Here is a 224535-nt window from a genome sequence, read left to right on the forward strand (position 1 = left end):
GCATCAGTTATCTGGGTTCAGTTCTGGCCTTAGGTCAGTGTGTGGTGGAGTTTCCACTCCAACCCCACCCCCGCCCTGAACTTAACATCAACCCCTTTGCTCTTTCCAATCTGGGACCATCTAAGAGCAATTGACAAACCTGAAACTCTGCATGTTTCTCAACTTTCAAATTGCGCATCCTGAGTGGAAACTATTTTCACCTGTCAAACCTGTCGTCGCAAATAACATCCTGGAGCTATCTACAACAGCAACCTGCCTTTACCTAGCCCCTTTAACGTCCCAAGGCTCTTCACAGGAGCGTGCTCCAACACAATGTTACACCCAGCCTTATCTGGAAGGTACCAGGAGAGGTGATCAAAACCGAGGGCCAAGGGGCAAGGTTTAAGCAGTGTTGAGATCTTGTGGAGACAGGGGAAGGGAGCTGGAGGGGGTTTAGGGATGGAATCCCAGAACATAGGGCCCAGGTACGGCCGCTAACGACGGAGCGATGGAACTCAGGGAAGGGCAAGAGGGCAGGATTGGAGAGACAGAGACCTGGAGAGTCCCGGCAGTTTGGAGGGTGGCAAATGTAACTCCGCTATTTAAAACGGGAAGGAGCGGGAAAAACAGGGAATTACAGACCGGTTCGTACAAGAGGAAGGATGTCTCACTGCGGCTGTACAGAGTCTTGGTAAGGCCACACCTGGAGTATTGTGGGCAGTTTTGGTCTCCTTACCTAAGAAAGGATATACTTGCCCTAGAGGGAGCGCAGCGAAGATTCACCAGACTAATTCCTGGGATGGCAGGATTGGCGGATGAGGAGAGATTGAGTCAACTGGACCTGCATTCCCTGGAATTTCGAAAAATGAGAGGGGATCTAATTGAAATTTATAAAATACTGACAGGACTGCCTTCATTGGTCGGGGCATTGAGTATAAGAATTGGCAAGTCATGTTGCAGCTGTATAGAACCTTCGTTAGGCCACACTTGGAGTATAGTGTTCAATTCTGGTCGCCACACTACCAGAAGGATGTGGGGGCTTTAGAGAGGGTGCAGAAGACATTTACCAGAATGTTGCCTGGTATGGAGGGCATTAGCCATGGGGAGCAGTTGAATAAACTCGGTTTGTTCTCACTGGAACGACGGAGGTTAAGGGGCGACCTGATAGAGGTCTACAAAATTATGAGGGGCATAGACAGAGTGGATAGTCAGAGGCTTTTCCCAGGGTAGAGGGGTCAATTACTAGGGGGCATAGGTTTAAGGTGAGAGGGGCAAGGTTTAGAGTAGAAGTACCAGGCAGGTTTTTTTATACAGAGGGTAGTGGGTGCCTGGACTCACTACCGGAGGAGGTGGTGGAAGCAGGGATGATAGCGACATTTAAGGGGCATCTTGACAAATACATGAATAGGATGGGAATAGAGGGATATGGACCCAGGAAGTGTAGAAGATTGTAGTTTAGTCGGGCAGCATGGTCGGCACGGGCTTGGAGGGCCGAAGGGCCTGTTCCTGTGCTGCACTTTTCTTTGTTCTTTGTTTGTTTGGACAGACTGTGTTCCCTCTGGCTGGAGGGGGGGGGGGGGGGGGGTGGGGTGTCTAGAACAAGGGGTCACAGGCTGAAGAGACACAGAGCAGGCCATTTTGGACTGAGATGAGGAGAAATGTCTTCATTCAGAGGGCGGTGAATGTGTGGAATAAATGTATATATATTTAAGGAGGAAGTAGAGAGATTTCTGGACTCTAAAGGCAGGAAGGGTGTGGAGAGAGCGCGGGGGAACACCGTTGAGATAGAGGATCAGCCACAATAGTATTGAAGGGCAAGGCAGGCTCGAAGGGCCTCCTTAAAGAGAGCAAGCTTGGAGCTGAAGTGAATTTGAATTGAGATAAAGTTGACACAGGGCTGTGATGAGCCAGAGGGAGAATGTTTAAAACTGAACCCCACCCCAGATGGGACTCAAACCCACAATCCCTGGTTTAGGGGGCCAGTGCCTTATCCATTAGGCCACTGGGGCTGCATTTGACACGCAGCCAATCTGTCAGACCTGCTGAGATTGTCCAGCATTTTCTGTTCAAGGTGTTCATGGATGGAAACAATTAGCAGAGAAAAACCACAATGCAGAAAAGGCCGTTTTGGCCCATCGAGTCTGCACTGACCCTTTGAATGAATACTCTGCCCGTGTCCTCACCCCTATCCACCCCACGCCTTAATAACCTAACTTGCACATCCCTGCACACTAAGGGGCAATTTAGCCCGGCCGACCCACCTCACCTGCACATCTTTGGACTGTGGGAGGAAACCGGAGCACCCGGAGGAAACCCACGCAGACACGGGGAGAAGGTTCAAGCTCCACACAGACCGTCACCTGAGGCCGGAGTCGAACCCAGGTCGCTGGAGCTGTGGCGCAGCAGTTCTCACCACCTTGCCGCCCAGATCAATGATTCTTTATTCCACTGACATTAAACTGCTAAATGCACACATGAAAAAGCATCTCTTTAGCAAGCAGACTCCTTTGGAAAGGAGTTAGAGGCGGGTCTGTGGGAGGATGCTCTGAGCAGGTTCAACACATCCTCATCATGTGCCAGGCTCAGCCGGATACAATTCAAGGCGGTTCACCGGGCACAAATGGCAGTGGCCCGGATGAGCCGGTTTTTCGGGGTGGAGGACAGGTGTGGGGTGTGCAGGAGGGCCCGCAAATCATCTCCACATGTTTTGGGCATGTCCGAAGCTTAGGGAATTCTGGCGGGGATCTGCAGATGTCATGTCCACGGTGCTAAAAACGAGGGGCGGCACCGAGTCCAGAGCTGGCGGTATTTGGAGTTTCGGAAGACCCCGAAGTCCACGGGGTGAGAGAGTCTGACGTTTTGGCCGTTGCCTCCTTGGTAGCCCGGAGACGGACCTTATTAGCATGTAGGGACCCGGAGCCCCCGAAAGCGGGGGTGTGGGTTAGCGACATGGCCGGGTTTCTCAGGCTTGAGGAAATTAAGTTCGCCCTGCGAGGGTCAATGTTGGGGTTCGTTTGGAGGCGGTAGCTGTTCATCGACTTCTTCGGGGAAAACTAGTTCAATAGTGGGGTGGGGGGGGGGGCTAGGCAATAGGAGAGTTAGGTTAGTTTGGTTTAGGTTAGTTAGTCGGGAACAGTGAGAGATGGAGGGTTGTGTTACGCATTGAATTATGTTTACATTTTTATTTGTATCTTTAGTTGTTATAAAACCATAAATGCCTTAATAAAATGTTTGTGTGAAAAAACCAAGCAGACACCTTACAGCGGACGACAATTGTTCGACACCCCGAATCAAAGAAACCGCGAAGAGCTGTACTCCGCGCTCTGATGCGCGATCAATTGCACAGAGACTAAAGTTGGGGACAACTGTGGCTTTATTACAGCCAGATGCGAGGCCTCCTGCTGCAGCTGGCGAAATGGCAGGGCACTGGAGGTCATGCATATTTATACAGTTCTCCGTGGGCGGAGCCAGCCGGCAGGAGCTACCGGCGAACCTGTAGTGCAGGTCCTACCTTACATCTCCTAATACAGTGGATCACCACGCGCTCCGAATCTGCGGTGTTGCCAAACGAGGATGAGCTGGAATGCCAGACTCTCAGTGGAAGTGAGGGCTTGTGATTCTGAACCCTTGCCCGTTTTACCTCCTATTTATTCCCCACCCTCCTCAAAATGGGGATCAAGGCTTTGTGGTAGTCACCGCTGTTGTATTGTATATACTGTATACAAGGGTATTACGGTAAGGTCCCTGTACTACAGGTACGGGGATAGATCCCTGCCTGCTGGCTCCGCCCAATAGGCGGAGTATAAATGTGTCTGCTCTCCGAACTGCAGCCATTTCGGCAGCTGCTGTAGGAGGCCACACATCTCTGTGTAATAAAGCCTCGATTACTCTCTACTCTCGTCTCGTCGGAATTGAGAGTGCCTCAGACTTAAAAGTGAACTTGAAGGACGGCAAAGACAAGGTTGAGAATCAGCACACCTGGTGTTAGTTCCACTCAAACATCTGAGCCCTAAATTACTTTGCCATCTGGACCTGCTGATGTTATGGATTGTAACCCATGCTGCTCTGTGTAGTGTGTCACATGATTCCATGGTGACATCATCAGAGGCACCTGGGAGATTTTCCCGCTCCCATCTTAGACCGTGAGCAACACCTCAGCAATAAACTCAATTGGTGAAGTAACCTACAGCGTGGCAATACAGTTATCATTTGTTGGTACTGTGAGTAAAGGTAAACCCCCCCCCCCAGAAACATAACAGGACCACAATTGGCATCTCGGGGCTTTTCGAACTCTGGGGGTACTCCGGGCGATCTGGACTGTCTTCGTTGCCCGGTAGTTACTGAATACCCTCGTACCACTTTGCTGCCCCCAGGTCCCTGGTCACCGACACAGACCTTGGGCCTCTCTCACAGGCTCCTTCTTCACCTGCCCACGCTTCACCCGCCTCCCGTGGCCTCTGACCTCACTCCCCCGAGGCTGCCAAAGAAACCACCCGATCCTCCGCGAGGCCCCTAGGTGGTAGAGATTTCCCCAACTCACCGCTTTCTTTTGGCATCACCACATGTCGGTGGGGGTCTGGCGAACAGCTCCCATGGCCACCCTGGGACCCTATGCAAGTTAGGGGACCGTGTGACTCTCCAACATTAATATTATTTACTTCAATCATTCCCAGTTGTACCGTGTTCCACGTTCTTGCCACGAATTGGATAAAGATCTTTCTTCTGAATTCCCTCTTGAATTTCTCGGTGATTTCTTTTTGATCGCCTCTCGTTCAACTTCCCCCTCCACCAAGAGAAAACATTCTCTTTGATCCCACTCTTTCATAATCGTAAAGACCTCTATTCACTCATTCTCGAGTCTCCCTCTTTCAAGAGAGCCAGCCTCTTCAATCCTTCCCTGATATTTCTACCCACACATTTCTGTTATCATCCTTGTAAATCTTCTCAGCACCCTCTCTTGTTCCTCTATAATCTTTTTATAAAATGTTAACCAGAACAAAGCACAAAGAACAATAGAGCACAGGAACAGGCCCTTCGGCCCTCCAAGCCTGCGCCGACTATGGTACTTGCCCAAACTAAAACCGTCTGCACTTACGGAGTCCGTATCCTTCCATTCCCACCCTATTCACACGTTTGTCCAGATGCTCCTTAAATGCCGCTATCGTACCTGCTCCCACCACCTCCCCAGGCAGCGCGGCCCATATATTTACCACCCTCTGTGTAAAAAACGTGCCTCGCACATCTGTTCTAAACTTTTCCCCACGCACTTTAAACCTCTGTCTCCGAGTACTTGACTCTCCTACCTGAGGAAAGAGCATCTGACTATCCACTCTGTCCATGCCCCTCATAATTTTGTAGACCTCTATCAGGTCGCCTCTCAACCTCCGTCGTTCCAGTGAGAACAAACCGGGTTTATCTAGCCTCTTCTGCATACAGTACTCTTAGTCGAACCAAAATTCGAGACAGGTTTAACATAACTTCCATACTTTTCAATTTCCAAAAATAAAGCCAAGTCCAATGGCAGCTAAACCTTGGGTGGCAATCCCAGGGGAGAGTTAATGGGATCACGATGTCCCCCCTCCTCCATCTATGAGTGCACCCCTCATTGACACTGAGCCCCAGGAGATGTCCGGATCTGTTCTTGCCCTGCTCATCTTACATATAGGCTCGGGATGGGGCCTTGGGCTGGGATTTGGGCTGACAGAGCTGCTGCACCTTCCTACTGGCTACAGTGGGCTGGTTGACCCATGTATGTGGCGGGGGGGGGGGGGGGGGGGGGGGGATGTAGATGAGAGGGGTTGCTTACAGCGCGTACTGTGTGTGTAATAGGGCAGGGGGGTGTGGCTGCTTACAGTGTGTTGGGGTGTGGGTGAGGGACTGAAATCCTCAGCAGAGAATTGAAAGATTATTTGATCACCGCACGTTAAAATCAATGATGTCAAGATGGCCTTTAACGAACCTTGGGGGTGATGTTTCTATAGATCAGTAATGCTGAATGCAAATGTCAACACCAACAGCATCTACTGTCCCTAACCAAAGGCCATGGGCTGGAGTGATGGACTGGCGGGCACATAAAATTATAACAAATCACATATTCTTTAAATTACATATCTTCCTATTTATATGCTGCATTTATGAGATGTTGGTCAAGAATATGTGAACTTTAATAACTATATCCTGAATGTTACTGTAGCTGCTTCATGTTTTTGTTGGCATCAGGGGTCTACTTAATTTTCAAGTGTTAAAGTGGGGTCACATCGGGAAATAGAATCTCTACAGTGCAGAAGGAGGCCAGCCTGCACTGACCCTCCGAAAGAGTACTCTGCCCAGGTCCACTGCCCCACCCAACCTGCACCTCTCTGCAAACTAAGTGGGCAATTTATCACGGCCAATCCATCAAATCTGCACACTGTTGGACTGTGGGAGGAAACCGGAGCACCCGGAGGAAACCCACGCAGGCACGGGGAGAACGTGCAAACTCCACACAGCCAGTCACCCGAGGCCGGAATCGAACCCAGCTCCCTGGCGTTGTGGGGCAACAGTGCTAACCACCATGCCATCGCTCCCACAGTTTGGGAAACACTGATTTACTGGGCTAAATCACTGGCTTTGAAAGCAGACCAAGGCAGGCCAGCAGCACGGTTCAATTCCCGTAACAGCCTCCCTGAACAGGCGCCGGAATGTGGCGACTAGGGGCTTTTCACAGTAACTTCATTTGAAGCCTACTTGTGACAATAAGCGATTTTCATTTCATTTCATTTAGTCCTTGGTTTGATTTTTTAATAATGGCTTTGCTAACCTATGGTGTAACATTTCGTGATCGGTGAATTTCTTCTTTAAGATCTCTTTGTTCCTCCACCTCATCAAGGTTTGTACCTTTCAAGTAATAAATGACCACCCCATTCTTCCTATCTCACTTTGGCCTGTGTGGGCATTGAAGTTGTCAATTATTTGCTCAATCTGCAGGTTTATTACTGCTGAGGGTGAAATGTAATAAAATACATCAGCGATTAACATCCCCCCCTCCCCATTCTGTTTAGCACAGGGCTAAATCGCTGGCTTTGAAAGCAGACCAAGGCAGGCCAGCAGCACGGTTCAATTCCTGTACCAGGCGCCGGAATGTGGCGACTAGGGGCTTTTCACAGTAACTTCATTGAAGCCTACTTGTGACAATAAGCGATTTTCATTTTCATTCATTTAATTCAAATAAATCTGGAAATTACTGGATTGACCCATCCGATGGTGAAATAAATCTGCCATACTTACTGTACCTGGCCCATATGTGACTCTAGGCCCACAGCAATAAGAGCAGCACGTTAGCACTGTTGCTTCACAGCGCCAGGGACCCGGGTTCGATTTCCAGCTTGGGTCACTGTCTGTGCGGAGTCTGCACGTTCTCCCCGTGTCTGCGTGGGCTTCCTCCGGTTTCCTCCCACAAGTCCCGAAAGACGTGCTTGTTTGGTGAATTGGACATTCTGAATTCTCCCTCCGTGTACCCAAACAGTGGCGACTAGGGGTTTTGCACAGTAACCTCATCGCAGTGTTAATGTAAGCCTACTTGTGACACGAATAAACATTATTATTATGCGGTTGGCTCTTAGCTACCTTCAGGAGCGGCCCAGCAAACCACTCAGATGTATTTAAGGAGGTAATAAATATTGGCTTATACGGGGTCCTGTGACTGAATGAGCAAAGCCCGGGTGGCCCTGTTTTCAGATAAGATCGTGCCACGCTGAGAAATTCCCCTCTTCCTCCCATTAAGAATCTCCTCAAAAACCTACCACTAAACAAATGAATGAAGGCAGACATTAATGAATGCCATTCCCCGGCACTACAGGGGTTTTGGATGGGGGTGACAAAGGTGCTTTCGAAAGTAGTAGGAGTCCGGGTCGAACCAAGCTGGGGGTTGGCTATATTTGGGGTTGCACAAGAGCCGGGAGTGCAGGAGGCGAGAGAGGCCGATGTTTTGGCCTTTGCGTCCCTAGTAGCCCGGCGCAGAATATTGCTAATGTGGAAAGAAGCCAAGCCCCCGGGGGTGGAGACCTGGATAAATGATATGGCGGGGTTCATAAAGTTAGAGCGGATTAAGTTCGTCCTAAGGGGGTCGGCTCAAGGGTTTACTAGGCGGTGGCAACCGTTCGTCGAATATCTTGCGGAAAGATAGATAGGGGAGAACAAAGAAGGCAGCAGCAGCGGCCCAGGACTTGGGGGGTGGGGGGGTGGGGGGGGGGGGTGGCCTGAGACAAGGCAGTTGCCAATTAGGGCTAGTTTTTATTTTTTGTTATTTAATATTTATTTATTTGTTGTTGTTTTTGTTTAAATTTAAAAAAGGTCATTATTATCTGTATTGTTACAATGTTGTGTAAAGGATGCACAATGTACTGTGTTGGTTGACCAAAAATTTTCAATAAAATATTATTTTTAAAAAAAATTAATGAATGCCATTCACTCACTGGAATCAGTCCTGTCCTTGAAGAAAATGGAGAGAAAAGGCAGCAGCAATACCTGACATTTAAGAAATAAGGCAGCAATTGTAAATTTATGCATGACTCAGCTAAAAAATAGCAATTAAAACATTTTATTGACTGTTACAGGAATGAGACAAACAATAGAAACTGCTATTAACAATTAAACATACACTGATAACAATACATTGCATTTGCTGGAGATCGAAGACTGTCATGGTTGATCAGACCTCGAGCAGACTCTCCGAATACCCACTCGTCCTTATCTTCCACAGGTGAGAATTCATGTTCGGCAGGATTACCGCGATCGATTGGCTGTTTCCTGATCAATAACAAGCATTGGTCCCCAGACCAATGGCACAGCTTCACCTCAACTGAACTGTTAATCAAATCATTGAATACCTACAGTGGAGAAAGAGGCCATTCGGCCCATCGAGTCTGCACCGACCCCCTGAGAGAGCACCCTATCTAGGCCCACTCCCCCGTCCTATCCCCGTGACCCCAGCTACCCTGCACATCTTTGTGGAGTGGGGGTGAGACCCACGCAGACACGGGGAGAGCGTGCAAACTCCACACGGACAGTCACCCGAGGCCGGAACTGAACCCGGGTCCCTGGCGCTGTGAGGCAGCAGTGCCAACCACTGTGCCACCGTGCCGCCCAAATAAATGAACTGCAGCCAAATGCCGAGAGGCTAAATAACTGAAGACGTTCTTGACGTTATTATCTGGTCCGTATTCCTTCTACAGGCACCGATACAAAAGCCAAATCCCGCAGGCGCTGGAAATCTGAAATTAAAACAAAACGTGCTGCGATAGTCAGCAGGTTCAGGCGGCATCTAGGGAGATAAACAGAGTCTTCGATCTGTAACATGAATTTTGTTCCCCTCGGCGGTTGCTGCCTAACCTACTGAGTACTTCCAGCATTTTCTTTTTGTCAACCACCCCCCACCGCTGACATCTTAACTATATTTGAAGAAGTTGATGAACGGCCACATCTCTGGGCAAATCCCCCCACAAACCCTCTCAAGGCCAACTTTATCTTCTCCAGCCTGAGGAACTCTTCCAGGTCACCCACCCAACCCCCTGGTTTCGACGGCCCCGAGTCCCGCCATTTCAATAGGATCCGTCTCCGGGCTACCCGGGAGAAAGGCCAAGACGTCAGCCTCTCTCTCGCCCCCCTGGACTCACGGGTCTTCTGACACTCCAAAGTTCGCCACTTCTGGACTCGGGACCACCTTCAACCTCAAGGCCTCCGACATAAGGTCGGCGAACCCCCGCCAGAATCCCGCAAGCTTCGGACAGGCCCAAAACATGTAGGCATGGTTCGCGGGCCCACCGCCCACACCTATCCCCTTCAAAAAACCTGCTCATCCTGGCCGCGGTCATATGCACTGTGGACCACCTGAAACTGAATAAGGCTTGGCCTAGCACACCGGGAGGATGCGTCCGCCCTCCTCAAAGCCTCCTCCAACAAACCAGCCTCCAACTCCCTCCCCAACTCTTCCTTCCACTTACGCTTCACCACCCCTCCCAATCCATCAACTCTTCATAGACGTCTGACACTCAGCCCTCACCTACCCCTGTTTGTGACACCGCCTTGTCCTGTAGCCCCTGGGACGGCAGGTGGGGACAGGTCGGTACCTTCTTCCTGACAAAATCACTCACCTGCAAATACCGCAACCCATTCCGGGCGGGCAACTCAAATTCCTCCTCCAACCCCTCCAAGCTCGAGTAGCAGCTCTCCACGAATAGATCCCCAAAACGCTCATTCGCGTCGGGACGCCCCAAAGGTGCGGAATCCTCCTCACCTTCAGGGGCTAGGCCGGCCCCGGAGTGGTTTGCGCCACACCGGCGGGCGGCGAAGGGCCTCCGCCGGCTGGCGAGAGTTGGCGCATGCGCGGGAGTGCCAGCGTGTGCTGACGTCACCCCAGCGCATGCGCAGGGGGCTTCGTCTCCGCTGCGGCATTGGCGGACCGTTACAGCCGCCCGGCGCGGAGGAATAGAGTGCCCCCACGGAACAGGCCCGCCCGCGGATTGGTGGGCCCCGATCGCGGGCCAGGCCACCGTGGGGGCACCCCCCGGGGCCAGATACCCCCGCGGCCCCCCGAGAACCCCGGAGGCCGCCCGCGCCGCCAGGTCCCACCGGTAAGGACCTACTCTAATTTGTGCCGGCGGGACCGGCAAAAAAAAACAGGCGGCCACTCGGCCCATCGCGGGCCGTAGAATCGCCGGGGGAGCCGCTGCCAGCGGCCGCCGACTGGCGCGGCGCGATTCCCGCCCCCGCCAAATCCCCGGGGCCAGAGAATTCGACAGCCGGCGGGGGCGGGGTTCACGGCGCGCCCCCGGCGATTCTCCGACCCAGCGGGGGGGGTCGGAGAATCCCGCCCATGATTCCCACAGATCGATGCCCGCACCGACGCCCCCTCCAGCCTCGGGTGTAGCCGCCACTGTCCCCACACCCTCAGGGCCGCCACCACTACCGGGCTTGTGGAGTACCGGGCTGGCGAGAATGGTAATGACGCCGTCATCAATGCCCCCAAACCCGAGTCTTTACACGAGGCTGCCTCCATCCGCTCCCACACCGACCCATCCCCCACAGCCCACTTCCTAACCATGGCGATACTCGCCGTCCAATATTAATTCATCAAAGTTTGGAAGAGCAAGGGCACGTGTGGCGCAGTGGTTAGCACTAGGACTGCGGAGCTGAGGACCCGGGTTCGAATCCCGGCCCTGGGTCACTGCCCGTGTGGAATTTGCACATTCTCCCCGTGTCTGCGTGGGTCTGACCCCCACAACCCAAAAGATGTGCAGGGGAGGTGGATTGGCCGCCCTAAATTGCCCCTGAATTGGCAAAAAAAAAATTGGGTACTCTAAATTTATATTAAAAACAGAAGTTTGGAAAAGCCAACCCCCCCCTTGAGCCCGCTCCAGCAGCACCTACTTAACCCGGGGGGGCTGCACCCACCCAAACAAACCCTGATGTCAGTGCATTAACCCTCCTAACAAAAGCCTTTGGAATGGAGATTCTGGAACACAAATAAGAACCTTGGGTGAACCGTCACCTTCATTGATCGCACCCGTCCCACCAGCGACAGCGGGGGCACATCCCACCTCCTAAAATCCCCCTTCGTTTGCTCCACCAACCGAGCCAGGTTCAGCTTGTGCAGCTGCCTCCCGCCCCCACGCCACCTGCATGCCTAAATATTGAAAGCTCGCCCCCCCCTCCCCACCAGCCGGCACCTTGTCCAACCTGCTCTCCTGCCCCCTCGCTTGGGATCGGGAGACACTCACTCTTCCCATATTCAATTTGTACCTCGAGAACTGAGCAAATTTTTCCAACGTGCCCATAATCCCCCCAATAACTTCCAAAGAATTTGATATATAGAGCAACAAATTGTCCGTGTCCAGCGAGACCCTATGCCCCCCCCCCCCTCGCATTATCCCCTGTCATCGCTTGACGCTCTAAGTGCCATTACCAATGGCTCTATAGCCAAGGCGGAGAGCAATGGGGAGAGTGGGCAACCCTGCCTCCTCACCCGGTGCGACCTGAAATACTCCAAGCTCACTCGGTCCGTCCGCACGCTCGCTGTCGGCGCCCGGTACAACAGCCGGCGCCAATCCACAAACCTCTCCCCAAGCCCAAACCGCCCCAGCACCGCCCACAGATAGTCCACCCGGTCGAAGGTCTCCTCTGCATCCATGACGGCCACCCACCCCTCCCACGCTTCATCTCCCCGTGTCTGCGTGGGTTTCGCCCCCACAACCCAAAGATGTGCAGGTTAGGTGGATTGGCCACGCTAAATTGCCCCTTCATTGGAAACAAAATAATTGGGTAGACTAAATTTATATTTATGCTTGAGCCCGCTCCAGCAGCACCAATATAACAGTTAACAACTGCCTGATGTTAGCTGACAGATGACTTCCCTTTACAAATGCCGTCTGATCCTCCCCTATCAATACGTGAGGTCAGGACCTTGGCCAGCAACTTAGCATCTACATTTAACAATGAAATTGGGTGGTAGGACCCACACCTTTCCAGATTCTTTTCACTCCTTAAAATTAAGGATATCGCCCAATGGGGGCTTCCAGTCCCTCCACCAGATCCTCCTCCACCTTCGGGAACTCCAGACCATCCAAGAAACGCCTCATTCCCCCCCCACCCCGGCCGGGGGCTCCGATTCGTACAAAAGTCCCCGAACACCCTATTCACTTCCACCTGGACCCAGACAGTGTTCCCCCTCCTACCCTTCACCTTTCCGATCTCCCTCACCGCCTCCTGCTTCCTCAATTGATGTGCCAATATCCTACACGCCTTTCACCCGTATTCATAGACCGCCCCCCTCGCCCTCCTCAACTGCCCCACCGCCTTACCTGCACATGTCAGTCCAAACTCCATCTGGAGTTTCTGCCTTTCCCTCAACAACCCCGCCTCCGCGGGCCTCCGCATTCCTCCTATCCACTCGGAGAATCTCCTCCACCAACCTTGCCATTTCCGCCCGCTCCATCTTGTCTCCATGCGCCCGTATTGAAATAAACTCTGCCCTCACCACTGCCTTCAATGCCTCCCACAGCGCGGTGGCCAAAACCTCACTTGTGTCATTAAGCTCCACATACCCCCGAATAGCAGCCCACACCCGCTCACAAACCTCCTCATCGGCCAACAGGCCCGCATCCAACCTCCACTGCGGGCGCAGGCCTCTTCCCCCCGATTCACCTGTAAGTCCACCCCAATGTGGCGTGTGGTCCGAAACCACAATCGCCGTGTACTCCAAACCGACCACCCCCGCCAACAACGTCCTGTCCATCATGAAATAGTCGACCCGGGAGTACATGGGAGAAAAACAAAAATTCCTTCGCCCTCGGCCTACCAAACCTCCACGGGTTCACTCCTCCCATATGCTCCACAAACCCTTTCAATTCCCTCGCCACCGATGACACCCTCCCTAACCTCGGATCGACCAATCCAATTTCAGCTCAAGCACCATGTTAAAATCCGCCCCCATCATTATCAGCCGGTGCGAGTCCAGGTCCGGGATCTTCCCCAGCACCCGCCTCATAAGTTCGACATCGTCCCAGTGTTGGGCAGTAAACATTCACCAACACCACCGGCACCCCCTCCAATTTCCCACTCACCATAGCGACCTCCCCCCCCCCCGGAGTCTGCCACGATGTTCCCCACTTCAAATGCTACCCGCTTATTAATCAAGACCGCCACCCCCCTCGTCTTCAAATCTAACCCTGAATGAAAGGCCTGACCTCCCATCCTTTCCTTAGACTGGTTTGATCCCCGATCTTCAGGTGTGTTTCCTGCAAGCATCCGCCCTTAAGCTCTTCAAATGCGGGACCTCTTGACCGGCCCATTCAACTCTTTCTTGCACCCTGGGGAAAAAGCTTCTGACTATCCACCATGTCCACGCCCCTCATAACTTTGTAGACCTCTATCAGGTCGCCCCTCAACCTCCATCGTTCCAGTGAGAACAAACCGAGTTTATCCAACCTCTCCTCATAGCTAATGCCCTCCACACCAGGCAACATCCTGGTAAACCTCTTCTGCACCCTCTCCAAAGTCTCCACATCCTTCTGGTAGTGTGGTGACCAGAATTGAACACGATACTCCAAGTGCGGCCTATCTAAGGTTCTATACAGCTGCAGCATGACTTGCCAATTCTTTTACTCAATGCCCCGGCTGATGAAGGCAACATGGTTTTGAAGTGTCCATAGAATCATAGAAGTTTACAGCATGGAAACAGGCCCTTCGGCCCAACCAGTCCATGCCGCCCAGTTTTTACCATTAAGCTAGTCCCAGTTGCCCGCACTTGGCCCATAACCCTCTATACCCATTTTACCCATGTAACTATCTAAATGTTTTTTAAAAGACACAATTGTACCCGCCTCTACTACTACCTCTGGCAGCCCATTCCAGACACTCACTACCCTCTGAGTGAAGAAATTGCCCCTCTGGGCCCTTCTGAATCTCTCCCCTCTCACCTTAAACCTATGCCCTCTTGTTTTAGACTCCCCTACCTTTGGGAAAAGATGTTGACTATCTACCTTATCTATGCCCCTCATTATTTTATAGACCTCTATAAGATCACCCCTAAGCCTCCTACGCTCCAAGGAAAAAAGTCCCAGTCTATCCAGCCTCTCCGTATAACTCAAACCATCAAGTCCCGGCAACATCCTAGTAAATCTTTTCTGCACTCTTTCCAGTTTAATATCCTATAATAGTGTTGTTTTGTAACAGAAGCCAAGTTACACTCTGCAAGGATCCATCAGCAACAAACGATGAATTCAGATGTGATTGTTGGTTCAGGTGGGGAAATGTTGCCCAGGAGAAATCTCATGTTCGCCTTCAAAAAGTGATCTTTCTATCCAGTTTAGTTTGCAAACAAGGGTCTCGATTTAACTTCCAATTTGAAAGACAGCACTTCCAACACCCCCTCAGTATTCCATTCCAGTGTCCGCCGGGATTGCGCGCACATGCACCTCAGATTCAGGAATGTCGAGCTCAACTCAGCTTTATTCGTTGAGAAAAATGTACACTACCTCGATCGTTAGGGAAGGCAGTGGCGCAGTGATATTGTCACTGGGCTACTAAACCAGAGACCCAGGGTAATGCCCCGGGGACCTGGGTTCGAATCCCGCCCCTGCAAATTCAAATTCAATAAAAATCTGGAATTAAAAGTCTAATGATGACCATGAAATCGATTGTCGTAAAAACTCACTTGGTTCACTAATGTCGCTTAGGAAAGGAAATCTGCTGTCTTTACCTGGTCTGGCCTACACGTGACTCCAGACCCACAGCAATGTGCTTGACAAGATCTTAACTGCCCCCTCAAGGGGCATTTAGGGATGGGCAATAAATGCTGGCACAGCCAGCGACGCCCACATCCCATGAGCGAATAAACAAAAATCTTGTGCCACATTTGATCTGGAGCTGGGAAGTTTCCTCTGTGTCCTGTCTCTGGCCTTGGAGTAGCAGATACTCAGCAGAGGTGTTCGAGTTGATGTTCCACCTTGCTCGAGGAGTCGCGTGACCACGTGTAAGAGCGTCATATCCGGGCAGGACTGATTCGGGGTTGCAGACAGTTGAGGGCTACAGGTAGGTGCTGAGAATCTCTGTGGAGTTCAGTTGCAGGTACTCGAGTTCCCAGTCATTGCTGCCCTCCTCCTTGGTGTCCGACTGGCGTTTGGACGCCCTCCTCTTCTCCAGCGACTCAATTATCATTTGGGCAAAATCAGCTTGAAGTCTCTGCAAATTCTCCCTGGGGAATGAAAAACAAACAAATTACTCCCTGAAGCTCAAGAGCACGGTTTGGGTTGTTGAAAGTTGTTTAAAGCGACAGGCCGGACGAACTGGAAGGGTCTCACCTGGAGTAAGTGAGAACCACATATGGTACAAGTTAAATGTGCAACCCACTGATTTCAATGGACCAATCATGGCAAACCTTAAAAGTAGGAATGGTTAATTGGCCTCTACCTAGAATCATAGAAACCTGGAAAATAGGGCAGGCTGAGGCCATTCAGCTCTTCTCTGCCATTCATCACGATCATGGCCGATCATCCAACTCAATAGCCTAATCCCGCCTTCCCCCATATCCTTTGATCCCCTTCACCACTTCACACAAGTGTTATATCGAACTGCTTCTAGAAAACATGCAATGTTTTGGCCTCAACTACTTCCTGTGGTAACAAATTCCACAGGCCGACCACTCTCTGGGTGAAGAAATGTCTCCTCATCTCTGTCCTAAACGGTCTATCCTAAATCCTTAGACATAGAACATACAGTGCAGAAGGAGGCCATTCGACCCATCGAGTCTGCACCGGCCCACTTAAGCCCTCACTTCCACCCTATCCCCGTAACCCAATAACCACTCCTAACCTTTTTTTTGGTCACTAAGGGCAATTTATCATGGCCAATCCACCTAACCTGTACGTCTTTGGACTGTGGGAGGAAACCGGAGTACCAGGAGGAAACCCACGCAGCCACGGGGAGAACGTGCAGACTCCGCACAGACAATGACCCAGCGGGGAATCGAACCTGGGATCCTGATGCTGTGAAGCCACAGTGCTATAGTCATGTGAGAGTACCTTTAAGACATGGATGTTTAAGCAATGTACCTTTAGGAAAACAGTGGTGTCAGAGAGTGGGTGAAGCTGAGCAGTTCAGCCATTTTGAAGTTTCAGTTTGGAGGAAAAGAGCTTGGGGTGTGTCTGTGTTTTGCAGTGAGCTGGATCTGCTGTGATCTCTGCCATGAAAGACTATCTCTGGATCATTTGGGTGATTTAAACTCATAAACGTAAAGCCTTTAACCTGATGTGATTCTGTTTAAAGGTGTTAAATCTCTTGGAAGTTTGAAGGAACATTTTGAGGGATTATTTAATGTTGTAATATTTTCGGAGTTATCCTTGAAGTAAGGGGCGTTAAGAGATCCAATGTTTATTTAAGATGTTAAGTTGAGTTCATAGAATAAACATTGTTTTGTATTTAAAAACCCACGTGTCCATAATTGTAATCCCACACCTAGGGAACAAGCCGTGTGCTCGGAAAAGCAACAAATACATTAAAGGGGGAGGTTGGTTGAACTCCATGATACATTTTGGGGCTCTGAAAACGCCTCGCCCATAACACAATCCACTTGTGCTACCATGCTGTCCTAGACTATGACCCCTGGTTCTGGACACCTGCACCAAAAGGGAACATCCTTCCTGCATCTACCCTGTCTAATCCAGTTAGAATTGTATACGTTTCGATTCACATTGGGCCCTGACATAACAGCTCAAGACCTCATTTCCTGATACCCAGCTCCTCAAATATTGTGAAGGTTCCTGCGTCTACCACCCTCTGAGACAGGGAGTTCCAGATTTCCACCACCCTCTAAACCCCTTACCTTAAATCGATGCCCCTTCATTATTGACCCCTCTAAATGTATCTAGCCAAGTCCCACAAGGACCAGTGCTTAGGACATTTAGTGACCACAGAGCCGGTCACTAAACTAGCTCACAAATGCTGTTCAGGGAAAACGGTCTCGGCTAGTTTGGCCTCCTCGAACCTCCTGCCCCAAAGCTATGTTCGACTCTCGAAGCAGCTTTGCAATTGTCGATGATTGACAACCACCGCCACAAATATTCCAAACAGTCGCTTGGTCGCATGGACTGCAAGACCTGCTGGAAAGAGAGAGAGAGGATGCCGAAGCTTTTCATCTTGCACTCGTCAGAACGTGAACGGAATTTTCCACTGACAGGATAATGCCGTCAGTCCTACCACACAAAATGCGACGTCAGGAAGGATGCCTAGTACATAGATCGTACATCCTAACGATTGGCTGATCAAATAAAACAATATGTACTGTAGAAACCAACTATTTTCTAATACACCTGATAGGTAATAGCGTAAATATTAAACCCCAGTTTTTGGCCATTTTAAATTAAGGATTTCAGCACTCTCATAACCTCAGGTCACTTTAAAGCATAGCTTCAACAGAACGCAGAAACAGCATAATTCATGATAGATTAAAGCGGCATTCTTCTTCAGCTAACAAATACATTTGCAAGATAATGTGACGCTAAGCAGTCCAAGGACAGGGCAGGCTCCATGACAACAGCATAGCAATGGTACAGTCACCTAAAGGAGCCATTGCCCTAACAGTCAAGTCAGTAAGAATCCAGTTCAAGCCGCTTGCGATAACGGCACCAAATCGCATTCCATAACACAGAGAAGAATTCATTTATGAAACATTTGTAGTTAATGTTGCACACCAAAGACAGCCAGCTAACCGTCAAATCAAACTTATTTGAGTCTAACCCAAAACAATTAGGATTACATCGGGGTGTAGATAGATGGCTAAAGACAGATATGATTTTGTGTAACCATGATAGGTCGAACGGCCATTTTTTATTCCGGAATCAATATATACTTTGACCTAACTATTCGCTGTCTCTATCTTTCATACTTTCACTTTCCAACTCTGACTCTTGAAGCAAATGCAAGCTGTTTTGCCGTAAGTAAGAAAATCATTCATAGATTTCATAGAATTTACAGTGCAGAAGGAGGCCATTCGGCCCATCGAGTCTACACCGGCTCTTGGAAAGAGCACCCTACCCAAGGTCAACCTCCACCCTATCCCCATAACCCAGTAACCCCACCCAACACTAAGGGCAATTTTGGACACTAAGGGCAATTTATCATGGCCAATCCACCTAACCTGCACATCTTTGGACTGTGGGAGGAAACCGGAGCACCCGGAGGAAACCCACACACACACGGGGAGGATGTGCAGACTCCGCACAGACAGTGAACCAAGCCGGGAATCGAACCTGGGACCCTGGAGCTGTGAAGCAATTGTGCTAACCACCATGCTACCGTGCTGCCATTCCTGTATTATTTGAAAGTTATATTGTCTGCAAATTGCTTCTCTTTGAGTCCTTTTGCTAGCTGGACTTATTAGAGAATAAGATTTAAGTGATTCTCAATTGTAATCAGCCAGGGTCAATAAAACGATTCTTATTTGCCCCGAGACGTTTTAACTCAAATTTCTACTGAGTTTTAGTGTTCGCAAGTGCCACTAAATCGGCACGGTAGATCTCTTCCGTTGTTCGCGACAGGCAGGATACAGAGCGTACTCAACCAGCCCGCACTTGCAAACTCCGATGGGCGGGATTCTCCGCCGTCGGGCTTCTCCATTCTGCCGGCCCCCGGGGGTTTCCCGACGGCGTGGGGTTGCCCCACAATGGGAAACCCAATTGACCGAACGGCGTAATGGAGAACCCGCCGGCCGGTCGGGGCAGAAATGTGGCGCGGCGGGGCGGAGAATCCAGCTCTATATCTGCGTTTCAGCGATTGGGCAGCACTTGCTGAACAATCCTGAGTGCGTTAATTTCTACACTAACAACCCATTTAATATAAGCAGTCGAGCTCGTCACGTGGCTCAGTTACACTTGCTCGAAGCAAGTACCAGTAACAGTGCCCGTCTCACTTACGCTGAAGGCGGGGCTGGCAGATGAATATTGCGGTCTGTTTCTCCCGTGAGCCAATAGGTGACTTCCGTTCCTCTACCCTGAAACAGACAACAGATCGGTTACTCCCTGTGTCGGTCATATGACCCGTCAGCTCCCATAAGTCAGTCCCTGGGACCTTGCCCTTTCAGCTAAAACCCAGTAGGTCGCGCTTTCCCCCGTGACTCAGCGTTCAAGTCCCCCGCAGGACTGGCACAAAAATATCGGCTGCCGCTTGAGAGAGTGCCACACTGCTCGAGGTGCCAACTTTTGGAGACATTGAACCAATTAAAGTCCCTCTTAGGTGAAGGTAAAATATTCCACTGCTCAAGATTTCCCCAGGTATCCTGGCCAATGCTTACTGTGTTATTTATTCTTCTTACGAAACGTCATCAACTTAAAATATGGGGCGGCACATTGGCACAGTGGCTAGCACTGCTGCCTCACAGCGACATAGGAACACAGATTTGACTCAGGCCTTGGGTCACTGTCAGTGCGGAGTCTGCATGTTCTCCCCGTGACTGCGTGCGTTTCCTCCGGTTTCCTCCCGCAGTCCAAAGATGTTCAGGTTAGGTGGATTGGCCACGCTAAATTGCCCCTTCGTGTCCAAAGGTATGTAGGTTGGGTAATGGGGCTGCGGGCAGAGGGCAGGCGACTGGGGCCAGGATGGGGGTCTTCTTTCAGAGGGTCGGCGCAAACTTAGAATCGTCGAATCCCTACAGCGCAGAAGGAGGCCATTCGGTCCATCGAGTCTGCACTGACCTTTCGATTGAGCTACCCATTTACGCACCCATTTCCACCCCACCCTACCCCTGTAACCCCATAATCTAACACGGACATCGCTGGACTGATGGGTCAAATAGCCTCCTTCTGCACTGTAGGGATTCTAGGATGCTATTTAAAGAAAAAGAAAATTGCACGTTTTTATTGGAAAATGATGAAGAGCAGCAGCGGTAGAAGCTCAGGAAAGCTTAGTGCGGGAGGTGGGAATCCCTGAACAGCAACAACCATTGCAGAGGGACAGGAAGAGGCCATTGAGCCCTCTCAAGTCCCTTCCACCATGAGCTACGACCCACGGTGGATCTCTACCTCAACTCCGCTCTAACCAAGTTCCATACCCCACGGTGCCAAGATCAATCCCAGTGTTCAACATTCCGAGTCGGGGAAATGTAAGTAGGTCAAATAGACAGAATCACCTTGAGGTAAGTCTCTCCCCGCATCTCATATTCAAATTTACATTCTGTCCTCTTCAGTATATTGATTGTCGATTGGTTCACGTGAATCCTTAATGCTGCAACACAAATATTTCTTTCTGAATGTAGTTGAGAAAAGAAAAGGGGCTAAATTCTCCGATTTTGAGGCTAAGTCCGGAGGATCCGTGGCATTTTATGCGGGGAAAATCGGCGGCGCCCCAGCACCGATCCCCTGACCGGCGAGGGACTAGCAGCCACGCCAAATTGCCGGGTTCGGGCCGCGCATGCCCACGGCGACGACCGTGCGCGGCCCCGCCGTACAACATGGCGCCGACCGTGCGCGGACCCGACCTGTCAGGTAGTGCCCCCGGATACCCCCTCGCCACCCCCCCACCTGTCCCCCCCAGCCCTCGCCGCAGCTCCCCCTCCCCCCCTCCGCCAGCAGCACGGCTCCCGCCCGACTATGGCGGCGTCGGGACGCAGTTCGCAGCCGCCAAGATGGTTCCCCCCCACGGCTGGGATGAACCGCGCAGTCAGGAACCCGGGCCACCGGGGGCGGGGGGGGGGGGCATCAGGGGAGAGCCTTCAGGTGACGCCCTGAGGCCGTCGGAACGGCCTGCCGCGATGGCGCCGTTTTGGAGTGGGCGGGGCTTGCGCAACCCGCGTAAAACAGGCCCCGCCCCCGAACCGGTCTCAAAATCGATTCTCCGCCTGATTGCCGATTATGAAAGTCGGTGTCGGGAAAGGGAGAATCTCGGCCAAGGTCTGTTGAATAATTCAGATGGAATTGGGCGGGTCCACACCGTCTCCGCCAAGACTAAATACTGAGTGAGAGGGTGAAAATGTAATTCACCTTGGATCTGCGAGGATTATACATCACATCATACACAGGGCATTTTAAACATGGCCACATGACAGGTGACTCTGCCTTTCATTTGGCATTGGCTGGTATTGCAATGTTAATTGTGCAGGGAGCTTTATTCTTTATTTATCCATTGCTGTATCTGCTCCGGGAGCATTTGATGGGACCCGGTGTCCAACTGGTGTTGTATCTTCCCTGGGAGTGCTTGACGGGACAGTGTAGTATCAAGAGGGTTACTCTGTATCTTTTTCAAAATAAATGTAGAGTACCCAATTCATTTTTTCCAATTGAGGGGCAATTTAGCGTGGCCAATCCACCTACCCTGCACATCTTTGGGTTGTGGGGGCGAAACCCTCGCAGACACGGGGAGAACGTGCAAACTCCACACGGATGGTGACCCAGGGCCGGGATTCGAACCCGGGTCCTCAGCGCCGTGAGGCCGCAGTGCTAACCACTGCGCCACCGTGCCGCCCTTTACTCTGTATCTAACCTGTGCTAAACCTCGCAGAGAGAGAGAGATAAAGAGAGAGGCAGATAGAGACAGACAGGGAGAGACAGAGAGATGGACAGAAATGGGGTTTGTCGTATGAGGAGAGATTGAACAGTTTCGGCCTATACGCTCTAGAGTTGACAAGAACGAGGGGAGATCAAATTGAGGTATACAAGAGGATAAAAGGTACGGATATAGACATGGAGCAGACGCTTCCTCGTGTGGGGCGTTCTAGAACGAGAGGTATAGCCTTGGGATAAGAAGCAACACATTTAAAACTGAGTTGAGGAGAAACTACTTCTCCCAAAGTGTTGCAAATCTGTGGAATTCGCTACCCCAGAGTGCGGTGCATGCTGGGACAGTGAGTAAATTTAAGGAGGAGCTAGACAGATTTTTAATTGGCAATGGGTTGAAGGGTTATGGAGAACGGGCAGGACGGTGGAGTTAAGGCCAGGATGAGACAGTCACAGTGAGTCAGAGAGGGAGAGACAGACAGAGCGAGCACTGCAGAGAGTCAAAGAGAGACAGGGAGATGAGAGAGAAAAAGGGAGACATAGAGAGACAGACAGAGAGAAAGGGAAAAACGGGCGGAGAGAAAATCGCAGAGAGGCAAACCGCGATGGCGGGAAACGGGGAGTACAGCTGGATTCAGAGAGGTTGTCAGATTGGGAGCGGGAGGAGGAGTCTTACGTAATCCCGTGGACTCCATCCGCGAGGCTGTGTTGACCACGTCACCGAACAGACAGTATCGCGGCATCTTGGTCCCCACCACACCCGCTGCACACGGACCTGTGACAGACAGAGCCAAGGTCAGGGGGAAGTCACAGAAAGGTCAGCACGGTCCATCATGTGTATGTTGTTTCTGTGAATTGGCTATGCAATCAGTGCTACTCCCGTGCTCCTCCGCATATCACCCGGAAAATCTCTCTTTTCCAAGGACATGTCCAATTCCATTTTGAATTTGCTTCCGTCTCATTTTCAGACAGGACATTCCCGATCGTAACACAAATTCCTCACCTCCCGGCTGGCTCTTTTGCCAATTATGTTAAACCTGCGTCTTCCTGTCAGGGGAACAGCTTCTGCGTCTCCCTTGAACCTTCTCTTCTTTAAGGAAAATGGAGAGATGGCGTTTACTCCAGACAAATGTGAGGCAATGCATTTGGGAGGGTTTAGTACAGGGAGGAATATTACAGTAAATGGCAGAACCCTTGAGAGCATTGACAGAGGTGCAGCACGGCGGCGCAGTGGTTAGCACTGCTGCCTCACGGCGCCGAGGTCCCAGGTTCGATCCCGGCCCCGGGTCACTGTCCGTGTGGAGTTTGCACATTCTCCCCGTGCCTGCGTGGGTCTCACCCCCACAACCCAAAGATGTGCAGGGCGGGTAGATTGGCCACGCTAAATCGCCCCTTAATTGGGAAAATAAAAGAATTGGGCACTTTAAATTTATTTAAAAATTAAGAGTATTGCCAGGCAGAGAGATCTGGGGGGGTACAGGTCACTGAAAGGGGCAACACAGGTGGAGAAGGTAGTCAAGAAGGCATACGGCATGCTTGCCTTCATTGGACGGGGCAATGAGTATAAAAATTGGCAAGTCATGTTGCAGCTGTATAGAACCTTAGTTAGGCCACACTTGGAGTATAGTGTTCAATTCTGGTCGCCACACTACCAGAAGGATGTGGAGGCTTTGGAGAGGGTGCAGAAGAGATTTACCAGGATATTGCCTGGTGTGGAGGGCATTAGTTAGGAGGAGAGGTTGGATAAACTCGGTTTGTTCTCACTGGAACGACGGAGGTTGAGGGAGCGACCTGATAGAAGTTTAGAAAATTCTGAGGGGCATAGACAGAGTGGATAGTCAGAGGCTTTTTCCCAGGGTGGAAGAGTCAATTATTGGGGGCATAGGTTTAAGGTGCGATGGGGAAAGTTTAGAGGAGATGTACGAGGTAAGTTTTTTCCACAGAGGGTAGTGGGTGCCTGGAACTCGCTGCCGGAGGAGGTGGTGGAAGCAGGGATGATAGCGACATTTAAGGGGCATCTTGACAAATACATGAATAGGATGGGAATAGAGGGATACGGACCCAGGAAGTGAGGAAGGCTTTTGTTTAGACGGGCAGCATGGTTGGCACAGACTTAGAAGGCCCAATGGCCTGTTCCTGTGCTGTATTGTTCTTTGTTGTTTGTTCTTTGAAAACTATCCTAACCTCTCAGTCTCCCCACCCAACTGAATTCATTGTGGGAGAATGATTCTCATCACCGTCCCATTACAGTTCAATCACCTCTGCACCCGCTGTGCGGCTTTGCCCAGATATCCAGGGGGTATCAAAGATACTTCCAGACTGTAGCAAATCGCAGCACTTTGTACCCCTCGCCCTCCCAACACCCTCTCCCCTGACAGCGCCGGGTGTGTTGTTACCGGAATGAACGCCAATCCGAATCCAGATGGGCAGGTCAGGGAGGTGAGGTAGCTCGAATGATCCCATGAAGTTAAGAATGTCCAGTGCCATCCGGGCAATATCGACCGCGTGCCTGTTCCCATTCCGCCTTGGCAAACCTGATGCCACCATGTAAGCATCGCCGATAGTCTCCACCTGATCCAAATGGACAACAGTGTCATTGTGAAGGTCACCAGAGAAAGGATGAACTTGTATTGCTACGGTGCCTGTCATGTGAGTGTCCCTTTAAGAAAGGTTTGGTCTCTTATCATGTGACTTGTAGCAAGGCTTCAGTGATGTCATTTGTGGGTGGAGCTGGGCTGTGGCTGTCAGGTCAGAGGGGGGGGGGTTTACTGTTTTGGTTTCAGTTTCGGTTTGTTGCTTTGGACTGCAGAAGGAAAAAAATGTTTTCCCTGTTTTCTCTGTTTTTATTTTAAAGCTGTTTAAGTGTGGGTGTGGCAAACCGCCTTGGGAACTTTAAAGATAGAGTTGCTTTCCTGTAGGAGTTTTGAATCAGCTGGTTGGAAACTGGATCAGAATCTCAGGGGATGGACTCGTCCCATTCAAGTGAGAATACAGTGAGCTGGATCAAGCTCTTGAAAGTGGTTTCGGTTTATTGGATTTTGTTATTGAATTGAAACAGCTAAGAGGGGATTCATTAGGTGTTATGTACATAGACTACTGTAGCTTTTGTGTTGCCTTTATGTTTGTAATTGAGAAAAAGTACACGTTAACTACATTCTTAGAGTAAACCTTGTTTTGATTAAATGTCTAGGAAGTCTGATGAATCATACCTGTAGTGAAGGTGTTTGTGCTCATCCTAGCCAAATTCAACATAAAGGTTATAGGTCAGGTGAACGTCATAATACACTTTGGAGTTTCTAAGCCCTGGCTTATAACAGTGTCTCTCACCACCTCAGAATGCCTCAAAACACTTCCCATCCAATTAGGTATTTCATTGCATGTAATTCTGTAAGCGGGCCAGAGCTCCCCGAGTGCGGTTTGGCCAAGGTCAATGTGAACGACATTGGCCTCAGTGGCGATAACTCAACTCTGCCAGGGTCAGAATCTCTTGGTAGCCCGCCCGTACCTTGTACACGTCGTGATTGTCCAGGATTTGATCAAAGTTCTTGTACATGTCGTTTAGCATATCGACCACCTCCATGGGGGAGCTGAACTTGCAGATGGTGGTGAAGCCTACTATGTCGCTGAAGTATATGGTCACTTCTTCAAAAAGCTCAGCCTCAACCCGACCGGTTGTCTTCAACGATATCACCACCGGCCTGGAATTGAGAGCAAAAGAGAAATGGTCACTTGCTTGGATTCGATTGGATTTGTTTATTGTCACGTGTACCGAGGTACAGTGAAAAGTATTGTTCTGCGAGCAGCTTAACAGATCATTAAGTACACGAAAAGAAAAGGAAATAAAAGAAAATACATAATAGGGCAACACAAGGTACACAATGCAACTACATAAACACCGGCATCGGATGAAGCATACAGGGTGTAGTGTTCATGAGGTCAGTCCATAAGAGGGTCGTTTAGGAGTCTGGTAACAGCGGGGAAGAAGCTGTTTTTGAGTCTGTTCGTGCGTGTTCTCAGACTTTTGTATCTCCTGCCCTATGGAAGAAGTTGGAAGAGTGAGTAAGCCGGGTGGGAGGGATCTTTGATTATACTGCCCGCTTTCCCCAGGCAGCGGGAGGTGTAGATGGAGTCAATGGATGGGAGGCAGGTTCGTGTGATGGACTGGGCGGTGTTCACGACTCTCTGAAGTTTCTTGCGGTCCTGGGCCGAGCAGTTGCCATACCAGGCTGTGATGCAGCCAGATAGGATGCTTTCTGTGGTGCATCTGTAAAAGTTGGTAAGAGCTTGCACCTTTGAGAGGAGAAAAATAGACCAACGACAAGTTGGGAAGATGCCGAGAGGTTGTTTCCTCTTGTGGGAGAGTCAAGGATCAGAGGGGATAATCTCAGGTCGCCAATTTAAGAGAGATGAGGAGGAATTTCTTCACTCAGAAGGTAGTGAATCTGTGGAATTCTTTACCGCAGAGAGCTGTAGAGGCTGGGTCGTTAAGTATGTTCAACGCTGAGATAGACAGATTTTTAATCAGTAAGGCGAATCGAGGGTTATGGGGGGGAAGGCGGGAAAGCGGAGTTGAGGATTATCACATCAGATGGGTCACAATCTCACTGAATGGCGAAGCAGCCTCGAGGGGCCGAATGGTCTACGTCTGCCTTACGGTACAACAACATCTTACATTTATGTGGCGCCATTAAAGGAGCTAAATCTCCCAAGGCACGTCACAGGAGAGTTTGCAGATAATACTGAATACCAAAGGATACATTAGGTGCCCCAATTTGGTCAACAAGTAGATTTTCAGGAGCATCGGAATGGTTGAGAGAGAGATAAAAGGGTGGAGATATTTGTGGCGGGTATTCCAGACCTTGGGGCCCAAAGTCATCCAAGGTGGGGGGGCGATAGAAAAATCAGGGACAATGCCAGAATTGGATAACAGATCTCAGAGAGTTGTAGGGCGGAAAGAGATTACAGGGCTAGTGAGGAGAAAGGCGGTGGAGAGATTTGAACACACATTCAATGAAGAATGCAGGAGAGCATGTCAGGAGCAGCACTGGGCATTCCTAAAAATGAGGCGTCAACCTGGAGAGGCCTAATTGGCAGCAGGCGCGAGACAGAGCCAAGTGACCCTACAACCAACAGGTCCGATCTATGCTCTGCAGTCCTGCCATATCCGGTCATGAATGGCGCTGGACAATCAAACAACTACTGGAGGAGAAGGCTACACAAATATCCCCATCCTCAAAAAATTAGATCAAAGCATTTGCAACAACCTTCAGCCGGCAGTGCAGGATGGATGATCCATTTCAGCCTCCTCCCCAGCTCCACCGACCTCAGTCTTCAGCCAATACGATTCACTCCGCGTGATATCAAGAAACAGCGGAAGGCACTGGATTCTGCAAAGGTTTTAGCCCTGACAACATTACGGCAATAGCACTGAAGATTTGTGCTCCAGAACTTGCTGCCTGCCCCCCTAGCCAAGCTGTTCCAGTACAGCTACAACACTGGCATTCACCCGGCTATGTGGAAATTTGCCCAGGTGTGTCCTGTGTGGAGTTTGCACGTCCTCCCCGTGTCTGGGTGGGTTTCCTCCGGGCGCTACGGTTTCCACCCACAGCCCAAAGATGTGCAGGTTAGGTGGATTGGCCGTGCAAAATTGGCCCTTAGTGTCCAAGGAGGTGCAGGTTGGGTGGGGTAACGTGGATGGGTGGGGAAAGGGGCCTAAGTAGGGTGCTCTTTTGGAGGATCGCTGCATACTCAGTGGGCCGAATGGCCTCCTTTTGCACTGTTGGGATTCTATGGTTCTGTCAACAAAAAAGTAGGACAAATCCACCCTGACTGTAATACTTCCAGGCGAATCCAGGCTAAAAGGAAAGAAGGTTTATTCCACAACAAAAATAAAGCCACAGTATACAGGATAAGCATCCCAGCCTGGGATCATCGGGAACACCCTGCTCCGGATCTGGGTCCTGGTACCATCGGGAACCCCCTGCTCCGGGTCTGGGTCCCGGGACCATCGGGAACTCCCTGCTCCGGGTCTGGATCCTGGGATATTGGGAACCCCCTGCTCCGGTTCTGGATCCTGGGACCATCAGGAACCCCCTGCTCCGGGTCTGGATCCTGGGACCATCAGGAACCCCCTGCTCCGGGTCTGGATCCTGGGACCATCAGGAACCCCCTGCTCCGGGTCTGGATCCTGGGATATTGGGAACTCCCTGCTCCGGTTCTGGATACTGGGACCATCGGGAACCCCTGCTCCGGGTCTGGATCCTGGGACCATCGGGAACTCCCTGCTCCGGGTCTGGGTCCTGGGACCATCGGGAACCCCCTGCTCCGGATCTGGGTTCTGGGACCATCAGGAACCCCCTGCTCCGGGTCTGGATCCTGGGACCATCGGGAACCCCCTGCTCCGGGTCTGGATCCTGGGACCATCGGGAACTCCCTGCTCCGGGTCTGGATCCTGGGATATTGGGAACCCCCTGCTCCGGTTCTGGATACTGGGACCATCGGGAACCCCTGCTCCGGGTCTGGGTCCTGGGACCATCGGGAACCCCCTGCTCTGGGTCTGGGTCCTGGGACCATCGGGAACCCCTGCTCTGGGTCTGGGTTCTGGGACCATCAGGAACCCCCTGCTCCGGGTCTGGGTCCTGGGACCATCGGGAACCCCCTGCTCTGGGTCTGGGTCCTGGGACCATCGGGAACCCCTGCTCTGGGTCTGGGTTCTGGGACCATCAGGAACCCCCTGCTCCGGGTCTGGGTCCTGGGACCATCGGGAACCCCCTGCTCCGGGTCTGGGTCCTGGGACCATCAGGAACCCCCTGCTCCGGGTCTGGGTCCTGGGACCATCGGGAACACCCTGCTCCGGGTCTGGGTTCTGGGACCATCGGGAACCCCCTGCTCCGGGTCTGGGTCCTGGGACCATCGGGAACACCCTGCTCTGGGTCTGGGTCCTGGGACCATCGGGAACCCCCTGCTCCGGGTCTGGGTCCTGGGACCATCGGGAACCCCCTGCTCCGGGTCTGGATACTGGGACCATCGGGAACCCCTGCTCCGGGTCTGGGTCCTGGGATCATCGGGAACACCCTGCTCCGGATCTGGGTCCTGGTACCATCGGGAACCCCCTGCTCCGGGTCTGGGTCCTGGGACCATCGGGAACTCCCTGCTCCGGGTCTGGATCCTGGGATATTGGGAACCCCCTGCTCCGGTTCTGGATCCTGGGACCATCAGGAACCCCCTGCTCCGGGTCTGGATCCTGGGACCATCAGGAACCCCCTGCTCCGGGTCTGGATCCTGGGACCATCAGGAACCCCCTGCTCCGGGTCTGGATCCTGGGATATTGGGAACTCCCTGCTCCGGTTCTGGATACTGGGACCATCGGGAACCCCTGCTCCGGGTCTGGATCCTGGGACCATCGGGAACTCCCTGCTCCGGGTCTGGGTCCTGGGACCATCGGGAACCCCCTGCTCCGGATCTGGGTTCTGGGACCATCAGGAACCCCCTGCTCCGGGTCTGGATCCTGGGACCATCGGGAACCCCCTGCTCCGGGTCTGGAATCTGGGACCATCGGGAACTCCCTGCTCCGGGTCTGGATCCTGGGATATTGGGAACCCCCTGCTCCGGTTCTGGATACTGGGACCATCGGGAACCCCTGCTCCGGGTCTGGGTCCTGGGACCATCGGGAACCCCCTGCTCTGGGTCTGGGTCCTGGGACCATCGGGAACCCCTGCTCTGGGTCTGGGTTCTGGGACCATCAGGAACCCCCTGCTCCGGGTCTGGGTCCTGGGACCATCGGGAACCCCCTGCTCTGGGTCTGGGTCCTGGGACCATCGGGAACCCCTGCTCTGGGTCTGGGTTCTGGGACCATCAGGAACCCCCTGCTCCGGGTCTGGGTCCTGGGACCATCGGGAACCCCCTGCTCCGGGTCTGGGTCCTGGGACCATCAGGAACCCCCTGCTCCGGGTCTGGGTCCTGGGACCATCGGGAACACCCTGCTCCGGGTCTGGGTTCTGGGACCATCGGGAACCCCCTGCTCCGGGTCTGGGTCCTGGGACCATCGGGAACACCCTGCTCTGGGTCTGGGTCCTGGGACCATCGGGAACCCCCTGCTCCGGGTCTGGGTCCTGGGACCATCGGGAACCCCCTGCTCCGGGTCTGGATACTGGGACCATCGGGAACCCCTGCTCCGGGTCTGGGTCCTGGGACCATCGGGAACCCCCTGCTCCGGGTCTGGGTCCTGGGACCATCGGGAACCCCCTGCTCCGGATCTGGGTTCTGGGACCATCAGGAACCCCCTGCTCCGGGTCTGGATCCTGGGACCATCGGGAACTCCCTGCTCCAGGTCTGGATCCTGGGATATTGGGAACCCCCTGCTCCGGTTCTGGATACTGGGACCATCGGGAACCCCTGCTCTGGGTCTGGGTCCTGGGACCATCGGGAACCCCTGCTCTGGGTCTGGGTTCTGGGACCATCAGGAACCCCCTGCTCCGGGTCTGGGTCCTGGGACCATCGGGAACCCCCTGCTCTGGGTCTGGGTCCTGGGACCATCGGGAACCCCTGCTCTGGGTCTGGGTTCTGGGACCATCAGGAACCCCCTGCTCCGGGTCTGGGTCCTGGGACCATCGGGAACACCCTGCTCTGGGTCTGGGTTCTGGGACCATCAGGAACCCCCTGCTCTGGGTCTGGGTCCTGGGACCATCGGGAACACCCTGCTCTGGGTCTGGGTCCTGGGACCATCGGGAACCCCCTGCTCCGGGTCTGGGTCCTGGGACCATCGGGAACACCCTGCTCTGGGTCTGGGTCCTGGGACCATCGGGAACCCCCTGCTCCGGGTCTGGGTCCTGGGACCATCGGGAACCCCCTGCTCCGGGTCTGGATACTGGGACCATCGGGAACACCCTGCTCCGGGTCTGGGTCCTGGGACCATCGGGAACACCCTGCTCCGGGTCTGGGTCCTGGGACCATCGGGAACCCCCTGCTCCGGGTCTGGGTCCTGGGACCATCAGGAACCCCCTGCTCCGGGTCTGGGTCCTGGGACCATCGGGAACCCCCTGCTCCGGGTCTGGGTCCTGGGACCATCGGGAACCCCCTGCTCTGGGTCTGGGTCCTGGGACCATCGGGAACCCCCTGCTCTGGGTCTGGGTTCTGGGACCATCGGGAACCCCCTGCTCCGGGTCTGGGTCCTGGGACCATCGGGAACCCCCTGCTCCGGGTCTGGGTTCTGGGACCATCAGGAACACCCTGCTCCGGGTCTGGGTTCTGGGACCATCGGGAACCCCCTGCTCCGGGTCTGGGTCCTGGGACCATCGGGAACCCCCTGCTCTGGGTCTGGGTCCTGGGACCATCGGGAACCCCCTGCTCCGGGTCTGGGTCCTGGGACCATCAGGAACTCCCTGCTCCGGGTCTGGGTCCTGGGACCATCGGGAACACCCTGGTCCGGATGTGGGTCAATATTTAAAGCCCAGTTAGCGAGTCCCTATGGGGCCAACCTCGTCCGCTCAATACGGAAACTCGTACTCCGCCAAGCCCACAAGGAGATCAATCAGCGACCCCCACGTGGTCTTTGTGTGGGCTACACTATACCTTCCCAATTTGGTTCTTTCATTCCCATCGCTCCTGCCTTATGCTCAGCCTCGGGTCTGTGGCAGGTGGAGCCGGATCGGGGACGCAAAGCGGACAAGTACGACCTTTGGTTCCTCACAGAACGCCTGAGGGTCACTGATGCCGGCTCATCCTTGGTCCAGGTCTCTGGAGACAGACCACGCTCATCAACCTCCAGATCGGATCCCAAGTCTCCACTGTCAGGAGGGATGACCCAAGGATCCCCATGGACTGAAGCCCTGTGCTGGAGGCAGTGGCGGCTGGAGTTGGAGATGTGGTTTCAACTGGAGTGACGCACCCCACATTTAAGGTGGTCCAGGTGTTTTTTAAAGACTAGTTCTTGGACATTCCAGGTGTTGCATCTGTCTGATGCCCTTGTCTTCCTAGATGATACTGTCTTGGGTTCGGAAGGTGCTGTCTTTGTGAGTTCCGACACAAGAATTGCATATCTACATGGATGGCCAGCAACTCAAAATACTTGGGAGTCACTCTCGGGAAGATTCTGTCCTTCCAGGAATATTTTTTAAAATATAGATATAAATTTAGAGTACCCAATTATTTTTTTTTCCAATTAAGGGGCAATTTAGCGTGGCCAATCCACCTAACCTGCACATCTTTGGGTTGTGGGGGCGAAACCCACGCAGACACGGGGAGAATGTGCAAACTCCACACGGACAGTGACCCGGGGCCGGGATTCGAACCCAGGTCCTCAGCGCCGCAGTCCCAGTGCTAACCACTGCACCACCATGCCGCCCCCTTCCGGGAATATTTGAAGAAAACAGCAGTGGTCAAAACTGGAACTAACCAAACTGGACCTGCATGGGGCCAAAGCTTTGACAAAGGGTCACCTGGACTCGAAACGTCAGCTCTTTCCTCTCCCTACAGATGCTGCCCGATCTGCTGAGATTTTCCAGCATTTTCTTATTGATAACTGGAACTTTGCTACTCAACACCCTTTCCCTGGCTTCCTCTCTTTGCAAACATCACTCCACCCACCCATCCACCAATTGATCAAAAAACCACGGGCTGGTTGAAACCATCCGTGCTGCACCTGACTTACCCACTCCATGATGACCTGCTCAACCCACCTGGAAGCCAGCCTTCCATCTCAGCACCCCATGTGGAGCAACATTCCTGAACCAGGTCTCCCAGCAAACATCCTATGGATCAAGGAATGGGAAATTCAGGAAGTCACTAGTAAGTTCCTCCTGACAAACTGCACCTGGCTTTGAACTACCGGGGCGAGTGTTGTTCTTGCTAAACAAGTTCAGGAAGGCCCCTAAGACATCGGAGCAGGATTAGGCCACTCGGCCCATCGAGTCTGTTCCGCCATTCAATCATGGCTAGCCGGCCTATAATTTCCCATCTTCTGCCTCCCTCGACCACCGGAGCCCATACACCAATCCGTTATGCACTTGTAGAGAGACGCCAACACTGCTGCACATTACCGAAGAGTGTCTCCTCCACAGACTAAATGGCGGATTAATCACCTTAAACTCAGCAAATGAGGAAGCTATCTCTTGGTTTTGGAGATTTTCGTTTGCTAAATAAATAGACCACACTCAAGAAGCTCGACACCATCCTGGACAAATCAGCCCCTGTGATGGACACCCCGACCACCACCCTCAACGTTCACTCCGTCCACCAGGGCCGCCATGTTCACCATCTACAAGATGCGCTGCAGCAACTCACCACGGCTCCTTCAACAGCACCTCCCAAACCCGCGACCCCCGCCACATAAAACGGCGGCAGATTCACGTGGACAGCATCACCTGCAGGTTTCCTCTCCAAGCTGGTCTGTGCCAGGCTGAGTGGGGGGGGATCTGGTGCCCCGAGACCTACGAGTTCCATAGACCAACGTGAAATCTTGGGGCTGGTTTAGCACAGGGCTAAATCGCTGGCTTTTAAAGCAGACCAAGGCAGCAGCACGGTTCAATTCCCGTACCAGCCTCCCCGAACAGGCGCCGGAATGTGGCGACTAGGGGCTTTTCACAGTAAATTCATTTGAAGCCTACTTGTGACAATAAGCGATTTTCATTTCTTTTCATTTTCAAGCTTCATTGGAACTATGTTGTCAAGATCCTACAACTTCCTCCGTAACAGCGCTGTGGATGTTCCTACACCACGCGGACTGCAGCGGTTCAAGAAGGCAGCTCACCACCACCTCCTCAAGGGAAATTGTGAATTAAGTTTTAAGTTTCAAATGAGATAGTTTAAAAAAAATTTAGAGTATCCAATTTCTTTTTACAATTAAGGGGCAATTTAGCGTGGACAATCCACCTAACCAGCACATCTTTGGGTTGTGGGGGCGAGACCCACGCAGACACGGGGTGAATGTGCAAACTCCACATGGACAATGGCCCGGGGCCGGGATCGAACCTGGGACCTCGGCGCCGTGAGGCAGCAGTGCTAACCACTGCGTCACTGTGCCGCCCAATCAAATGGGACAATTACATTTCCTTAAAGAATACATTTGTTTTGTTACAGTGCCCAGCGAGTTAATTTGCTTATTAGTTCATTTGTTTACTCGAGCGTGTATAAGGAAAGACTGCTGCAACACTGTGCAAGGTTTATGCAATACTGCATTTAATCAACTATCAAGAAAATGATTTATCTCATGTTTCATATTTCCCCATCTGGCTTAGGATCCACCTGACAATATATAGATATACATCGATAATAACAATCACATTGTGAGATGGACAATCAAGATAATATTGCATGGGCAGTGATTCAAAAATCAGAGGCCGCTAAATGATTAGCAGGATAGATGGAGAGTCAGATAAGAGAGCAGTAATAAAGCTGAGGGAAACAAGCGGTAAAGATGATCGAGATACCAGAGAAAGAATAGATGCACAAAGACTGATCTTGCTCACTTCGGCAACAGCATGTAGTTGAGCTGATCCGCCCGGTCCCGTTCGGCCTTGTACAGGACTGTCCTCTCCTCCACCAAGTGCTCCAAGTTCTTCGAGTACATCTGAAGTCGGCGGATCAGCGTGTCCATGTAGCTCTTGTCCGTCTCACTGTGGAACGTGCTGTAAGAGATCCAGTGGAAACTTGACTACAGTTTCCTCGAAAGTGCCTGGGAGGCAATGTCCACATCCCCAAACCACACTGTGTCACTGGCACACTCGCTCAAGGATCTACCCACCATTGTCTGTGCCAGGCTGAGTGGGGGGGATCTGGTGCCCCGAGATCTACGAGTTCCATTGACCAACGTGAAATCTCCAAGGGACTGGCTCATAGATACCAGGGGTCCACTTCCCAATTACTGATTGCTATCAATAGGAATGTAAGTGGAGGCCAGCTACAGACAGGCCAATGTCTCTTGGGGACGCCCATCGTGATAGGGAATTCCGATCGTTCTTTGATGATAACAAAATCCCAATGGCGCCGAAACCGGAAAGTTATCGGTAAGATCCTGTACTGGCCTCCCCGAACAGGCGCCGGACTGTGGCGACCAGGAGCTTGTCACAGTAATTTCATTGAAGCCGACTTGTGACAATAAGCGATTATTATTATTATTATTATTATTAATAAGATCCGTTTCATGTGTAAATTCTGAGCATGGTATGGAAAGTTTTCCTTCTGTCCATCCCCACGATCGGGATTGAACAGCAAGGCAGATTTGTGACAAGAAGCGAAGGATGGGGTGTTCGGGCCTCAATCCTTCACAAAAAGGACTAGCCTGAGAGTGGGGGTGCCTCACGCCAGGAATGTCCTCCTTGCCTCACCTGAGCTAAGCAGCCGATGAAGATTATACCTGGTATGGCCATCAGATTTGAAGTCGCCTTGTGTAAGTTGCTCTGCCAGAATAGTACCTACTTGGGGGGGGGGGGCAGTGCGGGGTCACAGGGTAGCACTCACACCTCGGGACCTGGAAGTCATGGGTTCAAATCCCACAAGATTGGTGCACCCACTGGATGTTATGTCCTGATGCCCACTTATTCCCTCTCAATCAACATCATTGCAACCGGTTATCTAGTTCGTACTACATTGCTTCTTGCGAGAGCTTGCTGTGCATAAATGGGCTCCTCCTATGTTGTAACAGTGATTACACACGTGTGAAGTGTTTATTGGTTATGATGTAATTTTAGGCAGAGGATCCCGAGCTTCATGGGAACATTATCGAGCTAACTTTGAGACCAAGCTATCAGGATAGATGACCAAAGGTTCAGTCATTGGACCACCTTAAAGAAGCAGAGAGAGGCAGGGGGAGTTTTGGAGGGAGTTCGACAGCTCAGGACTGAGGCAGTTGAAGGTACAGCGGCAACGGCGGAGCGAAGGAAATTGGGAATGTGCAAGTGGTTGAATTGGAGGAGCGTAGGTATCTCAAGGGATTGTAGGGCTGGAGGAGTTTACAATGATAGCGATGGGTGAGGCCATGGAAGGATTTGAAAAGAAGGACGAAGATTTCAAAATGAAATCAATAGGGAGCCAATGTAAGCAGGCTGGCAGAGCGGACGGGTGACTGGGACTTGAGGCAAATCAGGATAAGGGCGGCAGAACTTTGGATGAGCTCACGTTTAGGGAGAAAGGGCAGCACGGTGGCGCAGTGGGTTAGCCCTGCAGCCTCACGACGCCGAGGTGCCAGGTTCGATCCCGGCTCTGGGTCACTGTCCGTGTGGAGTTTGCACATTCTCCCAGTGTCTGCGTGGGTTTCTCCCCCACAACCCAAAGATGTGCTGGGTCGGTGGATTACCCCTAAATTGCCCCTTAATTGGAAAAAGTGAATTGGGTACTCCAAATGTTTTTTTAAAGTTTAGCGAGAATGGAAGTTGGGAGTCGAACTAGGAAAGTATTGGCATGATCAAGTCCAAACGGGTTTCCGAAGCAGGTGAGGCAAGGCACTGGTGCAGCCAGATGGTTATAGAGATGGAAACGGGCAGCCTTAATGATGGAGCAAATACGTGATTGGGAGCTCACCTCAGGGTCAAGTCCGACACCAAGGCGGCGATGGGAATGGTTCAAGCTCAGACCGTTCCCAAGGAAAGGGCTGGAGTCACGGGCTAGAAAACGGAGGACGCAAAGACAATTGCTTTGGTCTTCCCAATATTGGGCCGGCATGGTGGCACAGTGCATTAGCACTGCTGCCTCACAGAGCCTAGCATCCGGGTTCAATTCCGGCCTTGGTTAACTGTCTGTGCGGAGTCTGCACGTTCTCCCTGTGTCTGCGTGGGTTTCCTCCGGGTGCTCCGGCTTCCTCCCACAGTCCAAAGATATGCAGGGTAGACGGTATTACAGGAATAGGGCGAGGGTGTGTGCCTAGGTAGGCTGCTCTTTCAGAGGGTCGGTGCAGACTCAATGGGCTGAATGGCCTCCTTCTGCCATTATATTATATTCACCTGGAGGATATTTCTGCTCATCAAGTCTGCATAAACAGCCTGGCAATTTAGAGACAGCGGACGGGTAGAGAGAGGTGGTCGGCTGGTAGAGCTGGGTGCTGTCGGCATACAATGTTGTGTTTTCTGATGGTGTCGCCAGAGGAAGCATGGAGATGAGAAATAAGTGTGGACGGGCCAAGTAGGGGTGCACCAGGTGTAACAGCATGGGAGTGGGAAGAGAAGCCATTCTCTGGTTACGGCTGGATAGACAAGAATGGAATCAGGGAAATTCAGTCCCGCCCAGGTGGCCGGTGGAAGAGAGGAGGTGAGGGTGGACGGCACGGTCAACCAACTTGGCTGGTCAACTATTTCAAAGGCTGCGGACAGGTTAAGAATGACAAGGAATAAAAAAATGTCACCATGGTGTCATGTGAGAGTACTTTTAAGACATGGATGTTTAAGCAATGTACCTTTAAGAAAACAGTGATGTCAGAGAGTGGGTGGGGCTGGGCTTTAGGTCAGCCATGTTGCAGGTTTTTAGTTGCAGTTTAGAAAGCAGTGTGTGTGTGTGGGTCTGTGTGTTTCCAGAGAGCTGCAAGTTTTGAAAAGAGCTGAGCGGGTGTCTGTGTTTTGCAGGGAACTGGATATCTGCCATGAAAGACTATCTCTGGGTCATTTGGGTGATTAAAAGTAAAGCCTTTAATCTGATGTGATTTTGTTTAAAGGTGTTAAGTCTCTTGGAAGTTCGAAGGAACATTTTGCGGAATTATTCACTGTTGCAATATTTTCTGAGTTATCTTTGAAGTAAGGGGTGTTAAGAGATCCAATGTTTATTTAAGATGTTAAGTTGAGTTCATGGAATAAACAGTGTTTTGTGTTTAAAAACCCACGTGTCCATAATTGTAATCCCACACCTAGGGAACAAGCCGTGTGCTCGGAAAAGCAACAAATACATTAAAGGGAGAGGTTGGTTGAACTCCATGATACATTTTGGGGTTCTGAAAACACCTTGCCCATAGCAATTGGGGGCTCGTACGGGATAAAAGTCTATCTATTGGATTGGCTTTTGTGAACTTAAAGACAGTGAAGGATTGTTGCTTTTCCGGTGTGGTATTTTAGTTTAAGTGGGGAGAGTGTTGTGAACAATGGCTCTTTCAGAGGCTCAGAAGTTTTTGGGGGTGGAGAATGTTACACGTAGTACTTTACGGACAGAAACGAAAAGCAGACTGTTAGATTTGACAAGAACATTGCAGTTAACATTACCTGACAAAATGCGAAAAGATGAGGTAATTATGGCGGTGGTTAAGCATTTAAAGTGGCCCGAGATAGAGTTTGACTCATTGGAAATGGCAAAAATTCAGTTGCAAATTAAACAAATGGAACATCAGGAAGAATTAAAGCGGTTGGAATACGAGAGTGAGAGAGAGGAAAAAGAAAGAGAAAGAGAGAGAGGAAAAAGAAAGAGAAAGAGAGAGAGAGGAAAAAGAAAGAAAGAGAAAGAGAGAGAGAGGAAGAAGAAAGAAAGAGAGAGAGGAAAAAGAAAAGGAGAGAGAAGAAAGGAGAAAAGAAAGAATAGCCCTAGCAGAACAAAAAGATAAAGAAAGGGAGATACAGATCAGGGAAAAAGATAAAGAGAGGGAGTTTGAACTTCAGAAAATGGCCATGAAACATGACAATCAGTTAAAATTGGCAGACCTTAGGGAAACGTACAGTTGGATGATAGTGATGAGGATAGTGAGAAAGAGCGTCATAGTCGAAGACGTGGTGAGGAACTATTTAAATATGTCCAAGCATTGCCAAGGTTTGACGAGAAGGAAGTGGAAGCCTTTTTCATTTCATTTGAGAAGGTAGCTAAACAAATGAAATGGCCACAGGACGTGTGGGTGTTACTGATTCAAACAAAGCTGGTAGGTAGAGCTAGTGAAGTGTTTGCATCACTACCGGGGGAGGTATCTGGAACGTATGAGGAGGTGAAGAAATCCATCTTAAGTGCATATGAGCTAGTGCCTGAAGCTTACAGACAAAGGTTTAGAAATTTAAGGAAAGAATTTGGTCAAACATACATGGAGTTTGAAAGGCTCAAACAGAGTAATTTTGATAGGTGGATAAGGGCTTTGCAAATAGACCAAACGTATGAAACTCTCAGAGAAATTATACTTTTGGAGGAGTTTAAAAATTGAATTTCTGATGTACTGAGAACTCATGTGGAAGAACAGAGGGTTAAAACTGCGAGATTAGCAGCGGAAATGGCAAATGATTATGAATTAGTTCGTAAATCAAAGATTGGTTTCCAACATCAGTTTCAGCCGGTGAGGGATAGAAACTGGGGACATGAGAAATACTCAAGTGGTAAAGGTAAAGGTGATCTGATGGGAGACAATAAAGAGAGTGTACCTCAGATTAAAAAAGAAATCCAGGAGGGTGGAAAAGAAATGAAAAGTTTCAGATGTTTTCACTGTAATAAACTAGGCCATGTAAAGTCACAGTGTTGGTGGTTGAAGAAAAGCACTGGGAAGGCTGATGTGGTAAAACAGGATAAGACAGTGGGATTTGTTAGAGTGGTAAAGGAAAGCCCAAGGGAAGCGAAGGAGGTGCAAATGATTGTACAGCCTGTTCAAGAAGTAATTGTTAAGAAGGTGCCAGATGTCTTTAAAGAATTTACTTGTGTGGGTAAAGTTTACTCATGTGTATCAGGAGGAGCAGGTAAAGAAGTCACAATTTTAAGAGATACAGGGGCTAGTCAAGCTTTAATGGTAAGAGATGAGGAATTATGTAGTTTTGGAAGAATGGTGCCAGAAAAGGTGGTGATATGTGGAATTCAGGGTGAGAGGAGTAGCTTTCCATTATGTAAGGTAAGGTTGGAAAGTCCAGTGAAGAGTGGTGAAGTGGTAGTAGGAGTAATAGAGAAACTATCTTGTCCAGGAATACAGTTTATCTTGGGTAATTATATAGCTGGATCGCAGGTGGGAGTGATGCCTACTGCGGTTGATAAGCCAGTGGAAAATCAGTCAACTGAAGGGTTGAAGGACTAATATCTTGGGATTTTTCCGGATTGTGTAGTAACATGGTCGCAAAGTCACAGGTTAAGACAAGAGGAGAAATCAAAGAGTGAAGATGAAGTTGAAGTGCAATTATCAGAAACAATTTTTGATCAGATGGTTGAAAAAGAACAAGAACAAGTGGAGGATGAGGCGGATATTTTTAGTTCAGGAAAATTGGCGGAGTTACAACAGAAAGATGCAGAAATAAAATGGATATATCAGAAAGCATATACGGAAGAGTATCCCAGAGTGTTATTACCGTATAAATGATGTCTTGATGAGAAAATGGAGACCTGTACATATGCAGACGGATGAAAAGTGGGCAGAAGTTCATCCAGTAGTATTGCCGGTAGGATATAGAAAGGAGGTGTTGCGAGTTGCACATGAGGTACCAGGGGCAGGTCATTTGGGAATAAGGAAAACTCAAGCTAAAATCCAGAATCATTTTTATTGGCCTGGACTACATACATTTTGTCAATCATGTCACACATGTCAAGTGATAGGGAAACCTCAAGCAGTGATAAAACCAGGGCCCTTAATACCCATTCCAGCATTTGAGGAACCTTTTACAAGGGTCCTAATTGATTGTGTAGGACCACTACCTAAATCAAAAAGGGGGAATCAATATCTTTTGACTGTAATGGATGTATCTACTAGGTTTCCAGAGGCCATTCCAGTACGTAATATTACAGCTACAAGGATTGTGGAGGAGTTACTTAAATTCTTTACTAGATATGGACTACCCACAGATTCAATCGGATCAAGGATCAAATTTTACTTCAAAGTTATTCAAAGAAGTTATGGATAGCTTAGGAATAAAACAATTTAAATCAACTGCGTACCATCCAGAATCCAGGGGGCGTTAGAAAGGTGGTATCAGACATTAAAGACAATGTTGAGGGCGTATTGTCAAGATTATCCAGAGGATTGGAATAAAGGAATCCCATTCGTACTGTTTGCAATTAGGGATGCATCTAATGAGTCTACCAAATTTAGTCCTTTTGAACTAATTTTTGGTAATGAGGTAAGAGGACCACTTAAATTGATTAAGGAAAAATTGGTGGGTAAGAAATCGGAAATTACATTATTGGATTATGTGTCAAATTTTAGGGAACGATTAAATAGAGCAGGTGAATTGGCTAGACAACATTTGAAAGTTGCACAAAATGTGATGAAACAGGTAGCGGACAAGAAATCCAAAGCTCGTAGTTTTGCCAGTGGGGATAAAGTTTTAATGTTGTTACCAGTGGTAGGGGAGCCTTTAAAAGCTAGGTTTTGTGGACCGTATCAGATTGAAAGGAAATTAAGTGAGGTGAATTATGTGGTAAAAACACCAGATAGAAGGAAGACTCACCCAGTGTGTCATGTGAATATCCTTAAAAGGTACTTTGAAAGGGAAGGAGAGAAAAAGGAGGTTTTAATGATTGTAACTCAAAGTGACGAACCAAATCCAGATGACTGTGAATTTGACATACCTAAAATTAAATTGGAAAATGAGGTTGTGCTTAAAAATTGGGATAAATTGTTAAGTTACCTTCCAGAGGAAAAACAAACTGACCTGAAAGAGATATTGATATCACACGGGCAAGTTTGTAGAGATAAATTGGGAAGTACTAAAATGGCTATATCCGAAGTAGATGTGGGAAATGCTGTTCCTATCAAACAACATCCATATAGACTTAATCCTTTAAAATTGGCACAGGTTAACAGAGAGATTGAGAGTATGCTGAAGAATGGCATAATTGAAGTGGGTTGCAGCCAATGGAGCTCACCCATAGTGATGGTACCTAAACCAGACGGTACCTAACGGTTGTGTGTGGGCTATAGAAAGGTGAATGCAGTTACAAGAACGGACTCTTATCCTGTCCCACCATTGAAGGATTGCATTGAGAAAGTGGGACAATCTGCTTTTATTTCCAACTTCCAGACATGGAAAGAACATTTAAAACATCGTGTGGAGTTCTTCGATCGACTTCAGGTGGCGGGTTTGGTGATGAACCTAGCCGAAAGTGAATTTGGAGAAGCCTGAATCACTTTCCTTGCGGAGTTTCCATTATCCTCAAGACAAAGGGAAATAATGCGGTTTCTTAGCATGAGAGGATTTGATCGAACAGTTGTGCAAATGTTTTGTGGCGTGATTACTCCACTGATGGAATTGCTGAAGAAACGTAAAAAAATTCAATGGACAGCAGACTTTCAACAGGCATTTGACTGCCTGAAAGCTGTGATCACCAATGCTCCTGTATTGGAGAATTGCAAGGGGCTCTGTGGTCAGATTGAACTAAAGTATCTGATTCGAAAGTGAATTGCCGAGGAGTACAGGAATCGATCGATCGTGCAGAGACTTTGTTCAAAGAGACTGTCAATAGAAAAGGATTTTGGTTGGAGGAAGAAGAACAAAGGAAAATGGACTCTATTATTATCCCTGTTTGCATGTGTTGTTTTTTAAAAAAAACGAAAAGGTATATTTACTGTGTACATTTCTTCGTGGATGGTGCAAAAGTGAAAAATAAAACCATCTTGAAGTTGATGGTTTATTTGTTTTTCTTGGGGGGAGGTGTCATGTGAGAGTACTTTTAAGACATGGATGTTTAAGCAATGTACCTTTAAGAAAACAGTGATGTCAGAGAGTGGGTGGGGCTGGGCTTTCGGTCAGCCATTTTGCAGGTTTTTAGTTGCAGTTTAGAAAGCAGTGTGTGTGTGTGGGTGTCTGTGTGTTTCCAGAGAACTGCAAGTTTTGAAAAAAGCTGAGTGTGTGTCTGTGTTTTGCAGGGAACTGGATATCTGCCATGAAAGACTATCTCTGGGTCATTTGGGTGATTTAAAGTAAAGCCTTTAACCTGATGTGATTTTGTTTAAAGGTGTTAAGTCTCTTGGAAGTTTGAAGGAACATTTTGAGGAATTATTTACTGTTGCAATATTTTCTGAGTTATCTTTGAAGTAAGGGGTGTTAAGAGATCCAATGTTCATTTAAGATGTTAAATTGAGGTCGTGGAATAAACATTGTTTTGTATTTAAAAACCCACGTGTCCATAATTGTAATCCCACACCTAGGGAACAAGCCGTGTGCTCGGAAAAGCAACAAATCCATTAAAGGGAGAGGTTGGTTGAACTCCATGATACATTTTGGGGTTCTGAAAACGCCTCGCCCGTAACAATGGCCACAACCACGTTGGATGTCATGTGACAGAAGGAAGTGGAGTTGGGCAGGGCAAGGATATGTGGGCGGAGAGCTATACAAGGAAGTGACCATAGACAGCTCAGGGACTCTAGTGTTTGACAACCTGGTGAAGCTGATCGATCGGTTCCTGTTCCAGGCATTATCCATCTGGTTCGTGACAATTTGTAATTCCCCCGCCCAGAAAAACTGATGGGCCATTAAACATTTCAAAACATTTGTTAAGTAAGGAGAGCAAATTGCTTCAGAACCAATGGTGGGTAACGTTATGATACAGATCCACCGAGATCTAACTGAATGGAAGAACAAGCTTGAGGGGCTGAATGGTCTATCCTGGGTTGAGGGGCTGAATGGTCTATCCTGGGTTATGTTTTCCCTACGTTAACTGGCACCTGTAAATTGTTTGATAAGGGACTCTCAGCGACAATTCCTTCTTGATCCCTGTTCTGTGATGCAGTCACTGTACGCGTGTGCGTGTGTATGGGTGAGGGGGTGCAGATTTCACCCCCCCCCCCAGCTCGTGTCCACCAACCTGTGTATCTTGCCCAGTGTAGCCTCAATTCTCTTAAAATCTGGTCGTTTTTCTGGATCTTCTTCCCAGCAATTCTTGATCAGCCTATATACCTGGAACCAGAGGGACATGGTTAATCAGACCAGGCCACGGTGTTAATCAGCCCGTGAGACGCGTTGTGGGATGATGAGCTTGCATCTTTAAGGGGGCGTACTCTAAACTGCTGAAAATCATTAGCGACCTCGACAGGATGCGACGCATTAGTCCTAAGACTTGTCGTCAGTCTGGGGGCAGCGGTGGTAGAAGTCAAATGGACAGTACATCGTCTCCTGGGCAGCACAGCGGTTAGCACTGTTGCTTCACAGCGCCAGGGTCCCGGGTTCGATTCCCGGCTTGGGTCACTGTCTGTGCGGAGTCTGCACATTCTCCCCGTGTCTGCGTGGGTTTCCTCCGGGTGCTCCGGTTTCCTCCCACGGGTCCCGAAAGACGTGCTTGTTAGGTGAATTGGGCATTCTGAATTCTCCCTCCGTGTACCCGAACAGGTGCTGGAATGTGGCGACTAGGGGATTTTCACAGTAACTTCATTGCAATGTTAATGTGAGCCTACTTGTGACACTAATAAAGATTATTATTATTATAACTCTATCTATGTATAGTCCTATCTTTGAATAAAGGACCCATGCCATTGTTTTTCCAATGTTTGTGTATGATTGGTGCGTTTACGTTGAATAGAGGGGTAGGTCGTAACATGGTGGCAGGGTGAAGGAATGGGTTGTGAAGATTTGATAAACAGCCCTTCACCTCCAGCAGAAGCAAATTGATACTGATGTGAAAGTGAACCAACTATCAAAACTAACCATGTCAAAGTGATTTTGCAGCTCTGTAGGAATCCTGCACACACCTTACCTCACTCCAGACAGCAGGCATCGGGTCCTGGTAAGATTGATCAAAGCTGGGAGAGCTTAAGTAGTTAAAGTCTACCTGCTGCCAAACTTAAACAGGGGCAGGAATTAAACTGCTTTAAGCAGAACTCCATGGGCAGGAGAATTCATGACTGGTTACTGTTCCTACATGTGGTCTGGGGAAGCTAAATACTGCAGACTATGCTGGGAAGAAGAATTCATCCAGTACCTACCCCCAAAAGCTAAAAGAAGCAGACTTTGGTAAGGATGGTTATCGGGGCTGGTTTAGCACAGTGGGTTAAACACTGGCTTGTAAGGCTGAACAAGGCCAGCAGCGTGGGTTCAGTTCCCGTACCGGCCTCCCCGAACAGGCGGCGGAATGTGGCGACGAGGGGCTTTTCACAGTAACTTCATTGAAGCCTAATTGTGACAATAAGCGATTACTATGGGCAGCACGGTAGCACAAGTGGCTAGCACTGTGGCTTCACAGCGGTAGGGTTCCAGGTTCGATTCCCCACTGGGTCACTGTCTGTGCGGAGTCTGCACGTTCTCCCCGTATCTGCGTGGGTTTCCTCCGGGTGCTCCGGTTTCCTCCCACAGTCCAAAGACGTGCAGGTTAGGTGGATTGGCCATGCCAAATTGCCCTTAGTGTCCAAAAAGGTTAGGAGGGGTTATTGGGTTACAGGGATAGGGTGGAAGTGAGGGCTTAAGTGGGTCGGTGCAGACTCGATGGGCCGAATGCCCTCCTTCTGCTCTGTATGTTCTATGTTCTATGATGAGCAAACCATCGAAACACAAAACGAGCACGCATTCAGCACGACAAACATCAATGAATGTATTGGAACAGTGGTGCCAACAGAAGGCTTTGCCACTGTCCAGGATTGATGCCCACTGATGAAGGGTCAGCAAAACTGGCCCATCCACTCGGCACATCTACGCACAGAGGTGGGAAGTGATGGTTCTCCCAAGCTCTACCAAACTGCACACAATGGCACCCCCATCCCTGGCATGCATTACACTCAGGTGTCGCGACAGAAATTCACCCTGGTCACCTTGGATATTTTATATTCTGGACACCACCGATCCAGTAATCACAGGCCCATCGGTGTGCAAGGGCTGCCCTTGGCCACCATTCATGGCAACGTCAAAACAATGGCAAGGAGCAGAGACCATAAGGAGCCCCATCAGAAACTCATATGCTCACACTGGGGGGGAAGGTCAACTCTGCAAAGCAGATCATCAGCCAACAGGTTCTCCAGGAGCTGAATATGGTGTGTCCATTCCAAACCTGCACCCTTCATCCCATTGGAGGATTGCTATTCAGCAGACAAACCCCAGCGATTGTTCATCGATACTCCCAGGGGTCCGTGATTCATTACTCGGAAAACAGGGGACGATGAAGGTTGCCTACCGCCCCGCTTGCAGATAACCCAGCCTGAACATTGGACACGAGGTTCAAGCACACCACCCAACTGGTGGCTCGTGGAATCCAGCAGTACAAATCGTCAGCATTATGCACAGAACCAATATCGTATCGAGCGCAAACACCAAATGGCAGGGCCGCGTGACGAAAGCGGGACCAGGACATTACCACGACAGAAATATTGAGTAATCCAGAACAGGGCCTGAAGCTCAACACAAAAGGAAAAGCAGCCAAACCGGCAGCCGCCTCCAGCAAAGGTCACCATCACTCCCTCCCTACCAGCACAGTGCGTGTACCTACACCTCAAGGACTGCAGCGGTTCAAGAAAGCACCACCACCTTCTGAAGGGCAACGAGGGATGCGCAATAAAATGCTGGCCTCACCAACGACGCCCACACCCCATAAATGAATAAAAAAACAACGAAGATCGGACAGATAAGCAAACGTTATTGCTCTGCCTTAACAATAACTCAGACTCAAGGTTATTTTGTCATTAAAATAGTTTGAGTCGATAAGGGTGAATCTCTAGTTGGAAAAAGAAGGGTGGGTGATGTGATGTCACGCGCATGGACCTGTAAGGACTGTTCCTTAAACTAACGTCAATCATTACCTACCTCGATAGGAAGGGATAGATTAGTTCTACGACTTGTAGTCAGTTCTACGACTTGTAGTCAGTGTGCAAACAACAGTGGTAGAAGTCAGACACGCAATGCCTAGATTCCGAGGTAACTCGTATCTGTGTTTCATCTTATCGTCAAATAAAGACCCCACACTTCATTTCATTTCACTATTGTTTAACAAACTCCCTGCGTCTGATAGGTACATTTACATCGAAGAGAGAAGAAGAACGTAGCCAGACGGTTAATCAAACCAGGCAATGGGCAATTTTCAGACCAGGTCATAGGGGTTAATCAGACCGAGACACAGAGGTTAATCAGACCGAGACTCAGAGGTTAATCAGACCGAGACTCAGAGGTTAATCAGACCGAGACACAGAGGTTAATCAGACCGAGACTCAGAGGTTAATCAGACCGAGACACAGAGGTTAATCAGACCGAGACTCAGAGGTTAATCAGACTGAGACACAGAGGTTAATCAGACTGAGACACAGAGGTGAATCAGACTGTGATTACGGGGTTAATCAGACTGAGACTCAGAGGTTAATCAGACTGAGACTCAGAGGTTAATCAGACCGAGACTCAGAGCTTAATCAGACCGAGACTCAGAGGTTAATCAGACTGAGACTCAGAGGTTAATCAGACCGAGACTCAGAGGTTAATCAGACCGAGACTCAGAGGTTAATCAGACCGAGACACAGAGGTTAATCAGACTGAGACTCAGAGCTTAATCAGACCGAGACTCAGAGGTTAATCAGACCGAGACACAGAGGTTAATCAGACCGAGACACAGAGGTTAATCAGACCCTGACTCAGAGGTTAATCAGACCGAGACACAGAGGTTAATCAGACTGAGACACAGAGGTTAATCAGACTGAGACTCAGAGGTTAATCAGACCCAGACTCAGAGGTTAATCAGACTGAGACACAGAGGTTAATCAGACTGAGACTCAGAGGTTAATCAGACTGAGACACAGAGGTTAATCAGACCGAGACTCAGAGGTTAATCAGACTGAGACTCAGAGGTTAATCAGACTGAGACACAGAGGTTAATCAGACTGAGACACAGAGGTTAATCAGACCGAGACACAGAGGTTAATCAGACCGAGACACAGAGGTTAATCAGACCGAGGCACAGAGGTTAATCAGACTGAGACTCAGAGGTTAATCAGACCGAGACACAGAGTTTAATCAGACTGAGACACAGAGGTTAATCAGACCGAGACACAGAGGTTAATCAGACCGAGACACAGAGGTTAATCAGACTGAGACTCAGAGGTTAATCAGACTGAGACTCAGAGGTTAATCAGACCGAAACACAGAGGTTAATCAGACCGAGACTCAGAGGTTAATCAGACCGAGACTCAGAGGTTAATCAGACCGAGACTCAGAGGTTAATCAGACTGAGACTCAGAGGTTAATCAGACCGAGATACAGAGGTTAATCAGACTGAGACTCAGAGGTTAATCAGACTGAGACTCAGAGGTTAATCAGACCGAGACACAGAGGTTAATCAGACTGAGACACAGAAGTTAATCAGACCGAGACACAGAGGTTAATCAGACTGAGACTCAGAGGTTAATCAGACTGAGACACAGAGGTTAATCAGACAGAGACTCAGAGGTTAATCAGACTGAGACACAGAGGTTAATCAGACTGAGACACAGAGGTTAATCAGACTGAGGCACAGATGTTAATCAGACCGAGACACAGAGGTTAATCAGACTGAGACTCAGAGGTTAATCAGACTGAGACTCAGAGGTTAATCAGACTGAGACACAGAGGTTAATCAGACTGAGACACAGAGGTTAATCAGACTGAGGCACAGATGTTAATCAGACCGAGACACAGAGGTTAATCAGACCGAGACACAGAGGTTAATCAGACTGAGACACAGAGGTTAATCAGACCGAGACACAGAGGTTAATCAGACCGAGACTCAGAGGTTAATCAGACTGAGACTCAGAGGTTAATCAGACTGAGACACAGAGGTTAATCAGACCGAGACTCAGAGGTTAATCAGACTGAGACTCAGAGGTTAATCAGACCGAGACTCAGAGGTTAATCAGACTGAGGCACAGAGGTTAATCAGACCGAGACACAGAGGTTAATCAGACTGAGACTCAGAGGTTAATCAGACCGAGACTCAGAGGTTAATCAGACTGAGACTCAGAGGTTAATCAGACTGAGACTCAGAGGTTAATCAGACCGAGACACAGAGGTTAATCAGACCGAGACTCAGAGGTTAATCAGACCGAGACATAGAGGTTAATCAGACCGAGACACAGAGGTTAATCAGACTGAGACTCAGAGGTTAATCAGACTGAGACACAGAGGTTAATCAGACTGAGACTCAGAGGTTAATCAGACTGAGGCACAGAGGTTAATCAGACTGAGACACAGAGGTTAATCAGACCGAGACTCAGAGGTTAATCAGACCGAGACTCAGAGGTTAATCAGACTGAGACACAGAGGTTAATCAGACCGAGACACAGAGGTTAATCAGACTGAGACTCAGAGGTTAATCAGACTGAGACTCAGAGGTTAATCAGACCGAGACACAGAGGTTAATCAGACCGAGACACAGAGGTTAATCAGACTGAGACTCAGAGGTTAATCAGACTGAGACACAGAGGTTAATCAGACCGAGACTCAGAGGTTAATCAGACTGAGACACAGAGGTTAATCAGACTGAGGCACAGAGGTTAATCAGACTGAGACTCAGAGGTTAATCAGACTGAGACTCAGAGGTTAATCAGACTGAGACTCAGAGGTTAATCAGACTGAGACACAGAGGTTAATCAGACTGAGACACAGAGGTTAATCAGACTGAGACTCAGAGGTTAATCAGACTGAGACACAGAGGTTAATCAGACCGAGACACAGAGGTTAATCAGACCGAGACTCAGAGGTTAATCAGACCGAGACACAGAGGTTAATCAGACCGAGACACAGAGGTTAATCAGACCGAGACACAGAGGTTAATCAGACTGAGACTCAGAGGTTAATCAGACTGAGACACAGAGGTTAATCAGACTGAGACACAGAGGTTAATCAGACCGAGACACAGAGGTTAATCAGACCGAGACTCAGAGGTTAATCAGACTGAGACTCAGAGGTTAATCAGACCGAGACTCAGAGGTTAATCAGACTGAGACACAGAGGTTAATCAGGCCGAGACTCAGAGGTTAATCAGACCGAGACTCAGAGGTTAATCAGACCGAGACTCAGAGGTTAATCAGACCGAGACACAGAGGTTAATCAGACTGAGACACAGAGGTTAATCAGACCGAGACTCAGAGGTTAATCAGACCGAGACTCAGAGGTTAATCAGACCGAGACTCAGAGGTTAATCAGACTGAGACTCAGAGGTTAATCAGACCGAGACTCAGAGGTTAATCAGACCGAGACACAGAGGTTAATCAAACCCGGTCATGGCGGTAATTAGACCGAGACTCAGAGGTTAATCAGACCAGGTCATGGCGGTAATTAGACCGAGACAGGGTTAATTGGACTGGACCTGGTGGATGGTGGACAAATCAAACATGACCTAGAGGAACAAGGGGTTAATTAGATTTGGGACCAGAGGGTTACAGGGTTAACTGGAGCTCTTCTGATCTCAGTTACCTCTAATTCCTTGTCATTAGCCATCTCCATTTGGAGATCCGGTCGAAACACCTCATTCACATTCGCCACCATCACCTTCTTTAACTTCTCTAGAGACACCGGAAGGAAAGGGTCCATTTAGCATCAGGTACAGAGTCAATGATCAACAGAATTAATAAGAAAATTATTCCAATGGTTTCAAGTTATTGCATTTGAATAAACAGATGAGAATTTATTATATTGTGAGAATCGCAGGCTATCGGTTAATGTTGGCATTGATAATAACTTTTACACTTCCGGTTGCGGCTATGCGGAGCTAAGCCGCACGATTCGGCAGCTCCCGCGAAAACGGACTTTCGGGCTCGATAGAAGAGCCCCAACGGAACTTTTTTCACAGCCAACCCGTGGGGAAGAGAGGAGAGAGGTCCCCTACTAACTTGTATGGACCGGACCCGCAGCGAAACGGCCAAAAAAGTGGCATTGGAGCGGCAGGAGAAGAGAGGGAAAACAAGCAAAATGGCGGCGGCCGGGGACAAAGAGGAGATGCAAGAATTCATCAAGCGCTGCTTCGAGGAGCTGCGCAAGGAGATGGTGGCGCCTATGCTGGCAATAATTGAAGGACTGGGGGCAACCCAGAAAGCCCACGAGGTGAAGATCCTGGAGATCCAGGAAAAAGTGAGTGAGAATGAGGACGAGCTCTTGGGCCTGGCGGTGAAAGTGGAGCGACACGAGGCGCTACACAAGACAGGGACAGGAATGGATGTTGCAGGTTCCGGGGTTTAGGTGTTTTAGTAAGCTCAGAGAAGGAGGCAAAAGAGGGGGAGGTGTGGCGCTGCTAGTCAAGAGCAGTATTACGGTGGCGGAGAGGATGCTAGATGGGGACTCTTCTTCCGAGGTAGTATTGGCTGAAGTTAGAAACAGGAAAGGAGAGGTCACCCTGTTGGGAGTTTTTTATAGGCCTCCTAATAGTTCTAGGGATGTAGAGGAAAGGATGGCGAAGATGATTCTGGATATGAGCGAAAGTAACAGGGTAGTTATTATGGGAGACTTTAACTTTCCAAATATTGACTGGAAAATATATAGTTCGAGTACAATAGATGGGTCGTTTTTTGTACAGTGTGTGCAGGAGGGTTTCCTGAAACAATATGTTGACAGGCCAACAAGAGGCGAGGCCACGTTGGATTTGGTTTTGGGTAATGAACCAGGCCAGGTGTTGGATTTGGAGGTAGGAGAGCACTTTGGGGACAGTGACCACAATTCGGTGACGTTTACGTTAATGATGGAAAGGGATAAGTATACACCGCAGGGCAAGAGTTATAGCTGGGGGAAGGGCAATTATGATGCCATTAGACGTGACTTGGGGGGGATAAGGTGGAGAAGTAGGCTGCAAGTGTTGGGCACACTGGATAAGTGGGGCTTGTTCAAGGATCAGCTACTGCGTGTTCTTGATAAGTATGTACCGGTCAGACAGGGAGGAAGGCGTCGAGCGAGGGAACCGTGGTTTACCAAGGAAGTGGAATCTCTTGTTAAGAGGAAGAAGGAGGCCTATGTGAAGATGAAGTGTGAAGTTTCGGTTGGGGCGATGGATAGTTACAAGGTAGCGAGGAAGGATCTAAAGAGAGAGCTAAGACGAGCAAGGAGGGGACATGAGAAGTATTTGGCAGGAAGGATCAAGGAAAACCCAAAAGCTTTCTATAGGTATGTCAGGAATAAGCGAATGACTAGGGAAAGAGTAGGACCAGTCAAGGACAGGGATGGGAAATTGTGTGTGGAGTCTGAAGAGATAGGCGAGATACTAAATGAATATTTTTCGTCAGTATTCACTCAGGAAAAAGATAATGTTGTGGAGGAGAATGCTGAGCCCCAGGCTAATAGAATAGATGGCATTGAGGTACGTAGGGAAGAGGTGTTGGCAATTCTGGACAGGCTGAAAATAGATAAGTCCCCGGGACCTGATGGGATTTATCCTAGGATTCTATGGGAGGCCAGGGAAGAGATTGCTGGACCTTTGGCTTTGATTTTTATGTCATCATTGGCTACAGGAATAGTGCCAGAGGACTGGAGGACAGCAAATGTGGTCCCTTTGTTCAAAAAGGGGAGCAGAGACAACCCCGGCAACTATAGACCGGTGAGCCTCACGTCTGTAGTGGGTAAAGTCTTGGAGGGGATTATAAGGGACAAGATTTATAATCATCTAGATAGGAATAATATGATCAGGGATAGTCAGCATGGCTTTGTGAAGGGTAGGTCATGCCTCACAAACCTTATTGAGTTCTTTGAGAAGGTGACTGAACAGGTAGACGAGGGTAGAGCAGTTGATGTGGTGTATATGGATTTCAGCAAAGCGTTTGATAAGGTTCCCCACGGTAGGCTATTGCAAAAAATACGGAGGCTGGGGATTGAGGGTGATTTAGAGATGTGGATCAGAAATTGGCTAGCTGAAAGAAGAGGGTGGTGGTTGATGGGAAATGTTCAGAATGGAGTACAGTCACAAGTGGAGTACCACAAGGATCTGTTCTGGGGCCGTTGCTGTTTGTCATTTTTATCAATGACCTAGAGGAAGACGCAGAAGGGTGGGTGAGTAAATTTGCAGACGATACTAAAGTCGGTGGTGTTGTCGATAGTGTGGAAGGATGTAGCAGGTTACAGAGGGATATAGATAAGCTGCAGAGCTGGGCTGAGAGGTGGCAAATGGAGTTTAATGTAGAGAAGTGTGAGGTGATTCATTTTGGAAGGAATAACAGGAATGCGGAATATTTGGCTAATGGTAAAGTTCTTGAAAGTGTGGCTGAGCAGAGGGATCTAGGTGTCCATGTACATAGATCCCTGAAAGTTGCCACCCAGGTTGATAGGGTTGTGAAGAAGGCCTATGGAGTGTTGGCCTTTATTGGTAGAGGGATTGAGTTCCGGAGTCGGGAGGTCATGTTGCAGCTGTACAGAACTCTGGTCCGGCCGCATTTGGAGTATTGCGTACAGTTCTGGTCACCGCATTATAGGAAGGACGTGGAGGCTTTGGAGCGGGTGCAGAGGAGATTTACCAGGATGTTGCCTGGTATGGAGGGAAAATCTTATGAGGAAAGGCTGACGGACTTGAGGTTGTTTTCGTTGGAGAGAAGAAGGTTAAGAGGAGACTTAATAGAGGCATACAAAATGATCAGGGGGTTGGATAGGGTGGACAGTGAGAGCCTTCTCCCGCGGATGGATATGGCTGGCACGAGGGGACATAGCTTTAAACTGAGGGGTAATAGATATAGGACAGAGGTCAGAGGTAGGTTCTTTACGCAAAGAGTAGTGAGGCCGTGGAATGCCCTACCTGCTACAGTAGTGAACTCGCCAACATTGAGGGCATTTAAAAGTTTATTGGATAAGCATATGGATGATAATGGCATAGTGTAGGTTAGATGGCTTTTGTTTCGGTGCAACATCGTGGGCCGAAGGGCCTGTACTGCGCTGTATTGTTCTATGTTCTATGTTCTAAGACATGGGCGGGAAGACTCGAAGACCTGGAGAACAGGTCGAGGAGGAATAATCTAGGGATCCTGGGTCTCCCAGAAGGAGTGGAGGGGGCTGACGCCGCGGCATATGCGGGCACAATGATCGGGGCGCTGATGGGTGCGGAGGCCCCCCCGGGATTGCTGGAGCTGGAAGGGGCGCATCGAGTGTTGGCGAGGAAGCCCAAGGCAAATGAGCCGCCAAGGGCGATGGTGGTGAGATTTCACCGGTTTACGGACAGAGAGAGGGTCCTGAAATGGGCCAAGAAGGAGCGGAGCCGCAAGTGGGACAACGCAGAGATCAGAATATACCCGGACTGGAGCACGGAGGTCGCTAAGCGGAGAGCGGGTTTCAACCGGGCCAAAGCGGTGCTGCATCGGAAAGGAGTGAAATTTGGAATGTTGCAGCCAGCGCGACTGTGGGTTACACATAATGGCCAACACTACTACTTTGAAACGCCCGAAGAGGCGTGGACCTTTATACTAACTGAAAAGTTGGACTCTAATTGAGGGTTTGTGAGGGTGGGGGGTGTTTGAGGGTTAAAGTACGATGGTTGTGGTATATAGGGGGTCAATCACGCGCAGGAAATGTTATATGGGCTGGGGGAGAGAGACAAGGCCGCGACAGGAGCTGCGCCAGAGGGGGCGGGGCAAGCTTTGGAAAGCGCGGGGTTCTTTTCCCGCGCGCGGGAAGAAAGGCGGGAAGGGGAACGAAGGAACGTATATTGATGGGGAGACTCCCACACGGGGGGGTCAAAGGGATGGCGGGGGAAGCCGGGGTCAGCAGGTGTCAGCTAACTTACGGGAGTGACATGGGGGGAGCAAAAAAGCTAGACAGGGGTCTAGTGGGGCGGGGGGGGGGGGGGGGGGGGGTTGCTGCTGCACTGGCCGAAAGGGAAGGGGACACAGAAGAGGTGGTTGGGACGGGGGTCCCCCAGCTGAGGGACCGGAGGGTGAGGGAGACGCGGACACGGGACTGGCCCAGAAAAGGAGATGGCTAGCCGGGGGGGGGGGGCTCCAATCCGGCTGATAACGTGGAACGTGAGGGGCCTGAATGGGCCGGTGAAGAGGGCTCGAGTGTTCGCGCACTTGAAGGGACTGAAGGCAGACGTGGTCATGCTCCAAGAGACACACCTGAAGGTGGCGGACCAGGTTAGGTTAAGAAGGGGATGGGTAGGACAGGTATTTCACTTGGGACTGGACGCGAAAAATAGAGGGGTGGCAATTCTGGTGGGAAAGCGGGTGTCATTTGAGGCCAAGACTATCATAGAACATAGAACATAGAACAATACAGCGCAGTACAGGCCCTTCGGCCCACGATGTTGCACCGAAACAAAAGCCATCTAACCTACACTATACCATTATCATCCATATGTTTATCCAATAAACTTTTAAATGCCCTCAATGTTGGTTTGCCATAATGATAGTTATCCACTATCGTAGTGGATAATGGAGGGAGATATGTGATGGTGAGCGGTAGGCTGCAAGGGACGTGGGTGGTGTTGGTAAACGTATACGCCCCGAACTGGGATGATGCTGGATTCATAAATCGCATGTTGGGGCGCATTCCGGACCTGGAGGTAGGAGGACTGATAATGGGAGGCGACTTTAATACAGTGCTGGACCCAGCACTGGACCGCTCCAGATCAAGGACGGGAAAGAGGCCGGCGGCGGCCAAGGTGCTTAGGGGGTTTATGGATCAGGTGGGGGGAGTGGACCCATGGAGGTTTGCAAGACCGCAGGCCAGGGAATTTTCTTTCTTTTCCCACGTTCACAAGGCCTACTCCCGGATAGATTTCTTTGTTCTGGGCAGGGCGCTCATCCCGAGGGTGGAGGGGACGGAGTATTCGGCCATTGCCGTTTCGGACCATGCCCCGCACTGGGTGGAACTGGAGCTGGGAGAGGAGAGGGACCAACGCCCACTGTGGCGGTTGGACGCGGGACTGTTGGCAGATGAGGTGGTGTGGGGGAAGGTGAGGGGGTGTATCGAAAGGTACTTGGAGGCCAACAACAACGGGGAGGTGCGAGTGGGAGTGGTATGGGAGGCGTTGAAGGCGGTGATCAGGGGAGAGCTAATCTCCATCAGGGCTCATAGGGCGAAGACAGAGGGCATGGAAAGGGAGAGGTTAGTGGGGGAGATTGAGAGTGGACAGGAGATACACAGAGGCCCCAGAGGAGAGATTACTTGGGGAAAGGCGACGGCTCCAGACGGAGTTTGACCTGTTGACCACGGGGAAGGCGGAGGCACAGTGGAGGAAGGCGCAGGGGGCAACGTACGAGTACGGGGAAAAGGCCAGTCGGATGCTGGCACACCAGTTCCGCAAGAGGACGGCAGCGAGGGAAATAGGGGGAATCAAAGATGGAGGGGGAGCCACGGTTCGGAGTGCAACAATAATAAACAAGGTATTCAAGGCCTTCTATGAAGAGCTGTACAGATCCCAGCCCCCAGGGGGGGAAGAGGGGATGAGACGATTCCTAGACCAACTGAGGTTCCCGAGGGTGGAGGAGCAAGAGGTGGCTGGTTTGGGGGCACCAATCGGGTTGGAGGAGCTGAGCAAGGGTTTGGGGAGTATGCAGGCGGGGAAGGTCCTGGGGCCGAACGGGTTCTTGGTGGAGTTCTATAGAAAGTATGCGGACCTGTTGGCCCCGCTACTAGTGAGGACCTTTAACGAGGCAAGAGAGGAGGGGACCCCGCCCCCGACAATGTCGGAGGCGACAATTTCCTTGATTCTGAAGCAAGACAAGGACCCACTGCAATGTGGATCGTACAGGCCGATTTTGCTCTTTAATGTGGACGCTAAGTTATTGGCAAAAGTGCTGGCCATGAGGATTGAGAACTGTGTCCCGGGGGTGATTCATGAGGACCAGACGGGATTTGTAAAGGGCAGGCAATTAAACACTAATGTGCGGCGGCTCTTAAACGTGATAATGATGATGTCGGAGGAGGGAGAGGCAGAGATAGTGGCTGCCATGGATGCGGAAAAGGCCTTTGACCGAGTAGAGTGGGAGTACCTCTGGGAGGTGCTGCGTAGGTTTGGGATTGGGGGAGGGTTTATCAGTTACAGTGCCCTGGTGGCAAGTGTGGTGACGAACTGGCGGAGGTCGGAGTACTTTCGGCTGTACCGAGGAACGAGGCAGGGGTGCCCCCTGTCCCCCCTGTTGTTTGCATTGGCGATCGAACCCTTGGCCATAGCACTGAGGGAGTCTAATAAATGGAGGGGGGTGGTCCGCGGGGGAGAAGAGCATCGGATGTCGCTATACGCGGATGACCTGCTGTTGTACGTGGCGGACCCAATGTTGGGGATGGTGGAGGTCATGCAGACTCTGAGGGAGTTTGGGGAGTTCTCGGGCTATAAGCTCAATGTAGGGAAGAGTGAGCTCTTTGTACCACAGGCGGGGGACCAAGAAAGAGGGATAGGGACCTACCGCTGAGGAGGGCGACGGGGAGTTTTCGGTATCTGGGGATCCAGATAGCTCGGAGTTGGGGGGCCCTACATAAATTGAATCTGACGAGGTTGGTGGACCAAATGGAGGCGGACTTCAAAAGATGGGACATGTTGCCGCTTTAGTTGGCGGGTAGAGTGCAGTCAGTCAAAATGGTGGTCCTTCCGAGGTTTCTGTTGTGTTTCAGTGCCTTCCCATCGTGATCACCAAGGGCTTTTTTAAGAGAGTAGGTAGGAGTATTATGGGGTTTGTGTGGGCGAATAAGACCCCGAGGGTAAGGTGAGGGTTCCTGGAATGCAGTAGGGACCGAGGAGGGTTGGCGCTGCCAAACCGAGGGAGCTACTACTGGGCAGCAAATGTGGCGATGATCTTGAGGGGCTGGATGAGCGGGAGATAACATGAAGGGTGGGGGAAACTGGCACGTGCGGGCGAGAGCCAGTGTATAAAGCTATGTAAATATACCATTTTGCCATGTATATATCTTGCTCAGGGCGATTTTGTGTTATTTTGTTGTGGGGGGGGGTTTATTGTTTGTAAGGGGAAAAAATTGTGTTGTCAAAAAATCTTAATAAATATATTTTTTTTAAAAAGATAATAACTTTTAACTGGCCAACTCAATGCTCGGTTTAACTAAAAGATTGAACCAACTCGCACACACACACATATTGGATTCCCAAACATCACCTCTTTGACAGCCTGCCCTTTCTGTTCCTCTCAGTCTCTCTCCATCCCTCTGGTTTTTTTCCCATCTCTCTTTCCACCCTCTCTCTCATTCTCGCTCTCTCCCATTTGTTTTCCTGTTCCTCTCTCTCTCTTTCCCATCTTTCTTTGTCCCTATCTCTCTGCCTGTCCCTCTCTTTCTCCCTATCTCTCTGCCTGTCCCTCTCTTTCTCCCTATTCCTCTCTGTATCACACACACTGCACCTCTTTCTCTCTTACCCCATTCCTCTCGCTCTCTTCTAGCCCCCCTCTCTCACCCCAAATCTCTCCCACGCCATCATTTTAGGGCAACACGGTAGCACAGTGGTTAGCACAGTTGCTTCACAGCTCCAGGGTCCCAGGTTTGATTTCCGGCTTGGGTCACTGTCTGTGCGGAGTCTGCACGTTCTCCCCGTGTCTGTGTGGGTTTCCTCCGGGTGCTCCGGTTTCCTCCCACAGTCCAAAGATATGCAGGTTAGATGGATTGGCCATGATAAATTACACTTTGTGTCCAAAAAAGGTTAGGTGGGTATACTGGTTTATTGGGATGGGATAGACTTAAGTGGGGTGCTCTTTCCAAGGGCTGGTGCAGACTAAATGGGCCGAAGGGCCTCCTTCCGCACTGTACATTCTATGATTCGATGATACCCTCACTGTCCCACTCTCCCTGTCTCTCTTTGTCCCTCCGTGTCTCTCTTGTTCCACCCCCTCCCTGTCTCTGTCCCTATCCTTCCCTGTCTTAGTCCATCTCCCTTCCTGCCTCTGCCTCCCTGTCTGTAATGACTTAGGCCAGGCCTTTGAGATTGGCCAATTAGAATATGAGATCCCTGATTAGTGGCCCAATCAGGGAACCCCTTTCTGTGTATATAACAGGGAGTGTCAGATCCTCTGCACACCTGGTGTAGACAGCAGACTGAATGGTCACACGGCCCACGCTACAGGTGTGGTACAGCAGAAATGGAAAAGTATTTTTTAAAGCAAAACAATGTTTATTCTATGAACTCAAGTTAACTTTTTTAAAACATACAGTGAACATCTTAGCAACCATCAATTCAGATACAACCCCCAAAGAATACAACACTAAGTAATGCTTAATAACTTCCCAAACAACATCCAAAAGACAGAAGAAACACCTTTTAACAGAAGCACATTAGGTTTACATTCACTACTGAGAATATTTATAATTCTGAATTCACCAAATGATCAAGAGATAGTCTTTTGATGGCAGAGAGAACAGCAGTACACCTGCTTGGTCTGGCTTCAGCTCCAACACTGAAAACAAAACTAAAACACACCCTGCAGCAAACAGCCTAAAACGAAAGTAAAAAGCTGACAGACAGCCCAGCTCCACCCACTCTCTGACATCACTGCCATAGTAAACACCCATTTCTTAAAGGTACTCTCACTACAGATATTTAAAAACACACCCATTTATAAACACCCATTTCTTAAAGGTACTCTCCCATGACAACTGTCTCTGTCCCTCTCCCTCCCTGTCTCTCTCTCTCGCTCTGTCTCTCTCTGTCTCTCTCTCTCTCTTTATGTCTCTCTCTGTCCATCCTTCTCTTTCTCTCTCTGCAGAGACCAGTGGGAGGAGATAAAAACAGAAAAAAGTGGAAATGCTCAGCAGGTCAGGTAGCATCCGTGGGGAGAGGAACAGAGTTAACATTTCAGGTCAACGACCTTTTGTCAGTGGCAGGAGGATTAGTAGGTCAAAGGTAACTGGCAGAATAACCGGAAGGGAGATGAAGGGCAATTTTATGACACATCGGGCGGGATTTTGCAGTTACTTCCGTTTACGGCAGCCCTCTGGTGGCGGAGGGTGGGATCAACAGGCATCCCCATTGCCAGCTGCGGGACCAGGAGGTCACGCTGCTGACCAATGGCAGGCTGCCTCTGCCGTTACAGCGGGCAGAAAATCCCACTCTAGTGGTTGTTATGACCGGGGAAGCCCCGCCTGAAAGGACGATTGAAGAGGATTCAGTAACTTTTAAAGGGAATTGGATGAATATTTGAAGGGGGAGAATTTGCTGGCCAAGAGGAGAGGATGAGGGAACCTCCTGGTATTGATGGTGTTATGGGCGAGGCGTTTTCAGAACCCCAAAATGTATCATGGTGTTCAGGCAACCTCTCTCTTTAGTGGATTTGTTGCTTTTCCGAGCACACGGCTTGTTCCCTAGGTGTGGGATTACAATTATGGACACGTGGGTTTTTAAACACAAAACACTGTTTATTCCATGAACTCAACTTAACATCTTAAATAAACATTGGATCTCTTAACACCCCTTACTTCAAAGATAACTCAGAAAATATTGCAACAGTAAATAATTCCTTAAAATGTTCCTTCAAACTTCCAAGAGACTTAACACCTTTAAACAGTATAACATCAGATTAAAGGCTATATATATTTTCTGTAGAGTGGCAGAGATATATTAGCTTGGTTGATTTCAGCTCCAGCACCTTGTTTTTTTCCTGCAGCTCTCTGGACACACGCAGACACACACAACCTGCTTTCTCCAATGCAAAATTAAACTGCAAAACTTGCAGCTCTCTGGAAACACACAGACACACACACTGCTTTCTAAACTGCAACTAAAAACCTGCAAAATGGCTGAACTGAGCTGAGCTCCACCCACTCTATGACACACTGTTTTCTTAAAGGTACATTGCTTACACATCCAGTTCTTAAAGGCACTCTCGCATGACAATGGGGCAAATGGTCTCCTTCTGTGCTACATCATACTGTGATTCTATGCCAATGGCAACCTGCCTTGGGCAGAATGAGAATGTAACTGCAGGAATTATAGACTCGTTCTACTTTATGTCCCCTCAACGGACAGCTTTCTCATCCCTGGAATCAATCTAGTGCACCTTTGCGGCACCTCCTAAGGCAAGTATATACTTAGGTAAGGCCAATCCACCTAACCTGCACATCTTGGGGTCGTGGGGGTGAGACCCACGCAGACACGGGGAGAATGTGCAAACTCCACACGGACAGTGACCCTGAGCCAGGATCGAACCCGGGTCTTCAGCGCGTGATGCAGCAGTGCTAACCACTGTGCCGCCGTTCCGCCCGGCTGGGGTCACCCCTGAAGATGTGTGGTGACCCCCTCGGTTAAATCACCACCAGTCAGCTCTCTCTCAAAAAGGGGAGAGAGCAGCCTACGGTCCCCGGGGATTTTGCCGACTTTCAGCAGATGGCTTTCGGTCTGATTATGTCGCCTTTCAGGAAAGTAAACTTGTGCTTTGGCAGAGTTAGCAGGCCGGAATGATCGGTCAGCAATTCGTCCCGAAAGGTCCGAACGAGGCGGGACAAGAGAAGACCGTGGGGCTGTATTCGATCCCGCTGTGCTGGGTGGGGGGTGGGGCTGTATTCGATCCCGCTGTGCTGGGTGGGGGTGGGGCTGTATTCGATCTCGCTGTGCTGGGTGGGGGTGGGGCTGTATTCGATCCCGCTGTGCTGGGTGGGGGTGGGGCTGTATTCGATCCCGCTGTGCTGGGTGGGGGTGGGGCTGTATTCGATCCCGCTGTGCTGGGTGGGGGTGGGGCTGTATTCGATCCCGCTGTGCTGGGTGGGGGTGGGGCTGTATTCGATCCCGCTGTGCTGGGTGGGGGGTGGGGCTGTATTCGATCTCGCTGTGCTGGGTGGGGGTGGGGCTGTATTCGATCCCGCTGTGCTGGGTGGGGGGTGGGGCTGTATTCGATCTCGCTGTGCTGGGTGGGGGTGGGGCTGTATTCGATCCCGCTGTGCTGGGTGGGGGTGGGGCTGTATTCGATCTCGCTGTGCTGGGTGGGGGGTGGGGCTGTTTTCGATCCCGCTGTGCTGGGTGGGGGTGGGGCTGTATTCGATCCCGCTGTGCTGGGTGGGGGGTGGGGCTGTATTCGATCCCGCTGTGCTGGGTGGGGGTGGGGCTGTATTCGATCCCGCTGTGCTGGGTGGGGGTGGGGCTGTATTCGATCCCGCTGTGCTGGGTGGGGGTGGGGCTGTATTCGATCCCGCTGTGCTGGGTGGGGGGTGGGGCTGTATTCGATCCCGCTGTGCTGGGTGGGGGTGGGGCTGTATTCGATCCCGCTGTGCTGGGTGGGGGTGGGGCTGTATTCGATCCCGCTGTGCTGGGTGGGGGTGGGGCTGTATTCGATCCCGCTGTGCTGGGTGGGGGTGGGGCTGTATTCGATCCCGCTGTGCTGGGTGGGGGGTGGGGCTGTATTCGATCTCGCTGTGCTGGGTGGGGGGTGGGGCTGTATTCGATCCCGCTGTGCTGGGTGGGGGTGGGGCTGTATTCGATCTCGCTGTGCTGGGTGGGGGGTGGGGCTGTATTCGATCCCGCTGTGCTGGGTGGGGGGTGGGGCTGTATTCGATCTCGCTGTGCTGGGTGGGGGTGGGGCTGTATTCGATCCCGCTGTGCTGGGTGGGGGTGGGGCTGTATTCGATCTCGCTGTGCTGGGTGGGGGTGGGGTTGTATTCGATCTCGCTGTGCTGGGTGGGGGGTGGGGCTGTATTCGATCTCGCTGTGCTGGGTGGGGGTGGGGCTGTATTCGATCCCGCTGTGCTGGGTGGGGGTGGGGCTGTATTCGATCCCGCTGTGCTGGGTGGGGGGTGGGGCTGTATTCGCTCCCGCTGTGCTGGGTGGGGGTGGGGCTGTATTCGATCCCGCTGTGCTGGGTGGGGGTGGGGCAGTATTCGATCCCGCTGTGCTGGGTGGGGGGTGGGGCTGTATTCGATCCCGCTGTGCTGGGTGGGGGGTGGGGCTGTATTCGATCCCGCTGTGCTGGGTGGGGGGTGGGGCTGTATTCGATCCCGCTGTGCTGGGTGGGGGTGGGGCTGTATTCGATCCCGCTGTGCTGGGTGGGGAGGAACGGGACAACAGTGTCCAAGAACCTTGGTTGCTCCACTATCAACCTCTCCTCCCCCTACTTTCGGTGATAACCCCAATCAGTAGTGGCACCAATTACCTGCAACATCGTCGCAAGACTGAACGTAGAAGATCTCTCTTCGATAGATGATTTCCTGACCTATGATGCCATAACTGTATGCGTCACCTTTCTGAGACACTCCCTCCTTCCGTAGATGTTCAGGAGCTGTCCACAGGTCTGGAAATAGAGGATGAAAGGAAAATTAAATTACTGAATACTGTCTACAATTTTGCACAGACAAGTAAAGAGATTCGCAAGGAAAAAACTTGAACTTGTATCCCATCTTTCTCAAGCTTAGCAGCCAATTAAATCATTTTTGAAACAGAACGGTAGCACAAGTGGATAACACTGTGGCTTCACAGCGCCAGGGTCCCAGGTTCGATTCCCCGCTGGGTCACTGTCTGTGTGGAGTCTGCACGTTCTCCCCGTGTGTGCGTGGGTTTCCTCCGGGTGCTCCGGTTTCCTCCCACAGTCCAAAGACGTGCAGGTTAAATGGATTGGCCATGCTAAATTGTCCTTAGCGACCAAAAAGGTTAGGAGGGGATATTGGGTTACGGGAATAGGGGGGACGTGAGTGGTTCGGTGCAGACCCGATGGGCCGAATGGCCTCCTTCTGCACTGTATGTTCTATAAATCTATAAAGAACTATTTTGTGCAGTGCAAGGTACCCACAATTAGCAATGTGCTGACGATCAGATAATATGTTTTAATTGATGTTTGTTAAGGGATAAATATGCTGGCCAATATACCATGGAGAACCTCTCTGATCTTCGTCAAGATATTTCCACAAATCTTTCTACTTCCATTTGAGAAAGTAGAAGGGGCGTTGATTTATCCAGCATCCACCTTCCTCTCCTCTGCCTCCTCCCTTTCACCAACACCCGATATTGGCAGCAGAGCCTCTGTAATAACTCTCACGGGGCCCACGGGGACACCCGAATTGATCTCCCCGTGGGACACGTGGAATACGGGCGTCCCCGCTAGTGGGCAAAGGCCGGCCCAGCTGGGGCCTGTTGCCGGGCGGTGTAAAAGCCGGCCTGGACAGGGACTGGCGTTCTGGCAGTTCCGACAGGGGCATATTGCGTATACGCCGCTGTAGCGGCCGTTTTCTACGACTGCAATAAACTCACCTACAAAGGCCTTCTGGGTCTTCATAGCTTCCTGACCACCATTCACACGCTCTTCAAACTCTGCTGCCTGCCACCTTCACTGTCACACCCACCCTCAGAGTCTACTTCAAACAGGGCGCTGGATGTAGAATGGTTACAGCAGTGAAGGAGGCGATTTGGCCCATTGCGTCAGTGCTGGCTCTCTGCAAGAGCAACCCCTGTCTCACTCCCTTTTGGAAATCCTGTGCACCACATTAACCTCGTTGCCTCGTCAACCCTTTCTGTTACCTCATCAAAGTTAATAAAAGTCATCAAAATTGATCGTGACCTGCCCTTAGCAAACCCTGCATTGGCTTTCCTTAATCAAGTCTCACTCCCCTGGCTTTCCGCCTGATCTCTGAGGAATTTTTGTTTCTCCAGATAATTTTCTTTGGAGGGGTTCAATCGAACCTACCTCCACCACACTCTCAGGCAGTACTTTCCAGTGTTTTACTATGGTTTATCATAACTTCCTTGTTCTTGCACTCTATGGCCAACCTATATATTTTTTATGATGTGGAGATCCAGACGTTGGACAGGTGAGCACAGTAAGAAATCTTACAACACCAGGTTAAAGTCCAACAGGTTTGTTTTGAACTCTCTCCAGTTGCTCCGTCTGGACCTGTAAAGACTTAATTATCTGCAAAGACTCGCATTCAAAATATCATCTTGCATCTTTGACTTTGTCTATATATGTGTTTCTGGAACCCACCTCTTCATTCACCTGAGGAAGAAGCAGTTCTCTGAAAGCTAGTGACATCGAAACAAACCTGTTGGACTTTAACCTGGTGTTGTAAGACTTCTTATTATATATTTGTTGCTCATATAACCTCAAGTCCCTGTCCTCCTCTACCCCTTTACAATTGTACCCTGTATTTTGTATTGTCCCTCCTTGTTCTTCCTACTAAAATGAATAATATCACACTTCTCAGCATTAAATTTCATCTGTCACTAGTTTGCCCATTCCACTAAACTCTTGAAGCCCATCACTGTTCTCCTCGCTCTCCTTCCAAGCTTTGTGGCATTTGAGAATTCTGAAACTGCGCCCCGTACGCCCAACGTCAGGGTCGTTAATACACATCTGCGGGAGCAAGGGTCCCGACCCCTGGGGAACTCCACTAGACCGAGAGGAAATCTTCACCGTTACTCTCCATCAGTCAGCCAATGTTGTATTCATGCTGCCACTGTTCCCTTCATTATGCGTTGCTGACAAGCCTGTCGTGTGGAACTTTACTGAATACCTTTTGGAAATCCTGTACACCACATTAACCTTGTTGCCTCGTCAACCCTTTCTGTTACCTCATCAAAGTTAATAAAAGTCATCAAAATTGATCGTGACCTGCCCTTAGCAAATCCTGCATTGGCTTTCCTTAATCAAACCAAATTTACCCAAGTGACTGCTTAGAAGAATAGAATCTTTAATAGTGTCACAAGTAGGCTTACATTAACACTGCAATAAAGTTACTGTGAAAAGCCCCTAGTCGCCACACCCCGGCGCCTGTTCGGGTCCACAGAGGGAGAATTCAGAATGTCCAATTCACCTAACAAGCACGTCTTTCGGGACTTTGTGGGAGGAAACCGGAGCACCCGGAGGAAACCCACGGAGACATGGGGGGAACGTGCAGACTCCGCACAGACAGTGACCCAAGCCGGGAATCAAACCCGTGTCCCTGGTACAGTGAAGCAACAGTGCTAACCACTGCGCTACCCTGCCGCCCGAATGTTCCTGAATTATTGCTTCTGAAAGCTTTCCCACCACCGAGGTTAAAGTGACTGCCGTGGACTTGCTGGACTTGTCCTTAAACCCTTGAATCTACAAGGGTGCAATTCACCCGGTTCCACCCCTGTATCTAAATGGGATTAAAAGATTACAGATAGTTCCCGGTTCCACCCCTGTATCAAAATGGGATTAAAAGATTACAGATAGTTCCACCTCCATTTTAGCTCTTACTTCCCTTTGCATTCTAGGATGCATCTCTTCCAGTCCTGGTAATTTATCAACTTTAAGTACAGCCACCATTATTTTCACTCTAATACCTCCTCTTTATCAATTTTTAGCTACCTCCTCTTTCACTAAACCTGGGCAGCATCTTCTTCCTTGGTAAAGGCTGATGCAAAGTACTCATTTCATTTATTAGCCATGCCCCGATTCCGTGTGTAAGCAACCAGCACCCCCCCCCCCCCCCCACCCCCACCCCCGCATTTTTGGCTGGAGTATGCTCCAACCCTTCTCTTACTACCCTTTCACTATTTATATGATTACAGGAGACTTTTGGCTGCCCCTGCATGTTAGCTGCCAGTCTCTTCTCATACTCTCCCTTTGCTTCTCTGATTTGTTTTTGCACTCCCCCTCTGAAATTTCCCCAGTCAGCCTGGTTCTCCATTGTATTAGCCACTTGACATCTGTCAGATAGAACCTCATTCTGGTCCATCTTGCTCTCTATCTCTGTGTTCATCAAGGAGTTCTAGATTCCTGTCCTACCTTTCCCCAAAATGCATAATAATAATCTTTATTATTCTCACAAGTAGGCTCACATTAACACTGCAATGAAGTTACTGTGAAAATCCCCTAGTCGCCACATTCCGGCGCCTGTTCGGGTACACGGAGGGAGAATTCAGAATGTCCAATTCACCTAACAAGCACGTCTTTCAGGACTTGTGGGAAGAAACCGGAGCACCCGGAGGAAACCCCCGCAGACACGGGGGGAACGGGCAGACTCCGCACAGACAGTGACCCAGCGGGGAATCGAACCCGGGAATCGAACAATGCTACCCACTGTGCTCCCGTGCCGCCCGATGTATCTGGACTATATCCAAACTATCTCCCCCGTAAAGGCCGCTGGTTCCAGTTCTGTCTCCCACTATTGATTCCAGTCCAGCTGGGCCCGATCCATCCTCACCACATTGATGTGGGCCATCCCCCAATTAATTATTTTCACTCTTGTTACAATTCAACTTTTTAAAAAATAAATTCAAACTCTCAAGTTGTTAACTTCAAGGATTACGCCACAGAATTTCACATTTTTATTTCTACCCAAGGGAGGGGCTCCTCTATACGTTACAGCATCTTGAGAGTTCCTTTGCTTCTCCTGCGATCAAACAAAGGGGACGTCAGACCTTTTAGGAATTTACTTTCGTTCTCTTCAGTGTCTGGGCGGTACTGTGGCACAGTGGTTAGCACTGCTGCCTCACAGCGGCAGGGAACCGGGTTCAAGTCCGGCTGGGCGGAGTTTACACGTTCTCCCCGTGTCCTCCGGGGGCTCCGGTTTCCTCCCACAAGTCCAAAGATGTGCAGGTTAAGTGGGTTGGCCATGATTTTTAAAAAATGCCCCTTAGTGTCCAGGGATGTGCAGGTCAGGTGGGGTTGTGGGGATTGGGTGGGGAGTGGACCCAGCTGGGTGCTCCTTCAGAGGGTCGGTGCGGACTCGATGGGCCTCATGGCCTCATTTTGCAGTGTAGGGATTCTATGAACCAATGTGGAACATGCTGGCAGTTCATCCTCCCCCCTCAGGGTGTTCTGCAGCGAGATGGTGACTATCCTTGACACCCCCCCCCCCCCCCCCCCCCCTCCCCCTGCCTGTACAGCTGAGTCAGGCATGGTTCAAACTTTAGGTCTGTGGTACCCTCAATAACGACGCTTAGAGTGTAAACGGTAAAGAAGGCTTTAATAGACTAAGACCTATGCTAGAGCCAAGACGTGTGCTAACTACTGCACAGCCCACAAGGCAGCCCCTTACATATGGCTCCCAGATGGGCGGAGCCAGAGGCGGAGTCCCCAGGGTTCCAAGCCCGGTCTTAAAGGGGGCATCACCTTACATGATGACAAGGCAGTAGCCGTTCATCACAAGGCCACACTCCCCAGAGGAGCCATCAATCTCACCTGTATTCGTAAGGGAATACTGGTGGGAGGGCAGGATGCGCTCAGTAGAATCCAGCGCATCCTGCCTGGGTCCTTCCAAGCTGCCTGGTGGTCATCCATCCCTTTCTGCCGGAATGCTCCGACGCTGCGGGGCGACCCACGCCTCGCGACGTGCCAGCCACGAAATTCCCAACCTCGCCAATGCAGTGACGGCAGCTGCTGCCCAGGCTCGGAAAGCCGGAGCCGGAGCAGAGTTGGCGGCACTTCCCGTTATCCCGGACGCAGCGAGGGCCCAGCCGGGGTCTCCGCTACTTCTGATAGTGATCCATCTCTCTTCCGGTGAATTAGTTTGAGACGTTCACGTCGCGTGACAGAGATTTCCCGAATGGAATGTCACAGCAGTTTCTTGTTCTTAATCCATGATTTCTACAGCTCACCTTTCGGGGGCATGGCAATGGTGCTACACCCAAAATCGGTAATTTTCACCACCATCCGGTTGTCCACAACACAATTTGTGGATTTCAGGCCCCCGTGCACTTCAATTTTGCTTGAATGTAGATACGACATTCCCTTAAAAACAAAGGGCAACGGGGGAGTCAGCAACTGGGTGGGACAGCAGCAAGAACCATTCTTTAAACACGACTTCAGGTAAGCAATGCAACACCTGGTAAATATTAGTGATAGATGGATTGGTTAATAGTTAACTGAGTGGCGTATGGAGGCGGCTTCATGCAAGGGCACCAGTCTGGGGGCGTTGGTAACTGCGCCTCTGCCGTTCCCGCCGGCACGGTACTCCACCAGCCCCGTGGTGGTGGCAGCCCTGAGAGTCTGGGGGCAATGGAGGAGACATGTGGGAGCAGAGGGAGCATCGGTCTGGGCCCCAATCTGTAATAATCACCGGTTTGCCCTGAGAAGTATGGATGGGGGGTTCCGAATACGGCGGAGAGCAGGGATTGAGAGGATGGGGGACATGTTTATAGAGGGGAGCTTTCCGAGTATGAGGGCGCTGGAGGAGAAGTTTGGGTTGGCGAGGGGAAACAAATTCAGGTATCTGCAGGTGCGGGACTTCCTACGTAAACAGGTGTCAACCTTCCCGCTCCTACCGCTAAGGGGGATTCAGGGCAGGGTAGTTTCCTGAGGGTGGGTAGGAGAAGGGAGCGTCTCGGACATTTACAACAAACTTATGGGGTCAGAGGAGACGCAGACCGAGGAGCTGAAGTGCAAGTGGGAGGAGGAGCTGGGAGGAGAGATAGAGGATGGTCTATGGGCGGACGTGTTGAGTAGAGTCAACGCGTCCGCAACATGTGCCAGGCTCAGCCTGATACAATTTAAGATTGTTCACTGGGCTCTCATGACAGTGGCCCAGATGAGCAGATTCTTTGGGGTGGAAGGCAGGTGTGCAAAATGTGCGGGAGGACCAGCGAACCATGTCCACATGTTCTGGACATGCCCGAAGCTTAGGGAATTCTGGCAGGTGTTTGCAGATGTCATGTCCACGGTGTTAAAAACAAGGGTGGCGCCGAGTCCAGAGGGGGCGATTTTCAGGGTGTCGGAAGACCCGGGAATCCAGGAGGAGAAAGAGGCAGACGTTCTGGCCTTTGCTTCCCTGGTAGCCCGGAGACGGACATTATTAGCTTGGAGGGACTCAAAGCCCCCGAAGTCGGAGACCTGGCTAGCGGACATGGCTAGCTTTCTCTGATTGGAGAAAATCAAGTTCGCCCTGAGAGGGTCACTGTTAGGGTTCACCCGGAGGTGGCAACCGTTCGTCAACTTCTTCGCGGAAAATTAATCGTCAGCCAAAGGGGGGGGGGCTAGTTTAGCTTAGAGTAAGGGGTTAATAAAGGTGGGACCTGTAAGAAGGGAGACGGCTTTGCACTATGTTTATAGTTTCATGTACATTGTTTATTTTGTTGTTGTTACAAAACCAAAAATACCTCAATAAAATGTTTATTAAAAAAAAAAGTTAACTGAGTGATTGTTTCTGAACCCATGCTGTACTTGTCCTGGGAGTGTTTGATGGGGACAGTATAAAGCAGGCATTTTCAAAGTGGGTTTCGCGACCAGTGAGTGGGTTCTGGGCGGGTGCCGTGAGGGTCGCGGAGCCGTCCATCGTGGCGTTCCCTATCGCGTGAATTCAGGGGCAACGGCCGCAGCAGCTGGCTTTAAAAATACCGGAGCTTTACTCTGTATCTAACCCCGTGCTGTACCTGTCCTGGGAGTGTTTGATGGGCACAGTGTAGAGGGAGCTTTACTCTGTATCTAACCCCGTGCTGTACCTGTCCTGGGAGTGTTTGATGGGGACAGTGTAGAGGGAGCTTTACTCTGTATCTAACCCCGTGCTGTACCTGCCCTGGGAGTGTTTGATGGGGACAGTGTAGAGGAAGCCTCACTCTGTATCTAACCCCGTGCTGTACCTGTCCTGGGAGTGTTTGTTGGGGACAGTGTAGAGCGAGCTTTACTCTGTATCTAACCCCGTGCTGTACCTGTCCTGGGAGTGTTTGATGGGGACAGTGTAGAGGGAGCTTTACTCTGTATCTAACCCCGTGCTGTACCTGCCCTGGGAGTGTTTGATGGGGACAGTGTAGAGGAAGCCTCACTCTGTATCTAACCCCGTGCTGTACCTGTCCTGGGAGTGTTTGTTGGGGACAGTGTAGAGCGAGCTTTACTCTGTATCTAACCCCGTGCTGTACCAGTCCTGGGAGTGTTTGATGGGGACAGTGTAGAGGGAGCTTTACTCTGTATCTAACCCTGTGCTGTACCTGTCCTGGGAGTGTTTGATGGGGACAGTGTAGAGGGAGCTTTACTCTGTATCTATCCCCGTGCTGTACCTGTCCTGGGAGTGATTGATAGGGACAGTGTAGAGGGAGCTTTACTCTGTATCTAACCCCGTGCTGTACCTGTCCTGGGAGTGATTGATAGGGACAGTGTAGAGTGAGCGTTACTCTGTATCTAACCCCGTGCTGTACCTGTCCTGGGAGTGATTGATAGGGACAGTGTAGAGTGAGCGTTACTCTGTATCTAACCCCGTGCTGCACCTGTCCTGGGAGTGATTGATAGGGACAGTGTAGAGTGAGCATTACTCTGTATCTAACCCCGTGCTGCACCTGTCCTGGGAGTGATTGATAGGGACAGTGTAGAGTGAGCGTTACTCTGTATCTAACCCCGTGCTGTACCTGTCCTTGGAGTGTTTGATGGGGACAGTGTAGAGGGAGCTTTACTCTGTATCTAACCCCGTGCTGTACCTATCCTGGGAGTGTTTGATGGGCACAGTGTAGAGGGAGCTTTACTCTGTATCTAACCCCATGCTGTACCTGTCCTGGGTGTGTTTGATGGGGACAGTGTAGAGGGAGCTTTACTCTGTATCTAACCCCGTGTTGTACCTGTCCTGGGAGTGTTTGATGGGGACAGTGTAGAGGGAGCTTTACTCTGTATCTAACCCCGTGCTGTACCTGTCCTGGGAGTGTTTGATAGGGACAGTGTAGAGGGAGCTTGACTCTGTATCTAACCCCGTGCTGTACCTGCCCTGGGAGTGTTTGATGGGGACAGTGTAGAGGGAGCTTTACTCTGTATCTAACCCCGTGCTGTACCTGGCCTGGGAGTGTTTGATGGGGACAGTGTAGAGGGAGCTTTACCCTGTATCTAACCCCGTGCTGTACCTGTCCTGGGAGTGCTTGATGGGGACAGTGTAGAGGGAGCTTTACTCTGTATCTAACCCCGTGCTGTACCTGTCCTGGGAGTGTTTGATGGGGACAGTGTAGAGGGAGCTTTACTCTGTACCTAACCCCGTGCTGTACCTGTCCTGGGAGTGTTTGATGGGGTCAGTGTAGAGGGAGCTTTACTCTGTATCTAACCCTGTGCTGCACCTGTCCTGGGAGTGTTTGATGGGGACAGTGTAGAGGGAGCTTTACTCTGTATCTAACCCCATGCTGTACCTGTCCTGGGAGAGTTTGATGGGGACAGTGTAGAGGGAGCTTTACTCTGTATCTAACCCCATGCTGTACCTGTCCTGGGAGTGCTTGATGGGGACAGTGTAGAGGGAGCTTTACTCTGTATCTAACCCCGTGCTGCACCTTTCCTGGGAGTGTTTGATGGGGACAGTGTAGAGGGAGCTTTACTCTATATCTAACCCCGTGCTGCACCCTTCCTGGGAGTGTTTGATGGGGACAGTGTAGAGGGAGCTTTACTCTGTATCTAACCCCATGCTATACCTGTCCTGGGAGTATTTGATGGGGACAGTGTAGAGGGAGCTTTACTCTGTATCTAACCCCGTGCTGCACCTGTCCTGGGAGAGTTTGATGGGGACAGTGTAGAGGGAGCTTTACTCTGTATCTAACCCCGTACTGTACCTATCCTGGGAGTGTTTGATGGGGACAGTGTAGAGGGAGCTTTACTCTGTATCTAACCCCGTGCTGCACCTGTCCTGGGAGAGTTTGATGTGGACAGTGTAGAGGGAGCTTTACTCTGTATCTAACTTCGTGCTGTACCTGTCCTGGGAGTGTTTGATGGGGACAGTGTAGAGGGAGCTTTACTCTGTATCTAGCCCCATGCTGTACCTGTCCTGGGAGTGTTTGATGGGGACAGTGTAGAGGGAGCTTTACTCTGTATCTAACCCCGTGCTGTACCTGTCCTGGGAGTGCTTGATGGGGACAGTGTAGAGGGAGCTTTACTCTGTATCTAACCCTGTGCTGTACCTGTCCTGGGAGTGTTTGATGGGGACAGTGTAGAGGGAGTTTCATGCCCCATGCTGTACCTGCCCAGTGAGCTGTAAATAATGGCATCTTCATTTGATACACACACATTCACACACACACACAGATGTACACACACACACAGATGTACACACATTCACACACACTCAGATGTACACACATTCGCGCACACACAGATGTACACACACAGACACACAGTTGTACACACACAGACGTACACACATTCACACACACACAGATGTACACACACATTCACAGACACACACAGATGTACAAACACAAACAACACACAAGTACACACCCATTTTCACACAACACACACGGGAGTTTGGACAGCTTTCACCAAGCTTTTAAATAGGAATTATTTTGGGACACTTGAGGTTGTTCCTTTTGCAGGAAAGATTAGAAAAAGGTCAACCCTGAAACTTTGGGTGGCCATCCTCAACCTTTCGACAATCAAGTTGACGCCGAAAACATCTCCTCATGAGGATTTGCAATGGTGGCACTGACCTTTGCAATATCGTACATGACCGAGATCTTGAACTCCATGTCCATGAAGGTGCCGTCGGGGTACGATACTGTGTCGTTCAAAACATCCTGAGGGAAACAATAGAAAGAGTCAACACCACGCCACCAGGAGCAGGCACCAGTCAGCGTAGAGATCAATGTAGTGAACTTGACTATTGAAGTTTGGCCCTCGTTGCAGTTCAGGTGCAGCCAATGGTGTGGATGACCGGCTGCTGGAGGGTCAGGTGCCAGAGTTCACCTGACAAGTTCTTTCTCGTCTACTTCTTCTGTCGAGGTAGTTTAAGTTTGTGAAGGGGTTCAAAGTGGGTGGACGTGGGATAAGTGTTTCCACTTGTGGGTGAGGCCACAATTGTGGGCCAAAAATAGAAAACAGCCTCTAATTAACCCAACAGGGAAACCGGGAGATACTTATTTACTCAGAGAGGGGCGGGAATCGGCAACTGACGTCCACAGATCATGTTGAGGTGAATAGCGTAGGTGACATAATGATAATAATAATCTTTATTTCATATATTTCATAGAATTCACAGTGCAGAAGGAGGCCATTCGGCCGATCAAGTCTGCACCAGCTCTTGGAAAGAGCACCCTACCCAAGCCCACAACTCCACCCTATCCCCGTAACCCAGTAACCCCACCTAACCTTTTTTGGACACTAAGCGCTAATTTAGCATGGCCAATCCACCTAACCTGCACGTCTTTGGATGGTGGGAGGAAACCAGAGCACCCGGAGGAAACCCACGCAGACACGGGGAGGACGTGCAGACTCCACACAGATGGTCACCCGAGGCCAGATTCGAACCCGGGTCCCTGGCACTGTGAAGCAACAGTGCTAACCACTATGCTACCGTGCCGCCCATGTAAGGGGAATACATAGATACATAGAAGATAGGAACAGGTTGAGGCCTTTTGGTTGGATTAACATGAAGGGAAAAGTAATATAAGGTCATGTGGATAGCATAGAATGAAGAGGGGTGGGAGGAAAATTATGGGGGCATAATCTCCGGTAGAAACCTGTTGGGTGGAAGGCCTGTTTCTGTTGTAGTTAATTCCATACAAAAGCAGAATCAGATGAAGAGATGCTGGTTTTATTTGGATTAATTTCATATGATCACCAGTAATTTACTGGAGATATAGTTGGATTGGATTGGATTGGATTTGTTTACTGTTACGTGTACCGAGCTACAGTGAAAAGTATTTTTCTGCGAGCAGCTCAACAGATCATTAAGTACATGGGAAGAAAATAAAAGAAAATACATAATAGGGCAACACAACATATACAATGTAACTACATAAGCACTGGTATCGGATGAAGCATACAGGGTGTAGTGTTAATGAGGTCAGTCCATAAGAGGGTCATTTAGGAGTCTGGTGACAGTGGGGAAGAAGCTGTTTTTGAGTCGGTTCGTGCGTGTTCTCAGACTTCTGTATCTCTTGCCCGATGGAAGAAGTTGGAAGAGTGAGTAAGCCGGGTAGGAGGGGTCTTTGATTATACTGCCCGCTTTCCCCAGGCAGCGGGCGGTGTAGATGGAGTCAATGGATGGGAGGCAGGTTTGTGTGACGGACTGGGCGGTGTTCACGACTCTCTGAAGTTTCTTGCGGTCCTGGGCCGAGCAGTTGCCATACCAGGCTGTGATGCAGCCCGATAGGATGCTTTCTATGGTGCATTTGTAAAAGTTGGTAAGGGTTAATGTGGACATGCCGAATTTCCTTAGTTTCCTGAGGAAGTATAGGCGCTGTTGTGCTTTCTTGGTGGTAGCGTCGACGTGGGTGGACCAGAAAAGATTTTTGGAGATGTGCACCCCTAGTTGAAATTTAGTTCACATTCATTTATCGACTGCATGAGTATGGAAGGAAACTGATTTAGAAAGGGTCATAATAAACTCGCTGCTTCTGTAGCCCACTTTATCAAAGGCTCTATCCCACCCACTTAATCTCCAACCGCATCCTTAAAAAACAGATCCTTAAAAGTGGCAGCACAGGTGGAAATGGTGGTAAAGAAAGCATATTCCCTGCTTGCCTTCATAGGACGGGTTATCGAGTATAAAAGCTCGAACATTATGTAACAGTTATATAGGACATTGGTTAGGCCACATTTGGAATACTGTGTCCAATTCTGGTCACCGCACTACCACAAGGGTGTGGAGGTTTTGGGAGAGAGTACAGAAAAGGTTTACCAGGATGTCGCCTGGTATGGAGGGTATTAGCTATGAGGAGAGATTGAATAAACTGGGATTGTTCTCCCTAGAGAGACGGACGCTGAGGGGCGATCTGATAGAAGTTTATAAAAGTATGAGGGGTATAGATAGGGTGAACAGTTGGAGGCTTTTTCCCAGGGCGGAAATGACAATTACAAGGGGGCACAAGTTCAAGGTGAGGGGGGATAGGTTCAGGGGAGATGTGCGGGGGATGTTTTTTACACAGAGGGTGGTGGTGGCCTGGAATGCACTGCCAAGTGAGGTGGTTGAGGCAGGTACGTTAGCAACCGTTAAGACTTATCTGGATAGGCACATGAACAGACGGGGTATAGAAGGATACAGGCGGTTGGTCTAATAGGACACGTGATCGACGCAGGCTTGGAGGGCCGAAGGGCCTGTTCCTGTGCTGTATTGTTCTTTGTTCTTTAACCACACTCCCCATACACTCGACCAAAGAACAAAGAACAATACAGCATAGGAACAGGCCCTTCGGCCCTCCAAGCCTGCGCCGACCATGATGCCTGTTTAAACAGAAACCTTCTGCACTTCCAGGGTGCGTATCACTCTATTCCCGTCCTATTCATATATTTCTCAAGATGTCTCTTAAACGTGGCTGTCATATCTGCTTCCACCATCTTCCCCGGCAGCGCGTTCCAGGCACTCATCTGCTCTAAACTTAGCCCCTTGCACCTTAAACCTATGTCCTATCATTGACTCTACTCACCTACTTAATCTCTTGAGTAAAGGTTTTAGCCAGGGAAGCTAAGAACATTTTTAAAAGGTTTTTAAAAGTACTTTAGCTGCAGTAACACTAGCTCTTAAAATGGAAAATGTTGCCCTTTAGCCTGGGGAGCTGAGAACATTTTTAAAAGTTTTTTTAAAGTACTTTAGCTGCAGTAACACTAGCTTTTAAAATGGGAATGCTGCCCTTTAGCCTGGGGAAGCTAAAGACATTTTTAAAAGTTTTTTAAAAGTACTATAGCTGCAGTAACACCAGCTCTGGTGAAAGCAGGGTGTTTTGGGATTCTCTTTGTCAAATATTTAGTGGAAGTTTTAGGGATTGACTAAAAACAGTTGGCCAAATGAGCGTTAAATAGATAGTTGTTCCATGTGGGCTAGCGTTCACTCAAAAGTATAAGTGAAAAAAGATTCAGGATTGACCTTGCTAACGAGAAACGAATGTTGGAAGAAAAGGAAATCTCCAAGATCGAATCGGTTGATGCAAGTCATCAATGATCTGATTGTTTCATGAAAAGGAATGTTATATAAGGTGACATTTATTTACACTGCTGGTGGGTTGCAGATATTTGCAACATCTCACTTTATGAATAAATCTGTCTGGCGTCCTCCTTCACCAACTGGCTATCAGAAGTTTAGCAATTCAGAGGGGTTATCCCCAATGTCCTGGCCAATATTCATCCCTCAATCAATATCACTAATATAGACTATCTGGTCATTATCGCGTTGCTGTTTGTGGGATCTTGTTATACTCGGGTTGGCGTCTGCATTTCATACATGACCACAGTGACAACAATTTAAAAGTGACCGTAAAATACATTGGCACATGCTGAGGTCATGAAAGTTGCTATATAAATGCAAATACATACATCCCCCTTCCCCCAAGCTTTTCCTGGATTTGATAAGCGGGCCACTTGCCAAGGCCACATTCCAGTAAACATGCTTCGTGTGTCAACTAATGCTCTCAGGATTTTCAACTGCAGGGGCATCACAGCCAAGCTTGATCCTGTCCTAACCAAACACCCAAAAGTATGTGATTTCCAGGAGGGTTTACTGGATAATGACCCAGAGCCAGGATTTGTTTTCTAACCTCCCTCGCACCATCTCCTCCCTCCCAATTCACAAGGAGCAAATCTAACAACCGTCAAGTGAGTGAAAGCATCAACCATCCCAATGTGTCCCCGATTAAAGCGAAGGAGGCTCTCGTCCGACTCACCCTCAGCGAGCCTCGCTCGCAATATTCGACCACTTTGAATATCTCAAGGTCAAACTTCACTGTGCCGTAGAATTTGGTTAAATTATAATAATCAATTTGCAGCAGCTGAAAGAGAAATACTTTTGTTTAGAATTTTGCAGCGAGCTGATTGATAATAACAGAATGATACAGCAGGGGCTTTTCACAGTAACTTCATTTGAAGCCTACTTGTGACAATAAGCGATTTTAATTTCATTTCATTTCACAGAAAGGAGGCCATTCTCTCCATCCGGGCCCTCTCTTTCCATTTATTCCAGTCTTCTTTCCCCGTGGGAACAAACTTTTACCCTTCAAGCATTTACCGAATCCCCTTCAGAAAACGATTACTGAATCCACTTCCATCACCCGTTCAGACAGATCACAACACTGAGTTAAAAAACATGACTCTACGCCTTGGAGTATCACAAGGGCAGGATCCTGGTGGCTTTTATTGACTTTCCCTGCTATCTTTCAAAGGCTTGTTTGTTGCACTCAGACCTTCCGACAGCAACATGAATTTACATCGCGCCTTTAATGTAATAAAATCAGAGACTCCCTACAGTGCAGAAGGATGCCATTGAGTCAGCACTGGCCCTCTGAAGGAGCACCTTAACTAGGCCCCCCCCCCCCTCCTAACCCCATAACTCCAATTAACCTTTTAGACAGTAAGGGGTAATTTATAAAAGCAAATTACTGCGGATGCTGGAATGGAGTAATTTATCACGGCCAATCCACCGAACCTGCACATCTTTGGACTGTGGGGGGAAACCGGAGCACCCGGAGGAAACCCACGCACACACGGGGATAATGTGTGATGCACGATCAATCACTACTGAAGCGAGATTGTAGTCCAGGCTTTAATGAACAAGTAGTTACCGCAGCAGCTCCGGTACAGAATGACTGCTGTGGGTGAAACACAGACTCTTATGCTCCGCCTGCTGGGCGGAACCAGCAGGCAGGTTCTACCACTCGTACTACAGTAAAAGGTACATCCCACCTAGGTACCGCGATACCCCTAATATAGCCTACCACATTGTGCAAACTCCACACAGTCGCCCGGGGTCGGAATCGAACCCGGGTCCCTGGCACTGTGAGGCAGCAGTGCTAACGACCGTGCCTCCCAAGGTGCGCCATAAATGATGGTGTGAAGGGCGTAATGGGAGTTACTCTGGGTTCTTACGTGTTCATTTTTCTTCAGTTACAAAATGCGCGATTTATCGTGCAACTGGGTTTCGAGTCCAATGTTTTCTGCTCTTGATTAAATTAGGAGCTCCTACCTGCTGTCATTGTAAGTCTTGGGGCGCAAAGGGGAAGCTTCCCTGCCCTAGTTGGAAGCTCTGGGTTTTGAGTCCCACTCCAGGGGCGGGATTCACCGACCCCCCGCTGAGCCGGAGAATCGCCGGGGGGCAGCGTGTATCCCGCCCCCGCTGGCTGCCGAATTCTCCGGCGCCGGCATTTTGGCGGGGGCGGGAATCGCGCCCCGCTGGTCGGCGGGCGCTGTCAGCGGCCCCCCGGCGATTCTCCGGCCTGCGATGGGCCGAGCGGCCGCCCGTTTTAGGCCGGTCCCGCCGGCGTGAATTAAACCTGGTACTTACCGGCGGGACCTGGCTCTGCGGGTGGCCTCCAGGGTCGTCGGGGGGGGGGGGGGGCGCGCGGGGGGATCTGGCCCCTGGGGGGTGCCCCCACGGTGGGCTGGCCCGCGATCGGGGCCCACCGATCCGCGGCGGGTCTGTGCCGCGGGGGCGCTCTTTCCCTCCGCACCGGTTATTATGGACCTCTGCCATGGCCGTTGCGGAGACTAACCCCCCCCCCCCCCCGCGCATTCACAGGGATGACGCCAGCACACGCTGGCGCTCCCGCGCATGCGGCAACTCGTGCCGGCTGGCGGAGGCCCTTCGGCACCGGTTAGCGTGGCACCAAGCCCCTTCCGCGCAGGTTGGCGCGGCGCCAACCCCGCCGGTGCCGGCCTAGCCCCTGACGGTGCGGAGGATTCCGCACCTTCCGGGCGGCCCGACGCTGGAGTGGTTCACTCCGCTCCTCGGCGCCGGCACCGCCCACCCCGCCGGGTAGGGGAGAATCCCGCCCCAGGACCCGGTGTCCAAGGAAAATGTGTTCATAATACGACCGAACACATTGAGATTCTTCCAACAAAACGTCAATGACAGGTGGTAGGAACAGGAGATATTCCTGGTCAGCCATAGGATGGACAAGAATGTCGGAGCCTCGACCATCCATACCTGAGATTACAACATGCCTGGAAAAGTATCTATTTCCGCAGTAACTCGGACTACCTGAGCGAACTGGAACACCTACAACCTGACCTCTCACACCTGAACCTTCAGTTAATTACATAAACTAAGGTCAAGGATAAACAGGTGGGGGACACTCATTATTTGCGCACATATAAAAGCAGACTTATTGATATTAGGGTGATGAGTAGTGTGAGGATCTATACATTCAGAATCGTAGAATCCCTACAGTGCAGAAGGCTATTCAGCCCATTGAGTCTGCACTGATCCTCTGAAAGGCCCACTCTCCTACCCTATCCCCATAACCTCACCTCACCTGCACATCCCTGGACACTAAGGGGCAATTTATCATGAGCAATCCACCTACACCTTTGGACTGCGGGGGGAAACCGGAGCACCCGGAGGAAACCCGCGCAGACACAAGGAGAACGTGCAGACTCCGCACGTTCTGGATTCGAACCCAGATATCTGGCGCCGTGAGGCAGCAGTGCTAACCACTGTGCCGCCACGTTTGTCATGTTTCACTTTGCGAATAAACCTAGCCTGAGCAAAGTTTGACCTCTGGTCTCCTCTTTCACCAAATAGCAACGTGAATTGTAACACATTCGTTGTGAAGTTCCCATTTGCTGCTCGAAGGTACAGTGCGAAAAACAGGCCATTCTGCCCAGCTGGTCACTGCAAGAATTTCTGCCTCACACAAACTTCCTCCCACCTCCCTTTACCTCACGCTATCTCTCTCTGTCCTTTGGGTCTGGGGGATTGGGCCTGGGACAAGTGCTCTTTCAGTGGGACGGTTTCGGCCTGATGTGCCGAATGGCCTCCTTCTGCACTCTAAGGATTCTATGATTCTGCTAACGCTGTGAGAGGTTGGAATAATAGAACAACTTACGCAAGTTAACTGTGTGAACAGCTGATGGAGCTGCTTATAGACCTGACTTTTCCTGTGAGTTGGTGAAGTTTTAAAATTGGAAAGCACTGAATTGCACAAAGTAATCGGCCTGCTTTAGATTAATTTTAAGCAGCATTATTTTGATGGACACCCATGGTAATGGTTAACTCCATTTAGCCCGCCGACGTTGTTGTCCGTGTTGGGGGTGGATAATGATAGTTGGTATGGACTGGACTACATTGCGCTGTGGCTCACTGACTCACACCTGAGCTACAATGTTGTGGGTTCAAGACCCATTCCAGAGACACTGCATTCGATTGGGTTTGTTTATTGTCACGTGTACCGAGCTACAGAGAAAAGTATTTTTCTGTGAGCAGCTCAACAGATCATTAAGTACATGGGAAGAAAAGGGAATAAAAGAAAATACACAATAGGGCAACACAACATATACAATGTAACTACATAAACACCGGCATCGGATGAAGCATGCAGGGTGTAGTGTTAATGAGGTCAGTCCATAAGAGGGTCGTTTAGGAGTCTGGTGACAGTGGGGAAGAAGCTGTTTTTGAGTCTGTTCATGTGCGTGTTCTCAGACTTCTGTATCTCCTGCCCGATGGAAGAAGTTGGAAGAGTGAGTAAGCCGGGTGGGAGGGGTCTTTGATTATACTGCCCGCTTTCCCCAGGCAGCGGGAGGTGTAGACGGAGTCAACGGATGGGAGGCAGGTTCGTGTGATGGACTGGGCGGTGTTCACGACTCTCTGAAGTTTCGTGCGGTCCTGGGCCGAGCAGTTGCCGTACCAGGCTGTGATGCAGCCCGATAGGATGAGCAGAAGATCGACGTTGACACTCCAGTCCAGTTTGGAGGGAGCACTGCCATGACAGGATGAGATATTAAACCGTGACCTCATCCGCCCTTTCGGACAGATGTAGATGATCGCATGGCGCTAATTCGCAGAATCACGGCGTAGGAGGCCATTCAGCCCATCGCGTCTGCACCGGCCATCCACATGTGTCAATCCCCTGCTTTTCCCCGTAACTCTGCACATTGTTTCCATTCAAATAATCATCCAACGCCCTCTTGAATGCCTCGATTGAACCTGCCTCCACCACACCTCCGGCAAGTGCATTCCGGACCCAAGCAGCTCACTGTATGAAAAGGTACCTTCGTCAATCGCATTTGCTTCTTTGATGAAGAGTTCCCCCTGGTGCCCTGGTCAATATTCATCCCTCAACAGGCTTGTGAGCAACGTTAGAGTAAAAGGGACAGTTGCAACATGGACATGAAATTGGCTCAGTGACAAGAAAGAGAGAGTAGTGGTGAATGGTTGTTTTTTTCAGTTTGGAGTAAGGCAGTTCCCCAGGGATCCGTTTTAGGACCCCTTGCTCTCCTTGATACTAATACAGGGCACACTTTCGAAATTTGTGGTTAATATGAAACTCGGCAGCATTGTGACCCGTGAGGAGGAGGGCGTTGAACTTCAAAAGGACACAGATGGCACGGAGGCAGTGGATTAGCACTGCTGCCTCACAGCGGCAGGGGCCCGGGTTCGATTCCAGCTCTCGGGTGACTCTCTGTGTGCAGTTTGCATGTTCTCCCCGTGTCTGTGTGTGTTTCCTCTGGGTGCTCCGGTTTCCTCCCACAAGTCCAACGGTGTGCAGGTTAGGTAGATTGGCCGTGCTATATTTGCCCCTTCGTATCCAAAGGTTAGGAAGGTTTACAGGGATAGGGCGGGGAAGTGGGCCTAGTCGGGGTGGAGGGTCGGTGCGGACTCAATGGGTTGATGGGCCTCCTTCGGCACTGTAATTCTATCATTCGAGACACGTTGATGGAATGGGCGGACAAGTGGCAGATGAAATTTAACGCAGAAAAGTGTGAGGTGATTCATTTTGGTCGGAAAAACACAGAAAGACAATCTAAAATAAAGGATATAATTTCAAAGGGGGTGCATGAGCAGAGGGACTTTGGTGTATATGTTGCCATGTGAGTGTCCCTTTAAGAAAGGTTTACTCTCTGATCATGTGACTTGTAGCACATGGGGCCGTGGCTGTCAGGTGAGAATGGGTTTCAGTTTCAGTTTGACTGCTTTGGACTCCAGGAGGAGAAAGAAGTGTTTTCCCTGTTATCATTTAAAAGCTGTTCCAGTAAAAAGCCCATGGGTAGTGGCTAACTGCCAAAAAACTTTAATGAAACAGTTGGCTCCCAGAAGGAGTTTGAATCTGCTGGCTGGAATGGGATCAGAATCTCAGGAAAAGGACCAGTCCCATTCAACTGAAAACACAGTGTGCTGGGCCACGCCTTGGAAAGAGGTTTTGGTTTAATTGGATTTTGTTACTGAATTGGAACAGCTAAGGGGGAATTCATTAAGTGTTATATACATAGATTACTGTAGCTATGTGGTGTGTCTTTATGTTTGTAATTGATAAAAATTCTTGCTGTGTTTTTATATATCTATATATATATATATATATATACATGTGTTGTAGCCATCTGGGATGGCCGCTTCCCGATTACAAAATGGACACTTTGCACAGATTGCAGGGAAAATAGACAATACTGAGAAAACAAGCAGGTTCAGAGCTTGTCTGTATATTGGAGCCACAGCTCCCAGACAAGACCAAAACTGTAGGAGCATTAGCATACTAATGGCCCATCTCCAGGAACAAAAGAGTAACATTTGAGTAACCGATACTAAGGCAGACACCCCGACGCCAGAGGAGACCGGAACAAAGCAGGCCAACGGCCACCTAGGACACGCCCAGCCATCAGGGCACCCACCCCTTTATTGGACGAGATCAATATGAATGATCAAGAAACGGCCCAATTGATTGGGGCCAAGTTCAAGGCCCGCCCAAAAGAGCGCAAAGCCCCTTTGGGTATAAGAAGGAGCCCCCAAGAGAGAGTCGCTCTCTTGGACCCGGCTCTCACCGAGGAGAGACCTGCCCAACAGCTGCACCAGAAACAAGTAAGTCCAAGGTCAGCGCTCGCTACCAGACAGACGACCGTAGCTGTTCCCCTTTACCAGTTCCACCCCAGCAGCCTCAGAATCGAACAACGGCCATTGTTCCTCTGACTGAGTGGGCACCCGAAGCGAAGTATAGGCTTTAGCAGTAGTGATAGTTTAGTCTGTAGTATTTGTGCATGAGTATATTTAACTGTGTGTGTGTGTAAGTAAATAAGCATTTGACTTTGAACCGACGAACTGGTGTATCGAGTCTTTGATCAGTATTCGGTTTGAACCTTGTGGCTGTATCGAAAGATACCTGGCGACTCTAGAGCAAACGTAATTAGAATTAAGGAAGGCGACCAGATTGACCGCCATATTCAGAGCTAACCAAAGAGAGCAACAGTGTGAACTATAATCTTAGAGTAAACCTTGTTTTAAATGTCTAGGAAGTCTGATGAATCGCACCTGCTGTGAAGGCTTTTGTGCTTATCCTAGGCAAATTCAACAGGTCAGGTGAACTTCATGGCCGGGATTCTCCCCTACCCGGCGGGGCGGGGGTCCCGGCGGGATGGCGTGGCGGGAACCACTCCAGCGTCGGGCCGCCCCAAAGGTGCAGATTTCTCCGCACCTTTTGGGGCCAAAACCTCACCTTGAGGGGCTAGGCCCCGCGCCGGAGTGGTTGGCGCGCCGCCGACTGGCGGGAAAGGCTTTTGGCGCCACGCCAGCCAAGGCCGAAAGGACTTCGCCGGCTGGCGGAAGTCCGCGCATGCGCGGGGGCGGGGTGTCTCTTGCGCGTCGGCCATGGTGAAGGCTGTGGCCGAGGTGGAGGGAAAAGAGTGCCCCCCACGGCGCAGGCCAGCCCGCGGATCGGTGGGACCTGATCGCGGGCCAGGCCACCGCGGGGGGCACCCCCTGGAGCCAGATCGCCCCGCGCCCCCCCAGAGCCCGCCCGCGCTGCCGGGTACCGCCGGTAAGAGAGGTGGTTTGATTCTCGCCAGCGGGACGGGCATTCCAGCAGCGGGACTTCGGCCCATCGCGGGCCGGAGAATCGCCGGGGGGGGGGCCATCGACCGGCGCGGCGCGATTCCCGCCCCCGCCGAATATCCGGTGCCGGAGAATTCGGCAACCGGCGGGGGCGGGATTCACGCCAGCCCCCGGCGATTCTCCGACCCGGCGGGGGGTCGGAGAATCTCGCCCCAGAATACACTTTGGGGTGTTGGAGCCCTGCCCCACGACAATGTGAATAAATCATTGAAGATGGTCGGACAGAGTAAGGGGCAGTTAATAAAGCAGAGAGCATCCTGGGTTTTAGAAATAGGGCCACGGATTAGAAAATCAAGGGCGTTGTTTTAAACTTGTTTAAAATACTGGTTTGGCCTTTGGGGGCAGCACGGTAGCATTGTGGATAGCACAATTGCTTCACAGCGCCGGGGTCCCAGGTTCGATTCCGGCTTGGGTCACTGTCTGTGCGGAGTCTGCACATCCTCCCCGTGTGAGCGTGGGTTTCCTCCGGGTGCTCCGGTTTCCTCCCACAGTCCAAAGATGTGCAGGTTAGGTGAATTGGCCATGATAAATTGCCCTTAGTGTCCAAAATTGCCCTTAAAGTGTTGGGTGGGGTTACTGGGTTATGGGGATCGGGTGGAGGTGTTGACCTTGGGTAGGGTGCTCTTTCCAAGAGCCGGTGCAGACTCGATGGGCCGAATGGCAGAAAAATACTTTTAACTGTACCTCGGTACACGTGACAACCAAATCCAATTCTATGATAATCTATGATGAAGTGAGGATTGCATTCAGGACTGGCAGCACACTATGGGAAGGATGTGAAAACAACGGGGAGAGGGCAGAAACGGTTCTTGAGAAAGGTCCCAGGGATCACGGAGGGGGGGGGGGGCGGATGAATCAAGAACCAGGGAGCTCAGATTTAAAGTGATTGACCGATGGAGCAAGGGAGGCAGGAGAGGAGACATCTTCGCACAGCGAGGAGTTAGGATCGGGAATGCACTGCCTGAGAGCGTGGTGGAGGCCGGGGCTTTCAAAAGGGAATTTGGATCACCACCTGAAAAGGAAGATGGGGAAGAGGGGGACAGGCATCTCCTCCGGCACTGACATCATTCCATGATGCTGTGAATCGCCATCACTGGTCATTAGCTCATTGCTGTCGGTGGGAGCTTGCTGTGGGCAAATTGACAGCTGCATTTCCATCGCTATAAGGCTGCCTACGATTGAAAAAGTATTGAAATTGGCTGCGAAATGCCTGGACACTTTGCGACAGGCGCCCTAGAAATACAAATCTTTCTTTTTTTTTCTTTCCGTGCGTTTGTTACGAGTGAAGCCCCAGTGCGCTGGGACCCGGGGTGAACGGCGGGGGGGGGGTTACCTTGTTGAGTTCGATCTTTTGCTTGACGGTGAAGTTGCCATCTTTGTGCTTCAGTTTCTTCAAGACAACAATCTGAAAGAGGAGAGAAAAGGAAATTCTATTTCGCTCCATGATCCTTCGTCAGCACGGATTTCAGGTTTGCAAGCCAGATGTTCTTGCGAGGAATGTCTTATTCCCATAACCAGGAAGCAGCCTGGAGCGTGCTGGCCCAGGTAGCAATAGGTTCACTACTTGAGAGTTGGGCAGTGGGCAGTGATATTGAGCACGTTTCATGGTATGAAATAGAATCCCTACTGTGCAGGAGGCCATTCAGCCCATTGAGTCTGCACTGACCCTTCACTGTACACGTGACTATAAACAAATCCAATCCAATCCAATTCTATGATAATCTATGATGAAGTGAGGATTGCATTCAGGACTGGCAGCACACTATAGGAAGGATGTGAAAACAACGGGGATTGGGCAGAAACGATTCTTGAGAAAGGTCCCAGGGATCACGGTGGGTGGGGGGGGGATGAATCAAGAACACAGGACGACTGTGGGGAGATGGGGAAGAGGGGGCACCATGGTAGCATTGTGGCTAGCACAATTGCTTCACAGCTCCAGGGTCCCAAGTTCGATTCCGACTTGGGTCACTGTCTGTGCGGAGTCTGCACATCCTCCCCGTGTGTGCGTGGGTTTCCTCCGGGTGCTCCGGTTTCCTCCCACAGTCCAAAGATGTGCAGGGTAGGTGGATTGGCCATGATAAATTGCCCTTAGTGTCCAAAATTGCCCTTAGTGTTGGGTGGGGTTACTGGGTTATGGGGATAGGGTGACGGTGTTGACCTTGGTTAGGGTGCTCTTTCCAAGAGCCGGTGCAGACTCGATGGGCTGAATGGCCTCCTTCTGCACTGTAAATTCTATGTTAATCTATGTTAAAAGAGCACACTATCCATAGCCACCCCGCCCTATCCCTGTAATGCCATGACCTAATCCGCACATCCCTGGACACTAAGGAGCAATTTCGGGACTGTGGGATGAAACCAGAGCACCCGGAGGAAACCCACGCAGACACGGGGAGAACGTGCAAACTCCACACAGTCACCCAAGACCGGAATTGAACCATGGGTCCCTGGTGCTGTGAGGCTAACCACTGCGCCACCGTATACTGTACGTGCTACTGTTGTCATTTTTGGATTGGGGTTAACAACAGCAATTTGTATTTATGTACCACCTTTAATGGAATAAAATGCCCCAAGGTGCTCCACAGGCTCTCGCCATTAGAGGAGGTGGCAGGGTAGCACAGTGGTTAGCACTGTGGCTTCACAGCTCCAGAGTCCCAGGTTCAATTCCCACTTGGGTCACTGTCTGTGAGGAGTCCGCACGTTCTCCCCGTGTCTGCGTGGGTTTCCTCCGGGTGCTCCGGTTTCCTCCCACAGTCCAAAGATGTGCAGCTTGCGTCTATTGGCCATGCTAAATTGCCCTCGGTGTCCAAAAAAGGTTGGGTGGGGTTACTGGGTTACGGGGCTAGGGTGGAGGTGTGGGCTTAAATAGGGTGCTCTTTCCAAGGGCCGGTGCAGACTCGATGGGCCGAATGCCCTCCTTCTGCACTGTAAATTGCACTGTGCGGAGTCTGCACTTTCTCCTCGTGGCTGCGTGGGTTTCCTCCGGGTGCTCCGGTTTCCTCCCACTGTCTAACGACGTGCAGGTTAGGTGGATTGGCCATGCTAAATTGCCCTTAGTGACTGGGTTAGGGGGATGGGGTGGAAGTGAGGGCTTAAGTGGGCCGGTGCAGACCCGATGGGCCGAATGGCCTCCTTCTGCACTGTATGTTCTATGTTCTAAATTCTATGAGATGGTGGCGCAGTGGTAATGTCACCCAGAGGCCCAGATTGCAGGTTTGGGGGGTACAGGTTCAAATCCACCCCATGGCCACTGGTGGATTTAAATCCAATTAATAAAAAACTGATCTGGACTTAAAAGCTAGCATCGGTGATGGTAACCATGAAAGCATTGCTGATTGATCGCAAAAAACCCCCATCTGATTCACTATTGTCCTTTTAGGGAAGGAAATCTGCCGTCCTTACCCGGTCTGGCCTACATGTGACTCCAGACCTACAGCGATGTGAAATGGCCGAGCGAGCCACTTGGTTCAAGGGTAATTAGGGACGGGCAACAAATGCTGGTCTAGCCAGCGACATCCATATCTCAGTGTGATAAAGCCAGGGGAGTCCAACGAGCTTCTTAAAAGTCCTTTATTTCAGCAACAGCATCATACACGCACAGGGCCCGGTTCCCTTTCACCGGGTCCTCATTCCTTTTTAGCTGGCTCTACAGCGGCCTGCCTTTTATGCTAGTGCTGGGTTAACTCCGTCCAATTGAACACGGGGAACAATCATCCCCAGGTGGATGAGTCCAGTGCCGGTTATTACACTCAGTGAAAGAATATATAAATAAAAAGTTGACAGAATTTTGACATCCAAAAGCTTACTCATGGAGGTAGGTTTTAAGGAGCATTTTCAAGGACGAGGTTAACATTAAAGGAAATATAGAGAGGTTTAGGGAGGGAATTCCAATGCTTCAGGCTTTGACTGCCAGTGGCACAGGCGGCAATGGCGAAGTGATGGAAATTGGAGGAGTGTCGATAATTTGGAGGATTGTAGGGCTGGAGAAGGTTACAGTGTGAGAAAGGACGAGGCCCTGGATGGATTTCAAAAACAGGGATGAGAATTTCAAAACCAAGCCTACAGTACCTTTTTGTCGTATTTTGCTCTCCTTAAAGGCACAAGGCTTTCTTTCCTCTTGTCCTCTTCAATCTGGAGATACAAGACAGTGTGGGTTAGTCACAGACACCGTGGAGAGAGTCTGCGTCTTTCTAACGTGCACCCTTCCTCTGTCTCCGGCCGAGGACGAGGCTTTTCCAGAGCATTGTCACCGAGGAGATGAAGCTCCCTTTTCACCTTTCTTCACAAGTTGAGAAGGAGGAGGCCATAGAATTTCTACAGTGCAGCAGGAGACCATTCGGCCCATCGAGTCGGCACCGACCCTCTGAAAGAGCACCTTACCTAGTCCCACTCCCCCACCCTATCCCTCTGGAGCCATCTGGGATGGCCACTTCCAGAATACAAAATGGATGTTTGCAAAGATTGCAGGGAACTATAGACAATGCTAAGAAAACAAGCAGGCACAGAGCCGGTACGTGTATTGGGACCGCAGCTCCCAGACTGATGTACGATCAATTGCACAGAGACTAAAGTTGGGGACAACTGTGGCTTTATTACAGTCAGATGCGTGGCCTCCGGCTGCAGCTGGCGAAATGGCAGGGCACTGCGCGCACCACGACCTTGGCGATGTCTGCTCTGATGCGGGCGAAAGCGTGTTGTGCCTCGGCCGCGAGGGGAAATTGGATGGAATGGATGAGTGGGCGGGCCTTGTCCGCATAGTTTGGGACCCACTGAGCGTAGTAGGAAAAGAACCCCAGGCAGCGTTTGAGGGCCTTGGGGCAGTGGGGGAGGGGAAGTTCCATGAGGGGGCGCATGCGGTCGGGGTCGGGCCCGAGAAGTCCGTTTTGGACTATATAGCCGAGAATGGCTAACCGGGTCGTGCTGAACACACACTTCTCTTTGTTCTCGGTCAGGTTGAGAAGAGTGGCGGTGCGGAGAAATTTATCGAGGTTGGCATCATGGTCCTGCTGGTCATGGCCGCAGATGGTGACATTATCTAAGTACGGAAAGGTGGCCCGCAAACCGTACTGGTCGACCATTCGGTCCATCTCTCTTTGGAAGACCGAGACCCCATTTGTGACACCGAAAGGGACCCTAAGGAAGTGGCAGAGGCGACCGTCCGCCTCGAAGGCCGTGTATGGCCGGTCCGACTTCCGGATGGGGAGCTGGTGGTAGGCGGATTTCAGGTCAATTGTTGAGAAGACCCAGTACTGCGCAATCTGATTGACCATATCAGATATGCGTGGGAGGGGGTACGCGCCGAGCTGCGTGTACCGGTTGATGGTCTGGCTGTAGTCCACGACCATCCTGTGTTTCTCCCCAGTTTTAACCACTGCCACTTGTGCTCTCCAGGGGCTGTTGCTGGCCTCGATAATACCCTCCTTAACCAGCCGCTGGACTTCGGCCCTGATGAAGGTCTTGTCCTGGGTGCTGTACCGTCTGCTCCTAGTGGCAACGGGCTTGCAATCCGCAGTTATATTAGCAAAAAGGGAGGGGGGGATCGACCTTGAGGGTCGCAAGGCCGCAAACGGTAAGGGGGGGGTAAGGGCCCACCGAATTTGAGGGTGAGACTCTGGAGGTTGCACTGGATGTCCAGGCCCAACAGGAGTGCAGCGCAGAGATTAGGAAGGACATAGAGGCGGAAGTTACTAAATTCTACGCCCTGGACCGTGAAGGTGACTGTACAAAAGCCTCGGATCGGGACGGAGTGGGATCCGGAGGCTAGGGAGATCCTTTGATTGGCAGGGTGGACCGCGAGGGAGCAGCGCCTTACCGTATATGGGTGAACGAAGCTTTCGGTGCTCCCGGAGTCCAGCAGGCACGAGGTCGCGTGGCCGTTGATTTTAACCGTCGTAGACGCGGTGGCCAGGTTGTGCGGGCGAGATTGATCTAGCATCATCGAAGCGAGCTGCGGGTAGCCATCGGATGGCGAGCGTGTGCGGTTCCGATGTCGGGATGTCCGGAGACCCTGTGGGGGACAAGATGGTGGCGCCCATGGTGCGCACATTGCAGGGTCGGGACAAGATGGCAGCGCCCATGGTGCGCACGTGGCCGAAGGGGGACAAGATGGCGGCTCCCATTGTGCATCTGGAGTGGGAGACGGGGCGATAGCGGGCGCGATCGCAGTGACTGCGGGGGCCTGGCACACAGCAGCGAAGTGGCCCTTTCTACTGCAGGCTTTACAAACTGCAGTGCGGGCCGGGCAGTGTTGGCGGGGGTACTTCTGCTGACCGCAGAAGTAGCAGCGGGGACCCCCGGGATGCGCGGATCGGCGTGCGGCGCAGGCGTATTGGGAAGGCAGGGCCCCGGCTGAGGAGATCGTCGGCGGGGTCCAGGAGGGGTAGGAAGGAGTAGAAGGGTGGGTAGCGCGGCGGGAGAGGTACGATTGTACGTTATGGGATGCAACCGTTATGGAGAGCGCCAAGGTTTTTGTCTCCGCCAGTTCGAGCATGGCCCCTTCCAGTAATCGTTCTCGGATGCGGTCCGACACAATTCCCGTCACGAAGGCTTCGCGCATGAGGAGATTCGCGTGTTCGGCCGCCGTGACGGCCTGACAGTCACAGTCCCGGACAAGTGGAATTAGGGCCTGCCAGAAGTCTTCGATGGACTCACCAGGTAGTTGCGAGCGGGTGGCGAGTACATGCCTGGCGAAGAGCGTGTTCACCTTCTGCGCGTAGTGTTCCTTGAGGAGTTCCATTGCTTTTGTGTAATTCGTGGCGTCCTGGATCAACGGGAACACGCTGGAGCTCAGTCTGGAGTACAGGACGTTTATCTTCTGAGCCGCCGTTGGCGCGGGGTCCGCCGCGTTGATGTAGGCCTCAAAACATGCTAGCCAGTGAGTAAAGTCTTTCCTGGCGTCGGGCGAGTGCGGATCCAGCTGCAGGCGATCGGGTTTGATTCGGATATCCATTCTGTGGAAAATCTGACTGTAATAAATTGATGCACGATCAATTGCACAGAGACTAAAGTTGGGGACAACTGTGGCTTTATTACAGTCAGATGCGTGGCCTCCTGCTGCAGCTGGCGAAATGGCAGGGCACTGGAGGTCATGTATATTTATACAGTTCTCCCTGGGCGGAGCCAGCCGGCAGGAGCTACCGGCGAACCTTACATCTCCTAATACAGTGGTTCACCACACAGACGAGACTGAAACTGTAGGTCTATTAACATATGGATGGCCCATCTCCGGGAACAAAGGGGAGATCCTCAAGTAACCCATCTGGCTCCAGACCTCGCGGCGCCAGTTCCCCAAACCGAAAGCACAAACAAAGCCAGGCCAACAGCCACCTTGGACTCGCCCAGCCATCAGGGCACCCACCCCTTTATTGGTCAAGATCAATACGAGCGATCAATTGATTGGGCCAAGTTCAAGGCCCGCCCAAAAGCGCGCGAAGCCCTTTCAGGTATAAGAAGAAGGTCCCAGGAGAGAATCTCTCTCTTGGAATCGGCTCTCAAAGCGGAGAGACCCGTCCACCAGCTACACCAAAAGCAAGTAAGTCCAAGGTCAACGCTCGCTCCCAGACGGACGGCCTTAGCTGTTCTCTTGTACCACTTCGACCCCAGCAGCCTCCGATCTGAACAACGGCCATTGTGCCTCTGACTGAGTGGGCGCCCGAAGCTAAGTATAGGCGTTAGCGTTAGAGATAGTTTAGTTTGTAGTATTTTGTGCATGAGTAGATATTACTGTGTGTGTAAATAAATAGTATTGACGTTGAACAACTAACTGGTGTATCGGCTCTTTGATCAGTATTCGGGTTTGAACCTTGTGGCGGTATCGAAAGATACCTGTCGACTCTAGAGCAAACGTAATTAGGATTAAGGAAGGCGACCATATTGACCGCCATATTCAGAGCCAAATAAAGAGAGAAACACCTGTAACTACTGAACCACCCTATCTAACCTGCAAATCCCTGGACACGAGGGGGTAATTTATCCCCCTAACCTGCACATCTTTGGACTTGGGAGGAAACCGGAGCACCCGGAGGAAGCCCACGCACACACGGGGAGAACACGCAGACTCCACACAGATGGTCACTCAAGGCCGGAATCAAACCGAGGTCCCTGGCGCTGCGAGGCAACAGCGCTAACCACAGGCCGAAAGGCTGCAAATTACTTTGCCCGACTCTTTCCCTCAGTTCCAAACGGTTATCAGCACAGACCGGGATGAAGGCAGGTGGGGGGACCATTCCCTCCTTAAAAGACCCATGGAATAGGGCAGCATGGTGGCGCAGTGGGTTAGCCCTGCTGCCTCACGGCGCTGAGATCCCAGGTTCGATCCCAGCTCTGGGTCTCACTGTCTGTGTGGAGTTTGCGCATTCTCCCCGTGTCTGCGTGGGTTTCGCCCCCACAGCCCAAAGATGTGCAGGGTAGATGGATTGGCCGCGCTAAATTGCCCCTTAATTGGAAAAAATTAATTGGGTACTCTAAATTTAAAAGTAAAATAATTTTTAAAAAGAAAAAAAAAGACCCATGGAATCAGGCTTATGTTGCCTTCTTGTGAGAGCTACACCTCTTCTCTTTTAGCATAATCCTGCAATATTCTTCCCTTTAAACATTTATCTGATTTCCTTCAGAAGGATTCCATTGAATCTGGAGCACTGTCTATTCAGGTCGTTCAATCCATCTGCATCGATTTGCTGCATAAAAAATATTTCTCCTCTTCCCTTTGTTCCTGTGCAAATAACCTAGCTCAGTGACCTCTGGTTACAAACTGCCCTGTCAGAGTCATCGGTTTTCGCTCCACAAATCCCTTCACGTAGCCTGGGAGAGGAGGAATCTAGACTACAGAGCAAAACAATAAAGAATATTTGCATTTATATCGCACTTAACCTCAGGATGCCCCAAGTGCTTCACAACCTATGAAGCTTTGAAACAGAGCAGCCAAGGGTCAGCCACAAATCGGTGTACAGCATCGAGCCTCCCGATTTGAAGGTTGTGGGTTCAAGCCCCACTTCAGGAAGCTGGAGCCCTCAGTCCAGGCAGGACCCCCCCCCATGCAATACTGCGGAGGTGCTGCAGTGTCAGCGGTGCCATCTTTCTGGGATGCCTTTAAGTGGGCAGCACGGTAGCATTGTGGATAGCACAATTGCTTCACAGCTCCAGGGTTCCAGGTTCAATTCCGGCTTGGGTCACTATCTGTGCGGAGTCTGCACATCCTCCCCGTGTGTGCGTGGGTTTCCTCCGGGTGCTCCGGTTTCCTCCCACATTTCAAAGGTGTGCAGGTTAGGTGTATTGGCCGTGATAAATTGCCCTTAGTGTCCAAAATTGCCCTTAGTGTTGGGTGGGGTTACTGGGTTATGGGGATAGGGTGGAGGTGTTGCCCTTGGGTAGGGTGCTCTTTCCAAGAGCCGGTGCAGACTCGATGGGCTGAATGGCCTCCTTCTGAACTGTAAATTCTATGAACCCAAAGGCCTCTCAGCTGGAGGCAACCAATCCTGCAGCACGATTCAGAGAAGGAAAGGGAAGACTGTGCCGCTGCCTTTGCCAATCTCTGTCCCTCACTCAACACCGACAACAGAAAATCTGGTCCTTTATTTTGCCGTGGTGTGTGGCACCTTGCTGTGTCCAAACTGGTCGATGCTTTTCCCATTGTTACACCAGTGCCTACACCTCGATTAGTTGCGAAGCACTTTGGGACATGCTGAGATTGTGAATGGTCGTATATTAATGTAAATAATCCGTTTTATCTTTTAATCAATTTCCTCACAGTAAAGTCACACAAACAGCAAGCAAGGTGGATGTTCAATCCATCTGTTCTGGGTGGAGTTGGTTGAGCGATCAATAAAAGCCAGAAACAAAGGGGTAAATGTTTTGTGTCACCCGTGTTATTCCTTGAATTTCAGCTTTAAAGTGAGCCACCTTGTGAAAGAAACATTCCCCTTTAAAACGGCATAAATGTAACATCCACCGCTCGTACCATGGCAGAGTGTTAGCTAATGACATCATCAGCAGAGCGGTAGCCCGTGACATCACCAACAGAGCAGCAGCCTATGACATCATCAACAGAGCAGCAGCTTATGACATCATCATCAGAGCGGAGCCCGTGACATCATCAACTGAGCAGTAGCCCATGACATCATCCACAGAGGAGTAGCCCGTGACATCATCAACAGAGCGGTCGTTCATGACATCATCAAAAGCAGTAGCCAATGACATCATAAACAGAGCGGTAGACCATGACATCCATCAACAGAGCAGTGGCCCGTGACATCATCAACAGAGGGGCAGCCCATGACATCATCAACTGAGCGGTAGCTCATGACATCATCAAAAGTAGTAGCCCTTGACATCAACAACAGAGCGGTAGCTCATGACACCATCAAAAGTAGTACCCTTGACATCATCGACAGAGCGGTAGCCCACGATATCATCAACATAGCCCATGATATTATCAACAGAGCAGTATCAGCGCAGGAGGATGCCATTCGGCCCATCAAGTCAGCACAGGCCCTTGGAAAGAGCATCTTACTTAAGCCCACACCTCCACCCTATCCCCGTAACCCTGTAACCCCACCTATCCTTTTTGGACACTAAGGGCAATTTAGCATGGCCAATCCGCCTAACCTGCACATCTTTGGACTGTGGGAGGAAACCGGAGCACCCGGAGGAAACCCACGCAGACACGGGGAGAATGTGCAGACTCCGCACAGACAGTGACCCAAGCCGGGGATTGAACCTGGGACCCTGGAGCTGTGAAGCAACTGTGCTAACCACTGTGCTACCGTGCTGCCAGTGACATCATCAACAGAGCAACAGTCCATGACATCATCAACAGTCCATGACATCATGGATGGTGTTGGGACCACACCTGGAGTATTGTGGGCAGTTTTGGGCTCCCTACCCAAGAAAGGACATACTTGTCACAGAGGGAGTGCAGCGGAGGTTCACTAGGTTGATACCGGGTGGATTCGCAGGACTGTCCTATGAAGAGAGCCTGTATTGACTGGAATTTAGAAGGGCGAGAGCAGATCTGATTGAAACGGATAAAATTCCAAGAAGGCTGGACAGACCAGATAGGGGGAGGATGTTTTCCCGGGTTGGGGAATCTTGAACCAGGGGTCACAGTCGCAGGATACTGGTTAGATCATTTAGGACAGAGATGAGGAACAATCTCACTTAAAGGGTGGGGAATCTTTGGAATTGTCTCCCACTCTGAAGGCTGTGGAGGTCAAGTCACTGAGTGCATTCGAGAAAGGGATAGATAAATATTTAGATGTTATTGGCCTGGAGGGGTATGGGGAGAAAGCAGGAATATGGCAGTGAGATAGAGGGTCAGCTGTGATCATATTGAATGACGGAGCAGGTTCGAAGGACCGAATGGCCCTCTCGTGTTCGGAGTTTCTATGCGTGGTTGTGCTGGAATAGGAAGGTCAGTGGATAAAACATTGGCCTAAGGATAGAAAACAGCAAGTCGTGGTAAATGGTTAATTCTCAGACTGGAGGAGATTCCCCAAGGCTCAGTTCTTGCATCACTGCATTTTTGCACATATAGAAATGACTTGGATATTTCAAAATTGCCAATGATTAAACTGGGAGAAATGGCAAACAGTGAGGGAGGTGCAAATCGACCGCAAAAAGACGCAGATCAGCTCAAAGAATACAGTCAACCGTGGGGAAGAAAATTCAGGCCATTGGCATGGTTGTGTGTGTGTGTGTAGGAACACAGGGACCTGGGGATGCATGTACTCCGGCCTCTGAATGAGGCAGGACATGTCGAGATGAGGCAGGACGTGTTTAGGGCAGCACGGGTAACACAAGCGGCTAGCACAGTGACTTCACAGCGCCAGGGTCCCGGGTTCGATTCCCCGCTGGGTCACTGCCTGTGCGGAGTCTGCACGCTCTCCCCGTGTCTGCGTGGGTTTCCTCCGGGCGCTCCGGTTTCCTCCCACAGTCCAAAGACGTGCTGGTTAGGTGGATCGGCCATGATAAATTGCCCTCAGTGACCAAAAAGGGTTGGAGGGGTTATTGGGTTACGGGGATAGGGTGGAAGTGAGGGCTTAAGTGGGTCGGTGCAGACTCGATGGGCTGAATGGCCTCCTTCTGCACTGTATGTTCTATGAGAGACGGTGGTTAGCAAAGCATATGCGACCTTGTGATTCATTAACAGAGGTACTGAATACAAAAGCAGGAAATTTTATGCCGGCCATTTATAAAACTTTGGTGCGATCATAGCTGGAGTATTGTGTCCCGTTCTGAACTTTACTTTAAGAGGGACATGGGGGGGGGGTCTTTGAAAGGCTGCAGGGGAGATTCACCCAAATGCTTCCAGCAATGGGGGATTTTAGTCACAAGGTTAGGTTGGAAAAGCTGGGGTTGTTCTCCATCGATCCTGACTGTGGTGACATACGGCTAACATCATTGGACCAGTAACCTCGGAGGAGTGGATTCTATTCCCACCACGGCAAATGAATAAAAAGCTGGAATTGAAAACAAATGATGCCCATTCTTGATTGTCCCAAAAGGAAATCAATGTCCATAAGCCGCAGGAAATGTGCCTCCCTTACCCGGTCTGGCCTACATGTGACTCCAGGCTCACAACAATGTGCTGGGCTCTTATCGGCCCTCTGAAATGGCCTCGCAAGCTCCTCCGTTCAAGGGCAATTAAATTTGGGCCATGTGGTCATACCAGGTATTGCAGTACCTGAGAGGTGGATGCCCATTGGCTAGACCTAGGAGTCTACCATTGGCCAACGTACGTAGCTCCGCCCTGAGAGGCGGGGTATAAGAACCCTTGCCGTCCCAGCAGCCTTCACTTTCTGTATCGAAGCTGCTGGGTACAGTTCTAGCTGATTAAAGCCGATTTGTATGACTCTCCTTGTCTCACGAGTAATTGATTGCGCACCAGGCCACACAACAGCCACACCCCATGACAGGATAAATAAAACAGCATGCATCTTGGGTCAAATCTCGGGTGCGATCTACCGGTCGCATGGCGCCCAAAAGGCGGCGCGGCACCGCCGATAGACGGTGAGAGTTCGCTCTACCAGAATCTCCCCCGGCTCGCTACACCTCGCGAGATTGCAACAGATCTCGCGAGACGTCGCAATCCGAATCCTGCCCATTTTGGGCGGGATTACCATTTTGCAAATCTGCATATTAGAGTGAGACAGCTAGTCTCCCCTGATCTACCCCAAACTTTGGGGTCTCGGAGAGCCTTGGAGAACGCCGTTCAGTGCTGGTCCCCACAAGTGGTGGCCAATGGTAGACTCCACAAGTGGGGACCAGCACTGAACGGCGGTCTCCAAGTGGGGACCAGACGGAACGACACTTGTCTGGGTCTCCCAGGGGATCGGAGGCCTCCAGATGCTTGCCCTCTGGGGGAGGGTGGCCCTGGCACTGCTGATGCCACCTGGGTGCTTTTGCATTGTCACCCTGGCACCCTGACCGAGCGCCACCTGGGTGCCAGCCTGGCACTGACAAGGTGCCCGGGTGGCACTGCCTGGAAGACTTACTTGAAACACACAGGCTGACTGTTCGCTTTCACAGCCTCCCATGGTGCGTGGCAGTGTTTCTGAGCACGTTTACCTTGAGATTGATGCTGGTGTTCTCATCGTCCTCCAGTGGTATGATTTGGTCGCTGGAAATGTGTGACCATTTCTTTAACCGTATTCGCCGTTCCTTTCTGTACTTCCTGATGGAAAAACATTTGGCAAATTAAACAATCAATATGCAGCAATGACTTCACCATTGAGGCTGCAAAACACCAGGGAACTGGGGCAACAACTGAACTGATGGAGCAGCTGAACCAACATCTCAACTAAACATGTTCATATTAAATACACTGTGGCAATCTGTTTGGAGATATCTACTATTCTGCAGCAGAAACTAAATACAAATGGCCTTCAGTGCAGTGGGTCTGGGCAGGGTGCAGACTCGATGGGCCGAATGGCCTCCTTCGGCACTGTAGAGATTCTATGAGTATGTGGAGAATTATAATAAGTCTTGTCATAGGCTAGGAGAAGGTAAAAGTAAAGGTTCTAACGTCAAAAAGACAGAGTTTAAGGTGAGCGAGGAGCTAAGACTTGCTGGCTGTCACAAACAGCGCCCTGTCGAAGTGACAATGGGCGAGATTTAACACTTCCCCCAGCAGTGGGTTTAAAGGTGTGGGACATCCAGTGTGCCCACCACCCACCCATCCGCCCAGTCCCCACTGCAATTTTACCAGCGATGGAGGGGACGTCGAGTAGCCCAGATTGAGGAGAAGGCATTAGCTATGAGGAGTGGTTGAATAAACTCGGTTTGTTCTCACTGGAACGACGGAGGTTGAGGGGCGACCTGATAGAGGTCTACAAAATTATGAGGGGCATAGACAGAGTGGATAGTCAGAGGCTTTTTCCCCAGGGTAGAGGGGTCAATTACTAGGGGGCATAGGTTTAAGGTGCGAGGGGCAAGGTTTAGAGTAGATGTACGAGGCAAGTTTTTTACGCAGAGGGTAGTAGGTGCCTGGAACTCGCTGCCGGAGGAGGTGGTGGAAGCAGGGACGATAGTGGCGTTTAAGGGGCATCTTGACAAATACATGAATAGGATGGGAATAGAGGGATATGGACACAGGAAGTGTAGAAATTTTAGTATAGACGGGCAGCATGGTCGGCACAGGCTTGGAGGGCCGAAGGGCCTGTTCCTGTGCTGTACATTTCTTTGTTCTTTGTTCTAAGGCGGGGCTATGCCAATCCTGTGCTACATTAGGGAAACTCCATCCCTGCAACCTTTGCCTCCGTGGGAATGGCCTCCATAGCCATGGCAGCTATGTGTTCATATTGAGTATGCTGGGCCAATTGAAGGACATATGTTCTTGGTGACGGCTGACACACACTCAAAGGGCGAGATTCCCCCCCCCCCCCCCCCCCCATGCCGGGTGGGAGAATCGCCGGGGCGCCGCGCGAATCGTGCCACACCGCCCCGACCCCCGCACGCGATTCCCCCCCCCCCCCCCCCCGGAAACCAGCGGCGCGCAATTTGCACCGGGCCGCCCGGAGAACCGGCGAGCGCCGATTCTCTGGCCCGGATGCGCCGAGTGGCCGCTGCAACACAACTGTTTCCCACCGGCGCCATCCACCCATGGTCGCTGCCGGCGGGAACTCTGCGGGAATGCTGGGGGGGGGGGGGGCGGCCTGTGGGGGGGGGGAGGGGGGCTGCTTCACCGGGGTGGTCTCCGATGGGGTCTGGCCCGCGATCGGGGCCCACCGGTCGGTGGGCCGGTCTCTCTCCCCGCCCCCCCCCCCCCGGGCCTACCTCCTCCCGCGCGCGGCCCCAGAACACCGGCTCCAAGTTGGTGAGGGGCCGGCGTGCGTAAGACGTTCCCCGCGCATGCGCAGGATGGCACGGCCCAACTGCGCATGCGCGGGTTGGCGCGGCGTCCTTTCCGGCGTGAACCGCTCCAGCGCCGTGCGGGGGCCACAATAAATCGTGCCCGGGCCCTGTTCGCGCCGTCGTGAAACGCGCCGGCGTTCACGATGGCGCGGGCACTTGGTCCGCACCGCGGAGAATCGCCCGCAAAGTATCCAGAGGTCACAATCATCAAATGCACAAGAACCGAGCAAACCATCGAGAGGCTGGAGGTATTCTCAAGATTCAGAAGGTCAGAGCAACTTGTCAGTGACCCCGGAACTTAATGTACATCAACCGAGTTTGAAGATTACTTGAAGAGGATCGGTATCCGCCATATTAAATCTGCTCCATATCACCCCGTAACCAACGGGTTGGCTAAATGCTCTGCTCACTCGCTCACACACACAAAGGCACTGAGAGGTCCAGGTTCTTCATCCGGACGTTCATAGAATTTACAGTGCAGAAGGAGGCCATTCGGCCCATCGAGTCTGCACCGGCTCTTGGAAAGAGCGCCCTACCCAAGGTCAACACCGCCACCCTATCCCCATAACCCAGTAACCCCACCCAACACTAAGGGCAATTTTGGACACTAAGGGCAATTTATCACGGCCAATCCACCTAACCTGCACATCTTTGGACTGTGGGAGGAAACCGGAGCACCCGGAGGAAACCCACGCACACACGGGGAGGATGTGCAGACTCCGCACAGACAGTGACCCAAGCCAGAATCGAACCTGGGACCCTGGAGCTGTGAAGCAATTGTGCTATCCACAAGGCTACCGTGCTGCCAAACGTGTTGACAAACTTTCTAATGTCACGTAGACATTTTGTGCATTCGACAACGCAAATCTCACCAACCATGCTACTGTTCAAGAGGATATTGAGAACCCCATTGAACCTCTTGATGCCATCCACAACTTCAGAAATTGTCGGGCGGCACCGTCAGACACAGATGGTTAGAAGAGAGCAAAACGTGAAGAGAAGAGACTTCAACTGTGGAGAGCGTGCTCGAGTTAGGAATTATACCACCAGTGAAAAATGGACTCCAGCCATCATTCCAGCCAAGGCAGGTCCGATACCTCACCCGGTTCAAACAGACGATGAACGGCAGCGGTACGCAGACCAATTATTTGCTTCAGAAAACGAATGTAGTCTTCACCAGAAATATTCACATTGGGGCGTATGGACAGTGATACCACAGAACTGAGATCTCCCACGGCAGAAAGTATTCAATCTGTCACTGCAGAATGGTCAGAGACAGATCCTGAGTTAGTTTCACAAGAAGTACGACCAACAAGTGAACAGGAAGACACTTCCGTGATCTGGGCCCCGTATCTGAGGAAGGATGTGCTGGGGCCTTGATCTGGGCCCCGTATCTGAGGAAGGATGTGCTGGGGCCTTGATCTGGGCCCCGTATCTAAGGAAGGATGTGCTGGGGCCTTGATCTGGGCCCCGTATCTGAGGAAGGATGTGCTGGGGCCTTGATCTGGGCCCCGTATCTGAGGAAGGATGTGCTGGGGCCTTGATCTGGGCCCCGTATCTGAGGAAGGATGTGCTGGGGCCTTGATCTGGGCCCCGTATCTGAGGAAGGATGTGCTGGGGCCTTGATCTGGGCCCCGTATCTAAGGAAGGATGTGCTGGGGCCTTGGAGAGGATCCAGAGGAGGTTCACAAGAATGATCCCTGGAATGAAGGACTTGTCGTGCGAGGAACGGTTGAGGATTCTGGATCTGTACTCGATGGAGTTTAGAAGGATGAAGGGGGGGATCGTATCGAAACGTACACGATGCTGCGAGGCCTGGATAGAGTGGACATAGAGAGGATGTTTCCACTAGTCGGAAAAACGAGAATCCGAGGAAACAGCCTCAGACTGAAGGGACGATCCTTTAAAACTGAGATGAGGAGGAATTTCTTCAGCCAGAGGGTGGTGAATCTGTGGAACTCTTTGCCGCAGAAGGCTGCGGAGGCCAATTCACTGAGTGTCTTTAAGACAGAGAAAGATAGGTTCTTGATTTTATTTATTTATTTACTTTAATTTATTGTTTTTTATTTTAGAGTACCCAATTCATTTTTTCCAATTAAGGGGCAATTTAGCGTGGCTAGTCCACCTACCCTGCACATCTTTGGGTTGTGGGGGCGAAACCCACGCAAACACGGGGAGAATGTGCAAACTCCACACAGTGACCCAGAGCCGGGATCGAACCTGGGACCTCAGCGCCGTGAGGCAACAGGGCTAACCCACTGCGCCACCGTGCTGCCCATAATAACATACTGATGTAATGTCATGAATATTGTGTTGGGTCTGTTGTTTAAGTGTTTAAAAGAAAAGCTGTTGGCTCTGAAGGAGTAAACGGGAGGGGTGTTACGTATTCGAGTAACACTATTGGCTGGTGAAATGTCACATGGTATGCAGTGAAGTCAGCAGATCGTGTCCCAGGCTGATGGGGAGTTCACCATCTTACTCTGTAGACCATAAAATCTAGGAGCAGAATTAGGCCATTCGGCCCATCGAGTCTGCTCCGCCATTCAATCATGGCTGATATGTTTATCAATCCCATTCTCCTTGCCTTTTTCCCATCACTCTTAAGAAATTCCTCCTCATCTCAGTTTTAAAGGATCGTCCCTTCAGTCGGAGGCTGTGCCCTCTGGTTCTGGTTTTTCCGACTAGTGGAAACATCCTCTCCACGTCCACTCTATTCAGGCCTCGCAGTATCCTGTAAGTTTCAATAAGATCCCCCCCTCATCCTTCGAAACTCCAACGAGTACAGACCCAGAGTCCTCAACCGTTCCTCATACGACAAGTCCTTCATTCCAGGGATCATTCTTGTGAACCTCCTCTGGACCCTTTCCAAGGCCAGCACATCCTTCCTTAGATACGGGGACCAAAACTGCTCACATCTCTTAATAAACTGTGTTTTTACAAACTTAAAGCGTGGCACCTCTACTTCCTTTCCTCTTCGCAGCAAGAACAAAGACAGAACAGAGAGGAACAGAGGGTGATACGGATGGGATTAGATTAGATATTTAACTAGCTCTCCGTATAATCTCTCAATTACATGGTGATCTAACCAAGGTTTGATGGAGGTTTAACTCCTGTTGTCCTCCAACACACCAGTGTGTCCACACAGGGAGCAGTCTGCTCACTCCTGCTCTTCATTAGGTACAACCTCTGCTACTCACCACAATACAACTAACGCGATCATCATAACCACCACGACAGTGACAGTCAGCCCAACCACCGCAACCTCTAACCACGGAATACCAGCTGTGGGAAAAAGAAAAGAGGGCGTTAAAGTGGATCCAGGGACGATATATAAACATTTTGGGATTTCCATCAATTTGATCACAGATCATAGAAGTTACAGTGCAGAAGGAGGCCATTCGGCCCATTGAGTCTGCACCGGCCCTGGGAAAGAGCACCCTATTAAAGCCCACTCTCTCCACCCTATCCCCGTAACCCCACCTAACCTTTTGGACACCAAGGGGAAATTTTATCACGGCCAATCCACCTAACCTGCACATCTTTGGACTGTGGGAGGAAACCGGAGCACCCGGAGGAAACCCACGCACACACGGGGAGGATGTGCAGACTCCGCACAGACAGTGACCCAGCCGGAATCGAACCTGGGTCCCTGGCGCTGTGAGGCAGCAGTGCTAACCATAGACAATTGGAAAGGAAAGAGGCCCTCCAGATTGGATTCAACCTGGCCGTCAGTGAAACAGTCTTTTTAATTTTACCCCCCCCCCCCCCCCGCCAACTCCAAAATTTTTAACTCTAGGCAAGGGTCTGTGCATATCCACCTTGTAGTAATAAGGCCATAAGAAATAGGAACAGTATTAGGGCCATTCGGCCTCTCAAGCCTGCTCCGCTTTTCAATAGCAGGCATTCCTCACGTTCACTCTCCTGCCCTTTCCCCATAACCCTTGATTCCCTCGTGGTAGTCACCACTGATGTATATATTAGGTGCTTTGTGGTAAGGCCCTGTACTACAGGCACGGGGGTAGTTCCCTGCCTGCTGGCTCCGCCCAGTAGGCGGAGTATAAATATGTGTGCTCCCCATACAGCAGCCATTTCACCAGCTGCTGTAGGAGGCCACACATCTCTGTGTAATAAAGCCTCGATTGCATCCAACTCTCGTCTTTGTGTAATTGATCGTGCATCATCCCTTACTGATCAAGAATCTATCTCTCTCAGCCTTAAATACACACAAGGACTCTGCCCCCGCAGCTCTCTGTGGAAGGGAGTCCCAAAGGCTCACGACCCTCTGCGACCAGAAATTCCTCCTCATCTCTGTCTTAAATGATGTGGAGATGCCGGCGTTGGACTGGAGGGGGCGCAGTAAGAAGTCTTACGACACCAGGTTAAAGTCCAACAGGTTTGTTTGGAATCACTAGCTTTCGGAGCACAGCTAAGGCCTTCCTCAGTCTGAAATGGGCACCTCTTTATTCTGAGACTGCGTCCTCTGCTCCTACACTCTCCCATCAGAGGTCAGTGCAGACTCAATGAGCTGAATGGTCTCCTTCTGCACTGAATCTATGATTACTAAAAAAAACAATGGTAACGGGCTTTATTGTTATACTATCCGAGCCAATGGACCCAGTTGAGCTGCGGGTCGGAATCTCTGAGTCTCAATCCCTCGGGGCCTTCGTCCGCTGCTCGTGACGGGATTGGGGTGACGGGATTGGGGTTTGATAAGAGGTATAAGGTGTGATAAAATGGACTGCGGCCCAAATCGCGGGCCCAATATCTCGAGCAGCGCGGTAGCACAAGTGGGAAGCACGGTGGCTTCACAGCGCCAGGGTCCCAGGTTCGATTCCCCGCTGGGTCACTGTCTGTGCGGAGTCTGCACGTTCTCCCCGTGTCTGCGTGGGTTTCCTCCGGGTGCTCCGGTTTCCTCCAAAGACGAGCAGGTCAGGTGAATGGGCCGTGCTAAATTGCCCTTAGTGTCCAAAAAAGGTCAGGGGGGGTTATTGGGTTACGGGGATAGGGTGGAAGTGAGGGCTTAAGTGGGTCGGTGCAGACTCGATGGGCCGAACGGCCTCCTTCTGCACTGTATGTTCTATGATATAAAATTGGATACTCTACATTAAAAATTGGACATTTTAAATCTAATCACAGTCAGCTCCAGGACTGTTCTGATGGGAATTCGAACTTGGGACAAGTTCAAATACGCAGAGCACAGACAAACTGCCAGGACATGTCTCGACCTGCCCCGTCAATCACCCATCCGGGCATAATCGGTCCCATTCACATGGATCGATTGTTTTGAGTCACCCAGATAGAGCCAGACATTCTGGCACCTCGTTTTCCCGCCGTTACCATGCATGGGGAGAGGTTACGTCTAGGAATGGACCCCTGGGGCTGGGTCCTGCGGAGGGGCAATTGGCAGCACCATTGGGTATTGTGACCCCCCCCCCCCCCCCAGCCCCCCACCCCCCATTGTCTGAGGGCCACAGAACCTTCCGGCAAGGCGAGAAGAGGGGTATAAAAATTAATCACCAGGACCCTCCCCAGCGAAGACTCGCAGAGGAAGCAGAGAAGATTGGATGGCGGACAGAGGAGCAGCGGACGAAAGCCCCGAGGGATTGAGACTCAGAGATTCCGACCCGCAGCTCAACTGGGTCCATTGGCTCGGATAGTATAACAATCTTGGGACCATTTGGGCAGCACGTTGGCGCAGTGGTTAGCACTGCTGCCTCACGGCGCCGAGGTCCCAGGTTCGATCCCGGTTCTGGGTCACTGTCCGCGTGGAGTTTGCACATTCTCCCCGTGTTTGCGTGGGTTTCTGTGGTAGTCACCACTAGCAGTATTATATGTATTACGGTAAGACATGTATAATAGAGGTACATGGGTAAATCCCTGCCTGTTGGCTCCGCCCAGTAGGCGGTGTATAAATGTGTGTGCGCGCCGGTGCTGCAGCCATTCTGGTTCCAGCTACAGGAGGCACAACATCTTTGCTCAATAAAGCCTCGATTATTCCACTACTCTCGTCTTTGTGGTAATTGATAGTGCATCAGTTTCACCCCCACAACCCAAGGATGTGCAGGTCAGATGGATTGGCCACGCTAAATTGCCCCTTAATTGGAAAAAGAATAATTGGCTACTCTAAAAATGTTTTTTTTTTTTTTAAATCTTGGGACCATTTAGTCATGCTTTGGGATAATTTAAGAGGGGTGACTGTTCTTACTGGTGGATAAATAAATTTGGTCGAATCGTACACTTGTGTTTGTCCTTTTTCGCAAAGAAAGGCACCTGGGTAAAACATTTCAGTGATAGACTGGTCAAAGTGTCTGAGGTTTTACAGCCAACAAAGGCCAGGTCATGAAACCTCCAGGAATACATTCAATCTGAGCCGCCTATCAGGGCGGATTGCTCTGCTGTGCTCAGGCCTCAGGTTGTGCAGGAAGTCAACGTGTTGGTCATGGAATCAGATCGGACGGAAAGGGGTCATTCTCCTCACGGAGCCTCTGTTGCTCTGTGAGAACCATCAGATTAATCCCACTCTCCTGCTCTTTTGCCATCCATTGCCTGGCAATTTATCCCCCCACCTCTCTGCCCCCCCCCCCCCCCCCCGCCCCGCCCCCCGCTCAATTTCTATCCAATTTTCATGTGAATGTCACTGTTGAATCCACTTCCACCATCCTACCTGGATGTGAATTCCAAATCCCGACAGCCGACTTGAACTAATCGCCTGAAGTAAAAAGTCGCCACAGTCCCAGATGATCATAGGCTGCTTTCACCTTTGAGGGGGGGAGGGGGGGAGGGGGGAGGGGGGGGGGGGAGAGCTGACTGCTGGTGATTTAACCCGAGGGTCGCCACACCTCAGGTGAGGGGCAGGGTCGAGAAGGCGGGGCCTTCATGAATAACCTGGTTACCAACCCACACGGCCACTGAAAATAGTTCCTCCCCAGTTCCTCCACCTGTCATCATTGACATCCTTCCTCTGGCTGACAGCGCAGCGAGTGCGGGCGTCTCTCGGTACCTCAGAGTATCGTTGCTTTTTTTGAAAATAAATTTAGAGTACCCTATTCTTTTTTTTTTTCCCAATTTAGGGGCAATTTAGCGCGGCCTATCCACCTAACCTGCACATCTTTGGATTGTGGGGACGAAACCCACGCAAACAAGGGGAGAATGTGCAAACTCCACACGGACAGTGACCCAGAGCCGGGATCGAACCTGGGACCTCGGCGCCGTGAGGCAGCAGTGCTAACCCACTGTGCCACCGTGGTGCCCAGAGTACCATTACTACCATCGACTGGCTGCCTGTGGCCTAGAAACTCTGGGCTCGGCTAGAACGCCTACCTGATCTGGATTCGGGGGCACTCCTGGGCAGCCCGTGGCTCCACACAAACTCAGGGTTACATTCAGTTATTTGTGTCTCGTTAGTCCTGGTGTCGAAGTAAAACCACGGTTTGTACTGAAATAACAAGAATTCAGTGAGGAAGGTGTTGTGTTACACTGCTTCGGATAACACCGGCTGCCCCTTGATGCAGTCTTAACTAAACGATGCTCCAGACTCTGAAATGAGTTCAACGTGTTTATTGAACTATTAACACAGTTCCCAAATGAGTTCGACTCTCTGCTAATCTAACTGTGGTAACTCCGTCTAACTGTAGCAGCTTGCTCGAAGCCACGTGCTGGGGCGTGACGCTGCTGGTCAACCCTGTCTAACTCTCTCGATGTCTGTCTGTGGAAAGAGGCAGGGTGTGAGTGCCTCGTCCCTTTTATAGTGTTCATGTCATGCCCCCTTGTGGTGATGCCACCTCTGAGTGTCCTGACTGCCCATTGGTTGTGTCCTATTCTGAGTGTTCATTGGTTGCGTGTTTGCATATCAGGACAGAAGGGAGCAGCCAATCCCAGGGGAACAAAGGCAGACTGGTCATGTGGCAGCTTAAATTTAACTAGGAAAACTGTGAAGTGGCATATTCCGGAAGGAAGAATATTCCAGAAGGAAGAACAAGGAGAGGCAGTCTGAACAAATTTTTTTTTTTTCTTTAAAATTTAGAGTAGCCAATTATTCTTTTCCAATCAAGGGGCAATTTAGTGTATCGTTACTTTTTTTGAAAATAAATTTAGAGTACCCTATTCTTTTTTTTCCCAATTAAGGGGCAATTTAGCGCGGCCTATCCACCTACCCTGCACATCTTTGGGCTGTGGGGGTGAAACTCACGCAGACACGGGGGGAATGTGCAAACTCCACACGGACAGGGACCCAGAGCCGGGATCGAACCCAGGTCCTCATTGCCGCAGTAACAGTGCTAACCACTGCGCCACATGCCGCCCTTAAAAGCTATTTTGAAGGGGGTGCAGGAACAGAAGGACAATTTGAGAAGGCGAAAACTGCCCAGGATCCTGACTTTATAATGAACGCAGAGCCTATAAAAGCAAGGAATTATGCTGAACGTTTGTAATTTACCGTAACGGCCTCAGCTGCGATATTGGGGACAATTTGGTTTCGAAAAGATGTCAAGGCCTTGGAGAGGGCTTCACTAAATGGTACCAGGCACGATACACCTCAGTTATGCAGAGAAGGGGGAGAAGCTAAGACAGCAATACTAGTTTGTCCTCGGGAGAGTGATAAAACTGGGGTTACGATGCCAGTTTCTCTAGATGCTTCACAATAATACTGGGGTAAAAGGGGTTAGATTATGAGGGCAGGTTGTAGAGATTAGGGGCGGGACTTTCTGACCGCGACTGCCATGAGACTTGAAATTCCCGCCTAAGGCCGACGGTCCTTTCAACAATCCGTCAAATTTTCATTCCCGCCCGCTACAATTCCACGCCGGGCGAGTCCAGGAAATTTATGCTGAGACTTGTACTTCTTTGAGTGCAAGGCTGTCGGGGAATCCCTACAGTGCAGAAGGAGGCCATTCGGCCCATTGAGTCTGCCCCGTCCCTCAGAAAGAGCACCCTACCTCGGGCCCGCTCCCCACCCACCCCTCTGTATCTCGATAACCTGACCTGCACATCCCTGGACACGAAGGGGCAATTTAGCAGAGCCAATCTACCTAACCTGCACATCTTCGGGCGAGAAACCAGGTCACCCGGAGGAAATCTAAGCAGACACGTGGGGAACGTGCAAACTCCACCGCCACCCGAGGCCGGAATCGAACCTGGGGCCCTGGCGCTGTGAGGCAGCTGTTCTCACCCACTGTGCCACCCTGATTGGGTAAGGGGAAACCAGTTGAGTAAAGTGATCTGGGTCACACTCAAAGTTGATAGAAGCAAATTCAGTGCTAACTTTTAAAGTTGGGATTCCCAATTACGCCGACTTGAAGATGCCTATCAAGCATTTATGCCTGACTAGCTCCCGCATTAGAGGCTGTCCATCCACGTCGGCGTGTGGGCATGACAGGTCCGCCACAACGTGCACCTGGCGAACAGAACCCGCCAGAGGTGAACAGGCGAGTACAGCCCCCACGGTGGGGGGTCAGTACTAGGACTACAAAGGGCAGGATAGCTTTTTCAGAGATTGACACACGCGCGAGGGGGCCAAAGGACCACTTTCCGATTGCCACAAACTATGAAAAGGCATCTTCGTTCATTCTCCTGCCTCTGGTCAGGTTTCTTGTCCCCTGTTGCTGAGGTTGTCAAGACTGTGCCCCCCTCCTCAGCCACCGTCGCTACCGTTTGGGAACTGCCCAATGGTAGCTGTTGCCAACCCATCACTGGCACCGCGATAGAACCAGAAATCTGCGGTAAACAGACAGAGAGGGGAGAGCCTGAATCAGCGGGGCCGGCGATGTCGGGAGAAGCCTAATGATGGAGGGGGAGGACTCTGCAGAGGTCCGTCTGATGTCAGGATAAGGGAGAGGGGGCGATGTCAGTTTGGTGTAATGGGCGTGTGCCTGGCCAGTGGGTGAAGGCTCATGCATGTATTTACTGGGGTCAGATCCTGGTGTTTGTGCGATGGGTAGGTTCACAATGTGCTTATTGTGAGAATTCTGATGTGTGTTCAGTGGTGGAGGGTCCTGGCGTGTTGGAATGTTGCCATTAATTTCCAGGATTACCCAGCGGACGTCCAATCATTCCAGGTTAAAAACCTACCTTTCCTGTACTGGTCGAGGTGTACAGAACGGTCAGGTTAATATCTCGATCTCCAAACTCATCCAGATGAATTAGACCCTGGTCGCCTGCAATCAAGGGAGGATTTTCAGTTCATTATTTCTTTATGGCACATGGGCGTCGCTGGCAAGGCCAGCATTTGTTGCCCGTCCCTAATTGCCCTTAAACGGGCTTCTTAGAGTCAACCGCATCGCTGTGGGTCTGGAGTCACATGTAGGCCAGACCGGGTAAGGACGGCAGATTTCCTTCCCTGAGAGACATCAGTGAACCAGATGGGTTTTTTACGTCGATCGACAATGGTTTCATGGTCATCATTATTAAGACTTTTAGTCCCAGATTTTTGTTGAATTTAAATTTCACCATCTGCCCTGGTGGGATTTGAACCCGGGTCCCCAGAGCATAACCCTGGCTCTCTGGATTGCTAGTCCAGTGACAACTTTGCTACGCCGCGGCCTCCTCGGAATTTATTGCGTCATCATTTTCTCCAGTTACTTCTTCTCCGACCTCAGGCTTATTCCTCCCGCTTTCTGTAGATTTAGTCTCACCGTTCTTCACCTTTCTCATCCCTTCCCCCCCCCCCCCAATCCCCAAACACTCCTCCTTCATACCTGCCCCCCCCCAATCCCCAAACACTCCTCCTTCATACCTGCGCCCCCCCCAATCCCCAAACACTCCTCCTTCATACCTGCTCCATCCCCCTGAGCTATTTGTCATTGCCCCAGCTGGACTGCCCCTCCTACGCAGCTATTCTCCCTCCCTCCATTCACCTCTATTCCCTCCCTCCAATCTCCTCTGTACTTTCTGCATTCCCCAGCCTCCATCCTCATTGCCACCTTCCCTCCACCTGCTTCCTCTTCGAGCCCGTACGAGAAGTTTGTCGGCGTCTATTCCTACCTGCGAAGGTGGTATTTCGAAAGTTTTGACTGAAGTCCGCTCGTGTCGGGGCCTGATTTTTCATCAGGAACCTTTCAAGGACAGTACCAAAGAGCAGAATAGCGTCGTAGTAACCCCGCATATAGTCATTGTACAGCTGAAATACATGGAAGTTCAAGTTTTTAAACTTAGCAACTGAGAGGAAATCTGAGTGACGGCAGAGAGTTCAATTCAGATTTAGATTTAGATTAATTGTCACGTGTACCGGGGTACGGTGAAAAGTATTGTTCTGCGTACAGTCCAGACTGATTGCTCCATGTACGAAAAAGATAGGACATATGATAAATACATGATGTAAATACAGAGACACAGACATTGGGTGAAGCGTACAGAGTGTAGTGCTACACAGTGGAGAAGATGTGTGGAGAAATCAGTTCAGCCCATAAGAGGGTCAATCAGGAGCCTGGTAATAGCGGGCAAGAAGGTGTTTTTGAATCTGTTGGTGCGTGTTCTCAGACTTTTGCATCTCCTGCCCGATGGAAGAGGCTGGAAGAGAGAATAGCCCGGGTGGGAGGGGTCTTTAATTATGCTGCCCGCTTTCCCCAGGCAGCGGGAGGTGTAGTCAATGGATGGGAGGCAGGTTCGTGTGATGGACTGGGCGGTGTTCACGACTCTCTGTAGTTTCTTAAGGTCCTGGGCCGAGCAGTTACCATACCAGGCTGTGTTACAGCCGGATAGGATGCTTTCTATGGTGCATAGTCTTATGGTGCATAGTTATAGAGTCTTTAACAGGTTACCTGCTGAGAGAATCTCGCCCATGGAAAGTCATGATGGGAATAGGACCATTTTGTAAGGGCCACGAAGAATCCAGCACGAGTTTTAAGGATACAAAGTAATAACATTTATTTACTATAACATATATACATAACAGTAGCAGTAACTTCCCTTGCTACATACTCCTTCCTCCTGGTTCCTGAACTGGCCAGCTTATTTATACTAGGAGTTTACTAGTGGTTTCTCCGCCCCCCTCATTGGGGAAGCTCATACTCCCACAGGATTGTGGGATAGTCATTAGTCCCCAGCCAATGGTAAGTAGGCAGGTTATAACATCCCTCCCCCCCAAAGTCCAAGGAATCCACCGAAGGCCCTGGTGAAGGAGGGCGTCGGACTCGTTTGGCCGCAGGCCGAACGCCATTTGCACGCGGCGCTGGATCAGGCGGCGTGTAACGAGACTGAGACCGGCGCTTCCGTGATGAACGGCGCGGTTGTACATCCACGGCCTGTGGACCCGAGGATTCCCCCTCTGATGCATCCTGTGTCTCCATCTCGGAGTCAGAGTCTGCTGCCTCCGTCATGTCAGCGTCTCTATCTCCATTCGGTCCCGTAACGACCTGCGCAGGCTTTCAGTGAGGCACCAGTGGAAGATTGTGAGGACTACCTTCCCTTGTCTCTGGTCTCTGCGGCTGTTGAAATGAGCTCCGGGGGCGGGGAATCTTTTGAGGGGATGATCTTCTGGACCGAACGTGGTCTACATGTTTTCGCTGGAGACGACCCTGGGCTTGCACTTGGTAAGATATAGGGCCCGTTTGGCGAAAGATTACACCAGGAACCCATTGGGCACCACCAGCAAAATTCCGAACGAACACTGGGTCACCGGGCGCAAACTGCCGAATCGGACGATGCCGAGAAAATCCCTGTCCCTGCCGTTCTTGTGTGCGGCGTACTTTTGCGCCAATGTCCGGGAAAACCATACTAAGGCGGGTGCGAAGTCTCCGGCCCATTAGGAGTTCTACAGGAGCTACCCCAGTCACTGCATGGGGGGTGGTCCTGTACGTAAACAAAAAGCGAGCCAGTCTCGTGTCCATTGATCCGGAAGACTGCTTCTTTAGGCCTCTTTTGAATGTCTGCACTGCGCGCTCTGCCAACCCATTTGAAGCCGGGTGGTAAGGGGCAGTGCGGATATGGCGGATGCCGTTCACCTTTGTGAACCTAGCAAACTCCTCACTCGTGAATGGAGTGCCATTATCCGTGACCAGCACCTCGGGGAGGCCATGCGTACTAAACGATAAACGCATCTTTTCAATTGTTGCGCAGGACGTTGTCCCCTGCATCTTATGCACCTCTAGCCATTTGGACTGGGCGTCAATTAGTAGAAGGAACATGGATCCTTGAAAAGGGCCTGCAAAATCTGCATGTAAGCGTGCCCAAGGCCGCCCTGGCCATTCCCAGTGATGTAGGGGCGCGGCCGGCGGAAGCTTCTGATGCTCCTGGCAAATGGAGCGGTTTTGGGCCACCTTCTCAATGTCGGCGTCGAGGCCTGGCCACCAGACATAACTCCGGGCCAACATTTTCATTTTGGTCACGCCTGGATGCCCATTGTGCAAGTCTGATAGTATCAGCTCCTGGCCTTTTTCCGGGACAATCACACGCGTCCCCCACAAGAGGATGCCGTCTTCCACGCTGAACTCTGACAGCTTGGAGGAAAATGCCCGCAACTCGCCTGGGAGCTGTCTATGCTGCCCACCATACAGGACTATGTGCCGAACCTTTGACAGGACTGGCTCCGTCTGGGTCCACTCACGGATCTGTGATGCCGTGACAGGCAAGGTGTCCATAAAATTTTGGGTTGCAACCACCTCACCGGTCGTGGGGGTCGACATGGGGCCGGTCGATAAAGGCAATCGGCTCAGTGCGTCGGCATTTGCTATCTGCGTACCTGGTTTGTGCTCCAGAGAATACTCGTATGCAGCAAGCAACAAAGCCCAGCGCTGGATCCGTGCAGAAGCAATGGGCGGTATTGGCTTATCCTCTCTGAAAAGTCCCAGCAGGAGCTTATGATCAGTCACGATAGTGAAATGGCGGCCGTACACGTACTGGTGGAAGCGTTTCACCGCAAAAGCCACTGCCAGGCCCTCCTTCTCGATCTGCGCGTACTTTTTCTCCGCTGCAGTCAATGTGCGGGAGGCGAAAGCTATCGGTCGCTCGGCCCCGTTCTCCATCTTGTGGGACAGGACGGCCCCAATACCATACGGGGATGCATCACATGTGACGAGCAAAGGCTTTCCAGGATCATAGTGGGTTAGTAACCCAGACGCCGACAATTGTTACTTTACCCGCCGGAAAGCGGTTTCTTGCGGCTGACCCCAAACCCAGGTGTGATTTTTCTTTAGCAGCAGGTGTAAGGGGGCCAGCGTAGTTGCCAGATTGGGGAGGAACTTCCCGTAATAGTTTACGAGACCGAGAAAAGAACGAAGATGCGAAGTGTCAGTCGGGGCGGGGGCATGTTGAATTGCACGCACCTTCTCTGCGACGGGGTGCAGACCTTCGCGGTCCACCCGATAACCTAGGTAGACTACTTCCTTTGCCTGAAATACGCACTTTGTGCGACGTAAATGGACTCCAGCCTCCGAAAGGCGTCTAAGGACAGCCTCCAGATTTTCCAAATGTTCTTGCTCTGACGTCCCTGTAATCAAACCGTCATCTAGGTAGACAGCCACACGTGGTAAACCTCTCAAAATGCCCTCCATAACACGTTGAAAAATTGCGCAGGCAGAGGATACTCCAAAGGGCAACCGTGTATATTCATACAGGCCCCGGTGTGTAATAATCGTTATATATGGTCGGGAGGCAAGGTCCAGCTCCAACTGCAGGTAGGCGTGACTCATATCTAATTTTGTGAACGAGAGTCCACCTGCAAGTTTCGCGTAGAGATCCTCTATGCGAGGCATTGGATATCGGTCAAGTCGGGAAACTGTATTCACTGTAAGTTTATAGTCGCCACACAAGCGAACTGTGGCATCTGGCTTCATTACAGGTACAATTGATGCTGCCCAGTCAGCAAAACGGACAGGCCTGATAATACCCAAACTCTCCAAACGAGTGAGCTCCCCTTCTATCTTCTCGAGCAAGGCGTAAGGCACTGGGCGCGCCCGGAAATAGCACGGCGTGGCTCCTGGTTCAACTTGGATACGGGCTACGGCCCCTTTTATTTTCCCCAAACCAGGCTGGAATACATCTGCAGCCACATATACGCACTTCACTCCCCACACACACATCCCAGCCAACAAGGTGGCACTGGTTGCGCTGGAGCGTGCCCACACAGCTGATAGTCGGCTGGGGCCAGAGGGCACATGAGGTGGTGGCTTGGGGGTCACCCATATGACCCGTGGCACGAAGACCACAGTGGACAGTCAGCGGTGTGCGCACCTGCATGGCTGCCTTGCAGGCTGTGTGAATGGTGTTCCGTGCCTGTCCACCCCACGGTCTACCTCCTGGCCAGCCCCGGCTAACCTCACCATCGGTAATTCCCCCCGGTGGAGGCGGAGAATCGCGGAGGCCCCGGTAAATCCCGGGTCAGGCCCACTAATGGAGTGCCAACGGCGTTTACTGTACGTGCTGAGCAGGATGCAATGATGGAGCTCTCGAGGCAACGGAGAATTGCGAATTTGCGTGAACCCGGTGCCCGCTACGATTCCAGTGTCAAAACCGATTCTCCGCCAAATCACGTTCTCGATTCCACTGTCAGCCGACGGAGAATTCTGCCCACAATGTTTTGGCCTTAACTACTTTCTGTGGTAATGAATTCCACAGGCGGAACACTCTCTGGGTGAAGAAATTTCCCCTCATCTCTGTCTTAAATGGTTTACCCCTTACTTCGGTTTGTTCTCGCTGGAACAACGGAGGTTGAGGGGCGACCTGATAGAGGGCTACAAAATTCTGAGGGGCATAGACAGAGTGGATAGTCAGAGGCTTTTCCCCGGGGTAGAGGGGTCAATTACTAGGGGGCATAGGTTTAAGGTGCAAGGGGCAAGGTTTAGAGTAGATGTACGAGGCAAGTTTTTTACACAGAGGGTAGTGGGTGCCTGGAACTCGCTGCCGGAGGGGGTGGTGGAAGCAGGGACGATAGTGACATTTAAGGGGCATCTTGACAAATACATGACTAGGATGGGAATAGAGGGATACGGACCCAGGAAGTGTAGAAGATTGTAGTTTAGTCGGGCAGCATGGTCGGCACGGGCTTGGAGGGCCGAAGGGCCTGTTCCTGTGCTGTACTTTTCTTTGTTCGTTGTATCCTCAGACTGTGAGCCCTGGTGCTGGACACACCCGCCATCGGGAACATCCTTCCTGCATCTACCCTGTCCAGTCCTGTTAGAATTTTATAGGTTTCTATGGGATCCCCTCCACATTGTTCTGAACTCCAGCCAAGACAATCCTAACCGATTCAATCTCTCCTCACACCTCAGTCCCGCCATCCCAGGAATCAGTCTGGTGAACCTTCGCTGCACTCCCTCGAGAGCAAGAACATCCTTCCTCAGAGAAGGAGACCAAACCTGCAAACAGTACTCCAAGTGTGGCCTCACCAAGGCCCTGTATTGCGGCAAGAACTTGCCCCAGTAACCCCATCAGCACTCGCTCACTTTAAGTCTGGCTGCCTCACAGCAGTGATTTAGGGCAGCACGGTAGCATTGTGGATAGCACAATTGCTTCACAGCGCCAGGGTCCCAGGTTCGATTCCCGGCTTGGGTCACTGTCTGTGCGGAGTCTGCACGTTCTCCCCGTGTGTGCGTGGGTTTGCTCCGGTTTCCTCCCAACGTCCAAAGATGTGCAGGTTAGGTGGATTGGCCGTGATAAATTGCCCTTAGTGTCCAAAATTGCCCTTAGTGTTGGCTGGGGTTACTGGGTTATGGGGATAGGGTGGAGGTGCTGACCTTGGGTAGGGTGCTCTTTCCAAGAGCCGGTGCAGACTCGATGGGCCGAATGGCCTCCTTCTGCACTGTTAATTCTATGGAAATATGGTGAGGGCGGCAGTAATATGGTGAGAATGGGACTACCGCCCTCTCAGGGACAGGGTGCCCCACCATCAGAATCTGGCGGCCAATCTGATTGGCTAGCAGCTCTGTCATCCCAGCAGTGCCAAGGTAGAGTAGTGGCAACTGCTGGGGGCTACCAGCAGTCCCGAGGAGGGAGGAAAATGGGCTCAAAGGCAAGTGCAGGCATTTTGTGCGGGGATGGGATCGGAGGTTTAGCACACTGGGCTAGTTTAGCACACTGGGCTAAATCGCAGGTTTTTAAAGCAGACCAAGGCAGGCCAGCAGCACGGTTCGATTCCCGTACCAGCCTCCCCGAGCAGGCGCCGGAATGTGGCGACTAGGGGCTTTTCACAGTAACTTCATTTGAAGCCGACTTGTGACAATAAGCCATTTTCATTTCATTTTCATTCATTCTAAGGAGGGAGAGAATGTGGTGTTTCAGAGACTGGGGTGAGGCACAAAGAGGGAGTGGGACCATCTTGGAGGGAACGCACCCCCCCCCTAGGGAAATAACCACCCCGCCCCGCCCTCTTCCTGCCCTCCTCCAGCCCGTGGAGTGAAACCAGCTGGGCTACCTGCTTTCCTCGGCCTACCCCAGCGGAGGAGGCAGTGAGTTCCTGGAGCTGGTTTAGCTCAGTGGGCTAGACAGCTGGTTTGTGATACAGAACAAGGCCAGCAGCGCGGGTTCGAGTCCTGTACCAGCTTACCCGAACAGGCGCCGGAATGTGGCGACTAGGGACTTTTCACAGTAACTTCATATGTGTGACAATAAAAGGTTATTATTATTATTATTATTATTATATGGCCATTGGACACTTTCTTGCGTGCCATACCTCCCCCCCCCCCCCCCCCCCCGGATTGGAAGCGAGTCCCGTCAGTGATGCTGCCGTAAAACTGCCATTGATTGGTGTAAAAGCCCCTTTGGAGGAGGCAATCTGCCGCCCTTACCTGGTCTGGCCTACATCTCATTCCAGGTCAACAACAATGTGGCTGATTCTTGACCCACCTCTGAAATTACCTAAAAGCCGCTCAGTTCAAGGGCAGATAGGGATGGGCAACAAATGTTGGTCTTTCCAGTGATGCACACATTCCACGAAGGAAACAAAAAAGAGTATTATTGCCTCCAGTTCCCCTGTTTTATTATGTGCATTGTTGCACAGGCAGCTTAATTCAATTTTAATGGCAGTTCCTCTCCTTTCATTTTTATCCATCATTTTATATTCCTGTTTTATCATTCTAATTGATCTCTGTTAGGGGATTCGGAGCAGCTTGGAGCAAAGGACGAGTAGATCAAGGTAGATAGGATAAAGGGAGATACACGATAAGAAGGGCAAAGTTCACAGTATTAACTTGCTTGGTACACAGATGTAGAATCAACAGATGGAGCTATAAAATACCAGGGAATTTACTCCCTAAACAGAGGCTGATAGCATAACAGTATCAACGGGGCCGAGGTGGAGATGGTGAGCAGTTTCAAATTCCTAGGGGTGCACATCGCCAAAAATCTGTCCTGGTCCACCCACGTCGACGCTACCACCAAGAAAGCACAACAGCGCCTATACTTCCTCAGGAAACTAAGGAAATTCGGCATGTCCACATTAACCCTTACCAACTTTTACAGATGCACCATAGAAAGCATCCTATCGGGCTGCATCACAGCCTGGTATGGCAACTGCTCAGCCCAAGACCTCAAGAAACGTCAGAGAGTCGTGAACACCGCCCAGTCCATCACACGAACCTGCCTCCCATCCATTGACTCCATCTACACCTCCCGCTGCCTGGGGAAAGCGGGCAGTATAATCAAAGACCCCTCCCACCCGGCTTCCTCACTCTTCCAGCTTCTTACAACGGGCAAGAGATACAAAAGTCTGAGAACACGCACGAACAGACTCAAAAACAGCTTCTTCCCCGCTGTTACCAGACTCCTAAACGACCCTCTTATGGACTGTCCTCATTAACATTAACACCCCTGTATGTGTCACCCAATGCCAGTGTTATCTAGTTACATTGTGTACCTTGTGTTGCCCTATTATGTATTTTCTTTTATTTCCTTTTCTTTTCATGTACTTAATGATCTGATGAACTTCTCGCAGAAAAATACTTTTCACTGTACTGTCATGTGAGAGTCCTTTTAAGAAAAGTGTGTTTTATCAACTGGCTGCAGTGATGTCATTGTGTGGGTGGAGCTGGGCGGTGGCTCTGTATTTTAGTTTCGCTTTCAGTTGGAGAGCTGCATTCAAACCAAGCAGATGTATACTGGTCTCTCTCTGTATGTTAAACAAGGTGTTTAGATCACTTGATAATTTAAAAGTGATAACTGTTCTCTGTAGAGAATTCAGTCTTTGTTAAAAAGTGTTTTGGTTTATGTTTAGGAAAGTTACTAAGGGTTACCTATAGAGTACTGTATCTTTTGGGGGGATTATCAGTGTTGGTAAGATGTTTACTGTGGGTTTATAAAATGTTAACTGGATCCATAGAATAAACATTGTTTTGTTTTTAAAATACTTTAGCTCACTGTTGCATCACACCTGTAAAGTGGGCCCTTGTGCTCCCCATAACCAAAATCTATTCAAATTTGGGGTCAGGTGAACTCCATGCTGTACTTTGGTGTTCTCTAAACCCTGGCCCATAACAGTACCATGTTACACGTGACAATAAACAAAATCCAATCCAATGCAGTAATATAGCATACAAATCTTTGTTAACAGTGAAATGTTTGCGAGGCATAATGGGACATAGCCAGCTAACCTGGCCACATTCTTTAGGAAGGCAGATTCACACAGAAACACATAACACAGCCTGTTCAGCAGAAACGTTCCTTATAGTGGCTGTTTAGCACAGGGCTAAATCACTGGCTTTGAAAGCAGACCAAGGCAGGCCAGCAGCACGGTTCAATTCCCGTAACAGCCTCCCCGAACAGGCGCCGGAATATGGCGACTAGGGGCTTTTCACAGTAACTTCATTGAAGCCTACTTGTGATAATAAGCGATTTTCATTTCATTTCATTTCATCAGCAGTCCCCAGACAACCGTCATGAATACAGACAATGGTTCCGGTCAGGAACAAGGTTAAGATGGGGGGATTGTACGTACAAAGAAACAAGGACAGTACATAAGGGGGTCTGGAAAACATCAGAAGGCCATGCACGAGTTCCGAACTGTCCATGAGCTGATGGCGCAGTCCCATGCTACCCGACAGTAAATTACACTGGCCAATGTGCATAATCTATACCAGTAATGATTGGCCCATGCCCAGCTGGGCTGGGCTACTGGCTTCTGAAAATTGTACAATTACGGAGCTAAGAATGCTGTAATTTTAGAGTTGGCTTGGAACTGCCCCAGGCCACTCTCCCACGTACGTTGGTGAATAAAGAGCATCCTGAACCAGAATTCCTGTCTCCGCGAGTCTTTGTGTTAGCTGAGCCATAATTAAGAAGGGAAATCCCTCATGTGAAAGCCAGCCTAATATTCAGTCTCTGAATGTTCCTACAACAATCTCCTTTCCATCTAAATCCTCATTTAGTTCATTCTTCCTCAAGCAGGCGTTCCTTGTTTTGATTGTGTCCACTTGTTTGCCTTCCTCCTCCCTATCTTTTTGTTTAAAGCCTTTGCCACATCGCTCTTCCACTGAGACATAAGAACTTAAGAACTAGGAGCAGGAGTACGCCACCTGGCCCCTCGAGCCTGCTCCGCCATTCAATGAGATCATGGCTGATCTTTTGTGGACTCAGCTCCACTTTCCGGCCCGAACACCATAACCCTTAATCCCTTTATTCTTCAAAAAACTATCTATCTTTATCTGAAAAACATTTAATGAAGGAGCCTCTACTGCTTCACTGGCCAAGGAATTCCATAGATTCATAACCCTCTGGGTGAAGAAGTTCCTCCGAAACTCAGTCCTAAATCTACTTCCCCTTATTTTGAGGCTATGTCCCCTAGTTCTGCTTTCACCCGCCAGTGGAAACAACCTGCCCGCATCTATCCTATCTATTCCCTTCATAATTTTATATGTTTCTATAATATTCCGTCTCATCCTTCTAAATTCCAACGAGTACAGTCCCAATCTACTCAACCGCTCCTCGTAATCCAACCCCTCCAGCTCTGGGATTAACCTAGTGAATCTCCTCTGCACACCCTCCAGTGCCAGTACGTCCTTTCTCAAGTAAGGAGACCAAAACTGAACACAATACTCCAGGTGTGGCCTCACTAACACCTTATGCAATTGCAGCATAACCTCCCTAGTCTTAAACTCCATCCCTCTAGCAATGAAGGACAAAATTCCATCCGCCTTCTTAATCACCTGTTGCACCTGTAAACCAAATTTTTGCGACTCGTGCACTAGCACACCCAGGTCTCTTTGCACAACAGCATGTTTTAATATTTTATCATTTAAATAATAATCCCTTTTGCTGTTATTCCTACAAAAATGGATAACCTCACATTTGTCAACATTGTATTCCATCTGCCAGACCCTAGCCCATTCACTTAGCCTATCCAAATCCCTCTGCAGACTTCCAGTATACTCTGCACGTTTTGCTTTGCCACTCATCTTAGTGTTGTCTGCAAACTTGGCCACATTGCCCTTGGTCCCCAACTCCAAATCATCTATGTAAATTGGGAACAATTGTGGGCCCAACACTGATCCCTGAGGGACACCACTAGCTACTTATTGTCAACCAGAGAAACACCCATTAATCCCCATTCTTTACCACATCCATTGGCTCCCCGTTATCTACCACACTGGTAAAGTCCTCAAAAAATTCCACTTAATTAGTTAGGCATGACCTGCCCTTTATGAACCCATGCTGTGTCTGCCCAATGGGACAATTTCCATCCAGATGCCTTGCTATTTCTTCCTTGATGATAGATTCCAGCATCTTCCCTACAACCGAAGTTAAGCTCACTGGCCTATAATTACCCGCTTTCTGCCTACCTCCTTTTTAAGCAGTGGTGTCACGTTTGCTAATTTCCATTCCGCCGGGACCACCCCAGAGTCTAGGGAATTTTGGTAAATTATCACTAGTGCATTTGCAATTTCCCTAGCCATCTCTTTGAGCACTCTGGGATGCATTCCATCAGGGCCAGGAGACTTGTCTACCTTTAGCCCCATTAGCTTGCCCATCACTACCTCCTTAGTGATAACAATCCTCTCAAGGTCCTCACCTGTCATAGCCTCATTTCCATCAGTCACTGGCATGTTATTTGTGTCTTCCACTGTGAAGACCGACCCAAAAAACCTGTTCAGTTCCTCAGCCATTTCCTCATCTCCCATTATTAAATCTCCCTTCTCATCCTCTAAAGGACCAATATTTACCTTAGCCACTCTTTTTTGTTTTATATATTTGTAGAAACCTTTACTATCTGTTTTTATATTCTGAGCAAGTTTACTCTCATAATCTATCTTACTCTTTGTAGCTTTTTTAGTAGCTTTCTGTTGCCCCCTAAAGATTTCCCAGTCCTCTAGTCTCACACTAATCTTTGCCACTTTGTATGCTTTTTCCTTCAATTTGATACTCTCCCTTATTTCAAAAAGATCTAGGAGTACAGGTCCACAGGTCATTGAAAGGGGCAACACAGGTGGAGAAGGTAGTCAAGAAGGCATACGGCATGCTTGCCTTCATTGGCCGGGGCATTGAGTATAAGAATTGGCAAGTCATGTTGCAGCTGTATAGAACCTTAGTTAGGCCACACTTGGAGTATAGTGTTCAATTCTGGTCGCCACACTACCAGAAGGATGTGGAGGCTTTAGAGAGGGTGCAGAAGAGATTTACCAGAATGTTGCCTGGTATGGAGGGCATTAGCTATGAGGAGCGATTGAATAAACTCGGTTTGTTCTCACTGGAACGAAGGAGGTTGAGGGGAGACCTGATAGAGGTATACAAAATTATGAGGGGCATAGACAGAGTGGATAGTCAGAGGCTTTTCCCCAGGGTAGAGGGGTCAATTACTAGGGGGCATAGGTTTAAGGTGAGAGGGGCAAGGTTTAGAGTAGATGTACGAGGCAAGTTTTTTACGCAGAGGGTAGTGGGTGCCTGGAACTCGCTACCGGAGGAGGTAGTGGAAGCAGGGACGACAGGGACATTTAAGGGGCATCTTGACAAATATATGAATAGGATGGGAATAGAAGGATACGGACCCAGGAAGTGTAGAAGATTGTAGTTTAGTCGGGCAGCATGGTCGGCACGGGCTTGGAGGGCCGAAGGGCCTGTTCCTGTGCTGTACATTTCTTTGTTCTTTGTTATATCCACGGTCAATTTTCCCTCTTTCTATCGTCCTTCATTTTTGTTGTTATAAACCTTTGCTGAGCACTGTGAAAATCGCTTGGAAGGTTCTCCACTGTTCCTCAACTGTTTCACTATAAAGTCTTTGCTCCCAGTCTACCTTAGCTAGTTCTTCTCTTATCTCATTGTAATCTCCTTTGTTTAAGCACAAAACTCTAGTGTTTGATTTTACCTTGTCATTCTCCAACTGTATTTTAAATTCCACCATATTGTGATCGCTCCTTCCGAGAGGATCCCTAACTATGAGATCATGAATCAATCCTGTCTCATTGCACAGGGCCAGATCTAGGACCGCTTGTTCCCTCGTAGGTTCCATTACATACTGTTCTAGGAAACTATCGCAGATACATTCTATAAACTCCTCCTCAAAGCTGCCTTGACCGACCTGGTTTAACCAATCGACATGTAGATTAAAATCACCCATGATAACTGCTGTACCATTTCTACATGCATCCGTTATTTCTTTGTTTATTGCCTGCCCCACCATAATGTTACTATTTGGTGGCCTATAGACTACTCCTATCAGTGACTTTTTCGCCTTACTATTCCTGATTTCCACCCAAATGAATTCAACCTTATCCTCCATAGCACCGATGTCATCCCTTACTATTGCCCGGATGTCATCCTTAAATAACAAAGCTACACCACCTCCCTTCCATCCACTCTGTCCTTCCGAATAGTTTGATACCCTTGGATATTTAACTCCCAGTCGTGACCATCCTTTAACCATGTTTCAGTAATGGCCACTAAATCATAGTCATTCACGATGATTTGCGCCATCAACTCATTTACCTTATTCCGAATACTACGAGCATTCAGGTAAAGTACACTTATGTTGGCTTTTTTACTTCTGTTTTGAATCTTAACACCTCGATCAGTAACCTCTCCTAAGTTATATTTCCTCTTAACTTTTCTCCTAATTTTCCTCGTCGTTGAACCCATATCTTCATGTAACAACCTGCCGCGTCGCTTACCATTAATGTTTTTACTTCCCGTTTTATTCTTTTTAGTATTACTGGTCCTATTCACTGAGCTCCCCTCAGTCACTGTACCTTGTACTGTCACCCTTTTTGATTTTTGACTATGGCTTCTCTGCCTTACACTTTCCCCCTTACTGCCTTTTGTTCTGTCCCTGTTTTACTACCTTCCAACTTCCTGCATCGGTTCCCATCCCCCTGCCACATTAGTTTAAACCCTCCCCAACAGTTCCAGCAAACACCCCTCCTAGGACATCGGTTCCAGTCCTGCCCAGGTGCAGGCTGTCCGGTTTGTACTGGTCCCACCTCCCCCAGAACCGGTTCCAATGCCCCAGGAATTTGAATCCCTCCCTCTTGCACCATCTCTCGAGCCACGCATCCATCCTATCTATACTGGCATTCCTACTCTGACTAGCTCATGGCACTGGTAGCAATCCTGAGATTACTACCTTTGAGGTCCTACTTTTTAGTTTAACACCTAACTCCCTGAATTCAGTTTGTAGGACCTCGTCCCGTTTTTTACCTATATCGTTGGTGCCTATGTGCACCACGACAGCTGGCTGTTCACCCCCCCCCCCCCCCCCCCAGAATGTCCTGAAGCCGCTCCGAGAATACCTTGACCCTTGCACCAGGGAGGCAACATACCATCCTGGAGTCTTGATTGCGTCCGCAGAACCGCCTGTCTATTCCCCTTACGATTGAGTCCCCTATCACTATAGCCCTGCCATTCTTCTTCCTGCCCAGCTGCGCAGCAGAGCCAGCCACGGTGCCATGAACCTGGCTGCTGCTGCCTTCCCCTGGTGAGCCATCTCCCTCAACAGTATCCAAAGCGGTATATCTGTTTTGCAGGGAGATGACCGCAGAGGACACCTGCACTGCCTTCCTACTCTTGCTCTGCCTTTTGGTCACCCATTTTCTATCTCCCTCAGTACCTTTCACCTGCGGTGTGACCAATTTGCTAAACGTGCTATCCACGACGTCCTCAGCATCGCGGATGCTCCAAAGTGAGTCCATCCGCAGCTCCAGAGCCGTCAAGCGGTCTAACAGGAGCTGCAACAGGACACATTTCTTGCACGTGAAGGAGCCAGGGACAGTGGACGTGTCCCTGAGCTCCCACATCGCACACGAGGAGCATGACACGGGTCTGAGATCTCCTGCCATGTCTTAAACCTTAGGTAAACCTATACAACTACAATTCCAATAAACAAAAGAAAAAATAAATAAATTAGACAATGAAAAGAAAAACTACTTACCAGTCACTTACCAGGGATAAAAAGCACCTCCTGCCCACCCAGCTTCGAATTCCCACCTAGATTCAAATTCCCAAACTCACTCTTTGCTGTCTCACTCTGGCTGTGTCTTCTCTGGCTCACTTGGAGAACTCACTGGGAGTGAGTTACAAGTTGCTCTTTTTAAATTGGCCTTAGTTGACTCCCCTCCCCCAGCTGCTTTTAGATCAAAGTAGATTAAAGTGACTGACACAGAACTGCCAACCGGTGCAGAAGGAGGCCATTCGGCCCATCGAGTCTGCACCAGGTCTTGGAAAGAGCGCCCTACCCAAGGTCAACACCTCCACCCTATCCCCATAACCCAGTAAACCCACCCAACACTAAGGGCAATTTTGGACACACTAAGGGCAATTTAGCATGGCCAATCCACCTAACCTGCACATCTTTGGACTGTGGGAGGAAACCGGAGCACCCGGAGGAAACCCACGCACACACGGGGAGGATGTGCAGACTCCGCACAGACAGTGACCCAAGCCGGAATCGAACCTGGGACCCTGGAGCTGTGAAGCAATTGTGCTATCCACAATGCTACCGTGCTGCCCCTGTGAGTGGGTGGAGCATCGGATGTATCCCAGTTCAGATGAGGTCCTTCCCCACGGTGCACTTCCCTCCTGTCCCAGTGCTACTGACAGTGTCTCACAGAGAGGAACCCAGCTTTCCCACACCGGTTCTTTAGTCGAGGTTCGAGTAACCTTTTTAGGAGTTAGAAGATCCTGACATGGGAAGGTGGGCCGAATGGCCTCGTTGTGTGCTGTAACTTTTCTGTGATTCTGTGATCAGAAGGGGACTGTAAAAGGGGAATGAAAGTGCATCTTTAGCCAAAGGTGCGGAATATAAATCACGCCCAGGAGTGGGTCGCACTTCCCTCGAGAGTTTAAGATTTTGCAACAGGGAGGCAACAACTGGATCTGGCCCGATCTACAAGCCTGTATGGGGGAGATTTACTTCTTACCGATGTGGCGCTGTTGGCCTCTTGTGTGGTGTTGTTGGAAACTGGAGACAGTAGGGTCACCACCAGGACGTGCTTCATGTAATCCGTCGAATTCCCCTCTGCAGAGTAGGTGTGACTATCGGAAAGAGGAAAGGTCAGAGCTGTGAGAAAGGCAACACTCCACCCACCCCCACCCCCCTTCCCTCAAGCCCCTCCACCTCCATCCCCTAATAGCACCTGCCCTTCTAAATGAAACATTAACCTGGCACTTTTAAAAAAGATTTAGAGCACCCAATTCATTTTTTCCAATTAAGGGGCAATTTAGCGTGGCCAATCCACCAACACATCTTTGGGTTGTGGGGGCGAAACCCACGCAAACGCGGGGAGAATGTGCAAACTCCACACGGACAGTGACCCAGAGCCAGGATCGAACCTGGGATCTCGGCGCCGTGAGACTGCAGTGCCAACCACTGCGCCACCGTGCTGACCTGACCTGGAACTTTACGGTTGTAAGGTGTTCATGCCCCTCACCTGACTACAGGCCCGTTGTTCGACTTGAACTTTCAGTTGGAAAAGGCGCTAATTGGAACCAAATGTTTCCTCACTTCAATAACCCATGTCTGTGTGGGTTTCGCCCCCACAACTCAAAGATGTGCAGGTTAGGTGGATTGGCCACGCTAAATTGCCCCTTAATTGGGAAAAAAAATAATAATTGGGTATTCTAAATTTTAAAAAAAAGTTATAGCTGAGCACTCAGACAAGCTCAAGGTACTTCATAGAATTTCATAGAATTTACAGTGCAGAAGGAGGCCATTCGGCCCATCGAGTCTGCACCGGCTCTTGGAAAGAGCACCCTACCCAAGGTCAACACCTCCACCCCATCCCCACAACCCAGAAACCCCACCCAACACTAAGGGCAATTTTGGACACTAAGGGCAATTTATCATGGCCAATCCACATAACCTGCACATCTTTGGACTGTGGGAGGAAACCGGAGCACCCGGAGGAAACCCACGTACACACGGCGAGGATGTGCAGACTCCGCACATACAGTACTTGGTAAGAGTCAGCCTGGCTTTATGATAGGGAATTCACATTTAACCAATTTACTCAAGCTCTTTGAAGGAATTTAGTTTTAGGTTAGACGGGCATCATGATTGGCGCAGACTTGGAGGGCCAAAGGGCCTGTTCCTGTGCTGAATTGGTCTTTGGTCTTTGAATAACATATGCTGTGGTTAGAGGGGAGCCTGTGGACGTGCTGTACTTGTATTTCCAGAAAGCATTTGACAAGGTGCCACTTCAAAGGTTATTGTAAAAAATAAATGTTCATAATAATCTTTATTAGTGTCAGTGGGCTTACATTGACACTGCAATGAATTCACTGTGAAAAGCTCCTAGTCGCCACACTCCGGCGCCTGTTCGGGTACACGGAGGGAGAATTCAGAATGTCCAATTCACCCGACAGCACGTCTTTCAGGACTTGTGGGAGGAAACCGGAGAGCCCGGAGGAAACCCACGCAGACACGGGGAGAAGGTGCAGACTGCGCACAGACAGTGACCCAAGCCGGGAATTGACCTGGGACCCTGGCACTGTGAAGCAACAGTGCTAACCACTGTGGGTGTAGGGGTAACATTAGCCTGGATTGAAGACTGGCTGGTTGGCTGGCAGAAGACTGAGAGTATGCATAAAATCGGTCTTTGTCAAATTGTCATGTGTGGGGTCCCGCAGGAGTCTGTGTTGGGGCCACAATGTTTTACAATTTATATCAAAGACTTAGATGAGGGGAGTGAAGGCATGATAGCTACAAACGTCACAAAGATAAGTAGGAAAGCATGTTGTGAAGAAGACATATGGGGGCCGGATTTTCCATTTCTGCAACTAAGTGTTGGCGCCAACAGAGAATCCGCGTGGACTTCTACGACAGGAAAATCAGCACCGCACCTGCACCGATTTCACTACCGGTGATAGGCTAGCACCGGTGCCGCGTAGAACACCATAGAATACCATAAAAAATGGTGCAGGACACGCCGGGTCCATCATGGACACTCGCAGGGCTGACAAGCTGCAGCGACGCACAAACAATACACTCCACACAAACTCACTGCTCGAGGCCGAAAAGATGGGACAGGTTGTGCTGGAGTGCCCATACAGCTGATGGGTCGGCTGGGGCCAGAGGGCACCCAGGGGGTTGCCCCAGGGGGGTGGCCTATACGACCCAGGGCACCAGATTACAGCTGGCTGTCAGCGGTGTGCTCAGCTGCATGGCTGTCTTGCCGGCTGCGGTAATGGTGTTGCATACCCGTCCACCCCGAACCCACGGCCCACCTCCTGGCCCCCCCCCCCCACTACTCCCCCCGGCCCTGGCAGAAGCCCCCCTGGCCAGCGGCACGGATGTTGACCAAGTATGGTGGTGCTGGACACTGTCCGCACTCTCTCAACGGAAAATCCCGCCCACGGAGTTTGCAGGTGGATTTAGATCTGAGTGAGCGGACAGAAATGTGGCAGATGGAGTATAATGTGAGAAAGTGGTAAGTTGTTCACTTTGGCAGGAAGAATAAAAAAGCAGAGAACTACTTAAACGGCGAATGACTGTGGAATGTCACTGTGCAGAGGGATATAGGTGTTCTTGTGCATGAGTCATAGGAAGTTAGTATATGCAGGTGCAGCATGTAACCAAGAAGCCATTTCCTTTATTATTAAAGTAATTGAATATAAAAGTAGGAGATATGCTTCAGTTCCAGAGCATATATACAAACGGATCAGCCATTACCTTTTTGACTGGCAGAGCGGGTTCTATTTCATATGTACGTATGTTCGGAACTAACTCAACTAAAGATGTGGCCCTTACTTGAACAGATCTACGAGGATGATAACAATATCTTTGTCCAAGGTAGCTCCATCTACCAACGTCTCAATGTCACTGCTTGTCCCGCACACGATGATCACTGTGAGTAAACAAAAACAGCTCGGTTAATTTTAATTATTTTCCATTGCTTCCCTCCTTGAGACCGAGGTAAAGAATGAGGCATGAGCCGAAAGAGCAACGTGATAATGACCAGGATGTTGTTTGACAAATCTCTTGCAAGGGTTGCGGGGAAAAGGCTGGACAATGGCACCGAATCATAAACCTCATTTGGAGAGCTGGCGCAGACACGATGGGCCGAATGGTCGCCTGCTACCCCGTGGCAACTCTGGGATTCTGTGATCTTGAAAATAGTGACATTGTGGAGAGGATGGGGGACTTGTTCATAGAAGGAAGCATCCCGAATATGAGGGTGCTGGAGGAGAAGTTTGCGTGGGTTGGAGGGAATGATCTCCGGTATTTACAGGTGCGGGACTTTTTGTGGAGGCAGGTGCCAACCTTGCCACCCCTGCCGTTAAGGGGGATTCAGGATAGGGTGGTTTCTGGAGGATGGATAAGGGAGGGGAGCGTCTCGGACATATATAAAGAGCTTGTGGGGTCGGAGGAGACGCAGACCGAGGAGCTGAAGCTTAAGTGGGAGGAGGAGCTGCGGGGTGAGATGGAGGAGGGTCTGTGGGCGGACGCGCTAGGAAGGGTCAATGCCACAGCAACATGTGCCAGGCTCAGCCTGGTCCAGTTTAAGGTTGTTCACCGGGCTCACATGACGGTGGCCCGGATGAGCAGAATCTTTGGGGTGGAAGACAGATGTGCGAAGTGTGCGGGGCGGGGGGGGGGGGGGGGGGGGCAATGAGTCCGGAAGTGGCGATCTTTGGGGTATCGCAGGACCCGGGAATCCAGGAGGAGAAAGAGGCGGATGTTCTGGCCTTTGCTCCCCTGGTAGCCCGGAGGCGTATATTGCTGGCATGGAGGGACTCAAAGCCCCCGAAATCGGAGCACTGGCTTTAAGACATGGCTGGCTTCCTCTGTCTGGAAAAAATTACGTTCACCATGAGAGGGTCTCTGTTAGGGTTCGCCCGGAGGTGGCAACCGTTCGTCGATTTCCTCGCGGAGAATTAAACGTCAGCAGAAGGGGGGAGGGGGGTTAAATTAGTGTAGCGCAGGGGGGTAAATTCGTTTAGTGTAACGTAGGGGGGTAAGTAATGGCAGGACCTGCGGGAGAGAGTGGCAGAATTTGCACTATGTATATATTTTTTGCTTTTCTTGTTATTTATACTGTGGATTTTGTTCCTGTTAAACTGCCAAAGAAAATACCTCAATAAAACGTTTATTAAAAAGAAAAAAGAAAATAGTGACATTGGGGGAGCTGGGGAAACGGAGAATCCCGCCGATGGAGAATCCCGCCTGGGATCTTTTACGTTTATCTTAGAGGAGTAGAGGTTCAGTTTAACATCCCATCCAGAAGACAACAGCTCTGACAGTGCAGTGCTCCCGCAGAACGGTAGCATTGTGGATAGCACAATTGCTTCACAGCTCCAGGGTCCCAGGATCGATTCCGGCTTCGGTCACTGTCTGTGCGGAGTCTGCACATCCTCCCTGTGTGTGCGTGGGTTTCCTCCGGGTGTCATACTTGTAGGCGCCGACCCCGTCGTGGACGCCGGTCCTGGGGGCGCCAGAGGCGCCGTCGTTCCGACCGAAACTGGGACCAGCCCAGGTGCCGTACCTTCCATGTGGGTGAACCTACGGCGACTACTCCTGAGGACGTGGAGACGGAGGACGACTGCCTGCAGCTGCATTGTGTGGCAGCTCCCCGTGTGGCCCCCATTAAGGTAACAGTACGGGTCAATGGCCCCCCGCTTGAGATGGAGTTGGACACTGGCGCAGCGGTCTCCGTGATCGCCCAGAGGACATTCGACCGCATCAAGCAGGGTATACAGACCCTTACGTTAACCGACTCACAGGCCAGGTTGGCCACCTACACGGGGAACCACTGGACATTGCAGGAACTACAATGACCCCTGTTGTTTATGGACGCCAGGAGGGGCGTTTCCCACTTATCGTGGTGCGCGGTCATGGGCCCAGCCTGTTGGGTCGGGACTGGTTGCGCCATTTGCGGTTGCAATGGCAGCACATCCTCCAAACAGTTTCTGAAGGGTTGACTGAGGTGCTAGGACAATACCCAGATGTATTCCAGCCTGGTTTTGGGAAAATAAAAGGGGCCGTAGCCCGTATCCAAGTCGAACCAGGAGCCACGCCACGCTATTTCCGGGCGCGCCCGGAGCCTTACGCCTTGCTCGAGAAGGTAGAAGGGGAGCTCACTTGTTTGGAGAGTTTGGGTATTATCAGGCCCGTCTGTTTTGCTGACTGGGCAGCACCAATTGTACCTGTAATGAAGCCAGATGCCACAGTTCGCTTGTGTGGCGACTATAAACTTACAGTGAATACGGCTTCCCGACTCGACCGATATCCAATGCCTCGCATAGAGGATCTCTACGCAAAACTTGCAGGTGGACTCTTGTTCACAAAATTAGATATGAGTCACGCCTACCTGCAGTTGGAGCTGGACCCTGCCTCCCGACCATATGTAACGATTAATACACAACAGGGCCTGTATTAATATACACGGTTGCCCTTTGGAGTATCCTCTGCCTGCGCTATTTTTCAACGTGTTATGGAGGGCATTTTGAGAGGTTTACCACGTGTTGCTGTCTACCTAGATGACGTTTTGATTACAGGGACGTCGGAGCAGGAACGTTTGGAAAATCTGGAGGCTGTCCTTAGACGTTTTTCGGAGGCTGGAGTCTGTTTATGTCGCACAAAGTGCGTATTTCAGGCTAAGGAAGTAGTCTACCTAGGTTATCGGGTGGACCGCGAAGGTTTGCACCCCGTCGCAGAGAAGGTGCGTGCGATTCAACAGGCCCCCGACTGACACTTCGCATCTTTGTTCTTTTCTCGGTCTCGTAAACCATTACGGGAAGTTCCTCCCCAATCTGGCAACTACGCTGGCCCCGTTGCAACTTCTGCTAAAGAAAAATCACACCTGGGTTTGGGGTCAGCCGCAAGAAACCGCTTTCCGGCGGGTAAAGCAACAATTGTCGTCGTCTGGGTTACTAACCCACTATAATCCTGGAAAGCCTTTGCTCGTCTCATGTGATGCATCCCCGTATGGTATTGGAGCCGTCCTGTCCCACAAGATGGAGAACGGGGCCGAGTGACCGATAGCTTTCGCCTCCCGCACATTGACTGCAGCAGAGAAAAAGTACGCGCAGATCGAGAAGGAGGGCCTGGCAGTGTTTTTTGCAGTGAAACGCTTCCACCAGTACGTGTACGGCCGCCATTTCACTATCGTGACTGATCGTAAGCCTCTGCTGGGACTTTTCAGAGAGGATAAGCCAATACCGCCCATTGCTTCCGCACGGATCCAGCGCTGGGCTTTGTTGCTTGCTGCATACGAGTATTCTCTGGAGCACAAACCTGGAACGCAGATAGCAAATGCCGACGCACTGAGCCAATTGCCTTTATCGACCGGCCCCATGTCGACCCCCACGACCGGTGAGGTGGTTGCAACCCTAAATTTTATGGACACCTTGCCTGTCACGGCATCACAGATCCGTGAGTGGACCCAGACGGAGCCAGTCCTGTCAAAGGTTCGGCACATAGTCCTGTATGGTGGGCAGCATAGACAGCTCCCAGGCGAGTTGCGGGCATTTTCCTCCAAGCTGTCAGAATTCAGCGTGGAAGACGGCATCCTCTTGTGGGGGACGCGTGTGATTGTCCCGGAAAAAGACCAGGAGCTGATACTAAGAGACTTGCACAATGGGCATCCAGGTGTGACCAAAATGAAAATGTTGGCCCGGAGTTATGTTTGGTGGCCAGGCCTCGACACCAACATTGAGAAGGTGACCCAAAACTGCCCCATTTGCCAGGAGCATCAGAAGCTTCCGCCGGCCGCGCCCCTACATCACTGGGAATGGCCAGGGCGGCCTTGGGCACGCTTGCATGCAGATTTCGCAGGCCCTTTTCAAGGATCCATGTTCCTTCTATTAATCGACGCCCAGTCTAAATGGCTAGAGGTGCATAAGATGCTAGGCACAACGTCCTGCGCAACAATTGAGAAGTTGCGTCTGTCTTTTAGTACGCATGGCCTTCCCGAGGTGCTGGTCACGGATAACGGCACTCCATTCACGAGTGAGGAGTTTGCGAGGTTCATGAAGATGAACGGCATCCACCATCTCCGCACTGCCCCTTACCACCCGGCTTCAAATGGGTTGGCAGAGCGCGCAGTGCAGACATTCAAAAGAGGCCTAAAGAAGCAGTCTTCCGGGTCAATGGACACGAGACTGGCTCGGTTTTTGTTTACGTACAGGACCACCCCCCCATGCGGTGACTGGGGTAGCTCCCGCAGAACTCCTAATGGGCCGGAGACTTCGCACCCGCCTTAGTATGGTTTTCCCGGACATTGGCGCAAAAGTACGCCACACACAAGAACGGCAGGGACAGGGTTTTTCTCGGCATCGGCCGATTCGGCAGTTTGCGCCCGGTGACCCAGTGTTCGTTCGGAATTTTGCTGGTGGTGCCCAGTGGGTTCCTGGCGTAATCTTTCGCCAAACGGGCCCTATATCTTACCAGGTGCAAGCCCAGGGTCGTCTCCAGCGCAAACATGTAGACCACGTTCGGTCCAGAAGACTATCCCCTCCAAAGATTCCCCGCCCCCGGAGCTCATTTCTACAGCCGCAGAGACCAGAGACAAGGGAAGGTAGTCCTCACAATCTTCCTCTGGTGCCTCACTCGAAGCCTGCGCAGGTCGTTACAGAACCGAATGGAGATAGAGACGCTGACATGACGGAGGCAGCAGACTCTGACTCCGTGATGGAGATACAGGACGCATCAGAGGGGGAATCCTCAGGTCCACGGGCCGTGGATGTACAACTGTTACGCCGTTCATCACGGAAGCGCCGGTCTCCGTCTCGTTACACGCCGCCTGATCCAGCGCCGCGTGCAAATGGTGTCCGGCCTGCGGCAAAACGAGTCCGACGTCTTCCTTCGCCAGGTTCTTCGGTGGATTCCTTGGACTTGGGGGAGGGATGTTATAACCTGCCTGCCTACCATTGGCTGGGGACTAATGACAATCCCACAATCCTGTGGGAATATGAGCTTCCCCAATGAGAGGGGGCGGAGAAACCATTAGTAAACTCCAAGTATAAATAAAGCTGGCCAGTTGGGAACCAGCAGGAAGGAGTGAGCAGCAAGGGAAGTTACTGCTGCTGTGATATATATATATGTTATTGTAAATAAATGTTATTACTTTGTATCCTTAAAACTCGTGCAGGAGTCTTCGTGGCCCTCACAAAACTCCCACAGTCCAAAGATGTGCAGGTTAGGTGGATTGGCCATGATAAATTGCCCTTAGTGTCTAAAATTGCCCTTAGTGTTGGGTGGGGTTACTGGGTTATGGGGATAGGGTGGAGGTGTGGTCTTGGGTAGGGTGATCTTTCAAAGAGCCGGTGCAGACTCGATGGGCCGAATGGCCTCCTTCTGCACTGTAAATTCTATGATTCTATAAGTCCAGCTCTTAACACGTCACAGGGAAAAGCACCGAAGCCTGGATCAATTTTGTTCAGCTGAGGAGGCTGGTTCGATCGTGAACAACTAATTCAGCCGGTCAACAGAGTCAACAGGATGTGAAACACTTCGTCAATCCAAACAATGTACCGACCTAAATACACCATCCAAATCAACCGCCGCACTGAACCAACCTAAACAACTTCGACGCACACTCGGTAAACCAGGAACAGCAAAGAGGAATTATTGACTGATAGAACATGGAGGAAATCATCAAAAGATGATTTACAAACCGGGCTGGAGACAGAAGTTGGAAGAGGGGAAGATGTTGGAGTGATGGGCAAATAACATGGGGCTCAGTCAATCAATCATTCAAAGGCAAGAGGACATAAACAGGGAGGGTGAAAGTTTAGGGTACACAATGACCTCACTTCCTGTCACCCCGAGACTGCTCATTAACAAGGAACAAGTCAGGAGTGGAATACTCTCCGCTTGCCTGGATGAGCACAGCTTCAGCAGCACGCAGCTCGACACCAGCCTGGGCAAAGCAACTGGTTCGATCGGTACCCCACCCCTCACCCCCGCCGCCACCGACGCACCGTGGCAGCCGTGTGCGACCGGCTACAAGATGCACTGCGGCAACTCACCGAGATTCCTCCGACAGCACCTTCCAAACCCGCGACTTCCACAACCCAGAAGGACCGGGAAAACACCATCGGCTGCATGCTCCCTTCCGAGCCTCCCGACATTCCGACTCGGAACCGTGGGCGGAAGTTTCCCAAAATGGCACAGAGTGTCGGATCATGGGGGGGGGGGGGGAAGCTGTGTGAAACTCGCTGGCTTCGCGGGTGCCTTTTCGCGCCTGGTTAAACAGACTCTGAACAATTCCAGAGTGCGTACGGAGATCACACTGCCAACTGGGGGAGAGGGGGGGGGGGTGCTAAACCCAGGATTCTGGGGTCACGGCACCTTTTAAAAGTTGCAGTAAATGCTCCCCTTCATGGAGATCGTGACCCTCCGCACAACGTCGATCGGGACCACCCTCCAACGGAGATTGGGACCCCTCGCAACAGATAGCAGGACCCTCACCACGGAGATAGGACCCCCACCACATTCCCCCCCCCCCCCCCCATCACATCCACCACACCCACACCACACAAGCAGCCAGCCGGCATCAGGGCACTACCCTCCCATCACTGGCACTGTCCCTACCCTCCTCCACAGTCTCCAGCCCCTGCCCACCCCAATGCATGCACAAGCTCCCCCCTCCCCCCCAGCAACCATTAGGCCACTTACCCCACACATACAGGGAATCCCCCCATGGGGCTCCCAGAGGGGCTGCCCTGGCATTGCCCCCAGGTAGTGCCAGTGTGCAAGGTGGGGCGGGGGGGGGGGTGCATGACCCTCACCACCCGGGGGCAATACTCACTACTGCTCCCCCACGTGGTCATCATGACTGGTTCTCTCTGGCCCACAAATCCACTCACCAGCGGAGTCTAACTTTCCTCCACCACCTTTGCTCCCTTTCCCTCTAAAACCTCCGAACGGCAACTGGGCAAAAGGACCGAAAAGACCACCTCGAGCGGGAGCTGCCAAATCTGCGACCACTCACTCCATGGCCACGACCGCAAGTCCCCAAAACTAATATAATTTCAATCAGCTTTGACAAAGGGTCATCCAGACTCAAAATATTACCTCCCTTCCGTCTCCACAGATGCTGTCAGACCTGCTGAGATTGTCCAGTATTTTCTGTTTCTGTTTCAGATTCCAGCATCCGCAGGAATTTGCTTCTATCTTTAATCAGGTCATTTTTTAGCTGTCTGAATTAATGTGATTCTGCAAGCTATGTTGTCGCGGTCGCATAGTTGATCTATGGTTTCTGTCCCTCCTTGAGCTCTAGTGTTGAATACATAGCATTCATACATCGCATTCACTCAGGGGGTCAAGGCTTTCAAAAGCTCATCCATCTGTTTTCTTTGCTCGTCAGTTATATTCAGGGTGGTATACAATTTGTAGCAGTCCCTCCCCAGCAGAGATAAGATTGTGACTACTCTTACCAGTACTTGCTTATTACATAACGATGTTGCTAGCCTGTAGTTTTGCCATTGCAAGTGGAAAAGCCAATTCTGCCACATATCCCCTTTCATTTCTACTGGAGCTTGGATGCCGCAGCCATGTTACTCATTCAATATTTTATTTGCAGCCTTCAATATGTATTTGCTTTCCTTCTGCCCTTTTCAGCAGATTTTTGAAGATTTGAACATCTTTGTGTGACTTTCTTGAGCTGTGACTTCTCTGCAACATTTCCAAGTTTCAAAATCTGTTTTATCTCCACTTTCTGACACAATGTTTTGTGTTTAAAGACAGCAGAGCTTCTTCAGTATCTGCTCAGTGAGAGGTCTTTATTGAACTGCCTTAAGATGTCTGTCTCAGAGAGACAGCCTCATGGCATAGTCACATGACTAAAGAAAGCCAGATGTACATCAGACTGATTATATTTCAAAACCCAAATGGAGAGAATCAGGAGTCGGGATTGCGTCTCATAGGGGGTGATAAGTGGGAAGCAAATTACTGAACGCAGGGTTGGGATTTTTGAAGACAACAAAATCTGGTGCAAATAAGAGCAATATTGCATATACAGTCTGAGGCAGCTTAGGAAACTGAATTAACCTACCTGAGAATCTGAATCAATCTGAATGTGAATCTGAATCAATCGGAATGTGAATCGGAATCAATCTGAATGTGAATCAGAATCAATCTGAATGTGAATCTGAAACAATCTGCCTGAGAATCTGAATCAATCTGAATGTGAATCTGAATCAATCGGAATGTGAATCGGAATCAATCTGAATGTGAATCAGAATCAATCTGAATGTGAATCAGAATCAATCTGAATGTGAATCAGAATCAATCTGAATGTGAATCTGAATCAACCTGAATGTGGATCAGAATCAATCTGAATGTGAATCAGAATCAATCTGAATGTGAATGTGAATCAGAATCAATCTGAATGTGAATCTGAATCAACCTGAATGTGAATCAGAATCAATCTGAATGTGAATCTGAATCAATCTGAATGTGAATCAGAATCAATTTGAATGTGAATCAGAATCAATCTGAATGTGAATCTGAATCAATCTGAATGTGAATCAGAATCAATCTGAATGTGAATGTGAATCAGAATCAATCTGAATGTGAATCTGAATCAACCTGAATGTGAATCTGAATCAACCTGAATGTGAATCAGAATCAATCTGAATGTGAATCAGAATCAATCTGAATGTGAATCTGAATCAATCTGAAAGTGAATCAGAATCAATCTGAATGTGAATCAGAATCAATCTGAATGTGAATCAGAATCAATCTGAATGTGAATCAGAATCAATCTGAATGTGAATCTGAATCAATCTGAATCCTGAATGTGAATAAGAATCAATCTGAATGTGAATCTGAATCAATCTGAATGAGAATCCATCTGAATGTAAATCTGAATTAATCTGAACGTGAATCTGAATTAATCTCCTGAGAATCTGAATCAATCTGAATGTGAATCTGAATCAATCTGAACGTGAATCTGAATTAATCTCCTGAGAATCTGAATCAATCTGAATGTGAATGTGAATCTGAATCATTCTGCCTGAGAATCTGAATCAATGTGAACGTGAATCTGAATCAATCTGAATGTGAATCAATCTGAATGTGAATCAGAATCAATCTGAATGTAAATCTGAATCAATCTGAACATAAATCTAAATCTGAATGTGAATCTGAATCAATCTGAATGTGAATCTGAATCAATCTGAACGTGAATCTGAATTAATCTCCTGAGAATCTGAATCAATCTGAATGTGAATCTGAATCAATCTGAATCTGAATCAATCTGAATGTGAATCAGAATCAATCTGAACATAAATCTAAATCTGAATGTGAATCTGAATCAATCTGAACGTGACTCAGAATCAATCTGAATGTGAATCTGAATCAATCCGAATCTGAATCTGAATCAATCTGCCTGAGAATCTGAATCAATCTGAACGTGAATCTGAATCATTCTGCCTGAGAATCTGAATCAATGTGAACGTGAATCTGAATCAATCTGAATCTGAATCAATCTGAATGTGAATCAGAATCAATCTGAACATAAATCTAAATCTGAATGTGAATCTGAATCAATCTGAACGTGACTCAGAATCAATCTGAACGTGACTCAGAATCAATCTGAACGTGAATCTGAATCAATCTGAATGTGAATCTGAATCAATCTGCCTGAGAATCTGAATCAATCTGATTGTGAATCAGAATCAATCTGAATGTAATTCTGAATCAATCTGAACGTGACTCAGAATTAATCTGAACGTGAATCTGAATCAATCTAAACGTGAATCAGAATCAATCTGAATGTCAATCTGAATCAATCTGAATGTGAATGTGAATCAGAATCAATTTGAATGTGAATCAGAATCAATTTGAATGTGAATCTGAATCAATCTGAATGTGAATCTGAATCAATCCGAATGTGAATCTGAATCAATCCGAATGTGAATCTGAATCAATCCGAATGTGAATCTGAATCAATCCGAATGTGAATCTGAATCAATCCGAATGTGAATCTGAATCAATCCGAATGTGAATCAGATTCAATCATTTCCCAAACGGTTTGCAGAAAACTGGGTGGAAAATACACGTGGAGTTATTAATCACTTGCCGGGATACTAAGCACATGCACAGTTTTATGACATGTAATTTTTAGCTGAATGATATATTTACACGGCAAATGGAGCAGAGATGGGTTCTCACCGTTACTCCTCCTGTGAGGGTCATTTGCTATCTTCTTGAATTTCACTGGGTCTCGGATAATTTCCTTAATCTCTAAACCCAAAGAGAATTGATCTGACCCAGCTTCCAGACCATTCATGTACCTGAAATCACAGAAGCAAAATCCATGGGCAGCACGGTAGCGTAGTGGTTAGCACTGTGGCTTCATAGCACCAGGGTCCCAGGTTCAATTCCCTGCTGGGTCACTGTCTGCACGGAGTCTGCATGTTCTCCCTGTGTCTGCGTGGGGTTTCCTCCGGGTGCTCCGGTTTCCTCCCACTGTCCAAAGACGTGCAGGTTAGGTGGATTGGCTGCGATAAATTGCCCTTAGAGTCCAAAAAAAGGTTAGGAGGGGTTATTGGATTCGGGCGATAGGGTGGAAGTGAGGGTTTAAGTGGGTCGGTGCAGGCTCAATGGGCCGAATGGCCTCCTTCTGCACTGTATGTTCTATGTTGATTAGCAGGTCAGGACACGCCCTGTAAGAAAGAATGAACTTTGACTCACATCCCATGGAGACCAGAACTGAGCACGGCAATCTATAAATCTGAAATAAGAACAAGGAAACGGCTGAAAATGCTCGGAAGATCGTCGGCGGAGGCACAGTACGAACATAGGGACTACGAGCAGGGGTAGGCTCCTCTATATCTGCAGGTATGTAAGGGATTAACACCTGTAAGTAAGTGCTAGACAACCACTAGATGGCAGCACCAGATATATGTATATAGGCTACCCTCAGAGGGGGTTCCCGCCTCTTTGTACCAGGAGTGACTAGTGAACAGAGTGTAAGAGATATAGCTTAGTGAGCAGGAGTAGTTAAACATGATATATACTTAATCTTCAGTTATAGTTGTAGAAGAGTGAACAAACTCATAGTTATTGATAATCGTTACTCAATAAATAGTATTTGCTTAATTTGAAGACTTTGAGTGAACATCAACCATCCAACCATTCTGGAAGTAAGCAAATGAGTAACAAGAGATTACTACACGTAATATAGCAGAGCCCATTCCGCCATTCCATGGCTGATCTCCTCTCGGCCTCTCGGCCACCTTCCTATATGTTCTTTTTTTTTAAATATAAATTTACAGTACCCAATTCATTTTTTCCCCCAATTAAGGGGCAATTTAGCAATCCACCTACTCTGCACATCTTCGGGTTGTGGGGGTGATGTCCACGCAGACACGGGGAGAATGTGCAAACTCCACACGGACAGTGACCCAGGGCCGGGACAGAACCTGGGACCTTGGCGCCGTGAGGCAATTTAGGCAATCATAAAGTGGTGGGCGGACTATCGCCACAGGATTCATGCTTACATTTGTCTTCCCAATACATCAGGTTTGCTGCCTCTCAGACATGAATGAAAGCCTGGTAGAAATCTCCCATTGTCCTTCCAGCATCAAATTTCCCTAATTCCTCCGGATAGAGTACAAGAGCAGGGATGTACTTCTGAGGCTGTACAAGGCTCTGGTCGGACCCCATTTGGAGTATTGTGAGCAGTTTTGGGCCCCCTATCTAAGGAAGGATGTGCTGGCCTTGGAAAGGGTCCAGAGGAGGTTCACAAGAATGATCCTGGAATGAAGAACTTGTTGTATGAAGAGTGGTTGAGGACTCTGGGTCTGTACTCGTTGGAGTTTAGAAGGATGAGGGGGGATCTTATTGAAACTTACAGGATACTGCGAGGCCTGGATAGAGTGGACGTGGAGAGAATGTTTCCACGAGTAGGAAAAACTAGAACCAGAGGACACAATCTCAGACTAAAGGAATGATCTTTTAAAACAGAGATGAGGAGGAATTTCTCCAGCCAGAGGGCGGTGAATCTGTGGAACTCTTTGCCGCAGAAGGCTGTGGAGGCCAAATCACTGAGTGTCTTTAAGACAGAGATAGATAGGTTCTTGATTAATAAGGGGATCAGGGGTTATGGGGAGAAGGAAGGAGAATGGGGATGAGAAAAATGTCAGCCATGATTGAATGGCGGATCTGACTCGATGGGCCGAGTGGCCTAATTCTGCTCCTATGTCTTATGATCTTACGGCCTTATGGATCACTCTTGTCTGAGATGGAACATCCTGTGTTTCTGGCAGTCTAGCCTCTGCAGTCTTTGTGATCAAAGTGATGGGCACCTAAATGTGTGGACGTCTAGGTTCTCTGTGTTCTAGGAACCAAAATACCCTTGATGTAAATATCTCTCAATTCTGCTGGTAACTATTGAACGAGAAAAGACCATCAGCCCATTCAACCCATGGGCCTTCTTAAGAACACGCTGTGCCTATTTCTTCAATTCCATTAAATAACTATAGTCATTGCGTAAGTGGAGACAGAGGCTATTTGGTTCTGGGAATCACTTCGGTCAAAATGGAAGCCCCTACATTCGGCCGGTTAGATCCGTTTGGATAGAGTAGCGAGTAGCATGGAGAGAGGATCGATCTTATTCAGAGGTGGAGTATATAAGTGCCACCTACCAGAAACAGGATTCCGTGGTTTCATTTTTCTTGTAAATGTAAGTCGAATCCCACTTGTATGGCTTTATTTTGAGTTCGTCCTGCCAGAGCCATACGAAGAAGTTGGAGAGTTTCCTAGCCGTGGGCAGGATCCTCGTCACGTTTGGTTTATAATTACAAGCTAATCCAAAGCTTCCAGCAGAGACGATGGGGATCTCCAAAAATGTATCCAGCCTGACGAGAACAAAGAACAAAGAACAATACAGCACAAGAACAGGCCCTTCGGCCCTCCAAACCTGTGCCAGTCATGATACCAACCTTAGCCATAACTCTCAGCATATCCCTCTATACCCATCCTATCCATGTGTTTGCCAAGATGCCTTTTGATCGCCGTTAATGTAACTGCTTCCACAACCTCCCCTGGCAACGCGTTCCAGGCACTCACCACCCTCTGTGTAAAAAACCTGCCTCGCACATCTCCTCTAAACTTTGCCCCACGGACCTTAGACCTATGTCCCCTGGTGACTGACCCCTCCACCCTGGGAACGAGTGCCTGCCCATCCACTCTGTCCATGCCCCTCATAATCTTGTAGACCTCTATCAGGTCACCCCTCAACCTTCGTCGTTCTATTGAAAACAGCCAGAGCCTATTCAGCCTCTCCACATAGCTAAAACCCTCCAAACCAGGCAACATCCTGGTAAACCTCCTCTGCACCCTTTCCAAAGCCTCCACATCCTTCTGGTAGTGTGGCGACCAGAATTGTGCGCAATATTCCAAGTGCGACCTTACCAAGGTTCTGTACAACCGCAGCATGACTTGCCAGTTTTTATACTCGATGCCCCGTCCAATGAAGGCGAGCATTCCATATGCTTTCTTGACTACCTTGTCCACTTGTGTTGCCACTTTCAAAGATCTGTGGACTTGCACGCCCAGATCTCTCTAACTTTCTATATTCCTAAGAGTTTGCCTTTTACGGTCTATTTCCCCTCTATGTTAGACCTACCAAAATGCATTACCTCACATAGGGAAGCACGGTAGCACAGTGGTTAGCACAGTTGCTTCACAGCTCCAGGGTCCCAGGTTCGATTCCCGGCTTGGGTCACTGGCTGTGCGGAGTCTGCATGTTCTCCCTGTGTCTGCGTGGGTTTCCTCCGGGGGCTCCGGTTTCCTCCAACAGTCCGAAGATGGGCAGGTTAGGTGGATTGGCCATGATAAATTGCCCTTAGTGACCAAAAAGGTTAAGTCGGGTTACGGGGATAGGGAGGAGGTGTGGGCTTGGGTACGATGCTCTTTCCAAGGGCCGGTGCAGACTCAATGAGTCGAATGGCCTCCTTCAGCACTGTAAATTCTGTGATTTTATGATTTGTCTGGATTAAACTCCATTTGCCATTTCTCTGCCCAAGTCTCCAACCGATCTTTGTGAAATGAAATGAAAATCACTTATTGTCACAAGTAGGCTTCAAATGAAGCTACTGTGAAAAGCCCCTGTTGCCACATTCTGGCGCCTGTTCTGGGAGGCTGGTATGGGAAATGAACCGTGCTGCTTGCCTGCCTTGGTATGCTTTAAAAGCCAGCTATTTAGCCCTGTGCTAAACCAGCTGTGTCCTCTGACAATCTTCAACACCATCTGCCACTCCATCCACCTTGGTGTCATCCGCAAACTTACTAATCAGACCAGCTATATTTTCCTTCAAATCGCTTAATATATACTGCAAACAACAGAGGCCCCAGCACAGATCCCTGTGGAACACCACTAGTCACAACCTTCCATTCAGAAAAACACCCTTCTACTGCTACCCTTTTAAAAGACCCAATACCTTCTCCTTTTCAATGTCAACATGATCCAGACTGTCCACACACCCTACCGAAGAATCATCTTCCACTAAGTCCTTTTCTTTAGGAACACTGATGCAAAGTACTCATTTAGTACCTCGCCCATTTCCTCTGGCTCAACACATAGATTCCCCCACTGTCCTTAAGTGATCCAAACCTTTCCCTGGCAACCCTCTTGCTCTTAATATATGAAGAAAAAGCTTTGGGATTCACCTTAATCGTACTTGCCAAGGACTTTTCATGTCCTCTCCTTGCCCTCCTAATTTCCCACTTAAGCACCCTCTGACTTTCTTCATACTCCTCAAGGGTTTTGACTGTCCCCACCATTCTAGACTGTACAAAAGTCTCTTTTTTTTCCTTTTGACGAGGTTCACAATATCCCTCGTTATCCAGGGCTCCCTAAACTTCCCATACTTATTCTTTGTTCTCTCAGGAATGTGACTTTCCTGAATCCTAATCAACTGTCGTTTGAAAGACTCCCACATGTCCGACGTTGATTTACCCTCCAACAGCCGCACCCAGTCCAAATTCTTCAATTTTTGTCGAATGTTATCGTAATTTGCCTTTCCCCAGTTTAGCAGCTTAACGCGAGGGTTACCCTCATTCCTATCCAAAAATACCCTAAAACTTACGGAATTGTGGTCACTACTCCCAAAATGTTCTCCTACTGAAACCTCAACCACCTGCCCAGGCTCATTCCCCAATACCAGGTCCAGTACTGCCCCTTCCCTAATTGGACTATCTACAGATTGCACCAAGAAGGCTTCCTGGATACACCTTACAAACTCTGCCCCATCCAAGCCCCCAGCGCCTAGTGAGTCCCAGTCAATATCGGGGAAATTAAAATCCCCTCCCACAACAACCCTGTTACTTTTGCACCTATCCAAAATCTCTCTACCTATCTGCTCCTCTATCTCTCGCTGGCAATTGGGGGGCCCGCCTGTAAGGAAAGGGGGCCAAATAAGGGAAAAGTGAGTTTGTGATGACCTTGTTATTTATTTCTAATTTTTTGTTGCTTTTTGGCTGACTTTTTTTCTGGTCATTTCTTTGACTGTAACCCCTTGTGCATCTTTGGTATTGTAGCCATCTGGGATGGCCACTTACAACCAGGAACAGGGAAGGTCGCAAAGCCCAGCGGGAAAAATGGACAATGCGAGATTCAGGCAGGCTCAGAGTCTGAATGTATATTTGCGAGTGAGAAATCCGGACGGTATCGAAACCCCCAACCGATTAGCGTTTGTTGGCCCATCTCCGGCAGACTGAGACTTGAGCAGCCGATACGACCCCAGACATTTCGGCGCCACTCCCTGGACTCGGCAAGCGTAAACAGTCGATGACCGCTTACGACACGCCCAGCCATTAAGGCACTTTAGTGGTTCGAATCGAACATAGTGATCAGGAGTTACCCAATTAGTGGGGTCCAAACTGAAGGACCGCCCAGAAGAGCACAAAAACCCCCAAGAATAAAAAGAGAGACCACCATGTGTTCGATCTTGTTTGGACCTGGCGAGCCGGCAATGTCCATCTCCAATTGCAGCACCACCAGAAGCAAGTTCCAGTTCAACGCTCGCTACCAGACGGATGAGCCCAGCTGAGCAGCAGTTACTTCTACAGACCCGATCATAGAATCATAGAATTTACAGTGCAGAAGGAGGCCATTCGGCCCATCGAGTCTGCACCGGCTCTTGGAAAGAGCACACCACCCAAGGTCAACACCTCCGCCCTATCCCCACAACCCAGTAACCCCACCCAACACTAAGGGAAATTTTGGACACTAAGGGCAATTTATCACGGCCAATCCACCTAACCTGCACATCTTTGGACTGTGGGAGGCAACCGGAGCACCCGGAGGAAACCCACGCACACACACGGGGAGAACGTGCAGACTCCGCACAGACAGTGGCCCAGTGGGGAATGGAACCTGGGACCCTGTAGCTGTGAAGCAATTATGCTATCCGATAATTGCTTCACAGCTCCAGGGTCCCAGGTTCCATTCCCCGCTGGGGCACTGTCTGTGCGGAGTCCGCACGTTCTCCCCGTGTGTGCGTGGGTTTTCCTCCGGGTGCTCCGGTTTCCTCCCACAGTCCAAAGATGTGCAGGTTAGATCCAGAATCGAACAACGGCCACTGTTCCTCTGACCCCTAAGCCGGGTGCCTGGAGTTAAGTACAGGTTGTCATAGTCGATAGGTGTAGTTTAACTAGTAATGTTTACGTTGCATGATTAATTGTGTGTAAATAAAGTATCATTGACCTTGAACTAACGAACTGGTGTTTGGCTCTCTGATCGATTGTCGGCTGAACCTTGTGGTGGTATCATTCAATACCTGGCGACCCTGAGCATTATAATATTGATATCCAAAGGAAGGAGGGCAACCTCACTGACTGCCATATTTACAGTAGGTAAAAAAGGCAACAGTATTCACCGTATCACCATGGGCAGCCAGACTTGACCAGCTTAGGTTCCAAGCTCTGCAATGTCCTCTCCAAACCTGCTTCGTCCTCTACTTCACTCTTCTCCTTTCACTCAACATCTCGGACCACCTCTTTGTTCAGGTTTAGGTCATCTGTCCGAATATCTCCTTATATGTTTTTGTCAAATTTGGTTTGATCACGCTCCTGTGAAGTGCCTTGAGATATTTTACTGAGTTAATGGTGCTGCATGTCGTTCCTGTTGAAGGCAGGACTCCGCACTGCCATTAAATTCCATTGGGTGCTGCTGGCTCCCCTGTCTCTCACCCAAGTAACCATTTGTGTAGAGGGAGGGGATTCCCTGAGGGAATACTAAGTGGGGCCAAGTCTACCCACACACAATGAACATAGAACATAGAACAGTACAGCACAGAACAGGCCCTTCGGCCCTCGATCTTGTGCCGAGCTTTGTCCGAAATTAAGATCAAGCTGTCCCACTCCCTGCCATTCTGGTGTGCTCCATGTGCCGATCCAATAACCGCTTGAAAGTTCCTAAAGTGTCTGACTCCACTATCACAGCAGGCAGTCCATTCCACACCCTAACCACTCTGAGTAAAGAACCCACCCCGGACATCCCTCCTATATCTCCCACCCCGAACCTTATAGTTATGCCCCCTTGTAACAGCTACATCCACCTGAGGAAATAGTCTCTGAACGTCCACTCTATCTATCCACCTCATTATCTCATAAACCTCTATTAAGTCGCCTCTCATCCTCCTCCGCTCCAAAGAGAAAAGCCCTAGCTCCCTCAACCTTTCCTCATAACACCTATCCTGCAAACCAGGCAGCATCCTGGTAAATCTCCTTTGCACCCTTTCCAATGCTTCCACATCCTTCCTATAACGAGGTGACCAGAACTGCACACAATACTCCAAATGTGGTCTCACCAGGGTCATGTATAGTTGCAGCATAACCTCACAGCTCTTAAACTCAAGCCCCCTGTTAATAAACGTTAACACACTATACGCCTTCTTCACGGCTCTATAATGGCCTGAAGTTCCACCAAATCATGATGACTTGGGAGTCCAGGTGCCAGGTAGATCCGGATTCTGGGCCTCCCGACCCCATTCCCAGGCCACCTGATTTTCGGGAGTTCCTTTCAAAAGTGCGTACCCGGCACTCCCAAGCAGGTCGGCTCCATTGCGGAAATAGATGCCTCTGTAATTTTCATCGCGTCAAGCCAGGTTAAAGGGTCCTGGCTTACGGCCCCTCATAAGAGTCATGAACTAGTCTGCATGAGGGGCCTTTTAAAAGCTGTGTTACAAAGGCCCTTCCCATACCCTCTATGCCAAGCTATGGCACTTCTATGCTGACCGATCCACTGTACACTATGTACGACTAATAAACCATATAGGGACAGTAGGCCATCTAAAAAAAGAACACTTAAAAAAAAAAGACATTCATTCATTACTTTCCACTATTTTTAAAAATAGTCATTTCACTACAAGACAATAAAAGTAGAAAATAATGATTGAATGATTTTTTTTTTAAAGCTTTTAAAAATCACATCCTGCTGACACTGTAGAGTTCATTGGTTCTGTATGGTGGGTAGTTGGTCATGGGCATGGAAGTGCCATAGCTGGGCAGAGGAGGCATGAGGAGCTATAGGAGGTGGATAGAAGGGCATAGCTTGGAATAAGGAGGTACAAGGAACCATGGGAAGTGGGGAGGGGGCGTGGCCTGCATGTAGACAATATGGAGGCGTGGATGGTGCATGAGGAATGTGTGGAAGGGGGGGGGGGTGAGGGGGTGTGAGGAGTAGGGGCTGGAGTGTTTTCATTTTAACTGGGATGGAGTCCCTCGGCACCGGGGTGGGCCTTTTAAACACTCTCAGCACCCTGCAAATGCCGCCAACCTCTTTCCCAGGGTGGCTGGCTTAACTCCAGCCCGTACCTCCACCCGCCTAGTAGCAACGAAGATGGCGCCTTTGTGGGCACTTTCCCCCGAGGCGGGCAAGCTGGGCCAGGAATTGTTCTGACTCCTGCTACCAGCCTCAGTGATGGAAGTTCTGGCCAATGTCACACCTTCCATTCGAGGATACTGATTGTGATGCACACGCAGGAACCCTGCCCAATAATTTCCTGATTCAATAGCAGCACCCAATTGACTGAAATCAGCGATCTCAGTACAATACGAACTTGATACTGTCTCCTATCTGCATAGTTCAGCACTACTGCATCCATGTACCCACTGATCTATCAGGGATGCTACTTAGGATCATACAATTATAGAACAATATAGCATCAAAGTATGCCAGTTGGCCGATCATGCCTGTGGGAGTCATACAGGCAGAGAACTCAAACTCAGCAGGGCTGTTTGAAACATATCCCATTTTTGCTGTCCCAAGGGTCTTAACATGCAATATGGGAGGGACAAAGTTATGAAGAAGGTGTTGACACTCTTGAAGGTGGATATGATGCGTTTGAGTGTCATGATCTGAAGTTATTTAAATTCCCAGCCCTTTAAAATGAAAACCAACTAGGCTGCAGCTTTTAGTTTCAATCAAAAGGGAGGCACCCATTGCTGAAGTTCATTGATTAGCCATCTGTTCCTGCAGCTTCAATAGACTTCATTGTTGACATTTCTCATTAGGTTGTTATTATAGCTGAACCTGCTATGAGTACTTTTAAAAGCCCCCAAATCACTTATCTCAGTAAGATGGGGCTAAGTTCTGTTGGGCGGCTAATGCGGCTATGGTGTTGGGGTGGTGCGGGCACCCGGGGCCCCTCTGGCTAAGGATGTAATCAGAATTAGTTAAGGAGACGGGCTTGGGGGCACTGGTAACAATGCCACGCCCGGTAGCGCCAATTAAATATTCAACAAATCCTGTGGTGGTGGCCATGCTAAAGATTTGGGGGCTGTTTTGTTACCTGTGTGGTAGGTAACATGTGCTACTCAATCCTTGGCTAATGAAGAGGTCTTCTGAATCTCGATGAAGAAGACTCGAACTCATCCAGTAGTAACAAAAGGTTTATTGAGTAACTGTAACAAAAGTTGCATGAGTTCTTTACTTTAACTTTGATACTAGTGATAAGGTTAACAAGATCTAACTACAGTAACTATACGTAACTCCACTAGCCATCTGAACTACTCTGCGATTGCCCTGGTCATAGTGCACCCCCGAGTGAGCCAAAGACCTAATGTGGTTGCCTTTTATACCCCTGTTGGTCTGGCCCTCTAGTGGTCATGTGGTGCTACTGATTACACATTAACCCCTTGTGTACATGCACATATAGAGATCACTACAGGGGCAGCAACCCCAACATTTCGAATTGGGAACAACATTGCGGCTGGCTCCCACCTGTGCCAACCACTTTATTTGAACCGGGAAGGAGAGAGGGTTGGAGAACATGGGAGGTCTATTTTTAAAGGGGCGTTTTGCTAGCTTGGAGGAGTTAAAGGAGAAGCGCGGAGGGATTTAGGTGCGGAGCTGGGTTAAGCAGTTTCTTCCAGCCTTTCCGATGGTTCAGCTGTCCACCTTGTTGGAACTAATTTTATTCTGCGCGCATGAGTGGCGGGTGGTACGCCCAGGATGTAGCAACGTAAAGCAGGGGAGGAATTGGGGTCGGTTGAGGGGACGAAGGCGAAATGGATGGAGGAGCTGGGGCCAATACTAAAGGAAGGGGCGTGATGTGAGGCGTTGAGGAGGGTGAATGCGGCACCGTCTTGCGCGGGGCTGAGCCTCATTCATCCAAAGATAGTTTCTCGTGCTCACCTCACGAAAGTGAAGATGGGCCGCTTTTTTGAAGGGACGTAAGAAAGGCGCGAGCGTCGTCACACGCACGTCACACGCACATGTTCTGGTCGTGCCCCACGTTGGTGGAGTTTTGGGGGTCCTTTTCTGGACACCTTGTCGGCGAACCTGAATGTGGGAGATGAAACGCTGCCCACTGGTGGCGATTTTGGGGATCTCCGAAGTACCGGAACTGCAGGCGGGAGCAGCAGCCGGCCTCTGCTTCGTTGGTGGCTGAGGCGTATTACAAGTGGAAACATCCTCTCCACGTCCACTCTATCCAGGCCTCGCAGTATCCTGTAAGTTTCAATAAGATCCCCCCTCATCCTTCTAAACTCCAACGAGTACAGACCCAGAGTCCTCAACCGTTCCTCCAACGGCAAGCTCGTCATTCCAGGGATCATTCTTGTGAACCTCCTCTGGACCCTTTCCAAGGCCCCAGCACATCCTTCTTAAATTGGGGCCCAAAACTGCTCACAATATTCCAAATGGGGTCTGACCAGAGCCTTATACAGCCTCAGAAGTACATCCCTGGGTCTTGTATTCTAGCCCTCTTGCCATGAATGCTAACATTGCATTTGCCTTCCTAACTACTGACTGAACCTGCACGTTAACCTTAAGAGAATCGTGAACAAGGACTCCCAAGTCCCTTTGTGTTTCTGATTTCCTAAGCATCTTCTCATTTAGAAAATAGTCTATGCCTCCATTTCTCCTTCCAAAGTACAATACCTCACACTTTTCCAAGTTGTATTCCATCTGCCACTTCTTTGCCCACTCTCCTAGTCTGTCCAACTCCTTCTGCAGCCCCCCTGCTTCCTCAATACTACCTGCCCCTCTACAGATCTTTGTATCATCTGCAAACTTAGCAACAGTGCCTTCAGTTCCTTCTTCCAGATCATTAATGTATATTGTGAAACATTGTGGTCCCAGCACCGGCCCCTGAGGCACACCACTAGTCACCGGCTGCCATCCTGAAAAAGACCCCTCTAACCCCACTCTCTGCCTTCTGCCAGTCAGCCAATCCTCTATCCATGCCAAGGTAAAGTTGCCACCCAATTATGCAGTGAAAATGATCAGAGAGTGACCTTGGTGCGCTTAAAGAATTCTCCACCATCCGTGGACGAGCCTATCCCCTCGAGCCTGAAAATGAAGCATTGCCAACACCTGCGGCAACCCAGCACAGAGAACAACTCATGTTGTCGGGCCACATGGACTTACGTGACAATTTGAAAGGTGGCGTAGGTGCACGTTGGACCCAGAACTGCGCAACCCAATTTTTCGGCCACCTAGATCCAGGAATAAAGAGAATCAAAGTCAGAGGTTGTCACTCTCATTGGCCCCACTCCCCGTTCTCCCCTCACTGTGTGTTCACTTCACTTGCGAGGCACAGTGTGAAATAATGCACATTCGTGTTTTGCAAAGAACGCAACATTTGGTCAAAAGTCCAGCCGGAACGTGGGGAGAATATTGAACTTACTGCCACACGGAGGAGTTGCTGCAAATAATATATACTTTTTTTTTTAAAGAATTTTGTATATTCAGTCTTTTTTCTTTCAATTGGGTTGTGGGGGTGAGACCCGGGCAGACACGGGGAGAATGTGCAAACTCCACACGGACAGTGACCCCAGGGCCGGGATCGAACACGTTCCTCGGTGCCATGAGGCAGCAGTGCTAACCACTGCGCCACCGTGCCGCCCATAATATGGACGTTCGTAAGGGGAAACTAGGTTAAAGTTTTGATCGGATCCCCATGGGGGCATAACAAAAATGACCCAAAGAAGTTAGCAACAAAATGGCACTATTTTGTGTTGCTATTTCTACTTAAACGCGGATCAGAATCCATGTAAATCAACTGATTAACTTCAAATCAAAAAGTAAATTTCACTTTAAATAATAGATATAAATATACAACTTAGAGGCCCTCAAACATGTGTATCAGTTCCCACAGCGATGTGACACCACATGGCTGCTTGTTCCATAATATTTTTTTAAAATAGATTTAGAATACCCAATTAATTTTTTCCAATTAAGGGGCAATTTAGCGTGGCCAATCCACCTACACTGCACATCTTTGGGTTGTGGGGGCGAAATCCACGCAAACACGGGGAGAACGTGTGATGCACGATCAATTGCACAAAGACTAAAGTTGGGGACAACTGTGGCTTTATTACTGTCGGATGCGTGGCCTCCTGCTGCAGCTGGCGCAATGGCAGGGCACTGGAGGTCATGCATATTTATACAGTTCTCCCTGGGCGGAGCCAGCCGGCAGGAGCTACCGGCGAACCTGTAGTGACAGTCCTACCTTACATCTCCTATTACAGTGGATCACCACAATGTGCAAACTCCACACGGACAGTAACCCATAGCCAGGATCGAACCTGGGACCTCGGTGCCGAGAGGCAGCAATGCTAACCACTACTCCACCGTGCTGCTCTCTTGTTCCATAATATGCTGGTCTTTATTCCCAGAGGGGAGGTCAGTCTTCTCCAACCACAACTTTCACCTTCAGGTTTCACGGTTACAATTGCCATGAAAAGGCACACTTCTACGAACCCTCTCTCCCTTGGGTTACAACAGTCCTGATGGTGTAGCTTTCCAGAGCTTCTTTTTAACCGTCCAACCGGCAACACGCCGGTTCACAGTTTGGCCACTTCTAGGAAAGCACCCAGCTCTTCAGCATCTCTGGAGATTCCCACAGCTTTCCAGGTTATAGATCTCTTTAGCCAGCTCGCACATTGCATCTGAGAACCCCTGTCTCCTACTCTGTCAAGCCGAAAACCCAACCCCTTCCTGAGAGTGATTTGCTTCTCCTCACAAAAATTCAGTGTTCCCCTTCTGTCTCTGTTGGCTTTTCCTCTTTGTGCCTACACCTGTGTATTGATTATTGATCACCTTCACCCTCCAGCTCCCCTGCTTGTAACCCTCATTTGTGTCCGGCAGCCACATGGCTTAGAACACAGAACGTAGAAAAGTGCAGCACAGGATATTAATCTCCTCGCTAAAATAAAGCAACATACTGCAGATGCTGGAAATTCGGCCCATCGGGTCTGCACCCACCCTCGGAAGAGCTCCCGACTTAGGTCCACTCCCCTGACCTATCCTCACAGCACCTTTGGACACTAAGGACCAATTTAGCATTGCCAATCCACCTAACCTAACTCTTTGGACTGTGGGAGAAAACACAGTTGTGCTATTTATTCCCAAATTCTTCAGTATTTTGTGCGTTTAATGAAGTAGAACAAGCCTCGTGAACAATCAGTTCTGGATTGGTCCCAACCGGTATGAAATGCATAAGAACTGACTCTGAACGCCATGAAACTTTGCCCAGACCCCCGACTAATGGGTAAACTGCAATTACAGCACATGACAAGATCTTCTTTGGGAGATTGGGATGGGAACTGCAATGAATTATGAAGTTGGAAATGCCACTGATGTGTTCCACCTTATCGAATAACTAGGTAGGACCCAGCCACAGGTTCGTAACTCAAAAGTAACCAATTTTGTACTCACATATAATCTTTTTAGATTCTCCACACCTTCACAGGTACTGGTGGGGCAGCCTTTGGCCAGATACAATGCTGTATCAAAGCCATCAAATGTTGCATTCAATGTGACGTTAAAACCTGGAACATAAGCACAACCGTTACTTTTTCACCAAATTGTCCCGCCTTTGAAATTGGTGGCTTTCCCAGCCCAAAGTGGTCATTTTTATTTGATTACTCAATCGCTGGGTAATAATTCTTTCAGTCTTCATCTATTCCCCTCTCTCTTTATTCCGCCCTCCCCGCCTTTTTCTACTCCCTCTATCCCGGTCATGCTATCCTTCTCTCCTGTCTATATTGCTGGGCGTTATCTTAGAACATAGAACATACAGTGCAGAAGGTGGCCATTTGGCCCATCGAGTCTGCACCAACCCACTTAAGCCCTCACTTCCACCCTATCCCCGTAACCTAATAACCCCCTTCACCTTTTTGGTCACTAAGGGCAATTTATCATGGCCAATCCACCTAACCTGCGCGTCTTTGGACTGTGGGAGGAAACAGGAGCACCCGGAGGAAACCCACGCAGACACGGAGAGAACGTGCAGACTCCGCACAGACAGTGACCCAGCGGGGGATCGAACCTGGGACCCTCGCGCTGTGAAGCCACAGTGATATCCACTTGTGCTACCGCGCTGCCTTTCTCACATAATCCCTGCCGGAATGATCAATCTTGATCCTGGAACCCTGTTCACCTGGTTGTTGCTCTTACAGTGGCTTAAACAGCTGACTTGTAATGCAGAACTATGCCAGCAGCGCGGGTTCAATTCCCGTACCGACCTCCCCGAACAGGCGCCGGAATGTGGCGACGAGCAGCTTTTCACAGTAACTTCATTGAAGCCTACTTGTGACAATAAGCGATTATTATTATTATTTCCCACAGCAAACTCCATGTCATCCTGTCTCTGAGCTCCCTGACCAATCATGGAGAGTGGGCAGGATGACATACCCATTCTTTTTAATTCAACGGTCCTGGCATGGGTTAGAAGGGATGACCAACATTTGGATTTTTTTGATGTCAGGTCACTTATCGGCCATTGGCAACATTGCCGGCTTGCTCACCTGCTCCACTGGGAATTAAGTCTTGTTCTGGGAGGCTGCAGATGTCAGGAGCGACCAGCCATGAGAGCCGGAGCCTCCGGGGCCACTGGAGCTCAGACATGTGGAGGGAGCTGATCCTCTGCTTGTAGACCCTTTGATGTGGAGATGCCGGCGTTGGACTGGGGTGAGCACAGTACGAAGTCTTACAACACCAGGTTAAAGTCCAACAGGTTTGTTTCGATGTCACTAGCTTTCGGAGCACTGCTCCTTCCTCAGGTGAATGAAGAGGTATGTTCCAGAAACACATATATAGACAAATTCAAAGATGCCAAACAATGCTAGGAATGCGAGCATTAGCAGGTGATTAAATCTTTACAGATCCAGAGATGGGGTAACCCCAGGTTGAAGAGGTGTGAATTGTAGACTCTTTGTCAGGGGTTTCAACTCTTTCCAGCTGGACTTCGGTGTTCATCCCATCTGTGAAGGGTGAGGAGAAGGCAGTAAATGCAGTCGCGGTGGTATGGCCTCTGCACTTGCCCCTGAGCAGAGCTGAATGGGAAGTAGAGTGCATAAATTGTGCCTATGTCATGGAGAAGGCATGCTGTAGGGATGTGCAGCTGAAGGTGAGTGAAGTGCCAGTTGTATGAGGTATGAGGAGAACATACCTCTAAATTTAAAAAAAAGAATTACTGTTGACTCAGGAGTTGCTCGGTATGTCACTTCACTCTGTGCCTGCTGTCCAGGTTCTGTGTCTCACATGTGTGCGTCTCCCAGTGACATTCTCCTGTCGGAAGTGTAGAAGATTGTAGTTTAGTCGGGCAGTATGGTCGGCACGGGCTTGGAGGGCCGAAGGGCCTGTTCCTGTGCTGTACATTTCTTTGTTCTTTGTTCTTTGAGCGCTTTCCAACCAGCTGTCAAGCAGTGGGAACAGTCTCTGACAGAAGAAGTGTGATGATAGTGAACTATCATCTATATTTCTAATATAATTACCAAACTGTATGTGTGCCTGTATGTATAGATTAGTATTCTAGCATCCGACCACAGGTGGCGTAACAACAGGAGAACATTACTGGAAGACGGCCACATGGTGAGACAGGATGCATTCTAGCATCCGACCACAGGTGGCGTGGCGACAGGAGAACATTACTGGAAGACAGCTCATGGTGAGTCAGGACGCATTCTCGCATCCGACCACAGGTGGCGTGGCGACAGGAGAATGTCACTGGGAGACGCACACATGTGAGACACAGAACCTGGACAGCAGGCACAGAGTGAAGTGACATACCGAGCAACTCCTGAGTCAACAGTAATTCTTTTTTTTTTTTTAATTTAGAGTGCCCAGTCAATTTTTCCCAATTAAGGGGCAATTTAGCGTGGCCAATTAACCTAACCTACACATCTTTGGTTTGTGGGGGTGAAATCCATGCAAACACGGGGAGAATGTCACACGGACAGTGACCCAGAGCCGGGATCGAACCTGGGACCTCGGTGCTGTGAGGCAGCAGTGCTAACCACTGTGCCACGATGCTGCCCAAGTCAACAATAATTAATAATAGTTGATCATAGTTGTTTGTATTTAGCCATCGCCTCCAAGTGTAATCCTAAGAGACATCATAGCGTTTTAGTTAATTAATAAACAGTTTTGTTAATTTACAAAACCGCATGTTCTCTGATCACTTCAACTACAAAGGCCTCGCCATCCGTGCATACAGAGAAGATTACAGACAGCCATCTCTCAATGGCCATGGCTGGAGCTCTTCAGTCTAACTGATCAAAGCCTTCCCAGATTGAAGCAGCTCTTCCCACCGTGCATTTTGCACAGTGCCTGGCAAGTTGCTGACAAGGCTGGAAACAGGTCCCCTAGCTGGGAAATCCAGGATTCATAGTTAAAACAGCCTTCTTAACTCCTTCGACTGCTTCTTAATTACTGACTGACAGATCCAAGAGGGTTCCCCACGTGCCTTCAATCCCAACCCGGGGTAAATCCAGAAAATGGGGGATGGAATTGGGATCTAATGTCAACTTGCAGGACTTTCCCACCTCACATGCACCTGAACCCACCTCTTAATGGGCTGGAAATATTTTACCCTGTCTTTCTCTTCCTTAGCTCCGTCACTCTCTCTGACTCTCTTTGTTTCTCTCTCTCTCAGTCCATATCTTGCTGTTTCTCTCGAGCCCTCTTTCCTCCTCGTTCCCCGTCTTTCCCTTTCTCGCCACCCTTCTTATTATCTATTTCTCTCTTGATCCTCATCCTATTTCTCTCTTGCTATCCTTCTCCCCTCCTCTCTCTGTGCCTCGCAGTAGCTCGCTCCAGCTGCCTCTGACCTGAAATGAAACCATTGATAACATCAGAAATATTACCTGAAAGAAAACCAATTCTGCACCTTTGTAGGTCACTCTCAAAAACATAGAAAGAAAATCAAAAACTCCTTTGACACTGTGTAAATAAACCTCCCCAGGCCAGAACATGTCACCTCATATCACATTATGTGCAAATTCAGTCCGCCCCATCTTCCTGAAGTAGCTAATGTCAAGTTTAAACCCAGGATTTCCAAAGGGGCTAAGGTTTTTGTTATAATCTCCCTGCTTACCACTGGCTGGGGACAAATGACAATCCCACAATCCTTAGGGAGTATAAGCTTCCCAATGAGGGGAGGTGGAGAAATCATTAGCAGATTCCCCGCATAAATAGAGCTGGCCAGTATGGAACCAGCTAGAGAGGAGTGAGCAGCAAGGGAGTTACTGCTGCTGTTGTGTAGATGTATATATGTTATTGTAAATAAATGTTATTTCTTTCTATCCTACAACTCGTGCTGGATTCTTCGTAGCCCTCACAAAAGTTTTCCCATAAAATATAGCTTAATAAAGCTACCGCTCACGTGAAAGACAACTTCATTGGTGAAATATGATAATTATCTATGTTTTTCTAATTCATTTTACAGGACGTGGGCATTTATTGCCCATTCCCTAGTTGCCCTATGGAAGGTGGTGGTGAGCTGCCTTCTCGAAGCTCTGCAGTCCATATGGTGTAGGTACACCCACTGTGCTGTGAGAGAGGGAGTTCCAGGACTTTGACCCAGCGACAGTGAAGGAACAGCCAATATATTTCCACGTCAGGGTGGTGAGTGACTTGGAGGGGAACCTCCAGGTGGTGGGGTTCCCAGGTATCTGCTGCCCTTGTCCTTCTAGATGGTAGTGGTCGTGGGTTTGGAAGGTGCTGCCTAAGGAACCTTGGTGAGTTACTGCAGTGAATCATGTAGACGGTGCACACGGCTGCCACTGTGCGTCGGTGGTGGAGGGAGTGAATGTTTGTGGAAGGGGTGCTAATCAAGCGGGGCTGCTTTGTCCTGGATGGCGTCGAGCTTCTTGAGTGCTGTTGGAGCTGCACTCGTCCAAGGGGAGAGTATTCCATCACAGTCCTACCTTGGGCCTTGTTGGTCAGGCTTTGGGGGATCTGGATGTGAGTTACTCACCGCAGGATTCCTAGCGTTGACCTGCTTTGGTAGCCACAGTATTTATATGGCTAGTCCAGTTCAGTTTCTGGTCAATGGTAACCCCCCCAGGATATTGATAGTGGGGGATGCAGCGATGGCAAATGCCATTGAATATCAAGGGACGATAATTAGATCCTCTCTTGTTGGAGATGGTCATTGCCTGATACCTGTGTGGCACGAATGTTACTTGCCACTTGTCAGCCCAAGCCTGGATATTGTCCAGGTCTTGCTGCATTTGGACATGAACCTATCATGGTGGAAGCCTTTGGGTAGATTTTCCGCTGATTTATCACCGTGAAAGTATCAGTGAAACCACAATAGAAATTCCTGGCACTGTTTTTTGACTAAACTCCTGGACTGAGGGTGGGAAACACTGCTCTTAAACTGTCTCAAAAATATTTCTGATTTGATTGATTTGCCAATCATTACCTTGTCAGGTAATGATATATGATATATCATACATAACGTATCATTTTTAATAATATATGATCAAACAGAAATTTAAGTTTAAATCACAATTACTAAATCTGCAAATCAACAGATTTGGCAGGTAAACCAGGTCTTGTAACTTCCTCCTTCAGATTCCTTCATCCCACTTGCTCATGGCCCTTCTTGTCCCGTCATGAAATCCATTGTAAGAAGTCTTACAACACCAGGTTAAAGTCAACGTTTTGTTTTTGTTTTTGAAACACTAGCTTTCGGAGCGCAGCGCCTTCCTCAGGTGTGAAGTCTGTGGAGATCGTAACATTTAAAGTACCGGATGTTCCAATGCTTGTTACATTGGTTCCTGCCGAGTGACAAAGGTGGAACCCTCTGGGAGTGTTTGGATAGGTCATCAGATCAGTTCAAGGGTCCGTGGATGGCTCTTCTTGTTGCAGTCAGTTTCGCAGAGTCTGCCAGTCAACAATTGCTACAAGAGACAGGGACAGGCAGGGGTCCCAGTTAAGTTGAGTTGAAATGTTAGAGAAAGGGCTACGGAGAGCGGACTGTAAAGTAAAGAGGGCCTTAGGGGCAAAAGGTACCCCTTTGGAGCAGTGGTGTTCATGTTTGACATGGCCATGGATCTGCTTGTAGGTTAGTTTTGAGTGTACACGGGATTCCAGGTAGAAGGAGCCTCAGAAGGCGAGATTGAAGAGATTGAAACCCTGTGAGGCAAGCCATTGTTAAAGCAGTCTAAGTGAGGGTAACCTTTGGAGAAAATTCCAAAGAGAGATCTTCAATGGTGGAGATTGCAAACCCACGTGAGAAAGAAGTTTCAATGAGGTTGGTTGACTCACAGTGGGACGAACATTGAGGTGATTTGTTGAGAGATCAATGGAATCTGTTCTTGTTGCATTTGTCATTTACTCTGTCGTGGGGTGTGTCCAACCGCTGTTGATCTGTTAATTCACATGCACCTTTGGGGGCAGCACGGTAGCACAAGTGGATAGCACTGTGGCTTCACAGCGCCAGGGTCCCAGGTTCGATTCCCCGCTGGGTCGCTGTCTATGCAGAGTCTGCACATTCTCCCCGTGTCTGCGTGGGTTTCCTCCAGGTGCCACAACGTACAGGTTAGGTGGCTTGGCCGTGATAAATTGCCCCTAGTGACCAAAGAAGGTTAGGAGGGGTTATTGGGTTACGGGGATAGAATCATAGAATTTACAGTGCAGAAGGAGGCCATTTGGCCCATCGAGTCTGCACCAGCTCTTGGAAAGAGCAACCTACCCAAGCCCACACCTCCACCATAACCCCATAACCTAGTAACCCCACCCAACACTAAGGGCAATTTTGGACACTAAGGGCAATTTATCATGGCCAATCCACCTAACCTGCACATCTTTGGACTGTGGGAGGAAACCGGAGCAGCCAATATATTTCCACGTCAGGGTGGTGAGTGACTTGGAGGGGAACCTCCAGGTGGTGGGGTTCCCAGGTATCTGCTGCCCTTGTCCTTCTAGATGGTAGTGGTCACCCACACGGGAAGGATGTGCAGACTCCGCACAGACAGTGACCCAAGCCGGAATCGAACCTGGGACCCTGGAGCTGTGAAGCAACTGTGCTATCCACAATGCTACCGTGCTGCCCACACATAGGATGGAAGTGAGGGCTTAAGTGGGTCGGTGCAGACTCGATGGGCCGAATGGCCCCCTTCTGCACTGTATGTTCTATGTTCTCATACTTATCCTGATTGTTAGAGTATAGGATACATAGAGTAAATTGTTTGAAATCTTTTTGAACTTGTAAAATTGTTTCTTGTTTGTTCAAAATCGGTGGAATCCTGTGGCTTTATTCCAAAAGCAGGTGTCTTGAATCTCTACCTTTATCTACTATAAACAAAATGTTATTGTTCCCAAACCGGATCTGCCCCCACCCCACATGCCGGGGTCTGGCCAAGGATGGTAACGATGCCGTCACCACACAGCTGTTGTCCAAGTTGGCCCTCATTTTATTACTGCAGTCACCGTGACGATATGTGCGGCCCAAAGGGCAAACAAAACATTTTGGCTTGTGTCGGCGAATATTTTATTCTCCAACCTTCAGCATGGACATTACAGATTTGCTCTCTCCCAAGTATTAATCACCTTGCTGCAGCTGTATTTGTTGGTCACTTGGTGTTACGACACCCTGGCCAGTGCAGTCAAATCCAGCCCCACTCATCCCCGAGTCACAACACAAGTGAATTAACCATTCTTATAAAAATAACCAAAGTCTTTGGCCCTCGGCATCCAACAATTACAGTCACCAGGTTTGTAAGTTTAAACATGTTGTCTGTTTATTTATAACAAGAACAAATATGAAATACGCAGTAAATACAGCTGCTTGATGATGAGCTAACACCTGACTCCCCCTTTAACTGCCCCCACTCTACCCACACACACAAGACAGACAAACAACGAAGGGTGGAAAGGGGTAAAATAATAAGGATTAAGGTCAAAAGATAAGAGTCCTTGCTTCAGATGATGAGTTCTTTCATGCACTTTTTTCACAGTACAAATGCGGATTAAAGTCTCTGGTTTACAGCCCGTAATAATCTTCCTTGCAGTTAGCAATATCTTACAGCTTTTTCAGGAGAGGCACCTGGCTTCATATCAGCCTGTTCTGCAGAGAGCATTATCAGATTCTGGTCTCTGCTTGCAAGAGCCCTCTCCTGTAGAGCGAGAGTTATCAGATTCTGGATTCTGTTTGCAGCAGCCTTTTCTGCAGAGAGAGTAGGTTCCCACAGTGCCCTTACTGGTGAGAATTAACTAGTTATTCTCTGAAGAAAACAGAGTGGGAAAACGAGAGGCGTCCGCCCTTCGCTGCTGCAGCGAAACTGAAAGCTCTTTAGGTCTGAGAACCATTTCAGTGGGAACAGATCCCATCACCACCTGTTACCGGGCAGGGAACCGCCTTTCAGGCCAATTCACCAGCCAAATCAGTCAAACTGAATCACCACTGATCTCTGCCTGCATTAAAGGCACAGGTCACAGCTTCCTTCTGCTAGAATTAAAATGACAGACGGCCTTACGGATACATGTCCATATATCATCCATGGATCAAAAATGTAACAGCAAAAATAAAAGAAGGGGGAAATAAGGGAATCATAGAATTTACAGTGCAGAAGGAGGCCATTCGGCCCATCGAGTCTGCACCGGCCCTTGGAAAGAGCACCCTACCTAAGCCCACACCTATCCCTGCAACCCAGTAACCCCACCTAACCTTTTTTTTTGGACACCAAGGGCAATTTATCACGGCCAATCCACCTAACCTGCACATCTTTGGACTGTGGGAGGAAACCGGAGCACCCGGAGGAATCCCATGCAGACACGGGGAGAACGTGCAGACTCCACCCAGACAGTGACCCAAGCCGGAACTCAAACCTGGGACCCTGGAGCTGTGAAGCAACTGTGCTAACCACTGTGCTACCATGCCCCCACTTCATATAGCCACCTTCATTCACCCTCGTGAAGAGTGCCTTCGCAAGTAACCTCTCCATGGGCAGTCTCCATTAGTTCTATTAGTGGTTTACTGTCGGGAGCACATTCCTCTATGAGCTTTCTCCATTCATCTGCACTATATCAATCAGTAAGTCCTTAGACAGTGTTCATGGACCAAATGATTCTAAACAGCTCTGCTCCTCCACAACCTACAAGGTGCCAGAGATGGAAAAAAAAACAGGAAGGACCCTTCCAATGGCTGTAGGCATATTAAATCGATCCCACTTCCCTGCTCTTTCCCAGTATTCCCTTTTCCCTTCAAGCATTGCTTCAATTCCCTTCTGAAAGTTGGCACAGAAAGAAGTCTTACAACACCAGGTTAAAGTCCAACAGGTTTGTTTCGAATCACTAGCTTTCGGAGCACAGCTGAGGAAGGAGCAGCGCTCCGAAAGCTAGTGATTCGAAACAAACCTGTTGGACTTTAACCTGGTGTTGTCAGACTTCTTACTGCGCCCCCTCCAGTCCAACGCCGGCATCTCCACATCATGGCTTCTGAAAGTTGTGATTGGATTCGCTTCCACCATCCTTTCAAAGAATCTATTTCAGATCGTAACAAACTTCCGCCTAAAATAATTTCTCATTTTGTCCCTGCATCTTTTGCCAATTGTCTTAAATCTGTATCCTCGGGTTTCTCACCCTCCTGTCCATGGACGCATATATTTGTTCTAGAAAAACCATTCACAATTTTAAACATCTCTACTGAATCTCCTTCTCTGATCCATGGACAACATTCCCAGCTTCTCTAGTCTCTCCAGATAACTGCAATCCTTCATCCCTGTTCTCAATTTGGTAAATCTCCTCTGTATACTCTCCCTAACATCCTTCATAAAAAGTAGTGCCCAGAACTGGACGCAGCACCCCGGGATTTGTGTTCTGCCTTCATTTATAAAGCATCTATTATTTTGTTTCCATGGTTTCCCTGATCTGCAGCTGCTGCCTCTCTGGGCGGTTTGGGAAGACTTCTTTCTAAATGTTGGCGCCCTGCAAAATTGCAGCTTTAATGTTGATTGATCCACACTGCCATGAACATGTGATCGAAAGAGCTAAAATGATTGCAAAATTACTTTTCCAGCCGTTTTAAAATCCGCTCTTACATCTGTACCGCACTCTTCAAACTCCCGGGAAAATAGTCTTTTACGTCCCATTTACAAGGACCTTTTCAGTTCAAATTCACTTGCCGCCATTGCTGCACAGAAAGGAGGCCATTCGGCCCATTGAGCCCATTCTGGCCTTCTGTAGTATAATTCAGTGACACACCTATTTGACCCTAATCTGGTGCCTCAGAATAAACTCAAAATTTCTCCAGCTCCCTTTGTTTTGCCTTTTTTTAAATTTAGAGCACCCAATTAAATTTTTCAATTGAAGGGCAATTTAGCGCGGCCAATCCACCGACCCTGCACATCTTTGGATTGTGGGGGTGAAACCCACGCAAACACGGGGAGAATGTGCAACATGATCAATGTCATAATATCCACTCATGTATATAATGAGATGCAGACAGGCAGAGATTGACACACAGGATAACCAATGAACACACGCGACACATAACAACCAATCACCAGACAGGACACCACCACTATAAAGCACACAGGGCATTAAGACTCTCCCTCTCTCGACAGGACACAGCTACTGAGATAGTCAGAGTGCACAAGCCAGTGAGCACTATCACCATGAGGTAGAGAGTTAGTCTGGTCAGGCCAGTAGGAGGTTATCAGTTAGATCGATAGAGTGCCAACTCACAGCAGACTATGGACAGCAGTCAGGAAGTTCAATAAAACAGTGTTGGACCATCTCCTGTGTCAGAAGCCTGTTTCTAGTTTCACTGCATCCAGTTGCAGTTAACATTGAACTAACTTACTCAACACATTCATTACAGGACTAAAGCTCCAGGTGACCAATGACATTAATTCAAAGAATTCTCTTTGCCAGCTGTAATTTCGAGGACCCTGCCATTTCTCTTTGGAATTATGACACCAAAAGCCCCCATTAACTGTTCCTTGGGTTTCATTTGCCTGCTCTAATGTTGTCTCTTGCTGTAATAGCCAAATATGCTAAAAGGGCTTTCATCCTTATTTTACCGGTCTTCAGTCCTTTGATTGTACTTCTGACTGTGTTGAGTACCTGGGCTATTTCAAAGTTGCCCATCATTGAGTCCTCTATACAGAATGTCTAACTAAAGGAAGTAAGTGTTGCCCAGGATTTTTATTTTTTGAAGCTGAGCCAACAGGATCTTCTTCTTTGAGAATTGAACACCAGTTCGCTCCAGTAACCTGCCCACATGAGATACCTCAGCATAATCCAGCAAAAGCTTGTACTGATCCCGGAACCGCCAAACTGGATTTCGGGAATCTTCGGACAATCTGTTAAAGTTCACAATATATTCTTCCATGGAATTGCCATCTGCTTTCTAAATTCTATCAAATCTGACCATGTCTCCCAGACATTTAACAGATTATTTTTCTTGTTGATTGCATCTGCAAATGCATTGCAGATTGTGATGAACGGTTACTGCCTTATCATCATGTAAGGTGACGTCCCCTTTAAGACCAGGCTTGGAACCCTGGGGACTCCGCCTCTGGCTCCGCCCATCTGTGAGCCATATATAAAGGGCTACCTCATGGGCTGTGTAGCAGTCAGCACTTGTCTCAGCTCTAACATAGTTCTTAGTCTAATAAAGCCTTCTTTACAGTTTAATCTCTAAGCTTCGTTATTGAGGGTACCTCACAGATGCAGTGTGATGCACTATCAATTACGACAAGTAGAGAGTAATCGCGGCTTTATTAAGCAGAAATGTGTTGCCGCCTGCAGCTGCTACCGAAATGGCTGCAGCTCGGTGAGCAGACACATTTATACTCCATCTACTGGGTGGAGCCAGCAGGCAGGGATCTACCCCCGCACCTGTAGTACAAGAGCCTTACCGTATTACCGCTAATACACGTATTATACAAACAGTGGTGACGACCACACAGTGTAATGTGGATGTAGCAAAACCAGGAAGGCAGACTATTATCTGAATGGTTACAAATTGAGAGAGGGGATTGTGCAACGAGACCGGTGTGTCCTCGTACTGCAGCTGCTAAAGGTAAGCGTGCAGGTGCAGCAGGCGGTAGAGAAGAGAAATGGTAGGTTGGCCTTCATAGCGAGAGGATTGGACAGCTGCTGCCCATTGCGAAGGTGGTGGAATCCAAAGGCCTGGAGCTGCTCAAGGCAGTGCCATCTGCAGTCACCACCTATGAAAGGAAAGAGATTCTGGCAGCCATGCGGCATCCACTGGAGTCTTACTGCGTAAGGTTAGGCAAGGGCGCCCACAAGACACGCATTAAGATGGTTATAGTTTTTTTTTTATTGATGCATTGCTGGGTAAAAGTGTATGAATATTTTTGCTGTTAGCCTTTATTGAGTAATGTGGCCAAGGGGATTTATTTTTACGAGGTGTCTGGAATTAATGTACACTGAGGAAATGGTACGTCCATGTTGGGGTGGGGTAGCTCCTTCTAACTGAAGTGAAGCCTCATACTGAGGTACTTCTTGCTCTGTCCAGTTGCATGCGATGCATGTGGTCTCCATTCCTCCTCCTGAAGTGTCCTTGGATCCCAGGAAGTGGTGGTGGCTAGGCCCTCATAATTGCGAGGTTATGGACGCAGCAACCCCACCACAAACATGGGAGGCCGTCTGGTTAACGTGCTGCAGAGATTCCTGTTGAATGACTTGAACAGCGAAATCTCCGCTTGGGGATGGCTTCCCACGCCGTTGCGGGTGGTTTCACAGATTTTACCGAAGGCTCTCTCATCTTACGTGGTATAAACCAGACTCGGGAAGTGATCATCCGGGGCCCAATAAAACAATTAGAGCCTCGGCCTCCCCAGGACGCGAACCCTCTGCAATCATGACACCCCTTCGCGGACACAAGTCCAGTGGCTTATCTTATTGACAATCGCATTGGTCCACTTTGGGAGCTTACTAGGTTCCCCCAAGCTCATCTACCAGATTTAAATGAGGCAGGGCCCTCACAAGTGAAAGGTGCTTCTCCACAGCCTGGATGAGCATCGGAACACAGCATCCACCTACAGTGGCCTGAAGGTCAAAGCAGGCCTCTCTTTGCTAAAAATGTTAGCTGTTTGCTTGAATGTCCATTTCAAGTACCACCTTTTTGTCCCTCTTACAAATCCCTTTGTATCCCTTTGTATCATTCCAACCGATTTTCATTTCTCCTTGTACTTCTGTACACCACGCCCATAACTTCGTAAGATATAGGAGCAGAATTAGGCCATTTGGCCCATCGAGTCTGCTCTGCGATTCGATCATGGCTGATCTCATCCTTGCCTTAACTCTACTGTCCTTCCTGTGCAGCACAACCGTGGGCTGCACGGTAGCACAATGATTAGCACTGTTGCTTCACAGAGCCAGGGACCTGGGTTCGATTCCCGACTTGGGTCACTGTCTGTGCGGAGTCTGCATGTTCGCCCCGTGTCTGCGTGGGTTTCCTCCGGGCGCTCTGGTTTCCTCCCACAAAGTCCTGAAAGACGTGCTTGTTAGGCGAATTGGACATTCTGAATTCTCCCTCTGTGTACCCGAACAAGAGGGCGGTGTGTGGCGCAGTGGTTAGCCCTGCTGTCTACGGCGCTGAGGACCCGGGTTCGATCCCGGCTCTGGGTCACTGTCCGTGTGGAGTTTGCACGTTCTCCCCGTGTTTGCGTGGGTTTCACCCCCACAACCCAAAGATGTGCAGGGTAGGTGGATTGGCCACACTAAATTGCCCCTTAATTGGGCACTGTAAATTTATTTTTAAAAATCATAAATAAAAGTGTACCTGAACAGATGCCGGAATGTAGCGACTACAGGATTTTCACAGTAACTTCATTGCAGTGATTTTTAAAATAAATTTCCAATTAAGGGGCAATTTTGCGTGGCCAATCCACCTACCCTGCACATCTTTTTGGGTTGTGGGGTGAAACCCACGCAAACACGGGGAGAGTGTGCAAACTCCACACGGACAGTGACCCAGAGCCGGGATCGAACCTGGAGCCTCGGCGCCGTGAGGCAGCAGTGCTAACCACTGCGCCTCCGTGCTGCCCCGCAGTGTTAATGTGAGCCTACTTGTGACACTAATAAAGATTATTATTCAACCCATTACCAATTAAAAATCTAATGCCCCCTTAAATTTACACACTGTCCCAGCATGCACCGCACTCTGGGGTAGTGGATTCCACAGATTCACAACCCTTTGGGAGAAGTAGTTTCTCCTCAACTCCGTTTTAAACTTGCGACTTCCTATCCTAAGCCTCTTGTTCTAGAATGCCCCACAAGAGGAAGCATCCGAGGCCCAGAGAGAGGCAGGCCGCCTTTCCGTCAAGGTGGGCTAGATTGAGCCCAAGCCCGAGGTCAGGCTGAGGAGAGTGAGCAAGCCCATTGCGATACCCAACACCGCCACAGTACAATCCTCTGGAACACTAGATACAATTTACAGCATCGGAACCCAGCCCAGCTGATCCATGCCTGTGTTTGTGCTCCACCCAAACATTCTCCTTCCACTCTTGATGTTACCGTGACTGCATCGCCTCCCAGCCCTTTCTCCCTCCTCTGCTTACCTTGTTGTTTCTTCTGTGTTCGTCGCCTCAACTACTCTGTGTGATGGCAGGTTTTATATTCTAAACACTGATTTAATGTTTTCGGCCCTTGCTTCGGTCTCTCCCACTGGAGGAAACACCCTCCTCTACATAGAATCCCTGCAGTACGGGGCAGCACGGTAGCATGGTGGTTAGCACAATTGCTTCACAGCTCCAGGGTCCCAGGTTCGATTCCCGGCTTGGGTCACTGTCTGTGCGGAGTCTGCACGTTCTCCCCGTGTGTGTGTGGGTTTCCTCCGGGTGCTCCGGTTTCCTCCCACAGTCCAAAGATGTGCAGGTTAGGTGGATTGGCCATGATAAATTGCCCTTAGTGTCCAAAGTTTCCCTTAGTGTTGGGTGGGGTTACTGGGTTATGGGGATAGGGTGGAGGTGTTGACCTTGGGTAGGGTGCTCTTTCCAAGAGCCGGTGCAGACTCGATGGGCCGAATGGCCTCCTTCTGCACTGTAAATTCTATGATAACAGTACAGAAAGAGGCCATTCAGAGGAGGCATAGATTAATAGAATTTACAGTGCAGAAGGAGGCCATTCGGGCCATCGGGTCTGCACCGGCTCTTGGAAAGAGCACCCTATTTAAGCCCAACATGTCCGCCCTATCCCCGTAACCCTGCAACCCCATCTAACCTAAGGGCAATTTAGCATGGCCAATCCACCTAACCTGCGCATCTTTGGACTGTGGGGGGAAACCGGAGCACCCGGAGGAAACCCACGCAGAAGCGGGGTGAACGTGCAGACTCCGCACAGACAGTGACCCAAGTGGGAATCGAACCTGGGACCCAAACCAGAAAATGCTGGGAAAACCCAGCATTTGTGAAGACAGAGAAAAACACAGGTAGCGTTTCCACGCCGTGCGACTTCAGAGCTGTTAGCCCTCGTGTCCTGGCCAACATGAAAATGAAAAATGAAAATTGCTTATTGTCACAAGTAGGCTTCAAATGAAGTTACTGTGAAAAGCCCCTAGTCGCCACATTCCGGCGCCTGTTCGGGGAGGCTGGTAAGGGAAAAAGTTAAATTAATTGGAAAAAGATAAATAATTGGCTACTCTAAATTTATATATAAAAAAGAGTCCATTTGGTCCTTCGCGACCCTCTGAAAGAGCACCCTGCCCTCCTGATCCCCACCCCCATAACCCCGCCTAACCTGCACATCTGTGGCCATCCACATTACCGAGTCCCTTGATAATTTTAACGCCCTTTGTTGGGTTCCCACTTTGCCGTTTTGCATCCCGGAGAAAAGAGCCCGGTCTGTTCAATCTCTGCGGGTAGTTATACCGTCTCAGTTCTGGTGACATGCCTCTCAATCTTTTTTCTTTGCACCTTCTACAATCCCCCCCCCGACGTTTTATCTTCCCCTGTGGATCCCAGCACCACAAACTACAAAGACAAAACGGAGCTTGCCCCTTACCTTCCCGATGAAGCTTTCTTTGAATAAATTGAATTCCATCCATTATGGCTGGATAGATGTTACGCAAGTTCCAAGGAGAGTCGGCGTCGTTTAGCATGATCACATTCACTGTAAACAACTCTTTGGTGCACTTAGAATAAGGGTCAAAGACCAAACACCCAGAGACTGCAACGATGGTCCACAAGCAGAAACTTTGCAATCGCCTCATTTCCCCCACTGTGTTGTGAAAACACTCCAATTCTCCTTCTCTCAGCTCATTAACTTCAAAGAGTACAGGAAACGCAACTACGAGATATACTAAAATGTCATCCTAAAGCTTTTCCTCTGAGATAATATGTGAGGCTGAGCGCAAAGGTCGGCCCATGCAAAATGTTGTTTGCACAATAAAAGTTCAGTGGTTATAAAATGTGCAGTTTACTTGGCACCAGGTTCCGTTAAACTGAGGTAGCTCTTTCATCCGAGGCGCGTTGGAGAACGACCTGGAGAAACGCTGTAGCCACCTGAGTTGGCCACTTCCCGACTTAAAATGGAGAACCGCAAAGGCTGAAGGGAAATTCAGCCAACACAGGCAAAAACGAGCAAGTGCAGAAATCATGTGTATTAAGACCTGTAAGGAACCAGACAGCACTGAAACCAGCAGCCATCTGCATAGTAATGTAGCAGCCATCTACATAGTAATGAGCGATCCCCGGGAACAATCGAAACATTTTACGGGAAACAAAGCCAAGCCAGACTCCTCGGCGCCAGCAGGAGCCAACACAAAAGAGGTTAATGGACACTTAAAGACCGCCCAACGATCAGGGAACCGCTCCAGCGTTGGATAAATCGAACCAAGCGATTGGAACAAAGTCCAATCACTTGAAACCAGGTATGGGGTCCGCCCCGAAGGGCGGGAAGCCCCTGGGAACTATAAAGCAAAGCCCCCAGGTTCAAATCGTCCTTCTTGACCGGGTCACTCAGCAACGCGAAGAAACCCCTCAGAGTGAACTGTCCAACGGCCTCCAAACAAGTAAGTCTTATTATAGAACATAGACAATACAGAGCAGAAGGAGGCCATTCGGCCCATCGAGTCTGCACCGACCCACTTAAGCCTTCACTTCCACCCTATCCCCGTAACCCAATAACCCCTCCTAAGCTTTTTGGTCACTAAGGGCAATTTATCATGGCCAATCCACCTAACCTGCACGTCCTTGGACTGTGGGAGGAAACCGGAGCACCCGGAGGAAACCCACGCAGACACGGGGAGGACGTGCAGACTCCGCACAGACAGTGACCCAGCGGGGAATCGAACCTGGGACCCTGGCGCTGTGAAGCCACAGTGCTATCCACTTGTGCTACTGTGCTGAATGTTGAGTCAACATTCGCTACGAGATAGGCGCTCCTAGCTACCAATCCATACCAGCTTCGAATCCCGCAGGCTCAGAACCCGAACGAAAGGCCATTTGTTACCCTGACCTGGTGGGCCAGTCCGAAGCTAAGTATAGGCCTGTTACTGATCAAAATAGCCTAGAAAGTAGAGTTTATGCATGAGTAGTGATTTACTGTGTATAATAAATGTGCTTTGATTTGAATCTTACTAATTGGCGTGTCGAGTTATTGATCATTACTTGAACTTGAACCTCGTGGGGGTATCATAAAGATACCTGGCGACTCGAGAGCAAAGGTTATAAAACAGAGCCAATTGAACCAACCAAACGTTAGCAACAACACCATATCGCTCTGCGATTTAACAAACGACATCAGGGAACCGCTCCAGCATTGGAGAAAAATCGAACCAAGTGATTGGGACAAAGTCCAATCACTTAGAACCAGGTACAGGGTCCGCCCCGAAAGGCGGGAAGCCCCTGGGGACTATAAGAATCAAGCCCAAGTTCAAATCGGCCCTCTGCTTCTCTGCTTGACCGGGTCACTTAGCAACGCGAACCAACCCTTGACAGTGACCGGTCCAGCTATCGCTGAAATCCAGTAAGTCTTACTTCAACGCTCGCTACGAGATAGGCGCTCCTAGCTACCAATCTGTACCAACTTCGAATCCCGCAGGCTCAGAACCCGAACGAAAGGCCATTCGTTTCCCTGACCTGGTGGGCCAGTTCCAAGTTAAGTATTGCCCTGTTAGTCGTAGAAGTAGCTTAGACGTAGAATTTGTGCATGAGTAGTGATTACTGTGTATAATAAATGTGCTTTGATTTAAATCTTACGAAGCGGTGTATTGGATTATTGATCATTACTCGGACTTGAACCACGTGGCGGTATCAGAAAGATACCTGGCGACTCAAGAGCAAAGGTGATAAAACAGAGCAATTGAACTAAGGCAAAAGTTAGCAACAGGGGCAAGACTTCAGCTGTCAAAGGAAGACAAAGGAAGATGATGATGTTGACTTATGAAGAGGAGAAATGTAGTACATCAAAGGCACTGAGCATCCCCCACATTTCTAGAGTGGTGGAATGAAAGTACAAGGTCCATTTCCTCAAGTAAGGCATTGTATGTGTGCAGAGCTCTGCAGAAGTTAAGAAACATCTGACAAAGCACCGTCCCCAATTAATTCCATAAGATCTCCTCGTAGGGGTCCCAGACCAATATTGGAACTGCACCAATGGATTGTCTGTCTACCTTTTATTATGGGCCAGGGTTTAGAGAACACCAAAGTATATCATGGAGTTCACCTGACCCACATCTTTGAATAGATTTTGGTTATGGGCAGCACAAAGGCCCACTTTACAGGTGTGATGCAACAGAGAACCAGAAGTATTTTTAAACAAAAACAATGTTTATTCTATGAATCTAGTTAACATTTTATAAACCCACAGTAAACATCTTACCAACACTGCTAACCCCCCCCCCCCCCTCCCCCCAATAGATACAGTACTCTATAGGTAATCCTGAGTAACTTTCCTAACAACACCCATAAGCCAAAACACTTTTTAACAAAAAGACAGTAGGTTTGAATTCTCTACAGAAACAGGTATTACTTTGAAGTCATTAAGTGATCTGGAGACATTCTTTAGAGAGAGAGATATACACCTTGTTTGAATGCAGCTCTCCAACTGAAAGCAAAACTAAAACACAGAGCCAGAAAGAACTTTTCCAGCTTAAAACGAAAGTAAAAAGCAGAATCACATGCCAGCTCCACCCACACAATGACATCACTGCAGCCATTTGATAAAACACACTTTTCTTAAAGGGACTCTCACATGACATTTTGTCGCCTTTAGTACTATATTTTGTGAGAAGGCAAGAAAAAAGAAAAATAAGGGACTGATTAGAGCATATAATGGAGAAAAATGCTTTGTGAAGTTGGTGACAGCATTGGGGTTGAGATTTTCTCTTGACAGCATTAACCTGTGCTTACAGCAGGGAGAGAGTTTGCAATAGGCATATCAAGGTATTTAGATTTCCCATGATTAGGACAACTTGACGTTGAAGTGATCTTTACTCCATTATAACAAAATAACGGATGTCATATAATATAATAATCTTTATTGTCACAAGTAGGCTTACGTTAACACTGCAATGAAGTTACTGTGAAAAGCCCCTAGTCGCCACACTCCGGCGCCTGTTCGGGTACACGGAGGGAGAATTCAGAATGCCCAATTCACCTAACTGCACTTCTTTCAGGACTTGTGGGAGGAAACCGGAGCACCCGGAGGGAAACCCACACAGACACGGGGAGAACGGGCAGACTCCACACAGACAGTGACCCAAGCCGGGAATCAAACCTGGGACCCTGGAGCTGTGAAGCAGCAGTGCTAACCACTGTGCTACCGTGCTGCCCATAACTCTTGCATTGGAGTTCATTTGGGTGCCCTGGAATTCTACTGAAGAATGAGAGGCAATTGGGCAGCACGGTGACGCAGTGGTTAGCCTCACGGCGCCGAGGCTCCAGGTTCGATCCCCGCTCTGGGTCACTGTCCGTGTGGAGTTTGCACATTCTCCCCATGTTTGCGTGGGTTTCGCCCCCACAACCCAAAGATGTGCTAAATTGCCCCGTAATTGGAAAAAATGAATTGGGCACTCTATATTTTAAAAAAAGAATGAGAGGCAAGGGTGGCACGTGGCACAGTGGTTAGCACTGCTGTCTATGGCACTGAGGACCCGGGTTCGAATCCTGGCCCTGGGTCACTGTCTGTGTGGAGTTTGCACATTCTCACCCCCACAACCCAAAGATGTGCTGGTTAGGTGGATTGGCCACCCCAAACTGCCCCTTAATTGGAAAAGAAAAATAATTGGGTGCACTAAATTAAAAAAATAAAAGAATGAGTGACAATAATACCACAGTGTCGGACTATATTCTCAGGTAAAAGTACCAGATTAATTCACGATTGGCAGTAAGACCTGATTAATTGTGAGGCGCTGGCTTATCTCAGTTGACCGGATAGCTGGTTTGTGATGCGGAGTGCCGCCAATAGCACGGGTTCAATTCCCATACCGGTCTATAAAACAATGAGGGGCATAGATAAGGTAGATAGACAACATCTTTTCCCAAATGTAGAGGAGTCTAGAACTAGACGGCATCGGTTTAAGGTGAGAGGGGAGAGATACAAAAGAGACCAGAGGGGAAATTTCTTCACACAGAGGGTGGGGAGTGTCTGGAACGAGCTGCCAGAGGCAGTGGTAGAGGCGGATACAATTTTTTCCTTTTAAAAAGTATTTAGACAGTTATATGGGGAGGGTGGGTCTACATAGCTACATACATGGAAGATAGGAGCAGGAGGAGGCCTTTTGGCCCTTCGAGCCTGCTCCGCCATTCATCACCATCATGGCTGATCATCCAACTCAATAGCCTAATCCTGCTTTCTCCCCATAGCCTTTGATCCCATTCTCCCCAAGTGCTATATCCAGCCGCCTATTGAATATATTCAAAGTTTTAGCATCAACTGCTTCCTGTGGTAATGAATTCCACAGACTCACCCTCTTTGTGTGAAGGAATGTCTCCTTATCTCTGTCCGAAATGGTTTACCCTGAATCCTCAGACTGTGACCCCTGGTTCTGGACACACACATCATTGGTAACATCTTCCCTGTATCTACCCTGTCCAGTCCTGTTAGAATTTTATAAGTCTCTATGAGATCCCCCCTCATTCTTCTGAACTCCAGCGAGAACAATCCCAACCTAGTCAATCTCTCCTCATATGACAGTCCCGCCAATACTGGAACAGTCTGGTGAACCTTCGCTGCACTCCCTCGAGAGCAAGAACATCCTTCCTCCGAGAAGGAGACAAAAACTGCAAACAGTACTCCAAGTGTGGCCTCACCAAGGCCCTGTACAATTGCAGCAACACATCCCTGCTTCTATACTCGAAACCTTTCGCAAGGAAGGCCAACATACCATTAGCCTTCTTTACCGCCTGCTGCACCTGCATGCTTACCTTCAGCGACTGGTGCACAAGGACACCCAGGTCCCGCTGCACACTCCCCGCTCCCAATTTACAGCCATTCAGGTAGTAATCTGCCTTCCTGTTTTTGCTTCCAAATTTTCATTTCATTTCATTTCAAGTGAATAACCTCACACTTATCCAAGGGATAGAGGGATATGGGCCAAATGCGGGGAAGTGGGACTAGCTTAGTGATAGAAACTGGGCGGCATGGACAAGCTGGGCCGAAGGGCCTGTTTCCATGCTGTAAACATCTATGACTCTACCGGCTGAGGTTATAATTGAAGGCCCCGCTTTCTCAACCTTGCTCCTCGCCTGAGGTGTGGTGACTCTGAAGTTAAATCACCACCAGTCAGCTCTCCCCCCTCAAAGGGGAAAGCAGCTTATGCTCATCTGGGCCTAGGGAGAATTTACATTTTACAGTACAAATAAAAACAGTAATAATTTGCTGCACCTTTGGGATGAAACAGCCTTTTGTATACTTCCTAATGCCATAAATCACAAACAAACATTGAGCAACGAGGGCAGTGTTTTCATGGCACAGCTGACCATGTTGAAATACAACAGGGTTAGACATTCAGAGGTCCTCCTGCCATTATGCAGCCTGACTGGAGGCGAAACAGGTCAGAGGTCAGACTGATCGGTGCACGGTCAATGACCACTAAAGCGAGGTTGTAGTCCAACTGAAGGCTTTAATAAGCTAGATGTTTCCCCCAGCAGCTCAGGTACAGAATGAAGGCTGCTGGGGCGGCACGGGCTCTTATACCCTGCCTTGCAGGGCGGGGCTACCATACAGCTTGACCAATAGGAAACATACAAAATACCTCGACACAGACTACCACACTGATTATATCTCCAATTCTGTGTCCCAGACCCACATTGTGAGGCTGCAAACCAGCAGGGAAACCTCACCGTTTCTGCCTCTGACTATCTGCCCACAGATCCCTTAACGGATCAGCTAGTATAAATAAATAATGTGTCCAACAGAGGCCAGCAGAACGGCCACAGCCAGATCAGCTGTGGTCTTATTAAATGATGAAGCAGGTTTGAGAGGGGCCGAACTCCTGCTCCCATTTCTTATGATCTACACTGCATTGTGTATGCACACATAGTTGCACTCCAAAGAGAAACTGCCAGCACCAAGCAAGCTTTAATACAGGTTTGTCCGATGTATGGCCCGTGGGCCATAGGTGGCCCCTGGAGCCAGTTTTCGAAATCCCAAACAGGCATGTTTGAATGAGAGATTCTGCATGAACCTGTTCCTCCAATCACATGCCAGTTCTCTCCTCATGGATGGACCTACGGGCAGATGCCCGCGATATTCCACATGGCGCCCTGGAAGGACCCCGTTGCGTAGAAGTTCAGGGTTGCCATGGCCTTCACGGCCACAGGCCGCAAGTGTCCTCCTCTGCCACGTGGCGCCGAGTCCCCAAGGATGTGGCACAGGCGCCTCACGGTCTCCCTTGTGAGGCGGAATCCTCTACAGCACATGTTGTCCGACAGCTCCACGAAGGACACACGAGTTCTGTGGACCATTGGTGTCCTTCTGCACCTTCATGTTCCCCTGCAACGGCTGCCTCCGGCCCCTGAGTCTGCCCTGCGGCTCCCTGGTCACCTGTCGCAGGGTCTTCCCTCGGTGCCGCCGTACGTTGCTGCTGGTTTCTGTGCTCCTCCATAAATGGCCAGCTCAGAGCGAGAGAGTCAGGGGGTGTCGCAGCCGGATAACATCATTACCACCCCTGACCCACTGCCTTTCTGGACCTGTAAGCAGCCAGTCCCACACCTTAGTCAGCGGCAACCACTTACTCAGGTGCCCTCCCACCTCCATAATAGGATTGGCCCCGGTCCATGCCCTCACCCACTTAAACTCACCTCCTGTCTGGTTCTCGCCTCCTTTATTCTCCATGTCACTGGGAGTTTTGACAGGAGGGTTACATACTTACTCATCCTTAATGGCCAGGGGCACCTAGATGGCGATGTCCGTCTTGGGGACTAATGGATCCTGAGTGGTAAGCTTTGGGGTGCAGTAGCGAAGCGAGCCAAGTGCCCCAACATCCCGTTGAGCCAAGCATTGTGCCCTGACCCGGAGTAATCATCCCATTCCTTGACTTTGAGACCGTGGGCAGCTGACATTGATGGCTAATTAGCTCGAGGAGCATGCGTCTCAGATATGTTACGGGGCACAATTGTTTTATGCTTCAGGGATAGGCAAAGGGAATAGGCACCCTTCTTACTCACGTGGCAACATTCCGAGATCTCATTGCTGTCATGTCACAACACTTAAGCCTCCTGGACAACCACTCCAGAGGCTGTGCCACCCCCCTGCCCCCCTGGGTGGGCACCATGCTGCTTTCTCTTTCAAGATCTTATCCACCCAACCCATTAATGCTTGGCTCCTTGACTCTCATCACATCCATCCACCGCCCCCATGTACCCCGTGGTCGCCCTCGCTCCATACCCCCGTGCCACAGACAGCAGACTTACACAGGCAGCAGACTGCAGGACCACCCACACGGACCTTGACTCCCACCCAACCGTGCCACTGCAGCCCTATGCCCCTGACAACTTCCCTCCTCTTTCTCTCACACAGCCCACCAACACCCGACCTCCGCTCACCCCTCTCCGGATCTGGCCAGAGTACTCTGTCCCCTTGCACTCCCCAGCGCTCGGTGGAGACAGTATTGCTCACCTTTTCAAGAGGCGGCTGGATATAGCACTTGGGGAGAATGGGATCAAAGGCTATGGGGAGAAAGCAGGATTAGGCTATTGAGTTGGATGATCAGCCATGATGGTGATGAATGGCGGAGCAGGCTCGAAGGGCCAAAAGGCCTCCTCCTGCTCCTATCTTCTATGTATCTATGTATGTATGTATCCTTTCAGAGGTCATGGTGCCTGGTCCCCATTTTCACCAAGCCTGACGGGGACAAAGATTCAATGAAGGCTGAAGATGTGACTTGAGCCACGCTCCTTATATGGTAATAGATTCAAATTCGTGCAAATCAGGTTCGGCCCCTTCATAGAACATAGAACAGTAGAGCACAGTACAGGCCCTTCAGCCCACGATGTTGTGTCGTCCATTTATCCTAATCTAAGATCAACCTAACCTACACCCCTTCAATTTACTGCTGTCCATGTGCCTGTCTAAGAGTCGCTTAAATGTCCCTAATGACTCTGACTCCACCACCTCTGCTGGCAGTGCATTCCACACACCCACCACTCTCTGTGTAAAGAACCGACCTCTGACATCTCCCCTATACCTTCCTCCAATCACCTTAAAACTATGTCCCCTCGTGACAGCCATTTCCACCCTGGGGAAAAGTCTCTGGCTATCCACTCTATCCATGCCTCTCATCACCTTGTACACCTCTATCAAGTCACCTCACTGCCTTCTTCGTTCCAGTGAGAAAAGCCCTAGCTCTCTCAACCTTTCTCCATAAGACATGCCCTCCAGTCCAGGCAGCATCCTGGTAAATCTCCTCTGCACCCTCTCCAAAGCGTCCACATCCTTCCTATAATGAGGCGACCAGAACTGGACACAATATTCCAAGTGTGGTCTAACTGGAGTTTTATAAAGCTGCAGAAAAAACCTCGCGGCTCTTAAACTCAATCCCCCTGTTAATGAAAGCCAACACACCATATGCCTTCTTAACCCTATCAACCTGGGTGGCAACTTTGAGGGATCTATGTACGTGGACCCCAAGATCCGTCTGTTCCTCCACACTTCCAAGAATCCTGCCTTTAACCCTGTATTCAGCATTCAAATTCGACCTTCCAACATGAATCACTTCACATTTATCTACGTTGAACTCCATCTGCCACTTCTCAGCCCAGCTCTGCATCCTGTCAATGTCCTGTTGTAACCTGCAACAACCCTCAACACTATCTACAACTCCCCCAACCTTCGTGTCATCGGCAAACTTACTAACCCCCCCTTCCACTTCCTCATCCAAGTCATTTATAAAAACCACAAAGAGCAGAGGTCCCAGAACAGGGCCGGGATTCTCCGAGCTCGCGAGGGCTCGGAGAATCAGAGTTGACATTGAGATGGCCCGTGACTCCGGTCCGACGCCGGGACGCGATTCTCTGGCAACCGGACAATCGCCGCAGCAGCGCGCGCACGACCGACGCAGCACAGGTCGGGGGCCGTTGAAAGAGGCTCCCATGGCGCTTCTCCACGGTTGATCGGCTGAGTTCTTGCCGGCGTGGTTCTAACATGGTTCCTCCCGGTGGGAGCTCGGGCCTGCGGCCGCGGTGACCAGCCTGGTGGGGAGGGCGGGGGGAATCAGACTCCGGGGGGGGGGGGGGGGCCTCCGCGACGGCCAGGCCCGCGATCGGGGGCCACCGATCGGCTGCCGCGCGTGATCTGGGAAGGGCCTACCTTCTTCCGCGCCGTCCCGCTGTGTGGCTCCGCCATGTTGCGCATGCGTGGACCCGCGGACGGCAGTGCAAGGCCGCGTATCGGCGCCGGCGCTGCGTGGAGCACTCAGGCGCCGTGCTGGCCCCCTGTTGGCCACGGAATCGCCGAGCCAGTTGTTTACGCCAGCGTCAACACTTAGCCGCCGTATTGCAGAGTCCCGGCCCAGATCCCTGCGGGACACCACTGGTCATCGACCTCCAGGCGCAATACTTTCCATCCACTACCACTCGCTGTCTTCTTTCAGCCAGCCAATTCTGTATCCAGGCAGCCAAATATCCCTGTATCCCATGTCCCCTAACTTTCTGAACGAGCCTACCATGGGGAACCTTATCAAATGCCTTCCTGCATTTGACCCTGATCGTATCATCGGGAAGGGCCTGAGAAAATCGCAATCGAAAATCTCGCCGCCACAAATCCCGCTTTTGACCTCTCGCGAGATTTAACGGGCATGACGCAATTTACGTCCACGGCTAATGCGACCGCTAATTCCCGCCCACAATGTGTGGGGGGAAAGAAAAGGAAGAGAGCGAGTGGGAGAGGGGTAAGTAGTGAGAGAGGAAGATTAAGAGTGTAAAGGGAGAGAGGATTTGAGGGGGGAGAAGGGGAAGAGAGAGAGTGTGTGTGTGATTTTTAAAAAATATATTTTTATTCTCCTCCTTTTTAACATTTTCTCCCAAATTAACACCCAACAATAAACAATAATCAGTAACAAATGTAATGTCCATAAGACCATAAGACATAGGAGCGGAAGTAAGGCCATTCGGCCCATCAAGTCCACTCCACCATTCAATCATGGCTGATTTCAACTCCATTTACCCGCTCTCTCTCCATAGCCCTTAATTCCTCGAGAAATCAAGAATTTATCAACTTCTGTCTTAAAGACACTCAACGTCCCGGCCTCCACCGCCCTCTGTGGCAATGAATTCCACAGACCCACCACTCTCTGGCTGAAGAAATTTCTCCTCATCTCTGTTCTAAAGTGACTCCCTTTTATTCTAAGGCTGTGCCCCCGGGTCCTAGTCTCCCCTGCTAATGGAAACAACTTCTCTACGTCCACCCTATCTAAGCCATTCATTATCTTGTAAGTTTCTATTAGATCTCCCCTCAACCTCCTAAACTCCAATGAATATAATCCCAGGATCCTCAGACGTTCATCGTATGTTAGGCCTACCATTCCTGGGATCATCCGTGTGAATCTCCGCTGGACCCACTCCAGTGCCAGTATGTCCTTCCTGAGGTGTGGGGCCCAAAATTGCTCACAGTATTCTAAATGGGGCCTAACTAATGCTTTATAAAGCTTCAGAAGTACATCCCTGCTTTTATAGCGAAAACAGCGCGAGAGGAGAGAGCCGGGAGATTTAAAAAGCGCGGGAGGAGGGAGCCGGGACAGCGAAAACAGCGTGGGAGGAGAGAGCCGGGAGATTTAAAAAGCGCGGGAGGAGAGAGCCGGGACAGCGAAAACAGTGCGAGAGGAGAAAGAGCCGGCACAGCGAAAACAGCACGGGAGGAGAGAGCCGGGAGATTTAAAAAGCGCGGGAGGAGAGAGCCGGGACAGTGCTGGGAGAGGTGAGTGCACAAAAGGTGTGGCAGGAGTGCCTTTAGACACGGAGTGCTGATTGGAACAGAGTGCATCTGAGTTTAGGTGAGTGACTGAGTGCTGATTGGAACAGAGTGCATCTGAGTTTAGGTGAGTGACTGAGTGCTGATTGGAACAGTGTATCTGAGTTTAGGTGAGTGACTGAGTTCGGGTGAGTGGCGAGAGAGGGCTGTGTTTTTGTCGGTGTTCGGGTTTATCCTTGAGGTTCTATAAAAATTAAAATAAAAATTATTTAAATTAATTAACTAGTTGAATATGGCTGGACAGGTGATGTGCTGTTGCTGTATGATGATGGAACTGGTGGATCCCATTGAGACCGTCAGTGACCACATCTGCACCAAGTGTTGGCTGCGCGAGGAACTTCGGCTCAGAATTGATGAGCTGGAGATCGAGCTGCACACACTGCGGCACATAAGGGAGGGGGAACATTACCTGGACACTTTGTTTCAGGAGGCAGTCACACCCGGTAGAATAAGTACTGTTAATTCGGTCAGTGGTCAGGGACAGAGTGGTGTGACTGCAAGGGAGGCAGGTAGGGGGATCCTGAGTTTAGGAGTTGAGGAGCCTCAGCCCTTGACCTTGTCCAACAGGTATGAGGTACTTGCTCCCTGTGTGGATGAGGAAGAGGGCTGTAGGGAGGATGCGTTGACTGACCACTGCACCGTGGTACAGGAAGCCATTCAAGAGGGGGGAGCAAAAAGACAAGTGGTAGTTGCAGCGGATTCTATAATTAGGGGGATTGATGGCATCCTTTGTAAGCCAGATCGAGAGTCCCGCATGGTATGTGCCAGGGTGAGGGACATCTCTGATCGGCTTGAAAGAATTTTGGAGAGGGAGGGGGAGGATCCAGTTGTTGTGGTCCACGTTGGGACTAACAACATAGGTAAGACTAGGAAAGAGGACCTGTTTGGGGCTATTCAAACACTGGGGACTAAATTAAAGAACAGGTCCTCCAGGGTTATAATCTCTGGATTACTACCCGAGCCACGTGCCAATTGGCATAGGGTTGAGAAAATTAGGGAAGTTAACACGTGGCTAAAGGAGTGGTGCAGGAAAGAGGGATTCCATTTCATGGCGCATTGGCATCAGTACTGGGGCAGGAGGGACCTGTACCGTTGGGACGGTCTTCACCTGAACCATTCTAGGACCAATGTTCTAGCGAATAGGATAAATAGGTTGGTCACAAGGACTTTAAACTATCAAGTTGGGGGGAAGGGAAGGGGAAAGCTATGGACAGTATAATGGTTAATGGAGATCAAGGCAGCAGGTTACGTGACAGGTTATTATGTAGAGATATGGGTTCAAAGACAAGGAAAATTCGGAGAAAGGGTAAGAGGAAAAATAATTTGCGAAAAGTTACTGATCAAGGAGTTAGGATTCATAACAAAGACATAAAAAACAGCATAAGTGTACTTTACCTGAATGCTCGTAGTATACGAAATAAGGTAAATGAGTTGATGGCGCAAATCATCGTGAATGACTATGATTTAGTGGCCATTACTGAAACATGGTTAAAAGATGGTCACGACTGGGAGTTAAATATCCAAGGGTATCAGACTATACGAAAGGATAGAATGGATGGTAAGGGCGGTGGTGTAGCTTTGTTGTTTAAGGATGGCATCCGGGCAATAGTAAGGGATGATATTGGTGCTATGGAGGACAAGGTTGAATCAATTTGGGTGGAAATCAGGAATAGTAAGGCGAAAAGGTCACTGATAGGAGTAGTCGAGAGGCCACCAAATAATAACAGGATGGTAGGGCAGGCAATAAGCAAAGAAATAACGGATGCATGTAGAAATGGTACAGCGGTTATCATGGGAGATTTTAATCTGCATATCGATTGGTTTAACCAGGTTGGTAAAGGCAGGCTTGAGGAGGAGTTTATAGAATGTGCCCGGGATAATTTCCTGGAACAGTATGTAATGGAACCTACAAGGGAACAAGCGGTCCTAGATCTGGTCCTGTGTAATGAGGCAGGATTGATTAATGATCTCATAGTTCGGGATCCTCTTGGAAGGAGCGACCACAATATGGTGGAATTTAAAATACAGTTGGAGGATGACAAGGTAAAATCAAACACTAGTGTTTTGTGCTTAAACAAAGGCGATTACAATGGGATGAGAGAAGAACTAGCTACGGTAGACTGGGAGCAAAGACTTCATGGTGAAGCAGTTGAGGAACAGTGGAGAACCTTCCGAGCGATCTTTCACAGTGTTCAGAAAAGGTTCATACCGACAAAAAAGAAAGACGGTAGAAAGGGGAAAAATCGACCGTGGATATCTAAGGAGGTGAGGGAGAGTATCAAATTGAAGGAAAAAACATACAAAGTGGCAAAAATTAGTGGGAGACTAGAGGACTGGGAAGTCTTTAGGGGACAACAGAAAGCTACTAAAAAAGCTACAAAGAAGAGTAAGGTAGACTACGAAAGTAAACTGGCTGAGAACATAAAAGCAGATAGTAAAAGCTTCTACAAATATATAAGACAAAAAAGAGTGGCTAAGGTAAATATTGGTCCTTTGGAAGATGAGATGGGAGATTTAATAATAGGAGACGGGGAAATGGCTGAGGAGCTGAACAGGCTTTTTGGGTCAGTCTTCACAGTGGAGGACACAAATAACATGCCAGTGACTGATGGAAATAAGGATATGATAGGTGAGGACCTTGAGATGATTGTAATCACTAAGGAGGCAGTATTGGGCAAGCTAATGGGGCTAAAGGTAGACAAGTCTCCTGGCCCTGATGGGATGCATCCCAGAGTGTTAAAAGAGATGGCTAGAGAAATTGTAAACACACTAGTGATAATTTATCAAAATTCACTAGACTCTGGGGTGGTCCCAGAGGATTGGAAAGTAGCAAACGTGACACCACTGTTTAAAAAAGGCAGAAAGCGGGTAATTATAGGCCGGTAAGCTTAACTTCGGTTGTAGGGAAAATGCTGGAATCTATCATTAAGGAGGAAATAGCGGGGCACCTGGAGGGAAATTGTCCCATTGGGCAGACGCAGCATGGGTTCACAAAGGGTAGGTCATGTCTGACTAATTTGGTAGAATTTTTTGAGGACGTTACCAGTGCAGTAGATAACGGGGAGCCAATGGATGTGGTACATCTGGATTTCCAGAAAGCTTTTGACAAGGTGCCACACAAAAGGTTGCTGCATAAACTAAAGATGCATGGCATTGAGGGTAAAGTGGTAGCATGGGTAGAGGATTGGTTAACTAACAGAAAGCAGAGAGTGGGGATAAATGGGTGTTTCTCTGGTTGGCAACCTGTAACTAGTGGGGTTCCTCAAGGATCAGTGTTGGGCCTGCAGTTGTTCACAATTTACATAGACGATTTGGAGTTGGGGACCAAGTGCAATGTGGCAAAGTTTGCAGACGACACTAAGATGAGTGGTAAAGCAAAAAGTGCAGAGTATACCGGAAGTCTGCAGAAGGATTTGGATAGGTTAGGTGAATGGGCTCGGGTCTGGCAGATGGAATTCAATGTTGCCAAGTGTGAGGCTATCCATTTTGGGAGGAATAACAGCAGAATGGATTATTATTTAAACGGTAAGATGTTAAAACATGCTGCTGTGCAGAGGGACCTGGGTGTGCTGGTGCACGAGTCGCAAAATGTTGGTGTGCAGGTGCAACAGGTGATTAAGAAGGCTAATCGAGTTTTGTCTTTCGTTGCTAGAGGGATGGCGTTATGAGGGAGGTTATGCTGCAATTGTATAGGGTGTTGGTGAGGCCGCATCTGGAGTATTGTGTTCAGTTTTGGTCTCCTTACCTGAGAAAGGACATATTGGCACTGGAGGGAGTGCAGAGGAGATTCACTAGGTTGATCCCAGAGTTTAGGGGATTAGATTATGATGAGAGGTTGAGTAGACTGGGACTGTACTCATTGGAGTTTAGAAGGATGCGGGGGGATCTTATTGAAACATATAAAATTATGAAGGGAATAGATAGGATAGATGCAGGCAGGTTGTTTCCACTGGCGGGTGAAAGCAGAACTAGGGGGCATAGCCTCAAAATAAGGGGAAGTAGATTTAGGACGGAGTGTAGGAGGAACTTCTTCACCCAAAGGGTTGTGAATCTCTGGAATTCCTTGCCCAGTGAAGCAGTTGAGGCTCCTTCTTTAAACGTTTTTAAGAAAAAGATAGATACCTTTCTAAAGAATAAAGGGATTCGGGGATATGGTGTACGGGCTGGAGAGTGGAGCTGAGTCCACAAAGATCAGCCATGATCTCATTAAATGGCGGAGCAGGCTCGAGGGGCCAGATGGCCTACTCCTGCTCCTAGTTCTTATTTTCTTATGTTCTTATGTTCTTATATTCCAAGCCTCTTGAGATAAATGACAACATTGCATTTGCTTTCTTAATTACGGACTCAACCTGAAAGTTTACCTTTAGAGATTCCTGGACTAGGACTCCCAAGTTCCTTTGCACTTCAGCATTATGTCAATCCCATATCAATAACAATGATCCCATCCTCCCACCAAACCCACAGACTTTGGCCCGCATGTTAACATAAACAAATGACAAAAATGAATCAGGAATCACCCATAGTCACCGTTAACACATACAGCCCCCCTCCCCCAACCCTCCCAGACCCCCCTGCTAATGTTCGATGTAATCCAATTCTCGAAAGTGCATTATGAATAATGCCCATGAATTGTAGAACCCCCTCCATCCTTCCCCTCTGTTCAAATTTGACCTTCTCAAGAGTCAAGAATTCCAGCAGGTCCCCCCGCCACGCCAGGGCTCAGTGTGGAGAGGTTGATCTCCACCTGAACAGGATCCGCCTCTGGGCGATCAACGAGGCGAAGGCTACAACATCTGCCTCCGCGCCCAGTCCAACCCCGGCTGGTCCAACACCCCGAATATGGGGCGCGATTCTCCACTCCCACGCCGGTTGGGAGAATCGCCTGGCCGCCAAAATTTCCGGGGACGCCGGTCCGACGTCCTCCCGCGATTTTCCCAAGCGGCGGGAACGGCCCGGTCGAGTTTCGCGGGCCGCAGGCCGGAGAATCGCCGGAGACACCCAAAATGGCAATTCTCCGGCACCCCCGCTATTCTGAGGCCCAGATGGGCCGAGCGGCCAGGCCAAAACGGCGGGCTCCCCCCGGCGCCGTCCACACCTGGTTGTGGCAGTCGTGGGCTGTGCGTAAATGCTGGGGGGGGGGGGGGGGGGGGGGGGCCTGTGGGGGGGCGAGGGGGGATCCTGCACCGGGCTTTACCTGGAATGTGGGGTGGCCCGCGATCGGTGCCCACCGATCGTCGGGCCGTCCTCTCTGAAGGAGGACCCCCTTCCTTCCGCGGCCCCGCAAGATCCGTCCCCCATCTTCTTGCGGGGCGGATTTAGAGAGGACTCCCGTTATGCGGCGCCGGCCGCGTCATCTATGCGGCGCTGCTTTTACGCGGGCGACAAGGCCTGGCGCGTGTAGATGACGCGGCCCCGATCCTGGCCCATTGTCAGGGCCTGAATCGGTCGGGACCGGGGCCGTTCCGCGCCGTCGTGAACCTCAACGGCGTTCACGACGGTGCGGCCACTTCGGCATGGGAGTGGAGAATCCCGCCCATGGTCTCCCGAGGGCCCAGGTCCAGTTTTACGTGCACCATTTTAGAGATTATCCTAAACACCTCCTTCCAGTAATCCTCCAGCTTTGGACAGACCAAAGCATATGAACGTGGTTTGCGACCCCCCCCCCCCCACCACCCCCAACAATACTCACACACATCTTCTACCCCCTCAAAGAGCCGACTCATCCTCGCCCTTGTGAGGTGCGCTCTATACACCACCTTTCAGCTGTATCAGCCCCAACCTCGCGCACGAGGTGGAGGCGTTCACCCTCCGGAGCACCTCACACCAGAACCCCTCCTCCATACCCTCTCCCAATCTTCCTCCCACTTTGCCTTTGATCCCTCCAGCGGCGCCTTCTCCTCCTCCAAAATAGCTCCGTAAACTGCTGATACTACCCCCCTCCTCCAGTCCCGCTGTGGTCAGGACCTCCTCCAGCAATGTGGGAGCAGCTCGCCTGGGAAGCTCTGTATCTCCTTTCTGGCACAGTCTCGAACCTGCATGTATCTAAACATTTCCCCCTGCTCCAGCCCATACTTCGCTCCCAGCTCCTTCAATCCTGCAAACCGACCCCCAAGAAACAAATTCTTTTAGTGTCCTAATTCCTTTCTCCTCCCATCTCCGAAAATTTCCATCCCACTTCCCTGGCTCAAATCTATGGTTCCCCCGAATCGGCATTTCCCTTGACCCTGCCCCCAACCCAAAGTCCCTGCACTCCGGAGACACCACAAAAATATTCACTCTTGTCTAGATTTAATTTGTACCCGAGAAAGATCCAAACACCCGAAGCAGTATTCCCCCCATTGACACACTCGGGAATGAAGGGGGTGAGGGGAATGAGGGGGGGAGAGGGGAATGAGGGAATGAGGGGGAGAGAGGAGAATGAGGGGGGGGAGGGGAATGAGGGGGGGAGAGGGGAATGAGGGGGGGGAGGGGAATGAGGGGGGGGAGAGGGGAATGAGGGGGGGAGAGGAATGAGGGGGGAGGGGAATGAGGGGGGGAGAGGGGAATGAGGGGGGGAGAGGGGAATGAAGGGGGAGGGGGGAGAGGGGAATGAAGGGGGGGAGGGGGGAGAGGGAATGAGGGGGGAGAGGGGAATGAGGGGGGAGAGGGGAATGAGGGGAGAGCGAGAGAGAGGGCGGGGTGCTGGTGCCAGAGTGTGACCATAGGTCTGGCTCACTCCCAGTATCCGGTTTCTCACCCACCCTCATCCCCACACACCATAAGACCCCCCCTCAGCCGCAGCCCAAGACACTCTGGAGCACCAGTCCAGGGGACGGCATTGACTTTTCGACACACTGTCTCCAACAGCCTCCACCATCCCAGAGTCACTCACCTCGGTTGGGCACCTTAGTGAAGAGGCTCCTGGGGCACTATCTGGTGTACACAACGCACATGTCGCGGTACAGCAGGTGGAGGTAGGAACCCTGAGGGAGGGGACGGTCAGAGGACGGCCCAACCCCAGGGACTAGCTGCCATCCAGTCGGGTTTGGGCATCGGAAAGGGTGGTCCCTTTGATAGCAGAGATGCAGTCGCGGAGTCAGGGTCTGCATGAAGGGGGTGTCGGCGCTAAGGGTAGGTATGACCCTATTGTGGGCTCCTCTCCTTACCTTTACTGTAAATATGTACATCGTCTAGTACTGTCAATTAAGACTTGTTTGGGCAGCACAATGGTTAGCACTGCTGCTCACGGCGCCGAGGTCCCAGGTCGATCCCGGCCCTGGGTCCGTGTGGAGTTTGCACATTCTCCCCGTGTTAGCGTGGTTTTCGCCCCCACAACCCAAAGATGTGCAGGGTAGGTGGATTGGCCGCGCTAAATTGCCCCTTAATTGGAAAAAATGAATTGATGCTCTAAATTTATATTAAAAAATCATTTTCACTTTTGGGTTCTTTTTTACCCTATTTAACACTAGATGTTTCTGTGATTCCCTCGAATTCCACAGTTCTCTTGTCCTAACCCATGATGTGTACTGCTTACACACCATGAAGCAGTCTTATGAAGCTGCAAAGAAGAATTGATTGACAGTGCTAGAAGATTATGTACATATTTACAGTAAAGGTAAGGAGAGGAGCCCACACTAGGGTCATACCTATCTCGAGACTATCCTTAGCTCATATCCTTCTTACATCGCCCTGCGGATGGTACTGTACATTAACCCTTTTAGATACCAGATCCTTCTACAACTGCTAGAATGTAGTGACTGAATGAAGAAAAAAATACATCGGGTTCACTAAGGCCCTTTAGGGAAGGAAATGTGTGCATGAAATCTGCCATCCTTACCGGTCTGGCCGACACGTGACTCCGGATCACAGCAATGTGGTTGACTCTCAAATGCCCACTGGAATGGTCTCAAAAGCCACTCAGTTGAAGGGCAATTATGGAGGGGCAATAAATGCTGACCTGGCCAGCGACCTCCACATCCCGTGAATGAATAACAGAACCAGAAGGAACATTAGTGTTGTGTTATGTACTCTGGATAACACAGGCTGCAACTCGATGCAGCTTTGACCAAAAGATACTCCAGACTTTGAAGTAAGTTCAATGTGATTATTGAACCCATTAGCACAGTTCTCTATGAGTTCGACTCTCCTGCTAATCTTGCTATAGTAACTCAGTCTAACTAACCAGTCTGCTCTAAGCCACGTGGTGGGTGTGATGCTTCTGATCTGCCCCTGTCCTACTCTCTAAGTGTCGCCTGTGAAAGAGACAGAGCATGTGTGCCCTGTCCTTTTATATGGGTTGTGTAATGCCCCCTTGTGATAGTGTTACCTCTGTGGTCTTGACTGCCCATTGGTCGTGTCCTATTCTATGTGTTCATTAACTGTATGTCTGCATGTCATTGCGTCTCTGGTGCTCCCTCTAGTGTTTACTTAGTCGTAGTGTATTTACATTAACCCCTTGTGTATTTACAGTGATGCATATCACCACAATTAGAGGACCATATAGTGACGTGTGACTGGTGGAAGGATCTAGAATAAGAGCGCGCACATTGAAGGTGATTGGCAAAGGGGGCAATGTAGACGAGGAGGAACATGTTCACACAGCGAATAGTTAAGAGTGGGATTCTCCGTCGGCCGATCTGAAATCGGGAAAGGTAATTGGGCAGAGAATCGGTTTTGATGCCGAAATCATGGAGGGCGCCGGGTTTACGCCAATTGGCAATTCTCTGGTGCCCTGACAGTGGCGACAATGGTGCAGTGCCAGTTTTGCTGTTGTAGAAGTCCATGAATCCTGCCCTGGCATCAACACTTAGTCTCAGGAACGGAGAATTCCGCCGATGGTCTGAAATGCACTATCTTGGAAATTTAGAAGGATGATCTAATTGAAACTTACAGAATACTGAGAGGCCTGGATAGAGTGGGCATGGAGAGGAAGTTCCCACTCGTCGGAGAAACTAGAACCCAAGGGCACAGCCTCAGACTGAAGGGATGATCCTTTAAAACGGAGATGAGGAGGAATTTCTTTATCTGAATCTGTGGAACTCTTTGCCGCAGGAGGCTGTGGAGGCCAAATCACTGAGTGTCTTTAAGACAGAGATAGATAGGTTTTTGATCAATAAGGGAATCAAGGGTTATGAGAAGGCAGGAGAATGGGGGTGAGAAACATACCAGCCATGGTTGAATGGCGGAGCAGACTCGATGGGCCGAATGGCCTCATTCTTCTCCTCTGTCTTATGGTCTTATAATCGCTTGTCTTAGGGTGGCACAATAGCACAGTGGTTAGCACTGTTGCTTCACAGGCTTGGGTCACTGTCTGTGTGGAGTCTGCATGTCTCCCTGTGTCTGCGTGGATTTCCTCCGGGTGCTCCCGTTTCCTCCCACAAAGTCCCGAAAGACGTGCTTGTTAGGTGAATTGGACATTCTGAATTCTCCCTCCGTGTACCCGAACAGGCGCCGGAATGTGGCGACTGGGGGATTTTCACAGTAACTTCACTACAGTGTTAATGTAAGCCTACTTGTGACACTAATAAAGATGATTATCCTTAGTGCACTAACTCTGCAACTAGGAGCTTGTCCATTTCCGCTTCCAAACATCAGTTTTTTAAATTAAAAGATTTATTGAAACTATTCAAAGCTCAAATGTTCACTTTGCAATTGCATGGAAGCATTAAAAAGATAATGCAGAACAAACATCAAATACAGTAAGTAAATTTACAATGGCTTTCTGATGTAAAAGTTACTGGGGTGCACAGGATGAGATAAACATGTGATAATTATGTAACTGTAATAAGAACATTATTGATATCATAAACTTAAAGTAATAAAACCTGCTCCCCTGGTTGAAATTTCACAGACAACTGTTCGATGAACGTTTAGAAGTCCATCTATCTCGGCAGTATGATCAACCACATCCCTCGGTCTTTCCACTGCTAAAAGTTTAATCAATGCCACGGCTGCTGGATGAATTTGAATCCAACTCATAAATCATAGAATTTATGTGCAGAAGGAGGCCATTTGGCCCATCGAGTCTGCACCGGCCCTTGAAAGAGCTCCCGGCTTAAGCCCACTTCTCCACCTTGGACACTAAGAGCAATTTATCATGGCCGATCTACCTAACCTGCACATCGTTGGACTTGTGGGAGGAAACCGGAGCACCCGGAGGAAACCCACCCAGACACCGGCGGAAACATGCAGACTCCGCACAGACAGTGACCCAAGCCGGGAATCGAACCCGGGACCCTGGAGCTGTGAGGCGGCGGTGCTAACCACTGTGCTGCCGTGATGCCCGACAATTATGGAAATAAAAACTAAAAATTGCTGAAAATATTCCGCTGATCGGGCAGCATCTGTGGAGAGAGGAACAGAGTTAGCGAGCAGGAATTTTGTTGGGGGGTAGCTACGCCGGCAGCCATTTTAAGATCCATGGAGCTTCTTTAGTGCCATCAGGAATGGTGAAGGCGGGACGGAGATATTGGAAAAGAAAAATCTAATTGCCACTGATGGAAGGGGAACCTCTCTGAGGGATGTACAGGGGCCTTCCACCCCCGGCCCACTCTGGACTGTCACTGAGAGACTGCTGACAATCAGCCATGCCCGCCCCCCCCCTCCCCCCCCCCTCCCCCTCCCCCTCCCCCCCCCCCCCCCCCCCCCCCCACTGATGGTCAATTTTCCTTGAAGAAGTCGATGAACGGGTGCCTCCTCCGAGCGAACCCCTGTAGTGAACCCCTTAAGGCAAACTTAATTCCTCTAGCCTAAGAAACCCCGCCATGCCGGAGGCTCTGAGTCCCTCCATCCCAGCAAAATCCACCTCCGGGCCACCAGGGAGGCAAAGGCCACAACGTCAGCCTCTCTTCCCCCCCGCCCTGGGATCCCGGATCTTCCGACACTCCAAATATTGCCATCTCTGTGCTCGGAGTCACACCTCCTTCCAGGGCCTCTGACATGACATCTGAAAATCCCTGGCAAAATCCCCTCAGCCTCTGACACGCCCAGGACATGTGTGATTCGCAAGGACTTCCCCACAGTGCTCCACACCTGTCCTCCACTGCTCATCCGGGCTACAGTCATATGAAACCCTGTGGAACACCTTGAACTGGATCAGGTTCTGCTTGGCACACGATTGAGTGAATGCAATTGACTCTCCTCAGGGCCGTCTACCACAACCCGACTTCCAACTCCCTCCCAGCTCTTCCTCTTCACCTCTCCAATTGGGACCCCCTTCCCACTCCATCAGGTCCTTATGTATTTCCGAGACCCTCCCTCCCCAACTCCTGTTATAGACAACACCTTATCTTGTAGTCCCCTTAGTGGGACGAGGAAGTTCGGGACCTTGCTTCCGAAGAAAATCTCCGTACCTGCAGTTACCGGAACCCGTTCCCACCCGGCAACTCAAACTCCTCCTCTAGCTCCTCCAAAGCTCGGGAAACCCTCCTCAATAAAGAGGTCCCCAAATCTCTCAATCCCTGCCCGCTGCCACCCTGACCCGACCCCCCCCCCCCACCCGCTGCCACCTCCTGAAGCCCCCCCCCCAGGAGCAAACCGGTGATTGTCGCAGATCGGTGACCACACCGACGCCCCCTCCAGCCTCGTGTGCTGCCTCCATTGCCCCCACACTCTCAGGGCTGCCACTACCACTGGGCTTGTGGAGCGCCGCGCCGGCGAGAACGGCGGAGGTGCTGTTAACAAGCCTCCAGACTCATGCCCTTGCAAGAGGCCCGCCTCCACTCGCCTCCCTCACTACCCATTTCTAACCATCGATATATTAGCCGCCCGGTATTAATTAATAAAGTTCGGAAGCCCCCTCCCCGCACCCCCGTTCGAGAAGGACCTTCTTCACCCTCGGGCTTTCCCTGCCCATATAAAACCCGAGATCGCCGCATTCATCGCCCTAAAATCTGCCTTGGGGGTGAAGATTGGAAGACACTGAAACACGAACAGCAATCTCGGGAGGAATGCCATTTTCACATTTGCCAGTGACAGCGGGAACACGTCCCACCTACGGAAGTCCCCTTTCATTTGCTCAATCACCCTGCCCAAATTTAGTTAGCGCCATTGCCAAAGGCTCTATGGCCAGGGCAAATAGTAGCGGTGAGAGTGGACACCCCTGTCTCGTCCCCCGACACAGATTAAAATAATCTGCTTGAACCCGGTTTGTCCTTACATTCACCACCGGTGCCCGATATAGCAACCGGACCCACACCACAAATCCCTGCCCAAACCCAACCCTTCTCAGAACATCCCACAGGTACTCCCACTCCGCCCGATCAAAGGCCTTTTCTGCATCCATGGCCACCTCGACCTCACACCCCTCCGCAGGCATCGTTATCACATTTAGGAGCCGCCTAATGTTTGACGTCAGGTGTCGTCCCTTCATAAATCCCGTCTGGTCCTCCCCTCAAAGGCACCCTCCTCGGCACCCACTGGCCCCAGCCAACCCATGAGTGGTATGGGCGCGCTCCAGCGCAACCAGTGCCATCTTGTTGGCTGGGCTGGTGTGTGCGGGGGAGGGGGGGGGGTGCAGTGTGTCTACGCGGCTGCAGCTTGTCAGCCTCCCGAGTGTCAATCGCGGATCCAGCACCGGTTCTCATTGGGATTGATTGCGTTCCGCGTGGCACCAGTGCTGGCCCCTTGACAATCGCTGAATCGGTCCGGGTGCGGCGCCAGTTTTGCTGTCGTGGAAGTCCACGCATCCTGTCCCGGCGTCAACACTTAGTCTCAGGAACGGAGGATCGAGCCGACTAGCGCTGCAAGGGATAGAATTCACTGCACAGAGAGATTAAAACGCAAATGCACGTAATAAATTATTTTCAAATGTCAGGGCCATTGTTGAGCTGTCAGCGCTGTGTTAACGTTAATCTTTTCCTCATTTCCTTTGTTACCTTCTGGCGATGAACACTGCCATTATCCTAACCACAGTAATTGAAGGGAATATTGACAATAGGGAAAACTGGCTACATTACAAAAGTGACTGCAGTTCAAAAATGCCGGGCAGACTTTATTACCCCAGGTAGAGAGTTTGGAGATATGGAGGCATTTGATTGGGTGCCTCCCCCTGCCCCCTCCCGCCTTACCACCTCCGCCTGATTCGGTTTGGAGTGGGAAGGCTCCGGGCTGGCCTGCCCTCCCAGTTGCTCCTGAGCCCCTCATTTGGGCGATTAATGGCCACTTAAGGGCTTCATCCTGCCCCCGCTGCTGGTATTCAACCAGTGGTGGGTGAGGGCTCACCAAGCGGGAAGACGGAAAAGCAAACTTTACCAAGAATAACCACGGACCAACCCAATGGGAGTCCATGGTTGCCAATGCCATCTTAGGAAATGTAGGCGTATTAGCTATAAAGTGCTTTGCAATGTCTTGAGATCCATAGAATCTCTACAGTTCAGAAGGTGTCCATTTGGCCCATCGAGTCTGCACTGACCCTCCGAAAGAACGCCCAATCCAGGCCTACCCAGCTCCTTTGGACACTAAGGGACAATCTAGCATGGCCAATGCACCTAACCTGCACAATCTTTGGGCTGTGGGCGGAACCCCACGCAGACACAGAGAGAACATGCAAACTCCACACAGACAGTCACCCAAGGCTGGAATCGAACCCAGGTCCCTAGCGCTGTGTGGTAGTCACCACTGATGTATTATACTGTATATATATGGGTTTTACGGTGAGGCCCCTGTACTACAGGTACGGGGGTAGATCGCTGCCTGCTGGCTCCGCCCAGTAGGCGGAGTATAAATGTGTGTGCTCTCCGAACAGCAGCCATTTCGTCAGCTGCTGTAGGAGGCCCCACATCTCTGTGTAATAAAGCCTCGATTACTCTCTACTCTCGTCTCGTCGGAATTGATAGTGCATCAATTTATTGCACAGAGATTTTTCAGAAATGGATCTCCGCGTCAAGCCGGATCGCCTGCAGCTGCATCCGCGAGCAGGCAACGGCAAAAAAGGCTTCGAACATTGGCTAGCCTGTTTTATGGCTTACATCGGGTCTGCGTCAGACCCAATCCCAGAAGCACAGAAGCTCCAGATTCTGTTCACGCGGCTGAGTTCCAACATTTTCCCCTCGTCCAGGACGCGCCGCCCTATGCAGAAGCTACTGAAGGAAAATTACGCTCAGCAGACCAACAAAATCTACACCAGGCATCTCCTATCCACGCAGTGCCAACTTCCCGGTGAGTCTGTGGAAGGTTTCTGGCGTGCTCTGCTCGCCCTAGCGAGAGACTGTGACTGCCAGGTCGTTTCGGCCACTGAACACTCCAACCTGCTGATGAGGGACGCGTTCGTTACGGGCATAGGGTCTGACTACATTCGCCAGCGTCTCTTAGAAGGGGCCACGCTTGACCTCGCGGCGTCCAAAAAACTAGCGCTCTCGCTTACCGTCGCATCATGCAACGTTCAGGCGTATGCCCCCCGACCGCGCAGCCCACCCCCCCTGTGCATCGTAGACCCCGCCGACGGCCACCCCATCAGAGACCCCATCAGCAACAGCCCCTAGCTAACCCCACGCCTGCGCCGCGCGGCAGCCAACCAACTCCGGGGGACCCAAATGCAACTTTTGTGGACAATCAAAACACCCCCGGCAGCACTGCCTGGCGCGGAGCGCCCTCTGCAAGGCCTGTGGCAAGAAGAGACATTGAAATGAAAATGAAAAATGAAAATCGCTTATTGTCACAAGTAGGCTTCAAATGAAGTTACTGTGAAAAGCCCCTAGTCGCCATATTCCGGCGCCTGTACGGGGAGGCTGGTATGGGAATTGAACCGTGCTGCTGGCCTGCCTTGGTCTGCTTTCAAAGCCAGCGATTTAGCCCTGTGCTAATCAGCCCCATTTCGCTGCAGTGTGCCAGGCCCGCTCAATCGCCGCTATTGTTCCAGCACCCCCCCAACGTGTGGCCAGTGGGCGCCGCCATCTTCCCCTCCTCGGGCCATGTGCGGCCCGTGGGCGCCGCCATCTTGCTCTACTCACAACACATGAGGCCTGTGGGCGCCGCCATCTTGCCTGCCTCAGAACCAATGGGCTCCGCCATCTTGCCTCCCCCAGGACATGTGCGGCCCGTGGGCGCCGCCACCTTACCCGCCTCAGGACCCTTGCCCGCTGGGCATCTCATCAGGCCGCTCATCACCTGCAACCGCCGACAACCAGCCGCGTCTCGCCTCGGTCACGATTGACCAGTCTCGACTGCACAACCTCGCGACCGCTTCGATAACGGTGAAGGTCGACAGGCACGAGATCTCCTGCCTTCTGGACTCCGGGTGCACTGAGAGCATCATCCACCCCGATACGGTAAGGCGCAGCTCCCTCACGGTACACCCCGCTAACCAGACAATCTCCCTGGCCCCCGGATCCCACTCTGTGGCGATCCGGGGGTACTGCATCGCCACCCTCACCATCCAGGGCGTGGAGTTCAGCGGCTTCCGCCTCTACGTCCTTCCCAACCTCTGCGCTGCCTTGCTACTCGGCCTGGACTTCCAGTGCAACCTTCAGAGCCTAACCCTGAAATTTGGCGGGCCCTTACCACCCCTTACTGTCTGCGGTCCCACGACCCTTAAGGTCGACCCGCCTTCCCTTTTTGCAAACCTAACCCCGGATTGCAAACCCATCGCCACCAGGAGCAGACGGTACAGCGCCCAGGACAGGACCTTCATCAGGTCTGAGGTCCAGCGGCTGCTATGGGAAGGCATCATCGAGGCCAGCAACAGCCCCTGGAGAGCCCAAGTGGTAGTGGTGAAAACCAGGAGAAAAACAGGATGGTCGTTGTCTACAGTCAGACCATCAACCGGTACATGCAGCTCGACACGTACCCCCTTCCACGCATATCTGATATGGTCAATCAGATTGCACAGTACCGGGTCTTCTCGACAGTGGACCTGAAATCTGACTGCCACCAGCTCCCATCCGTAAGGCGGACCGCCCATACATTGCGGACAGCCGCCTTTACCACTTTCTTAAGGTTCCCTTCGGCGTCACCAACGGGGTCTCGGTCTTCCAATGGGAGATGGACCGAATGGTTGACCGGTATGGGCTGCGGGCCACTTTCCCGTACCTGGACAACGTCACCATCTGCAGCCACGACCAGCAGGACCACGACGCTAACCTTTCCAAATTTCTCCACACCGCCACTCTCCTCAACCTCACGTATTACAAGGAGAAGTGCGTGTTCAGCACGATTAGCCATCCTCGGCTGTGTGATCCAGAACGGAGTTCTGGGGGCCGACCCCGATCGCATGCGCCCCCTCATGGAACTCCCCCTCCCCCACTGCCCCAAGGCCCTCAAACGATGCCTGGGGTTCTTTTCGTATTATGCCCAGTGGGTCCCAAACTATGCAGACAAGGCCCGCCCACTCATTTAATCCACCGCTTTCCCACTGACGGCCGAGGCTCACCAGGCCGTCGACCGTATCAAGGCCGACATCGCCAAGGTCGCGATGCATGCAGTCAACGAGACGCTCCCCTTCCAAGTCGAGAGCGATGCATCAGGCGTCGCTCTGGCCGCCACGCTCAACCAGGCAGGCAGGCCCGTGGCATTCTTTTCCCGCACCCTCCATGCCTCCGAAATTCGGCACTCCTCCGTCGAAAAGGAGGCCCAAGCCATCGTTGAAGCTGTGCGACACTGGAGGCATTACCTGGCCGCAGGAGATTCACTCTCCTCACTGACCAAAGGTCAGTTGCCTTCATGTTTAATAACACACAGCGGGGCAAGATCAAAAAACGATAAAATCTTGAGGTGGAGAATCAAACTCTCCACCTACAACTACGAGATTTTGTATCGCCCCGGTAAGCTCAACGAGCCCCCCAATGCCCTATCCCGAGGTACATGTGCCAGCGCACAAGTGGACCGACTCCGGACCCTGCACGACAATCTCTGTCACCCAGGATTCACCAACTTTTCTCACTTCATTAAGGCCCGTAATCTGCCCCAGTCCATCGAGGAAGTCAGGGCGATCACCAGGGACTGCCAGGTCTGCGCGGAGTGTAAACCGCACTTCTACCGGCCAGACCGTGCACGCCTAGTGAAGGCCTCCCACCCCTTTGAACGCCTCAGCATGGACTTCAAAGGGCCCCTCCCCTCCACCGACCGCAACACATACATCCTCAGTGTGGTCGGCGAATATTCCCGATTCCCCTTCGCCGACCCATGCCCCGATATGACGTCTGCCACCGTCATCAAAGCCCTCAACACCATCTTCGCTCTGTTCGGTTTCCCCGCTTACGTCCACAGCGACCGGGGATCCTCATTTATAAGCGATGAGCTGCGCCAGTTCCTGCTCAACAGGGGCATTGCCTCGAGCAGGACGAGGAGCTACAACCCCCGGGGAAACGGGCAGGTGGAGCGGGAGAATGTGACGGTCTGGAGGGCCGCCCAGCTGGCCCTACGGTCCAGAATTCTCCCGGCCTCCCGCTGGCAGGAGGTCCTCCACGACGCACCCCACTCCATTTGGCCGCCCCTGTGCACCGTGATTAACGAAACCCCCCATGAATGTCTCTTTGCCTTCCCCAGGAGATCCACCTCCGGGCTTTCGCTCCCAACGTGGCTGGCAGCTCCAGGACCTGTTCTCCTCTGTAGACACGTGCGACTCCACAAGGCAGAACCGTTGGTTGAGAGGGTACAGCTACTCCACGCCAACCCGCAGTACGCTTACATAGCGTACCCCAACGGCCGCCAAGACACAGTCTCCCTCGGGGAACAGGCTCCAGCTGGTTCCACACACAGCACCCCCCTGCCCCGGAGCTACCCTCCCCTCTCCCGGCGCACCCCACCGCAGCCCCCGCTCCAGGACAATCCGTCCTCCCCTTGCTCCCACCCGGGGATGAAGAGGATTTCGACACGCTCCTGGAGTCACCGAAGACTAAGCCGATGCCTGAGTCACCACCAGCACTGCGGCGCTCTCAACGACAGATCAAGGCACCAGACTGCCGAAATTTGTATTATTCTCTGCGAGTTTTAAAAGCAATTTTTAAAAGACCACGGCAATTGCCTTTTTTGTGGAAAGAACTGGATTCACTAATGTCCATCAGGTAAAGGAAGCAGCCATTTCTTCCCAGTCCGGGCCACAGGTGACTTCAGTCCCACACTATATGTCGACTCAATACCACCCTCATCGGCCAGGCAAGCCACTCAGTTGTTCCAACGGAGCAGGAAGGTCCACCGTCAGCTCCCCAGGGCAATAAGAACACAGACAATTAATTGTGGCCTTGCCAGCGAAGTCCATGGCCAAAAATGGTCATTGGGCAAGATACTGAGCGCAGTCAGTCCTGTTGAGACCTGACCCCAGGAAAATCTTCAAGATGGGATGGACAAGACAAGTGAAGAATATTGGTGGGGGAAAAAGGTTGTGCTGTTGATCATTGCAAAGGATGGAAGGACAGATGGCAAGCACGTCAATGGATAACATAATGGATCATCATGGGCACAGAGCAACACTTCACCCCTTCAGTTTATGTCATTGTAAATAATGAAATAGATAAGGTAATAAACCCAGTGCACAGGAGGTGTGAGAAGGACATTAAAGAGAAGCAATCAAACAGCAGAGCATACAAGGAAACGTGTACTCAGTTGAGCGCAAGGCTCAACCTCCGTCAACTCAAATAGTGCAGAATATGCCCATCCAAACACATGGTCTACAAGCCGCACAATTCCAGAAACCTTCAGGCCTGAGAGCACAATGGGATCAGGCACAGCTTGTGAGGAATCTTTGATATATGGGGGAACCAATGGTATCCAAGCGAACTCACACAAGGGGCAGAATTCTAACTGCCAAGCGGAGACAGGCGCAGATACGGGCAGAGGGTTAAAGCCCCGGCATCGACCGGGTACCTGACATAATGCCACCCACTTCCACGTTTATCCCAGGGTTGGTTTGCCCGTTGGTGGGAAACCCGTACCCTCAAGCTGTCTGCTAAGTAATTTCAATTGTCATGACGACAAACATGATGGCTGAGTGAGATTTACCTACAACTTCACCAGCTAACCACAGGCACGTTGAACTGTTTACAGAGGACCTGTTTAGAAAAACAAGTGAAGACACTGATCAAAAGATAGCTGCCACGGGTCACCTGATGGCTGATACTGTAAAGTTGATCACCTCTTTAGAAAGCCGATATTGCACTACGACCTGTTACATGGAATTTCACACCTGGGGATTGGGGTGGATGTCAAGGCCTACATTAAATAGGGAGTCTTGAAAGGAAGGCATTAAAATACAGACTGCTGGACTTTTAAAACACTACAATTCTGTGACGACAAAGGGACTTTCTGGCCAATCAGTTGCACCTCATCACTCATTACCCCCATTGAAGGATAAAATAACAGTCTCAAAAATATCTTACATCTCAAAAATGTATCAAAATATTTCCAAGTTGAAAGAACAAAAAACTGGATTACTGTAGCAAAGGATGCAAGACAATGATCAAAAGATAGCTGCTACTGGTCGCCTGATGGATGATACTATAAAGTTGATATAAATTGCATTGCCGACCTGTTCCATGGAATTTCACACATTACGCTTGGGGCCGGACGTCAAGGCTCACTTTAAAAAGAGAGTCTTGAAAGGAGGGCATTAAAAATAAAACTAATTGAATTCTATTCCAGTAATTATACAGAAATGCCTTTAAAACTGACTCTGGTAAATAGAGAAAGAAGAACAAGCTGGAAGAATCGAAACACAACCGTCATCTGAGAACTCTGCTGTAAAAGAGCAGGAAATATCTCTCCCTCTCTGTCTTCAACAAAGGGCAGACCTGAACAAAGTCAACTCCAGAATTCTACCAGAAACCAATGGGACAGGGGTGTCCGCTGTCACCATTGTTGTTGGTGCTGGCGATTGAGACCTTGCCAATGGCCCTTAGGGGGTCAGTGGAGTGGCAGGGGATTGTGAGGGGGAGCAGGGAGCACCGGGTGTCTTTGTACCCGGACGACCTGTTGTCGTGTCGGACCCACTGGAGAGTATGGGTAGGATCATGGGTATATTGGAGAAGTTTGGGGCCTTCTCTGGGTATAAGTTAAACATTGGGAAGAGTGACGTGTTTCTGGTGAATGCAGCGGGGCGGGGGTGCCAACTTGGGAGCGTTGCCATTCAAGGTAGACAGGGAAAGGTTCAGGTATTTGGGGATTCCGGCGACGAGGAAATGGGCTAAGATGCACAGGTAGAATTCGACAACATTGGTGGAGGTTGATGTGTTAAGTAAGTTGGTTCGCCGGTTGCGGCTATGCGGAGCTAAGCCGCACGATTCGGCAGCTCCCACGAAGACGGACTTTCGGGCTCGATAGAAGAGCCCCAACGGAACTTTTTACATAGCCAACCCGTGGGGAAGAGAGGAGAGAGGTCCCCCACTAACCTGTATGGACAGGACCCGCAGCGAAACGGCCAAACAAACGGCACTGGAGCAGCGGGAGAAGAGGGGGAAAACAAACAAAATGGCGGCGGCCGGGGAAAAAGAGGAGATGCAAGAATTCATCAAGCGCTGCTTCGAGGAGCTGCGCAAGGAGATGGTGGCGCCTATGCTGACAATAATTGAAGGACTGGGGGCAACCCAGAAAGCCCACAAGGTGAAGATCCAGGAGATCCAGGAAAAAGTGAGTGAGAATGAGGATGAGCTCTTGGGCCTGGCGGTGAAAGTGGAGCGACACGAGGCGCTACACAAGACATGGGCGGGAAGACTCGAAGACCTGGAGAACAGGTCGAGGAGAAACAATCTGAGGATCCTGGGTCTCCCAGAAGGAGTGGAGGGGGCCGATGCCGCGGCATATGCGGGCACAATGATCAGGGCGCTGATGGGCGCGGAGGCCCCCCCGGAGTTGCTGGAGCTGGAAGGGGCGCACCGGGTGCTGGCGAGGAAGCCCAAGGCAAACGAGCCGCCAAGGGCGATGGTGGTGAGATTTCACAGGTTCACAGACAGAGAGAGGGTCCTGAAATGGGCCAAGAAGGAGCGGAGCAGCAAGTGGGACAACGCAGAGATCAGAATATACCCGGACTGGAGCACGGAGGTCGCTAAGCGGAGAGCGGGTTTCAACCGGGCCAAAGCAGTGCTGCATCGGAAAGGAGTGAAATTTGGAATGTTGCAGCCAGCGCGACTGTGGGTTACACATAATGGCCAACACCACTACTTCGAAACGCTCGAAGAGGGGTGGACCTTTATACTAACTGAAAAGTTGGACTCTAATTGAGGGTTTGTGAGGGTGTGGAGTATTTGAGGGTTCAAGTATGGCGGCGGTTGTATATAGGGGGGGAAGCACGCGCAGGGAATGTTATATGGGCTGGGGACGAGAGACAAGGCCGCAACAGAAGCTGCGTCAGGGGGGGCGGGGCAGGCTCTGGAAAGGGCGGGGTTTTTCTCCCGCGCGCGGGAAGAAAGGTGGGAGGGGGAACGTAGGAACGTCTACTGATGGGGAGATTCCCACACGGGGGGGTCAAAGGGATGGCGGGGGAAGCTGGGGTCAGCAGGCGTCAGCTGACTTACGGGAGTGATATGGGGGGAGCAAAAAAGCTAGACAGGGATCTAGCGGGGGGAGGGAAGGGGGGGAGGGGGGAAGGGGGGGAGGGGGAGGAAACAGGGTTACTGCTGCACTGGCCGAAAGGGAATGGGACACAGAAGAGGTGGCCCGGATGGCTAGTCGGCAGTGGGGGGGGGAGAGCCCCTCCAATCCGGCTGATAACGTGGAACATGAGGGGCCTGAATGGGCCGGGAAGCGGGCTCGAGTGTTCGCACACTTGAAGGGACTGAAGGTAGACGTGGCTATGCTCCAAGAGACACACCTGAAGGTGGCGGACCAGGTTAGGTTAAGAAGGGGATGGGTAGGACAGGTATTTCACTTGGGACTGGATGCGAAAAATAGAGGGGTGGCAATTCTGGTGGGAAAGCGGGTGTCATTTGAGGCCAAGACTATCGTAGCGGACAATGGAGGGAGATATGTGATGGTGAGCGGTAGGTTGCAAGGGACGTGGGTGGTGTTGGTAAACGTATACGCCCCAAACTGGGATGATGCTGGATTCATGAAGCGCATGTTGGGGCGCATCCCGGACCTGGAGGTAGGAGGACTGATAATGGGAGGCGACTTTAATACAGTGCTGGACCCAGCACTGAACCGCTCCAGATCAAGGACGGGAAAGAGGCCGGCGGCGGCCAGGGTGCTCAGGGGTTTATGGACCAGATGGGGGGAGTGGACCCATGGAGGTTTGCAAGACCGCAGGCCAGGGAATTTTCTTTCTTCTCCCACGTGCCCAAGGCATACTCCCGGATAGACTTCTTTGTGCTGGGCAGGGCGCTCATCCCGAGGGTGGAGAGGACGGAGTATTCGGCCATAGCCGTTTCGGACCATGCCCCGCACTGGGTGGAAGTGGGGCTGGAATAGGAGAGGGACCAACGCCCACTGTGGCGGTTGGACGCGGGACTGTTGGCAGATGAGGTGGTGTGGGGGAAGGTGAGGGGGTGTATCGAAAGGTACTTGGAGGCCAACGACATCGGGGAGGTGCAAGTGGGGGTGGTATGGGAGGCGTTGAAGGTGGTGATCAGTGGAGAGATAATCTCCATCAGGGCTCATAGGGAGAAGACAGAGGGCATGGAAAGGGAGAGGTTAGTGGGGGAGATTTTGCGAGTGGACAGGAGATACGCAGAGGAAAGATTACTTGGGGAAAGGCGACGGCTCCAGACGGAGTTTGACCTGTTGACCACGGGGAAGGCGGAGGCACAGTGGAGGAAGGCGCAGGGGGCGACCTACGAGTACAGGGAAAAGGCCAGTCGGATGCTGGCACACCAGCTCCATAAGAGGCGGCAGCGAGGGAAATAGGGGGAGTCAAAGATGGTGGGGGAGCCATGGCCCAGAATGCAACGGAAATAAACAAGGTATTCAAGGCCTTCTATGAAGAGCTGTACAGATCCCAGCCCCCAGGGGGGGAAGATGGGATGAGAAGATTCCTGGACCAACTGCGGTTCCTGAGGGTGGAGAAGCAAGAGGTGGCTGGTTTGGAGGCACCAATCGGGTTGGAGGGGCTGAGTAAGGGTTTGGGGAGCATGCAGGCGGGGAAGGCCCCGGGGCCGGACGGGTTCCCGGTGGAGTTCTATAGAAAGTATGCGGACCTGTTGGCCCCGCTACTAGTGAGGACCTTTAACGAGGCAAGAGAGGAGGGGACCCTGCCCCCGACAATGTCGGAGGCGACAATTTCCTTGATTCTGAAGCGAGACAAGGACCCACTGCAATGTGGATCGTACAAGCCGATTTCGCTCTTTAATGTGGACGCTAAGCTATTGGCAAAAGTGCTGGCCACAAGGATTGAGGACTGTTTCCCGGGGGTGATACATGAGGACCAGACGGGATTTGTAAAGGGCAGGCAATTAAATACGAACGTGCGGCGGCTCTTAAACGTGATAATGATGCCATCGGAGGAGGGAGAGGCGGAGATAGTGGCAGCTATGGACGCGGAGAAGGCCTTTGACCGAGTAGAGTGGGAGTACCTCTGGGAGGTGCTGCGCAGGTTTGGGTTCGGGGTAGGGTTTATCAATTGGGTTAAGCTCCTTTACAGCGCCCCGGTGGCAAGTGTGGTGACGAACCGGCGGAGGTCGGAGTACTTTCGGTTGTACCGAGGAACAAGGCAGGGGTGCCCTCTGTCCCCCCTGTTGTTTGCATTGGCGATCGAACCCTTGGCCATATCACTGAGGGAGTCTAATAAATGGAGGGGGGTGGTCCGCGGGGGAGAAGAGCATCGGGTGTCGCTATACGCGGATGACCTGCTGCTGTACGTGGCGGATCCAATGGAGGGGATGGTGGAGGTCATGCAGACTTTGAGGGAGTTTGGGGAGTTCTCGGGCTATAAGCTCAATGTAGGGAAGAGCGAGCTTTTTGTACCACAGGCAGGGGACCAAGAAAGAGGGATATGGGACCTACCGCTGAGGAGGGCGGAGGGGAGTTTTCGGTATCTGGGGATCCACATAGCCAGGAGCTGGGGGGCCCTACACAAATTGAATCTGATGAGGTTGGTGGACCAAATGGAGGTGGACTTCAAAAGATGGGACATGTTGCCGCTTTCGTTGGCGGGTCGAGTGCAGTCGGTCAAAATGGTGGTCCTTCCGAGGTTTTTGTTTGTGTTCCAGTGCCTTCCCAACGTGATCACCAAGGGCTTTTTCAAGAGAGTAGGTAGGAGTATTATGGGGTTTGTGTGGGCGAACAAGACCCCGAGGGTAAGGAGGGGGTTCCTGGAGCTCAGTAGGGACCGAGGAGGGCTGGCGCTGCCAAACCTAGGGAGCTACTACTGGGCAGCAAACGTGGCGATGATCCGTAAGTGGGTTATGGAGGGAGAGGGGGCGGCATGGAAGAGGGTGGAGATGGCGTCCTGCAAAGGAACGAGCTTGGGGGCGCTGGTGATGGCACCGCTGCAGCTCTCGCCATCAAAGTACACCACGAGCCCGGTGGTGGCGGCAACTTTAAGGATCTGGGGCCAGTGGAGACGGCACAGGGGTGCAGTGGGAGCCTCGGTGTGGTCCCCAATCAGGGGTAACCACCGGTTTGTCCCGGGGAAGATGGACGGGGGGTTCCAGGGCTGGCATCGGGCGGGGATTAGAAGAATGGGGGACCTGTTCATCGACGGGACATTTACGAGCCTTGGGGCACTGGAGGAGAAGTTTGAGCTACCCCCGGGAAATGCATTCAGATATATGCAGGTGAGGGCTTTTGTGAGGCGGCAGGTCAGGGAATTCCCGCTGCTCCCGACACAAGAAATTCAAGACAGGGTGATCTCGGGTGTATGGGTCGGGGAGGGCAAGGTTTCGCCAACATTGAGGGCATTTAAAAGTTTATTGGATAAACATATGGATGATAATGGCATAGTGTAGGTTAGATGGCTTTTGTTTCGGTGCAACATCGTGGGCCGAAGGGCCTGTACTGCGCTGTATTGTTCTATGTTCTATGTTCTATAATACACCAAAATATGAAAGAAGAGGGGGAAGCGCTAGCAGAAGAGTTGAAGGGTAAATGGGAGGAGGAGCTGGGGGAGGAGATCGAGGAAGGTCTGTGGGCTGATGCCCTAGGTAGGGTTAATTCCTCCTCCTCATGTGCCAGGCTCAGCCTGATACAATTTAAGGTGGTCCACAGAGCGCACTTGACGGGGGCGAGGTTGAGTAGGTTCTTTGGGGTAGAGGGCAGATGTGGAAGGTGCTCAGGGAGCCCGGCGAACCATGTCCACATGTTTTGGTCATGCCCGGCACTGGAGGGGTTCTGGAGAGGTGTGGCGGGAGCAATATCTCAGGTGGTGAAAGTCCGGGTCAAGCCAAGCTGGGGGCTAGCAATATTTGGAGTAGTGGACGAGCTGGGAGTGCAGGAGGCGAAAGAGGCCGGCATTCTGGCCTTTGCGTCCCTGGTAGCCCGGCGAAGGATCTTGCTAATGTGGAAGGAGGCGAAGCCCCCTAGCCTGGAGGCCTTGGCAAACGACATGGCTGGGTTCATAAAGCTGGAGAGGATTAAGTTTGCCTTGAGAGGGTCGGCGCAGGGGTTCTACAGGCGGTGGCAACCGTTCCTAGACTACCTCGCGGAGCGTTAGAGGAAGGTCGGTCAGCAGCAGCAGCAACCCGGGGGGGGGGGTGGGACGAGAGATTGTTTGAGGGGACGGATGAGCGGGAGATAACATGGAGGGTGGGGGAAACTGGCACGAATGGGCGAGAGCCAGTGTATAAAGCTATGTAAATATATCATCTTACCATGTATATCAATGAATGAATGAATGAATATCGCTTATTGTCATGAGTAGGCTTCAATGAAGTTACTGTGAAAAGCCCCTAGTCGCCACATTCCGGCGCCTGTTCGGGGAGGCCGGTACGGGAATTGAACCGTGCTGCTGGCCTGCCTTGGTCTGCTTTCAAAGCCAGCGATTTAGCCCTGTGCTAAACAGCCCCTTTATATCTTGCTCAGGGTGACTTTGTGTTATTTTGTTACGGGGGGCGGGGGGGGGGGGGTTTATTGTTTGTAAGGGGAAAAAATTGTTTTGTTAAAAAACTTTAATAAATATATATATTTTTTTTAAAGTAAGTTGGTTCAATGTTAACTGCAACTGGATGCAGTGAAACTAGAAACAGGCTTCTGACACAGGAGATGGTCCAACACTGATTTATTGAACTTCCTGACTGCTGTCCATAGTCTGCTGTGAGTTGACACTCTATCAATCTAACTGATAATCTGGCCTGACCAGACTAACTCTCTACCTCATGGTGATAGTGCTCACTGGCTTGTGCACTCTGACTATCTCAGTAGCTGTGTCCTATAGAGAGAGGCAGAGTCTTAATGCCCTGTGTGCGTTATAGTGGTGGTGTCCTGTCTGGTGATTGGCTGTTATGTGTCGTGTGTGTTCATTGGTTATCCTGTGTGTCAATCACTGCCTGTCTGCTTCTCATTATATACATGAGTGGATATTATGACAGAGGAGATTAGGGGGATTTTACGAGTTGGGATACATCACACCTGCCACTGGCAGGGAAGGTGCAGGTGTTAAAGATGAATGTGCTGCCAAGGTTCCTGGTCATTTTCCAGTCCCTCCCGATCTTTCTCCCTAAGGCCTTCTTCTGGAAATTGGATACAGTGATTTTGGAATTTCTATGGGCAGGGAAGGTGCTGAGGGTAAAGAGAGTCACAAGTGGGAATAGTCTCTCACTGTCTACTCTGCCTAGATCACTCCCCCATGATTTGTCTGAGTGGAGATAATGGTGGCAAAACCTGTCCGGTCTCAGCTGGAGTATTGCACCCAGTTCTGGGCAGCGGACTTCAGGAAGATTGGGGTGGCATTGGAGAGAGTGCAGAAAAGAGTCACGAGACTAACTCCTGGGACGGGGAACTTCAGTTCCGAAGGTGGATCGGAGAGGTTAGGACTGTTTTCCATGAGAAGGGAAGAATGAGAGGAGATTTGACCAATGTGTTCGAAATCACGAGCGGGCTGGACAGAGCAGACGAGGAGAAACTGCTCCTGCTCGTGAACGGTTCGAGAACGCAAGGGCACAGATTTAAAATAAATGACAAACGAAGCAAAAGCGACATGAGAACCAACTTTTTGGGATGTGAGTGGTTAAGGTCTGGAATACACTTCCCGAGAGTGAGGTGGAGGCAGCTTCGATCGAAGCATTCAGGAAGGAACGGGACTGTTATCTTGACAGGAAGAATTTGCAGAGTTATGGGAAGAAGGCAGGAGAATGGTATCAAGCGAACTCCTCATTCGGAGAGCCGGGGATGGGACAATGGACCAAATGGCCTCTCTGCCTGTATTGTCAGTCCAGAGAGCTTGGGATATGCGAGATAAGGCATATTTGGCCTATTTACATGGTCAAGACTGCAGAGTTGACTCAAAGGGACAGAATATGGTGGATTACCCTGAGAAAGGGTAGAAGCAAGAAGGTAATCCATTAATCACAGCACAGCAATGGAAATTCTCTCAATAGTTCATTTCCGAAAGGTACCACAGAATGCCCCCAGGTTTGATCCTTTAGTCTGGACTGAGTTCATCATAGAATTTACAGTGCAGAAGGAGGCCATTCGGCCCCCTGAGTCTGCACTGGCTCTTGGAAAGAACACCCTACCCAAACTCAACACCTCCACCCAACACCAAGGACAATTTTGGACACTAAGGGCAATTTATCATGGCCAATCCACCTAACCTGCACATCTTTGGACTGTGGGAGGAAACCGGAGCACCCAGAGGAAACCCACGCAGACACGGGGAGAACGTGCAGACTCCGCACAGACAGTGACCCAAGCCGGAATCGAACCTGGGACCCTGGAGCTGTGAAGCAATTGTGCTATCCACAATGCTACCGTGCTACCTAAAGTTACCTTCTGAGAGGCTGCATCCTGAATGAGCGGGAGCTCTGATGCCCTCTGTCTATATAGTGAGTGTGATCTAACTGGTGATTGTCTGCGGTGTTGTGTGTGTTGATTGGTCTTGCTGTGTGTCCATCAGTGTGTGTGTGTCTGCACCATGATATAATGGTGTATATTAATACAGTTGTCAATTCCAAATGCTATCCAGTGGCCTCTGCTGGAATGTGACCATGTGTGGATATGAAGTGAGGATGTGATTTGACTATCCAGTAATGCCCCTGCAGGTTGTACGGCCTGATGGAAACGCTCAGTCGACCTGTCCCCCACTCATGTATTTATGGTTTCAGGAAGGTGAATTCAATATCATTCTGCCTTGTTTTTGTCTGAAGGTGACACAGACCGATGAGGGTTCTTATAGCACATGGGCAGGGATGGAGTCATGTGACATTACAGATGTGGAAACAAGTGGTGCTTGAGAGGATGCGTGCTTGGTAGCTCGATTTTTGGATTGAGTGAGGCGCCAAATCATCTCACTCAGCTTGCTACGAGGACTGTGGGAGGAAACCGGAGCACCCGGAGGAAACCCGCGCAGACGCGGGGAGAACGTGCAGACTCCGCACAGACAATCACCCGGGGCCGGAATCGAACCCAAGTCCCCGGCGCTGTGAGGCAGCAGTGCTAACCACTGTGCCACTGTGGAGAAGAGGCGTACGGGCTCGAAACGTTAACTCTGTCTCTCTCTCTCCACAGATGCTACCAGTCCAAAGATGTGGTTAGGTAGATTGGCCATGCAAAAATTGCCCCTTAGTGTCCAAAGATGTGGGGTGGCGGATAGAGGGCGGGGGAGTGGGCCAAGGTTGGGTGCTCTATCAGAGGGTCAGTCAGGCTGAATTGGATTCTTCTGCAACGTAGGATTCAATGGTACGTTTAAAAAAAGATTTAAGTACCCAATTTTTTTTTCCAAATTAAAGGGCAATTTTACCTTGGCCAATCCACCTACGTGCACATCTTTTGGATTGTGGGGGTGAGACACGGGGAGGGATTCCATGGATACATGCCGAGTTTCACCAGGATTTTATGCTCCTACTCCATGGAACATTTTGTCCCTGGTTGCACTGATATGCGGCGATTATGTTATTTCATTGATTTTCCAAGCTGTCATTAGCACGGCCCCAGATAACAAGTGGAACAAATTGATCCAGAGACCAGCTGGTGGGAAGTGACTCAATGAATAAGATTTCAACCCCTCTCCCCCCACCAACTCTCCCCCACTCCCCCACCCCCACATCCTCGGTGCCGATCTAAATTTCACACATATTGCCTCTTAGGCATCGTTCTGGAAAAAGGGGGGGGGGAAATACATATTTATATCGTACATTTCATGACCACTGGCTGCTACACAATCTACAGCAATCATCAGGGGTGGGTAATAAATGCTGGGCGAGGCAGTGACGCCCAGCGCCACAAACACATGATTTAAAAAGCCAATGAAGCACTTTTGAAATGTAGTAATTGTTGCAGTGTGAGAAATAGAGCACAGTAAGATCCCACAAGCACCAAGGTGATTAGGACCAGGTAATCTTTTTCTGCTATGTTGACTGAGAGTCAGTGTCATGAGGCAGCAGTGCTAACCACTGCGCCACCGTGCTGCCCCTCTACCTCCCTTTTTAAGTAGTGGGGTTACATTACATTCACATAGGACATGCAATGCAGAAGGAGGCCATTCGGCCCATCGAGTGTGCACCGACCCACTTAAGCCCTCACTTCCACCCTATCCCCGTAACCCAATAACCCCTCCTAACCTTTTTGGTCACTAAGGGGAATTTACCACGGCCAATCCACCTAACCCACACGTCTTTGGCTACCATCCAAACCATGGGAGCTGTTCCAGAGTCTTGGAAGATGACCAATGCATCCACTATTTCTAGGGCCACTTCCTTAAGTCCACAGGGAGAATCAAATTAAACACACTGTTTGCGCTCTGGATCTGTATTAACTCCTTCATTCATTTGGGACGTCTTGTTGAAGTTGTACAAGACATTGGTAAGACCACACATGGAACACTGTGTTCAGTTCTGGCCACCCTATTATAGAAAGGATATTGTTAAACTAGAAAGAGTGCAGAAGAGATTTACGAGGATGCTACCAGGACTTGATGGTCTGAGTTATAAGGATAGGCTGGGACCTTTTTCCCTGGAGTTAGGAGGCTTAGGGGTGATCTTATAAAGGTCTATAAAATAATGAGGGGCATAGATAAAGTCAACATCTTTTCCCAAAGGTAGAGGAGTCTAGAACTAGAGGACATAGGTTTAAGGTGAGAGGGGAGAGACCAGAGGGGAAATTTCTTCACACAGAGGGTGGGGAGCATCTGGAACGAGCTGCCAGAGGCAGTGGTAGAGGCGGGTACAATTTTTTCCTTTAAAAAACAGTTAGACAGTTACATGGGCAGGGTGGGTATGGAGGGATATGGGCCAAATGCGGGCAAGTGGGACTAGCTTAGTGATAGAAACTGGGCGGCATGGACAAGCTGGGCAGACCCTCTCAATCCTCTCCAACTTTATGAACCCAGCCATATAATTTATCCAGGCCTCCAGGCTGGGGGGGGCTTCGCCTCCTTCCACATTAGCAAGATCCTTCGCCGGGCTACTAGGGACGCAAAGGCCAGAATGCCGGCCTCTTTCGCCTCCTGCACTCCCGGTTCGTCCACTACTCCAAATATTGCTAGCCCTCAGCTTGGCTTGACCCGGACTTTCACCACCTGAGATATTGTAGCATTCACAAACTTGCACAGAGGGAAAGTCCTTCTTCCAGGCCAGGTCCAGGGTTGTGGGAGTGAGGGTTTATCCGTGCCCAGAAGTGAGGCCTTCGGGGTATCAGAGCGTCCAGAGCGCTTCCTGTGGAGGGACGCTGAAGCCATAGCCTTTGCCTCTTTGATCGCCCGCCAGAGAATCCTGCTCGGCTTGCGATCGGCAGCATCACCCGAGGCTGCAGGCTGGCTGTCTGACCTGGCGGAATTTCTCATGCTGGAGGAAATGAAATTCGCCATCCGTGTGTCGGGAGAAGGCTCCCGTAGGACGCGGAAGCAGTTCGCCAACTTGTTTCAAGACCTGTTCGCTGTGCCAACGGCCAGCAGAGTAAGAGAGTGGTGCGGGACGAAGAGGGAGGGAGGGAGTGGGGGAGACGGATGCAAGGGAGGGGGGGAGGGAGGGATGGGGGGGGGGGGGGGCGGGGCGGGGGGGTGAAGGCAAACAAAAAAGAATGCGAGGTACGAGCAGGAGGGACAAAGCATGGGTCCAGTCCGCTGGCAAGCAATGGCCCAAACCAAATTGTCTATAAATGTCTGCGAATGTGTGTCTCGGCCATGTTACCCAATGTAAAATATGCATGGCGGTTCAAGGGGGATCACAGTTGTTGTTATGAAGATGCTCGCTTGTAAATATACATGTTGGTTTGTGCACGGTGTATTTTTCCAATAATGTATAATTTAAAATTTGTTGGATATAAAATATGAAAACTCAACAAAAAACGTTTCCAATAAAAGAAAGTAGCAGAATTGTGCTGCTCCATCCACAGGCCACCTCCAATCCTGCATCAAATAGACATGTGTGAACAGCATGGTCCAGTGTGTAACATGTAGTGTTCTGTACATCTGTACATACATCTGCACATACACCAGGGACTGCAGCACAGATGTAACAGCCACAGCATCACTAGAGGGCATCAGAGACGGGTATAAAGGGTCGAGCCCAAGGCAGGATCCGCCTCTTTCAGAAGCACAGGGCTAGTGAGCAGCAGCACACAGAGACAGCTCAGCATAGGCAGCTTACCTTAGCTTCACTGGTCATACCTCTTGACTGTGTTATATCTAGTTAAGCTCTGGAAACAGAACAAACCCATTGAATAAAGTATTTGTGTTAACTGGAAGTCTACAATCTTTATTCAGACTTAGAGAATAACATATAACATGGCATAGCATCATTGTCGTTTGCAAACAGAATTTAAAAAACAAAAGAAAATGTTTGGTGCTTAAGCACGGCTCCATTTGAAGCAAGTTAACCAGACACAAAATGCTGGGTGTGCCTATCTAAAGATTGCAGTGCAGTTTACACTTTAGGCAACAGAAAATCAATAGGATTTTCTTATCAATTCTCTGTACTGACTTTTGGGCATAGATTAAGGCACTACTGTGTATATGAGTGTGTGTAAATATGTACAAATAGAACATTCCAGCGCAGTACAGGCCCTTCGGCCCTCGATGTTGCGCCGACCTGTGAAACCACTCTAAAGCCCAACTACACTATTCACTTATCATCCATATGTCTATCCAATGACCATTTGAATGCCCTTAGTGTTGGCGAGTCCACTACTGTTGCAGGCAGGGCATTCCACACCCTTACTACTCTCTGAGTAAATAACCTACCTCTGACATCTATCCTATATCTATCTCCCCTCAATTTAAAGCTATGTCCCCTCGTGCTGGACATCACCATCCGAGGAAAAAGGCTTTCACTGTCCACCCTATCCAATCCTCTGATCATCTTGTATGCCTCAATTAAGTCACCTCTTAACCTTCTCTCTAACGAAAACAGCCTCAAGTTCCTCAGCCTTTCCTCATAAGATCTTCCCTCTATACCAGGCAACATTCTGGTAAATCTCCTCTGCACCCTTTCAAATGCTTCCACATCCTTCCTATAATGCAGCGACCAGAATTGCATGCAATACTCCAAATGCGGCCGCACCAGAGTTTTGTACAGCTGCAACATGACCTCATGGCTCCGAAACTCAATCCCTCTACCAATAAAAGCTAACACACCGTACGCCTTCTTAACAACCCTCTCAACCTGGGTGGCAACTTTCAGGGATCTATGTACATGGACACCGAGATCTCTCTGCTCATCCACACTGCCAAGAATCTTACGATTAGCCCAGTCCCCTGTCTTCCTGTTATTCCTTCCAAAATGAATCACCTCACACTTTTTTGCATTAAACTCCATTTGCCACCTCTCAGCCCAGTGCTGCAGCTTATCTATGTCCCTCTGTAACTTTTTTTTTAAAGATATATTTATTAAAGTTTTTTAACAACACAATTTTTCTCCCTTACAAATAATAACCCCCCCCCGTAACAAAATAACAAGAAATCGCACTGAGCAAGATAAGGGTGCAGTCACAATGTTGGGGGTTTTCTACAGGCCTCCCAACAGCCAGCAGGAGATAGAGGAGCAGATAGGTAGACAGATTTTGGAAAAGAGTAAAAACAACAGGGTTGTGGTGATGGGAGACTTCAACTTCCCCAATATTGACTGGGACTCACTTAGTGCCAGGGGCTTAGACGGAGCGGAGTTTGTAAGGAGCATCCAGGAGGGCTTCTGAAAACAATATGTAGACAGTCCAACTAGGGAAGGTGTGGTACTGGACCTGGTATTGGGGAATGAGCCCGGCCAGGTGGTAGATGTTTCAGTAGGGGAGCATTTCGGTAACAGTGACCACAATTCAGTAAGTTTTAAAGTACTGGTGGACAAGGATAAGAGTGGTCCGAGGATGAATGTGCTAAATTGGGGGAAGGCTAATTATAACAATATTAGGCGGGAACTGAAGAACATAGATTGGAGGCGGATGTTTGAGGGCAAATCAACATCTGACATGTGGGAGGCTTTCAAGTGTCAGTTGAAAGGAATTCAGGACCGGAATGTTCCTGTGACGAAGAAGGATAAATATTGCAATTTTCGGGAACCTTGGGTAACAAAAGATATTGTAGGCCTCGTCAAAAAGAAAAAGGAGGCATTTGTCAGGGCTAAAAGGCTGGGAACAGACGAAGCCTGCGTGGAATATAAGGAAAGTAGGAAGGAACTTAAGCAAGGAGTCAGGAGGGCTAGAAGGGGTCACGAAAAGTAATTGGCAAATAGGGTTAAGGAAAATCCCAAGGCTTTTTACACGTACATAAAAAGCAAGAGGGTAGCCAGGGAAAGGGTTGGCCCACTGAAGGATAGGCAAGGGAATCTATGTGTGGAGCCAGAGGAAATGGGCGAGGTACTAAATGAATACTTTGCATCAGTATTCACCAAAGAGAAGAAATTGGTAGATGTTGAGTCTGGAGAAGGGTGTGTAGATAGCCTGGGTCACATTGAGATCCAAAAAGACGAGGTGTTGGGTGTCTTAAAAAATATTAAGGTAGATAAGTCCCCAGGGCCTGATGGGATCTACCCCAGAATACTGAAGGAGGCTGGAGAGGAAATTGCTGAGGCCTTGACAGAAATCTTTGGATCCTCACTGTCTTCAGTGGATGTCCCGGAGGACTGGAGAATAACCAATGTTGTTCCTCTGTTTAAGAAGGGTAGCAAGGATAATCCCGGGAACTACAGGCCGGTGAGCCTTACTTCAGTGGTAGGGAAATTACTGGAGAGAATTCTTCGAGACAGGATCTACTCCCATTTGGAAGCAAATGGACGTATTAGTGAGAGGCAGCATGGTTTTGTGAAGGGGCTGTCATGTCTCACTAACTTGATAGAGTTTTTCGAGGAGGTCACTAAGATGATTGATGCAGGTAGGGCAGTGGATGTTCTCTATATGGACTTCAGTAAGGCCTTTGACAAGGTCCCTCATGGTAGACTAGTACAAAAGGTGAAGTCACACGGGATCAGGGGTGAGCTGGCAAGGTGGATACAGAACTGGCTAGGTCATAGAAGGCAGAGTAGCAATGGAAGGATGCTTTTCTAATTGGAAGGCTGTGACCAGTGGTGTTCCACAGGGATCAGTGCTGGGACCTTTGCTCTTTGTAGTATATATAAATGATTTGAAGGAAAATGTAACTGGTCTGATTAGTAAGTTTGCAGACGACACAAAGGTTGGTGGAATTGCGGATAGCGATGAGGACTGTCAGAGGATACAGCAGGATTTAGATTGTTTGGAGACTTGGGCGGAGAGATGGCAGATGGAGTTTAATCCGGACAAATGTGAGGTAATGCATTTTGGAAGGTCTAATGCAGGTAGGGAATATACAGTGAATGGTAGAACCCTCAAGAGTATTGAAAGTCAAAGAGATCGAGGAGTACAGGTCCATAGGTCATTGAAAGGGGCAACACAGGTGGAGAAGGTAGTCAAGAAGGCATACGGCACGTGTGCCTTCATTGGCCGGGGCATTGAGTATAAGAATTGGCAAGTCATGTTGCAGCTGTATAGAATCTTAGTTAGGCCACACTTGGAGTATAGTGTTCAATTCTGGTCGCCACACTACCAGAAGGATGTGGAGGCTTTAGAGAGGGTGCAGAAGAGATTTACCAGAATGTTGCCTAGTATGGAGGGCATTAGCTATGAGGAGCGGTTGAATAAACTCGGTTTGTTCTCACTGGAACGAAGGAGGTTGAGGGGAGACCTGATAGAGGTCTACAAAATTATGAGGGGCATAGACAGAGTGGATAGTCAGAGGCTTTTCCCCAGGGTAGAGGGGTCAATTACTAGGGGGCATAGGTTTAAGGTGAGAGGGGCAAGGTTTAGAGTAGATGTACGAGGCAAGTTTTTTACGCAGAGGGTAGTGGGTGCCTGGAACTCGCTACCGGAGGAGGTGTTGGAAGCAGGGACGATAGTGACATTTAAGGGGCATCTTGACAAATACATGAATAGGATGGGAATAGAGGGATACGGACCCAGGAAGTGCAGAAGATTGTAGTTTAGTCGGGCAGCATGGTCGGCACGGGCTTGGAGGGCCGAAGGGCCTGTTTCTGTGCTGTACATTTCTTTGTTCTTTGTTCTATGTACATGGCAAAATGGTATATTTACATAGCTTTAAACACTGGCTCTCTCCCGCACGTGCCAGTTTCCCCCACCCTTCATGTTGTCTCTTGCTCATCCATCCCCCCAAGCAGTCCCCCGTTCTCCCCCCCCCCCCCCCCCCCAAGACGTCTCCCCCACCCCCCCGGGTTGCTGCTGCTGCTGACCGACCTTCCTCTAACGCTCCGCGAGATAGTCTAGGAACGGTTGCCACCACCTGTAGAACCCCTGCGCAGACCCTCTCAAGGCAAACTTAATCCTCTCCAGCTTTATGAACCCAGCCATGTCGTTTATCCAGGCCTCCAGGCTGGGGGGCTTCGCCTCCTTCCACATTAGCAAGATTCTTCGCCGGGCTACTAGGGACGCAAAGGCCAGAATTCCGGCCTCTTTCGCCTCCTGCACTCCCGGCTCGTCCACTACTCCAAATATTGCTCGCCCCAACTTGGCTTGACCCGGACTTTCACCACCTGAGATATTGCTCCCGCCACTCCTCTCCAGATCCCCTCCAGTGCCGGGCATGACCAAAACATATGGACATGGTTCGCCGGGCTCCCTGAGCACCTTCCACATCTGTCCTCTACTCCAAAGAACCTGCTCAACCTCGCCCCCGTCAAGTGAGCTCTGTGAACCACCTTAAATTGTATCAGGCTGAGCCTGGCACACGAGGAGGAGGAATTAACCCGACCTAGGGCATCAGCCCACAGCCCCTCCTCGATCTCCTCCCCCAGTTCCTCCTCCCATTTACCCTTCAACTCTTCTACTAGCGCTTCCCCCTCTTCTTTCATCTCCTGGTGTATTACCGACACCTTGCCCTCCCCGACCCATACACCCGAGATCACCCTGTCTTGAATTTTTTGTGCCAGGAGCAGCGGGAATTCCCTGACCTGTCGCCTCACAAAAGTCCTCGCCTGCATATATCGAAAGGCATTTCCCGGGGGTAACTCGAACTTCTCCTCCAGTGCCCCTAGGCTCGCAAACGTCCCATCCATGAACAGGTCCCCCATTCTTCTAATCCCCGCCCGATGCCAGCTCTGGAAACCCCCGTCCATCTTCCCTGGGACAAACCGGTGGTTACCCCTGATCAGGGACCACACCGAGGCTCCCACTGAACCCCTGTGCCGTCTCCACTGGCCCCAGATCCTTGGCGTTGCCGCCACCACCGGGCTCGTGGTATACTTTGACGACGAGAACGGCAGCAGTGCCGTCACCAACGCCCCCAGGCTCGTTCCTTTACAGGACGCCATCTCTATCCTCTTCCATGCCGCCCCCTCTCCCTCCATCACCCACTTGCAGATCATCGCCACATTTGCTGCCCAGTAGTAGCTCCCTAGGTTTGGCAGCGCCAACCCTCCTCGGTCCCTACTGCGTTCCAGGAACCCTCTCCTTACCCTTGGGGTCTTATTCGCCCACACAAACCCCATAATACTCCTACCTACTCTCTTAAAAAAGCCCTTGGTGATCACGATGGGAAGGCACTGAAACACAAACAGAAAGCTCGGAAGGACCACCATTTTGACCGACTGCACTCTACCCGCCAGCGAGAGGAGTAACATGTCCCATCTTTTGAAGTCCTCCTCCATTTGCTCCATCAACCTCGTCAGATTCAGTTTATGTAGGGCCCCCAACTCCTGGCTATCTGGATCCCCAGATTCCGAACTCCCCGAACTCCCTTAAATTCTGCATGACCTCCACCATCCCCTCCATTGGATCCGCCACGTACAACAACAGGTCATCCGCATATAGCGACACCCAATGCTCTTCTCCCCCTCAGACCACCCCCCTCCATTTATTAGACTCCCTCAATGACATGGCCAAGGGTTCGATCGCCAATGCAAACAACAGGGGGGACAGGGGGCACCCCCCCCCCCCCCCCCCCCCCCACCGACTAGCCATCTCCTTTTCTGGGCCAGTCCCGTGTCCGCGTCTCCCTCACCCTCCAGTCCCCCAGCTGGGGGACCTCTGTCCCGACCACCTCTTCTGTATCCCATTCCCTTTCGGCCAGTGCAGCAGCACCCTTTCCCCCCCCCCCCTTCCCCCTCCCCCCCGCTAGACCCCTGTCTAGCTTTTTTGCTCCCCCATATCACTCCCGTAAGTCAGCTGACACCTGCTGACCCCGGCTTCCCCCGCCGTCCCTTTGACCTCCCCGTGTGGGAGTCTCCCAATCAATATACGTTCCTTCGTTCCCCCTCCCGCCTTTCTTCCCGCGCGCGGGAAAAAACCCGCGCTTTCCAAAGCCTGCCCCGCCCCCTCTGGCGCAGCTCCTGTCGCGGCCTTGTCTCTCTCCCCCAGCCCATGTAACATTTCCTGCGCGTGATTGACCCCCTATATACAACAACCATCACACATCAACCCTCAAACATTCCCCCCACCCTCACAAACCCTCAATTAGAGTCCAACTTTTCGGTTTGTATGAAGGTCCACGCCTCTTCAGGCGTTTCGAAGTAATAGTGTTGGTCCTTGTATGTGACCCACAGTCGGGCTGGCTGCAGCATTCCGAATTTCACTCCTTTCCGATGCAGCACCGCTTTGGCCCGGTTGAAACCCGCTCTCCGCTTAGCAACCTCCGTGCTCCAGTCCGGGTATATTCGGATCTCTGCATTGTCCCACTTGCTGCTCCGCTCCTTCTTGGCCCATCTCAGGACCCTCTCTCTGTCTGTGAACCGGTGAAATCTCTCCACCATCGCCCTTGGCGGCTCATTTGTCTTGGGCTTCCTCGCCAGCACCCGGTGTGCCCTGTCCAGCTCCAGCGACCTCGAAGGGGCCTCCACGCCCATCATCGCCCCGATCATCGTGTCCGCGTATGCCGCGGCATCGGCCCCCTCCACTCCTTCTGGGAGACCCAGGATCCGCAGATTCTTTCTCCTCGACCTGTTCTCCAGGTCTTCGAGTCTTCCCGCCCACTTCTTGTGTAGCGCCTCGTGCCGCTCCACTCTCTCCGCCAGGCCCAAGAGCTCGTCCTCATTCTCACTCTTTTCTGTACCTCCTGGATCTTCACCTCTTGGGCCTTCTGGGTTATCCCTAGTCCTTCAATTACCGACAGCATAGGCGCCAGCATCTCCTTGCGCAGCTCCTCGAAGCAGCGCTTGATGAATTCCTGCAGCTCCGGCCTGCACTCGGCTTTGTCCCCGGCCGCCGCCATTTTGATTTTTTCCCCTCGCTTCTCCCGCTGCTCCAATGCCGCTTTTTTGGCCGTTGCACTTCTGGTTCGGTCCATAAAAGTTTGAGGGGGACCTCTCTCTTCACTTCCCCATGGGTTGTCTTCAAAAAAATTCCGTTGGGGCTCCTCCAATGAGCCTGAAAGTCCGTAATAGCAGGAGCTGCCGAAGCGTGCAGCTTAGCTCCGCATAGCCGCAACCGGAAGTCCCCTCTGTAACTGGTAACATCCTTCCGCACTGTCCACAACTCCACCGACTTTAGTGTCATCTGCAAATTTACTCACCCATCCTTCTACGCCCTCCTCCAGGTCCTTTCTAAAAATGACAAACAGCAGTGGCCCCAAAACAGATCCTTGTGGTACACCACTAGTAACTGGACTCCAGTTTGAACATTTCCCATCAACCACCACCCTTTGTCTTCTTCCAGCTAGCCAATTTCTGATCCAAACTGCTAAATCACCCTGAATCCTATGCCTCCGTATTTTCTGCAGTAGTCTACCGTGGGGAACCTTATCAAACGCTTTACTGAAATCCATATACACCACACCAACTGCTTTACCCTCATCCACCTTCTCAAAGAACTCAATAAGGTTTGTGAGGCACAAACTACCCTTCACAAAACCGTGTTGACTATCTCTAATCAAATTGTTCCTTTCCAGATGATTATACATCCTATCTCTGATAAACTTTTCCAAGATTTTGCCCACAACAGAGGTAAGGCTCACTGATCTATAGTTACTGGGGTTGTCTCTACTCCCCTTCTTGAACAAGGGGACACCATTTGCTATCCTCCAGTCTTTTGGCACTATTCCTGTAGACAAAGATGACTTAAAGATCAAAGCCAAAGGCTCAGCAATCTCCTCCCTAGCTTCCCAGAGAATCCTAGCTGCAACCCGTTCACTACATTCCAGAGATGTAGAGGAAAGGATTGCAAAGATGATTCTGGAGAGGAGCGAAAGCAACAGGGTAATTGTTATGGGGGACTTTAACTTTCCAAATATTGACTGGAAACGCTATAGTTCGAGTACTTTAGATGGGTCCGTTTTTGTCCAATGTGTGCAGGAGGGTTTCCTGACACAGTATGTAGATAGGCCGATGAGAGGCGAGGCCGTATTGGATTTGGTACTGGGTAATGAACCAGGACAGGTGTTAGATTTGGAGGTAGGTGAGCACTTTGGTGATAGTGACCACAATTCGATTAAGTTTACTTCAGTGATGGAAAGGGATAGGTATATACCGCAGGGCAAGAGTTATATCTGGGGTAAAGGCAATTATGATGCGATGAGGAAAGACTTAGGATGCATCGGATGGAGAGGAAAACTGGAGGGGATGGGCACAATGGAAATGTGGAGCTTGTTCAAGGAACAGCTACTGCATGTCCTTAATAAGTATGTACCTGTCAGGCAGGGAGGAAGTGGTCGAGCAAGGGAACCGTGGTTTACAAAGGCAGTCGAAACACTTGTCAAGAGGAAGAAGGAGGCTTATGTAAAGATGAGACATGAAGGTTCAGTTAGGGCGCTTGAGAGTTACAAGTTAGCTAGGAAGGACCTAAGGAGAGAGCTAAGAAGAGCCAGGAGGGGACATGAGAAGTCTTTGGCAGGTAGGATCAAGGATAACCCTAAAGCTTTCTATAGATATGTCAGGAAAAAGACAATGTTGTCGAGGAGAATACTGAGATTCAGGTTACTAGACTAGAAGGTCTTGAGGTTCATAAGGAGGAGGTGTTAACAATTCTGGAAAGTGTGAAAATAGATAAGTCCCCTGGGCCGGATGGGATTTAGCCTAGGATTCTCAGGGAAGCTAGGGAGGAGATTGCTGAGCCTTGGGCTTTGATCTTTAAGTCATCTCTGTCTACAGGAATAGTGCCAGAAGACTGGAGGATAGCAAATGTTGTCCCCTTGTTCAAGAAGGGGAGTAGAGACAACCCCGGTAACTACAGACCAGTGAGCCTTACTTCTGTTGTGGGCAAAATCTTGGGAAGGTTTATAAGAGATAGGGTGTATAATCATCTGGAAAGGAATAATTTGATTAGACATAGTCAACGCGGTTTTGTGAAGGGTAGGTCGTGCCTCACAAACCTTATTGAGTTCTTTGAGAAGGTGACCAAACAGGTGGGTGAGGGTAAAGCAGTTGATGTGGTGTATATGGATTTCAGTAAAGCGTTTGATAAGGTTCCCCATGGTAGGCTACTGCAGAAAATACGGAAGCATGGGATTCAGGGAGATTTAGCAGTTTGGATCAGAAATTGGCTAGCTGGAAGAAGACAAAGGGTGGTGGTTGATGGGAAGTGTTCAGACTGGAGTCCAGTTACTAGTGGTGTACTACAAGGATCTGTTTTGGGGCCCCTGCTGTTTGTCATTTTTATAAATGACCTGGAGGAGGGCGTAGAAGGATGGATGAGTAAATTTGCAGATGACACTAAAGTTGGTGGAGTTGTGGACAGTGCGGAAGGATGTTACAAGTTACAGAGGGACATAGATAAGCTGCAGCGCTGGGCTGAGGTGGCAAATGGAGTTTAATGCAGAAAAGTGTGAGGTGATTCATTTTGGAAGGAATAACAGGAAGACAGAGTACTGGGCTAATGGTAAGATTCTTGGCAGTGTGGATGAGCAGAGAGATCTCGGTGCCCATGTACATAGATCCCTGAAAGTTGCCACCCATGTTGAGAGGGTTGTTAAGAAGGCGTACGGTGTGTTAGCTTTTATTGGTAGAGGGATTGAGTTTCGGAGCCATGAGGTCATGTTGCAGCTGTACAAAACTCTGGTGCGGCGGCATTTGGAGTATTGCGTGCAATTCTGGTCGCCGCATTATAGGCAGGATGTGGAAGCATTGGAAAGGATGCAGAGGAGATTTACCAGAATGTTGCCTGGTATGGAGGGAAGATCTTATGAGGAAAGGCTGAGGGACTTGAGGCTGTTTTCATTAGAGAGAAGAAGGTTAAGAGGTGACGTAATTGAGGCATACAAGATGATCAGAGGATTGGATAGGGTGGACAGTGAGAGCCATTTTCCTCGGATGGTGATGTCTAGCATGAGGGGACATAGCTTTAAATTGAGGGGAGATAGATATAAGACAGATGTCAGAGGTAGATTCTTTACTCAGAGAGTAGTAAGGGCGTGGAATGCCCTGCCTGCAACAGTAGTGGAGTCGCCAACACTAAGGGCATTCAAATGGTCATTGGATAGACATATGGATGATAAGGGAATAGTGTCGATGGGCTTTAGAGTGGTTTCACAGGTCGGCGCAACATTGAGGGCCGAAGGGCCTGTACTGCGCTGTAATGTTCTATGTTCTATGTTCAAGTGGGTTTCCTCCGGGTGCTCCGGTTTCCTCCCACAAGACCCAAATGACATGCTGTTAGGTAATTTGGACATTCTGAATTCTCCCTCAGTGTACCCAAAAAGGCGCCGGAGTGTGGGCGGCTGGAGGCTTTTCACAGTAACTTCATGCAGTGTTAATGTAAGCCTACTTGTAAAGATTACTTGTAAAGCCTGACAGTAAAGATTATTATTATTATTGGGTCTCTGGATTCCACTGTGCCATCATTTGCCCACAAAAGGTGCATTACATTTAATTGGGTGCAGGTCAGGGAGGGTGGTCCTTCGGGGAGAGGGGTAATAGTTACGTTATTTCCATGTATACCGTAATTAACCAGTCGTTCATTTCTACCCTGCCGTGTAGGTCGTAGAATTTACAGTGCAGAAGTGCAGTGTATAGCCCGAACAGGAAGGACAGCAGGAACACATGGTGCGGCACGGTGGTTAGCACTGCTGCCTCACAGTTCCAGGGACTCGAGTTCAATTCCGGCCTCGGGTATCTGTCTGTGTGGCGTTTGCACTTTTTTCCCGTGTCTGCGTGGGTTTCCTCCGGCTGCTCCGGTTTCCTCCCACAGTCCAAAAACGTGCAGATTAGGCGGATTGGCCACGCTAAATTGCCCCTTAGTGTCCAAAAGGTTGGGTGAGGAGTGGGGTGGAGGCATGGGCTTGAGTAAGGTGCCCGTTCCAAAGGCCGGTGCAGACTCAATGGACCGAATGGCTTCCTTCTGCACTGTAAATTCTACGACCTACACGGCAGGGTAGAAATGAACGACTGGTTAATTACGGTATACATGGAAATAACGTAACTATTACCCCTCTCCCCGAAGGACCACCCTCCCTGACCTGCACCCAATTAAATGTAATGCACCTTTTGTGGGCAAAAGATGGCACAGTGGAATCCAGAGACCCAATAATAATAATAATCTTTACTGTCACAAGTAGGCTTACATTAACACTGCAATGACGTTACTGTGAAAAGCCTCCAGCCGCCCACACTCCGGCGCCTTTTTGGGTACGCTGAGGGAGAATTCAGAATGTCCAAATTACCTAACAGCATGTCAATTGGGTCTTGTGGGAGGAAACCGGAGCACCCGGAGAAAACCCACGCAGACACAGGGAGAAAGTGCAGACCCCGCATGGACAGTGACCCAAGCCTGGAATCGAGCCTGGGACCCTGGTGCTATGAAGCAACAGTGCTAACCACTGTGCTACGTTAATGCTCTGGGTGTAGTGATCTGTACATCTGTACATACATCTGCACATACACCAGGGACTGCAGCACAGATGTAACAGCCACAGCATCACTAGAGGGCATCAGAGACGGGTATAAAGGGTCCAGCCCAAGGTAGGATCCGCCTCTTTCAGAAGCACAGGGCTAGTGAGCAGCAGCAGACAGAGACAGCTCAGCATAGGCAGCTTACCTTAGGTTCACTGGTCATACCTCTTGACTGTATTATATCTAGTTAAGCTCAGGAAACACAACAAACAAATTGAATAAGGTATTTGTGTTAACTGGAAATCTACAATCTTTATTCAGACTTAGAAAATAACATTCTGGGGATATGGGTTCAAATCCCACCATGCCAACTGATGGAATTCAAATTCAATTAATAAATCTGGAATTAAAAGCTAGTTAGTCTTAGTAATGGTGACCATGAAACTATCATCAATTGTTGTAAAAATCCATTTGGTTCCCTAATGTCCTTCAGGGAAGGAAATCCGCTGTCTGGCCTCCCATTTAACTTCAGACCCACAATGTGGTTGACTCTTACCTGCCACCTGGAATGGGCTGGGCTGAGCAAGCCACTCAGTTCAAGGGCAATTAGGGACTGGCAACAAATGTTGGCCTTGCACCTAAAAAGGAATAAATTTACTCCTTGAGGTATCATCACAAGTTGCTCCCACGCTCAGTATACCAGCTGGAAAGCAAAACACCTCATTGCTCAATTAAGCGGAGAGTTTAAGAGCAGGGAGGATATGCTGGAACTGTGCAAAACGTTGGTTAGGCCACAGCGAGAGTGTTGCGTGCAGTTCTGGAATCCACATTATAGGAGGGATCTGATAGCACTGGAAAGGGTGCAGAGATTTCCCAGGATGTTGCCTGGTCTGGAGAGTTTTAGTTATGAAGAGAGATTAGATAAACTGGGGTTGTTTTCCTTGGAGCAGAGGAGACTGAGGGGGGACATGATTGAGATGTGTAAAATTATGAGGGGAATAGATAGAGTAGACAGGAAGACACTTTTCTCTTTGGTGGAGGGATCAATGACCAGGGGAATAGATTTAAGGTGAGGGCAAGAGGTTTAGAGGGGATGTGAGGAAAAACCTTTTTACCCAGAGGCTGGTGGGAGTCTGGAACTCGCTGCCTGAAAGGGCGGTGGAGACAGAGACCCTCATAACGTTTATGAAGTATTTAGATGTGCACTTGTGATGCCAAGGCATATGGGCCATTATGGGATTAGAATAGTTAGGTGGCTGTTTTTGTGCTGTCGGCCTCTGAGACTGTCAAC

The 224535-nt window shown here is 50.1% G+C and overlaps 1 protein-coding gene across 1 annotated transcript; it reads right to left on the reverse strand.

The window, feature by feature from the left end:
• Window positions 1-14417: 14417 nt before the first annotated feature.
• Window positions 14418-168884, reverse strand: LOC140403849 (guanylyl cyclase C-like). Its single transcript, XM_072492042.1, has 27 exons — window positions 168634-168884; window positions 153085-153197; window positions 150793-150860; window positions 141560-141772; window positions 139083-139204; window positions 128712-128808; window positions 125884-125998; window positions 110597-110732; window positions 109685-109770; window positions 106940-107054; window positions 102817-102901; window positions 97835-97940; window positions 88340-88402; window positions 85608-85679; window positions 77130-77234; window positions 72963-73049; window positions 68181-68313; window positions 62776-62913; window positions 50210-50298; window positions 43662-43753; window positions 34463-34621; window positions 25504-25696; window positions 24395-24569; window positions 22675-22773; window positions 20636-20730; window positions 19425-19501; window positions 14418-15709 (listed from the first exon to the last, which is right to left on the reverse strand). The coding sequence occupies exons 1-27, from the start codon at window positions 168839-168841 to the stop codon at window positions 15541-15543; spliced, it is 3210 nt and encodes a 1069-aa protein (XP_072348143.1). The 5' UTR covers window positions 168842-168884; the 3' UTR covers window positions 14418-15540.
• Between the last annotated feature and the right edge of the window lie 55651 nt (window positions 168885-224535).

Source organism: Scyliorhinus torazame, chromosome 29 (assembly GCF_047496885.1).
Source record: "Scyliorhinus torazame isolate Kashiwa2021f chromosome 29, sScyTor2.1, whole genome shotgun sequence".
Classification (NCBI taxonomy): Eukaryota; Metazoa; Chordata; class Chondrichthyes; order Carcharhiniformes; family Scyliorhinidae; genus Scyliorhinus; species Scyliorhinus torazame.

Coding starts and splice junctions, on each gene's coding strand:
- LOC140403849 (XM_072492042.1), bottom strand. CDS start 168,841: ATGAGGCGATTGCAAAGTTTCTGCTTGTGGACCATCGTTGCAGTCTCT. Junction 62,914..68,180: donor CATTGCCATGCCCCCGAAAG/GTGAGCTGTAGA, acceptor CTCTATTTCCAG/ACCTGTGGACAGCTCCTGAA. Junction 24,570..25,503: donor ACAATCACGACGTGTACAAG/GTACGGGCGGGC, acceptor CATTTGGATCAG/GTGGAGACTATCGGCGATGC.